This window comes from Leuresthes tenuis, unplaced genomic scaffold, assembly GCF_036924035.1.
Source record: "Leuresthes tenuis unplaced genomic scaffold, fLeuTen1.0.hap1 SCAF_4, whole genome shotgun sequence".
Classification (NCBI taxonomy): domain Eukaryota; kingdom Metazoa; phylum Chordata; class Actinopteri; order Atheriniformes; family Atherinopsidae; genus Leuresthes; species Leuresthes tenuis.
This window is the reverse complement of record NW_027325358.1, coordinates 14,276,074-14,564,431: the sequence shown is the minus strand read 5'-3', so window position 1 is coordinate 14,564,431 and position 288,358 is coordinate 14,276,074. Positions and strand designations below refer to the sequence as shown.

Genomic DNA, 288,358 nt, shown 5'->3' with positions numbered 1-288,358 from the left:
AGGGAGTGGCTGGAAAAGCAAGATATATTTCCACAACAAATGTTTGCAGTTATATGCACACTAGCATCTTTTATATTCATAGAATTATGACATGGTATGTCTGGGACTCATTTTTCAGATGCCAGAATGAATTTTCCTACCTCAGATTTAGCTCCAGCAGGCAAGGCAACATTAGCTTTCATTTTGAGCCGTGTCTCTGGACACCTGATGGATGTAACATTTCACTCTGTTTTTGCCTCCAGACTCTTCTGGAGGGAATACATGCTTCACTTCATCAGCCAGCGACCTACCACATCTCCCCACTGCACAGTGCTGGCTGGGTGCATAGTGAAGTTTTAACAGAACCTGTGAACAGTTGATGGAACATAAAAAAGCTATTAGTCGCAACTGCGAACATTCAGTTTCAGTTTGAATCTGGATTCTCTAATAGCATTACCCACTGAGGAACAGTTAAAAGTGTAAGGTTCCTTGGTTAATATTTGGCCTCTCACAGTTATTCATACATTATGTATGAAGGAGTGTGAGCTTTTCAATATGTGCATGGGAGTTTTAAGAGAACTGTGAATGTGTGACTGAAACTAAAACAGCATGTGTGAGAGACTGGGGATTTATGAAAATGGAGCTGCTAAGTGAGAAATACTATAGATTAGTTGTAAAGGGTAATATGGGTGTTATGCAGACACATTTGATTCATCCAGTTGTGTAGTTATGGTGAGTGAGACGGTTGACCTTGTCAAAACATGACACCAGAGAGAGTCATCACCTCTCCCACGTCTGCTTCACAGGGCTTCACAGGGCTCCCATCATAAACTTCTACATTATCTCTCACATCAAAGGCAACAGCAGGATAATAAAGGCCACTTTGTGTGTGTGAGAGTGTGTGTATGTCCCACACTGAGGGTGAGAGACACAGTTAGTGTTCAAAATAGACAAATGTGCAGAGGAAGGGGGAAATTAAGGGATGTTTAATTTGGTTCCGAGCCAAAAGGCGAATAATCAGTCTGGATTAATATTGACACACATGTATGCACATACAAAAAGGGTAAAGAGAAAATAAATGAATGAAAGGAAAACAAGAACATGAAAGCCAGAAAGAGAGAAGATTCTGGGTACAAACAGATTTCTCAGGACTCTCCAAGAGCAAAGCAAAAGAAGATGTTAAAGGAACAGTTCAACATTTTGGGAATTCTCTAATCAAGAGTGAGATGAAAAGTAACAGTTAAATACATGTGTCTGTTAAATATGAAGCTGACAGACTCAAACAGAGGAAAACATCTTCTGAAAGTTAATACTCAGCAATGTTGTATGTAATTATGTTTAATGAATTTAAGAATGTGTAATCAAGTTACCATCATTAATGAAACATTTTGGTGATTATAAAGGAGCTCAATCCAAACAATGTCTTTTCAGTAATGAATCAGCAATGATAACTTATTTTCAATAATGTTCACAGTGACAGATTAGAAATGTTTCCTGTTTTGTGGAACAAATGGAAACCAGAAGTTTCTAAGTCAAAGGGATGGTAAATGACCAACTATCATATTTCTGGAATGTGAAAACTGACAGAATCGGACAGAACCAGACCGCTGACACAACTGGAAGTGGGAGGAAGATAACTCATCATGAATTTGAACCTCTTTCACCCAGCAGTTATGGTTTTGTCTTTATCTCATTTCAGAAAAAAATTGACGGAAAGTTTCCAAAGATAAACTTCCACTGAAGCCTAAAAAATGTCCGGCACTCGCTTGCAGTGGAAGACGTGGTGCACATTAGGGGGAATGGAAACAAATTTGCGAATCACAGCTGACTTGGGAAACCTACCAGCTGTTTCTGGTTTGATCTTGAAAACAAACTTAGATACTAATGGATATTGCCAGAGATTTTAGTATTTCCTGAAAAACTCTCTCAGATTGCCTCTCGTGGATGTCCACCGCTGTATGCTTTTATTTTTTACACATTTTTCAATTCAAATTTTTATCCAAATTTTTATTTTATTTTTCACCTGAAAGTGTGTTTCCTGTTACAACTTCCTGTTGCTTCCTTGTCTGACAAAACAGTGCAGAACGATGTGATTTTTTCAAACTATAAAGCAACAGAAATAGGAACTCTGTTGTAAATTAATCTCAATTCCTCACCCTGGTGGATGAAGGAATAATGCAACATTTTAGAAAATATACTTCTTTTTGCAGACAGAAATTTAAAGGAATGTTTTGTGGGGATTAAAAATGTTTTGCTGTCTAAGTGCTCCAGCTGGTCACTAGGGTTGAAGAGGTTAATTATTTTTTTTGGTTCCCCTCAACTAAAAATCTCCACCCTGCAGCCTTTACCTTAGGCAGCCGCTGTCCTCTGTGTTTCCCCTCTGACCTCTGAAATCTAACACCTAATTATGTTCACTGTCCCCTGCTGATTCAGATTCAGCCCCTGCCTTCCTGCTCTCTGAAATAAATACCGTCTGCCCTGACCTCCTTTAACACACACACCGACCTTCACACACTCTCAACAAACTTAACCCCAATTTTGGGCGCTGTGAAAAGAGCTCTAAGCCATGACAAATGCAGGAGAGCCACCAGTCTGTGTGTCACGCTGCCAACACAATCATCTGAAACTACAAGGTGAATCTGTTAAAGTGATATGGACTTGAAATAAATGATAAAAGGCCCTTTCAGAGAAAATTTCTATGATGTGCTTTTCTGCACAGGTGCTAACAGCTTATTTTAAGTTAATGTCTTGACTGCTGCAGTGGGAACATGCATCTGATGAGGATTACACACATTTCTTTCATACATGTTCTCATGTTCATAATTTTAGATGGGAAAATGTTTTAATTGTTACACAGAACTGAGCTGAGCAGGATGATGGTGGAAGGAAAGAAGAAGATGCAGCAGCAGATCAGGTCTGCTTTGTCTCACAATGATAACTGTACAGCTGTTACTCATTCTGAAACGTATGCACCTGGTTAAATTGTCTGCTGGAGTGTGTGACAACTGAGTTTTACTTGTTAAAGTAAAATAAACTCTCAATTTTACACACAACACATGTGGCAACTGTTGACCTCCCTGTGTGTGTAAATGTGACTGCATGGGAACTTGGATTCAAATACATCTGAATTATGTCATGCCATAAAAATGTGATCCGATAAAACCTCCCATTAGAAATAACACAAGTGAGTATGTAACAACATAGACATCACATAAAATAAAACTGTCTGTAAACGAATTGTAATTCAAGCTTGCAGCAGCTGGAGTGTCGAGTCTGAGCTCCCTGGCATCTGTGTTCTGAAGAAAACCCCCAAAATACTTCAATCACTTCATTACGATTGGCGTTTTCATTACTCAGATCTGTCTATTGCATTGTCAGACAATCACCTCATTCTATCTTAACAAAGCTTGCATCCAGAGAAAACAGCAGTATCTCTACAGAGGCCGAGTTTGAACTTGTATTTGTGGATGCAAAAATGAGCTGTGTTCACTAACAAAAGTTTCAAACAGTGTTTTGGCACTATGTAATTAAGACTTAATCAAACTGAATTGGATTGAAATAAAAAAAAAAAACCCTCAAACCTCAAAAATTTAACAACATTTCCATCAGGGAGTTGTTTGTTTCCGAACTGTAGAGCTTCTGTTACGTTAGATGGCTGCCCACCTGACATACAATATGGCTGATGCGGGCCTTCAGGGTGTGTGTCAGACTTGTTTGATGTTGCAAGTGGTTTCTAGTTTAGCTCCCCCATTAGGATTCCCTTCTCATTCTACAGAGAACACACTAGTTGGGTTTCCATTGTTCTTTTTGATTTGCATCTGGAAGATGAGAACAAGAAAAGTTAAACTGAAACAATATAATGGAAAAACGTCCCCTAATGCACACACACAAAAAAGGTATGACTGAATGAGGTAAGGATACAGTTTTTTTTTTTTGTCAGTTTGAGAGCAGACTTTATGCAGAATGGGGGAATGGAAGCAACTTTATAAATTGTGTTTGACCTGGCAAAGATAAAAAAAAAAAAACATTCACTAGCTGTTTCTGGTCTGAGCGAGCAAACAACAAACTCAAGTGATTGACGGGTGTTTTCCCATTCATTATATTATATTCCAGATATTCCCAAAGATTAAAGTAATTCCTCAAGAGGTGCTCTCTACATCTTTCTTTTGTGTAGGTCCACTCAGTATTCATTGTTGTTGTTTTTCTCAGTTTCCCATTACTACAACTACTTCTTCTATTGAGTTTCAAATATGAGCAACGTCACTATTTTGCCACCCTGTGGTGTCACTGTGTAGTTTAGTTTATTCCCACCAGTCTGTGGAAAGATGTTAGGCTTTTCTAGAGATTGCTTCTGATTTGTTTCACTAGTGAGTGTAAACCTGGCTTCTGACAAATGTCTGCTGCAGTTAATACACTGACTTCTTATAAGCATTTCATACAGCCTTACTTAGACAAAAAAGCGCCTCCCTTTAATATGGAACAAATATGAACTGATTAGGAAAATACAGCTTTGTGACAATAAATACTGAAAGAGATACTACAGTCACACTACAGCATTTCCACTCAAGTGAGAAAGAAGCCCATTAGAGAAGTTGGGGTAAAACCCACATATAGACAAAAATTAATGTTATATTCCTGTAAGAATATCAAAATAAGAATGTACTTGTGCCTGGTGTGTGTGAGGTGTCAGATTGATAATGATGCTTTAAATATGGCAAGGCATTAATCTGCCAGGATGAAAGGAGCTGCCACCTCTCAGTTAGTGTGAATGTGATAGTGACAGTCTTATCTTATCAGTGTGGTACATGCAGGCCTGTAGCTTAGGTGTGTCACATCAGTCTGACACCCTCAAATCTCCCCTCAGACACTGCCAATTACACCCTCATTATGGACAGATCCATCACATGCACAGACATGCATTAGACGTACATACACATATTCAAAAGTCTACTTGGTCTTCACTTTTTCGAGTTCTCTATTCATCATTATGCAGCTGTTTATAACAGCAAAAATAGGTAAACTACTAATTTCCTTTATCCTTAAGGTCAGACTACATGCAATACCTTCTGAGCACAAAGTGTAGCATTATAGAAAAATGTTTGGAGATAAAAGCTCTCAAAACCTTATTCTATGTAGGTTTTTTTGCGCGTTGCCACAAAAAGTAAAGGGAAGGCGCTCTCTTATTCTCTTTGGAGAATCAGAAGCTTTCCTGATGCTCATGCTAAAGCTACAGTATTTGGAACATGTCACCAGAAAAGTAAAAATTACACAATCTAAATCAACATAAACCTAAAAAATGTAATTGCAGTTTGAGCGATGGTTATAAAGTAGAAATTTACCCTTCTATACTGTATTTTTACGTTTCTGTATCAGATAGTTATGTACATCAGGTGCCTCTGTGTAACACAGTCCAAACTGTCACAAAGTGTTGCAACCTGGACTGTTTTAAAAGAACCACAGACAGTTTATGCTACGTGGACTTCTGCACTGGAGGAAGTGTAAACAGCTGCTTGATGCAGTGAAATATCTGCAAAATTTGAACCACAATGTATTTTTTTTTTAAGTTTGTGTTGTCTTAGATGTAAAAGAGTTGTTTGACTGGTGGCCCTGTTCTGTGCAGCGATTAACTTCGGCTCAGCTTCTTTCTCCATTTTCAAATTTCTCTTGTAGAAGCCATGAAAATGTGGTAATTTGGAAAAAAAAGCGAATGTTTGGACAGCGTGTGTGATATATAACTGCTGATTTATTTGCCACGACGGTCTGACACCTGTGGAATTCACTTAAGCCTTTGTGTTTCACTAGAGATCAAATGGCTTTTTAAGGCGACCTTTAAAACTAAATGTGAGTGATTGTTGATGTTGTAGACTTAACGGGAGTAGCAGTCGGTTGAGGAATTGGAAGCTTACTTGATTTATTTTATATGTGTTGCATTCAGAGCTGAAAAAAAGAAGCACACTTTTGACTGATTTGTGATTCCATAAATTCCTATTTACCTGTGACGGAACTGTCTCCCTCATACTGCAACATGTCTTTGTCTCAGAGTGAAAGATGCAGCCAGGCTGAAATGTTGAGTGAAGCATTTTGGTGTCCCCTAATTCAAGAGGGTGTGAATGTGAAAGTGTGATGCCTGTGTGTGTGTGTATAATCTCCTAGAGAGACTAAATCAAGGATAACTGATAGCAAATTAAATGTGAGGAGTGTCTGTTGTCAGCACTGAGTCATCATAGCGTGAGAAGAATTGCTTTCTCACACACAATTGGAGACTCACACATAAGATCAGCTGCCCTTACAGTGCAACACTTTCCACAGACACTGATAAGCAAACCGCCTGAGGGACGCACAGAAGTAGTCCTGCTTTAGCATTCACTACATGCGTGTTTGACTAGCTGTAGTTTTGAACACATCACACAGTGTACACATATAAGTGCACATATAAATCATTAAAGGTGTTTCTTGCAAGACGTGCATTTGATATAAGTTTCTGAGATGTATCCATATATGGATTTAATCTGACTGACTTGAGCCAGTCAAAGATAACTGAGCATTAGATCCACAGACAAATTCTGCTCAGATGAACTGGCCCTTTAACCGAATACGGAGTTAGTTTCAGACGTGTAAAGACTGCTTCATTCCTCTGAAACTGTGTGCATATTTTATATGCAATGGGGGGTGTTGCTGGACCATCCTTGAAGAAATGAAATGATCGTTTATGTTCCACAATGCTTCTCCAACTTTCAGTGTTAGTATTTTCATATGGTTGTGCTAACTGTGATTTATATAAACTGTCATGTGATGTGTCATGTGATAAATGGGATAAATGTGAGGACAGCCAGCTGGGTGTGAGCAGCATGTGATATCTTTCACATTTGTGATTTTTTGAATAAGAAATGATAAAGCACATGTGAAAGAACACGATAAGAATACACTGAATAAAGTTCCAAATGCACTCTTTTGGAGGGCTGCACAGTGGTGTGGTGATTAGCACTGTCACCTCACAGCAAGAGGGTTCCTCTGTGTGACTTCTTTTTCATCTCTAATATCATCATCACTTACGCCCAATTTGACAAATCCCACCCTGCGTGACAGCAGGTTTTACCCTGGCTTTGGCTGTGCCCGTTCGGAACAGATAGGAATTGGATGACATGTCGTATATTAGCTGAATTATATTGACTTCTTGTAACTGAGTACATCATGTCTCATGCCTCTGTGAGAGTGTTAGACTCAGCAGCCAGCCAACAGAAAAATGTTCTCTTGTATCATTGTCCACAGTGACTTAAATCATTATTTAAGCAAATATAGTTTGTACTTGTTCTGCCAAACTAGAGTCTAATCTAAGTAGAGATGAGTAACCTGCAGTTTCCTAAAGGCTGTTCCAGCTTGTTTATTAATATATGTACAATGGGGCTGTATGTAGATCAGGTTTAAACGTGACTGAGCTTTTCCCACCACCAGATGACGCTATAACCTCTTTCTCTGGATCAAAGTCACAAAGGTAAATCCTCAAAGAATATGTTTAGCTTTAGTAACCATGAGCTCCAGACACACACATAAACACACACACACTCTTGTTTCTTTGTTTTCGCTGGTTCTCTCCACTGAAATAATGGATTCTGTGACCTTGACCATCACATTTACGGAGTCTGGATTGAACTTATTTCAGTCCTAACGCTACAGCAAGGTTAAAACCTTGAAACTAATTTCATCCAGTGTCATTCTCTCTTACATACACATTCCCAGACACAAGCTAAAACATTCTTTTTTGGATCTATTTTTATAACTGTGAAAATCCAAAGACATGCATAAATGCATCTCCTCAGGCTCCTGCCATCCTCTGCCCTGAGCTCAGTCTTTAACATGGAGGGTGGGATGGATGGTTTAAACAGGCGGGGAGAGAGATGATGTGATCTACTCACCATGCAGCTCATACATCTTAACCATGGCAAGGACGAAGATTTTCGGATGTGTCAGTGTACCAGAAAACATCAACTTGAACGAAAAAAAAATCTTTTGGTGCCATAGGGGATTACACTGACACAGTTTGTCTGCTCACCCCCCACCTCCTCATCCGTGGTCATGCATACACATCCATATTCTCTCCCTGCTCTTTCAATTCTTCTTCCACCATTTCGCTTATAACTATGCCCCCTGGCTGTTTGTGTCAATGCTCCTCCAGGAACTGCCTGGCGAAATGAGGGTGGAAAAAAAAAAAAAGTATTGCCTGTAACCAGAAGATAAAAAAAGGGTCAGTTCTTGTGCGCTGATATTATTGGTTGCTCATTTTATGTACAGCAGGACATGATGTTGTTTAGATTGAAAGGATAAAAGAGTGGAGAGTTATACACACAGTTTTGCTGGTTATGATAGGTATATTTCCAAACACTCAGATTAAATGTATCACAATTCAATTAGTAATATGTTGTGGCAATGTTGAGAATCTTAATGTTCAAATGCTTTAAAATTCCTTCTTTTACTTTATAAAGTCATATATCTGCTTAGATATGTCACATTTTTAATCCAAATAACTGACTAAAGACATTTTCAAAAGTAATGTCAAGTATTATTTTGAAATATCAAAATATTGCCAACTACAGTTAAACAATCCCAAGAGACCCTGTCAGTAAAAAGAAGACACACATTGCTATCACGGGTTATTTCCATGCTCAGAAAGCCTGTGATAAGAAACAGGCGGAGAAGGACAGAGAGAAGATGAACTATAATCAGATGTGTTTTTAGACTCCACTCATCCAAGATCCATAACTCAAAGAATGATCCAACTTCTGCACAATAAACAAACTGTGAGCAGTGAGCTGTCTATGAGTCACTTTAAGTTTTAATGTAATTTTTATAACTCAGAAGTAAACAGGTCACCATGTGGGCGCACTTTAGCGCATTGATTATCTACTGTGTGATTCCATCCAGCAGATGTAGCTATTTATTGTTATTCTTACCCATTTGATGAAACCAAAACTTCTACAGCTCCAGGTCAGAATTTCCAAGCATTTAGCTGTTAAGGGCAGGTTATAATTAAGAAATCCAAACATTTATTCCAGGCAGTGAGCAGACACTCAGCAGCAGGCAGGACAGTAAGCAAAACAGGTTGGTGGCAGGCAAAAAGGCAAGAACCAAGCATTAATCCTAACACTCAAAACAAATTAACAAACAAGAAGGAGGAACAGGTGACAATCCTCCATGAATGTCTCAAGAAATAAATATACTTTTACCTGAAGAGAACAGAGTTTTCCAGAATAAACCAGGATGTATAAGTTAAGTTAACTGAGAGAAGTAAATCCATCCATCCATTTTCTACACCCACTTAATTCAATTCAGGGTCAGGGGAGAGGCAGGAGCCCATTCCAGCTGGTATTGGGCAATAGACAGGGCACACCCTGGGCAGGTCGCCACCTCGAAGGTGGGAGGAAGCCGGAGGACATGGAGAGAACCAGTGTGCATGGGGAGAACATGCAAACTCCACACAGAAAGACCTCAGCTGGGATTCGTTAAGGGAAGTGAATGACAGAGAAAAACTAAATAGAACTGAAAGTGATCAACTGAGTGCATACTGACTCTCATTAAAGGGATATGTCGATATATTTCTAAGTTAGGTTGTGTGAGGTCTTTATGAGTAGTTAGCAGGTACCTGTAGCAGCCAGCGGTCAGTGAAGAATAAGTTAGTTTCTTGACATGTGAGCCAAGCTAGCTGCAGCTCATTACTGGGATAACTTAAGAGCAAATTTTTACCATCGAAAACAACTCAAACCTGAAAAAGTTCTCATTTGTCCAAGTTGTTTTTTTCTTTTGTCACTACATTTTCTCAAGAGTCATCTCTGAACCCTTCAGTTTTTTCTGGTGCCACCTATTAGAAAAGTTTATGTAAAAGTGGGTCAACATATCAATCAGAACGATCAAACCAGTATTTTACCCCTAATTCTTCTAAAGAAGCCTGTTTTATAGTCTTTTGAGTTGCCATGTGCAGAGAATTGGGATGCCTAAACAGAGGCAGTCAGACAAAGGTTATCACACTTATTTTACAGCTATCTTGAGCGAGGCAACAAGTAAGCATGAGTCTTTTCTACTGGGTGACGATTTTCTTCACTGACACCGAGCTCAATACTGTTTGAAGCACAGGAAGTTTAATGCAAGTTTTATTTCCAAAATTGACCTCATTTGACATCCGAGTTTGACGGAGGACTTAGCATGGGCAAACGTTACACAGGTCTCACTTTACAGCGGTGCTTCCGGAAAGAGGTGCTGTGCAGAATGTTGAGTGTGAATCATTTCCGTGTCTTTAAAAGCCAGTGCAGGGACAGACAGGTGACTGCAGGAGATCCTGGGGCAAACCCAAAACAAATTAGTCACAACCATTGGATGAACTTAGAACTTTAACTTAGTAGTTGGCCTGTCATGTACCACATGAAGTAACTTGACGAGGTGGTGAAGACTGGAAAGCAGAGCACAGCATCTACATGGTAGAGTGGATAACGGGCCCAGGGAGCAGGCCAGCAAGCCACGGAAGAACAGAACAACACTGACAGACAAACGGTGGGGGCGACACACAACCAAAAAAACAGAGAAATAAACCCCAAAACAACAGCAAAGAAGGCAAAGCACTGCCAGACTACGACATACTTCATCTAAATACGTGTGCCACCACTGAAAATAATACCTGCTTTAAAGCAACTGTAATCTGTTTGTGGGGAGTCTCAGGTCATGTTAACCTGACCACGTCAAGAATGCAACGGAACTTCTATTTTTGGTTGGGTTAGTAATACGCTGATGAAGATGTTTGTTATACTGTCAAAGTAAGATTTTACAACTTCAGAAATATTCAGATAAAAAACATGTCATGTTTGATTGCACAAATTGTAAAATAAACTGCAGAAATGTTACATATTATGTTAAATAGTATACCAACAGAGTGCTGTTGCATGTATTTAACTGCAGTGTTTAGCTGGCTGAAGTGAATGAATTGGGATCTTTTTATTTATTTACTTGTCAGGCATACCACTGTGGGTCTGAACGAGCCCTTCGAGCCAACCTGTGATTTGTCATTTTGACCTAAAATCAAAAAGGAGAGGAGGCACATTAACGTCTACAGCAGTTTCTAGCTCTTTTAACTTGCAAACAGTGTGGAAAACCTGCTGATAATAACACACTCAGAAGACATCAGTTGAATAAATAAAATCTTCTTCAAAAAATGTTTGGGTCTCTTTCAAGGTTCGAGCTCAGGGGAACATGAAGGTTGGTTCTGCCAAAAGGGAACTTTAAAGGCAGAGCTGTGGGCCAAATTATTTTTATTTATTGAGCCCAGGTAATAATTTGTTTTTTGTCTTTAAATCCTTCAAAATAACACAACAATTTCTGGAACATTGATGAATAGGCTCAGACGTTTTGATGATTTTAAGCTTTGAACTTTTTTAAGCTTGTGTGCTCAATTAACAATCTTTCAAATCCTGCAACAAGTCCTCGTGTGACCCTATTTCCGTGTTGCACACACCAGAGCTGGTTACAGAGCCACCATCATGTTCTGTTTTTCTTATACTCTTGTTATATAATATTCTTGTGAGATTGACTCAGCAGTCTGCAGTCACACTGGCCCGCAAATGATCTGCAATGCAGACACATTTTGGTTTTAACAAAATGCATGAAATTGGGAAAAGTTGGAGGAAGCAGACACTGAAATATAAATCAGGGAGAGAAGATGGAGTGAAACTTTGCATGAGGACATGAGTTTTTAGACTGCTCATAGTTTTCCTGTTATAGAGGGTAATGGCCAAACTGAGAAACAATCAGCTTGCAGCCGGGACACCGCAGTAAAGCAAGAACATTTGGTGCCAGACTATGAGAGTTGTTTTCTTTATCAGCTGCAGAGTTTTGAATCTGAATGAAACATCAAATTTGTTTCTCCTCCTCTCAGTGTAAAGTATGTGTAATTCATTACCCCTTCATACTAACTTAAAAGACAGAAATAGAGAATAATGTATATTTCTGAATCTTAAATCCCATTAGGAGCATCATACTAAAATAAAGACTCACAATTTCTTTTGCACACACTTGTATGAGAGGCATATGTACAGATAACTTTTGAAGAAAAAAAAGTACTTATGATACAAAATGTAGAGGGTAAGAAGTGAGGGACTGCCCCAGGCTCACTGAGATGCTGCGATAAATTTCAGAAGCATCAATTTTCTGTGTAACACACACACACATACACTCATCGATACATACATATGCTAAAGCATCAACCAGTGTGTGACAGAGGACTCAGAGGTATCTCTGCAGGAAATTGGATCCATGATGAGGAAGCTAGGTTTCTTTGCTTGTTCATGTGGCAGACAATGAGACTGAATGAAAGCGTACACACTGAGTGTGAAACTAAAGGTCACAAAAACATATATAAAGCATCAAGATATACCACATGACCAATTTTGATGCTAAACTTTAAGATCCAGCTGATGATGATCAGTACTATGAATATTCTGCACATATGATCAGTGGCATAATCTGCCTGAACATCTTTGCATGAAGATAGTTGAGAGGTTCTGTGGCAGCTGCACTGTGACTGTTGCTTGTTACTCAAACTTTATGCCTTGCTGCAGTGTGTGCAAAGATCAGCCAGTTTTACTTTATTTATGACTGACCTTTCATTGCACAACCCATGACGTAGCAGCTACTTTGAAAACAACTCGGGATGAAAAATACCTAAAATGTTCCAACTGTCCGTTTTCCCCACAGAACAGCTGTAAGCTCCTTTTTTTTTTCCCTTTCTTGAACTAATTCCTGATGTTGAACAGACGGAGAGACACATGGCATGCCATTAGAATGGGAAATGTGTTGACAATAACCATAAAACTTCACAACCCTGACATCTGCCTACAAGAAAATAAATCATTTGATGATGTGCGATGAAAAAAAGATCCCTGTTGACATTTAGGGGCAGATTTATCTGTACCAAGGAAACAATTGTTTGGGTTTTGTATGTTTTTTCTTTCTTCCTGCATGTGTCTCATTTTCTGCCTCATGAACAAGCCATCAGTCATAATTGATGGGGACTGTCCATTTCTGCAATGACGTCCTAAAACTGCACTCATGTTCACACAAACTGCTAATTACAGTAATGACCAAAGCGGTTTACAAGGAGCAGTAGCCTTTGATAATCAATAGCCTTCAGCTCACGATTTGCTCAGCTCACAGTTTGTGTCATGAACATAGAAGCAGGAATCTGATTACCTGTTCAGCTTAGATATTTAAGATGCCCTCTTTGGGTCAGATTTAAGAAAAAAAAAGGTTGGGTCGACTTTGATGAATAAACTACTTTCACATGAGTTTCATAATGCTTTACTCTGATTAAACTTAAACTGCATTCAAATATAGCTTTTTCTTTGTTTTGAGGTTGGACATCACACATATGTTGCCATACGTTGATAATAGCGGAAAATCTTTTGGGTTCATCTAACAACAAGCTTTCAGTAGATTGTGGTGTAATCTTGTGCTGCAGGTGTTGCCGACTCCCTCAGTTTAGATTTAAGGTCATCCTGTTTCCTCCAGTTGGCTAAGAATAATGTGTATTGGTAGTTGTTCTCATAACATCTTCTTCTGCTATTTTAAGTAGATTTATATGAATGGAAAATATTTTCCTTCACACTCTCTCTCCTCCCACCAGTGTTGCACAATACCCGTGCATCGTTGGAGAGGAATGTTTATTTCTGCATTTATTTTCAGTGGTAAATGATGGTGCACTTGGCAGTGGAGTGCGTTAAAAAAGTGTGGTAAATCACTCTGCATGATTCCTTTGAATATGTTCCTCCCTGATTTTGCAATATGAAAGGGAAACATTACTGCTCTTCAGATTAAATCTTATCTCTCAAAATCAAAGTCAAATTTATTTGTATGGCACATTTCATCTACAAAACAAGTGCTTTACATAAAATAAAAGCATTGCAGCGGGGAGCAGAAAAAGCGTTACAAATATGTTAATAAATATAAATAGAAAGAAATAAATTAATTAAAATGTATTAAAATTAATAAAAACAAGCAACAGTCTAGATAAGTTAAAGGATACCGTGCAGATTTCATGCATAGACACATGAGAAAAGAAATGTTTTTAACCTGGATTTAAAAATGTCTACATTTGATGACAGTTTAATCTTCACTGGCAGTTTGTTCCACTTGTTTGCAGCATAACAGCTAACACTAACACTCACCCTTTATTAGAGACATAAAGGGCTGTCAATCATTTGTAGAAACCTTTACTTCCTGTAGATTATCATTATTATTGATTAAGCCATACAATGATCAACGGCAACATCAAGACCACTGACAGGTAAAGTGAGCAACATTGCTCATCTGTTACAGTCCATCCTGGCATTCAGTTTTCTGTCCCATTTTATCTTTATGGTAATCGCAACCAATGCCATCTAAGGGTATTATTAGATCGAGTTAATTCAAATCCAAATGAGTCCAATTAATTTACAGCCAAACTGAAAAAAAAAGGTGCTTAAGGAAATCAATGGATCGCAATGACTCTTCTCTTCGATTTAATCCTCCATCCTAAACAAGCACTGGGTAGCACTTGAGGAGGAAAACTGCCTTTTAACAGCAAAAAACCTCAAGCAGAACCAGATTCAGGAAGGGCGTCCACCTGCCTCGACTGGAGGGAGGATGGATGTTACTTTTAACATACTGTAAATTCTTAATGACCTTTTCAGTGACGGATCATAGAACAAGACTGAAATGTTCACCTGACCTCTAAATGTTCTAATTATCAGTTTGATTGGATTTGGAGTGATTTGTAGAAAGCGAGCCCCGAGCCAGCCATCTACAGGGCCCAAAAGATCTATTGGTAACATCCCAGTACCAGACACTCCAAGATGCCTTATTATGTTTTTGGTCCAAGTTCTGACCGGTCAGAGCTGTTTTGATGGAATGAGGGGGACCCACTCAATGTTACGGCTCATCAGCATACAATGCAAAGAGAGACCAAGTACGGCAAAAAGTAGGGGGATGGATCATAAATCAAGTCCCACACAAGGCCATTGACTAGTGTCACAAATAATGTAGGTTAATATTGATTTGATAATAACCATCTTGAATTACTGATTTATTGTGACTTCCACACAAAGGCTGACAAGATCTCTAAAATTAGTGTTGCAATGATGAATTATTTTTATGGAAAAACATAGCATCAAAGAAGACCCAATCAGAAATCAACACATTTTTACTGGACTGTAGTTTCTTCAGGAACAATTTGTGTTGGCTGAGGATGAAGAATTTCATAATATGGGGATACATGGTATCTAATTTTTGCTGATATCCAATACTGTCCATTTTGGCCTGCTGACAATGCTGGGTTGATTCAGAAAAACAAATTTTTTCAATCTGTGCAAGACTGCTGATTTAGTAGCTCTTAGCATTTTATGAGAATTATTGCTGTTTTTATAACACATGTTAAAGGTCATGACTACATGGTGCTAAATAGAAACAAATTTAACACTTTTGGAGGAAACTGTGAGAAAGCTGAGGAAAAAGATTAGTTACATGCTACTATATTGATTTACCTACCTATCAGTGTGCTGAAAAAGTGTGAAAGATATAGGAGACAAAGGAGAGAAATGTGCATGGTGAATGGAGGAGTATACTCTACTGTATCTGTGCACAGGGGGTTAATCGTGCCTGGAGAAACTATCCTCTTACACGCATCCTGATGACTGAAATGGTTCGTTAAACACTTCAAGAGATTAAATTAATTTCAAACATTGGACAAATTAGATTGTGCCTGCGTGTGTGGTGGTGATGTAAAGCATGATTCATATGAGCCTACAGCAAGGATCCCAAGGTTACCACAGAAAGATCTAATGATTTATGATAATCACTTCCTGTCACTAAAGGAAGTACAACATGAACAATGATGTCAGAAAGACAACTGACAGAGGAGAGGAGGAAGAGAGAGTGTGCCTGAAGGGGTGACTGGTGATTCAAAACAGGGCGAGACTGTCGATGGAACTGGCGACTTACGCACCAGTCACTATAAATGCAAAAAGGTTTAGGCCTATTCAGGTTTTAGATGTGCATATGCTCCCAGCCAGATGAGGTCTTTTTCAGGGAGGGCTTTAGATATTTAAGCAAGACAATGCTAAACCCATACAGCATCAAATAACAACAGAATGGGTTTGCAATAGAAGAGACTGGACTCCCCTCAATTCCCAGATGTTTATGGGCTGTTGTTTAAATAGGAGTGGATGCTACAGAGAAGTAAATATGGCCCTGTCCCAGTTTATTGTAAGATTGTTGCTACCATCACATTCAAGAGTAAAATGTCTTGCTTTAAACATTTTAAGTTTTCTATATAGCCTTGGCCAAGATAATGAAGATTAAATAAACTTGTTTGGATCAAAAGTGAATCATTGCAGCAAATATAATGGCTTAAGGTAACTAGAATAATTCATGAATTCTTCGTATTGAGATGATGTTTTACCTTGTATGCCTTGGTAACATTAGTCCTGCAATTTGGAGGTAGTTGATTAAAAAAAGCATAACATAATTGTATTCCAGATGTGACTTTAAAATAATCTAAAAGTCAGATCTGGAACATTTTAAAGACCTTTGAGACCTTTGACTTACTTGAGCATACTATAAGCCTTGCAGCCTATAATTCAGTCTGTCATAATGCTGCCAGGAGAAAATATTAGCGGTGAACATTTCTGCAAACTACAGACAAAAATAATCTCAATGTTTCTGGAGCATAAGAGCCCAGCCTCACTCCCAACTTGTCATTTCAACAAATTGTTTTTCCAGATTGTGATCATTCTCTTCCTCGACCTGCTGTGACTCTACAGAACAGCTGGGAGACAGAGTGTATTCCTCTGATGTCAGCATGTGATACTGGTCCGAGCTTATTCTCAGGTCAGAGATACACTGAATGGGAAACAGCAGAAATAAGAAGAAGAGGAAAGAAAGAAAACAAACACTAAGAAACAAAATAAGGCCGCAATAAGTAGATTCGCTCACGATATCGAAGGATGTGTGTGATGAAAATCTTTTGTGATTCATTTATGAGGTTGACCTTCAGATTGCTTTTTTGGCATCATTGACGTATGAGGAAACAAGTATGCTAGTCTACCAAAATGTGCTCCAAACGGAGGAAATCATTGTGGTCTTGTCGTGATCTGTGTATTTTTCTGTTTAGTTGGTTAAATCCCCAGTTAGTTTAGTCCTGCCATTTCCTCACCTTTCCTCAGTTCCCTCCTGCCAGCTCCACTCACTTCACCTGTGCTTCTTCCCTCAGCTGCCTTCACTCACTAATCACCATCCTCTGCATTTAAACTCCCAGTTGTCATGCAATCATTGTCAAGTCCTCTGTCAAAAATACCCATGGTTTTCCCTGGCTCGCTGGTTCTTGGTAAGGTACAGTCTGGTTTTTGTTATTTTCCTTAGATGTTTTTTTTTTTTTTTTTTTTCTAGTTTAGTTTTTTGGTATTTCCAGCTTGGCTGGGATTTTCATTTCTATTATGAATAAGCCATTTAAGTTTCCTCCTGTCCCATGTCTGCATCTGGGTCCTCCTTCGTCTCCACTGCCAAACCGTGACAGGTCTCTTAGCATTTTTTTCTTCTGTAGTTCTTGAATTTCTGACGGTCAGATTTTTGTCCTGTTTTCAACCAAGCTGAAAAGCATGCAGACACATCTTATTTGCACATTTTAATAGAGTAAACATAATGTCTCTGTCAGATTTGTTGGGCTTCTGATTACATGTAGCAGCTGCTCCTGTGAAGGCCACTTTGTCTGCAGAATATGGTCACAAAGCCCCAGAACTATAGGAAACCGCAGTTGGTCAAATGTGTCTTTTGTTGCAAACAGCGTGATTGTAAAAAGCCATGTGCAACAAATGAAGGAAAATTTGTCACTTGAATAACAATGCCAGCCTTTGTGTCTTTTTAAGGCTCATTTCAGTCATTGTGTCTTCATGTCAAAAACACCACAGGCCACACGGGTGAATCTATTGCGCTCCAAAACCATTTAATCAGATTACACATGCGATCAAAAAAACCTATGGTAATTTGCTCTCTGTGCCAGGGTTCTTCTATTTCTGCTTGCCTTGCATTACATCACATTTTTCAGAAACTTGCTCTTAGGGAGGATGTTATTGACTAAGGCAATCAAATAGGCCTGTTTCAACTGAGCAAAGACTGAGTAGTGCTTCACAGTCTGTGGACTGATAAAGAGCTCAGTATGCAGGATTTGGGGGATTTCAAACAGTGGGAGCTGGTGGTTGAAGCAGACTATGAAGCAAAATCAGCAGGAACTGGCTGTGGTCATTATCCTCAAGAATAACATCTTTTGATAAAGTGTTTCAATGAAGATTTTTGATGAATTTTGGGCAAACGAACTATAACAGCTGTCAACTATGGTAACAGAAATACCCAAGCTTTACCAATAACGCCTTAAAATTCACTATATTCTAGAAGAAGCTATTGTAATCCGCTCCCTAATGTATTCACCTGACAGCTTTAGTTACTAATTACTTTTAAAATAAGATTTTGATAATGTATTGAGCTTATGAAATACTGTGCAATTTGAAGATTTCATTTCACAGAGAACTTCACCTGAAACACTTCATCTACCCTTACAGTATAAGAAATTGTCTTTCATAATCACTTAAGAGCACAGTAGCTGACCTTCTTATATTTTTGTCAGATGTGTTGATTTCTTTCCACATTGTGGCAGCTACCAATGAATTGTCATGTATAAAAAGAGGGGGGGGGGGGGGCTCCATCTTGGAGGTCTGTCACAGTTGTATGAAAGTGTTGAAACTGGATGTAATGATCTGAAGCCCATCCAGCTCCTATCTATGCATTAATTGTGCAACGAAGCTTAAACAAAGCATTTACAACAGTTTTGCAGTTTTAAGCAGCGACTATAATTATTTTCTAAGTGGAGTTTTGTGAAGTACTCATGAGTAGTTGGTGTTTTATCTGCAGTAGAACAGGATCAGTGTGCTCTCAGTTTGAAAAACGTGATTGTTTCCTTAGAGTTGAGCTAAAGCAAAAAGCTCCTCGGGGTGGAAAAAGAGCTAATGTTTCATCGCTTAAAACCACTCCAACCTAAATATTTTATAGTGGTTTGAACATGAGCTGTATTGTGAATATTTAAACTGCGTCACTTTTGCACTTTTATTTTCACTTTCCCTAGAGCAGTTCATCCGTATGACAACACTGTGTTCCAAAACACTGTATGACTATATGAAATATGTTAGGTGGACCTGATGCAAAAGTAAGGCAGTGTAAATATCCACATGATGTTTGCTCAAACCACTGTCAAAATGTTTGGTTTGTATTGTTTTCAAGGGAAATATTTTCTAAGACTGTATCTAAAAAGCTATTTATAATGAAAACAGGACAGGGCCCAGAATGGCACTTTGAGGAACTTCACAATGTAATTTAAGACTCAACCCCTTTAGAAAAGTACCTTTTTAATGCCTAGGCACTATTCAAGCTGTTTGTATTGAACTATCAATATACCGCTTTAAATACTTTACTGTTTAAAACCAAGCTGAAACTTTTCATAGATGCTAATTTCATCCATTTTGCAGCTTGGTAAGATTGTTTTTTTTTTTTTCCCAGAACCTTAGTCTGAAAGACATGAATATTTCTTTTTGATAAGCGGCTGCATCCCAGAATGTTTCAAAGCAGCTGGAACACACCATGAAATAAGACATGTTTCACAGTACATGAATGTGTGACCTGGCAGTTTTGCCTGATTAACCCCAGTGCCAGATTTTCTTTTACAATTTGAGTTTTGGGCCTTAAGCCTGACATACACTAACACAATTGGTCATCTTTCATCTAGAATAAATGCAAATCAGACAGTGTTTACTAGGCTTAAGGCATAAAACTGAACTTGCAAATCAGAGAATCTGGCATCGAGTGGAGGCAGGCTTGAGATCTTCATGCTGTTGTGGGTAATCGGGCAAGTGGATGCAGGTGGGCTGATTAGGAGCAGTTGAAGTGGACATTTCAAGCTGTAGAGTAGCATAGAAGAGTATCTTTAAAGGACATTGCAATGAAAATAGTTTAACGGGATCAATGTTTCTTTACAGAATTTTTGTAAATGGTGCTTTTCAACTCATTGAGCATCTCAGAGTATTAGACAAAGGTATTCAAGTGGTTTGAGTTTTATGATGAGAATGCCATCGATAGAAAAGAAGCAACAAAACATGTCCAAGTGAACTTGCTCAAGTTGGGATTTGATTCAGACTCGTCCTGATGTGCAAAGGTGTTCAGGAAGAACTGGAGATCCTGCTGACCTTTAGTTTTCTTTGCCCTTTCCGTCCTGAAACACAGACTCAGAGCTTCTAAACAAATAGTTGCTCATCATGAGATGACCCACAAAGGGAGTAAACGTCATTTACGCTGATGCATTCAGTATATGAGGCATGCCTTGCCAACATGGTACACTCTCATCTCTGCTTTACATCAGTCAGCAAAGAACATCCAAGGTCACACAAATGTTTAAAATCCTGTTGATAAAAGTGCACTCTTGCTTGTAGTTATTTTTTATTATTAAATATAGCTAAAGCTTGTTTAAGTGGCAAAAACCTGCTTAACCTTCATAGAGGAGGCTGGAAATAGTTTACATCCACAATGATATTACATCTACTTGACATTTCTAATTTGATGCATGGCTGCCTGCCAGATAACACTATATTTGGTCTCATTATAGGAAAGGCTGTAATTGAACTGATGTGCTGGAGTGCCTTTTTTTTTTTTTTTTTTTTTTTTTTTTTTTTTTTGGCCATTTCTAAACCAATTTTGTGAATTATCATAACAATAACACTTTTTAAATGATGTAAATGGGGTTTAATTGTCAATATGCCATTTGGACCGTTCTGGTTTTGACACAGAGATACTGACCTGACATTCACTGTATCTTGGGAATAAACATAAATGATTCAGTCTCTAAAATGGAACTAAATAATGAATATCATGAGCTGACTCATACCTTCAACACTAACTTGTGTCAGCAGTCAAAATTTCAGAATGGGAGTCCATTAAATGTTTTTCATTTTGTGTTTGTGATGGAATTTTTGATTTCGAGGTGGAGGAAAAACTTCAATATCTCAAAGGACATAATTTCCTCTGTTGCTGTGAGGTATGCATAGTTAGTTGTATAAAATGTGCCACACCTTTCTGATATGGTCTTTAAAAATAAGTCACTGAAAATTAATGCTTTGGAATGGGGCACATGAGATCAGGCATGCAAAATTTAAAGTTAAATTTACCAACGGTGACGCTCAGATGCACCACAGAAAATGTGTTGCTTGGTTAACCCTGCATCCAAAGGGTGAGAACTGGATCTTTTGCCATCAGCCATGAACTTCCTGTTTGTAAATGAATGAGAGATGCAACCTATCGACCTTGGATAAAATGAATGAGTCCACTGTGGAGGGAATGACAGCAGGGAATGCATGAAACAGATGTCGGCCTGATCTAGTCAACATCTTATATGACAGAGAATAATTAATACACTGATATGAGGAGAAGTCTGATATTCTAGATCAATGTTCCGAGTTAATTGGATGAAATATACATATTTCCCCCATATGATCTTACATTTAGAAGCAGAAATGTATTCTTCCATGCTCAGTGTGGTGGATCGGCCATCAGAGAGTTCTCTGAGCTCTAGTATAAGCAGAAAACGCACTAATGAGATCAATATTGCCTAATTATTCTATCCCACTGGATTAATATGAAAACATTTTCTGTTTATTCGCACATTTATGTTTGAATTTTACATCTGCTTTTATATATCAGTTTCAAATGCTCCACAATATGAGACTATCAACAGATTATGCATCTTGAATTTTCTTAATATGGACACATACAATGTTTACTTTTTCCACAGTATTCCTGTAATCATTGTCTGTTGTATATGAAATGAGGAAGTGAATAACATCTGGAGTGGTGCATTCATATTTGTAGTTGCCTTGTATTTCGCAGCTCGTCCAGGACAGAGACCTTCTTTGCCTGAAATGTAATTAATCTTCAACAACTTTTAAAATGATCCTATTTTTGTTTCAAACACACAAAAAAAAGTTGTTGGACCATATTGGGTTGAGTGGGAGTCGAACCTGGTTCTGTAAAGCTCTGTTGATTTAAAGCTGTGGCATACATAGACGAAACATGGGCCAGAAGCAACCCTGGACAAAATAATTTGACCTTCAATAACAAAGTAAATAAATGAATGAATAAAATGCATTTTATCATTGAATCTTGAGGTGAGTGAATTCAAAATCAATAAAGTAATTCAATATGTTTACTAACTTAGTACTGGAAGAACCAGACTAAAGCTATTCTAAATTAAGCAAATGTGCATTGAGAAAAAAAAATTAACAAAGCTGCTTGGCAGGATATTTTCAACCATTCAGGAGTCAGCAAAGCCGGTTAGCTACAACATATCATACAAGCACAAAAGAACTAAGCTTTCTGTGACTCTGACTATTGAAATGTATGAAAGACGCAGATGGTGTACTGTGCCCATGTTCCAACGTAATGTGTGGCCCTTTATTTGCAGTAAGTCAGTATGGCCCACTAGATAAAAGGTTGCTTATCCCTTCTCAGTGGTATAGTACCACCCTCCTATCCTCTTATACTTGTTTTTATGTAATAGTTGTGCAGTTTTATATCTGAGAAAGGTCCAGAGATGCAAAAAATCTAGCAATTTGCAAAGGGAAATGTAGGCATGTAAAGTCTAAGAAATCTTGCAATTTTACAATATTTGAGAATGTAATGCAAAACATAGACATGTAACAATTTAGGAGCCCATTAATTGTAGTAATTTCACAATTTCTGAGCCTTTACTGTGACATTGCTTTATTTATTTTTTTTTTACAGTGGACCATCAGAAGTATTCCACTCTGGAGTGAGACACCAGAATGTGATGTTTTTGAATGTTGGCGTGACCTGAGGCTGCTTTGGAGTTTCTCATGATTTAACCCTCTGAATGCCTCCGCCCTTCACTCCCTATCACATGTCTTCACCTGGAAACACAATCCATCCAAGGGTGAAGTAGGACTGAACACCTTTCAGCAGAATAGATGTCAGAGTAAACGTACTCATTAGACAATGTTGCATTCTAACACTTAGTTTGCAGAATTTTTGATATATTAACAAGTGAGTCATTAAAAACTTGCTATTTCATGCCTTTACTTATCATAGTTTGAAAAAGAAATCTTTATATTTAATTAGTTAATTATCTGTCTTGTATGTAAAATGTGAAGATCTGGCATGTATGTGGTGGAGCAGAAGCTTCAAAGTAGTCAAAAGTTACTTCGATAACTCTTCATTCTCTCAAGGCTTCTCACAGTTGACACCCACATGCTGAGGGCTTGTTTTTCCTTCACTTAGCAGTCTAACCATCTCTCTTGTGTCAAGGGTGGGTGATTGTGGAGGCTTGATCATCTGATGTAGCACTCAAAACCCTATTTCTTGGTCAAATAGCTCTTACAGAGCCGATAATGTTTTTTTTCTCCTACCGAGCTCAAACCAGATAAGATGGTTTGGTCATCGCTGCCGAGTTGTATGGTTGCCTCAAAAAAAAAAAAAAAAAACACCCCCCAGCCATCACACCTCCTGTGCTCTTCCGAATGGGAATCATACATGACATAATCCATTAACCTTCAATGCATTAAGATATTTTAAGTTGATTGTGTATCCTTTGTTTTTCTGACTTCAAGCAGCTCTCTTCTTTGAAGCGATTTCTCTACAGAGGTTTGAACATCAAGGTCTCATACTCAGCAGTTGGTGTTGTTAGATATTTACTTCTAATTTATGATGCTGTTAAAGCTGCTCAGTACCAGAGGTTACTTCAGGCTATATGGGCAACGCAGTGTCTCAGAGGTTTGTGATACTGTGAAAAAAATGTAGTCTATGCATTTTCTTTTTACTTTGAATCTTTCTTTCTTTCTTGCATACCTCGACAGATTGACGACTACATTGCGGTTATTAAGTGATATGGCATTTTTCGAGACTCTTAAGACAGGAGTCTTACAATTCATTTTTACAGCTAAAGTCTGCATCAGAAGACTGGAAAGATTTGGCAGTTAGTTCACACTACATCGATCGGGAAGCAGGCACACTGAAGTCAATAAACAGCTTTTTACACTAACCTTAGTTTAAAAATCAAATATGTGATACTTAAGGAGATGTGTTTCCAGAGGACAAATTTACTCTTTAGGTTTGCTCATCTAATGCTCAGGAGACCAAAACATGACCTTGCCTTCTTGTCTGCTAGGAAGTGCTAATAGTTACCTGCCTGAACTGCTCCTACATTTGAACATTTGGATGTACTGCTGCCTCTTGTACTTACTTCTGCTGCAGCCACCACGTCTTGGAAAGTCTGTGACGATTGGACCAGACGTCAACAGTCTGTACATACTTGAAGAGACACAGAAACTTCAGTGACCATTGCTGGAATTGTTTTGTGCACCTTCTTTCACTCACCTAAGAATCTATCTGCTGAAGTGAAGCTATCCAAGCTATCTGCTTCTGATTAAGAGTCCTTTCCTCTACACACAACAGTTTTGTATGTGGGGAAGAGCTTCCGATTGGGGAAAGTGCTACAGTGATTACTATGTATCAGCTGCCAACATGTTATACAAGTTACTACCATTTACCCAGACCCATACTGGTTCCTTTCTTGTCATTGCTTGCTTGCGCTTCTTTCATCTATTCCTCATAGCACAGTCACATTAGCTTCACAGCCCCATCACACAAGCAGTTAGGATAAGCTTGGTGCCGGATCCTCCAAACAGTCTATGCAGAATATACAAGCTGTCTGATCTTGCCTTTCTTAGACTTTCGGTGGTGCTCTGCAGATTAAAGCAGAAATCCTCATCCATGGCACTGATGGCTATTTTTTTTTTTCTCATGAAATGTCCATACATTTTTTTTCAAATGAAAATGTTGTCAAAGTTTAAAAAAAAAAAAAAAAAAGATAATCAGCAGAGGGGAGCAAATACAGTGAAGGAAAGGGATAGGAAAGTTATTTTGCGATAAATTGGATTTAAATGTTAGCTTTAATTGCATTGTAGTCACCATCAAATCTTTATCAGATCATTTCACTGTGTGAAATACCTATGAAATACAAATCAGTCATAAAAGATGATGAATAACAACAGACAGCAAAACAACATACAAGTCATTTGGGGTGAGAATAAATTGAGTTCATGAGAGGTCTCCGATTTCTCTTATTAACATCATTTAGAGGCCCAAAAGACGAGGCAGTAAGAACTAATTTGGAGCTTGATTAAATTTCTGTGCAAGTTAAATTAGTACAAACTTAGAGACAGGAGAAATAAGCCACATCCTCATTTCAGTTTCACACAGAAGTCATAGTTGTGTAGGAAAAATAAATGAGGCATCTTCAGATCTCTTCTAATTGTATTATCCTCTGGGTTGGTAGAAGTGCCTTATAATATTGATGATTATGTTTTCATTTGAAAAGAACTGCAGTAGAACTGCATGACAATAAGAATGCTTGTGCTTTCATTAACTGAAAATTGTCAGTTTATACCCAAATACACCCCAAATTGCCTTCTGCACTCCTCTGCCGTGTTCCAGTGGACCAGTAAGGACAAACCAAACCCTGGCTCTAGGGTGGGTCTTTAGTTGACCACACAAAAACCTATTTGCTATTTGTGCTGTGAGGTGTTACTACATCCCATGGAGTTCATTCATTGCCATACCCTTTTTTTTTTATCCTATTCACCCTAACCCTACACCCGTGACAAGTTGTCAGTCCAGGACCAACACAGACACCCTCAATTCATCCATTTTACACTCACTCCCAAAGTCCATTTAGAATCACCAATTGTCCTAAGGTAAACACTATCAAAATGTGTCAGTTACAGCATGTTTCAAATGACCTTTTCTGACTTACTCGTCTGGATGAAGCGTTCCACTTCATCTGTAAAAGACACAAGCATGGTGCAAATGGAAAAGAAGCCTCCCACTGATACATGCTGAAAGCTGTGCAAGATTCGTGTCCATGGACACAAAGCCAGTTGTTTTAATTTCATGCCTCTATTATACTATACTCTCGGCTACCATTAGACAAAGTTGACATTGGAGCTATTTGAATAACAACTTCTTACAGATATGGGTGGCTGACATTTTTGTAAATACATATCCCAGTTTATTTGACTCTGTCAACGATCATCAAAACGTTTGGGTGTGGGCAGGGCGATTTCTGAAAAATAAATATAGCCTGAGAAAACTTGAGGTGTTATATTGAGCTTGTCAGAATCTGCCATCCTTGTTAAAATATGATGGGAAATAAGTTACAAGTCATTAAGTTGTGGCTCCCAGCGAATGAATTAATATTTACCCAGGCCTCAACAAAAGTCGAGAATCGTCAAATGTTGGGGTTGCAAAAGAATATTTTCCCTCACTTTAGCTCATATTTCGGGGTTTCTAAAAAGCCATGTGCGCTATATGGATGAGTGCGCTGCTATGCAAGTGTATGCGAGTGAGTATCCGTGACTATATTCCTCCCTCTCAGTCCTCACAGTCCTGCAGTGGCGGCTGCGCTCGGAGCTCCCACAGGCAGGAGCGCAGACATCTGAGGAGCCCGTGTGCCAAAGAAAAAAGCTGACGGAGACGCACTGAGCTCTCCCAAGGACCAGTCTCACTGAAAGACCGATACGAAACCGCATAAACCAACTGTAATCGATCCAGGAGGAACTTTGCCGTTGTCTTCTTCTATTCTTATTTTTGTTATATATATAGATAGATAGATATTTGTCTTGGTGCAGATCCTCAGTCGGCATCTGGCAGCGTCTTGAGGTTTTCGACATCAGAGATGATCCGCACATGCACGGTCAGTAAACATTGATATAAATGAAAAGAAATATGTGCTTTCTTAGTGGGTTTGCTGATTCCTTACAATGATTTTACAGACAAAAATACTACATAAAGATGTGCTTGATTTGGAAAATATTCAAAATAAAAAAAAAAATGATTGTGACTTGTGTGTTGTTTTTTTCTTCTAATAAATGATTAAAATAAACCCTGCAGAAAGGTAATGATTATGTTCTATGTCATATGGTACTCTCTGGAATTTATTATAGATGGAAAATACCATGCTGCTAATTCTGAGTCATGTCTATATGTTCATGAATGACAGTGAAGTTATTTGTTGAGCAGGAACATTACTTACATGGATCCTTATTGTTTCAGTCGTCTTTCAGAGAGTGACACACACACACCGAATGAAATATTAAAGGAATTTGAGTGTTTTTCCTTCTCTGGAATGCATTGTTTGGTCTCGTTTGTTATGCTTCAGAGCTGTTAATGAAGCTGCATTTGGAATCAGTCTGACATGTATAATGTTTCTTTAAACAGATCCGATCGTATCAGTCTGATGAATTAAAGGCGTGAAGAGGAAAGGGAATTGAGGAGGCGGGAAGTATTCATGAGATTTACCTTTCTTGAAGGTGAGAAAGTCTATTATTGTGTGGTGGTGGATTATCAGGTTTAAACAGCCACCCCCTCGAGGAATACGTATGTTACATAAGAAGTGCACTGGGACCAGAGCGGAGCAGCATCATGACTCCAGCTAAATCAGAGGACGTGTCTTAAAATGGGGAGCCATGATCTTCATTTTTCTTCAGAGATTTTTGTCCAGTCAGAGGGAGCTCAAACCCTCAAACCCTCAAATCCACAAGACCAGAATGGAGAACCTGTTGTAACACCTTTGGTGAAGATCTCATGACTTTCTGTGGATGATTTAGATTTTGCTCTCTCCTAGCTGTATGCTAGATTTTAATGGAGGCCAAGGGTGACATTTCCATACTTTCTACTCTCACCCCTCTTTGAAATATTTTTCCTTTTTTTTTTTAAACCATTTTGCTGGAAAGTGGCATGGATCTGCCGCAGGACCAGCTGTTGAGTTTGAGCACAGTTGAGCCAAGCTTCTCCCCACTGCTGCAGGAAAACCTCAACCACACCTATAACTTTCACAACACTCTATTGCTAACATCCACTTTCAGCTACCGTCTCCATCAACCTCTGTCCTCTCCGCTTCCCTCCTCTCTTGTTCCATACTCCTCCCTTATTTCCTTCCCTGTGCTTTCCACAACCTCCTCAGCCATGAGGGTGCCATCCACCTCCTCCTTTCCTTTGTCCCTCTCCAACATTTCAGCAAATGATTTGACAGACCTGGAAAGTCTCCTGCTCTGGACCCTCCATGAACCCAGCACCATCGCTCTGACCATCATGTACTGTCTGTCCTTCATTTTAGGATTCATTGGGAATTTAATGTCCCTGCGGGTCCTCACCAGCAGACGTAGTCGGCGGCTAGCTGGTGTCAGTGCTACACGCAGTCTCCTGGTGAACCTGGCAGTGTGTGACCTGGCTGTGGTGTGTGTGTGCATGCCCATCACTCTGGGAAATCAGATCTATACTGCCTGGGTCTACGGTGACCTCTTATGTCGAGCTGTACCCTTCACGCAGGCTGTCTCGGTTTCAGCCAGTGTGCTGACGTTGACAGTGATCAGTGTGAATCGTTACTACAGTGTACGATCACCGCTAAGAGCTCGCTCCATGTTTACCCGCCGACGAATCTTGGCAACTGTTGCTGTAGTTTGGATCGTGTCCTCTGTGATGTGCGCTCCAATTGCAGTGATGAACCGGAGGCGAGAGATCAGCTTTGAGACTTTTACCATCTTGATCTGTCAGGAGGAGTGGCCCCAACATCGCCTTAAACAGGGGTAGGTACTGTGACAAATTACACAATGTACTGAAGTAGAATTACTTCATTTGTACAAATACATTCAGACTGAGTTCATCCATGGATGGATGAAATGGAGTTCATGTATCCCTTTAAACTGAGTCAGCCAAGATTGCTGCTGAACTGTGGTTAAGAATGGGCCTCCATCACCTGTTATTGTTGTATTCACCAACTTTGATCCCAGTAAATGCCTCTTAATGTTCGATTAAGCTTGCTAAAATGGTGAAGGGTGTTAAGGATAGATCTCTGATTCGGTGTTCAGGCTGGTCAGTCGTTGTATAATTTTTGTCAGAAGTTTTGCAGTCCATTTGTGAGTCACTTTTACTTAGGTATTTCAAATTTGGTTGGTATTTCAATAGCAAAGTGCCTCAGAATGGCTTGTAGTGAGTACCCTCTGTTCTTACATGCTGTGCTATTGTCGATTCATTGTCTGTCAATCGCTTCTCATCAGTGTGCAAAGTGCTCAAAGCAATATCTTAAAACCCTGTATTCTTAAGCGTTCTAAGACTCCTTTATGTGCCTACTGGTAGCTATAATCTTGCCATTCATCTCTTGTATCAAAAAAGAAGGAAAATAGATCTCCTCAAGAGAAGCCCATTGTCCCATGGGTAATACACACAAGCTGCAATGCACAGCTTTAAATGGAGCCCATTTTTGTTTCAATAATAACATCACTGGTTCACCAGTGTCTATATGGTGGAGAATGCCCATTTTCTATTTTACCACATATGCAAATTCATAAAATAGTTTTAAAAATCACAAATCGCAGCCTACTTCAAATCAGTCTTTTCTCAATATCACATAAAATAAAATAACGTCTCTTCTCAAGGCACTTTACAGTACATATAGCGAAAAACAATTCCCTTGAAAATAACCTGCCTCTCCTCTGGAGTTTCAGGGAAAGCTCCCATTGACCTCAGCATGTTGGATTGGTAGCAGAGCAAGAGAGAAAGAACAGATAGACACGTGCAAAAGGCACAGGAACGCTGAGGTTATATAATAGTCTATCAATCAACATCAGTTGTTGTACGTTATTGATGGTTTCTCCTGTGCAGAGAGAAACTTTACTCTGAGAAGAAGCTATAAATCAAAACAACAAACAGAGTTCTAAGAACTCTCTAGCCCAAATACTATTTCCAGAAAAGATGGGAAGGTTTCTTAAATGCAGCAGAACTTAAAAGTTTGATTTGTAAATTTGTCTAAACTTTTATTTAAATTGACACATGTACAAAATGAATTATTTTCTTTACTAACCAACTTAATTGTTTTTAGAAAATAGGAAGAATTCTTGAATTGGATGAAAGAAAAACACTGAATTAAAGTCAAGGAGGCAAAGAATGACAGAAACAACAGTTGAGTTTTCCTGACACAAACACAGATGGACAAAAAGGCAATTGAAAAGTGCACTGTGGTCCGATTAGTCCACGTGTCAGCTGCTTTGGTAGAAAACTGATTTCTTTTCAGTACCAAAGATGAGAAAAAACATTGAAATTGTTGTAAACAACAGGTCATTCTGCGTGACTTAAAACAGTGTAGCTTCATAAACAGGGTGTGTGTATGTGTGTTTTCTTGACTGGCTTCTGTCCAGATCTGTCTCAGACAGATGTGTGGTGCAATACAGATTTACATCATATAGACGATAAACAGACAACAATGACCATGGGACTGTTGAGCTGCTGAAATCTTTTATTAAACAAGAATGAACACAAATACCTCCTGTTGTATAGCAACAAGTAGTATAATTTGTTTCCAAACAGTTATAAGGTGAAATTTGACAACACAATATTAAACAGGGTGTGTTGCTGGCATCAAATTCTTAAATACATTGAAGTTGGTCAGATAATACATAAAAAATAATTTTGTGTCAGATAAACAAAGGTTAAAATACATTAATGAATTACAGATATAAGTATTTGTTGCAGTTTTGAAAACTTTTCTGAAATGCTCCAGTAGTTAAAAAATACTGTATGTACAAAAGTGCCAGCAACAGCAGATCAAACATAGAGCTGGAGACACATGGACAAAGTTACTTGATCCTGATGTTGTCAAGAATAAGAACGACTTTGAATAGATAATTTGCTTTATGAAGCTTTATTGACAAATGCAGCATGATATCTTCTGTATAGAAATGAAAATCTAAGTTGTGTTTCCTACTAATATTGTGTAAGAGAAGCATGCATATGGTGGAATATTTTGTTCTTGGCACTGTACCCTGTGGAACTCCATGACTAACATTGGTGCAACAAATGACTCAATTTTGACATCAACAAACAAGATTTTATGTGATAGATATGACTTAAACCAGCCTATTGCTTTTTATTGCCATGACTAATGAAATTTGAACAACTATATGTCTGAAAAGGGCAACTGACTTGGTTATTAATTTCAAACTTTCACTTTTCTTCAACAGATACAATGTGTTGCTGTTTGTGATGCTATACTGTTTGCCAGTGACGTTCAACCTAACCATCAGCTTCCTGACTGGAAGACAGCTTTGGGGAGGGAATAAATCCAATTTTGCTGATCTTGATCCTCGCAGCCAAGCACTTCACACCTCACGCCTAAAGACGAGACAGAAAATTGCCAAGATGGTGGTCTGTCTGGTGCTTCTCTTTGCAGTGTCCTGGCTGCCACTCTACCTAGCTGACCTTTGGATTGATTGCGAACAAAGACCACCATCTTGGCTCCTGCAGACACGCCCATTTGCTCAGTGGTTGGGCCTGACAAACTCCAGCCTTAACCCCATCTGCTACTGTTTCATTGGAGATCTTTATCGTTCAGCAAGGGTCATACGGACGCGATACTGTCAGAAGGTTGCTGCTCTCTTCAGCACCGCCTCATTCTCCAGCTCAGCTGCAGTAGCGTCCCCCACTGCAGTGATTACAGACATCAAGGTGACTTCAGCTGAGCGTCACCATATAGGAGTTGCTGTGGCAGCTTCTGCATCTATGGCTACCTTCCCCAGACTGCTAAGCTTAGCCAGAGGCCAGGGACTGGGGCAAAAGGTCAGAGACAGCTCTAACAGGCGAGCGGGATCAGACCACAGTATCTCAGACTGGTTTCGGTCCAGTCCCAGTGTTTATGACAGTTCCTTGTTCTCCTGCCAGCTTCACACACTCCAGCACATACAAAAGCCAGAGTTACAGCCAGCAAGAAGACACTCTGTAAATGAGATTTCCGTATCATTAGGTTTACAAACTGAACCTGTGGAAATAGACCTGATACCTCTGAGGAGACATTCAGGGGACAGAATATATGGTCTGCCAGCTGATAAGAGAGACGTCATTACCATAGGCAGAGAGGCATTCTGTTACACTGAGCAACACAGAGGCAAAACATCACAAAGCTACTCTCTTGAAGGAAACATGGAGGATGAAACAACAAAGATGACCAGCCTATAAATGCAGCAGATGATTGAATGTATCAGCAGGGGGGATTTTTTTTTTCTTGTTTTCCTGCAGGGAGTGAAAACACACAGCTCCCGATTCACAGTTTGCAGTTCACAGGGTGGATTAATCCCCCTGCAGAACCAACTGTTTGTCTTGTGGATAAACTGACATGGTATAAACTCTGCGTGTACTAGTTGCTCAGTATTTCAGGTTCTTGAGAGAAAATGGAGGAAGCAGTGATGTAATGAACCCCACAGAGAAACAGCTGGAGTGTTGTTTAAGCTACTTATCACTAAGAGGGAAAAATTGTAGTAGTGTGTCATAACATATAAGTCACATCATAGTCACAGCAGTTCCTATCATCTACTTAAAACAATAACCCAGCAGGACATAAAGTTTAATGAGTTGTCTGTGCCGATTCTTTTCTTAATCTCTCATTGCTTTGCTGATGGTTTTGATTGTGTTATTTGCTCACAGAAAAGGTCAAACCTTTTGTGATGGTGCAAAATGGGAACAACTACTGTGCTTTCTGACAGGTACTCACTGCTACCATCAATGTCTGTTTTGTTATCTAAAATCAGGTGAAAAAAAGATTCCAGGCATAAATGGAAAGGCTTTTTTTTTATCATTAAGTATAGCTTAAAGAAGACTAGACTCATTTGGCAGATCAATGACATGTGAGAAGTGTACTATTTGTAATGACTCTTACTTTTGTAATGAACACTATTGTATTCAGTTTTCAGTGGCTGTAGGTCTTGAAAAGGAGCATGTATATGCAATATATCTCCATGAGTAAAGTGAAAGCAGGAAAGTAGCTTACATGAGCATGTTTAAAATGATATCTTGGTTTAGTTTTGTTTTCTCATGCGTTGCTGAATACATAGATTAAAAGATAAAGATCTGTGACGGAGAGCAGAGTTTATAAGAAAACATGCTCAATGGGTTTGCTGTGATTTTTAACCACAGCTAAAGGATTTGTCAGTTTCTATTAAGAATGTGTAAATAGCGTAAATGTTTTTAAAATCAATGCTCAAGACCGGTTCTTACTTTGCAAAAAACGTTGAATTGTCTCTGAGGTGATTTAAAGCCAAGTGAGGTCCTGCTTTTACGTGTGTGCGGTGCAATAAAATAAAAAGTCTAAATATAAGGGAATATTTGCATCAGGTCATTGGCAAATAAAAACAAAACAAACCCCCCACATAAAATCAGGACATTGTTCAAGGACTTATCCTTGAGAGACATCAGTTGTTGCTGTAAGAAATCTAGTATTGAGACCTTCAGCTTGTTCTCAACAAAAAATATTTTCAGACAAACCACTACCGATCAATTACATCCAAAATGGCATTTTCAAATAATTCAACAGCTTTGGAGAAACAATTGAAGAACGTTTCAAACCAACCCAGTGTCATTAACAAAAGGTGGAACAGCTACTTTTGAAAATGTTTCAGTTTCCTTATTAGGGTTGACAATTTTGAGATGACGTCTTTCCCTTTCTGCTCTGTACGGACATGCATGTAAATTCTAACCCTAAAGAAGTAGAACCCTGTCACATTTACATTGTTTTTTTCTTCTTCTTAGTATTTTTATCATTGCAAATTCCAAAGAGCTGGGATGACTCATAAACATAAAGGCTGTGCCTAACCAAATTTAAGTGTGATTGACTTCAAATTTGAACTATTTGTGCTGGTTAGTGTTCTCTTCCAAAAAGCCTCATGCATCACTTAAGTCTGCCACCTTGGAATTTTGCTGATTAGCACAGTGATGGAGAACATGAATAATGTGATCTACTTTTGAGTTTTTACTGTATCAACACCAAATTTGGAGCACACCATTGTGGGATGGAACAACATAATGTTTACCATAAATTAACGGGATCAGTCACACAACATGGCTGACACAGATGAAACATTTTCATCATGAGGACGGAAGGAAATTGGCGGTAGCTCATTGACCATTACTCCAATCACAATAATTTTCAACTGTTTACATGCTGGTGATGTGTCTTGGAAAAAAAAAAAACTAAATCTTTTTGAGGCCATCCCATCGAGGCTGTTGTAAATGCCATGACTGTGCATATCCAGCAACAGTTGAGATAAACACAACTGATTTGCATAATATGAAAAAGCATCACATTTTGAGTATTACCTTCAGTAACACCAAGTGTATCAAACCACTTCATAGAATTGTTGTACACCACAGTACTAATAAGCAAAATTGGCCCAAAATGTGGCTACCATAGACCAAAAATCATGTTACGTTTGAACTAAACATGGAAAAAGTGTGAGTGCAGATGCTGTAGAATATTAATTTCCTTTCTTAGGTGTTTGATGCTGCATGGGATTGGCTTGGAAAACTGATACACAGAAATAGTTGCTATTGTGTGTAGTCTTTCAAATAATTGGCAGATATACTGCACATGAAGCAGTACATGTTCAACTCAGAAAAAAGGGAATGGTTTTGATCTGCACATAATAATTCTGATGTTGCTCTTGCAAGTTTTTTGGTTCATCTAATACTTCAAAAGTAAACTAAATTAACTGAACTAAGCCATCAGAAGTGAAGTTCAAAGGACAGCTCAAATCACAAAACACAATTTTCATGTATCCATCTTGCACAAACAAAAAAAATAAACTTTTCTTTTTAAGTACGAGGTAAGTTTTGAATTAATTTGCACAGTCTTTGCAGAGGTGGTGGCCACAGACTTTATCATACCAAGCAGCTCTGAGTTGCTCAGTGACCACATATAAGCCTGCTCTGAATCAAAATCAACTGAAAATCTAAATATCTGGACTATTCCTCAGCAGAAAGTACCTCCAATATAGGTGGAAATTGAATTGGCCTCCATTGATTGGAAACAATTTCAGGATCAGATTTTTGTAATTGTAGACATATTGAGCCAAATGTGTTTACGATTTAGGATAACTGACACTGACTGTACCGTGGTGCTCCACAACACAATAGAAGAACTGGTCACTTTATGTGAAACCAACACATGCTTTGATGAATGAAGAATTCAAAAAGGCTGCCAGAATGACTTTAAGGTTAAAGAACTGAGGAGCACACATTTACAATCACAGCCACATACAGTAAACTCTGATTTATCCCCAAGATGCTTCCACTTGTGTGGAAGATTAGGGGAAGCCAGTTGGAGAATAACACGAACCGGTGTGACATCAAGCTGCTAATCTCACTTTTGATTTTGCAGCTTGAAGTGATGTAACACTCGAGGGAATCAAAGTGCACCTGAACTGTCCGGTTTTTGTAATTTCATAAGGCTGCCTGTTCCTTTGAAAATTCTAAAGTAATTTTGCTGTGATAGTGTGTCTCTTCTTACTCTCCTTTTTACTTGAAGACGAGATAACGTGAGAAAGAAAACAGACCCTCTTTCTGAAGTTGTACATATCAGGACACATTTCAAAAATATATTTGGTCCTTCCTAGTTCCTAAAATTAGGTAAATGCAACTTCAGATGAGTAAATCACACTGCCATTATTTATTCAACAAATAACAAGGCAAAATGCAAAAGAGGAAATTGTTTACCCTTAATGTTTCCACAGGTCTAAGAGGGTAGCAGCCAGAGGAATTTGATTAGCAGCTAATAAATGGAGCTAATCAACTCGACTTGATTAACTGGTCGTCTGCAAGCGTGACCAAACCATTATAAAAGCCCTAATACATGTTAAACCTTAAAATTAAAAGAAGATGTTAGTCTTTTATATATTGCAGCAACTCTTTTGCACTTCTGTTGTTATCAGAGGGAACGTGTACTAAGTTTTGTGCATTTAATGCAAAAGCAATAGCTGGTTTGCTATTAGTGCGACTGAGAAACTGAAGGTTCAAAGGTACTGCAACAGTTCTTCTTTAAGGAATTTGAACATTTTTAAACGTTCTTAAGCTAACAAGGATAAAGTGGGAGGCCTGAAATAGACAAAACCGTAAGTTCCAGGGTCATTTTTATAAGGTTTGTAAGAGGCTTCTGCCCTCAGGCTTGATTAAACCTTAATGGGATCTGAATTTCATTATCTAAAGCACTTGTTCCTTTATTAAATTAGGATAGTGACAAAGAGGGGAATCACTAAAGGACAGCCTTCAAAAGTTTGATTAGTAATTGCAAAAAAAAGGTTGACATGCTAAATGTATTTAGATAGATAGATGGATAGATAGATAGATAGATGGATACTTTATTGATCCCGAAGGATTGAGTCAGTATTCAAATTTAGATCTGGAGTTTAATCTTTGTTCACACTAATGCTTCATACAGATAAACGAGAGACCGCGTGGTTTTAGATTTAAACTTCATATTATAAAACAAATCATAACTGAGGTGGTATGTTATGTTAACAAATCACACACAGTCTGGTATGAAATCACATACAGTCGAAGTCGAGTTTTAAGTGACTACATTAAAAAAAAATGTAAAAACTTATTTAATAAGCACAAAACAAAGGTCATTGTATGTGTTTGACGCCAAATCATGTTTTTTTTTAAATCATGTATTTCATTGGAAGCTTTCTTTGGTGCCTGCATTAGGTTTGTATCTTTTGCAACTGGAGCAAGACTCATCACCTTCCAAAAGATGTGATTTCTGACATGATGTGTTGAAAGTAAACACCAGTTGGTGTTGGGAAACAAACTCAGGTCTCCTGGATAAGTCATATCAAGTTTTTTTCCTACCTATGAAATAAGAGTGACATTTTCTTGAATTTGAACGAATAGATTATGTTTCATGACAGGCCACTGGAATAAACGGATGTAGAAATATAACACAGACTCTACTTTGCAGCTGACATAATGAGACAGCCCACTTAAACTTTGTTTAAGATCGGGGTGGGAGAAACAGAACATGTCAGTAACTGGAAAAACCAGGGTCTGATAAATTAGGAAACAGATGGCAACTGAGTCCTTAAGTGCATTCTTGGCAGGTGGCTGAATACACATGTTGATTAAAATCCCTAAATGAAATGGTAAAATGTGCTGTACATTACCATGTGCCAGAACGGTTCAACGCTTCAAGTATTGTCTGATTGAGAGGCCTCCATGAGCATAACGGAGATTTGTCCGTGTCATCTTTAACTTTTTCAAGTTACAGTTATAAAAATAAAGTCTCTGAGTGGTTAAAGTTTGGTTGGATGTAGACATGCAAACAACAAATGTCAGGCTGTGGGAGGTCATAGTCTGAATTATGGTTTTTTGAACCTTTGCTATCATCTGTTTAATCATTTGGTGAAGAAAATTTGGCCGTGGATCAAGCCAACGCTTATCATCAATGGAGAGTCCAACATTTTATCACTTTACAACGAACGTGTCCTTTTGGGGACTTGATACCGCTGGACTAATACCACAATACTTTCTCCTCCTTTGCTTTGGACCAAATGTGAATCAAATTCTCATGATCTTCAGATGGGTGTTGTTATAGATCAACATCAAAAAGGGATTGTGTGACACAAACTGATACAATGGTACAGGCCTGAATGTGTCATCTGCTGGTCGGGCCCATTTTGAGCCCTTCAGATTGAAATATTATGCTGAGGGTGGATGACAAATTAGGGTAGTGGGTATGAAAGTGATGTGAGTCACATGCTTCATGGCCATCAAATAACACCCTAGCTGAACATCAACAGGGGTATTTGGAGCAATTGCACTTTCCAGCACCAACATAAAAAAACAACTTGGTGAGCTATCATTAGCTCTCAGGGACTGGAAGAATCTATATGACAGAAAGCGCAAAAGCTGGTTTGGAGCTTTAAAAAGATCCAACAGCTTAAGACTCTTCTTCTCCATACTCCAACTGTAAACCAATAATGAGTTATTGATGTTTTAGTGAATATCCGGTTGTGTGTTCCTTCATACAGTATTTGTGTCATATATGTAATTTCATCCAGTAAACACTGTTTAGCTATAAGAGTAAAAGCTTGTTAGACTTAATTTTTTTATATTTCCTGTATTCATGGAAAGTATAACTCACGGACTTACTTTGCATTTCCTTTCCATGAATTGTCCTAAGTCTCAAAGCGCCCAAGGATATGATAGGCACACACAGCCATGCAAGCATACACCATTTCATTATCCAATTTCAGATCTCCTGAGGACCCTGAGGAAGTACTTTAAATTATGAGTGCTTTCATTTCTCCAGAAGTCTAGCCTTTCTAGTCCTTTCATTCTCCTCTTCACATCTTCTCCTGCTCTGTTTTTCTTTTAATATTATCCTCCATTTCCCTCTCTCCTCCCTATCTAAACCTATTGGCCTTGTTTCTGTCCATTTCCAGCATTCTGTGTCCTCTTGCATTGTAACTCTGTCAGCACTATCACGCTAACAATAGCAAGTTTTCTTCCTCTCTTGTTATCAACCTCATATCTTTTTATGGCAACAAGTCAAGGTCCATTTAACAAAACAGAGCATACCCAGAGGGATGGACAGCATACTAAAAATGCTGCAGTGACCTAAGAACACTGCGTAATTATATACACAGTATGTGGGCAAGACCTATTCTAATGACAACAGCTTATCATGATTAAATGAATCCATTTTTTGACCATTTCTGAAGTCAAAATGATAGAGATGTTGCTCTGCAACCAAACTATCTATAAATCTTAGCAGTCATAGTTAGAAATCAGACACTGAAAACATACTGTGAAATGTTGCTTCACCACGGTGCTTTGGTTTTTAAATGTTGTCTTTAGAGAAAAGAATTGAGAGTGTTTCTACTTGGGGTCTTTTAAGATTGTGCATCTGTTCCTGCTCAATCTTGCACACATTTGCACACAGCTGAAGGATTTCCTGTGCACACATGTTTGGCAACCTAAGTCTACACCAGACATTTTGCAGTTTTTAACCAAGACCGCTAACTTTTCATTATTGTTTTTTAATCCGGGCTGAATATGAATTATAGAAATGGTATTTCAGGGTCAAACGAACATTATGTTTGTGAAAATTCCATAGCCAGATGGTTAAATATACTTCAAGGGTACTTCTATTCCCTGCAATTGGAAAACCCTTGAAAGTGTTGTTGCCTCATGTGCTTTTATAATAGTGCTACTCAACATGTCAACTTTTTATTCACTATTTATTCACATCATCATGTGATGCATTAAAATTAGTGCATTGAACTCTACACACTACATTGCTTGAAACTGATCATGATGTGCAATAGCCTGGAGCTAGGAGCTGACAAAGTGTGTCACTGCTAATGCCAGTGGGGTCATTTACTTACCTATTGAGAATGCCAAAACAATACTCCACAGTTGTCTCAACAGGGAAGTGGTTAATCTCTTTTTCTGCCTGAGATTTTAGGGCTTGAAGATTTTTTTTTGTAAAATGTGTACAGGAGCAACATGTGAAACTTAATTTGATCAGTTTAAACTTTACACGTGCCAGGAATATGTCGATTTTTAAGTATTTGCATGCAAGTTGTCAAAATGGGGCTAACTTGGCTCTGAAAAGAGTTGTTTACCAACTGTTGTTATGAATTAAAACATTTAGAAGTATTTTGTGAATGTCAATTCAATGGGCTACATGGTGGTGTGGCGGTTAGCTCGGTTGTCTCACAAAAAGAAAATGTAAAAGTGTCAGTGTGCATGGTTGTTTGTCTCCGTGTTGGCCCTGTGATACTCTGCCCAGGGTGTGCTCTGACTCTCACCCAGTGGCAACTGGGGTAGGCTCCCTGGCCCCCTGCAATTCTGAATGGAATGAAGTGGGTATGGAAAATGGATGGATATCAATTAATAAATAGTTTGCTGAAGATTTTTAGATAATTGCAGCTGCTGTCATTGCTTATGTAAGTGAATACAATGCAAAAAAAAAAAACTAAACTAAAGAATATGGGTGATTTGTATCATAATGTTTTTTTTGTTGTTAAGTGAGGTTTTAATGACAATGTGTTCTAAAACAAAAACAACAACCTTGTACTGTCCATCACCTGAGATTTGGCATGTACCTACCTAGCAGTTATCTAATTATGTAACTGTGACATGTGACTGAATATCAGGCTCATAATTATTAGGTACCCCTGCAATAAAGCAGTATTTGAAATGCAGAGGCAGCTGTCTGCCCCCATAGTGACTCCTCTATAAAACACTGAACACTACATAGTGAGTGATTGAAAAATGGACAATGGGAACACTGCCTTGGTGTGGATGTGTGTTTGAGTTGAGACAGCTGATGCTCTATGATTGGTCACTCCTCCTGAAGTACCTCCTGTGGATTAAATCAGCAGGTTTTTTTTAAAACCTCAACTTGTCACAGTGAGGAAGATGGATGCAAATGCAGACACAGAGCAGGAGCCAGGAGGCAAAAACAATTCGGAAACTAAACTCAGTTTATTTGGAACTGGAAGAAAAATTGCTGGCAAGCTGGAACACTCCAAAACTAAACTTGAAAAACAAAAAATACCTAAGAAATAACAAAACGAGACTGTAACATATCACAGGAACAAGAACTGATGGGGGAAACCCACGGATAACAACGACAAGGAGTTTGAATACAGAGGAGGATGATTGGTGTATGAGTGCAGCTGAGGATAAATGAACACAGGTGAAGGGAGTGGAGCTGATAACCAGGGACGAGGGAACTGAGGAAAAAGGTCAGGGAAATGGCAAAACTGAAATCAGACACAGATACATAGATCGTGACACAACTGACATGAGCTTCCCCTTTCCACACCTTCACCTACCTTGGAGAGAGCAGTTAGTTCATATGAATCACTAAAAACAGTCTTGTAACAGTCTTTTGAAGTTTGTGTTTAGACTGAATTATAGAAATTAATTGCAAAAGTTTAATCATTTGGTAGTAGTCTTAATGGAGATTCATAATTAATTAATTATTCATCTTAATTTTCATTCATCACTAATTAAATTTTTTATTTTCTTTTTTTTTAGCACCTCAAATTAGAGCTTTGTCATTTGCTTTTCTTTTAGCGTAGTAAGATCGACAGTTGATAAATTGTTATAAGTATTTTTGTTTGGTCTGAGTGGAGGAAATGATTAGCTGCAGACAGTTTAGCATGGTTGCACCGATTTCTCTGATAACACAACAATGCCTTTGCTGAAATATTCCACAAGCTCAGGTCATGACAGTTAGCATGTGTGAACGGCATCAGGACCCTGAGACTGAATGAACCAAATGGAGGCCAGTCGCTGTAAATTTCATGAGAAACGTATGGCACACACAATTGTATTACCTACTGATGTCACACAACTGAGGATATATGAAAAGGGGAACTTGTTTTTGTGGTTGTATAGAAATGTAGTATTTGTTCACTGTGTAAGGGAACTTGACAAGTCCAGAAACTAGTCCCAGATGCTGGAAAGTTTGGAGAAGAATTCAGTCTTACAGCTATAGTCGAGTCAAACCTGTCCCCTGAGGCCACGTGAAGAGAAAAATTGACAGGCAACAAACAGAAAACTCAACAAGTTCTCAGCCCGCAGGCTCGGAAAGCTGGAGGGGAGGCTATATTTTTTCCACACTAACCTCAAAATTTCATCATGTATCAGACTATCTCTGCAGTGTAGAGCTGTCTCTATGCTTTTATTGAGCAGCTGATTAATTTAATTATTGATTGAGTTATTGTTTATTATATATAAAATTATGATAACAGGAACAGTTTTCTGGAGCCAAAACTGATAAATTGAAATGGCCTTTTTAGTCCCACTAATACCCCAAAATACAAAGATTTGAATAGAAGGGACGCTAATATGAGTCAAAAGACACCAGATATTACCAGAAAACATCAAATACACAACATCTGTTGTGTCTGTAAGATTTCGTTATCATGAAAGTCTTATGATGCATAGTAAAGACATATGTATCATATGAAAAAATTAAACCTATCTGACAACAGTTGGGTAACATAACGAAGTGTAGATGAGGGCATCACAAACTACACGGGCAGATTCAAAGCACTGCACTAAAATTTGACATCATTTGTGATCACTGCATGAGCAATACTGTAAAAATAATCAAGAGCTGAAATGACACAGAAATAATGGCTTCTGCCTTCTTTGGACCCAAGCTCATTTGCAAAAAAGGAAGAATTAAAGAGGAAAACTTTAATTGGAATAAACGATAAGAAATTGATTGACGCCACATCATCAGGCCTAATCAGGAAGGAAACCATGCAGAGCGTCGGCACATAATTCACAATCAAGCAACCATGTTGGTGTGGTTATGCATCACAGCACATGGCGTGAGTAACTTTGACTTTTGTGAATGAAACATCAGGGCAGAATACTGATACAGGATTCAGAACAACGTGCTGCTTTACGGATTGAATTTTTTTGCTGTAAAGACAATAATAGACACCATCCTGCTCGTGCTACAACAGCGCAGATCTATTGTCAAACACTCCAGGGCCCTCATATATCGGTCTTGTGTACATAATGTAATGCTAATAAAATATATAAACACTTATTATATGCACATTAGAAAGTCATCAACTGTTGATAACACATAACACATATTCCATATGTGTTATGTTCCAACTCCATAACACACATTCAAAACCACCATGTTGGTTCCATTCATAACCATTTGTATTTAGAAACGCCTTTAATTAACCAGATATGTATCCCTTTAAATTCCTTAAAAATCTCTTTTAAAAACACATGGAAATTTGTTTGTGTTCTTCCCTGGAATAATGGCCAAGAAAGCAAATGAAAGAAACTTTACTTTTTGGGGTGGCTATAGGTCAAGTGTCCTTGGGCAAGTCTCACATACAGCACTCAAAAGGGATGTGTGTGTATGTGTGTGTGTGTGTGTGTGTGTGAATGAATGACTGTGGCTTGTTGTGTAAGAGCTCTTTGACTACAAGACTAGTAGCACTATATGAACGCAGTACATTTACCATTTACTGAAACAGACACGGAGCTGCTTGTTGCTGAGACTGAGGCCAATCAAAATCAGCTATTTAATTCAGTTAGCTCAGCCAAGTCAGGTTTACTTCTGTAGCACACTTTGTGCAAGAGACAACACAATGTGCCCTACGCAAATGAAAAAAAAGAAAACACAACAATTTGGGGTATTCTCATAAAAAAGCAAGTGCAGATGATTATTATTCAATTATTCAAGTGTATACTCCTACAATGTATTGTGGGACACCTCTTCAGAGAAAACAAGTGTTAATGCTGTATGAGATCTCTAAGGAAATAAAGAAAATGGTTTGATATCAAACTAATTACCAAAAAAATGCCATGTTGTCACACAGATGAGACATATGAGCAACTGGAGGAGGACACAGCACAGCAGAACATATTACTGGCATCATTGCAGATACAGCTCTTCCTGCTTGATTTTGGCTCGTTGTTGAGTTGTCTAAAGGAAACTGAAGGTATTTTGGGCCAAAGGAAATGATAGCCTCCAACACAGATGACTTAGTCCAGCTCAGTGAGGGTTTGGAAATGCCTGATCAGTGTTTCATTTCATGCTGAAAAGTCCAGTATTTTGACTCCAGGGTGGACAAAACTTGGATATGCACTACAACTGTGTTTGTGTAGTTAGTATCTGTCTGTCACACAGATTAAAAAACAACAACAAAAAACATCAATTCGAAAATCACTCCAAAAATGTAGCAGGATCTCTTTTAGGTAGTGATGTCTATTCAGAAGCCTCTCTATGCTCTGACAGCAAAGATCAGTTTGTAAAACCAAGATACTTTTCAAACACCTGTCTGTCACTGACGTCTTTCATGAAATTTAATGAGTCAAGCTAAGTGTCCATTTCTAGTTGAAACTAATTTTAACCGAATAGTTATTCATTTGAGGAAATCAAGAACATATGTAGGTGTTGAGACTACATACTGCAATGCCAGCAATGTCCTCTGTTTGCAGTTTCCCATTACCGTTAGATTCTGTCTGCAAGTTAAGCTGTACTAATATTTGCACACATATCCTAACTATAGGTTGGTAAATTCCATGTTTTGTGTGGAAATCCTCTTACGCACACATATGTGCATAAGCACAGTTAATGAAAGATGTTTGAGGTGCTAAACAGAACTGTCTGCAGTTCTGACCCATTAAGAACATCTTCTGAAATGAAACAGGAGGCTGAGAAGTGTTTAGCCGGAGACATCCTTCATCAAGCAAGAATGAGAAAACATTTTGTTTGAAAAAGTTAAGCAACCCCAGTTCCCAAAAGCCATCAGGGTGTTGTTAAAGTAGGAGGTGATGCAACACAGTAGTAAACATAAAACATAACCCAGCCAGATGTGTTGCTGGCATCAATCATAAAGTTAGCTTATATAATATATTTATATTCATGTGCCAGTTTAAACATTCTATATAGTTTTTACTTCATATAACATTTATTACTGATGTTTCCTAGTATTTGTAGAGCATTGATTGAAGTCTTCTTCAGTGTGAATAAAAGCAGTTTGCCTTCACTCTTTCACTGAAGCAAGGGCTGAGATATTGATTTGGAGAGACATCAGAGGCACCATATTTAAAGAAAAATCTGATCAAACCTTAAGAGACACAGCATATGGAGAAACCCAACAGGATAGAGAAAAGTCTCGGGAGGTAAGAACAAACATAAAAACAGTGTTTAATACAGAATCAAAAAGAAAGAATCCTCTACGGGCTTTTCTTGGTAAGATCATCTCCAAAAACTAAAATTGATCATGCAATGACACTGGGGATCTCATCAGACCGGCAGGAGGTCATTGTTCTGCCAAATGTGATTCAGCCAACTAAACAGGCAAATTGCCCTGCTACATCCAGGATGCTAATTTATGTCTGGCAAAATCAATTATTTTTTATTTTTTTTAGACTGATTGTTGAATCTGAACAAATTACAAATCTGTGTCAATAACATTTGTGTGTGTGTGTTTTGCGTAAGAAAGAAAGGAAGCCAGAAAGAACTCCCCTTTTTGTTTGTGATTACAGAAGGTCGTTTTCAATGTAATTATGAACAAATAAACTACGGCAGAAGTTTGGCTGGAAGTCATCTGCACCACTCCTTCTTGAAGGTCAAGAATGTAGGATATGGTGACATCGAGCACTGAAGCTTGCAGTAGAAACTACAGTGGCCACAAAAAACGCCATAACCAGTGTTTGATTTGACCGCTTTTGGCAACTGTATCAATGCGATTTAGCTTGGCTGGAATTTCTAAGACAGGCAAGCGAGCATGAGGCCAAAATCAAGAGGCAATGCTGATATGAAAGGCTATTTCATCTGGGATCAACTAATAGTGCATAGCTCTAGTCACACAGATACTACTACTCATCTAAATAATGACCACTTCAATCCACGATGTGTCTGTGAAGAGAGGTCGCAAACCAGCTTAACTGTTGTGTTCACGTGTACATCATTTACTAATGATACATGTTCTGCTTAAGACAGCACTGGATGAAAAGCTGACATAATTCCGTTATATAAATCATTGCATGGGCTCAGGGGCAACTTCCAGAAATCACTGTCTGTGAAGAATGGCATGAAGGAGAATGGGACAACGTTCTTCCCAAAGGTTCAGCAGCTGGTCTCCTCAGTTCCGAAATGTTCACACACTGTTGTTAAAAGAAGAGGGGATGCTACACAGTGGTAAACATCAACCTGTCCCAACTTTTTCTGAGATTGTTGCTGCCATCAAATTCTAGATGAATTAGTATTTGTAATGAAATAGTAAAATGTCTCACTTTCAACATTTGATATATTTCAGATGTTCCCATGTTATTTTTTTTTTATATATTCTGCATTCTGTTCTTATTTACATTTTACACAACATCCCAACTTTTTTAGGGCCGTTTTTTTATTAGCTGTTAAACATGATGAAGTGAGGGTGGGCTGACCAGTTCAGTTTGCTAACATACTGTTTCTGGGTAAATAACTAGGACAGTATTAAAAAGATTGATTAATAAACCACAGACAAAACCACATCCCGCTGTAAGGAAATTGTTTGCAGTTGGACCCTCCATTATGTCTTCCGAAACCTTCTTACATTTATTTTAGCTTGCTGACTCTTTATGATTTACATTAGGATTTACAAATATACACCATGTTGTACAATCATTCTGCTGCAGAAAGAAGAATTCCCACTGCGTGAGAACATTTACGATGACCTATTGGCAGAAATCCTCGATATCTTTGACTCGGTTTGACAGTTATGGTGGTTAAGAATTACAGGGAATTAGATACGATGGGTTTTTATGACCTTAAAACGCTTAAAACAAGGTGTTTACATTACATCTGTGTCACCACAAGCCCAGGAAGAACAAACCAAGCACTGGCTCTGGGGCAGCTCCTTTCTTGCATTGTTTGCATGTAATATGGAAGTAGATTGTGGATACCCAGTTGGTTGCAGTTTGCAGTTTATATCACTAGATGTCGCCACACTTCATCTCACCTACACCTTCATTTATTTAACACTATAACACTTCTGATCAGGAATCCGGCTGACCAATTCACAGATCATCTATGCAATACCAGTGATACGATGTTTGGTAAAGAAGTGCTGATAAATATAATTAAACTGTGGATAAATCTGATTGCAGCCACAGAGACACTCACTTGATTCTTTGCTCCTTTTGAAACCAAACAACTCCTGACTTGCTTGAACCTCCCATGCGTCCAACCAAGGCACAGACTGGCTGGCACTTCTGTGCTTTCGTCCTGCACTCAAGGGGCCAAAACATTGCACTTTGAATGTTTTGTTCTCGTGTCCAACAGTTAGAACAGAGGCAGTACCCCTGCAGTAAAACCTGTGAATGTAATGCATAAACTGAAGAAAATAAATTCTAAAACTACATTTCTAGAAATAAGGCAGAGTTGCTTCGAAGCTATGCCAAAAATGTGGAGTCACAACAAACACATTTGTTTTGTATGTAACTGCACAGCCAGATAATCCTGCTTTGTAATCATCGTGTCTGCTCTACATACACACAAGCTTCAGCGAGCTTGCCTTCACTGGCGTATTAACTCCTTTGTCACAGGAGAACACACATAAACACAAATTTATACAGATTTAGTCAAATATGGGAACTGCCTGCATTCTCACACATTTGATGTCTGCCTCACTCTGTCAGACTTTAATTTATTTTCTCAACAACTGAGTTGTGCATTAGAGTCACCAGTCAACCTTCAAGCTATTGTTATTATCAGCTGCAACTGGCACATGACCCTGATTAGACTATCTGTGTGAAACTGTTATGGAGGCTGTATAAAGAGTGCACAAATGATTGTAAGACCAAACTCAAGATAAACAGAGAAAAATACACAAACACACTTCTGAAAAGAACATTAATTGTTTTTTTTTGGCAGAAGGGTGCTGAACGTGTTATTTTTAGAGTAGCAGATGCAATTTTCTTGTTGAAACTGTGGTAGACTGTGCATTTTCATTGTTTATCTCTGTTTGTGCTTGTATATGTTGATCTGGGGTACACACAGAAGGATGAAGAATAAGCTATTTTCTTTTTTCAAACATGACACAGTTTTTCATTGTTGATGGATTCATTGCAGCCTGAAACGAGTTTCCACCCCGGAGGAGGCTTTATCAGCACACTGGTGTGTGTCACCTCTATCACTAACTTCCAATACTTCATATCTAAATCAAGTGAAGCAGAAACAACAGTTTGTGGCTTGGTGCCAAAGAAGAGGGACAACCTGGTGAGACTGGCTCTGAGATTGAGCTGCTGCTACTTCCCATAATGAATAAGAGGAGAGTAATGAGCTCCAGAAATAACTGTTTCTTTTCAGCTTACCAGCTAAAAAAGCAAATGATTTATATTTTTCTGCAATGTCATTTGGGGATATTGGCTTTACTGTAAAAAAACACCAAAAATTAAATTGATTGATGGTTGCAATGGTTTAAATCGGCATGATCTGTATTGGAATGAATCCTCTGCTTTGGAAATGTGACGTCTTCACATTTATCACTACATTCAGTTATCCGTGTGACATGGTATGAAAAAAAAGGCAACATCATTTGTTGCAATGCGATTCACCCAGACCACACATATGATAGCACAAAGATTTTTACAAACAAATATCTCAATGGATAAGGAATAGAACAATACATAACAAGTGTGACACTTCCCTTTATAGCAAATTATGATCAGAAAGTATTTTGTAGTTTGTAGAGGTCTTGAAGCTAATCTTTGTCACCATTTTGCACCGTGCAGTTTTTCTGGAAAGTTCAGTATACAGTACAGTGGATATAGTACATTATACAGCATTATGGCTTCACTGCCATCTGCTATTCTCAGTTTTATTTGTTTCCCTTTTTATCACAAGACACTGTCTAGAGGTGAGCTAACAAAATTGAATATTAAGAAATAAAAACACAAGAAGAATATTAAATGGTTATCTTTTATATCCACAGAACGTATCTCTGAACACGAGTGAGTGGTCTTGATCAAAGGGTAATGGAACAGTTATAGAGGCCAATTTTCACCGTCTGGTTGGGTTTCAACTCTGTTTTCTCTCTTTTCATACCAAAGAGTGATGTTACCCGCTCATATCATCAATCAAGTGAAGTGAGAGGATCCAGATTTACTTTTAGTGTGATATAATTGTCCTCTCTGTGGATCACTCTCAGTTTTAGGTTCTAATCCTTGCTCTAAAGTCTGTATTTGTTTTTGGTCTGGTGCATCAGAAACTTACTTACTGTTTCTCTGTGGTAACAGTTTCTCCTCTATTCAACCATTTCGGTAAACCAACCATTGCTAACTGACATAAATGTGACGCATCAGTGCTGGAATGTCTAATCAAAAAGCAGATTAAAACTTTAGAATACAGGAACAAAGTAGATTTGGCTGGTGCTAATAAATTGAATCAATACTGAATGATCTCATTCAGCACTGCATTAACACTAACTATGAATTACATGATATACAACGTGACAAATTGTTCATAATACCCTGGAATGGAATATCCTAATAGGAAACAATTCTAAAATTAAAGTTTCATGTTAAACAAGATGTGTGTGTGCCATAGTTCTGTGTGTTCTACCTTTTTCGAAGGATGTGTTTGAATTGGCCATTCGCCCACTATATAGTGAGTCAACAGTTATGTTGAACTGTTTCGGAATTTCAATCTAAACTTTTCATTAATTAGTACATTATAAACCCATCACATGCCATACCAAAATGATCATACAGGAGCTGTATACGAGATAGGTAGAAATAGACCATCATGCTTTGCACCCTGGAGACAGGAGCTAACAGTTTTCAAATGCTAAGGCCAGCTGGTGCTAATGTTCACAGCACTATATTTTGATTTTCTGACCCGGTAAGAATATTTGGTGAACAGAAAATACTCCACAAGTGTCTCAACCACGAAGGGGTTAGTCTCTTTTTCTGCCTGAGACATAGGACTTATCAAAATGATTAAAATCATTATATTGGAAACTTGAAAAAGTTGACTAAAAGAGAATATGCTGTATAAGATATGTTGTAATGCAGCTTGCCTTTTTAAAGATTTGAATACAAGCAGCAATGATGGGGCCCTGTGGCCTTGGGAATTTTTGATTGGTCATTAGTACATTGAAGGCTACCTAACTGTTACAGCTGCGGTCGATGTGTGTGAGGGTGGAAACAGTACAATCAATTAATTACAAGGGTACTTGTATTTGTGTCATGAAATTCTATGTCAGTGTTGTAGAGAGAGATATTAGATAAAACATGTTCTGAACAGCAACCTTCTGTTGTCCGTCACCTCAGGTTAGAGATGTATATATGTGCCCATTGTTTATGTGATGGGTAACTGTGAATGTAAGGTGCATAATTGTAAAGCGTGTCTGTGCTCAAGTGGTGTGCAAAATGCACCAGCAGTTGGCTACCCCTACCCACTCGTGAGTCCTCTATATAATGAACACTATATAGTGAGTGCTATTTAGTGAATGATTTGTCTCTTCTCAAATGCTGTCCTCCCCCAGGTGCTCTCAATCATCCATTCGAGTCAGGAGCTTAGAAACCAGTAGAGAATTATGACCTGTACCCATGTGCCCTTTGCTGTATTTGCATTTTATTTAGATATAGTTTAGCTAGTGGTTATTGATTCAGTTAATTCAAGATAAGTCAACTTAACTATTTAGTCTCTGTTTGATCATTTCTTAAATGTCAGGTGTACCTCTGTTGTCTCGCCTCCTTTTTCCCCCCAAGTTGATTTTGTGTTGCTGCTCCAACACTCCAGCGCTCCAGGGAATGTGTCAGTATAGTTAGATGTAATCCTACCGATGCATTATTCATTAAAAATACTGTGAGAAAAATGCAGAATTACTCATGCTGACCTCTAAAGCCTATCAGTCAGCAGAATCTTGTGGAGGACTGATTTTAATGTTTAATCAGATAAAGAGGATTCTGTTTAAATTTCACGTTGGGGCTGATCGCTGAAGATCTTCGTCTCTTCAACTACTTAATCACAAAAGACATATAGCTATATATATATATAAGATATAAGATATATAGCTAAGTGTCCCCTAGCACAGACCATAACTCTGACCTTGCTCACATACCAGGTACTCAAATAATCAAGAAATTAGAGTACAATTGAAATACAGGAACTTTTCAGTTTAAAAAATAACACCATTATGGGTGAAGATTAAATACAGACCTGATTGTCCATTGGCTCCGACAAATCAGGGGAATTTGTACTCTGGGTGAAAAAACACAAAAATTTTTATTAAATGCTTGAATTGATGAAGCATTAAATTGATGCTTGAAAATAAATCTAAAGAATAATGATAAAATCAACTTCTATAAAAGATGATATGACAGAAAATGTATCTCTTGCTGGCTTTTTGACTACACTGTGGTAAAAAAATTTTTTTTAAGATTGATAAATTGTGTTTTGTTGTGTTTGGAAACACCTGTGCCTTAAATCCAGCGTTTCTTCAAGGTGTCATATCCATACTGGCACACGCCTGCAAATGAGAGTTTGCAATATGAGTACCAACAGATGCTTATTGTTTGAGGAGGCAGTACATCAGAGCTTTTGCATAATATAGTTTAGCCACTGCAAAGCCAGAGTAGCAGTGCACTTCCGTCTGTGATAGATTCATTCATTCATGCATGGCTTGTGCTCATTGTTCCTGGGCTGAAACTCGACCCTAAAACTATGCTCCTGATCATGGTTTCTGCACACCTCACTCTTTCATCATCTCCTATTATTTTTTTCTCATCTGTTTCGGCAGTTTACCTTGAAAATTATATAGTCACTTTCATTAAAAAATCTTTTATCGGTTCTCTCTAAACAGCTCTCACTTATCCTTCCATTTATTGAGCTCTTTCTAATTGTCATGTTCATATATTTGAATGTGCACATCAGGAGGTGTAAGCACCCTTGGTGTGAGAGATACTGAACTATATCCCAAAATGAAGTGATTAAATCCACATATTTCCCCACATGTAGGTGTGGATCTGGTAGGCGTTTCTGTGTTTGTCTTACCACTTATTTTCCCTTTTGAGTCCTAGTGTATGATATGAAAAGGGAAAATATAGCATTATGAATCAGTGACCTAGCTTGCTTTTTTATGGAGTATCACACCCATGCACCCTCACAGTTTTTTTCCCTTACAGACTTGCAACTGGGATGGAAGAAATAACACATTCATAGGCAGCATGATTAATCTTGGCCCATTTGCATGCACCCCTGTGTTTCCTGTGATCAGGTATGTGTAGCTAATGATGGATAATGTTTGTTAATACTAAGATCCTTTCAAACACTGCGTCACATTATTCTCACTGTAACTGGGCTTGTCGGCATCGTGTTTGAATCAGCAACCCCGATGCTTTCCAGGAAATTTTGGATGATAATCTTACAAGCAGCTTCAATATATCCCTTTCAGCACAGCACATTTGAAATGCATGCTGTCATATCACACAAAGTAGCAAGTGGTCTTAATTCGACACGTGATCTGGTTTTTATAGGAATGTGACAGATCAGGTCATAGAATAAATAACGGTGCTGTCCACCTATTCTGACTGCACGGTATTCCTTGTTATAAGGAGAAGCATCTCAGCATTTTTTTTTCAAAGCGCATAAGTAAAATGAACAGGAAAAACCTCGGCTAAATATTCTCTGCAGGATTTTAGGTAATGTTGTAACCTCTCCTCTAACAAAGAGTAAAAATTTTTTTGTTGCCACAACAAATATAAATTCAGCTATTAAGAAAATAAAAAGCAAGGTCTGAACAGTTGTTGCTGCCTTTGGCAACGCATTTACATGACCGAGGAACGTAAGGAGCACTGAAGGAGATGGTGTGTCGGTTTGGGTTTTGAACACAGTGAGAAACATAGTGTCTTCCTCTCCCTCCTCAGATGATGTGGTGAATCATAGTAAATGGGTAGAAAAATCCGATTGCTTAAGGAAAGTGACAGAATAGTTTATTCCATCAACCCTGATCCAAATCTGGTAAGCTGTTCAAACAACAATTGAATTCTACTGAATTAATGGACAATAGAGTAAATGTTCGGCATGTTTTGATATTTTGAGATCCAAGCTAGCTTGTTTTCCACAACCATTTACTTATGCTAAGTAAATTTTATTGTCTCAGGGCCTTTGGGACACTTAAAGCCTTTTCTGTCATTCAAACATAGGTGACTTTTATGTTAATGTGATTTATTTTAGAGCTACTGTGATAACACGGCATGTAGACGGGAAGATATTATGTCTTCTTTCTCTCAGGCCACTTCACTAGACTTTAAAAGGGTTTTCTCATGTAGCTTTAACAATCATCAAAAGCATTTGAGAATACTGATACGTGTCCATATCAGTTTTATCATGAAATGTTGGGCTCTTTGATAATCATGCTGTATCTGACTGTAAAAAGTGTTTGCATGTATATTTAATCCTTCATGCAGTTGAAATGCACAACTACTTGAAAAAAAACATCTTCTGGTGGTCTGAAGTAGAAGTGGATTTTTTTTTCTTTCTCTTTTTTTCATATGGACTGATTTAAACTGGAAAAAAAAATCTTCTCCTGCCTTTAAAATAGGCTCTGTCAGTTTTTGATAGTTTATTATGCTGATTTTCTTTATAAGACTTGAAGGTAGGTTGACCCAGTTAGTCATGTTTTGCTTTCTCTCCGTCTCTCTGCTTTATTTCTGCCACTGCTGCGGTCGTTTTATTGATCTGACTGCATTCAATTTACACACATTGAAATATATGTAGAAATGTTACAAGGTCAGTTCATGTAAGACATCTTTCACAGAAATTTCAGAAGGTTGCATATTTATAAGTGGGGTCAGTGAGGGCCTGAACTCTTTAAATCAAATCAAATCTAGAAATGAAAAACAACTGGACACAAAAACGTAGTTGAAAAAATCTCCTTTCTGAATTCACGCTTACTGAATTAAATTTAGATTAATTTAGTGATTGCTGTGTGTAAGAACTGGGAAAGAGGCATGACGCAGATGCAGCCCCTGGCATCATCAGCTCTTCCTCTTACCTCCATTAACAGATACAGCAGATAAATGATGACAGCAGTTCTGCAGCAGGAGTCTGTGTGGCAAAATATAATCCCCTGCAACAAAGCAATTATGCCATTAACTGGAAGAACTGTTTCTAACAGTAACCTGGTGTAGCATCTGTAATAAAAGCACATTTTGATCATATTTGATCATAGTTGGCTAATAGATTGCACAATAGCAGCAGGCTGATGTTTAAATACTATGAGCCTTTCAAAACATTTGAAAGATGAAGAGGAAAACTTTATAATGACATTCTTTTATTAAATGACTGTATCTGTGACTTTTATGATTCCTTTGGTATGTTTTCACTCCAGTTTTAATCAAAGAGCCATATGGCAGCTTCCCTTATTAGATAGAGGAGAACAAATATTTGGGGCCGCATAATGCGAGTTGTATAGGAAAGAGACATGAAATAAACCTTTCAATAGAGACACATTTTATACCACCTCCTCCACTGATTATCCAATAAGTTCAAACTATAGACAAGGACATAATGGGAAACACATGAAAGAATAAATTAACCATTTTAAAGATTAAGCTAGTCAATCATTATCTTTTCAAGTCAACAATAATTAATTAATCTCGCTCTATGGTGTTTGCATTATCCTTTGTGTGTATGCTGTTGGTATAAGAACAATTCTCTAATGTGTATTAGTAGCCTATTACATGAGGATATACAGTAATTAGTGTCAGAATGAGGGACAGGAGAAACAGCCACTAATTAATCATATGGAAGAGCAAAACAGTTCAGACAATGACCATTTTGGATTGGTATTTTCTGAGTTTGTGGTTTGGACTGAAGTGACTCTAAAACTGGTGAGGCTAGCAACATCCCTGTAGTTTGAGATATTACACTAGATTTATTTTCAACCAAAAGGCGCAGCGAAGCCAGATAGCAAATTCCAAAAGAACACTAAAAAAAACCAAACCCAGGAACTGACAAAAACGACGAGGCACAGTAAAGAACTGGGCCCACAGACCCTCAGCAGCATCCACAACTCGGGAGGACAACCTGAGAAACTTCAAGGAGACTAAATACTGTCGGGAGAGTGATTGGTGAATGAGTGCAGCTGAGGATAAGCGAACACAGGCGAGACAGAGGAGTTAATGAGCAGGCAGGAGGGAAAGTGAGGAAGTGACAAAATTGAGACGAGACAGAAAAAACACAAAAGACACAGATCATGACATCCTCATATATTATTGGAAAAGAAAAAAAAAAAGAATTCAGGGCTGTCAAAATCATCCAGCAAGCAAAAAAAGAATTTGGTTGATGCTCACATGCTGCCAAGGGATTTGAAGTTGGAAAACAAACATCCCTTCTACATTGATATAAAACTAAGCCTTCTTCACAAAAGCTTAAAAATCTTGAGATAACAAGAGGAAGCAAGACCATTTGTTGGTTGTGTGAAATGTAGCATTAACAGTATCATGAAAAGTGGAATATTCTGCAGGCGGTGGAGGGGAAGTGATGTGAACTAATTTACATATTCATTATTACACGTGTCAAAGATGTTGAGTCAATATCTGAGCCATTGTTTTACATTTTTAAATTCTAAATGTGTCATTTTGATGAATTGATATGAGTGTATTTTGGCTGAGAAAGGGAGAGAAAGTTTAATGTTATCCACTAATTTGAAGAATATTAAATTTGGAATATTAAGTTGTTGTTTAGAGCAGTAAAACTTTTGTTGCTAGATATAAATATACTGTGACCATGGGAAACCACTTGCATATGAACAACAGCAACTAAGCGTAGAACTAAAATTGGACATGGAGTCTTTCAGATAGCTCTGAGATCTTTATCTTTAAAAAAATATATCAATATGGATCTTATAATTCTCTTTGAGACAGTTTTTCACACCTGAAGGATGTGGTTTATTCAGGGGAGGAAAACCAAGAACACGGCCGTCCACATTGAATAACGTAAGAGGGAAATATGAGTCACACAGAAGGGAAAAGGTTGCAAACTTTGGTATACCATAATTGCTGCTCAATTTTCATAAAGAAAATGGTTGTGTGTTAACATCTAGAACATTGTATGACAGACAGCTGATTACTTCCCACTCATTAAAGAGCATCCTTAACAAAGTCAAATTAAGACCTGTACAAATATCACTTCTCATGTTTCATTGATGTAATTATTTAGTTGTACAGATGATCTATTTCTAGAAAAAGCTATAAAGCATAAATGTAGACCCAAAATGTGCAGAGGTGGTGTTACATAAAATCCTGAAGATTAAAGACAATCGCTACATTTCAGCTGCTGTTTTGATTTTTCTGCTTGCTTTCATCTAAATTAAGCAAACCATACCTTCTGTGCAACTACATTTCACCATCCGTGACACATATGCTTTTCCAGACTTGAGCTTGCTGTCGCTGCTTACTGTCTGGTCAATAAAACAGTGTGTTTAGGTACAGACACGATCTGTTGGGCAGACTCATAAATCCCTAAATTCAACCCTGCAAATAGTCATCATTTTACAGCTTCTCTCAACAGCTGTGACCAGGGAATCTGATGTGTCTGAGGCAGAGGTGGATGGTTGGTGAAGCAGAATACAGAGCATAAGACAGTGAACCCAGTGGCTGTAGTCATGATTCATGAGAAAAAAGTTTTGAAAAGAGATTTTTGGGGAATAACCTGAAATGTATCATTTCACTTTTGTTTTAAAGGCTGGAAACACAGACCGAAGATGTTCCCAGCAAACAGCTTATAATCCACTCCTACCAACTACCTTCATAAAGTAAAACAATGTTCAATGCAAATGTAATGCACTTTATCTTTCTGCACTTCTTTCTATGCCTACACCCTATCTCTACTCTGTCACCTCTGACATAGTCAGACTAGTGGGTTCCTTCTATGTAGTTTATTGTTAGCTTTATATAGCTTGTTAAATCTTCATTTGTAAGTCGCTTTGGATAAAAGCGTCTGCTAAATACATAAACATAAACAAACATAAACATAAATACAATGTATGGAACATATGAAATAATCCAGCTTCATTCCATTCAGGACCGAGGGGCTTGAAGCTTGACCCTGTTAACATTAGGTGAAAGGCAGGGTACACCCTGGGCATGTTGCCAGTCCATCACAGAGACAAACATCCATGCACATTCACTTCAGGATTCATGGGAAACATGATTGGACCAAAAACTGTCAGTGAACTGTGCATAAACGTGCAAGGCTGCACATAAATGGTATTTTTGGTTCTGTTTTAGTATTACTTTTCTGTTCTTATTGTGGTGAGGGATAGGTGAGGTTGATTGTGTTTATGTGGGATTGACTATGGTTATGTTCAGGGATATGTAGTATTCCCATTGCAAATATTTATTTACAAAAAAAAAAAAGAGCCAAAAAGTAGTATGGAACAAGGACAACTTAAGAACAAGAGCTTTGGTGTGGATAGGCCAACCGGCGCTGAGGCTAGCAAATTCAGGTTGATTAGGGGCATCCCACATACCACACAAAATGGATGAAGACCCATGACTGGAAGACTTATTAACAGGCCATGCAAGCCTACCGCACAATTCATCAATATAAAAGTAAGTAAAACAAATCAAGAATCTATCTATCTATCTATCTATCTATCTATCTATCTATCTATCTATCTATCTATCTATCTATCTATCTATCTATCTATCTATCTATCTATCTATCTATCTATCTATCTATCTATCTATCTATCTATCTATCTATCTATCTATCTATCTATCTATCTATCTATCTATCTATCTATCTATCTATCTATCTATCTATCTATCTATCTATCTATCTATCTATCTATCTATCTGTCTGTCTGTCTGTTATTCTTGTTTTCTGCCCTCCCTGCACACCTTGTGTCCATCAGACAATTATCCCACCTGCCTTTCGTTTTTTTAATACCCCCCGGGTTTCCTTTGTTTGTCGCCGGATCTTTGTCTTCACCATCCTTTTTTTCGTCATCAGTGTGTGTTCAGCTCTTGGATTAACTGATGCTGCAGTGCTTTTGTTTAAAAATAAAATCCTCAATCTCGACACCTGCCTGCCTGCCTACTGCTTATGAGCCTGTGTTTGGGTCATCAGCATTCACACAACATGACATTTTTGGCAGGGAAGCAGTGCTTCAAAACCTGGGCCAAAACATGGGATGACAAACTGCAAAAATGGATCGCTCCAATAGAAAATAGATCAAGAATTCAGGCGCAATGATTTCACTTTGAATTATTTTACCTTTGGTCAGGTGCCGCTGTTTGTACATCTCACTGTCAGTTTATTTGAACAGCAACAAGAAAATATATCAGGGACACATAGTTTTAATCCCCTATGTGTTGTGTTTTGCTCTTGTGAATATTCATGTAAAGCACCGTTTTTTTATCTCATAATGTGGCACTGTCTTACACAACTTTCCCCAATGAAGCATACTACCTTACACAAAATCAAACTACACAAAGTTGAACAAGATGTTTGTATCTTTTACTTGAGTTTCAGTGTTGATTAATTTCCGATTAGTATTCTACAAAAAGAAACTGTGTACAAGAGGTCACTAAAATCCAAGAAAACTGGCAGAGTAATTCCTTCCTGTTGCCTGTCACCACTGTCACAGCTCTGGGGTCAGAAATGAGGTGTCGGATGTGTGGATGGAATAGGTGACCATCTGCCCTCAGATCCCCCTCTGGCTTTCAATCCCAGACTCTTAATGGCTGTTGACCTCTGTTACTGTTAAAAGACTTTTCTAAAACTGATACTATGTTAGCTTCCAAGAGACTATAAAGATTCAGTAACCAACTAGATCAAACACCCATTTTACTGTGTCATTTGGCTGTGGTCACATATACCTGTATGCAACATTGACTTTGCATGCACGTAATGCTCCTAAAGAAGATAATTAAGTCTTGTTTATGGATCCCCTTCCAACTGGCTTTGAACTGGCAAATGGCAAGAGTTAGATTGTATTAATTGGTTCCACTCCATTGATCAAATTGGACAAATAAACTGTACAAGTACCTGCTGTATTCCAAACAGTTTCCGTCAACAAGCCCCCAGCTTTCTCTAAATATCGAGCCAATTTGCATTTTAGGTTAGTAGATGTGGTCCAACAGTAATTACGGCATTGATCAGAGACTACAGCAACACTCCCATGGCATACTGCTCTCACTACAGCACCTATCCAACACAGTCTTTCGTGCATGGCACTGTATTTAAGCCATCAGCGCTTTCTGCTCATGAATAACTATTGCCGCACTGCTCACATGAAAATTATGCTGCCGCTGCTGCTGTCTGAATATCAAACACCACGACTTAACTCCAGCATTCACCTGGTGAGGAACGCCTGACGTTTCCTTGAAAGTTTTAGAGAATTTACATATCCGTCAAGAAAAGAGGAACATTCATTTGGATTTCTTACCTTTATTTGAGCTTTTTCTTTACATCATAGACAAAATGCCCCGCTGTCTATATCAATCATAATTCGATCATAATCTGTAGTCCATGAAGGTGACTTGTTGTGGTGCCTGTATGCTTTTTTTTTTTGGATTGAAAATGATCAACCAGCTCCTCAAATCACCCCTTTGAGAGCAGTAGTTGAACCAATTTGTAGATTAGTACAGGCCAAGGAAGCTACAAAAGCTATTTAGATTTGTTACCCCTATGTGTATCGTTCATTTATTTATTCATTGTTCTTAGATAGCCTCTCACTATACCTGCTTCATTTAATTTAGTTTGTTCAATTAAATTTGAGCCGTCCTGTGAGTATTACTAAATTAAAAGTGCCTTGAGAATTACAGCAGATACGCATAGGCCTTGGGTTTCTACATCTACATATAATTTATGAATATGAAAGCCATAACAACCTAGACATCCCCCCTGAACTGCAAATTGTTCAACATGCCTGCTGCCACTACTTTGTGGGATTCAGAGTGTAACAAGTTACTATCATCTTAGAGTAAAGGCTGACAGGACTCTTTGCAATCTGACAATGACTTTACGGCCCAAGTTCTCCGACATTTATGTAAACCTCATTTGTATGCAGCAATTCACGTAGAAAAGCTTGAAAGCATGTGAAAGTCTGGATGTGCTTCAAAGAGGGATTTTCCCATGAAATCAAGATACCCCCCATCAACATTCTGGTTGCACAAGGATAGGTTTGTATGAGCTGTTTTTATTTTTTATTTGAACTTTGAAAATTAAATTTATAAGCATGGCTGAAAAAATGATGAATTATTATGAATATTATCATGAGATTGTTGCCACTTTTTTCTCAAATCTAACATACCAAATGCAAAGTGTTTACTGCAAATCCACATGTCCAAGCCTGGATTCCAGTAGGAATGTGTGAAAGTGTGTTTTTTGGGAGGTTGAGAAAAAGAAAAACTGTATTTCATACTGGATCTGTTGGTAGACACGATGTCAATTGCACAACAGCTCTTTCCAGTTTTTGACGTATTTTGTGTGGTTTTGAGCCAGTCCAATAATATGTGATCAGTGAGCCAACTGTTTGTCTACGTGACCTGAGTGCAGTCACATACATTCTCTCTATAGAAGCAGTTCTGGCAAATCCATACAGGGGAGAAGGAAGATGGTAGAACACAGATATGAAATAATCAATTTGTAAGCACATAAACAACTCAAAGCATGAAACAACCAACACCAACTTGAGAGTAAAAGAGACCCAAAAGACAACAGTGCTAACCACCATCCCACTGTAAGTAATGATCTTATTTGATCATCTTGTTTAAAAAATGTAACAACCACAGTTGTTCATTTCAGAATAAATGAGTTGCGTTAGAAACCATTTCGAAGAAGCTGCTTCATTTATTTAATCTGAAATGAAAAACAGGTAAAAGGGATTTAGGTTAATCGAAGTAAACAGCTTTCCAACATTTCATGTGAAATATGAAACATGTAGGGTTTGTGTGGGTGTGAGCATAATTAGCTCCTATTGCTGCGAAATAGAGAATTTTTTGCTGTTGAGAGGATGCAAGACTTGCATGAATCTTTTCCATATTCAGCCATATATTGGAAAAGAAGGACTTGTTATGTTGTTTGTGCACCTCAACACACATCATGGTGGCGTCACTTAATGATGGCAGCACTGTGAGTAGAGTGGTGAGTTCTGTAATATCGGCTTGATGTGTAGAGGCACATGAGACGGTCCCTGTTACTACGTTATTTAGTGCTTAGGGGAGTATCAGCGGCTGATCGACTTTGATCCCCTGTTAGCCCCCGTACTTTCACACACGACACGATGCACAGCCTACCCAGCTTTAAAAATGAGTTATTTTGGAGCTTTTTGGAGCCTCGTAGCAGATAGTTTCAGTGGATAAACTGACGGAGGAAGGTTATTTGAATTGAATTATTTAACACCATATAAGAGCTGGGGGCCCACCTTCCTCTTACAATAATTACATGTGCACACATGTTTCAGAAGTTTAAATAATTTAAAATCTTATCATATATAAGGTACAGAACAGCTCCCATGTTCTGGAAGCCTATTGTTGATAGTGCATACCTGTCTTTCTGTCTGATAATGTCGTAACTGCAATTTAAATAAAAAATGGTCAAATCTATCAAGGTTCCATTGCAACTGGTTATTTTCAGGTTACACCTATTTCATGCTACTCTCACTCTCACAGCTCATGGCCCTCTCTTGCAGTCTGCAGACAGACCCATTTCTCTCTATTAATACTTTGGATGATGATAAGTAAATAGTAAAGTTTGGTTCAGAGCCTCCTGGAGGATTAATTCTGTAATGCTAACTGTTGACTGTGACTGTCTGAGTGGGTTTAGTAAATTACCTTCTGTCATCTCATCTGTTTACCCAGCATGATTTCTGTCTTTGTCTCCATCTTCTTCTTCCTTGTTACGCTGAGTCCATCTGGAGTTTTGGATGTTGGATTATTTGTTTATTTCTACATCAGATGGACTTCACCTGCTTAATCTCTTCAACCACATTCAGGCTGTTTTCCTTTCAGCCTGTGTTCCATCCTCATGAGTTTTTTTTTTTTTCTTTTTTTTTAAGTTTTCAGTGTTTGCAAACCAAAATCGATGTTTTACACTTTCACTCTAAATTTTACATGAAAATCTGCCAAGCAAACAATGCAAAAAGACAAATGCTTGATTGCTTTGTTGTGCATGCACCATGTTGCCAAGTCACACCATCAATTTATGGCACAGCTAGAATAATGACAACACAAATGGAAAGTGTATGCACGCACAGTTGATGGAGCGAGGTGGATTAAAACAAGTGTGTTTATAGCTTTGACTATTTATCCATCCTCAGACAAGAACCCGATGTTATTTTTGCAAAGTAATGTCATCACACTGGCAAAGATGAAGATGAATTCGCAATTAAACGAAGCACAGATGGAAGCTTGTTGGAAAATAACACAGGAAACATAAGCATTAAACACATTTAAACATGATCATTCTAGCTGAATTGTTGTTGACTTTTGAGTGCAAGTAAACATGACAAAAGCAGACTGGAAACAATTAGGAGATCTTCGTAATTTTATAATAACTTTTCAAAATAGATTTTCTTAGTCAACTAGTCATAGAGCAAGTCTTAATGCTCTCAACAACCTTTCACTTTGACAATTAAATGAATTATTTAACACCATATAATGATTTTAAATAAATAATTCATGTGACCCTCTTGGTTGTATTTTTCCTTGTGCTAGAAAAACAGAGAACATTGTTAATTCCAAACACATTTGTAATCATACGAATACTAACAAGTGAAAGTAAAGCACAAGTAATCAATTGTTCCAATCTGTGTTTTTCATTAAGGGAAGTTTATTATGATGGTTTGTGGCTGGTGAGGTTGTGTCTCATTTTCTAAAATGTTCAGCAGAAAAATTAATAATACTACTATGTAAATAGTATGTTAGTGTGTTATTTTATAGCATTTCATTCAGCAAATAATAATCAAAGTGTTGCTCTGAACTTTCTGTTCACAAAAATTAGGGTTTGTTCGTTTATTTCCATATTTTAAGACAGAAACATGGTAGGACACAACCTACCATCTTATTTTTAGATGATTCTAAACCTCTGAAAATGTAGATATATATTAGGGCTGGGCACAATTATTTGTCTCCCGTTAACAGTTTTTATTATTTATTATTTTTATTGTAAACGTATGTTTCTCACTAGCTTTTATTTTGAAAGGATCCATCGTGAGCGAGCCTTGTGTGTTACTTACTGCTGCAGCGCTCACAGGAAACAGAAAAGAAAAGCATGACGGATGAAGCGGGCTAAACAAACAAGGAGAAGGTTACAGAACTTTTACATGGCCATTTTCATTTCAAAGTTCTTCCAGACGGTGCAGTCGACAGAGCCAAAGTTATTTGTAAGCACTGCAACGTTGAATTGTCTTATCACCGGAGTACTTCTATCATATGACGGTACAGTTCCAATAAAAGTGCACTATGTGCTACTTTTGAATTCATTATTGGATTTTGCATTTAACAATGCGATTGATCGTAATTAATCACAGGAAATCGTCGATTAACGCGATTAAAGAATTTAATATTTGCCCAGCCCTAATATGGATATTATATTGCATTTCTGTCAACAGGTCCTCCAAATTGCGCTTAGTACAAATCGTACAGCACTGTCCAAAAGTCTTTAACCAGGCATCATTTGTTTTTCACTTTTTTTCAGTCCAATTCTTCAACATTTAACATTTGATTCTTGTGAACACCAGCAAGATTATTTACAAAACCCATTATCTTAAAACTTCTGCATCTGGACTCTAAGTCGATCCATCGACTCTTCGCCTCATCTGAAATGGCCTCGGTGAAAGGGTGGCTGTCAGGTGAAGGCCACATACTTAGGCATAAGTATACTCACACAAATGATACAACCCTCACATTAACATTAACAAAGTGATCACTCACACAGAAAATTACAGATCTATTAAATCAGTGGTTACAGAGCAGGTGCCATTGATTGGAGCCTTCCATAAGGAATAACAGATGCAACCCCTATGATTTAAATTTCTGGCATCTAGGACCAAACGTTCTCTTCGATATTGATGTGTGGAGTGTCATCGTTGCAAGATCTAAAGAGTTCTTTTGACCCGTGAGGCAGATGTCCTGCGAGAAAACATTTTCTGTCCATAAAGAATATTAGAGGAAAAACAATAGTCTACCAGGGGATATGCAGCAAAGGACCAGGCATTTAGAAATTAATGTGCTCTGGGCTGATGAATTAAAGATACCGTTTTTGATCACAGTAATGGTATCTATGTTTGGTGCAGACCATAGCTATCTTTTCAAGAGGGGAATACCAGCTATAAAGCACAGTGGTGTAAATGTTATAGTCTGGGGTTACTTCACTGCCCGAGGAACTAGTCAACATTTAGTTACGATTCCACTCTGAATAATGCATCACATAAAAGAGTGCTTGAAGCGTATGAGGCCATCTTTCTGAAGATGGATGTAAACTGGAGGATGACCTAGTCTGGGCAGTGACAAAGTTGATTTCCCAACAAAATGCTGTGGGCAGGATTTAAAGGGAAAAGGAATTATGAAAAATATCTTGCAACCGAGGAAATTTTGAATGAAGGATTTGTAAAAGAATTTCAGTAAGCAGATACCAAAAGTCTTGCAGACAATTAAACAGAAGAACTATGAGACGTGAGACGAAGGCGCAGTACTAGATTTGTTGATGTGAGCTGAAGATACATTTTTCAATGTATTTGTGTTCTAGTATATCTCATGTATCTTAATACAAGGTTTCAAAGTTGATTTGATATCAGAAAAGCCAGCAGCTTCCGAGTGATGTACTTACTTTATCACAAGATCATGACGAATATTACATATCACGTAAGAAAAATATTCCCTTTATCACTCAGTTCTCACATTTTTATCAGTAGCTTTGTTTGTTTGACCAGTTTCCTTTGAATATTTGATGTGCAGGTGGCCACTGCTGACAGAACCAGAGAGGACAGGTTTCAAAAGCTGACTGATAGAAATAATCAGCGGGAAATGATAAACTGAACCTTTCCGCCACACGAAGAAGAAGCTGGATGTGGGTTCAGGTGTGGATCAGAATGTGTTTGATGACAAGAGAGAATAATCAAAGAGGAGCTAACTTAGTCCAACATTTTCAGGAGATAGAATTCACATCAATGCATCAAATTCACACTCTCTCTCTCACACACACATAGTCAAACACACCTCTATTTTAAAGGTCTTACATCTGAGATTTGATTTATTTTTCCTCAGTAAGCATTATGACGCTGGAGTTACTGATGTTTTTTTTTGTTATTAACATTGTCAAGAAATAAAACATCTGAAATGTATTAACTGCTAATAGAGAAAAAAAACCTGTTCACAGCCATAATTGCTTTTTCTTTTTTTTTTTTAGATTAGTTTGACGATTGCTGACCTAAAAACCAAACCGTAATGATACGCTAATTGATTGTCATAGTGTGGTACTGTGACAATTTTGAACAAATTCACTGTGATACCTCCATTCTTCTCTCTGCACTCTATCAAAATATGCACTTATTGAATTCTTCTTCTTGGGTAATTATAATAAAAAAAAGCACTGAAGCAAAAAGCATTGCATCTTGCACCTTAATGGACAGACACAAGGCATTTGTCTCCATTATGTATAGTCACATTGTGATGCTCTGGTTTGTAAAAGTTAATTCTTAGCAGGCGTGACTACTGTGTGTGGGTCCTTGTGCTTGAGGTGAAATTAAGAATGGAAAATGTGCCACACCAGATGAAAAAACAAACAAATCAACAGCTGACGTAAAGCGTGGATAAAGTTGCACCCTAGTCTTGCTTTAACAGATTCATAATGTGTTTATAATGTGTTAGTGTTTCGCTTTAAAGGACATATAATCTTAATAATAAGCATATAAGCATAGCATCACCGTGTATCTCATAATGGTTATGTTTTGCTTTCCTGAGACGCATGGACAGACGAAATTCCTGAAATTACCTCTATTTGATTAGTCAAGATTTATTTGAGATCACGTGGCCATGCCGTGCTAGAAATTTTAAACCATATTTTCAAAGTATGTTGTTCAGCCTCCCTGACAATGCGGAACTATCACCCCCTATCATTTGCTCTATTTTTTCCCTTTTCTCTGACAGGGCGGAAAATGAGAAATGTTGGAAAAATGATCATCACCACATGAACATAAAACAGAGCAGGGGGTAGTCTTGGAATAGATAAATGGGACATGTTATTAGTGGAGGTTTCAGATATTGTCTCCCACTGTTTCTTCCACGTTGGTGTGTGTGAATGAGCCAGAAATGGTGCTGTGCTGGAGCGGGCTGACGATGAATGAACACAGTGCCGGTTCATTTAAAGTGACTCAGAATCATTTGCTCAGACTTAAAGCCACACACCAGGATTGCAGCGATGACGTTCCAAAAACATATGAAAATACGTGAAATTGCCAGAACTTCTTAACACAAATCAGACTGTGAAAGTACATGATGTGTTACAATTGCACGTCTGCCTCGAGGATGAGTCAGAGATGATGACACCACCACGGCCGTGAAAAGGATGGAGATTTTGTATTGAATTAGTTATATAACAACAAAAATCCTTTTTCCTCCATAAATCTTACCAAACAGTAATTGAAAAGAAACAAAAACATTTTCCATTAAGACAATGAAAAAATGGTCCCTTTATTGAAAATCTGCAGTTGTACCTTTCAGGAACCCGTCTCTCCTGCCTTTAACTTTTGTAATATACTTTTGTGTACTGGCCACATGTAAGGAGAGAATTTGTGTGCACATCATGATAAAGCTGTTGTAATGTTATTCTAAAGACCTTATGGCCTTTTCATGTCATTTAATCAATTGATTTATTCTCATGACCTGGTTCTACGCACCAAACATGCAGAAAAGAAACAATGCAAGAATTAATAAGTGGGCAGATTTGTAAGCCACCTCCACCAGAGCTTCTAATTTTCAAACTGTCTCTGGCTTTATCGCTGCCATGTCTGGCACTTACGTATGCCACTCTGTTTTGCACTTTGGTGATCTTTACTGCTGCCTCAGGCACTCCATGTTTGCAGAAAGGCATGTTTGCAGAAACGGAGCCATGCTGCCAAATATATAAACTGCACATGGGCGTAATTATCTGTGGTCCTGACTGAACCACATTTTAGGTCGATGCAAACCATTCAAATCTAGCTTTATAAATGCATAGCTCTGCAACGGGTGTATAAAATATTTCAGTTAATTCTTTTGGTCATATTGCATTTAGTCTAAATGTTTTCATGTATTTTCACAGCTTTTTTTTTTTTTGTTGTATGAATGAGTTCAAAGAAATGACCTGAACACTCGGAAGAGGAAAGTATGTTTGACTGACTTTACTCAACTTGTCTACAGGCGGATGAATCTCAAGCGCATAGAAAACTACTCTGTTCAACATGAATCTAAAAAAACTTCCAACAAACATGTAACAAACAAAGTTATCATTTTTTTTAAGTGAAGACTTTTCATTGTACGTCCTCTTGGACATGAACGTCTGCAGGACACATCTCCCCTGCCACAACTCAACTAGATCATTCTCTTTGTTGGAGTCCCAAATGTTTGATTTAACATGTTTTATCCCCATTCACTCTTGGGTAGATGGAAGTGCTGTAGATCTGTCTGGGTTTTGTTTTGTTTCTTTCACCCAGTATCCATGTGTGTTTTACAATGCTGTTTGTCAGCACAGAGAAAAAAGACCAAGCTACCAATGGCAACCTTATTGAAAATCTTAATTTCTCCTTCTCGTTCACTCATCTGTTTCCTGTTTAATTTTTTTTTTCTCATGGAAGCAAACACATTTATCCTAATTTAAATTCAGTTATGATACATTGTTGAAATAGCTTCTTGCGTATGCAATTCCTGACGCTCTGTGAACTGATAGCATCATTATTATTCATTCATTAAAGCTTTTTCATTGCCCTTGTAATGACTGTGACCATGGCAACTAGTGCTTCATTCACATTACATCCACATATGAAGTTCCATGAAGGTCCTTTTTGAGGAAGAGGAAGGAAGAGGAAGTAGAAAATAAATAGAGCAAAACTGTTGATTGATGACTGAGGTACCAGGGGCCTCTGGTACCTCTGGCCTCTCCCACATTAACATACTCCTCTACCCTGCTGTGACACTTCAGCCTCTAGCGTACAGTAGAAGAGATTTTTAAGGCTTCACTAATTTCTAGGGTTAGTCCTTGGAAGTCTTAGTAGAGTGTAGTAACATTTATGTAAAACCACCCGGGGAGGAAAGAAAGAAAAGAAAGTGACATGATTTTAATTTCAATTCTCGTTTAATCTCATCATTTTGCATCCATTTGCCAACATAATTTATTCAAGAAGAGGTAAACAATAATTGCTTTAATTTGAGATAACCTCTTTGACTATTAAGTCCCCTGTTGTAAGACTGATTGGGTTTGTTATAAAGATGCAACCAATGCCATTTGAAGGTTTCCAAACACTTTATCGCAATTTCTTTTTCTTTTTTGTCTCTCTTTATTGGCCACTGAGCATTATTGGCTATAACACAAACCGGCATGAAACTCTGACTGAAATTGAAATAGCATTTGTTGTGTTCATTTCAATGCAAACATTTGTTATGAGGTTATTTATTATTCCTTTTGATTAGTTGGGGCTGTATATCATACAAATGTAAGCTTTTGATGATTTCTACATATCTGAAGACCTTTTGGAGCTTAAAGTGTAATTAAAAAAACATACCATTAACAACGAAGCAGTTACATTGTTGACAGACACTGAGTGTAAAGTTTGAAGAGATTTCAACGTGCTTAAAGCTGAAGCATGTTTGTCCTTGCTAACCACAACTATAAGAACAAGATCAATTTAGTTTTTCAAGGTTTATGCTCTATTATTTGGAATGTTTTTCAAGCCAGTACTTTGCCCAGTGAAATGTAGCTTACTGGTCCCACTTCAGTCAAGGCTGACATAAAAAGAGAGAACTTTAAAGCGTTCGTAAATAACAAAATGATTTAAAAAAACAGGTCGATCAGGCCCAAAGTGACCCCAACAGCATTACACTGAGGACACAAACCAGGCACACCAGGCTGTCCTCATTTGGTAAATTAATATAATCTTCAGCAATGATGAAATATCAGAGACTGACTTAAAAAAAAAAGAAAATAACCCCCTTTCATAGCAGCACAACAAATTCATTGAATGCACCAGATGAATCATAAGCCTTCTGCAAACAACAAAGTATTGCAGAATCCAGTTTGTGCAGCGGGAATACATTGATAATAACCTGGCACTCAAAAACTCAAACACTAGCTTTGACCAAACAAAAGACAGAGTGGAACATTCAACCTCCTGCTTCACTTGCACAGGTTCTAACTTATGTCAAAAAGGTTGTTTGGATTAAATGTTGTCTTTCAAAGAACCCTGAAAGACCTTTTCTTTCCAAACAGGAATCTTTAGTTCTACTGTTGGTAGAATTCATGACATGTGAGGAGGAACCTCAGAATTACCAGCTTCTGTATCCTCGTGATTTTACTTTAGTGCACAAAAGGCTTTCGCTACCCTTGTTCTGTAGTACCCTTAAATACACCTTTCTCTTGCTTTTGAAGTCACTTCTGTGGCCAACACTCAATAGTCAGGTTGTGGCAGTTGCCACATATTTCCTGCACTATATGGCAGACATAATCAGTGTGGCAGATTTTCCCATTTTAATTTGCTTTTAAAAAAAATAATGCTAAAACCTTATCCAATGGGTTTTCCATGGAATGCTAACAGACCATTTAAGGTAATTTAAACCAATACAACCAGAGCACTAATCTCATTTATAAAATATTGTTTTTTTATGTGTTTGTTTTGTACATGTTATCATCTAATGGAAGGGGATAACGGAAATGGAAAATTAGCCTTAGGTAAAGAATTTTCCACTTACCTATAGCAGTAATGCAATCTAATTAAAGCTATAAATAAGTGACACAAGGCAGCCTTTTTGAAGGGAGATGGGGACATAACCCTATGTGGTATGACATTTAAAGTACCTATTATTATAAAAACATTTTGGAGATTAAAAATAATTACTCTCATTCTTTGATTAGTCTTACTGATTTGTTGTAAAAATGTATTATTTACCTCAGACAGTTGATAACTTTGTTGCTACGCTTTTCCACCTGTAGGACATCCTCACAGCAACGTGAGGCTTTGGCATAAAGTTCAACAAGGGAGACGTGATTCATTTCTGTCACCCCTTCTTTCTTTTCCACTGCTTCTCTGCCACTTTCTTCTTTCCCACGCCGTCAAACCTTCCACATTAATTATGATCTTACAGCTCTGGTCCAGTAGGTCTCCTGCTTCCTTTCTCACCCAGCCAATCAGTTTCTTTCCCATCCGTTTCAAATCTCACCGCTGTCACTCTCCTTCAAGACTGGGCACCCCCCCCCCCCCCCCCCCCAACCCCAACCCCAACCCCCCTCCCCCCAAGATAGAACCTCCACAGAATCCACCACCAGCGTCTAGACTCGGAGGCTTTCCTTTCATCCATCATGTCACATCTTGCCTTGATGCAGCATCAGAGTTTAACGGCCAAACGTTAATTTAATTCCTTGTAGACCAAACATTTTATAATTATTGCGCAACAATAAATTTGTGTCAGCCTTCCGTTTGATCTCTCCTTAGTGAAAAGGTCCACGGTCTGATCCAACGCGGTCCAATTTACAACACCGTGTGGCAATGTTGACCACGTTAGCCTGTGCAGCTGTCTGATGCAGTGGTGGCATGGTGTAAAATGCACAGTGAAGCTGTCGCTCAAACTGCTATGAAATTCTTGAGGTTTGAGTTGAGATGATGAGAAATTCTCACAGCCCCCTTCTGTACAGCTTTTAGATAAAGTTGCCCATAAGAAAATATTTTGACACTCTAAATTGAGAACAGCTCTGTCTGCTGCAGGTATGACAAGTACGACTCACGACCTCACTTTGAAAAGCAAATACAAAATATCCCTTAAATCAGCAGGCAGCAACTAACCTTTAGCGTGTTTGTTACCCTGAGGCAGTTGACAGTTACCTTAACAGTTATTGAGTTTTCACTGGCTTGAGTACAACAAACAATAGCGGTGGGTTTGCAATATACTCTCACATGCTCCTTGTCTGACTAATGACTGCAGCTCTTTTCACACTTTGCTCTCTGTCACTGACACTTAACAGTCCCTCCTCTTCTGGGGTTCTCTTTGTTCCCCTCCTCTCCTTCCATCCCACATACTTGGCACCCGTCATCATGCTGCCTCGCTCTCCTCCCACAGGTTGTGCCTTTTTACTCTCCTTCTCTTCACACAACTCACCTTCATGAATGCTTTGATGCTTTCCATTTTTGTGTGATCAGACCACATGGCAGATAGGAAGTGTCAGTGCAGCTGGTTGTGTTCCAGCAGATGGCTCATATAAGCTGACAGACCGCAAAACATGCACACAACCACAAACAACAATCCCTGTCTTTCACAACAAGTGACTTCCATTGGAATGCGATGTGGTACATTTTGGAATGAGCTGAAGGAGAGGTGTGTTGAACTGTGATGTTGACAAAATGCATTGCCAGTAGTTATCTACACCTGGAGTTGTGAATTAAAAATGGTTTCCACTCACATTATTGTTATTATTATTATTATATTATTATATTATTATTCTCTCTTCCATGCATGTAGCAGACATTTTCGGTGTGATTGAAAACTCCTGGGAGGAAGGGGTCAGGAAATGATGTGACATGGATTTTTCATCCCCACTTTCTTGTCCCAAAGGGAGGGATTATTTAATTTATTGGTAAGCTCAATTTATTTTTTATTCTGACCTTTTTAACGCATCAGTGGGTGCATTTTGGATCCGGTTTTCTTCTCTGTCTGTAAACGTGTGTGCAGTAGCGTGTACGCCCATAAACTAATATTGTTAAAGTATTCCTTGGGGCTCAAGAGCACAGAAAGCCTGAATCAGCTATTGACTCTGTCGTCCTTCATTAGAGGAGTATAAAATCACTGCACTATTGATTCTTTGCTTCATTTGATCACTATTGTTGGTTTCTCTCCCTCTCTCTGCTTTCTCCTGCTATTTCCTTCCTCTCATCTTCCATGTCTTACTGCCTTTTTTCCCTTATCATGCCTATCCTTGCACTTTATGGACCACTCATGACCACTAATTCCTATTCCTGTTCCTACCTTTTGCCCCCTTTGAACAATTGCATTTCCCTTGTAAAGTACGGACACAATATTTGTCGAGGCAGCACATTGTGTGTGACTGACATTGACATGACAGCATTTATTTGATTTTATATTGGGGAAAGCATGAAGACGTACTGACGTAGGAAGCCAGACTCTAAACCCTTCTCTCTGACCATCTTAGTCACATGATTATCCGTTTAAGTAATTTATCATACTTATCTAAAAATACATTGTTTGTGTTATATGTTTCAGTTTCAGAGAGGGAAACCCCTATAATGTAAGATTGCCTCTTGCAAGCTGCCTTTTATTTATTTTTTCTCTTAACAGATGGCAGTTAAGGGTACATCTGCAGGCCTAAGCAATGATTTACAAACTGTGCACGTGTATGTGCATCTGAATATGAGTTTTTCTTGTGTGCATTTACATCGTCTTACAGAGATCACCGCATTCAGACTGACCTCAGGATGGCGAGGGCAGGTAGAGACGGTGACTAAAGTGACAGAATACCCAAGAGAGGAGTGGAGGTTGACTCAATCAGACTGTGACAAATAAAGGTAGACAGTGAGGGGAAAAGTGTTAACAGCCAGTGAGTGCAGAACATAGTGGGTCCAAGAGAAAGAGGCAAGAGACAAGAGGGGCTGGGACTGTGAGGTTGGTGCACACAAAGAGGTAGAATACACATGGGGATGAAAGGATGAAAAAGAAAGGGACAACGCCAGAGTGAAAGGCTGCTATTATGTCACTCTGAGGGCAAATTGTGTTTCGTTTGACCTTTTCCGACAAATTCACACCCTTTCACTCTTTCTCTCTCACATCAGGTAACATTTGAACGAACTGCTATCCCTGGCTCCCCCTAACTTTTCTTATAAGTTCTCCAGCTGCTCTCTATGATGAACATTGCTGAGCAAAGCCAAAGGAATGGCTGACTTCTTTTGGAGATTTTGTGCATTTGACCCATTGAAGGTTTTTTACATTGTGCTGTTGACACGCTTGTGTTAAACATCAGCTAATCCTCAAGATGTAACCTGCAATACAATAATCAAAAATCAACTAAAAGCAAGACAACAAACAGCAAGGACTTCACAGAAATTGAGTGTGAAGACTGTGCAGAAGGCTGAGAGTTACTGTTGTTCAGAAAATTGTTTGAATAAACTTTTGGTGATTTAATTACCTTTTGGGCATAACGTAATGGCCCATAGTCTTATTTCTGCAAATGTATTTCAAACTGTCAACAACAGTCAACTACGGTAATACCTTTTTTTTACCATCAGTGAAAAAACAAGGTACCTTACACTAGTGCCAAATAAACGTCCATTCCTCAATGTGTGCACAATACTTTCTCACATTCATGAATGCAGGAAATGAAGAGTCAGTTGCAGCTTGTCTCAGATTTAAAGTTCCATTTATGAGCAGAAGCAGACCTCCTGTGGGTCTACCACTAGAACATTTTCCACGATCTTACGGTGTGAAATTTAAAATCATGAATACAGCTTTGCTGCCCTCTGCCGGGTTATTACTATAATTGCAAGTTTTTGTATCCACATGGTAAACATATTCAAATAATGTTGCCAAACTGACAGAAAACCCATCTGAAAATAAAATGTTATGGCTCAATATATTTTCTATTGTGATGTGATGTAATCTTTCCTCTATATTCTCATCTTATTCATGAAATTGTCACTTCTAATCTCCTCCTAAATCGCCTAAATTGTTGCCTAACCCTATCATTAACTTTATGTGACAATTAAAAAAAAAATTAAAACAAATCTAGTGATTTCTTGCACTTCCCCATTTATGTTGATTTATCCGACACTTGCTTTTTCTCCATTTTTGTCTCCATTTTTCAGTTTTTGACATTACAAAAAATATTACGTTCATTATCTCCCGTTATACATATAAACTTTCACTGCACAAAAAGTTTTATTCCCTATCTTCTTTTTATATTATTAAATGATTTATAATACAACAACACAAAACAACCAACTTCCGGATGGTAGTCTCGCGATACTACACACATTCTGTTCGAGTTAAACTGGAGGGAGTTCTGCTTATCTTGCAGCTAGCACGCTAGCAGGTCAGGGATAGCTGACGAAGCTGCTCCGTGTCACAAACAAGTCAGCTCTGAGGTGAGGTGTCGTACATCCAGCCAAAACCCTTTGCTGTTTTTTTTTTAAAGTGATGAGCTTGCCAACACGACCTGTAGACACACTGTCAATATAAAATGTAGCTCATGTTAACCGTGTGGTCATCTACTGACAAAAACAACGGTTCAACACGCTAACTTCAACTCCAAGGGATGTATTGAAATTGTCAGAGTAACTGCATAATGCGCTGACCCACTTAAATTTGGCTTTTTTGTTTCAACTTTTTTTGGTAAAGTTGTGTAACTTGTGTTGTGGTTTGAAATGGTGAGCATGGAGGCTAATGTCGCTTTACCCTTAGATGCTGTGTTGTATGACGTTAACCGATGACACAAACTGTAATCTGATGTCTGAAGTTATTAATTGCTCCACCTGCTAAACTCGCAGTGTTTGAGTTCAATAACAGTTCAGAGGGTTCTTTTCATCTTTCCCATTCTTCATCCTGGGAGACCTCAGATTTATCCGTTACCCTTTGTCTAATCCGTTGCTCCAACCAGCTATATCTCCAGATACTACAACAGTAACACACTGCTTATTAACTGAAGCTTCCTTAGTAAATAGATAATGACGGGTAATTATTACAGTTGTACATTTTTATTGCTGGCACTTATGCACTGTTACTTTAGCAGAGCTGTTTTTAGTGATGCACTAGAGTATGTCACATTCATGTGTTTGTGTCCTATAACTTTCATGAAGAATGTGGGTATTCTGCCATTATCGATGAATGTGTTGTTTCAGATATTTGTGTTGCTATACTCTTGTTCATAACTCGAACCTCTCATTAGAGCTCTGTAACACCAGTGAGACCTAAAATGGATTTAGAAGATGACACTACCGTATTAACAACTCTGAAGTCCTTCAATACCTTCATCAGTCGCCCAGATCATCCACAGCGGCTGTCGGATCACTCTGCAGGAAGTGGGAACCTGCAGAGTCAGTACAAACGCAGCATGGAGGTAAACAGAAACCCGCTAAAAGCAAGATCGGCATTCAGTCGCTGCGCTGACTGCCTTTTCTCTCCCTTTTAGTTTTTGGAAGCAGCGGAGAGGGTACGCTCTCAGAACCGCTACCTCCAGTTGGACCAAGAGAAGAAACATATGGAAATGAGTCACAAACGAGCTCGTTTTGAACTAGAGAAGGCGGCTTCCGACAGTGCACGAGACTTGGAGGTATAGGACACATACGATATGCTTACAGTGAATTAGAGCAGAATATGGAGATGGTTTCTATTTGCATGGAATTCGCTGCAATTGATTTGAGATTGAGAAATAAACCTTGCTCTCAATCGTTTATGTTAAAGCATGAGGTGGACAAGAACCAAGAACTTTTTGGCCGAATAAAAAAGTTGGAGGAGAGAGAGACGGAAGCGAATAAAAACCTGTCAGATCAGGTGGAGGCGAACCGAGTTCTCCGTAAAAACCTTGAGGCTCTGAACAAGAAACTTGAGGAGCGAGATACCAAACTGAGTACATCCAATCAGGTAACCCCCCCCCACACACACACACACACACACACACACACACTGGCATACTGACACATTTAGCCTGTCATGTCTCTTCTTATCTCAGCTCACCCCTGTAATCTTTTTCCAGACCATCAGTTCTTTGAAGGATGACATCAGAGAGCTACGGCAGAAAATTCTAAACCAAGACTCAACAATTTCCACCCAAACCTTGGAAAAACAGGAGTTACAGGAACAGCTAGACTTACAACGCAGGTGCCGAGCCAGTTTCATGGTAAAGAATATCGAGCCGTTCCTCCATAAGGTGATGCTGAACGCGCATTTCTTTGTTTGGTATTTTTCATCAGAAAGTATCAGGAAGTCTCTCAACTTTGCCAAACTCTCCAAGCTGCCCAGTCCTCTTGCTCCGAGCACATAATCAAGATTAAGGTATGTTGGTTTTTCGGACACACTTTGATCTGACCTCACGGAGATATCGCATTGTGGACCTATTTAAATATCAGGCAGAAAGTGAGATCGCAATATGTCTTTCCACCAGTGACAGATCCCGAGATGCAAGTGGGTGAAATAGTTAGTTAGTAATATGAGAACACGATGATAAATGTTATATTTATGGTCTGCACTGTGATTTTAAGTTGGCAGTACATTGTGAAGATGAATCCCTTGCCGCTCTCAGTCACCCTTTTATTAAGGACTCGGATAGACCAAATTAAGAAAAGAGCAGGGTTTAAGTTGTCAGATGTCAGCTGCTTTTGTGCAAAAATAACATTAAGTCAGGAGACTTTTCTTTTGATCATTTTGAACATGTCACCTTTCTTGCATTAACTGTCTTTCTCTGTAGTCTCTTAATGATATTCTCATAAACGGTGTACATTTTTGCTTAAAAGTTGCTTGTGTGTGTGTCAACAGCGAAAGCCCTGAATGCTTTAGAAGTGCACCGAATATACTGTTGGCTTTTTTTAATTTTTAATTTTTTTTTAAATCATTCTTTTTGGGAATTTGGCAGGAGTTGGAGAGGTGTCTTGCACTCCAGGAGCAGGACATGGCCATCGTGAAAACTGTTAAGTCAGAAGCGGCCAGAGTTCCAGATATGGAAAAGGAGCTTAAGTGCCTCAGAGATGATAACGCTTTTCTCAGGTCAAACTCATTTCTGTCTGTTATGTGCCGTTATGTGACAGATGACACTGCTACTCTTGCTCCCATCTGTTCAGGTTGATGCTGTGTGTCCTTTATCATCTGAATGCTGTATGCAAGCTTTGGGACTGAAGTGCGGGAAGCGTCGTTAAAGGGGAACTCCGGTATTTTTAAACCTAGTTTATCTACTCACTGAGAACAGTTTGGTGAAAGTCGGCGTCCTTCGGAAGCTATTTAGATAAGTCGCGATTGGCGTATATACATATAACGGAGTGAACGGGGCAGGGACGATGCAGCCTCTAAATAAGGCATTATCTGTCTTTATTTCACCAATACTTTAAGAAGAATGAATGAACGAATGTGTACTATAGCTCTGTTAGCTAATAGGTGCTGTTATGTGGCTACTTGCGGCTATAGGAGAGCTAACGGAGGGATTTCTACACAGACACTCTCCTGGGACCACTTCATCCACACGCCCCCCTGCAGCACAATTTATTTATTCCTTGCTCTGTGACAGTCTGCTAACTTCACACAGAGTTTGCTACTGCTAGTTTTGTGCAACATGGCAGAATATTTATCAAATGTTGACAATGTGAACGACGACTTTGAGTAAGATGGACGTTCTTACCGGAGTGAATGAGCTGCTGCAGCCATGTGTGTCGGTGAAGTGGTCCCAGTAGAGGTGTGTATATCATGCCAAAAATTAGGTCTAGGTTTAAAAAAAAAAACAACGGAGTTCCCCTATAACATGTTACCTTATATGTGGAGTTACATGTCTGACAAACCAAAGTAATGTTATCACTCATAACATGTGTTCGCTGTCATCTGCAATACGACAATGTTAACAATGTTGAAATTTTGGTGGGAAACACGTTTTCATTCAATGCTCATGTATTTATGCTCTATACATCTGACCCCTATTGGGGGGAAAAAAAAAGGCTACTGTTCATCTTTTAGACCTCATAATTTGCAGTATTCTGTGTGTGTGTGTTGCTGGAGTCTTTTGTAGAAGCTTAACAGCATTTGAAACCGGGTTTCAAAATCCAACCCTGCTAGTGACCAGAGTGTCAATTCTACATTTATCGATGAGTCCAAAGAAAATTTTGTGGCTTTGTCTTTGCTCTATTCAGGGAGAGTCGAGAGAATTGCAGCCTGCTGAAAGAGGAGGTGGAGGGACTACGGAAGAAGTTGGAGAGGATGGAGAAAACCAAGGAAGAGTTGGTCAACATCGAACTGGAGAAAGAGGTAAGCCTTGTGCAGTTGTGCGTTACAAGCATTTACTGAAAATGGGGAATTTATTAAAAGTGAATTTGGTCTGTTTTTAATGAAGTGGAGCTGATAGAGTGGCAGGCCAGATTTTCCACTGCATAGCGTTTTGTTTTGTTTTCCGTTCTCCACTTTAGGAAGTACCACGTAACTGATATTGATACTTTTTAATGACACTGCCGCAGCCCAGGTTCCATGCCAGCCAAGCTGATATGGTATGATTGCACTGAAGACCTCTGAAAGGTCAGGGAGCATCGTCACCTGTGGCTGTAAACGGCAACATCTCCGCAGCAGCAGCACACACACTGACACACTCCCTTGTGCTGTACAGCTGCTTGAAAGTCTGACAAACAATTTCCAGCATAAATCTCAGATCGCATTGCATCACACTGCAAAGACCGTGCACGACCGCTGAGTGCATTGACGTGGGTTTAAAGATCTTCTTCATTTATCTATTTCTTATTCTCTCGCAGCTCACAGCAGTTGAACCCTGCCATGCTCGGCCGTTATGATCGCTCTCAAAAGACGTCCAAACCCTGCTCTTCTAAAAGCCTCTCGCAAACTCATTCAGCGTAATAAGCACTCCATTCTCCTCACTTACCGCAGATAAGTGTGTTTTGAAGAAAGTCGTATTGACGCTGTATTGGAGACTGTGAAGGAGCAAAGGGGCCATCACTTTCTCAAAGGGATATTTCAAAGCAATTGGAGGATTTCAACATCCGTCTGCATTCGAGTTTAACTTAAGCTGTGCTTGTTGAAATATGAAAGAAACTAGAAGATGGCCGTTGGACATCTAAAACGTTTACGTGATGACACGGAATCTGAATGATAGGAGTACAGAGCCAAAAAGCACAAAAGAAATGGCCACGATTTTAAGACTGTTGAGTTGCACTTTGTTAAAAACAGATATGACTTCGCGGCAGTTTTCCACTTCACCCACTGAGCACGTTGTGAAACACAAAGTATGATGATGAAGCTTCCAAACTGTCGCAAAGCCAGTTATCAGCCTTAGGTTCGAGATAAGCTTTACATGTTTGATGCATTTTTTATTTTTATTTTTAGAGGCTGACTGAGAAGCTTCACGCCTGGGAAAACCTTGGACAATCTACTGGACTCAACATAAGGTCAGAGAACAAAAGATGGACGCAAAAGTGTCCATTTTTGACATTATATTTGTAATGAAATACAAGGCATCGCCAGTAGGTGGTGCTTTCGTCATTCCAAATAATTGTACCTCATCATTGGATTCATTCACTCGTGGATTCATTCCACCAGTGTGCATAGTCATTTGTTTGTTTTGTCTCTGCTTGTGTGTGTTGGTATCAAGTGTGTCTCGATGCATTTGGTCCGCTTGACAATCAGAAAACAGTATGATGTCTCCTTGTGAGCGGTGGAGCGGATCTGACTGGTTTTAAACCAGTGCATCACATGCATGTGCATGTACTCTCACGCGTGCGCACACACCATTTTCTTTGTAATTAGCTCTGGCCTTTATGTTAACACAAAGGTAAATGTAGCTCATCCACACAGCATGTTTGGTTTATACCATATGACAGTGAGGTTATATAAAATAAGTGTTTCTCCTGCCTATTGGGCCAAAAAAAGGGGCAAAAAAGATAGATGCCAGCTTCTGGTAAATTACAAAATAAAGTGAACCCTTCTAACCTGGGAGCCAGTCAGATCTGTCTCATTTACTCTGGCAGAATGCATCTGGTCTCCCTCCTGTTTTTCCAGCTGGCCCGGCCCTGACCGGCCGAACCGCCGTGGTTTATCTAATATGAGGTATGTTTGATATGATAAGACTTCACAGAGGACTGCTGTTGGACGGTGGGTTGCTCAGCACCACATTGTGCATTTTGTTATCGCTCTCCAATTCAGTCCAGAGTTATTTTTGATCCGCACCTGTTGATGGCACCTCTTCATTAAAAATCTGTTTGCCGAGGCGATTATTTCTCATTAGTGCGTTCGTGTCATAATGCCAGCCCCAAAAGCTTTCCTCATCTGAGGTTACTTTTCAGTTTGTGTTTGCATTATGGGACCTGACACCTGTTTAATTTACACTTATTCAAAGAGGTGCAGGAATGCAATATGAGCTTGAATTTGAAATATAGCGTATATAACCGAGGGCTGCACGGTTGTGTGGTGGTTAGCACCGTCGCCTCACAGCGAGAGGGTTCCAGGCTCCATCAATAAGCGGGTATAGAAAACGGATGGATGGAGCATATAACTGGGCTGTCCATTTTCCTGAAAGTCCATTTTGAAAGTCCAACTTGGCCGTCAACCTGGATAAATTGAGTTGGAATTTGAAGCCTTTTTGAAAGCCAGGTGATCAAACGTCCGTGTCATTTACCGCACGAGTGCAGTTGATCTTCAAATCACCTGGGTTTCAGGAACCCCTCTGAGCTGTTTTTGCTGGTTTCACCAAGAAAAAAAAAGAATTGTTGTTCTGTTAAATGGAGGAAAGTGTGTTTCATTGAGCAGTTTGTTTGCCTTTATTGCACTCTGAGCAACAACAACGCCGTATTAAAATGAGTATTGACACGGATTTCTGCACGTTTAGGAAATTGTAATCGTCTTGTAGGCTTTTAAAGTGTCACTTTAGCGAGCCTGTCGGGCAGTAGATCGTTTTTATGAGAAAGTTTAGGAATTACAATCTCGATGGAACTGAATCTGGATTAATGAACCACTGTAGTTGTAGTTAAATATAGTCACAAGTTTCAGGGGAAATTAAAGTGGGTGACAGAAAGCTTCCTGTCCAGTCATTAACTGAAATATCTCTTCATGTCTATTCGCTTCTGGTTGTTCAGTTCGTTTCCGCTTTGCCATTTTAACTAAACAAGCTTCTGGTGATTTATGTTGTTTGCTGTCAGTTAAAATATTCTAACTATCTGTCACATGCTAGGTTGGATATTGTTGGTGTGAAACGAATATATATGTAAATTGACTTTGTGTCCTGCTTCCCGAATTTAGATAAACAGCCCCTTTTTTTTGTTGTTGTTGTTTTTGGCCAAAAAAACAATAGCTTTTGGACAGAGGAGACAATCAGTGTGGCTGCCTGGTGAAGTAGACCCGCAGCTGGAGCTCGCCAGCAGCTGGCTGGTTGCTACAAGTCATTTCTTTTCCTTCTGTTGTGCCTGTTGATAAGATTGCGCATGCTTTTGTGCAGGCCCATGTGGTTTTAAGACGTACACCTGAAGGAACTGGAAGATATTTTCCTGGAATTTCAGCTGCCCAAGGACGGGAAATTGAAGTGTTTTTGAAGAAGTCGCTGCAGACAATATCTTGGTCGCTCCTTGGTGATATTTTCATCAAGGAAGCAGGACCTTTTATTCAAAGGGGGTGTATTGGGTCACACTGGATGATAGAACTATGAGGGCTTATGTGTGTGTTTGCCACACGTGAAGCTGTTTCTTCGGTTGCCACGATCCCGCGGTCGGACAGTTTTGTCGTGCATTTTGGTAGTGGTTGCAGTCCCGGTGTATCTATAACCGATGCCGACAAAATTAGTTTTTCCGCGACCTGCACTTCCTCGATCTGGCATTTGGATTAGCTCAGATGCAAGAAGTCTTTCTCTTTTCACGGCACAAACTCTCCTCCATATTTCATGTGAATGTGTGCTGGTGGAGTTGGTGTGTAAATATTTTAGAAAACATAAAAATTGTATGTTAAACGAGGTTCAGTAAAAAAAAAAAATAAAAAAAAAATGGCTTCCAAGTCCAAGTTTGAAATCGGGGTGATAAATGTGTGTGTCTGAAAAAAACATGAGCGTGAGTTTGAGTGGGAAGCATGAGTTTGTCTTTAAGTTATTCAATATTTTATGAAAATTCAGCCCACAAGACTTAAACAAGGCACTAGAGTAAAATCTGGTGTTAATCACGCCCCTCATTTACCAAAGGGGGGGGCTAAAGCAGACTAACGGCAGACATGCAGTCCCCTGGCAGCACATTTACTCTCGACTGTTACACCTCGCAGTTGTTCGCAACATCTCACCCGATAGCATGCAACCTGCGATTTTCAACATCAACGGAGGCTTGTGATCTGAAAGTGGAGGAAAGAACACCGTATAAACTCAAGAGAATGTTAATCATGCTCTCTTCAGGGTAATGTGGAATAACAATGGCTCTTTCTGTCATGATGCGAGAGGTGCGATAGGTATTATAAGATTCACAAACATGTAGTTTAGTCACAAATTCATATCCACACATAAACCGTTGCCTAGCTACAGTCGAAGTGCTATAAAAGCCAAATAAGCCATTGCATTTGGCCATTATATTAAATGACTGATTACTTGATATGTGCAGATTACTTAATAATAGGGCACAACACAAAAAAAAGGTCAAATTTTTCAAGTCTGTTCCACTTGTCACCGAGCCTGATATAACTGCTTCACTTTGGCAGGATATACACAGACGTGACGCTTTGACGCTCGACAACGTGCCGGCCTGATGTTCTTGTCAATGTGGGGGACAATCAGTCGAGCGATCTGATTGGCTGTTACATGTGCTTCCGCTTGAAAAGTTTTTCTCAACTTTTCCCTGCAAGCTTTACACCATCAAAGCAAAGCAATGGAAGACATCAGTCAGAAGCAAGGCCATTGACGCCTGAAATGCATGTGTGGGAATCCTTTATAAAAGTCTGACATTTTGAGCCAAGGTTGCCAGCAAAAATAAGCTCATGCCCGTTTTACAGGACATAAAGATTGGGAAGGCTGAAGTATCTTGGATGAAATGGGTTTAGAAGTATTTTGAGCTTTTGCATCGTTATTTTTCCAGTTGGCGTGCGAGTGTGTGTGTGTGTGTCTTTTGTAATCTGTCAGTCTCCAGCGCTGAATGTTTGTTTAGCTGAGTGGTGTCCAGCATCCTTCACTCGTCTCTTTCTGCCTGCTGATCATTTTATTTCCCAGCTTCCCACTGGCCAAGAAGCTAAATAATAAGACAAACCGTGTTGTTTTCATCCACTCTTTCCTTTCTGCTTTCTCACTTCTATTGATTATGCATCCTGTGTGTGTCCCTCTGTGTGTGGACATGTTTATGCTAACTATCCTGCGCTGTGTGTCTTTCTGCAGGAAACCAGAGGATCTGTCCAGGGAGGTGATTCAGATCCAGCAGAGAGAAATCGCTCTCAAAGAGCAGAACTACACGCTCAACAGCCGGTAACACACACACACACACACACACACACACCGTCTGACTCAGACAAAATCCCTTCCTCTCACTTCAGACCTATTTCTCTCAGTCTGTCTGCCTCGCATGCCTCTCTCCCTCATGTATCTATTAGAGCATATCTCTGAGAAGTCCTTAATTGTCGCAAAGTTAATTAAACTGGCCTTGCTTCTGATAGCACTCCTGACAGTAACCATTGGTGTGTGAGCGTGTGAATGTATATGTGAAAGCTTGTGAGCGTGAGAGAAGGAATTCACTAATTAAACTTGTCCTCTTTAGACAGGGGTGATGTCTTTAGGGAGAACTGTGTGCATACTCTGGTATATTCATGCTGCAGCTGAGTCCAGCTAAGAAGGCTTTCATTAGTTAACAAGCATTTCTCTGCTGCTGAATGTATTGAGCTCATTATGAAATATTAGAAAAAAAGCAAAATGGGAGAGTTATGAATATGGGAGGGGATGGTGAAAGGGACTTTGGAGTATAATTATTGCCCTTCAGTGTAATTATTGTTCAGTTGATCAGATGTGGTGCAAATCCCCTCTGCAAAATGATTTTTGGACTCTGGTGTAGCAATTATTAGGTGTCAGTCAGGTAAGTTGATTGTTTGGGAGTATTGTTCTAAATCGACAATAAATTGCTTTTCTCGACTTGTCTGAACATCCAACCATAATTTACCTGCTTCCCTTTTCCCAGCCCTCCCCCTCCTCTTATTAATATGCGCACACGCACACACACAATTACCTCCCACCTATTCATTTATTCTGCTCTTTCAGGGTGAGGAGCGTGGAGCGTTCGCAGTCGGAGCTTCGTGCAGAACTGACCCAGCAGTGCAGCAAGACTCTTGAGGAGCAGAAGAAGAGAGAGGCACAAGATGCTCTTGTCCGGCGGCTACAGAAGCGAGTGCTGTTGTTAACCAAGGTACCTGGCAATCAAAAACACTCAAACACCACTGCATCAGCAAGTTGCTTTTGAAACTGTGGGAACACAGTAGGGACTTGAATCTCAAGACGAGTACAGAATTTCTAATATTGCTCCTGCCCCTCACTCCTCCTAATTGGCCAGCGACTGTCATGTGACTCTTCTGTCTTCCTTGCTCCTCCTGCTCTGCAGTACTTGGCGAGACCTCCCTGTGATATCGATTTGTGTGTATGTGTTGTTCCCTAGGTCATCGTGCACAGTCTCTTAGCACACAGCTCACACACGCACTTGTAGCCACACCATCATAAGGAGGCAGAATTAAATGCGACTCGGAGAGCACTTTAAGTCATTCAGACTCAGCCACGTTTTCAGCTGGTGTGAAATATTCTTGTTTATCTTCCACCCCCTCCAGTCAGTGAATTACAGAGTACATCTGTTGCAGTTGAGTACTGCACTTTTTAATATGTCGCACCTCTTTATTCAGATGTGCTTGCTAGAAGTGTTTTATGAACTCACCACAAACCACATAAGATGCATGCGGTCTGTGAAATCAGCTTCCCAAAAATGCAAATACAAATGATTTTTAGGAACTAAGTTAGCTGTTTTTCCACTATAGTCTAAGGATTAAAACTCTGAGAGAGAGCGAGAGAAAGAGAGAGAGAGGAGGAGGAGCAGGAGGAGGAGCAGGAGGAGGAAGAGGAGGAGGAGGATCACCAAATCTTTGACAGCTTTCATAGCTAATGATCAATGGAGTCATTTGATCACAGAGAACTCGGGTTTCATCATAAGTTGAATACCTCAAAGCTGCATTATGAGCTCCCATGTCAAGCTTTACTTTGCAGAATAGGCTATACCTCTATGTTTAAGCCAGTTTGAGTAGTTCTTCTACTGCCTGGCCAAAAAAAACCCAAAACAATAAACAGTCATACACTGTTTCTGTTGGACCACCTTCAGCTTTGGTTATGGCATGTTTTAGCCATGCTATCAAACCAACAAATATGCAAATCAATGTTCTGATTTATGGCTAAAACACTTAGTTTTTTCTGATTATTTTTTTTTTTATTATTATAGATTTGAATGTTGCCAGATGTATATAATATAGTGCGAAAATAACAGAGAGCATTTTGAAAGGCAGCAAACTTCTCAGACTTTGGTGTGAAATTTGCAAAAAACAAACAAACATTTTTGTAAGAGATCTTGTTTCATCAAAGTCGGTGTGAAACTCACTGCTGCTCACTGAAGTGAGTACTCTATAAAAAGGGAGTTCAGTAGTATTTATCCATGAAAAAGTAGCTCTCTGTGGTCACATAGTAATTTGATGATGCATTAATTAGCAAAATATTCCCAAAGTTCCTTATGGCTACCTTAATGGCTGTAGTTGAGACATTCATGCCTCAACTGCCTAAATAACTTCAGGCTTTTATTCATCACTTTTCTTTCATTCATTTTATATGATTCCACAGAAAACCGCTGCACACTAATGGATGAAAGACGGCAGGGCTGAAACCAAAGTCTTTATTATTCATTATAATAATATGCCTTCTAACACCAACCCTCATTGATTTAGGATTCTGCGTAAAAGAAACTTTTTAGTGCCCTTAAACAACTCAGATTTCACGGCAGAGAACGTCAGACATCTTGTAAAATGTGTTTTAGTTACTGCTGCATCTCTCGGGTGTTTGACCTTCACTCTGCCGAACGGTGAAAGTTAAGAGTCTGACGCCAGAGAACTGCTCTTAGGTTTGTCTGTTGAAAGTGGAAACTTCTTTGAGATCCCCTTAAATCTGAGTTTAAAGCTACGACATCGTTTTTTTTTTTTTTTGGTGGGTGCATAATAACTGGTTTGGAAGTCAGTCGAAGAGGCAGCTTATACAAGTGTGATGTGGAAGCCTGAAGACTGAGAACGCTCTTTCAGATTGAGTCTTGGAGGTTTGTCTCGATCCTAGAATTTTAAACTTGATGCCAGCACCAAAGAAAATATTCTATATTTGAAAAAGTTGTTGTACCACCGATGGAAACATGACTAAGTGAAAATAGTCTTTGGCCTTCAGACTACCTTTTTAACTTTGTAAACCTTTTAAAAATTGGGAACACCGGTACAAAAGTGTGCACCCCTTAAATCCCCTTAGATGCCTCTCTGCTGCATTAGCGATGAATGAGTTGGTCGTAAACAGACGATTTACAGTAAAATGTTCCCAAAAAAAGTATTTCAAAGGGAAAATATCACAGTGAAGTCTTACTTTATCTATTTAGGGGCCATGCAAATAGATAAACAATATGAATGTTTTTACTTTAAAATTCTATTTCTGTTCTTCAGCAAAACACTCGTCAGTAATGAGGAAATAAAGATGGAATAAACACGTGCTGAGCTGACCGTTGTTATTTGGTTGACACATCAGCATCACCTGCAGTGAGCTGCACAGACGTTGTGCCATTTCTGAAAACGGGATATTCACGGAAGCCCTTTTTAAAATGATAAATGACACTGATAGGTAGTGAATGGCAGCTTTTTGCGTTGCGGCTTGGTTGGATGTACCTAATTTAGTCATTTCAGTCTCTTCTATACAGTCGATTAGTTGATCCCTGCCTATCAAGCGGCTGCACAGACCCGCAGCAGCTCAGTGCGTCTGTTTAATGCAGAGATGATATAAGTTTGTGGTTGAGCAGCAAGCTGCACCTGAAATGTGGAACATTCTCTCTTTTCTTGCTGGATTTTTACCTTATAAACTACATGATCGTTTCATGTTGGAAGGAAATCTTTGCCTTTGATTCCACGTCTTGGTCATCCTGTCCATAAAGAGAAAATAAAAACGTTTCCTCCTAATATCGAGGGAATGAAGTGAGCAACATCATTTGAAAGACATCTAACCCAGGTTTCTGGACTACTTGATCACTGTGTAAGGAGGGGGGGTGTCAGCATTTTCCGAATGCTTCTCCATCCTCATCATCTACAGTTGGATTTTCTCTAGGTTTGCTATTCATTTCTTACTTCCGTCACTCTGCCAATAAGCTTTGAAAGACTTTAAATGGACAGGGAGTTGGGGAGCATTAAGACAGCTTTTTCAATCTCACTAATAAAATCTGATCACATATTTCTCTCCTCACATTTACAACTTACTGAGTAACCTCTCTTTACAGACAAACTCAGCATAGTTCTGTTCATTTTGGCTCAGTTTGTGGCCTGAAGTTTATTTCACTTTGTCAGCTTGTACAGTCAAGTCAAGCTGAACGTCTTTGTTCTGGGTTGGCTATTAGCTTTTCAGTGGCCTCTAGGGTTTGGACCAGCTTTGCCATGGTGGGGAGGTGCAAAGGGACACTAAAGAAACTCTTTTTCACCTAAAATACACAACTTAGCTCGGCAGTTAGGGCTGCATGCTGTTAATGTTACTTCTCAAACACTTGCAATAGAAAACTACTTCACTTCTCACTGAAAGGTCAACATCACAGGCTAGTTACCCACAAGGCTCCTCTCCTGGAGGAGACACTTGCTGGGTAAAATTGTTTGATCCATATAGCTCCTTCTCTTTCTTGAGGTACATTTCCACACACGCACTGGTTCACAGGTGCCGCACCAACGCACCAACTTTTAGGTTGCATAACAGAGAACAAACTGGGTTCTTTCGCTCTTTCCAGTGAAATGAAGTCGTCTGTCTTTGCCAGAAGGCCATGTCTTCCTCCTGCTATCATTTGCCTGCACTTACACTTTATATTGTTCGTCGTATAGCTTTGCTATATGGGCCTCGCCGACCCATTAGAGGCACAGCCCCGCTTCACGCACAAGATAAAGCGGTCGACACGAAAGCAATTTTGAAATAAAAAGTAGATGAAAACCGTAACGATCTGTCCTCTTGCTCCCTTTTTGTTTTTGACTGGAGAGTTTTTTTTTTTTCTTTTATCAGAGCAGAGCTGACAGATTTTGATTAAGATTGAGTGAATATCTTTGCACGTTAATAGTCCGTAAACAGCCAAAGGGGCCTGCTGATCAGTATTTGCAGCAAACTCTGACCTCCAAATGTATTTGTGCCGTCCGCTAACGATTTCCGTTCACTCTGATGTCTGGTTTGTGTTCTTCTTTCTCCTCGGTGGCCGTATTCAGCTGCTGTGTGATGTTGTGTCCGTTTAAATGAATCCAACTTGGGTTTTTTTTTTTTTTTGTATTCGTCTTTGGGCTTTTAGCGCAGATGGACTCTAATTGGTGTTATCATGTGCTTTGTGTTCAGGTACTTGTCCTCGTGCTAATGTGACTGGACAGTTGCGGCCGAATGATAAGATTTTACATCCAGGAATTACAATCTGCCTTTAGGCCAATCCGCACATATTACATGTTGTTATCTGGAGTGGTGTTTCTTTCTAAGTGTTTATTACCTTAATTGAGTCTGAAATGCTGGCCCTTTCCCAAATTAGCCGTGCTAATGATTGACGATTGAGCTTTCAATGACTCTCACAGTTCAAGGAGAGCCCTCAGCAGCCTGACCATTTATTAAAAACCTGATTGTCAGAAAGAGCCGTCTGCTTTACTCTATGACACCGAGTGGGGTAGCACAGGGAGAGAAGGAGACTGGCACTGAATTTGCATCAATAAAAGGTTTCTTAGTACTTTACTGTTAACTTTATCTTCAGGCGTCTTGAATTAAGCCCGAGTTGAGACCTTAAACGTTACATTTTCCTCAGCACACAGTTTTAATCATTAATCCGTGCACTCAAAATACAGAGTGAATATTCAGACTTGGGCTCTCTGAGGTGGACTTTTGATGAAGACAGTGTAATGAGTTGGTGACAGTTACAAAGCCCAGTTATGTCGCTTTGCTGTGGTGTGAGAATGAAAATAAAACATTTCCACTCACTTTGTTGCCCTCAGTCCCCTACACTCCTTACTTTAGATAAATATTTAAAGTCTTTCTATTGTTTTTTATTTTATTAAAGAACGTGACACAACACTCGTATTGTAATGGAAGATTCTATTTAGGCTTATGCTTGTGTCTCATCGTGCTTAAATCACTTTGTAAGACTTGATATTCATTCCCAGGCATTAGATGCACCAGATGTTACAGTACAATATTTCTTTTGTTACTTGTGAAACTTGGTCTCCCTTTTCCAGACAGATGTCTCCAATCAAACAATTGTGTATTTCATTGTTACATTTTGGTTTGTGCACTCCATCAGGCCACCCAGCTCATCAGGAGATAAGAAGTTGTTAGCTTGCATGGTCTGATACGTGGACATTTCTTTCTTCTCCTGTGTATAATACGACATGCACTAAACCTGTAAGTCAGCTACACTCTGACACAGGAGTCTTGCTCTCTCTTGTACAAGAACTGTTCAATAAACCTGCCTGAGCGCTGCCGTTCTGTCCTCTGTTTAAGTACGTTACTCCTCCGGGATTTGTAGTGAGTTTTCATCACAGCCGAACACACTTGCTTAGTTCGGGGAGAGTTTTTGGACTCTGCCGTTCCTATCGGACAGTTAGGATCACCCAGCTTTAATTTTCCGTGTCGCTCGCATAGAAATTGCTTCCGTAAAGGGTTTCCATCTCTGTAAACCCATTTGACGAGTACCTGTTTGTGTTTCAGGAGCGTGATGGGATGCGTGCGATACTAGAGTCCTATGACAGTGAGTTGGCATCCACAGAGTATTCCCCTCAACTCAGTAAACGCCTCAAAGAGGCAGAGGAAGTGCTGCAGAGGACTCAGAGCCATAATACAGAGATGGAGGTGAGTGTGCAGGCATTCATGTTCACATTTTAGTGTAAGATACTTTACCCGTGTGTAATGTAGTTTAGTGTTTACAGAAAAAAAACTCCTTTTTTAGATTTCCACTCCTTTACCTGCTTTCCATTTATTACGCTTATTGTTGTGTGCTGTTATGCTGATGGTATAAAGACCCTATTATATAGGCCACACGTGGTTCAGTTGCAGCTACTTGTTGTAGCTACATACTCAACCCTCTTTATTTAGCAAGTTATTATTATTTTCTTTGTCTATTAATTGAAGTTTACAGCTGATAGAACTTTATTTCAACCATTGGTCTCTATACTCTCTGTATTAGATATATGTGGGATGATGTCACTGTCCACTTTATGTGTGGAGTATCTATTTATATTCTTTTTTTCTCCCCTTTGACTTATCAATTAAGACCCAGCTGACCAAAGCACAGGCGGAGTGTGGGGTTCTCAAACTCCAGCTGCAGACAGTAAGTATTTATGCACACCTTCCCTAGACAGAAGGTAGCCAAAGTGTCAACCTCTTATAAAGACTCCGTTCAGCTTTACTTCATCATGCTTCTTCATTTTCTGACAACCAAAAATAGAGAAAATAAATAAGGGATCCGAAAAAGTGTGAATTGCTGTTATCTTTACTTAATACTTGTCGAATATCACTCGATGTAACCTCATTATCACCTGTGCTGTCTCCGGTATTTGGCAGTAATCCCATCACATGGGATGTGAATCAGAGATGTTAATTAAGTAGTATTTAAGTATTTTCACTCAACTCAACAATGGCGATTAGGCTGCTCATCCTTTTCTTAGTTATGCCTTTTATCAATCTGCTAATTTAGCAGTTTCTGACCTTAGTTGGGAATCGCATGTTCAGAATTTCACTCATGAACTAAAACTAGTAATTTGGCAGGTTGGATCTAAACTTTCTCACGGTCTTTTGTATTCTTTGGGTTTTTACTCAGTTTTCCTTCTTTTTGTGGCTCCTTGTTGCCACGGTGATATCAACATAGCCATGGCACGGAGTACTGACGCATGAAATCCACCTGTCTCATATAGCAGTAATTACTTCCTCGTCTTGGGAACACTGGGAGTGAGGATGAGAAGAGAGGCAGACGGATGCCGTCAGAAAGAGAGAAACTCAAATGTAAATGAGACATAATTGCAAAAAGAAAGCAAGATTGCAGAGTAACTAAGAGACAGACACATGTACAAGTGTAGAGAGGACAATGATTAGGACATTATGAAACAGAAAATGAGTCTGAAAAATATTTGTGTTCAGATGTTCTGCCTTTTCTGTCCTGATGTAGCTGTCAGAAACAGCAATCCGGTGTAATACAATTGTCAGGATTTATCTGCAGGCTAAAGCTTCCTGCCAGGCACCTGCCAAATGCGGTGCGATGGTCGTGCAACGGACTGATTTTCTTTCCATTTGTCTCAGGTGGAGCTGGAGCTGGATGCTTTAAAGAAGCAGCAGGCTGCTGCTGCTGCTGCTGACAGCGGCTCTTTAGTGACCAAAGAGGAGATCAGCATACTCAGGTATAGTTGGCCCGCGCAACCTGTTGCAGCAGCCAGGCCGTGAAAAACTCCTGGTTGTGTAGATAAGGTTACCCATTCGGTCAGCTCCATTCTCCATGGTAAATAATGCGTGTGTGCATACATTTTGCAGACAGAAAATCGAAGATTTGGAGACAGAGCGACAACGTTTGGAGGGACAGAATAACATACTGGAGATGAGACTGGAGAGACACAACCTGCAGGTAGGCACCCAAAATTCCTTTTTTTTTGTGATGGATTAACTCCTGTAGCACAAGGGAGCCAATTTAATAAACCCAAGGGCAGCAGCCTTACCTGCAAGACACCAAAGACTGAGTCACACAACTGGTTCTCATATCTGACAGTTTTTCAAGCACAATTGGACCCAGCTGTCATTCCAGCAGCGTCCACTGGAACAGTTGTTGTACAGCGCCGCCTTTATTGGATGAAGGGATTACAGTGGACTGAGCATTGGGCTGGGATGAATAAATTTAGACCTTCCTGAGTTTGAGATGTGAATGAAATTGACTATAAAATAAGTCCTTCTTGGTAGCGACCTTAACATTACTGACACGCACAAACACACAAGTTTAACTTCATGCAGCTAATCCATCTCGTCCCTTTGTTCTAACTGATCCCTTCTCCTTTTTAATGGCTCTTTCTCTCCACAGTGTGTGTGTGTGTGTGTGTGTGTGTCGGGTTCTCTTACTCCCCTGACTCAGACTGGGGCCAAACTAAGTCCACCAGGTGACTTCAGCGAAATGTGTGTGGGCAAGCGGTTTGGTTCCATTTAACCGTGGAGTGAATGAAATACAAGTCTCGTCAAGCATGGCCGCTACCTTTTAAGGCAACGAGCGAGTGTGTGCAGGAGTGTGTGTTTCCAGGTTTCAAGGTTACACAGTCAGTGGATCAGGTCAGTTTTGTTCGGAGCTAATATTTAAGACTCCTCCGTGCTCTAATGCACACTAAGAGTCCTCTACATCAGACCGCGTGAAGAGGTGAGCGACTGAAAGGAGAAGTATTTTAAGGGGGAAATGAATGGCTGAATGCATGGAAGACACGCATAACTGAATGCTTCAAGAACCCGACGATCGGATTTTTCATTACACTAACTCGTGCGTCACATTACTGCAGTCTAATCCATAATTTATGCCTTGTCTCTATATTTTGATCACACAGACGAGCGTGACTGTCAACCACTCAGGCTGCTGGTGTAATGAGATCTCCGTCATGGACCGAGCAGTTCAACAGTATATCACGGCACCGAGTCATCAAGTGCTTTATTAGTGATCAGTACAAACAAAAGAAAACGAGAATCAAATCCAATCAAAACAGCTGTTAACTATTTGTAATTAGAGGAGAGACGAGGCTGACCGAGCGGAACGTCGGTCCCCGCAAACAGGATTCCTGGTGTGGCTGGAGTTTTGTTGCGTGGACGTCAGAAAGGAGATGCGGCGCGGAATACTGACGTTTGTGACAGGGATTCATGAAGCAGGTCACTAAAGTATTCATGCGCCCCTTCAGTGTTAAAAGTAGTCCTAGAAGTTACTAGTTAATCGATCGTTTTGCAATATGTGCAAGAGAAATTTGCTGTAATGGATAGGTCATTGCAGATTTTTGGCATTTATCTCTCATAATTCCCTCGCTCTGGCTTTGATGAATGTTGAGGTCACAGGTTCTGACTTATTTCCATACGAACATATTCATTCCTGACTGCTTCCAACCAAAGCAACTTGTGGGATTACTATCTTGTGTGCAGACACTGGCTTGTAGATTCTTTTATAATGATAGATCTTTGTCATTGCCAGGCCTTCCTGTTTAATGCATTCCCTTTCTTATTAAGAACAGCTTGTCCAGCCAAATTTTAGGATGTTCTGAAGACCGTCTTATCTGTTCAGGTGATTAACGTTCTTTGGCCTACCTTTGAAAGGAGCCATACTCTAATGCTGCGTCACCCAAGAGTTCACTTACTGGGTTATATTTAAAAAAATCTTTGTTTTGCCCCCCCCCTCCTGGCTTTTTTTTTTTCTTCGTTTTGTCTTGGCTGCTGTTGCTGGGCATCCTTACTAATGAGCTCTCTTCTTGAGAGGAGAAGAGGCTAGAATTTTAGATCTGCGAGGCTTTTATCTTTTTATTTTCAGAACCACTGGTTTCCCTTTCTATTTCTAGTGTTCATTATTGATGAGGACACATACGTAAGCACATTCCCATCATGTGTACCAGATTTTATTTCACGTCGTACGCCGAGTAGTTCGTAGCAGTGCATGCAGAAGTTTTCCTGTGGTTGGAGTTCTATCACATGTGATCAGTTAACAGGGATCGCTAAGTCATAAACTTGACAAATGATTTTTATTTGAACAAAAACTGATGTCGACTTATTGATTTACAGACATTTTGATATTTGTTTTAGTGAGAATATTTGCTCCAGATTTGTTAACCATGAATTTCCAAGAGGTTCAGTCTTGCTGTTAAGGAGGCTGTACTGTGCTCATTTGGAGGTTCAGAATTGATCAAAGCTATCCTTTTATTGTTAAAAGAACAGATCCAATCCCATTTTTGACAAATCAGCTCAGACTGGTCATCACAGATAAGAGAGAAAGACTCATAAAAACCAAACACGTGGCAAGATGGCAATTATAAAGAAATATTTTGTGGACTGTCAGCTGTCACTGTGGCCTGGGATAAACGGCTGTTATTTCAGAAAATGAAGCTGAATATAAGCCTGCAGGTGCATCGCGGCCTCTTTGCCGTTTGGTAACTTTAGCAGCATTTCTGCCATTGGAACCTTTTTCAAAGAACCAGGATCTTTTAGTTAGTCCTTTCCCCTCGATTTCACCTGCAGCAACCGGTAGCTAAACCGAGTTCTGTGGGAGGAATTCCAGCCACAGAACAGGGCCCTGATAGGGAGGTAGTTTAAAATTCACAATAGCTCATAAAATCCCCAAATTCTATTAAGTGATACTGCCGGAGTAGTTATGTAAACACAACATTCAGAGCCTCGTGTTGTAAAAATCCAGAATTGTAACAGGAGAGTCATCAAAGCAGAGCAATGAAACATTAATCTCTGATTGTTTCACAGCGTTTGCGCTCTAAGGCACAGAAAAACCAAACAAACTAAACTGAAACTCCACAGGGAGGGATTTTTAGTGAATGTAGACGAAGTGCATTTTCTTGTTTTTTTTTTTATGCTGCTCCGATCTGTCGGACACCGTCGTCTCCACAGAAGGCGACAGCGTCAGCGACGGTCCTGATAACTAAAATGTGCTTGAGAGCAACAAAATGTTCAGCTCTAATTGTTTCACTGCGATAAGGCTCCGAAGCGCACGTAAAATCCGATTTAATAAAATGTGTAACACGGGCAGATTTTGAGTTAATACAACTGAAGCCGACCTTGTGCTTTTCCTGCAGGTTCAGTGTGATGCTGTTCAGACAATGACCGTCACATTCCAGCTGAATTAATCAGCAACAATAGCAGCGATAATAAGAAAGCAAATGAATCTCGTTAAAAAGTGTTTATGTTTTTGGACTGCAGCCCGGCAGCAAACAGCAGCTTGTTGTAGGCTATGGTATAATGGTGCGAACGAAAGAAAGAAAGAAGTCACTCTGCACAGTGTGTGTTGGAGTACTGCAACACTTGTGTGTTCTTGCATGCGAGTCTCTTTCAGAAGTGGGAGAACTTTTGTTTTTTTTTAATTGTTTTTTCTCTCTTTACACAGAATCAATCATCTTTTATGGGTAAAAGGGCACCTGCGGAGAGGGGGGGGGGGGATTAGACTAGAATCAACCTTGCTCTGGTTTCCCTGAGATGATAAGCTCTGCTCAGGTTCAGGATTCTGCTGCCTCAGTGCAACAATCAGCCATTTTTTTTTCTTTTTTATGGTCCTCCATTGCTCCTTTTCATTTTCCTTTATCAAGAGCAGACCTTATAGTGTCAGAACTTTTCAATGTTCATTTTCTGATTAAGTGCCAGGGCTTATTAAATTGAAAGTTTCTGTGTTCAGTCCTATTTTCCTCAGCTGTACTTTGTGCTCTTTCTCTCATTTTTGTGTCTAGACCGATAATTGTTGCTGTTACAGGAGGTTGCATCAACAGTCACTGGATTGAGCGTGTGCTTCCACGGGCAAGTTCAGCCGTGTAATAAACAGTCAGGCAGATTTTTCCCGGCCATTCTTTTCAGATGAGATATCAATTATTAGATCAGAGAGCCATTGATAGTTTGTCCCACCAATAGTAGCCCTTTAGCCCATTACACCATTAAGATGATTTAAGCCATAAATGCATGGCAACAGGGTTATACAGGAGCTGAAAATGCTGTACTTCAAAATGCTTAAATTGTGTTGTGGTGCTTGGGTTTTTAGGTTTGGCGTATGCTGGGATTTTGTAATGCTTGGACATAGTGCTAAAATGAAACTCATTGTCCACCATTGATTTTGCTGTCACAATGCCTTATGAGTGGCAGTTATATAAGGCTGCTACTTCCCCAAATGGCTTCAGTCTCTGCACATTACAATAGGAGAGATATCAGTTCTGTTCAGCCCCTTAGATTTGAATCCAAGCTCAGCAAAACAGGTGAAGACAAAACTGAAGAAGGTAAAGGAAAGGCCCACCAAGATGAAGAAGATCAGAGAGCTGTGAAAGTCTGTGCAATGGCTGCCTTTCAGTGCAGATGGAGAAGCTCCACCTTCTGGCTTCTACTTTTCAAGGGAAACCCGTTGAAACGAGCCAAACGGGGCAGCGACTTTGACTGAGGGCAGTTTCACTCGGGTTAGAGCAAAGATTCGTGGGACTGTTAAATTGAGCTCCGCATTTTTTTATTTGTAAGGCAACTGTGGCTCAGTTTTGTTGCATTTGAACTTTTTCAACTGATTGTTGTGGATTTGAAGGTTAAGTGGTCTTTCTTAAACGATGCCTTAAAACCTAATGGGATGTAATTATATCAGAACGAACAGATAAGGACCCCTATAACAACAAGTAACATCCACGAGCTCATCCAGTTAGCACTGTTTTACAGCGGTATCAAATTATCTTTGGGACGCTGTCTTAGTGCCATCTTTTATCTAGGAAAGCTGTGGTGGTTTACTTTCCTTCCGATGCTACCTTTCAGCTGCAGACTGTGACCAGAAGCAGCACAGCGTGTGACTGAATCGACATCTTTCGGTCTGGCCAGTAAACTTTTAACATTATTAAAGCAGTAACTGTCGAGCTGAGCTGTGTTGGTTCATTATCAAACTAGAATGTAGCCACATAAAAGGTAATCCTTGCTAACATGTAACTCCCCCCCCCCCCCAAAAAAAAAAAAAAAAAGCTATGAATCTTAAATATCTTAAATAGATCTCAACATGTATTTTTCCTCACCGCAGGAACTAACTTTGGTTAGTTAATGCAACAGCATAATAATAAGTGCAAAAGACGCAGTTAACGAGCTTTAGTAGATGAAACGCGTACACTGACCCATTTGCAGATGTCTTTAATGAGACTCTCCAATAATAGCAACACAGTATTTACAGAGAGTAGCAGGACAGGATGGACCAGGACCGATTGGCAAATCCCAACCTTTCATTTTCTTGACCTCCAACAGATGATCTGTCATAGTCTTTTGGTTTAGTTCTTAGCTTAAACACGAGGTGCGATCTCTCTAATTACCCATTGCTAATGTTTGCTTTTTTTGCAGATATTGCAGAGCATTTAGCCAATAACTGCCCTATGCTATGGGAATTTGTGGGAACATCCAAGTAAGCAAGGGAATAGGATGCATTTGTACTCCTGGTTTCTTTTCTAAAAAGTACTGTGCTGAAAGGGAATGGAGAAGTACACCGATCAATTGGGTAAAATGTAACCATGTTTGCAGTGAAGTCAGGCCCTTGTTAGCTCAATTTTAGATATTCAACATGTTTTTTTCTCAGTTAAGTGCGTTTCTACGTCTGTGTTTAGATTTGAACCAACACGTCCTCTGCGTTGGTACATTTATATTTTTATTTAAGCTCATGCCTCGCACAATAACACACTGAACAGCCAATCGGAGAGAGATCGTTCTCATTTCTGATCCCACGCTGCTGAGAAAAAAAACAAAACCCAAGACAGGGTTTGACATTCCCCATGTTTTTGACAGCAGATTGTTGATTTGGTGTATAAATGCCCTAAGGCTCATTTTTCCATTCAAGTCACTGCGCTGCCTTCATGCCTTCCAAGTACAACCTCAATCTCCGCTGTCTGTCAATAAAGTTCCCAAGGTTCAAGTCCCAGTGGCTGGCGCTGCCAGTGACTCTGAGGCTACAAGTACATGGACAAACTGGGTGAAAGACATGGAGCCAATGAACAGTCCCCAGGCTCATTTATGCATCTCGGGATTTGTTGGTCAGTTCTTCTGTTGACGAATGCTTGCTCTTCAAACTCCTCGGCTTTACTCTTCAGAACAGCCTCATAACACTGTATTAAGTATCCTATGTTATAAGGGTTTTTATGAGAATATGATGGAAAAATATAATTATTTGTGTCTTGCAGTAGCACTATTATTGCATCCGACGCTTTCACTCTACATCTTCTGTACATTCCACCAAAGAGAGAGACTCAAGAGACGCAACATCTGTTTTTTGATCTTGCTGTTCATTGTGATTTCACCCATAAAGTGAGAAGCATTGGAGTGTAACTTCCACCAAGCTTCCCCTCATTGCCTTAGAGGCATAGGTAAATAACCTGTGTAGTTACGTGGTGCTTTAGACTTCCATACCCTCAGTTTAAACACTCTGACTCTCATTTGTCATTAGAACCTCGGCTGTTCCGTCGGTGACTCATATGTCCCCTCTTTGTTGGTACCATGATGAGTCCGTAAGTGGATGTTTCAGTGCAGCTTGTTGGGCAGTGTTAAAAACAGAAGGTGTTCCCAGGACTTCTCCATCCCTGATGGAACAACGTCTTTCTTTCTCATGCACTTATTTCCGTCCTGTGCTGCTTTCACTTGCTGGCTCGAGCTCTCTTCCTATAGAGGCTTTGTACCCTGGTACTAGGTGTGTTGTTTTTTTTGTTCTTTGCCTTGGGCACTTAACACTCCACCTTGCTTCACTGGAAATACATTTTGTAAATTTTATGTGAACATAAATTCAATCACGCTGACAAAATAAGCTACCTGGGGGGTAATATGGAGCAGTTTGCTTACATACTTAGAAAGTCAGTTTTTGAATTTTTTTTTTGTTTGTTTTCTGTGACAATGAACACCAACTTTGTGCAAATGCAGTTGAAAATGGCTTGATATAAATACATATATTCTCTTTTCTTCATTTTTGGAAACCTTCCTTTTGAATTACACTAAGTGTGTGAGGCTTTTCTTCCTCCATCCCTGCTGCTATCTCCCTGTTCCAAAGGCACCCCAGCACCCGTTGTTTGGTTTCTTTTCTGTGTCCTTCCCTGTTTCCTATCCTAATGTTCCCTTTCTCTTTGCCCCCCCCCCCTCCACCTGTAGTTTATTTGCAACCATCGCTTGAGGGCGTATGGAATCCAATTTAGCTATTAATCATGAGCTGTGATGTTTGTGTCTTTTTGTGTGTGTGTGTATGGCTCATCATCTGGTCCTCCCACCAAAAAAGACTCTTCACCTTACAGAGTGAGAAAGAAAGTATGAAGTTTGATTCACCTAGATTCAGCAACCCTTAAAGCGCTTTTTTTTTCCTGAACTGGTTAAGTAATAAAAAAAAGAAAAGAAAAACTTTATTACACATCGATATGTGTCTGTGTCTCTACTTGTCCTAGGGAGACTACGATCCAGTCAAGACCCGAGTTCTCCACTTCAAAATGAACCCCACTGCTGTTGCTAAGCAACAGCGCCAGCAGGAAGTGGAGGTTCTTCAAGAGGAAGTGAAATGTCTCAGGGAACTCGTCCGTTCCTTGCAGGATGGCGGCGCGGCGGTGCATTCGCACGATGACTCCAGCATGTACAACCCCAGCCACAGCCTCAGTTTGCCACCATCAAAGGAGGTGATGGGTAAGCCTCACTAACCTGTGCTATTAGCTTGTGCTGCTGTCTTTACAAATTAAAGGTGGAGTTGCTGCATTGGCTCTGTCTTTGTTTCTCTGGAGCTGAACATTGTTATCATGGCCGAGAGAAGAGATCTTCACAAAGACGTACTATAGAAGACATTGTTACACGATTCAGTGAACTTTAGTAGATATCACTGAAGTTGATAAAGTTCATGAGAGAGAGAGATTGTATTTAAACTCTTGACAAACTTTAATGACAGAAAATAAGAAATCTTCGACCTTACCTGCTATTTATTACATAATAGGACAAAGTACTGCTTCTTGGAATAGCCCCATTAAGATCTTGGGTTACTCAGGCCTATGTCACCATTGGAGAGTGGAAGTCAAACAGGTAGTAGGAGGACTTCTAGATATCACAGACATGAAATTGGGTTGTATAAAGTAATGGTCTTTAATTTGTTTGCTAATTTTGCTTTTTTTTATATATATCAGTTTGCTTTGTTTTGCACCAGCAGTCATCTTTTCAGCTAGCTGATGTGCAGTTTCTGGACTTTTCCCCATATGCTCTTAACAGCAGGGGATTCTGTGCTGGAGTTGTGCTCTAACAGCTGGCAAAGTGAAGGCAGGGTGCAGGGCAGTGTCTGTCTAAAGCACACAGGAGGCAGGACACCATACAAAATGTACTCTGTGGAAATCTCTGCGTTCGATTGCAGCTCATCCAGAATGGCAGCTTTAAGCTCCCTGATGACTTTATGTTCATATCAGTACCGCATGTGTGGCTACAAAGGAGCAGAAGACAATGAAATGTAACATACACGTCTGCAGAAAACAGAACGGAATAGAATCTAGTCTTTGCATAAAAGTAGAATATTTAAATGTGTTTTTTTTAAACGTGGGTAAACCCGCCTGAGCAAGTTAATTAAGTATTTTCTGCTGTGTGTAGTAGCAGATCTATTATCAATGCTCTGTGGTCTGAAACGTACGTGTCCAGTACATTTCTACCTCCCAGAGGACAGGGAGGACAGCTTTGATAACATGAAGTTGATGACAATACACTAAATCCTGCCGGTGGCTCCGCTGATAATTTAAAATAAAAAAAATAAAAATAAAAAAAAAAGAAAAGAAGTTGTTGTTCAGAGCCTGAAAATGATGTCACGGTTGGCAGATAGAAAATGTGAGCTTTGCTCATTTCTGTGGCCCTGGCTGCAGCATCCTCAGTGCAAAACAGACCCGGGTCCTGTAGCCCATTGAAGCTGAGCTGAAGCCGATTAAAACTCGCGTCTTTAGACACCAATCGTAATGCCGATTAAACACTTTCCTATTGAGTGAACTGTGATGTCGCCACAACGCCGTAACCATTCATACCAGAGCTTGAGTTGGGCCAGCTTGTGTATCGGACAACGGGCTACAAAACTGGCTCAAATCTGACCCCACAGCACATCATGTGCCAGGTAGTTTGACTTGGCTTACGCTGCCTTTCGCTGTGTCAGGAATTATGTGCATAAAGTTAGAAAGATAATTGTGTCTTTAAATGAAAGCTTTTTAAACATTAAACATATTATTCATATTCTATAATTTCATACAATTCAACCTCCAACAGCTGGACTTTTCCCAGGTCTTCACTCAGCTACTTTTACCACTGAATCAGCACAATATTACATTGGTTTTCTGATGCATCGTGATCTCATTTTATAGATATGCACGACCCAAAACCTTTGAGATCGTTTATATCCTGAAGACAGAATTGTAAGATGTCGGTATTACCTTTTATCTGGTAATAACTTTATTTGTGTGTGTATTCAGCATTATCATTTCAAAGCTACTGAAACGTTATGGTTTCTCTTCACATGTCCGTTTGTTTGCATGGGGGTATAAACTGATGGATTACCATCCATTTTCAGGGCAGTTTGATGGCTGTCTTAACATGACAGTTTTGTCACAATTCTGGATTTTGAAGCGTATTTATCAGCACTGACTGACACTCGAGAGGAGCTCAGTCACCCAGGAGACACACATACACAGATTATCACATAGTCTTAAGCCTATACAGTCTAGCTGTTCACCTCCTTAGATAATTATTGTTTAATGTCTAAGAGCCAAGATGTGTGAGGAGATGAATGATTGGTGGAAATGATGATCAGCAACAGCGGGTTTTCTAGCACTGGATGTAGTTGCACTCTGAAGAAACTGAAATGCTTTTGACCTTTAGAAAACCAACAGCTCTTTAGAGGTGTTAAGTATGCATTTATTCCATTGGTCAAATAGTCTCAGATTTAAAGCCCCTTTTAGCCCCCTTTTGTCTGAATGGGATAAGGCATAAAAAAGTATTTATTCAACATGGTTTAAGCAGAAAACATGAATAACTCACAACAGTTACAGTTATAATGGCACATGCCCCTGTTATCCACGATGTAAGTACATGCAGATATGTTTAATTTCTCAGCTCGCACGAGATGTTTCATACCTCATTTTAAAGGTGATTATCTGTGCCGTGGTGCACTTTAAGTTGATACGTTCGTCTGTTTTCAAGGCTGCAGATTGGAGCTGGGTTGGTCGTGATGCACTTGGGCCTGTTGGAGACCAAATCAAAGACATTTCTACGCAATGTAGCTCAAATATTCAAATGTAAAAAAGGAAGAAAAACACATTTTTGACTCTGACTTTGTCAGAAATGAGAAGAAGCAATGGTGGTTAAATAGCTGCAGAACTGGGGACATTTTTTTTTTTTTTTGTGTGCACATAAGCGAACTGTTGGGAAGATTGTCAGCGAATGTGAAGTTTGAATGTGAATAGTTACCATAACAACCACAAAGACTAAATGTTTGCCTCTTTGTGATGGCTCTGTTCACCGTGCTTGTTTAACCCTCTGTGCTTACATTATTTTCCCCTCACACCAGCATTCACAGCTTTTTCAGTCAAGGCACCATGGAATGTAATTCCCGACACCACAACTAATTTCTCCTGTCACAGAGCCATTTCAGAGACTTCTCAAGTCAAGTCCCCAAATTAAAGTAATTAGCGCAAATTGATTTTCAAGAAATTAGAGTGTTGCTCCATCCAGTTTCTCCTCTCCATCATTATCTTTTCTCGACTAAGATGGGCAAGCTGGCTGCTTTAGTCACTTCACTCTGCATTTGTAGTATGCTGTAGACCCAAAGTGAGCAGATGGATTGCTGCAGGGAAAGTATATTTGATATGGACCTGCCCTTCTGTGAGCTTAGCTGAGCTGTTAAGTTGTGGAACTCTGTGGAAAAGAAGTGTACACATGTGGTGGAATATTGCATGTGGAGTGTCTTATCCGCACATTTAATCAGGAGTGATGTTGCAAAAACAAGTTGGCGTTACCAGTCATGCTTTGTTGCACATTTCCATTCTACCGTCAAATTATTTGACCGATGTGTTCTGCCAACCTTTGTCTGTGTTGCAGATTTACGTAAGCAGATGGAGAGCGCAGAGCTGAGGAACCAGAGGCTCAAAGAGGTGTTTCAGAAGAAGATCCAAGAGTTCCGCACTGTTTGCTATGTCCTGACAGGTTACCAGATTGATATAACAACCGAGAACCAATACAGGCTCACCTCAGTCTATGCAGAGCACATGGACGACTCCTTGCTCTTCAAGAAGGTACGCACATTACAATGCACTAAATTAGAGTCTAGGTCCTTGATGTTAACGTTAACAAGTATCTCCATAGACTTACAATGCATCTGCACTCATTTCAATTTAAAGAGTTCAATTTACTTCTCTTTGGTTGAAATTTTGCATCTAACTTTTTCTTCTAGGTGCACTGCTGCAAAATTTAAGTTGACACCCAGTTTTTTTCCACATCATTTTTTCACATAATTTTCCATGGATGTCTTTAACTGTACTATACACCAACATATGATACTCAGTTCAAATGGAAACTGATATCAAAGGTAAATTAGAACCAATTTCTCTGATGCTGTGACCACATCAGCTTGCCTTTGTAGCTTTTCTTGCATTCTCCGCTGAAGAGACGTAGTATTAGTGAAAGGTCGTATTAGGTTACACGATTTAAATAAAAGGTAAATTTGTTATCGTGGGGGGAGGGCATTTTGTTGGTCAGACAATTCTCACGGCTGCCAGTGCGTTCCTTTGACACACTGCTTTTGCAGCGTTTCAATTCTGAATGCTTTGACAACAAAAGCACCCTTATTGATATGCTTTGGCCTCATTCTATGCAATAGATGCAGTGCATCGCATTTTTATTGTACTTCAGCCACAGAAACTGTAATAACCACACGCATATTTTGGCCTGTTTATTTTAATTTGGCTCTGGCTCTGATGCTACCTCTGATGCTGGTGCCCGGGTACCTGTTTGCCATCTTAACAGGAACATGGGTCATCTCCTCTGATGTCAGGTCCAGATTGGAGCTTTCACAGCCATAATCGGGTAAAACGGGCAACATTTCTTTTATTTTATCTTTTATTTCTTTTTTTTACTTACAGAGGACACACTCGCTAACGTTTAGGCACACCAGTGTTATCGAAAGCCTCCTACCTATATTTCTTAAGTCGTTTAGAGTCAGATTTTGGTACTGAGCAATCATCCATTCGCTTCCTGTTTACAGGAGCTTATTCATGCCTCTTGTATGTGGATTATCATACGCGTTTTCAAGCATTTTACTATTGACAAAGATTATTTCGGATTCTGTGTTTAAGGCACTGTATGGAGAATTGTTTCTTTCTGAGGTCTTTAAATGAGGCAGTCATCATCCCATCACATTTAATGAGATCTGATATGGTTACAGCAGGTAGCTAAGAGCTACTGGCAGTGTTTCCATAAGCATATGCACCGTGATCATTAAACAGAAGTGTGAAGTTAAATTGGGCACACCGTCAGCACCAAGCTTCCTATAGGCTGTAGCATCTGTGCGAGTGCCGATATCGGTGTCGCTCACCTCTTACACAAAGGCTTGCCGAAGTGCAAATTTGACCTTGCAATTCCCCCCTGGTTTAATGTATTTGTTGCACTGTATTTTTTACTGTATCCTTCAGAGCCATGTTTTCCACGTTGAAGCTTCACCTGACTTAGCCACACGTTGAAAGGACCGCTACGCCAACAGAGACACTTGAATGTGTGTTCTGAATGTCACCGAGCAGGGGAATGTGATGTGTGTGAGGACCACAGTGATGACGGGGCCGTGTCACAAGGATTAGCTGCATTAATCGATCTGATGCTCCCTGTGCACTTATTGAGAAGGATAGATAAAACTGTACATGTGATTGTCTCTTAGCCGTTGAGTAAATCCTTTTCTTAAGTAGCTTTCCTTCCTCTCATCTCCCCATCGCTCTCTTTTTATCTCCCCCACTCTCCCTGTAACTCGAAACTGAGCATGTAGCTGTGGCTAATCACTGTGTTGTTGCTTTGATGTGTTATGATAGGGGCCCTTTAGCTAGAACAGAAACTGAAGAAACCAGGCAATCTGGCAAGGTAAAAAAGCTGCTTTATTATCTCGGCAGGTAATTATTGTGGTCATAGGTGCCTTGCTCAAAGGACTCACTTGAATGCTGCCGGAATGGAGCATAACGGAGAAATATTAAATCTGGGTTTTAGGATATGCACGTGTGAGGACGTGAATTTTATTCTTGCTGATGTGTCCAATCCGTCTCGTTGAACCCACCTGCGACCCTGCCCCAGGAATTAATTCACCGTCAATATTTATTAACCTCAGACTGTGTCCATAAAAACACACACACACACTGTCAAAATGCCCTCATGGCGCTCATTGTCTCACGCAAATGCACAAATGCTCGCTTACACCTTCAGTATTGGTATTCACGAAACCGCCAATTTGAGTTTGTATGACACATGCATGTAGAGGGGCCTGTACTGCTAATGAGTAGGATAAATGCACCCCCCCTGCACATGCACACACACACCCATGCCTGCTGGAACAATACACACAAATGCACATGCATGCGGTGTATGTAGGATCCACAAGATGCTTTCTGTGCACGCCTGGATGAGCGTAATCAAGGCTGTGGGAATATAAAATGATCTAATTGTAGCATGATGCGGGAGTAAGTGGAGAGAAAATGTAGGATTTTGGACGGGAAGCAGAGGAGTCTTTACAAATAGGATTCTAACGTTATTCACCTGAGCAACAGGGTTGCCGGATAATCCCGCTAATGTTCCTCTCCAGCAGAGGCACCCAAATCCCCCATCCTGCGATATAAGCTGTTTAACCTGCAACTGTCACTTTCACCCACTGTCTCTTTCCACATGCATTCATCACCTCGATGCACCTTTATTTTTCAGCCCTTTAACATTCGTTTAGTTGGTTAATTGAAAAGAGACACTTCTCACTTGTTCGGTGTCGTCTCAACAGGGGCGGCAGAGCCTGATTATGCCGTAATTGCAACTGCAAGACTGTTTTTTTTTCCCCTCAATCAGTTTTCAATTTATCACTTGGCCTCAGGTGTTATTTATAAAACTTTGTACACTTTATATGTGTTAGTGAGATGGTGTTTTCACAAATTCCTCTCTGAACACGATTTACAACATCACACCGTTGGAAGATTTGGACGTTTTGCTCTTATTGTCCTCAGGAGGGATGCTTTTACCCATCCGTGTAGCAGGGCTGTGGTTATTCAGCAGGCAGTGAGCCCATCAGTCCAGCACTGGTCCACAGTGAAATACTCTGCCTCCAGAACTGGAGGATGAATTACCTTGAAATTTGACAGACATTTATGCTCCTCAGAGACCGAATCCTCTTGACCTGTGATCCTCTGATCATTCTCCTGGCACCAGCAGCATATCCACATTCGTGCTGTCTGCTCAACACAGTACTGCAGTCTAATTCGACTCTATAGTCCATCCATGTAAATCTGCCTCTGATTTCACTTGATATAGAGAAGACACTGAAAAAGGAAGATCTAGTTTAACACTGCAACAGTAGGACTATTCCTCCCTGCCTTTAATGAGTTCATATCATGGAAAACATCTTCACAAGAACCTTAATTGTAATTATTCAGTTCAACCCGACTTAAATACAGCCATGTATACTACTCAGAACTGCTGAGAGATGCTCGATAATCCCCTGAGTCTGACTTTATCAGAGCGAACGCTGAGATGGCAAACAAATCTTTTTTAACATTCACATTTACATTTTTGGACATGTTTATATACTTTAGGCTTAAAGGAAATCAGATAATATTGGCGCTTAAGTATTTTTCTTTCTTATTGACCAGTTTGTATGGAATACAGTCCAAATCCTGACTGTGTGATCCTTTTAAGATGGTTTTAATTGAGTGGTGAGACATCAAACGTTCTGGGCAGTTCTTTCATGGTGATATAAACACGGACCAGTCAGATGCAGACGCTGCCTTTGGCGGATAGTTTGCACGGAGAGATGCAGTTTGTTATTTAACTGTGAGCCGTGATATTTTGGCGAAAAAAGTGCAGAAATTTGTTGGTGCATTGGTCTAACTTCTGTATGTAACTTGTATTTTTAGCTCACCTCTAGGTTTGAGGGCTGATTAGAATCACTGATTAGGTGTTTATGAGGTTCTGCTAATCAGTGAGATGAACACCCAAGCTGTGGGAGTCGATTGTTTTAATATTTTTTTCTTACTCGAGTTTCAGGGAGACGGAGGCTCTGCTTTCATGTTACCGTATTATTAACTGAAAAGGTGAGGATTGACAAAGTTAAAAATAAATAAATAAGAAATTCACTTGACAATGAAAGGATAAAGAGAAAGCTGGAAGTATTTATGCAAAGTTTATGAGTGATTGTCCTGAATTTTATATTTACGACAGGGTGATCCTCCACGATCTTGTCCACATGTTGTTATTTTTTGCAGCGATTACGTTGCGAAGTAAACAAATTTCAGTGCTTTCTAAACTGTCCTATTCAAAGGAGTCGCGTGTTATTATCTTTTTCTTTTGAGAAAGTGTAAGATTATTGAGCTATATATGCATAATGCCTGATGAGTGGCCAGTTTGTACCATTCTTTAACAATGAATGAGCTTCATATCAGACCGGTGAGCCGACCAGAGGATCCGACCCTTCTGTAGAGACGTTGTTGTGCAGCAGCACAGTTCTGTGAAAAAGCCTTTTTTTCTTGTTATTATTATCACATTAACGCATTTAAACCTCTTTTTTTGTAAACTCTCAAAACAGGAATGTGAGATGAGCAGCGTTTTGGCCTGAAGCAAAAGTAAATATTTGTAACACAACTGGAATGATTTTCATTGAACACACAACACCGCGACACCTTGAGAAAATCAGCAATTCGTTTGAGATACAACTCACCACTTTGGGTGCGAACTTGGAGCAAACAGATTCTTTTCATTTGTGATTTGATCCTTTAAACTTGAGTTTAAGTGATGGTTTTTCTCATTGATATGCACAATAAATCATGTATTCTGGAGCAAAATGTCCCCATTAAGACACGAGGAACTCTCTAAACACGGGCACAGTGTGCATGACATCCGTTGTGCACCGTGAAGGCTTGAAAGTCATCTTTCTAAAGACCTTAAAACTGAATTAAAATAATGAATTTAAAAATCTAATCTTTTGGCCAGATCAACCAGCGCTATCATGAAGTTATTCTAAGGTATTAGAGGAATGTTGGCTAATTTGGATCAACGGTCACATTGGTTGAAGACGTGGAGTCGCTGGAATGGAGCCTATTCGTCAGATAGGGTTGAGAGTGACTCGCCTCTAGAATGAGACTTCGAACTTAATCAGATCACATAAAAAGAGTCACGACTTCGACAAAACAAGCCCTTCAGGTTTTTTTTAAGTAATCCCCCACAGCAGACCCACCACTGAGCTTACACACCTCTGGTATTGATTAGCTCATTAACAATTAAACACACACGCACAGAGCTGTCTGTTGCAGTAGTTACTTAAAACTTCGAGATGTTTGCCATCGACTGAGTTTCCCTTCCCTTACTTTGTTCTTTCTCACTCTTCCTTTGCTTCTTTGACACTTTCTCCTCTGGGGAGATGAAATCTCAGGGTCAGCTCATTAAAACCTGAAAAAAAAAACTGAATTAACTGTCAAGACTCTCATCAGAAGGAAGATGGAGGAAAAGAAAAATCTAGAAAAGAATGGTTAAAAAGTGGAGGATATCTCAACGGTTCAGAAGCAATTGAAAGGTCCTGTTTTAAAAAAGTTCAATAATTTGTGGGGTAAAAGGAAGGAGATCAGGTTTATGAACACTATCCTGTTTTAATGGCACTTCTCTGTTTTATCAGCCTCTTGGGAATGATTATCACCACACAGATGTGTGTATTCCTGTGAGCGTGTGTGTGTGTAACATCAGTCTTGTGATTACGCTGGTTCCCCAACTTCTGTTAACGCAATATAATATTTTTTTTTAAATGGCATTTTTCAGTGTTGCATTCATATGTACCTTTTATATGCTTTCTTTTGTAGATCGTATAAAAGAAGGTGAACTTTCTCCAATAGTTAAAAGAAACATGGAAAGTTTAGTGCAAAAATGTGGTCAAACTAATAGTTTAATAGTTTACCCACTATTTGCGAGTTCTGTGGCGAAAAGTTAAGGCACATAACAGCACCCAAAACTTAGATGGGCCAAGTTTTTTTTGTTTTTTTTTAAAGGAAAATGTCAAATGTAAAAATGAGAAGCAGTTCTTTATCCATTAAACAACCAGGAAGTATCCACATCCATCCATCCATCCTGCTGCACATCCAGGTTTTCTTTGTGCTTTAGCAGAGCCACGTTCCCTTGTTTATGCTTTCAAAAGTAGTTGAAGCAGTGAAAATGAATCTAAGAGTAAAAGATGAGTGGGTGTTTTGAAATATTTCGGAAAAAGAGCAAAGGCTGGATTTCTCTTTGCTTACCGACTGGAACAAAACACCCACTGATGTTTGCTGATAGCTATAGAGATGAACATGAGCAAAGCACTAATAAACAGTAAACACAGGGGCTGATGGGAATACAAGAATGGATGAATTAGCGGCATTTTAAGTAGGTATGATTTTATGTACTTAAACCTTTGGAGAGAAATCCCTGAGAAAGAGGAGCCTGTTGACTCTGATTTCTCCTGACAGGTTTCTGTCCTGCGTGCCCCGAGGGTGCGTGTGTGTGTGCGTGTGTGTGCAAGTGTTTCACGTTTGCGTGCCCGCACTTGTTTTTGTCACTAGCTCTTCTGGTCAATGTTCAGAACATATGTCCTCTGTCTCCATGGTAACATGATACATCACAAACACACATGAATATTCCTGAGCCAAAGAAGACCGGTGTCTTCAAAACGAAGTATATGATCAATTTTGATGCTAGATATTTACTGTTTAGAGCTGAAATGGGGGGAAAAAATGGGTTGGAGAGCCACTGGTGTGTTCCACCTTGCAGGTTTGCCTGTGCTTTACAGTCTGGTAGGGTGCGTGTGATTTGAAATGTCATCTTTGATGTGGGTGCGAGCTCACCCTCTGCAGACGTCTGCGCACCTGCCACTTAGTTGGGAGAGCTCAAACTGGTCGAAGCTCGTATGGAATGGTTCTTTCTGTTGGTCTACTGTGCATAACTCTCTGATGAGAGCGATTTTAGGCTGAGATATAAATGAGTCCTTACAAGAACCTATTTTGTGTGCCCCTCATCTCTGGCAGAGGGTTAACCGCAGCTAACATAGCACAACAGAATCTTTGACAGGACTCTAAGGAGTCACCAGATATCGTTGAGGATGAATGTGTGGAGCAAAAACGACTTTTATCGACACTCTAAGCTTCAGTGTTTCATGCTGTAGATGTTCTCTGCATTGGTGTTCTACAGTGAAAGAAATTTACTTCCCTGGGTTTCTGTTGTACCAGAATGTGTGAGTCACACAGATACACGGTGTGTGTGTAAAAATCCATCACTCCATTTGCCCTTCCATCCATCTATTATCTTGAGCTGTTTATCCTGTGCGCAGTTGTTTTGAGGCTATTCCAGCTGCTGTAGGGAAAGCAAGCGGTTGTGTGCGCCTTGAACAGTTCGTTATCAGTCACAGGGTTAAGATGGATTTAGACAACCACTCGCGCTCATACCTGAAGTCAACTATTATTCTACAATCAACTTATCATGCATGTTTTTAGACTTTGGCAGAAAACCCACTCAGACACAAAGACATGCGAACTCCACACATTACTGAGGCCCTGAGGAGCTTTGTCACCTTTAAATATGCCTCGTTTTAAATAGAAAAAGAGAATTTGGCTTAACTTTTATTTCAGTGAACCACACGGAAGTGTGTGATTTTCAGTTACAATTAAAAATGTTCCCCGTCGTGTTCATATCGTGAACCGAAGACAACAGAAAACGATACAATTGGCTGATTATAGGCTCCCTCCACTGCAGCCTTCATGAATCATTTCTTGAATTCTAAAGATCGAATTATATAATAGTTTTTGCAATTTATTTACCCCATAGATTATGCATCATTGGATTTCTTAACTAACACTTATCATTCTATACACTGTAAGGGTGAACTGTTGATTGAATGTGGATTAGCTGCATCATGCTGGCCAACAGTCCTCTGATGCATTCACAAAATGTATGAAGGTCTGGAAGAGCACTTGATGTATATTTGAAGCAAAGGGAGTTGCATCAGTGGTGGATTTCAACAAGCCGCAGCAATCATTTTTCTCAAGACTACAACACAAACAGTAAAGATATCCAAGTGAAAATCCAGAACAGCCAACAGTTCATATCGAAATATGGAAATTCTCACCTGGAGAAAACCTTGTATGCTGGTCCGGTCTGTTTTGTTCGCTGTTCCGTTTGAAATACAGGCTTGTTACTGTATCTTTTGCTTTTCCCCGTCGCTGCATATAAATGCCCTGTCCCTTCCTCACTCGGCAGGTTTTGCTTTAGAAATTGATCGTGAAAAGTCCAGACCAATGGGTGCGTTTGTTTTGCGATACTTCAGGCCTCATTCAGCTTTATATGGACTCGGGAGACATTTTATTCTGTCAACTCTAACCTGCTCATTTAACGGCTGATTTGACCGCTGGTCAGTTTGGATATTCAACGAGGTGACTGGGACATGGCAGAACTGCATTATTGATAGTTTTACTCTGTCCGACACATTGACTCACAAGTGTTGAAGGAAACATGGAAGACAAAACACCTGGCGCACGTAGGGGAATAGGACAGGATTATTAAAGATAAAACAACAGTAACTACACGATTAACTCCTGAAGTTACAACTCGAGTTGCTTCATGATCAGCAAATTAAAGCAAAGGAAAGGCAAAACAAAGTTTAGAGTTTGTTTAACATGTACATTCATTTGATGTCTTGGGGTTTTAGGCTGTCGTTCTCCAACAACTGAAGCTGCCCCCATGTTTTATGTATTTATGCGACTGAGAATCAGGTTAATCAGTTGCTCAGTTAAGGTGTTTATAATATCACTGGCAAAATTGTTTGTAGTCACCGGATATTTATTGCTCATACATATGAATGACGTTGTAAGATCAGTGAGCAAAAAGCTGATTAGAATTTAAATATGGATACATTTGCTGCTGCTTTAATTGAATTCGGATGGAGCTCTCTGCCATTTAACTCTTTCTCCCTCCCTTTCTCCCTTTTGACATGCTGTTGTGGAATTTAGAAAAATGCCAAAATCTGCATTTAAATTGAAAGCTACTCATCTGCATATTTCTGATTATTTAATTCATTTGCCTTCTGTTTCCCCGGCACCATTAAGCAGCTACGCCATCCAGTAGAATTGTCCGTCGCTGATGAGGATGCATTTGCCCGGACAGTTCTGTGTGTGGACTGATGAGATCAGACATGGGAGAGAGTGAAATATTAAAACGGGTAAAATGATTAAAAGCTAAGATTTCAACGTACATTCTGAAATTTTCAATATTTTTATCAGACCTGTGACGGGGTAAGTCTGATAGAGATTTCGCTCGCAAATGGAGGGAAGAGTTAAATTGTAAGAGACGGAGAAGAGAGGTCTCCTCATTAGCACTGGATTGTGGAGACACAGGTTAACTGATCTGTGAACTGCATGTCATCACCTCAATATAGAGCCATCTGTCACATCTCTGCATGCACTTATTGTCTGAGGCCTCAACACTGCAGTTGTATTGACATGTTTTCCAAGGTGTTGTAAGGAGTCATTATCTGCCCACTACACTATTTGTTCCCTAACTTTCATACAGCTGAGCCAAGAGTCACAGCTAAAGATAACAGAAAAGGCTTATCAAACAGAAGCAACAGTGTGGAGAGCTTTGCTAAGAGGAAAAGAAAGAAAGGCTGGAGCTGTGTGGTCTGCAAATATGATTAAAAAGAAGAAAGGGGGGGGGGGGGTAATTTTTCTGTAATGCAAGAATCCACTCACCAAAATTAAAGCTGACACTTGTAGTAAAAAAATGAGAGAACTGATTGGAATTAGAAACTGGTTGAAGTTACACTTCATTCAAGCATGTGAAAGTGACGAAGAGAACCCCTTCTGTACTTCTCACATTGTGACTGGGAGAAGGAGAGAGAGAGCAACGGGCTGTTTCCTCGTTGGAGTCGAGGTCATGCTTGGATAGGTAGGGTAGATGAGGTGGAGAAAAAGTTGCCTCTCTGTTGCAGCAACAGATGAGCGCTTTCACGCAGTTTAGTGGCTGCAGTCTGACTGCAGCACGGAACTGCGAATGTAAACACATTGTCGAGCGGAAGTCATTAGGAAACAAAAGTTAATTGCCACATAAAAGCCCCACATCTTAAGGACGTATTGTTAACTTTCATTGCTTTGAAAAGCTCCAACTGTAAAAGGAACAAAGGACTCAATGGTGTGTTTAAGCACACCTTGTAAATTCCATAATCAGCAGCTGGGATTGTACACCAAAATCTGCAAGAGTTTATGGTGCATTCAAGTGCACTTCAAAAACACAAATGGTCGTGACATTTGAAGAGGAAATCTTGTTCCTTCACCTATGCAGATGTATCACATCACAGCACTGTTCAAACGGAGACGTTTTGACTTATTTTTCAACAGAACTTGAACAATAAATATTTCCTATTATCCTGTGTTCTTGTTTTTTTTTCTTTTTTTTAGCCGTATCACCCTGCCCAGTTATTTACCACAATCTGTAAAAGTATAACGTTACAGCAGTTGAATGTAAATGTCAATATTAACCCAAAAAAGACAAAAAAAAAACTCGGAGAACTGTATCTTCCAAGAAGAATCTTCTAATCCCCAACCAGAGCGCTTCAGAAGTATCTTATCGAAAAGGCTACTTGCTCAGGAACATTTGATCAAACATCAGGTTTTTTTTCCTAAACCATTGATTTTTGCACAATTTTGACCTGATGTTCAAAAGAGCCACGAGACATCGAAACTCTTTGTTAAATGTATGTTTCAGTCATTCTTTCTTAGAGAAACAGAATTTCAAAGAGGAAACTGAAAGCCTCATTTTGCCATTATCAGTATCTGTGAACTTCCAGCGTATTTGTGCCTGAGCTTCTCGTCTCAGTGACATCGTGTCGTTCGCTCCCCTGTTTTCCGTGCATCGGCATGCCAACAGAGGACTGTATGTTTGGCTTTTATGCCTGCGGTAAATCTTTCTCAGGTTGTTGCCGTGCATCTTTTTCTTTGACCCTGCCGGTGGTGGAAGAGGAGCATGTTTGTCATTCAGACGGTACGTAGCTCCCGAGCCGGATGAGGTCACTATAAAGCCCCGCCCTGCATCTCAAGTCCGTAAGCATTGATTTCCTTTAATTGGATAGACAAATGAAAAGATGAATGGGATAGTAACCCTCCCCCGCATTGCTGAGGTCTGTCCTTAAATTTTGTACGCAAGTTGGCCTTCTTTATATCCGTATTTGTGCTTTTCAGGAAAGGTGAAAGTCGAGCCTCTTTTTCCATGTTGCATAAAGTTGATGTGGCCTTGTTGGAGGAACCGGCGATGTTGGTATTTACCTCAACGTTGCCTCCCGTGTTGTTGTAAGGTTCTGTTTATTTTCTTTGAACACACACAGAACCTTGTTGTTCTCATAAAGGTCAGAGATTGTTTACTTTTTAGGGAAGTGTGAATATGCAAATGAGCATTGATAAGGTCAGCATTTGAATAAAGCTGAAGTCTCCCCTGACCTTTCACTAATTTTTCAAGTTTTCTCCTCGCAACAAAGGAGAAACGTGAAAAACCTCTTAAAAACTTTGGTGGCTGAAGTTTTGTCCTGCTGGGTGTTTTTCTGTTCAGAATATTCTTCTGTTTTTTTTGTTTTTTTTTTCTTTTCTCCCCCTGTGATTACATTTTAGGACAACTTTCCACAACACAAAGTCTAATCGGAGACAAGCTGTGAACGGTTTGTTTTGCCTTCGGACTGAGAATGAGTAGCAGTGACTCATTCGCTTCATCGGTGCTGAGGTGCAGGATGTAGTGGCCACTGTTGCCGGAACAAGCATCTGAATTTCATGAACGTAATAATTAAATCGGCCATGCACTGATGTCACTGCTACAGCTGTCAATTAGCTGTCAGGAGTAGCGACATCCCCATTCAGCCGGCTCCTGGGACGCTATGTTTCAACCTGTTTCCCTAGAATCAGCTTTTGGAAAGATACAGAAAGATCCCTTTAAAACCAAGCGAGATTACCGGGTATATCTTTCTTTTTGCACGGTCAGATGTGGAAACACAGGGCATGTGTCTGTGACGTTTCTGGCTCGAATATGTTCAAGTTGAAACAAAAACAACTCTTTAAACCTTTTCAAATCCCTTGGCTGTAACGGTCACCGTTGCTCTTTTTTAAAGTAACACAGCATCATAACGACATATTTGGCATTTGTACCAAGCCGAAGGCGTCAAACTGAAAAGGGTTTTTGTTGAGCAAACAGTGAAAATTTGTGTAATTCTCTTTGGTAAATGAATCAATCACAAATGTCTGGTACGTTCTGTGTTTTAGGTTAATCTTTGTAAAGTGTCTACGAAAGGCTAAGATTGCTTTTTTTGTTGTTGTTTTTTTTTTTTTTTTTTGTTTCCTGTGGAGAAAAATTGTGTTAGACTTGAGGGAAAAGTGCACCAGAGCAGACGTTAAAACAGTAACACAATCACTTGCCTCTGACAGTCGTCCTCAGACGTGGGGTTTGGAGACAGTAGGCGGTGACCCATATCTTTCTAAGATATATTACTTAGTTTAATATCGTGTTTATGTTAAGGGGGTCAAGTCTCTGGACCCCCATCCCACAACTTTCTCTTATTAGACAGTCATGGTCAGTTTTGCTGCTCTGCAAGAAGTGTTAATAGTCGAGGGTTTCTTTCTAAACCTATTAGTGTCTGTAAATCCAATAAGTGGGAGCATTCAGCATTTTCACCTCCGTGCTGAACTTCCTCTCACAGGGAAACGTGCAATTAAAGCAAACAAGGTCGCGACCGCTTCATTCACTGTTGCAAAGAGGAAAACGTCAAAAGTTCACCGACGCTCACCGCAACACTTTGCTGATTGTTTACCTCAAATCTGTGTAAAAGAAACAATCGAAGACTCGCCACGATTGTCAGACTCTCACATCTGAACAGTTGGATCAGTCGCCAGGAAATATCAGACACTTACGGTTCCCAGAGGACTGATTCTAATGCCTCTGGTGATCCTCTGACTCTTTCTGAAGCCCCATTATCAGGTCTAAATTCAGTTTGATCAGTACAAGGTTTATGGCTCAGTGGGGGATACTTCCTGAGCAGTTGGTCAGCCACTCCACTGCTGTTTTCCAGACTGAAATAACTTCAACTATTGGACGAATTGCAGTTAAATTTTTGACAAGGCTCCGAGAACTTTGATTTTCGAACCAAGTCCTAATAATCCCGATGAGATTCTTCTCAGCCTCGGCTGTACTTTGTGTTTAGTTCTAATTAGTGAAGGTTGGTGTTGGGCAGATTGCGTCAAAGCATTATCATTGTTAGCAAGTTGGTGCTCTGAGTTTTAACATTCAGCTCAAGGCACCACAGTGCCCAAGTGCAGCCTCACAGAGCTGGTATCGTAGTCGGAGACGCTCATCTGTAAATGAGCAGACGAGCTGAATCAGCGGCTGATGATCCAATTAGAAGCAGAAGTTTTAAACGATGGAAGGCCTCCGTTATGAGCTAAAGGCAAGTTTATTCATATGGCACAATTCAGAAACAAGGGGATTAAAAGTCTACTTCTCTTCGGTTTCAAAGTTACTTAATAATGATGAGAGAGAATTCAAGTTCTTGAAAATCTAAAAATCTACAGCTAGTGTACCTGAAATACTGAGTTTCCTTTCAAATTAAAAGCTTTATCGTGGTGTACAGTATGAAGTGTCAGTTCAAAAGTAAGTATGCTGACATAAGTAGATACTTCCCTCTTACAGTTGAATTGTTCTTTCTGTGTTTATGTGTTGGTGGATCTCAGAGACGGAGCACTACTGCCTCACTTCTGTGTCTATAGCCATATGCAAATCTGCATAGCCTTTGTGTAGCCGTCTGTGTGTGTGTGTGTGTTTGCATGCACATTTGCCCACTTGAAATCAAATATTGCGTGGGAGCGTTTCACCAGACTGAGACTGTTATCTTAGTTTTCTGTTCCAGCTGACTGTGGGGTTCCTCACAGTTAGCTGGGCTCCCATAGGCTTGCATCAAACAGTCCACTGTGTCTTGCACACACCCACTCGTACACACAGTCTGTTCTGAGGACAGACTTCAGCATTAAGGTGTTTCAGGCACTGAGATCGCCATGGTAACTAGTTGTAGTGTTTTTTTTTTTTGTTGCTTTGATGTATGTGCTCCATGTTCCCGAAAGCCCCGGCGGTCTCTAGAGCCTTCTGCACACTTGTTTGTTTGTGCACCTGTGATGGGAGTAGTGAGCCTGAGGATATGCTATAGCTTTCAGCTGGCCACCCGGGGGAAAAACACGGTGGGGATTGTCAGGGATGTAGAGCCAAAGAGTGAGCTGTAAGATGAAAAAGTGGGAAGTTGTCAAGAGAGACATGGTGTTGACTAGAAAAGACTCTGAATTTACCTCACTGCGGCATTCAGACCAGTGTATTAAAGATTAATTTAGGATAAAACAAGAGCTTGTGGAAAGAATTAATGATTGAAAAGCTGACCCAAGCCATGTTGTTGAGAGGTGTCCTGACGATGAAGTGCTTTGTAGATGCCTGGGTGTTTTAGGCTGGGGTGGACAGAAACCTGACAAAAGGCACACAAAAGAAGAAGAAGAATTTGAAAGTAAACTCATGGAAGCTTGACCCGAGGTAACCTCCACAGATCCCCTCTAACTTAAAAGCAATTCAGGGTTCCTGTGTCCGTTTTTCCAGGAAGGTCGACAACACCAAGTCCTCCCATGTCCTTATATAGACTCTGGAAATCGGCTTTTGTGGAACAGCTAAAAACAATCCACACTCTTTCTGAGAAGATCTGTGAATGGTTAGTCTCCCATCACAGGTTCATATATTCTAAAGCCTAAAGATATGAATGAATGAGCCATGTTGTGATTTAAAAAAAAAAAGACTTCCTTCCTAATTCTTAACTAACGTGTTTTTTTTTTTTCTCGGCCATGATGTGGGTCAGCTCTACATCTGCGTGTGCTGGTTCTCAGGAGAGGATTCAAGATACACTTTGCACAGTTACAGATGTAGGCTGCACATATGAAGTCATTGTCAAAATATCTAGCAAAAGAGTTCTTGCTCGTCTTTCTGAGACTTTGCTTTAATGATGGATCCATGCACCCGAGGAAGCGGCTCCGCTCTCTTTTTGTCTTTATTCTATTTTGGGAGAATTTTGCCACAAATGAGCCTCAATCTAAGGTGCTTTACCACATAACCGCAACAAATCCGGCTCGAGACTTTAGTTGCACGTCGTCCTCTCTCTCTCTCTCGTTCATTTCCCGTCTCTGTCCACTTGACTGTACACCAGAAAAAAGGTGAAGGTGAAAGAGTCAAAGTTAACTAACACCGTTTTATAGCTTTAACGGCACCTTTTCCTAATATTAAGACCATGCATTCGTAACGGACTAACGACATCATCTCTGCAAAAATCTGATTTAGTCAGTGAGAGTCAAAGAAAGCGTCCTGGTTCTGTGCATCGGTCGAAAGTCTGCAAGCAATTAATTATCTGTATAAAAATATCATTCTTTCTTTGGATAATAGAGTGATTGTACCTTTGATTAATCTGCTCTAAAAGGGGATGTGTTGAGCTTGTCAGTGATCAGGTGATTTGCCTCCTCTGAGATGACTAAACTCAGCTGGTATGTAATTAAACTTCTGCCAGCTGAAATCCTCTAAAGTGAAACTCATCTTTCAATGTCTGTGACTGTAAACCAGCGGAGGTTCTTTTTGTACAATTGGCAACAAAAAAAAAACCCAGAGAATTGTTCCGTCTGTGCCTCTTAAGCACTTTCTACACATTTCCATTTTCAGTTGAGCATTGTGCAGTCAGCTAGTAAATGCCATTAGTTCAGGAATCCTGTCCTCTCAGCCATTAGAGATTTGTGACGGTTCATGGCCGAGTTCTGCCTTTCAAGGTCCTGTCACTGAGGTCTGGTCACTTTTCAAGTGATAATGCTGAGCACATTTTAAATGAATGTCTCTTTTTGTCATCTTACTCGAAATCACTCTCGGTGGGTAAACATTTACAGAGTTGAAGCGTTCATGCGGGGATTAAAATAGTGGCGTATTACTGCTTTCTGTGCTCATCTTCTATCCTTCCTTCTCTTTGGGTTCTGGTCCTGTGTTGCTTATTGAATTACCTTCCTCAGTATTCTCCCGTGGCCCACTGTTATAAGATAAAAGGTGTGTGTCTCTGACACACACCGAATCAGGACATTTCTCGGATGTCTCAATCTCGACCCAGTATGTCATGGGACTCTGCTCCTCCCTCTCTTCTTCCCTCCCTACATTGCTTTAATTACTTTATCCCCTATTTCCCTCATCCCTTTCTCCTTCACTCCATCGCCTCGAGCTGCTCCTCATTCCTTTTAATTAATCCACACAGATTTAGACACCCTCGCCCTGCTGTGATTGTGTACACACACAGATGCGCGTTTAACTGTTTCCCCTGTCGACGTGAGCAACTTGAAGTGATCCAGCTTCACTTTGAAAGTTTTCCTCTGGAAATGGATGTAATTGCTTGATATCATGTGTCGTCTTTTGATTCAGGGCTCCAACGGGAGCATGCAGCTCATGGAAACCGAGTTCTCTAAAACTCTGGGAGAAATGGTGGCCCTTCATCTGCATCACCAGAAGAGCATCCCGGCCTTCCTCTCCGCCGTGACCCTCGATCTCTTCAGCCGACAAACCACAATCTGAAGTGCAGGTGTACAGATTTAACATGGCGTCAGTTTTCTTCTGGAAAAGTTTGAAAAAGACACAAGCTGCACCATGTGAAGCAGAATAAATGTGTTCTGCCTTTTGTTATCTCTCTCCAGGCAGAGCATCATATAAAAGGTTTTATGCTGTCAAAGGAATCCAATTTGTGCCCTAATAGAGGATTTTCTGCCTTTTATCTCATTTGGGTCTTGGTGTAATCTGTCCTTACGTTTTTTTCTGGCCACTTGTATTAGAGGAATCCAATAAGGGAGAAGTGAAACATTTCAGAGTCAACCAAACTTTTCTCTCACATTTGAAATTCAAGCTGTCGTTTCAGTGTGAGAGGAGGGGGGGGGGATCAATATTTGATCTGCACTAAACCTGCCAAATTCAAGGTTCACAGTATTTAATCACGAGCAGTGCCATGTGTTCAGATGGGGATTTTTTTTGTGCCTCCTGTCACCAAAGCTGGTATGCCCTGCTGCCTTCAGTAAGCCAGTTATTTTTTTCTATAATCTCAAAGGGGGGGGGGAAGGGGGCAAAAGAGAAACTATACAAATAATTATGGCACAAAACCATGTGTGAAGTCATTATTAAAGGATCATGGAGAAGTGAAATGGTGCCTTTTAAAGAATGCGACTGGTTTACTGCGAGTTTAGCTCTAAACAGAAGTGAAAAACCACCAGTCAAGAATGAGTCCAAACACAATTTTCAATTTTACTGTGTGATAGTAGGTCAGGACGGCAGGCTGGTGTACTGCTGTGTTTGATCACCTTCGGTGTGAATCTTACAGGTTCTCTCTGGATGCTCCAGTTAAATACAACAGTTCAAAGACGTAGATGCTGGTTCAACTGTTGTACTGTCTGTAGGCGTGAGTGTGTCTGTCTCTGTTGTTCCTGCGGAGGACTGATGGCCTGTTTTCAGTATTTTTATTACTGTTAATGGTAATGATAAAAGGTTTTTATTGTGTGGCTGCTTCGTGCTGATTGTTGATAGACGGCGACGTCGCGAGGATGGGATTTGGACGACACCAGGGAAGATTTAATGTGTGACATCTGAACTGAAAAGGTCTTTTACTGTTTCAACACAAATACGTTTTAGGAGATTTATTTTGATTTAGACGAACTATAAATTATTGCTGTTCAGGCTTTAGTTCGTGGTTGTGCTTGTGCGTCTCTTTGTTTCCGGTTTTTATAACACGAGACAAATGAAATTACTAGATAGCAACGAAGCAAAGAGGCACAAATAAACACGAGGTGAAGAGAGTAGGAGAAAAAGTGAAAAACAAAAGGAAGTGAGTCACGATCGAAGCCACTTATTACAGCAACAATATAGAAACTCCAGCTGGTGCAGCCATATGTCCCATGAGAAAACATTCTCCTGTACAGTACATGCCACATACTGTCCTTGTTTTTCTTCTTCTTTTTTTTCTTTCCATTTTTATCACACAGCTCATCTTCTGCGCAGGTTACAGCCCTCAACTGGACGTCGTTTTTTCCGAGGAAGTCACAAAACATTGCCGTTTTGGGGGGCGTGTGATGTGTTTGACTTTGTTGTCATGTGCTTCGGATGCATTACTGTACTCTCTGTTTTGAATTTGAAATACTAATGGTAACCAATAAAACTGCTGAAAATTTCACGTGACTCACAGTTATTTGCTGCGACAGTGAAGTGCTGTGACTCAGCTGTTGTGACTCCAACCACAGGAGGTGCCCTTGACCCTCGGGCTGCCATTTGAGGTGTGATGAAAGTAATGAAACTCCTGAACAATGGACACTGATGGGACTCCTTGACAGGAAGTTGGCACTTGGGTGACCAGTTGGCAGACTTTTCCCTGTGAGCATAATCCGCCTCAAACCTTTCCGAGATCGTCACAGAGCAGCAGGCCAGCAGGAAAATCCTCCCCTTTGTTAAGTTATTTAAGCAAAAGAAAAATCTTGCTGCCCTTCCCACCCATTAAAATAATTTTTTATTATCGTTTTTTGGGGGGTTGGGTTGAAAACGGCAGTCACCGTGTGACACAGTTTTGAGAGTCAGCGAGGAATTGTAACAAGGGAGCTTAGCTAGAAGCTACTTAGAACAAGGCCAAAGAAGAAGAGCACATTTTCCCAGTTGGGGTGTTTTTTTTGTTTGTTTCAGAGGGGACTTGATGTACAGTAGAGGAAATGCAACTCCACCATTATCCTTTAGATATAGTTGATTTCTTCTTTAAAGCAGCTTATGGGAATGTGTCATATTCACATTTCTTTTGGCAGCTTTTAAAAATGTTGCTTCAGACTTTGCTTCGGTAGTAAATAAAAGCTCAGCTATTACATGCATGTTGGCTGCCCTATGTATCATATCACTGATCAGACTTGTGCAGAAATTTTTAAAAAAATTAAAAAGAGGCTAAGTTGTTCTGCTTTTCCATGGTTTTTACAATTTTTACTGGCCCAGCAGAATTTTGGGTCCCTGCTGATAGGGGCGTGATTTGTTGGGCACAGATTCAGAGAAATATGGATAATCTTTAGGTGGGGCGATACTAACAAATAATTGCAAAAAATAATAATGAAGCAAAAAATAATATGGGGTAAGATTCACAATGTGTGGTGTTGGAAAAAACTGTAAGTAATGTTTGAGGTTTGAGTTTAAGATTGCAAAAACTTGCTCTTTTGTGTTCTGAGTAGCTGTTAGCTTCAAAGTTTCTCTCTGAACTGACCAGCGCTTTGATCCTAACTACAGTGAAGACGCTGACTGCTCACGAGTGTGTGAACCAAACAAAACGACTTTAAGAAAAACAAAAACCTATTACTTCTTGATAAGTTTCTCCTTTTGTACGTGTTTGCACACCGGTTCCAGACTCACTCCACCTTCCTACACTCATCTGTTGGGTTTGACCATGGAATACAGCGCCCAAAGTATTATTATTGTGAACTCTAGGCCACAGTAGTTATGTATTAAAACTCATGTTGTGACATGTGACACAAGACTAACAGATAAAGGTTGGAAAAAAAAAAGACTAAAACATACTGCTGTTGTTGAAGCAGTAAGAGCGGGAGGAATCCGCGGAGGTCATTAAACAGCACTTATTTGGCTAATTGTATATTTTCAGTTCTCCGCAGAGGACAATGGCTGACCTGGAGCATTAATGTTGGATGATTAAAGAAATGTTTTAAGGATGTCCTGAACTGTTTCATCACACGCTCTGTGGAGAATGCAAAATCTGTATTGTTTTCCCATCAGGGCTATCGAGACTCGTGGAGAGCTATTAAGCATACTCAATGGTTCTTGCCACAGGCAAGAAAATAAATAAAATTTAAATGGCCATACATATTTTAAAGTTTTGTTGTGAGTTCAACATGGTGAACATCAGCTCTATTTATGAAAGAACAGAGGAGCAAGTGTTTTTCTTTTTTTATGTACCTACTTCAGTTGTTTATGGGAGGAAAAAAAAGCAAAAAATCCTCTTGACGTGTATTTTTTACTTTATTGTAAGACCTACTCCATGTAGGTCATTTTTATTTGTCTTTCATTCACTGTCAAACCACAATCTTCACCTCTCAGCTCTTCCTGCATCTTCTCACTTCCCTTTTTATTCTTTTATCTTTCCATCATCTCTTGAGTTGAAAACAATTAGAGCATCCCCTGACATCTCATTAACTATAAATGAGGTGTTCGAGTGAGGTTGAAAAAGCCAGTGCTTAGCTTTTAAACTCCACGGCATATATCAGATATCACACCATAAAGCAGTAAACAGTCCGGTTTGAAAGGAATGTTTTAAAGACAAGCAAAAAAATCATATCAGGACAGCTTTAAATCTTTTAATGCAATTCTTGGCTGTGATTAATTTATTCAAACATAAAAAGCTGTCATTTAAATTTTATCGTTCCACTTTTCGTTTTTTTTTTTTTTTCCTTTTTTATTAAAACAGATACATTTATAAGTGAAACCTGCTGAGAGGAGATGTTCCTACAGAGTCTCGGCTGGAAACCAGAGGCTTGTCGGACAGTAGGAGAGTACTGACAGGACCTGTCACTTCCTTCTTTCATCCTTCCCTTTACTTACTCTCCACCTGCTAGTCTCCACTCACACAGGAAACGCTCTATCATTTTGTCTGAAGTGAGTCTTTCTCCCGTCGCTCCCCCCCCCTACTTTCTCCGTCTCTAAAGGCCCAACAGAGAAAGATATAGAGCAGCTGTTATGCTTTAGCTCAGATCTGAGCTTCTTCTCCAGGATCCCCCTGCAGAGGATACGCCGCGTGATACTGTATTCTCTGAGGAAGGTGTGTTAGAGCATTCGCTTGTTCTCTCCACACATCATATGGTGGGTTAGGAGGGAAAACTGAGCTATGTAGCTTTTTTTTTTACCTGAACTCAGTCCAGCATTTAACTGCAACTGCCCTGAGGATTGTAACTAATGCTCAGATTTTCAGCAGTTAATTAAGAGTTATTTACTACAAACTGGTTCAACCTGGCAAACTTAATTTCTACTGGGAGCTGCTTCCAGTAGAGGCCAAATAGCTACTGAAAACCTCAGTGAACGCACCTCTGATACCTTTATGTTTCTATATTAAGCAACACCAAAGAAATTAGTTGACCATGAAGCTAATTACACACCTTTGTCATCTGTTAACTGTTACTACAGTTGACAACCATGGTTTCCAGCCGGCCACCATCATTGTTTTGTTTCGCAGTGCCTCGTCACGCACAAGCAACTTATTGACTGACTTAACGACTTAAAAACTTTTTGGAAGTGAGGAAGTGTGCGTGCAAGACAGGACAAGAATAAACATCAGATTGGATTTTACTGCCGGAGAGAGTTCAGAGAAAACAACAGAATGACAGATCGATGCAGAGTTAGCTTCATTTTTGCTATCAGTAAGTAATAAGTCATTAGCTTTCCTGTTCTGTCATGTTTATTTATTTATTTTCTTAAAGCTCTGTTGGTGAAGTTGCGGATGCGAAGGTTCAAATGAATGGAAACAATTTGACCACAATCCTTTCTCCTTCTTCTCTCTGAAGGCCGTAAATCAGAGTAGATTGAAGCTGTGGTCGATTCTAATGATGAAACTAATAAAACATGTTTGCATACTCCAGACATTTGCATTAGTGCTCTGTATCATGACTAACGGAAATGCAAAACATTACAACAGTAACTTGTCCATCCCTGTCATGCTATTTGTCAAAGATTGAATTGTAAATTATAACCGTATCGCCCGGTCTTAAAGATGAAGAGTCAAGTTTCAGACTCACATATAAATTGGTTGTTCTCACGCAAGAATGTTTGCTCAGTTTTTACTAATGTCGGGCCAAAGTCTTTGACGTTTGCAAAGTTCTCTCCTATATTGCAGTACATGACACTGTAGTGTCATGACACTTAAGTTTTACTCCTCCTTTACACCACGTAAAAAAGTAAATCTGAAAAAGGAAGTTGTATTACAGAAAACTGGCACAATTAGTTTGTTTTTGTCTTTTTGTGAGCCTGTTTGTTCATCACATCATCATCGGGATGTAAAAATAAGTCTTATCAAATATAAATAAGGTCTTTTTTAAGATTTTTTTTATGCTCTGCAAACATTACCTTACCTTTTCACTTGACAATTTTGGTGGCTGTAGGTGGTGTCCTTGTCGTCCTCTTCAGTATAACAACAAGTTTCTGTGCTCGTGCAGGACTCAGACAGAATTTTTCTTTTTGCGACAGTGATATTGCATCTCACAACTGTCGGGGGAGCCAAAGAGCAAAATATTGACCAATTCATAAGTGGTGCTTTAAGTATAGGCTATTAGAGTAGAAGTGATGTGTTCTCTTCTCCTGGTGTTATACAGTGTTCTAGCAGCAGCATTTTGAATGAGTGTCTAATGGTCTTAATGCAAGTGCATTACATTAAAAAAAAGCATGAGCATCTTTCAGTCCTGCTAAAACATTATGTTTCTCATTATGGTTTGATTTTTAAGAAGCCTGAGTAATGACTATCTTACAACTTTCATGTGAGCACTTAAGTTTGAATCCTCACCACGATTGCTTTACTTGGGTGTTTCTCTCTAGATTCAAGGTGAGTTCAGAGTACTTGTTTTCTTTAGCTGCTTCTTGTTTGGTTGCTTATATTTGTTTAGTTGAATAAAGTGTTGTTGCATTCCAGTTTTCTATTTTCTCTATAGACCGAATTATATCATATTATATTCATTTTGGTGAAATTATTATATAGGTCTGAATGCCATCTGTGTTGCTGTAATTGGCTTTTTCATAATCTTGAAGAATATGAAAAGATGAAACATGTGGTGGTTGAAAATGAGGGGCCCAATGATTGATCCTTGTGGGGCTCTATGTCATGGCTGTATTTTCACATTCATAGTCAGCAACTCTGTCTGGATATCTCATGCCTTCTTAGTGTAATCTGAATCTCACACAGTTGCTCTGACATCTGAGAGCAGAGGACAGTTTTCCAATTTACCTATCTCAGAAGTCATTCTTGGTCTGTGGTATCAAAGACTGTTCCAACATTTAGTGGTGCCAGATGCATTCAAAATGTGTACACACAAAAACAATGTGCACATCTTTACTTGAACATAAATTGGCAAACTGGTATGAAAGAGGAATTTTCAAACAATATAGAATATTTTACATGACTTGATGACCCTGATAATTCAACTTTAGGAGAATTTGCAGACGGTTCTGATTTTCTGGCTCGAGATGATAGTTGAGTTGGCACCTGCACCTCTTTGGGTTCCAAGAACTGTTCTGTTGGAGGCTTGGTCCACCGTAGTTGTGATGCTGTGTGAGCCGATGTGCTATTTAGTCTTGTTCATTTTCAATCTGATTCTTTTTTACCTCTGCAGGTCACTTACAGAGTTGATCCCTTCTTTTTATTCAGTTCTGTTTGTGATTCCGGAGCTGAAACCTCCAAATAAAGCAGATTTGGTTTTCTCTTTATCAGTAACGAGTGTCTCAATTGAGTCTCTGGTGTCACTTTTACTGTCATGTCTATTTAGTTGTGCTGCAAACAGCGTTTTTATATACAAGTGAGTAAGTTGACGAGTGTTCGTACTTATTCATGAATAAAGATGGAAGTGGAAATAAGCCTTGTGCACGTACTTTTTAAAGAAAACTCCATGTACACAGAGCTGTATAAATCTTCAAAAAGAATCAAGAATCAAAAAGAATTGCTTCGCCTACCAATTTTAGTCATGTGACCACAGAGTTTAACACATCTGCTGCCTAGACAGTTGGACTCTCCAAGTAATTTCTTAGGCAAAGGTCATTTAAAGATCTAAAACTGAGCTGTGTAAATACTGTGATATGAGCTCAAACCTGATTGAAGCTGTCAGGGATCTCAGTTGTCAGCAAGAAGTTAATGACTAAATTTAAAACAGCTCCCTCTTTAAAAATCACTTACTTTAATCTCTAGGTTAATTTTTTAGACTTTAGACAATCATGGGCTTCAAAAAATCTTCTGGTTAGATTGATGTTTTTAGGGGGAAATCAAGAAACCATCCTAATTTTACCTCTTTACCAAGTCGTTGACAGAGACATCTTTCACAGTTTACAGACAACCACAGAGTACCATTTTGGCTGCTCACATATGCAGTAGTTGTTCATGCTCAGGTTGTTTTTTGTCTTGTTTTGTTTTACTGTGAAATTTGTACAAAGAGTGATTCGTTTGCATTGTGTTGCTCTTTTTTGTGCTGCCATGTCTGACCCATCAAGACATGAATGCAGGACCTCAGGGATGTTCTCTTGTCTCTAGAAGCAGATCCTTGAGTTGTTTGACCACAAGGAATCAGCCTTGTTGTGTCACATCCCACGGCAGCTTACAGTTTGGAGACCTTGGAATGTAAATCGTGTTCCTCGAGCTGCCCCTGAGCAGTTTTTGTGATGTTTCAGGGCTTGTGGGACTGGTGGGGGATGCAGCTGCTGCACATGGAGTGTTGTTGCCATGGAGAATGTACTTGGTGTGCAACGATGTTAAGGTGGCAGGTATGTGGTAAGGCAGCATCTAAGTGAATCCCAGGACCCAGGTTTTCCCATCAGAACATGGCATTGTAACAGAAGGATCACAGTTATTCTGTTTACTTGCCACTCGTGTATATCTGTTAGTTATAACTGACAGAAACAGATATCCAACATGTAGTTCAAATTGAACACTGATCTTTGATTGCACTGTTACAGAGTGGTTGAACTCCCAATAGACACTTCAAGGTGTAAAACTGATCCTCCTTCAACAGGAATTATCCCTCAAATTCACACATTGAAATATACGATCAATAAAAGATTTTTTTGTCCAACTTTTTGGTTACTGGCTGCTTACGGTGAAGAAATATTTGTTTGTCACAGGTGGTTGTTTTCATGTTGAAATGAGATGAACTGAAGGAGTTGAAAGTAAGAAAAAACTGTTAATATTGTTTTTATTCTCTCATTATTATGAGCTGGAGCAACGAGAGCAGCGGGGAATAGCAGTTGGGCAAACGCCCAGGTCTAAAGCTTTTCTTTTCTGGGCTCTCATCCCGTTATTTCTTTATATTAAAAAGCACATAATAATGGTAATATCAAGACTTCGATTGAAGACAATCAGAGCAAACCTTTAAAAAAGAATAAGTTTTGGTTTGTTTTTGTTTGAAAATGAAACATAATGCATTTGCCTGAGCTCAGGTAAAAAGTGTTGCTTCTTGCTGTTTGTATGTGTGTGTGTGTGTGTATGTGTGTGTGTGTGTGTCTGTTTGTTAGGATGTCAGGTCAGCTAACAACACAAAGATACATCAGGTCATTTTTCAGTGCACCAAAATTTCAAATATGTAAATTGTCACAAATGATTACAAAGGAAGTTTAATACAGTCTACAGATAAATTCTGGTGACAATGTTGCAGAATGTCATCAGGAGAAACCAACTGAGTGAACAAGAGACATGTTTTGAAACAACAGTATTCCTTTTAACAGTTGCTCTCATTTCTTTTCTAAAATTAAATATTTCCTCATGGTACAATTGTATCCGTTAACGCATGCCTGTAAACGAATATCTCCAAAAAGTTTAACCAGCAACTTCAAAGGTGCATGATACAGTATGTTATCTGAAAAATCACAAAGGGAAAAAACAACTGTAACTTATGTCATCTTACATTAAAATGTCAGAGAGAGAGAGAGTCCAAACAGCACCAGGAAACAAGAGACTTTGTGATTCCTTCACTGTGAGCTGCTTGCTGTGATGGATTACCACAGTCGACCACATTTCAAGTTTTCAAAACTGATTGTCCAGCTCTACTGGTATCAACTGGCAATCCATCTAATAACTCAATAGCATGGTGTATCTGCAGCATATATGCTTTTTAGTGCACTCAGCAGAACAGCATCTGATTATCATGATGTTTATGCATTGATAAAAGCAGACACTTTTATCCAAAGCAACTTACACTGGTAGGGTAAGGGGGGGTCTTGCCTAAGGACCTCTACTGGAGGCAGTAGGTAGCAAGGTAGCAATCTTATCTCTACACTATTCATGTCACACTGTATGAGGAAAAAACAGATGCAGAGCAAACTTGAAGCCAACTGATGAGGAGATGCAGGACTCTCATAAGCACTCTAACAAAAACACTGCAGGGCAGGCACCCTAAAATCTCTGACAAAAGTAGAAATCCAAAATGGGCAGAATGGAGCTGAATGAAGGTGAATAGACATGATAACCTGGCAGAGAAAAAAAAAAGAAAAATGTGGAGATTAGATACTGCAAGAGGTTATCAACTGATGAAACACAGGTGTGGAGTAATAAGGCAACAAAATACATCCAGGAGGCAAAACCGACTGAGCTGCAAGACAAAAAACTTTTTTTTTTCAGAATGAAATAGAAAGTCAAACAAACACTGACTATAAAACCGGAGCGTTACAAAGCAATAGAAGTGCAAAAAAACAACACCAGAAACTTAACAAGATCAAGACAACCAATAACTACAGGTACAAAGAAAATTATCCAAAACACCGTCCATCCATTTTTCATTCCTGCCCATTCCTGTTCAAGTTCGCAGGAGTACTGGAGACTATTCCAGCTGCCACTGGGCGTGAGACCCTGAACAGGTCACTGGTCCATCACAGATGATAAACAACCATGTGCACTCACTCTCACGGTCAATTTAGAATCACCAATTAACCCAACATGAATACTTTTGCTCCCTGCAACCCTGAAGTGGATTAAGTGTGTATAGAAAATGGATGGATGCATAATTTTGAACTGTGGGAGGAAGCTGAAGTAACCAGAGAGAACCTCATGCAAAGAGAGAGCCAATACAGAAAGAGCTCAGCCACAGACATGAGGGTTAAGATATTAAACTGCTTAGTAGTTATTCAAATAAACAGTTGGACAGTATCTGCACATACCTGTACTGGTGTTTTGACAGCACATTTTTCTGCTCAAATGAGTTTAAATTAAAACTTGCAGACATTTTTATTCGAAATGTTTGTTTAAAGTCGTTCACATTTAAAATTAATGATATTTTCACCAACATCTTGGAGTTGACCTCTGGCAGACAAGCCACCCAAGACAAATGGTACAATAACAAGTTCAGAATTGATTCCAGATCATTAGAGCAAATTTGGAAAGGAGTTGTAATGAGGTAAACATCACACTGGACCTCTGATGAGGGACACCCACAGAGCAGCTTTAGTAACAAATTTCCCTTCTTTGATTAATACATTTTGAAGCTGTTGTAGGGCATGTAATTCCCAACAGCTGTTGCCTCTAATCCTCACTCCCTTACAGTAGATAGTGTATGGCTGTTCAGAGGGATAGTGCAAATGTGCAGACAGGCAGGTCTCCAGGCAGACTGCAGTGTGTGTTCCCGAGGAGGAGAGTGACAGTTTAGTTAATTAGAACATTTTTCATTTCCACTGCAGAGATATCCTGTTCTAGCCTCTTTCAATCTCGGAGCGTCCATGCCTGTGCAGGAATGAATGCTGGTGTGTATTAATATGTTGGCCTCGCTTTGATCACCTTGTGTGGTCACCTATTTTACTGTATCTATCCTCAAAGTTTCACCCATCTCCAGACATCTGCTATTATCTGCAAAAAAAACTGCTGCAGATGTTTTACCAGTCGGTGGTGGCCAACGTCCTCTTCTGCGCTGTGGTTTGCTGAGGAGGTAGCGGCAAGAAGAGGGACTGTGTCCGACTGGTGAAGAGAGCTGTCTCAGTGGTGGGCACAGAGCTGGACTCTCTGGTGACAGTGGCAGAGAGAAGGACTTTGGACAAACTGCTGTCCATACTGGACTATACCCACCACCCTCTGCACAAAACCTTCAGAGGACTGTGTTCAGTGGCAGACTGCTGTCTCAATCCTGCTCCACCAACAGACTCAAGAACTATTTTGTCCCTCTGGCCATCAGACTGTACAACAGCTCTAAGTGATGGTACTTCTGCTACTTTTACGGTCACTTTACATTTTTAAATAATTTTTGTATGTTGAATGTATGTAATGTTACTTTTTGCTACTGAATGCTTGAATTTCAATCATCCATATATCTATCTATCTATCTATCTATCTATCTATCTATCTATCTGTCTGTCTGTCTGTCTGTCTGTCTATCTATCTATCTATCTATCTATCTATCTATCTATCTATCTATCTATCTATCTATCTATCTATCTATCTATCTATCTATCTATCTATCTATCTATCTATCTATCTATCTATCTATCTATCTATCTATCTATCTATCTATCTATCTATCTATCTATCTATCTATCTATCTATCTGTTCAGCTGATGCTCTTTATTTGAAGCTATCTTTTTAATTTACACCTAAAATGTTCCTGTTGAGACTGGTTTTCCTGTATGGTTAAATGAAAAGCAAGTTAGATTATTTTTTTCCAGTCAAGGAAAAGGTAACCAGTGTAATCGCTGACCTAATAACTCATACGTCATGTTGTTCGCCTCTCAGCCTGCCTCGACCTTTCCACAGTGTTCTCTCACTTAGACTCTACATTATTAATGTTGCTCGGCCACTTTGTGTTGCTGTGTGTGCATATGTTGCAGAAAGAAACAGGGCCCTCCCTTTAGCAGCTTGATTTTAATATGTTCTAATGCAGTGGTGAGAATGTTTCTCATTATTACTCCTATCATCATGCTCTATCAAGCCTCTTCCCTCTACAGGCCGGCCCACATTAATTTGCAATCTCTGAGAAAGACAGCGGGTCTAATTTCCATTTTTTAAAAGAAGGTTATTTCACAATGACGACCCCCCCGGGGGCTCTGAGAGATATCAAAACTGTGAAAATGAGCAAAGAGTGTCTTTTTGTCCTCTTTTATCTTCGTTTTCTTAATTCTGTTTCCTTCTCCTTTCTGTGTTTTTTCTTCAGTCTGTCCTCATATATCCGCCACCCTCCATCCCTGCCGGAGGCATCACTCTAAATGCCATGTGGAGATTGAAGGAAGGGTTATTGTTTGTGCCTGGAGAGGCCTCTTTTTGTTACTTAGAAGCTTATACAACTATAGAGTGATGGGGTAGACAGACAACACACACACACACACACACAAACACACACACAAGCAAAGGCAGATATTTTGGTCACTACAGTGATGACTCTGACAAACTTGACAACTTCTTGTGTTCTAAGCACAGATGCTGGAGAAAGCTGGAGGCTCCTTTTCCATTCCACGTCAGACTGCTTTGATAAGACTACCTATAGAAAGGGCATCTCTCAACCAAAACCCTTCAGAACTAGAGTTAATGTAGGTTCCTTTCCACTGTAAGTGGCAGTTATACCAGTAGATGTTTGGCTGCCCTTTTCAACTGCTCCACCGGGTACAGAAGAAAAATGTTCCTTTTTTTTACCCCTTGTCCTGTCCAGCATTATGGCAGCAGAATTGTAATCTGAATACCTTTTATGCCAAACAGATTTGCAAACAGATTATTTATTTTTGTTACAATATTAAACATGTAATAGTGCTGAACCGGACCGGGGGACAAGGAAAGAGGAAGAGCAAAGAAGAAGAAACAGAACAAAAATAGAAAGAAAAACCAGACAACCAGCTGCTACTCCTGTAAAAAAAAAAAAACAGACGACAATGTTTCATTCCACAGGCTGGGAGTGCTCTTTAACAACCTTCCCCATGTCCATGACAGTGTTATGTACATTAACTGTAAATATCATGAGAAATTTTAAAAGTTCAACAGCATGATTACATGTAAACAAGTTTTTAATTTCACTACTTTAAGGTTTATATATTGATGAAAAAAATATATATCTCACCATTTCAGCATCTATGAATGTTTTCATTTGCTGAAAAACACTTGCAACCATTGAGAACTTCTGTCTGTCTGAGTTTGAGGGGGAGCGTCAGATCCGAGATACCTCAAAGGATGGAAAATGAGAAAGACGAAACAGATGATGTAACCATAGAGACATACCAAACTCACCTGCCTTGGGTTAAAATCACATGGGACAGATGGGAGCTTAATGAAAAGCCCCAGCAAAGACGTTCCATTCACACAGCCGTTGTAAGATAAATACAGATGAACCTTACTGATGTACCGATGTTGCAATTTTCAGGCAGTGATTTCAGGATATAATGGAATTATATTTCTGTGCACAAATTTTACTACTCTTGTGAATCTTAATAGGGATTCACCACCAGGCTAATTGTACTGTGAGTCTGCCTTTACCTAAATGTGTACCCAGCTGCGTTGTGAGATTAAAGCAAGCACTCAGAATCCCTGCAGTGAAATGACCAAACCAAACAAGTCAAAATTGTGTTTTAGATCAGTGAAAGAATGACGTTTCCTGTTACTGCTTGACAATGCTGTCCTATGAAACAGGCACTCTGGGGGAAGTACTTAATTGTGTCTTTCTGAGCAACAAAAAGTTAGATCTGTACCACTGTACTGTATTATAAACCTGCTGAATCTGGCCACTGACTTTTGTCCTGAATGGGAAAAGCTGCATTCATGTTTGAGTCAAATAAGTCTTATGACACCTGGGTACGCATGTACATGTTCCTTTTCCTGTACAAACCTACTATCAGTAATAATTATAGTTTAACCTTGAGCCTCAAATAGCATCCATCTCTATTCAAGCAGAGGAGAGTTTGAAACAGTGAAATATTTTACATAAAATAGACATTTTACCCCTTATACTCCTGGCTGGCCTTTCTGTCTTCATATATATTCATGATGTCAAATGTGCCTTTTTTAGGAGTCTCATCTGCATTTAAGAAAACCATACATGCATGTTATTTTGGTATTGTAAGCCTAACCTGACAAGTTTCTGACCAACAAGCTCTTTTTTAAATTTTTTTAAATGGGATATTTAATGAATATTTTTTGTATGTTTAAGCAAGAATGTTCTGCCATTCAGATAAAGGTCCCTTTTGTCAGGTATTGTGGGTGTACGTGGCGTGGTAGAAGTTTGAGGACCCGGATGCAGATATATTTTAAATAAAACTTTTATTTATTTAAACAAAAACAACACAAAGCGCGGCTGAGCCGGACTACGATAAATCTAAACTGTGGAGAAACAAACAAACAAAACTTTACTGTGGCTGTGAAAAACCATGCAGCAAAACCTCACAACACAAATGACGGTGGCATTAATAACGGTGAGGATTTCGCAGTGAACATGAGGGAACCTGGAAGCTAAATACTGAGGGGAGGTGATTGGTGATGGAGTGCAGCTGAGAACAAAACAGGTGACGTGGATGAACTTAATGACGGGGCAAGAGTGACTGGGGAAAAAAACAATGGTAAAACTAAGGACTTAATAGAAACCTAAAACATGAAAAACCTAAAGTCACAACAGAAAAATCAAGAACCAAAAACACAACAAAACCCACAGACGTGACACCTCTTATGTCCGTTTGTCACAGCTTCATTCAAATATACGCAGAACAGTGCAAAGTAAGCCACGGTATGCATGCAATCTATTTGAAAGCAGTTTAAAAAGTAGAACGGCTGCAATGTCAAGGGACTCTTATTACCCTCTTCCTCGCAATGCTTTTATTGCACTTACTGTGTTACAAGCGTGGTTGTTGTCTACTCTTGAAAAGCATTATCCTTCTGTTCACCCTTGTTCACTTCTCTACCGGCACCGCTTTGGTGTGTGTCTGACAGGAGAGGCTAATGCAGAACTTTAAGTAGAGTTAAATTTTAGTTCAGGTGCCGTACCTAATGTAGAAAAAACAGCAGGAGAGTTTGCTCTGCGCTGTTATTTTATTTGGTGATGCAATCTGTACGATGTCTCTGAAAAGGAAATTTTACACCAAATCAAGACCCACCGCAACTATGTATGCCTGCAATTCAAACTTTTGCCTTTTTAAAAGCGATACAGACGGAGTCTGTTTTGTTTATAATTAAACATATAAATGAGGAAGTGCACTTAAGCAGGAATTGCAGCTTCCTTTAGTCGGCAACTTGATGAATGATAGCTGGTGGAGTGACGCACCAATCAAACAAGGTAGAGACTGCTTGGGAGTAAAACATGGATGTAATCTAGGTATGACGTAATTGATCAAAATATTGCAAATTCTTGATAAGAAAAACTCAGAGATTATGAAGCAGAGTTGAGCTCTAAAAGCCACTTTCTTTCTTTTTAACTTTTGCTCTGCACACCTTTGCCGCCCACCTTTAAAGAAACCACACATTTCAACTCCACTCACACAGTATATTTTATCTTTTAATCACTGAATTTAAACACCGCACTTCGTTTAATATGATTTACGGAAAATGACATGGTGCTTCTATTTCTTGACGAGCAACAGTTCAGTGACCTCACAGCGTCTCTGCCGGCTGCTTCTCTGCATCACGCTGAAAACCAGCTGTTTCTTCTCTCTTTTGATCTTCATGCTAAACTAACCTAATGGCATTCCACCTCTAAATTCCTACTTAACTCAAAGAAAGTAAAGGTGAAAGTTTAAATCAGGTTTTTGATTGTGTCCTTTCACGACATCTTACCTGCCATATCAAACACCCACATTATCCACTCCAAATCCCACTCAGTAACAAAGCTTTTGTCCTCATAATGAAATGTTACCAAGTTTACCAGTGGTGTAACTTGAAGTGATGTTACTGACAGGCCTTTTCGGATGCAGCGGAAGGCAGACAAATGTCAGACTGAAAAGAACTCCTCTAAAACAGTACATTCATCTTGTTGTGTTAGCTCAGTAAAAACCTTAAAATTTAGCATTGACATACATCTCCACACCAATCGCTGTGTGTCAAAAACATCCATATGTATAAAACAACTAGCAACTGGATAAGCACCTGTGTTTTTATGAGATTCATTCAGATGCTTTCCTGTTTCATGACCATGAAGTCAGACTGCGTTATAACTTATATCATTTGTTGCATTGCTGAAAGCACCTGATTCATGTTGAGAAAGCCGCTGTTTAAAAAGCCCCTGAATGAAACTGGATGGTGTAACTATGCAGAAATGTCTGTGTTTGTGTGTGTGTGTGTGAGTGTGTGTGTGTGTGTGTGTGCAGGGGGGTAAGTTTTAGATTGCACTGATGTTTAAAATGCTGACAGTTTAACCTTCGAGCATGTCAAACCTTTTGTGGGGCACAAAATGCCCTGAAAATGCTAAATAAGTAGGTTATGTCAGCAAATTCTGTGCTGACAAATCCAGGTGAGTTATTGCTCAGAGAAGAGTCAAAATTGAATTTTACCAGGTTTATTCAAAAACTAAATTGTAGAAATATGTCTTGACATATACTGTGCAGTCACACTTTCAGAACACGCTTCATTAGATAGGCTCACTTGAGCCATTCAGCTACTCGTGTCAAATTAAAATTAGACAAAGTGTTGTCCCAAGGACACCCTCAGAAGTCTACACCATGGAGTTAGTGAGCATGATTTTGTTTTATTTTGTCTTTCAATAATGAATGTGTTTTGAATTGTCAGGATCCACGGTCATCCAAATGTTCCTAAAGCAAACTTTAGCTCGTTCATATGTTTCCTCATACTTTGCTTTATTTGAAACTTTTTTTCTCATGGATAATGCAGGTTATTTGATTGCATTCAACTACGGACAAAACGCTATTCACAAATTTGTCAGTCACAGATTGTTTATTGGAAATTTGTAGATGACCTAATTTTGCTGTGTGATGTTCTGAAAGCGCAATTTGTAGTAGATATAAGTTATATATATATATATAGTAAACACGTGAATAACTTAGTTGTAACTGTGGTTGTTTAGCCAGACAACTTGATATTTAAATGCTAGTCATTTCCCATCTCACATATCACTACTAAGTTCAACTCAAGCTGATATAATAAGTCTTTGAATTGTGTTCTCTGTTTGCTGGTTTGCCCTCCATTTTGATCCAGACGTGAATGCAGCAGGATTAATGGTCACTTTGAATAGACATTTGTGGTCCCAAGAGGACATAATCTGATCATTCCCAGGCTGCAGTTTCAATTTCATTCAAATGAGTAAACATTAGCCTACAAACACTCTTCAGTAAGGTGGAGAGCATTGTAAAAGTATCCATTGTGTTAGCATGATCAGTGTGAGCATATTAGCATTAGCTCCTCAAAGAGCTTTTAGTGAAGCCATTGATCCTTGTTATTTTTTTCCAAACAATTAGCCTATATGAGAGAATTCAGCACTGCAGACATAACACAATTCACTTTCATTGTGTAGAGGTGAAGGCAGAAAACAATGAGTTGAACTGTGTTTGAATTGTGAACCTTTAGGGAGTTTGACGCTGACAAGAAATACTGGTCTACTACACAAGAAACTAAGTACCCAGATGGTACAGTAAATTACATTTAAAAAGTTTTCATTAAAACACTGTATGGTACAATTGTTTGAAAATAAGCCAGGCTAAACGAGAAGGTTGCTTAGTTTGTCCTCCTTTACTGGGATCTCACACAATTCTTGTACATTGAAATGACTTAAATTATTCTAAAATAAATGATTGAATAATTATAACCAATGACATAATGTATATAAGATGGGCCATTTCATCTGATCAATTTCCTTCTGGAACTTTAGGAGAAGTTTTCTTTTGTGGGTTTTATTTTACTTTAACAGGACTGTAAACACGTAAATTTGAATCACTTGTAACAGAACATATTTCAGATGTAGTGTTGCTGCTTTTAAGGATCTAATTGCACCACAGACTACTCCATGTGCTTTCAAAGAAGCAAAGAGGAATATTTTCATTCAGTCAGTGATCTGTTCCTCTTGCTACTGGTCATACATGATTATACTGTATATAAAAGGATTATGTGATCTGCAGGATTATTGTCTCTCTCAGATAGTGCTTGATAGAGACACACGGTTAAGGTTTATTCATTTTGTTGTGTTATAGTTTAATCTTTGTCTGTTTTAATTTGTTGTCTTTACCGAGGAATACACCAGGCATTTAAATGTTTGATCTCAACAAGTTGTCAGTGAACCCCGGGCAAATGTTGTTCATCATTTCCAGTCAAAGCTTAACTTGCTGTGTTCGAGATAAGACAAAACTCAGTCATGGGGCTGCACAGTGGTGTGATGGTTAGCACTCACTGTAAGGAGGATCCTGGTTCCCTGTGATGGACTGTTGGGTGTACCCAACCTTTCACAAGATGCAGTTGGGAGGCCCCCTGTGACCGTTAATAGAATTGAATGGAAAATGGATGGATAACTCGGTCAATATTCATGGTGTGCAAAGGTAAATGATATTAACGGTAAACCCAGAAAGCTAAAATAATTGTAATCGTGGACGTAGACTTGAATCGAATCCCATTCTGGACAGATAAAACTCAAAGCTCTCTGAGTGAAGAATGCCAGTTGAAGTTGCATGAGAAACCTCACCTGGCATCCATTAAGTCTGTGATTAAAACTCCCTCTAGATCCAGGTATTTTTCCGTTCTCCAGGAAAGTGTTGCTCCTGAGGCAGTGTCCTCATTGCACTATTATCCAAATAGAGAATACTTTTAGGGGTAATTCACATAGCTTATTTTTTAGGAAATAGATGTCTGTTGAATTCTTCAACACTGAGCACCACAGACAACATTTGGTTTCCCTGTGTTGTATTGAAATGGAAGTAGAAATCTTACAACCTTGACAAATGATCAACCCTGTAAACATTTACTCAAGAGTAATTCATCAAACATCTTTAAAGTGTGGAATAAAGTCCTGTATGTATTCAAAACTTCTGGCTTACATGTGATTCCTCCAGGACAGGAGACAGCGTAAGGAAGGCTATTTTATTGTGCTCATTTTAATTTTCCAACAAGAAAATAAAGAAAGCCTCCGAGAGATCCTATGGCAGAGCATTCGCTCTCTCTCAAGTTCTCTCTTGCGTTCCCGCTCCTGAGACATTCACTTCAAGAATTTGACACAAGCTTCCACTGAGGATCTCCTTGCCGTGTGCTCCATTGCCATGTCTGTCTGTTCTCAGTAGGACCTCAGTTTATTTCCACTTTCTAGGCATTGTTGTCTCAAAAAACACAGTTTTTCTTCATCACGGTTCAAAGAAAAGCAGCGCTGATTGTGGTCACCGTTGACGGGTCGCCTCGATCACCTTCATGATGGCGTCCTACTCTAGACGAGCTTCGCTGCTCTCCGACACATGACAAATTCAGGCTATTACTGTTAATAAACAGAATGAATAAACAAAAACAATGTTCAATACATCGCTACATTTATATAACTATTACTCAAAGAATGCTCAAGTGAGTCTTAAGAATCAAGCAATTATAAAATTGCAATCAGGAAAGTATAAGTTATGAAATCAGTTGTGTTTTTTTTTCCTTTCCAATTTTCAAAGCAACAGTAAAGTTAAAAAGATTAAAGAAAATCAAGTGTTTTAAGGCTGTCGTTTAGTTAAAGCCACAATCTGAGGCATATGAGTCAGAACCAATCACAACTCAAAAGTTTTCTTTCAGATCAGAGGTGGACTGTTTGCTGCAGAAGCAGAGGAACCATCTAATAGCTGCTGCAGTATCAGGAGAGGAAAAAACTGTCTTTTTAACAACACAAATTAATGTGGCTTTGTTGCGCTATAAACAGTTGTGGAGAATTTACTAACCCATGATTATGGCTTTAACCAGGATTAATGACTTGAGCATTCCGAACTCATCACAGCAGAGAAAATCATTATTTTTTACAGTGTGTCCATTCACCAGTAAACTCTTGTTTACCAGCTCTGTTGTTTCTGTTGTATTGTTGAAGGTTGGAGTCGATTCTGTTTCAAATCAGAAAGCAACGTGGGTGCGATCTACTCAGTATGTGTATTTGTTATCAAAAAATCATAGTCAGTAATGTGGATACTACACACTTGTTAAATACAAAATATGCTGAGTTGAAATTGTCTTGACTCCATACCTCGGTTACTGTCTTCCTATATAAGTTATAGCACAGTTCACTGCAGAATATTCTACTGTAAATAAGCACATGATCTTGTCTTTTTTGCCTGCAATATTTAAATCCTGCAGATATTTCAGATATAGTACACATAGTGTCTGCTCACCACACAAGTGATACTACAGTAATCACATTTTACCATAACACTTCTCATATAAGACACCATTGCTAGTACTTGAACAAACATCTGCAGTGACAGGTTTGTCTTTTGACAAACTGGTCTCCAATGAGCCTCAGTTTGGTCACAATTGATTTTGTAGAGGGCCAATAATTCCGTATTTATCTACAGTTCTGAGCCACAAGTGGCAACCTGAAGGATGTTTTCTGCCAAGGGACAGAAAACTGTTTGAGTTCAGCTCGTACATCAGAATCCACCTGCTAAACAGAATTAACTCCTCATAGAATACATTCATCTGTTTGTGATTGTATGAGAATGAGTAAGCTTGAATGTGTATGTGAGAGTGTTAGTGTGTGTGTGTACACGTGTGCTAGTGTAGTAACTGTCAAAGTGATAGTGGGTCAATAGCTAGATCCTGGTCGGGGGCTTTAAGGGTCAATTTACTACCACAGTACTTTGGTCATAGAAATGATTGAAGGATAGAGGGGAAGCTGGAAGCCAATGATGGAGGATCGTTTGTGCAAATTGTTTGGTTTTGGCAAACTGATGTGTACTGATGTGAAGGAAAAGAGGTCTGTAAATATTAGTATTTAAAAGTATTTCAAATACTTGTCATTTATCAAGCTGGCACAATGGCACCACAGTGGAACCAGAGAAATCCCAAAAAAGATAAAAATTTGGGAAGGAAATGAAATGTTTAAAAAAAACACACACACACAGTGTTTCGGGAAAATAACTAAGAGTTTCAGGTCTTTTCCTAAGAGTCGTTTTTTGATTTTGAACAGTGCAGTTATGCTTCCCCTGTGGGAATTGAAGACATTCATTTGAAGATTGGATTTTTTTTTAGTTCAATTTCAAAATCAAAAACGTACCAGTGTAAGTGAGCAGGTAGGTAACTAACTTGGGACTCTGGTTTCTGAAAAGTCTGAAAGAGCTCAAAACCATGTTGTACAAAGAAAACAGTCACCTCTGTTGCAAATATAGAACTTCTCTGTCATCTGTACAGCGTTCACTTTTTAGAGAGATGAGGAGCAGGTGTAGTAGGGGTTCACCAAGAGAAAAGGCCGGCTTGTTTTTTTGGCTCAGCAGACAGAGCACATTCCTCTTGATAGAAAAGGAGGACTCAAATGTCTCTTCCATTGTACTATTTGTTTCTGTTGTTGTTCTCAGCTGAGAGGTTCAAAACAGTCAAAAAACACAGTCACACAACGGAGCCATGCCATATTCAAATAATAGAATATAAATGATGAGGATCATAGGAATAATAAGAATAATGAATAGTAATAACAACATATCGTACTTTTTTTTTCTCAATTCTGTATATAAAAACAGTGGTGAGGAGAAGTTGGTACACAGTAGGGCTTTACTATCCCCTTGGTTGATTTGGCACATTATACTCACTCTCTGGTGAGAGCTACCTACTCATTCTCAGCACAGTTAAATATTACTGTTGCCTGGCGACCCATCCAGAATTTAACATTTAGATGTTTTCAATCTCCCAAATCATGGAGAACTCTTAAAAAATGTCGGCCGTCGTGGCTGGATCGCAGGGCGCGATAAAACAACCAGCCCAGCAAAGCATTTCTTAATCCATCACCACCGTAATGATTTTTGATAGAGGTTAGTGTCAGGGTAGATCAAAAACATTGCTGAGATGTTCGGGATGGGTCTCCTAACAACACTTAAGGATTCTATTTGTTATGTTGATTCTATTTTTCTTCATTCAAAACTTAGTACAAATAGCTACATAAGTCTGAGCTATAATTTCCATTACATTACAAAAACTAACTCGGTCTCTATAAGTTAAGAATTTCGGAGTTCAAGATAATATATTAGTTTGGTCCTCATCCATGTTCTGGGAGGAAAAGGCTTAGTTTGTGTCAAGTATGGGCCTGTTTGTGTGTGTTTGTATAAATATGTATGTGCACTTTGAATCTGTAAATCTTGTAAGCTGTGTGTGTTTGTGTGTATTTACATGTCTGTAATGAAAAAGTCTATGTAATTGTATCAATATGTTATGGATTCAGTGTTGTTTTCCATGTTCTAGATGTGAGCGGTCTCCACATGTGGGATCAGGCTTTCTGCTGGGCAGACACTCCCTTCCAGTAGTCCAGTATGTCATGAAGATCTTCATCCTTGGCAAACTGAACCTTTCGCCTCAGCGCGTGTCCTGCAGCCACATAGCCTTCATCCTCCATGGAGGCCTGCCGGTGCCTCTTACGGTGCAGTTTGAATCTCTCCCAGAGCCCCAGGGTTGGGGTGCATAGGAGCCCCTCCTCCTCCTCGTCTTCCTCAGGACTGGAGCAGTAGCTAAGGTTGTGGTACTGGGGCGAGAGTGGGTAATGTGGTGAAAGCTGGGAGTAGGCTAACTCACGCTGCTTAGCCTGCCTGCTGAGAGTGAGGGGGTCTAACACAGAGGGTTTGCGGCCCCCTGGGTGGTGGTGGAGCTCCTGCAGGATCTGTGGGTGCTGCAGCTCCTGGAGATGCTGCTGTGAGCCAGGATAGGAGTGACGATGCTCGTTGTACTGACGGATTCTCTGGGCTTCGGCTCGTAAGATAACTGCTGCTGGGTTAACAGTACGGATGCCATCTCCTCCTCTTTCTCCTCTTTCTCCTCTTTCTCCTCTTTCTCCTCTTTCTCCTCTTTCTCCTCTTTCTCCAGGGGAAGTTCTCTCAATGTAACGGGACTCTGATGAGTGGTACCCTCCCTCTGAGCGGAATGAGCGAGGGCTTCGGGCGGAGCCAGGAGAAGAGGAGGTACTGGGCCTTTTGGAGGTTGGAGGAGCTTCCATGCTATGGTGTCGCTGCAGTGAATGATGGAATCCCCTCCCCCTCTCTTCTCTTCCTCCTCTCCCTCCTTTATACACTGGGGAAAGGAACTCGCCTCCTCTTTCACCTCTTTCTCCTTGATCAGATAGAAGCACCAGCTGTGGCTCTGCAGTCGAAACCGCTCCTCCTCCTGCAGATGAGGGGGATTTGATTCCTTGTTGAAAAGAGGTTGATTCAGATTTGAGAGCATCTATACAGTTGTTGATGATCTGGTTAACTTTGTCCACTTCTTTAGCGATTGTAGATATCTCTGCTACTGAGCCCTGGGGATTTGCTTGTGGTGACATCTCCCGGTCCCTCTCTCGTTCCCTCTCCCTTTCAATGCCCGAGCCTCTGACTTCCATGTAGTTAAGTTTAGCAGACTTGTGTCCTGGTGTTTCTATCACCTCCTGAAGCTTGTACGGATCTATCTCGCCACCCTGGGGCAGGTAGGGCATTCTGGACAGGCTGTCCCCAGCGGCAAGCTTGTGAGAAACAGATCCTCCACTCCCTCCTTCTATATCAGCTTCTCCACCATATTTGAGCTCGATTAGAGTCCTCTGGATCCTGTTCATCTTTCTCTCTTTCTCCTCCATGATCCTCTTCTTCCTCAGGCAGTGGACAACAAGGCCGAGGAAGAGCAGCATGCCAAACAGACAGCCTAAAATAGTCATAATGTAGTGGGTGGCAGACGATTGATTGGGAATCCTCTCAGTTCTGGCTCTGCGACCGGTGGAGATGGTTAGACAAGTGTGGTTGAACCGTAGGGAGTTCCGTATAGAAGCCACGCAGTAAGTGTAGTCAGTGTTAGGTTTTAAGTTTTTTAGCTCAATATCCTCTCTTTGTTTTATCAGGTTCTGGATGTCTGTGTAGAAGCTGTTGTTGTACAGCATCAGAATGTACATTTTCCTGTACGGATTTGGAATCTGAACCGTTATGACAGCACTTGAATGTTGCACCTGTTTTATTGTCATCGCTGGTTTGACATCAGAGAATATGGGACTCGAGCTTATTACTTCATCAGGTGGGGTACCAGAAGCACAATCATCCAGTCCGCAGGGAGAAGCGAAATCGGGCAACTGGGTAGTAGAGTCAATGACATAAAAGGGTGTCATGCTACTGCCATCGTCTGTGCACACAAGACTGAGCACGTGCAGAGCATTGCGCTGAGTAGGCATGCGGGGATTCTGGCTCAGCAAGTTGTAGCCTGAAAATCCTGCAGGGGAATCACACACCATCCTCTCACTGGTCCTGTTGGGGAAGGCTGAGAGCCAGCGCAGGAAACCCAGGAGCTCGCAAGAGCAGTTGAAGGGGTTGGTATAAAGTTCACAGGTGGTCAGCTTGGAAAGTCCCGAGAACAAACTGCCATCCAACACCTGGATCCTAAAGGGACACAAAGAGGATGTTTTTTTAATGGAAATCTGGAATCTCTTCAGATATACTTACACGGTTGAACACAGTCAATTAAAAGTACCTGTTCCTTATACTGTTTGCATTCAGTTCATGGTAAAATAAAAACATCTCTCAAAATATCTTTCAGTGAGCCCAGAAGACATTTAAACTTCTTTGTTACTGGTATTGCTTTGCGTTTTGGTCAAAAGATCAATACTAATTATGCTACTATCACTGAGAACAAGGCCGTTCTTTCTGTTGGGAAAAAGGGAGAGTGCCCTGCTACAGCTTTTTAATGTTATCTACTGAGGATACTATCAATGAAAAAAGAAGTATCTCTGCTTCTTTGGCAGAGGATTTTACCACACAGGTCTGCCCAACATCAGTAAAAAGATGTGACCATTTTAGTACCATTTTAGAGATGAAGCTAAGCCTGATATTTGCCATGATGCTTTGCTCCATTTACAAAATATGACAAATGTCCAGTTTAACGGCAGTGTAAATGTACCAGATTCTTTCCCTTTGTTCAGATACCGTCGTACAACAATGAATTACAAGATTCCGACTCTGGAGGATTGTGAGCTTCTAACTTTCACTGTGGGAGATCATCACACATCTAACTTTAGCTGAATTCACGGCACAGAAGTTGCCTTTAAGTTACAGCAACTGTGATTTTGTCGGATGATGCTGCAGTTCTAAAATCAGAATTTTATGAGAGCAGAACAACAGCCTGGAATGGCTTTAAATGGCTACAACTTGACAAACAGTCTTAATGGTCTGTTTTCTGCCCTAATTACTGACAGGTTTGGCTGACTGACAAAGGAAACAGAAAAATATGTGAATGAGAGCTGCTTTCTTGGGAATTCAGCTGTATATTTTTTTTTACATTTTTAATTATTTTTCCATTTTTTCCCCATTTTTACAAAAAGATGGAACTGTGGAGCATGTACAGAGCACCTTGGCTCATTGATGCCACTTGAGCATATACATGCAGGAGTGTTTCAGTCCTCAACTGTATTGAGAAGCTCAATTTTGTATGATTTTGGGTGGACAAACGTGTATTTTAAAAGTCTGGTATTGGTCTGACTGGTATGATAATTTGCCAACATGCTTAACATAGAAAACCAAGTAGCTGCCTTCTTTTTCTGACATTTTTGCAAGAATTGAGAAATATTTATGTATCCATATATGAAGAAGACATTATCATTCCCAACTCGCTGCAGTTTTTAATGCATGGTTAACTGCTCAGTAGCTATATAATGCCAGGTAGCTCTCTATCCCAGTCAGTGACACACTGGCTGCTACAGTAAATGGCAACAGGAAAACATTCTATAGGCTGCCCTCTGAACAATTAATGTGGACTGATGAGTGAGGTTGGAGGGAAACAGACACCTGACTCCTAACCACGAGACTCTTGTTCGAGTCCAACCATGACACTGCGGTATTTCAATTTCTTTTTCTCCTTCTTTTTTCTTTATTTTCAGTTCTGGTCTTTATTTTGACTTACTTTATTCTTCTGCTACTATGTTAGCAAATCAAAAGTATTTGGTTAAGGTTAGGTATGAACAGTGTCTGATTATGGTTTGGAAAACATCATGTTTCGCTGATGAATACACAATAATATGCATTTTATCACAAAAAGCTTTGCTGACAGTTTTCACATTGCCATGTCCCCAGGTATGTTACCAGATTGGAAAACCCCACACATCCAAAGGGGATGCTTTGAGGGTACCCTCTGCATTCCAGTCCAATGCAGCTGCCTCCTGATCAAACGTCTGCATGTGATGAATTGTGACTGAGAAGATGTCGATGTCTGAGAAATCCTAACTGTGTAACTACTATCCAATTCATTCATTTGTAGTTTGACTGAGACCAGCCAGACTGAGCCTTGATTTTCTTTTGTAAGGTAAGTGGAACTATGTGCCGTGTCTCTTGTGAACCTATTCTTGTGATAATAAAACTTGCAGACACAAACCCCTTTGTCGTTGTTTGCCACTTCCTCTCCAGTACAAGCACACCTCTAAGAGAAATCTGTCCATAGTACTTAGAGGGAAATGGCATGAGCAGATGAGTGTTTTTACCCCACCCCCCAACATTTTAAGTGAAGCAATAAGTGCAAAGTTTGCATGCTACTTAGAACCAAAATGGCAACATTAATGGAAAGTATAGAATACTGATATAAATGTTGTATGATTGCAATGAATTGAACTCCAATTGGCTTGAATTGGACTGTATTATTTAAGTGCCTTGAGTTGACATTTGTTGTAATTTGACGCTATATAAATAAAACTGAATTGAGTTGATGGACAGTTGAGTTGTCAGTTATGTAATCGGCTTTTCAGCTCTAGGACAGCAAGTTTTCACTCATGCTCTTCACCTGTTCATGGAGAGGTCTATATTCTCTATGTTGGGACATTCCCAGAAGGTGCTGGGTGTAACAGTCTCTATCAGGTTGGCTTGGAGGTAGAGATACTGCAGCTTGCTCAGGCCTCGCAGCATCCCCTCTGTCAGGTTCCTCAACTTGTTAAAGCCCATCTGGAGAACCTGTGAGACAAAGACAAGTGGGATTATCCTAATCTTTGAAGAGCGAGCCTGTGCCAGGCAATGCTCACTACAAGCTGGAAACATACAGAACAAATAGATGATGGTTCAGTACAGCTCGTGTTTCACATGGTGATCTAAGCCTCTATGTTGTGCTGAATTTACTCAGATCTCTCTTGTTCACATTTACCTCCTGGCACAGCTACAGCAGCTGGGGTAGATGTGAAAGCATCACAGTACATCGTGGCTAAGTTGTCTGAGTATTTCTGGAAGCCATCAATGAGTGGATGTTGTCTTTCTTGTGTCTGTTTTTGCAAATTTATGCTGGGAAAATCTCGACCCTTTGAGTGAGTAAAGAGGATAATAATGATAATAATAAGAGCAGAATGCAATTGTTGTTTAAAGCATCTGAATTAATGAGATGCAGTATCAGAGCTCTGGTCATTTTTTTAAAAAGGGATAAAGTTATGTGCCTGTGCCTTCCTTGTTGTATTTTTTTTCAGTCTGAATGAGTTTCATTACATGTGCAGGATGCGACTCAGTATTACCTTTCTCAGTAGACCTTTCTATGCAGAATTTTCCAGTTTTTCAAACTATTCGTCCTGAAAATGCAGTTCCTATTATCTTCTATACCTAGTCATGTTACTGACTTCCTGGTCTTTTGTTGGCCTTGTTGCATTTTTTTTTTCAGTTGTAAAATTTAAGTATAATATATTGATAAGTTGTCACTGTACAATTTTCAGTAAAATAAAGTAGCTAATAAAATATTAGCAAATAATTGCAGTCACAACATTTCAAAAGACAGGAATGTACACTCAAGTTTGTGTGTGAAATGTTATCAGCAACATGCAATGAAAAATACAGTAGTATACTATTTTAGGGTGTCATTAAGAAACCAGCGCTAAATGTTTTAATTGAATCAATTTAGCTTAACTGAAACAGTCTAGTATTGATGATTCAATAACACAATTTAAATCAGTCAAAAAAACTGATAAGTATTAACGGCTGGTATCAAAATATCATTGTGGCTTGATGCAGAGTTTTAAGTAAAGACAGAATGTAATTACAAAACTTATCTACTGTTGGATAAAGACATAAACAACAGCTTTATTTTGCACCTGGTTAAAACTGAGCAAAACTATTAGTATAATACACGCTAAGTGTTTACATTTTAATTTTAATTAATCATCTACACTGTTGCATTACCCAGTATTTTTCTTTCTTTTTTTTTTACCAAATGCAACAATTAGACAAATTGGTACACTTAGTCAAATTGAGCATTTTGTCTAATTGGTACAGTTTTAGACAAAAGCACATGACACTGTTTTTCTTTCTTTTGTTCTTCCATATTAATGTGTGTTCATGGATGTGTATACACAAATATATGAATTCATATTGTGTCACTGCTCACCTGCAGATTGAATTGTGCTGAGAATGCTCCATCCTCCACATAGCTGATATCATTCTTGGTGAGATTCAGATAGGTGAGGTTGCCAAAGCGACTTAGTGAAGAATAATGGACTGACCGTATCTTGTTCTCATTTAGCCTCAGATCAACAATAGTGCTGTGGAGAGATATGAGAGGTCTGTAGATGTTTGTCAAAAGTGTTAAATACTCTGATAGTAGCTCTTATTGTTCTTACCTGTTAATGTGGGAGGGGATAGCCTCATATGGAGGCTGGTTCATACTGCAGATAGCCAGCCACACAAAGCCTTTCTCCCCTTCGATAAGCCAGCAGTCAGCTGTTACCATTGGCAACCGCAATGCTGACAGCAGGGCAAGCCAACAGAGGAAAGAACTGGCTGTGGATAAGATCCCTGATGAAGAACCTCCGGCCGCGTTATGTCTCAGCTGTCCTGTACTCTGGGCCATTTGGGATGTCATTGTCACTGAGAAAGCAGACCAGAAATGCTTGCCATCTAACATTCATTCATGTAGACTAGAGCCATTGGAAAGGGAGCGAGGGCTTGTTTTATATTGTAATACTTTGGGGTACAGTTGCTCGTTTTACTTATATTTAAGCGGTACAGTAACAGGCACGGTATGGTTACTGTCTCTGTTTCTAAATATGTGTTGTGTTAAACCAAGGAAATAAGAGTGTTTTTGAATAGAAATGAGTGCAGGAATGGGTCACTTTACTGGCAGTATGTGTGTCAAGGTAAACAGTATAATTGTTTAATCATGGGTTTACATTTAATGTTTTATGTATAAATTGGCAATTGGAAGGTGCACTGGTGCCAGGTTGGCTGGTAGTCATGTCTTCTGTGGCCATCTGCATCTCTGATTTGACTGGCACCTCTTCTCATTCTTCCTCACTGCTTGCTGCTCTGTACTTGATGTGAGAACTCGCCCCTGGTGGGAAAGGACGAAAGAGATGGGAGGAGGGTGTTAGAAGGGGTTCGCTAATGAAACACACTGGTTTATTTGTGAGATGCAACATACCCAACCCTGTTAACAGCATGATGAGGAAGTTACTCCCTCTTGTGTAACCGTCTGATGTGACACACACACATCTCGCCATGCACACGCTTTTTTTTTTTAATATTCAGAGCCATTATTTGATAAGGTCAGTTAGTGCAAACACTGCTGTGAATATACAGCAAGCTCCTGCAGATCATAAAAGCTTGTTGTTGCTGTAAATTCAGACACACAGTTTCTGCTGCTCCATTAGCCTCAGGGCCTTGACAAGCCTTGGCTAAGAATGGCCAGAGCTCTGAGACTGTATCTAATTAATTCAGATGCTCTAAATAAAATTCTTCCTGGGAAAAAAAAAAGAAAAAATAGAAATAAGCAATCAAAACAGCTGATATATGATTGATCCGAAGAACCAGAAGGGTGGCGAGAAAATGAAGGGGGCTCAGATTTAGCCATGAAGAGTAAGAGGAGATACAAGTGGGTGAAGGAAAGCATTAAGGACAAGCTTGAGGGTGAGATGATGGGAACAAAGAGTGAGGAAGAGAGAGAGGAATGAGGCGGACGGCAGAGGAGGCAATTCTGTATGAAAAAAGGAGGCTGGGAAGAGAAAGACATGAATAAAGGCTGCCTGTTCTCATTGAAAAGGGCCATTCTCAGTTGTGAGAGCAATAAACAGGAAATTACATCATAGGCATGAAGGAGAAGGAGTGGGAAGTAGCAAAAGGTCCAGCCTCCCAGACAAGCATCTTTTGGCTGCTTCTCTCTTGTTATTGATTGCAAATGAATAGCCAGGCACCTCAGATCTGAGATGGAGGATAAATGAGATCAATAGTTTTTGAGAATGAGACAAAGCTCTTCTGAATTTTTCTTTTTTTGTCCTCTCAAAGAGCTGAGGCTCTAGTCTCAGTATCTCTGTTCTAGCTATCAATGACTTTTATGTGTTCTTGGGATTTACTCCTTACTTACAGTAAGCATTTGGGCACAAGGTTGTACAAGAGTCAACCACCAGTGCAAATATCAAAACTGTATGGAAAGAAGACGAGATCAAGTGCTTATCCTCTCACGGACCTGTATTTAACATAAACATCTTTATGAACTGTAAACAAACCACTAGTTGTCAAATATTGAGTTTACTGTGCATAAGAAATACGAAACGAAAAAAAACATTGTTCTATTTAATCCAACAATCCTCAAAAAGCAAATGTTTGGCATTTCAAAGAGTGAGATCATTGAAACTATAATCAACTGCCAATAAAGATAGAGTGAAATGTACGTCCTGTTATGCGTCAAAACAAAAATTAAAGTATAATCCAGTGTCAGTGTCAGTTTTTCTTAAGCCTGGAACAAAACCTGCATGTCCTAGTTTCATGTCTCTACATTAACATCACAAATCTAAACTAGCACGTGTGTGTGTGTGTGTGTACAGGAATATATGAGCATGGAAGATCTTTCCCTCCAAGTCAGCACAATCTATATTTGATGGTGAGACTTCCTCCAACAGAGCATCACACAAACAACAGGTAGGCTGACACAGAAATCATAGAAACTGCTGCCAGCTACTCACACAAACAGGCAGACTCCCACTGGCAAAGGAAGTGTCCATTTTGCTGACCTAGAGTTAAGCTATAGGAAACAAACTGTTGAGAACAAAGAACATGGGGTGTAGAGAGGATGCAGACCTGGCAGGGTGACCAGCCAGTTCAGTTAAGATGCAGAGACAGCTGATTCCTGCCTGGGCTCTTCTTGCACCATGGTAAGTGATGTCTGTTGACATGCCACATGAGGGAAGGTCGAGGAGGGGGGATGTATGTGGGTGTAAGTGGGTTGCACTTACAGTTACTGGCTTGCACTCATCCTCCTTATGTAGTAAATACACTTGTAGCTAACATGATACAGGCAGAAGGAACTCTAAAGAGGCTGTCAGCCTCTTTTCCATTTTGCATCATTCATCGCATTCCCCGCCTCGCTTACACTCACTATGTGTACTCACGCACGGCCTTTCCTCAGTGGTGGAGAACAGCCCTGTGGAATATTTCAGCACTCAGCATCATCCTTACTTTCCTGTCATGTCACACTCAAAGATTTATGGGGTACAAACCATCATATGGAAAAAGATTTGAGGTGGGTCAAACCCTGCTTTTCCAAAAGGAGGATCGTAATGATGTCATGCCTTCAGTAGTTATAGAATATATAGTCAGGTGATTCTTTCTGTGAAAAAAAACCTAGATAGCACTAAATCGGGTCTTGGAGACAGCACTATAATGCACAAAGACAGCAGCGTAATTTTTCTCCCACACTGTGCCAAAAAGCAGGATACTGAGCCTTGCTCCTGTAGAAAATCCCTATTTTGGTATGCAGACACACACACGCAGTGTTAACCAGCAAAGCTGGCAGTTAACAAGCCAAAAAGAGAAAAAAAAAGTTAATCGTTCTTTGATTTAATTACCCGAGAGAAGTTAAGTCAGATGTTGGAGACTCTCCATACAAACTCATTGATCATAATTTGTGAGGCAGTAGCTTGTTGGAGTATAAAAAGAATATAATATAAGAAATAAACGAAGCATTTGATAAAACTATTAAAAATATAACACAATAGAAAATGAAGCTTTCTGAAATGAAACAGCATCTTTATTGTATGCTGATAGTCCGTTCTCCCCCAGACCTTCCTTGCCACATAGGATTATCCAACAACAACAAAAATGATCCACAGTATTACTTGGAGAGTTCAGAGAAAGAGTCTTAAAAAGCATAACAAAGAGCTTAAATATCGCAACAGCGATCCTGAATCCTGTAAAGGAGGGTTAAACCTATTCTTTCTTCTCCTGCCAAACTGAATTTTTCGTTGTGTTAGTTTGATATTTGTGACATATCATAGACAATTGTTTGAAAGTTACCTTTTTTTCCTGATCCAGGAATGTTAATTATTCAAAATAATGTTTCTTTGAAAAAGATCTACAGACTACCTTAGAAAACATTAGAGTGTTACACTGTAGCAGAGGTTGTTCGCCTTTTAAAAGTCATATCCCAGAATAAACACAGAGCGGTGAATTGTTGAGAGGTCAGAGGAGAATTAGCAGATTGGTTGGAGCATACAGACAGACTCCAGTAACTGAAACATTAAGTAAAACTGTGGTGAGCTGTCTTCTTGAAATGCAGGAGCAGTGTTACCCAGCAGCGGAGGATGATGTCATTAACCACAGCTGAGGAGCACAGGACTGCTCTGCATTTTGACCGCATGCACCTTTTTTCTGCCCCTTTCTTTACAGAAACGATAAGAGAGGTGAGAAATTTCACCTCCACAAACAACCCTGGTAAGGATACATTTTGAGATTACCTGAAACCTTCAGGGTATGGGGCTTGCTGCTCGGAAGATTTCTGATTGGTAGAGCATTCCCAGCAGTTCATTTCCAACTCTCTGTTGCGGTCTTTTTGTGTTTAATCTAAATCAAGTCTCATAAAATCTGTTAACTTCAAGTTGTACCACAGGAATACTTGTTCCAGTTTGTAAACTGAACATCCAGACTCAGTCATTCATGTCTGCTTCAATTTACAGAGAAGATACAGGGTTACCACATGCTGGAATATTCAAGAGAGCTCGAGAATAAATGAAGAGTGGAAGAATTGATCATGACAAATAAAGTGGGAAATCAAAGCAATAAAATGTTAATCTCACATTGTTTCACTGCCATTGGCACATATAAAAGCATTCACAAGCCACAGAGACGTGTAATGCAGCAGATTTTGAGTTGAAAAAGCTGAAATGCACTTCTGGGTTTGACTGCTTTATAAGCTGTTGTGTGACCAACAGAACAACTGCAACACTCCAGTGAGTGTTCTGTAGATCTCAGTGGAAATGTAAAGTAATTTTTTCAGTAGCTTAAAAAATGCCCCAGGCTATTAAAATTCTACTATTGATCAAAATGTGCGGTAGGTTTTTGGCTGGTTGTTGATCGTTTGAAAAAGGAGAATTTTTCACCTTATAGGCATACTTGAATGAAAAATCTTATGACAGAGGAATGATAAGGGAAAAATACATGTTTTTCATTTGAAATGTACGGGGCTATTGAGCGCAGTTCAAACATGGTATAACTTTTATTTTAGCTCATTAATAAGTCATATTTGAATCACAAAAATCAGGACAGCCCTCAAGCCGCAACTATGGAAATCACCACCTGTATTCTTGAGTTTATCAGCCACACGTGTGGGAAATGTCACATTTCATGCCACATGTATGGGACACAAGATATTCTATTGGCCAAAAGAATTGGTCAAATTTTGACAGTAACTATTACTCTTCTCTGCAACATTTTAATTAATTGAACGCAATCTTTGTTTGCCTTGCTTTGCTGCATCCTATTTGAATATTGTTGCTTCCTTTTGTTTATTATCTGTTATTTGGTACTTTGTACTCTGTCATGACTTTAAGGAACATCACAATGAGCCGAGTGGACTTTGGTGGCTTCTGCAGATTGACCTTCCTGGTATTACAGTTTGGGATGGATGCATTCATGCCTTATTAACTTTAATACATATACTTTAATACTTTTACTCATCAGTCATAGGTGTATTATGTGAATTAAGTGCCTGGCACAGTCTTTTCAGTATCAGCCACTGCTCCTTCTTTCTGCCCCACTTCATTCTACACAGCGACAAACTCCCAACCAGCATGCTTGGATTAATTTTCACCCAATCTTTAGTTCACACAATAATTCAACTTTCTCTGCCATCTTTGAGATCTATTATCAAAAAATGTGATCTCATATCAAAAAATGAGATCACACAGGTGGCAGAGATTTCTCCTTCTGTCCATGGCTGTTTCTGATTACACAATCATTTGTGTTGGCATTGAGGTGGAATCACATGACTGCGGCTGTCAATTTCTGTTGATTTTAGATTTAATTTTTTTATGTTTGGCATGTTTTATAAAGAGGAAGTAAGCACACTGCTAGATATGATCTTAAAAATGATCTCATGTAATTTTTTTTTTTTAAATTCAACGGCAGATCTGAATCTACACCTTTTAAATGTTGTAGATCAGGAGATTCACATTATATGTGTGCAGCTGATATATCTGCAGAGCAATTGTGATGCAGAAATGTCAAGATGGAGCACCATTTCAAATATCCATTCCATGAATAGCTGAGATTGTCTTAGAGCAAATAGAGTCTCAGTGCCGAGTGTTATTATGTTTTTTCCAAATCGAGTGCAAGTTACAATTATGGCTAACCTCGGAGTTTATTTAAAACCTGTATGATACACCTAAATAGATTTTTTTCCTGTACTGTGACCAATGCAAACTGCAGGCATATACCAACACCCCAATGTCCCTTTTTCTCTTTCATTTGACTGATAAGCAGCACTTTGGAGATGGATTTCGCCCTGGGCAGGTTGTGACTGAGGTAGAAATATGAGCACATTAATAACAGGCACGTGGTCTTATATGCACTGTGAACTAGACACATAAAGACGTACAAAAAATGCTTCCTGCAGATCCCCATCTCAGTGTGTAGTGGTGCGTCACACATTCAAGCAAGTACTCCCATTGCTATTCTAAATCACTGAGGAAAGCAGCAGCACCCAAGCTGCTCGAGGCCATCAACAGAAAAATGATGATGGTGGTGCAGAGAACAAAGAAAAAAGATTCATAGCACACATGTACAATACCATGTATATCTGTTGGCGTGTAGTGTATATGCAAACTGTACATGCTTTTAAGAAAGGTCTTTTAAGAATACATTTGAGTTTGATGATTAAAAGTTTATTCTCTGATTTTGCTTGTTGTAACGTGACACCAGAATGCTGTGTCATTCTTTGAGAATCATCTGGCACATTAACATGCAGACAAGGCCTTCCTCATCTTGGTGGCTACAAGATACAACACACACACAGCGTGTGTGACATTTCTGGTAAGGACAACATCAAAACACTCTGTCTTTACATGGCAAATATTGTTTATTGCCATATAAAACTTTGGTATTAACATAGCCTTTAATACACACACTAAAATCCAATTGTCAAACATCTTCAAGTGCAACAGCACTGGGGTCAAAGCTCTGTTACCGCTCAAACAAACTTAACCTTTTTCAACTGCCTCTGCTTACACTGTATGACAATGTTGGTAACATAATTTAAAGTCTGCTGTGTAAAAATCTACAATTTAGCGCTCCCTGGAATAACTTTTTTAAGGTTTGACTTGTATTAGATAGATATCTAGACGGAAGGACGGACGGACGGACGGACAGACAGACAGACAGACAGACAGACAGACAGACAGACAGACAGACAGATAGATAGATAGATAGATAGATAGATAGATAGATATGACTTTCATTGCATGCAGGATGGCTTCCTAATGCTGATCAGCCGAGAGTCACAGTTCTGCTGGTCTAATTCCAAGATATCAATTCCAAGACCATAAAACTTTTACTATCTTTTAAATCTTTACAAAAGTAATACTCAGCAGAAAGCTATCCACCAAGTCTGACGCAGCTCTTGACGGACTGCAGTAGATGTTCTTCTACTGCAGTGTATACTATGAAGTAAACAATGTGCTTATTTGCAACATTAAAGCATGTAAACTCCTCCTTGCAGACCACCCAAAAATGCATGAAGCTGTAAATGAACACAATATGGACTCTCTCAGTAACTAAGCAACTACTTTGTAAAATAATTAGACTTCGCGTCAAAATGCCTTTTTACTACTGTCTCATGTTTTTATTTAATCATGGCCATGGTGATTCAGGCTGAGATTTAAGAGGTTTATCCATGATGACAATCTCACTGTGTGAGCGGTGGGCAATGCACAGGCTCAACACAAAGGTCAAGTCAGTGTGGAGTGGTAGCTGCATGACAAATGCTGGGCCTGGGCATGCCATCGCAGCGGTCAGGATAAGAGTACGAGTTGTGGTTGGTCAAAGGAGCTTAAGTTACCGTAAGAAGCACTGGTAAAATCAAAAGGGTTCACTACCAAACAACAAAAACATCAAAGTATTTGAACTACAATGCATTTTCCAAATAAAGTTGGGGCTGAACTATAAGCAAGATACTCCTAGTACTAGCATAAGAATATAGTTTAATTACTTGCAGTTTCTTCACACTGAATAACATAAACCCAAAGTAACACAGTGGGAATTCAAATAAAAATCTGCATAAGCTAGCAGCTACATTCCTAATGACATAGACAGTCAATGTTTGTCATGTTTTTATTTTTGGTTTAGTGGAACATGTGACAGGTGTTACGTTGCCGTGTTCATCCTTTCAATTCTCTCAATTCTTAACTGAACAGGACCGTTTTCATCTAATGAATGTGAAAGCGAGTACATCTATCATGTGTGGAGAATTCAGAGGAGCTCATAAGAAAAGGGAGAAATCAACATGAATTAGTACCATTTTAATCTTTGTGAACTGAATTTAATTAACTAATTAACTAATTCTAGTAATGTGTGGCATGTACAGCACTGAGTGTGATGTAGTGTAACTTGCACAAGCAAGTATCAAAGCAAACAAATGTGTATTTGGAGGTAGCTTTCACTTTGGACACAGTGGGTCCACTCCATCTGGTCCCATTTGTTTCTTTTTGATCCCTAGTTTTTTTAGTTGTCTTTTTTCTTTCTACTTTCATCATCATTCTTGTTTGGTCAGGCAACATGACTGATTAGGCTGAAGTTAGGTTTAGGCAACAAAACTACATAAATGACATTAAAAAAGCTCATGGTTTTGCATAAAATATAGTCTTTCAAAACATAGTTGAGCCTAAAAAAGTGTCCAAAAACATGTATGTTAGGTTTCTAAAATTGTCCTTAGGAGTGAGTGTGAGAGAGTATGTGTTTATCTCTGTGATGGACTGGCAACCTGTCCAAGGTGTACCCTGCCTTTTGCCAATGACCACTGGGATTTCACCTCAATGTTCCACTTACAGTTCCTGTAACTGCAAAGCTCTTGATTCTACTTACACTTACTGGCTTCTCTGCACACGCTGTTAGGCGCAGCCTTTGTTGGACTATTTTAGGATTACTGCCAAATTATTTAGGTATTTACACAACACAGAAACATGGACGTTAGTAGTATACAGTTTTTCCCTATTGTAGCTTACAAGCCCTGACAAAGATATTCACAAGTTCATTGTGTAAATTCGCCTGCTTAAAGGCTTGAAAATGTAGAAGCTCATTTCTAGGATGGAGTTCAAGAACCTCATTGGAGCTGCGGGAGCTGAATCCATGGAAGTTGTCATTGCTTTGAAAAAATTTGAGTTTTTTTTTTTTTTTTAGATGCTCTGCTTCTGTCTCTCTGTCTCTCTGTGCCCAAAGCCATCGTCTTATTTGTCTTGAACTTCATCCAAAGTTTATGATTGCCTTGATTCTGAAGTCTCCCTTGCAGACTTTATACCACAGAAGGTGCAACCCAGTTAAAAATTGATTTAGCACATAAAAAAAAGAAGAAAAAAGAAAAGGGCAGACAATTCCATAACATAGCTTATTTATTCCAAAGGACATGGTGATGTAAAACTGTGGTCAAGCCTGGGAAGAAATAATGTATTCTCACTGTCTTGGGACTTTACATCAAAGCATCTTACACTCTCTCTCTGGGCAGCACAGAGGCTTTCAGGCCCTGGTATTTTTGCACTCACACACAACAAATAGATATACTTTACAAGTCAAAAATGACACAAGAGATTTGTGAAATCAATGAAAGTGACTCATCTGGATTGGATTAGATCATGGGGAAAAGCTACGTGAAGAGAAAAGGAAGAAAGCAAATATGGGAATGAAACAGATCAAAAAGCAGCTCACTCTGAGGCAGCTTCTACTACACTTCACACTGCAAGGATAATCATGCAAATGTGCATCTGTCTGTCGCCCACATGATTCAGAGACATCCATGAGAGTGTAATTCGTTTTGACTCTCATTCTCACCCTTCTCCCCTCGTCGGTTAAGAGTGATTGACTTTTGCAGAAATAAGGTTTGAACATCCCCCAACTTCACAAATCCCTGAGGAGAAATGGAAGCCTATGTCCTCTCACCCCTTTCCCTTTCTCATTTTTTCAAGAAGTTGAGGGGTGTTTAATGAGCAGGAGGAGAAGGAGGAGAGGGTGAGGATACTGATGAAGGCAGAGATGGGAGAGTTAAGCTTAAGGTTAAGCTAACGTTTTGACTTGGTGTGACGGACATTTCGATTATAGGAATATTCCTCTGCCTCCCACCCAGCCTGGGCTGTGAAGTGTCTCAACTGGGGCATAATGAGAAAAAACATCATTCTTGCAAGCTCTTTTACTTTTCCCATCTTGATATAATGTATTTGGCTTATCTGTCTTTCTTTTTTTTTTCTTCTTCTTCTTTCATAGCAGAGTCCCCTGCTGTCTGTATATGTGTTTCTCTCTCTTTGCAGTTTGGGGGTTATGCCAGAACAATAGGCAGTGCTGATATAGATCTCTTCCATCAACCCTGCAGCGCCACACTTGTCACTCTCCTGCAGAGACAAGTGGACATATGAGATGCCATGGATGAACCTCTGTGGCGAAGCATTGTCTGGTTATGTAATGCGTTTAGTATTCAGGGAGGCACACAGAAAGAGAGGAGCACTGAGTAAAGATGAGCGCAGAGGTGGAAAAAGTCTGAGCTACATGACCGTACCAGGCTGGAGATATGCCATATGATTTATTGTGATTTCCCTGACAAAGTGAGTGAGAAGTGCATTTTCTACAGTAACATTAAAATGTGGTTGTGGGTATGGAGAACTGACTCGAAAAATCATATGACCCCAATTCCCAAAAAAGTTGGGATGCTGTGTAAAATGTATTAAATGTTCATTTCCACAAACAGGCCACATTTTTCACCCAAAATCTGTGGGGAATTTCACTGATGCTCCTGTGACTGAATGGCTGCAACGTCTTGCCCCAAAAATCTGAAACCTAGCCTTCTGAAGTGTTTCGTTTAGTATTTGGTAGATTGTGTGTGCCTACCATATTGTATTACAAAGTAAAAAAAAACAATTTACGGTTGTTTTTTTTATTTTTCACGTATCGTTTCCTTCGGTTATAATTTAATTTGGCATTCACAACATTTGAACATATGTTGGTAGAAAACTCAACATGAGCTCGGACACAGTCCAGAGTTTATGGTGCAAAATGTACGTTTGAAAATGACGACATCACCTGACAGAGCACAAAAGCTGCAACGCATCCACACAGACTTACTCACTCACACACACTGATACACAGGCCCACAGTGAAAAACAAACACATACACAGGTGTGTCAACTGTGTGTGTGTGTGTGTGTGTGTAGACTGTGTCGCTAAAGCAGGCAGTAGGCCAAAGAGGGTTTTAACACACTTAATGGGATTTCACACTCTGAAGTACACATGCATACACACTCGGACACACACTAATGTTGAAGATAAACATGTCTGAAAGCTATGTGTGATCCCAGACAAATAAACATACACACATAGACACCCATGCACACTCAGTGATATAAAAGGATTTGTCAGGCTCCAACATTGTACACATGCAAAACTAATGGACTCCGCTATCCACTCAGAAACATTACTCATTTCCAGTAGACGTAGCTTTACACTCCAGACAGAATGAAGACACAGAAACACAGGCACCATACAAATCTGCCATTATGTGTCTGTCCTGCATGAGTGTGGCATTAGTGCTGCAGTGGTCACTGTGACCTGTCTCTCTGAAGGTGGTGTTAAAGTGGTGCTTTATTGAAGATCTACGTTTCAGGCTCGGATGCTGGCTGTGAGCAGTTTGGAAACAGCTTTTTTATAACACAGAACATACATAACTTTTTTATAACCTTGTAATGATGTAATCCTTCTTGAAATTAGAGGAAATTTCTCTATATTCTTTAAATCACATGGAAGCCAAGAGGGCTGGGTCCTTATCGATTTAGAAGGTAAGCAACAATCATCTGAGTGGATTACTTAAATTAGCATTGCCCCCAATAATTATTTGCTTACATTTAGATAATGTCTTTAAAATTTGACATAAGATGAAAGAAATTTGGCTGTTTATAAAGGGAAAATAATATTTGTTGAACTTCACATTCTGGTGTAGCATCCATTTCGTAGTATAAAGTGCATTATTTGATTTTAAAGTAAATCACTTTGTCTGCCACCCAGACCCTCTAACATTTTGCAACAGATGAAAATATTTCGTAAACTGTGAGTTAGGGAAAAGAGTTTGGTAGAGGACCGAACTCATTAGATGGGTTTCTAGTTTCTGTTGAATCTATAGTCTGACTTTCTTACATTCATTACAGTTGTTGGTAACAGGATGTCATCGTGGACTATTAGCCATAGAACATTGAACCACAGTGTCCCTGGCCTGATTCTGGCCAATAGGTACTGAGTCTGTTTCTATCCACATCTTTATGGGAACATTTCCAATTTGCATGGAAAGAAGTCTAAATGAAAAAAGGCTACTGACTGATTTGTCAATTTGACAGAACTGTATCATGAGATCTTGGAAGGGAACAAAATTATTCTCGACAAGCAGCTTCACAGTGGGAATCTGTTGTCATCAGAGCTTTCAGTAAAATCTGGAAATGTTACATCGAGAGGGAGCAGGATAGATCCCTTAGGAACAGAAAGCAGAGCTTATGTCCTCTATCAGGTGGACCGTGTTATGGGGCTGTCTAAAAACTTTTACAAAGTTTGTCTGTAGAACTTCACAAGACAAATTACTATTGCCACATACCATAATTCACAGAGGAAAGCATCTTTCCTCCCTCTTTCTATTTCTATCTGTCTCACATTGAAAAACACACATGACAGACATAGCTAGCAGCAGCTGAAAAGCATCATTCAGACACCTCAAGCTGTTCATTTCCTTCCTGTCTTGATACATGCAGCCAACTGTAAAATATCACCATCAGTGTGTCCGCTGAGCACATGCACAATCACACAAGCACACACACACAAATACAAAACAGACAAACAATCAAAGACAAGTCACCTTTTCTAACTTTGTCATAAACACATTTTTGTTAAAAGTATTTGCACGACCTGTAAATGTGCCTGTACATGTTTGTATTGTTGCATGCCCCATGTGTTTCACATGTTCATGTGCCTCATGCACCTGGTGATACGAGGCTGAACATGATGGAAATCCTGCTCACTACAATCCTACTTGCTGTGATGGAGGGGACTGTAATATGATGGAAATCACAGAGCATCACAGTACAATTTTTTTTCTCACGTTTTTCCCCATTCATCGACGCATAACTCAATCGGCTATATGTTCAACATCAACTAAAACCATGGGGGTTACATAGAGTCAACCATAACTTTACATAAAGGAAATATAAAACTAGTGTGGCTAAACAACATCTATCTGAGTGGTTGATTTTATGTGAACAGATTTCAATCTGGTCCCTGTCAGTTTTTGGACCTGAAGCAGCAGAATCAATAGCTTGTCAAATCTTTGTCACACAGTTGTAAATGCTCTCTTAGTCTCTTTGTGCAGTTATAAATCTGCTTCAGTGTTTTTATTTGCCTTGTGAACTCAAGTATCTTCCTTTGTCAGTAGTAGAATATATCCCTATATTAGTTGTGAGCAGTTTCACTAAAGCCTATTCCAAAACCCGAACCCTGGATAATTCTGCATATTAATATGACTCTTATCAATGGCAATAGGTTAGGAGGAGGGTTATGAACCCAGCTCTGGGAAGAGACAGGAGGTCCTCTGTCCTTCCCCCAGACTCGACCACAGTCCTGTTCTTGAGGGGGTGCAGGCTGGTGGGGACGTTGTGGGCCTGCATTCACTCACTCTCATCCTCCAAATAACCCATGTCGACGGGGTGCTGGGCTTTTTATCTTTTATTTTTGGTGTTATCAGATCGCCTTTGTTATTTATTAATAATGTTTTGGATGAATATATTTATTGTGTGAATGTGTGCGCTTGTGCTTTCACTTATTTATGATGTATTTTTTGCATCTTGAATGATATCTAGGGCTGGAATAAATATTAACCCCCTATTCAAAAGGTAAATCTGTGTCTTGGTGAGGGAAAGGTTTTTTGCCAAATTAATGATCTTACGGGCCAGAACAGGTGTAACCTCTTCACCCCCTCCTGAATCAGGCTTGATGGGGGAAAGAGTTTAAATAGGAAACCCAATGATTTAAGATTGCACTGGCTGTTTCTCTCATCTGGTGCGCTGAATCTCTTTCATACTTCAACTTTGCAAAGCCAAAATGTATGGTATGTGACTAAAGATGTGGTTGCTCAATATTTGTATTGTTCCTGCCAAGGAAGGGCCGGTTCAGTAGTTCAGCATTGAATAGAACATAGAAAGGGGGATGAGGTGAAAATCAATAAACTCAGCTGTTTTTTTTACAAGAAAATGGTGTTGTTTTGTAGCTTAAGCAAAACCCAAAAACTCTGGACTGGAATTCTGGATATCGATATGATTCTATTCAATGGCAATGACTTAGGAGGACGGTTTGGGGTCATAATAATGGTTTCTTGCTTTTGGTTCGAAGAGCTGCTCTCAGAATAGCTGTCACGCTTGCAATTTTGTACTTGTTCAGTTACATGCCCATAGACTTGAACATTGAAAGAGGAAGGTCCAAATCTAAATCCAGTTTAGGCTGACTATTACTTAGAAGTTAATATATTTATTTCTTCATTTTTTTGTAGAAATCAACAGCAAACTCTATAAAGCTTATGCGTGTGTGTTCTGTAAACAGAAAAGCTTCCCTTGAGTGTTGTTCAGAGAAACTTTGTCAAATGTGACTTTTAGGATCTCAAGCATATTTCCATTTCTACTCAACAGAAGCACCAGGAGACATCTATAATACAGCATGATATAATTAGTTTTTTTTTGGCAAGGGATTATTACTGCACAATTTTCCCTACTTAAAGAACCACTGCTTACCCCTTGAATCTCTTGCATGTCATCACATTCATCTTGTGACTTTCTTTAAGAGGCCCTAAATTCTAAGATAGAAGCCATGGATCTTCCATATAGGCACTTCCGTTATCACATTATAACATATTGCATGTGGCAGCTGCTAATTGAGCTTTCCAAAGCCCAAGTAATGTCTGGAATAAGACCAAAAATCCACATGTGTAAAGAGGAGATTTCTAGGATCCAGGAAAGGGACAATATGGAGAGAAATAAAGATTCAGTTTGAACCATTCCTTTACTTGATCTGCATTGGAAATGTTAGAACAGTAGCAGATAAAACAGACCAGCCCTGATGAGGAAGGAGCTGACTATTTCCCATACCCTAACCTATCTACTTGGCTTTCAGACTATAGAGGAGTAGACAGAGACTGCAGACAGAGGGTTAACAGTAAAGGAGGGAGGACTTCAGTGCTTGTTAGCAACATCTGATTTAATCTTCAACTTGCACAAAGAAGGAGTGTCCCTGCACCCTGGATGTTGAACTGTAGGTTGTGAGTTTCTGTCAATGCTGTTTTTTGAGAGACCTCACCTGTGTTACCTGCCAACATTGTACGTGACTTTATCAGCTATCTTGTTGCCAAGCTACAGAACAACATGCCCAAATTATTCATGGTGATCTCTGAATATTTCAATTAAATATTTATACAATAGTACATTCTGCAGCAAAATATTTTCCCTTCAGGGGTCAATAAAGTATTATTGAATTAAAGTGAATTGAGGATAATTGAATTAAACTGAATTAGGCTGAATTGGTTTGAATTATATTGATTTGAACTGAACTATGTCTCGTGAGTTTCAGAATGTGCTGCTATACACTGAATTTCAGGTTACTTATGTTATATGAGTATATATATAGGAGTTTTATGTTGACTCACAAAAAGACTGTCATTGCAGTAACATATGAATAAGTGTGTTGCATTGGATAACTTAGTTTGGAAAGTAAGAATTAAAAGCAGATGTGCTGCGTTGGAACCTTGTTCATTTTTATTCTGCCTAACTCACAGGCCATAATGTTGGAGTTGGGCTTTCATGATTTTAGGTTGATAACTTTGCCTTGTTATGATAATTTGGCTTTAATGTTTTTTGTTGATATCTTGATCGGCAGCTCGGACCCAGCCACTGTAGCCACAGCCTCAGATTCACTGCCATTAACTCACCTCACCACCTCATAGTAAATTTGTGCGCTGACATTTTACAGTGTAGAGCAGAAGGCTTATGGGTGGGCATAAATGACATATTTCTAAAAATCTCAGCTGGATCAATTGCTGAAATACTTTGTGGTTTCTCTTGTGGGTATGAAGTGATACGACACAGATAAATGTCGTAGGTTTACCATGAATACCAAAACAACAAATGTTCAAATGTTGAAACAGATTAAGTTACATTTGCTTTGAGTTCTTCTCTAATGCTGCTCTGCTTTTTCATTTAGTCTCATAAAATGTTTGCAGTTTTACACCGAAATCCTTTTCAGGGCACCTTTCACAGTGTAATCAAACGTCTCTAAACTCAGAGATCAAGCAGATTCCAGCAGCATCCATCATATTCGGCATCAACTGATTTAAATTCAGTGTTGTCTTATGTATGAAGTCTCATTAGACAGTGCTGTGTTGTCTGCTCTGCCCTAAACCGCTGCTGAAATTTCCTCATTATGGTAGCTGCAGGGCACCTACAATATCAATGACACAACAGGACAATGGATCACATGTTCAGCCACACACCCACACACACAATTAGGGTTAGTTTTAAACATTAGTATGCCTTTGTGGTTGCTCTTGTGAGTGAATGTTGTTATGTGTCAGCAGAAAAGAGAAGCACAGTAAACACAGTGAATGCACACAAACACAAAGCCCTTCAAGAGCTTAATTTGATCTGAAACCTGGCTGAGAGCACTCAGAACAAATGAGTGGATTTATTTGATAAGTTAAAGCACTTGAAATAAATGTACTTTTCTTCTCTTTAAGCATTAGTAAATGAAAAAGATTTGATCAAGTTAAACACTGCAAAACACGTGGTAAAAATGACAAGTCAGTAACTGGGATAATTAGCTGGTGTTCCCAGTTTGGATTGGTTAGTGCCTAATAAAAGCGGTCCAGTGAAGAATAAATGGCAAATTGCTCATTGAGACATAGGTCAAATGCTGATTGGTTGGAAGTTATCTTGAGCTCGAAGGAGCCAACAAAAAACCCAACAATTTCATCACAAAGAGGACGAAGAGGACAAAATCGGTTACAAAGAACTAAGAAGAGTGAAGAACAAAGAAGCATGAATAAGAAGGACAGACAGTATTAACACTTAGTTTTACTCCATAATGAGTTATTGAGTTTGTTCACTTTGACTACTCTCTTTTCCACAGCAGAGCAAAACAAAAGGACCAACGGCAGCACACTGGTACAATCCAAGGATAGCCTCCATCTCAGATTGTTCAATAAATTGCCATAACATGTAGATGTACATTTGGAAAGCACCAGCGAGAGTGATCGTTGAGTCATATTCAAGCTGTCATTCATGCAGGGAACAAAGGCTAATTTACATAGTCTAATCCCACTGTAGAGATATTGTAGCACAAATAGGAAACCTGACTTTACATCATGTGACAAGCCCCTTTTTAAATGGAACTAAAAATGTGCTAACATCCACTAACATCTGACTTTTGAATACAGTTTAAAGTGTTTAATTGCCATTCAGAGTAGCGCATCAAATTATGATCCAAAGGTCACAGGGATTTATTGGCTCCGAATCAGCATGGCATTGATAGGAACACAATTTTCACTGAGCAGGTTCCGATTGGGGCAGAACTAGCTTTTTCTTCACAGATACACATGTTTATTGAGCGCAACGTCTTCAATGAAGGCTCAGAAGTTGACAACAACAACTCAAAAAAAAGAGGACATGATTGATTCTTTATAACAGACTAACAGACAGTTGGCAGCTAACTGTCAGTCCTGTTATGTGGGTCCTCTTAAGAATAACAAACTAGCCTAATTATCTCAGAGAATTGTGTTTAGCAGAAACAGTGGTCAAACATAGGCTGGAGGATACAGTGTAATGTTACAGACTTGTTACCTTGGAGGTAGTAATACACTGGACCGGAAAGATGTAGGCCTTGCCCTCAGGGCACTGAATGTAAATGCTATTAGTGGCAGTGGGAAAGGATTTAATTGGCTTGTATACTTTTAACTAAAAAGTTCAAACTCACTACTTTTGGTATTAGAATTGCAGTATTAAGCTGTGCACATAGTACACTGCATCTTAAAGCATGTGGAGGTGCATGCCTGCAAGCCAGTCAGAGTGTTCATTTTGACCTGTGTTCACTGCCAAAATTGTCTACATTTGGCACTTGAGCAACAGAGCTGAACCACTGGAAAATGGTGAGAGGTGGACTGGTCTGATGTATTACATTCTACTGTACATCATATGAATGGTCAGGTGCAGCTGTGTTATTTACCCGAAGGAGAGATGGCGCTGGAGCAAGAAAGACTGGGTGATGCTGTTGGCCAGTGGTTATCAAATGTTTTGTGCCCAAGATATGCCAAGGGGCATGCCAGACTGCAAAGGTTTACAGATATTCAAATTGGAACAAAAGAGCCTTTATATGAGCTATCCATCCATTCTGTATATTTTCTTTTAAGGGCAGCAGAGGCTGGAGCCCATCCTAGCTGTCACGGTGGAGAGGTGGGTTCACCACAGGGCTGACAATGTATAATGAGACAAACAACCATGCAAACTTACATTTACACCTACAGAATTTAGAGACACCTCTACCGAAATTCAAACCTTAAATCTTCATGCTGAAAGCAATAAAAACAATTTAAACAAACGAGACCATAAAAAGCTGAAATGACTAAAGAGAGAAGCGACTCAACAGAAAGGAATAACCTCCTGTTTCTCTTTACGTGAACCAGTGTAACGAGCGCAAAACTTCAGGAGGGAGCTGGAAACAAACATAGGCAACCCTGGTGTGAGATAAAGTAGAGTGAGTGAGAACCCTTCAAACATAAGCTTCATTGTGCCGTCCAAAAAGAGCTCTGTGAGTTATAATCATCCCGAGTTGACCTTTCTTGTTGAGGAATCTTGATTGAAATGCTTTTTTTTGTTTTTTACGAGATTCTTCTGTTTTGCAGAAAGCACTGTTTTCATTTCACTTATTTCCATCATCTCATGCAGCGCTGTCACACATACGCTCAAATGTTCTTGGTACTTCTGGTTAAGATCTCCAGCTCTTTTTTGGAGAAGCACATTTTTCTTTGAGGCAACAATGCAGCTAACTTTCATTACACTGTTTATGGATAAGGTTTTGCCTCCTTTCTTTAGGTGGTTGCTGTCTGCACTGGTGGTTAGTTGTGTTTTGTCCCATGCAAGATATTGATATATTTTCTCCCCTTTTGGAGCTTGTATGTAGGGTTGTTACAAATGGGTTCTGCTCATTGTAAGATTCTCCTGCATCATTCCAAAGGGAGTTTTTCTCTTTCACAGCAGTCATTGCTCCTCCGTTGTCTGAAATACCTTGTTTATCATCAGGGTTTTCTTTTTTATCTACATCAGGATAAAACGTACCTGCACAGTGAGCATAGAATTGAGTTTCAAGCACAGGCTCTACCATTTTATTCAGTAAAGGCTGAGCTTTTCAGAATAAAACTGAAAAGGGAGTGAGCAAGAAGGAGCAAGAGGTACTAAACCAGTGCATAGTATCAGATAAAAAATGTGTTTTGTAAGCATTTAGAACATCTAAACCTCCTCTGGTCGACACCTCAAATAAAACTATGAACCTTGGAATCAGCATAACATGAATTTGTAAATGGATTTTAAAGCTTGGGTGCATGAAGTTCTTGGAGACACGACAGAGAGAGGGGATTAGTTTAGGGTGATGTTTTATTATGGTTTCTGTCTCATTTACGTAACAAATAATCAATAAGTGGTTATAGTTGTGAAACAGTCAAAGAAATGTTGCCATTCAGGTTAAAAACGGGAAACAAAGAGCTGCAATGATCAAGTCTAATGTTTCATCAACCCATCTATCCAACCAGACCGCCTCTTGACTTCATAGCCCTATAATTACGTCACTTGACTTCCTCCTACACTACACAAGAGGGTGCTGTTGCAGTCAAATCAGCCATAATATGACGCTTGCACATAGAACCTTCAGGGTTGTGTTTTGTAATGCAGGACAATTCAACTTCAAAGTATCATGTGCTCAAGCAGACAAAACGTTAATCTCTTACAAAGTCACCTTAATTCTATCTGATTACATTGTGTTAATGTCGAGATACAAAGATTGATGAACAGGTCCTTTAAAAATATCCATCAGAGTAATCTCCAGGCACAAAACCATGAGGGTAACGTCTAAATCTCCTTTTTCACCTCTATATTGGTGAGCTCGTGCTCTCACTCAGTACATGTGTGAGTCGGCGTGCGCTTGCTTTGGAACTGTGTGTCTGAATAATGGCGAGATCGGTGATTGATGGAAAGGTTAATCATTCCAGACAGGTGGTATGTGCTGCTAAATCAGCATTAGGTGAAGTCAGAGTTTGTATCTGTGTGTGTATGTGTGTGTATATCAAGGCATGCATGTCTGCTTAAGCTGTAATGAGCGGGTGTTTGCCACCTAATTGGCTGTGAGGGGAGGGAGACCTGGCCAGTCAGGCATCATGAGAACCAGTAGCCTCATTATTTTCAGTGTGGAGAGACAGAAGCAGTGTATTCAACACTTGAATCGTGAGCATGTGTGTGAGAAGGCTGATCTGTGACTTGAAACTCAAAGCAAGGCGAGGTCAACACCTCATCATACCAGAGCTTTATCTGACTCCATACAAATCTACTGCCAGCATGCCAAGATCACTTAATTGAAATTGTGATTCAAGGGTTGCCACTGACATGACCCTTCGTGGGGAGACTGTGTATGTTTGTACGTGTGTGTAACAAGTCAGATGAGATTTAATAAACCTTTTGTCTAAATCTCATAAAATCTCTTGACCTAAGGACATCCCTTCACTGAATTGGCCAACAAAAAGCTGCTACTCATGCAGTAGTAAACATGCGTACACTCGCAGAATTAATTCACAGCTTGTTAGCTTGTCAGTTTTCTGAAGAAATGTATTCCAACCCAAACACCTCCATGCATTTCATACATTAAACATGATTTTACGCCAACAAAACTCCCTCACACAAGCAAACTCAGCAAGCACATGATGATAAACGCATCATTGCATCCTATTAACACACAAGACACAACTGTACAAATAAACATGCACCGAAGAACACTGGAAAATGGAAGGAAAGATTATGAATGAGACAAGGACAACAAAAGATATTTACCGTCACAACCACATTATATGGTAGAAATGTGATTAGGGTTTCATTTTCTTCTCTTTTAAGATATATTCAAGCAAAGACTCCTGTGGAATGACACTAAGGTAACTTGCCCAGTTAGCCTGCTTAGTGTTCTGTTACTGCTTATTACAACTGCCATAATTATCATACATAACTCTGAGGATGAAGATTATAATTACTGTTTCAACAGATCATTGGTATGGTTCGACAGTAATAATGCCTTGAAATTACTGTCTGTCTTCTTCAGCTGGGATGTTATGCAAAGGTGAAGGAATCACAAAAAAAAATCAACAACAACAGAAAAATGACACAACCCTGAAATAAAATACAACAACAAAGCAGGATACACAATATTTCAACGCACAGCTTTCACCAAACATTTCACAGCGCACATCAGAGAAACAGAAAACACATTTCTTGAACCGGAGTGTTTCACAAATGTTTGTCTTTCGGAAATGTTGTCGAGTTCTGTTTTTTTTTTTTTTGAGATCCCATGTTTTCTGTTTTTGTTGTTTTCCGAGTTGTCGGTGTGTCTTTTATTGTGTTTATGTGTACTCTGATCTCTTGTTGTGTTTTCCTAAATGCGTTTCTTACATTGTTGTTTCTTATTTTTTTGGCTTTTTCTCTATTATTGTTGTGTTTAATACCTTCAGTCCAATATATATTTATTTCCAATATAAACAGCTGGTAGGAAGTAACAACGAATAAACAATAATTCAAAACAACTCAAATGAATAACTCTTGTCTGTGAATCTCGGACCGTGTGACGAATCACTTTCTCAACCAGCACAATGCTATATGATTGACATCTCCGAGGTGCTGCATCAGAGCTTAATATTCACGGGTACAATTCCACTGAGACACGACAAGCTGTTAATAATCCATTTCACTAATGTCATATCTCACCACTGCTGCTTTCTTTTAAACACCCGCCTCCTCATATTATCTGCATTATGTCTCTCCAGTTGAATACTTACCGAGCGAGCACAGATTAAAGGGGTCATTCAACACCATTTGGAGACATTAAAATACCTGCTGCTCTTGTAATATCGCAACTTAACATGAGGCACAACCATAAATTCAGAGGCTGTTGAGTCAAGCAACCATCCATCCATCCATTTTCTGTTCCCGTTTAATCCAACTCAGGGCCGCGGGGGCGCTGGAGCCTATCCCAGCTGTCACTGGGCGAGAGGCTGGGTACACACTGGACAGGTCGCTTGTAGTAAAGCAACCTGATCTTCAAAATCATATCGAACAAGGATCAAAAGAAGTTGTCAACATTGTGAAAATGTCTTGTTTGGGTCTTCTTCTACATACGAAATGTTCTCAGTGATCTAAATCTATGGTGTTTCATATCACAGCTTTATCCATATTGGGAGCAAAGCAGTTTACTGTATGATGAACCCAGCGACATTTGGCTTAAATCCATCATAGAAATCACATCTCTAACTGTTTATGGCTGCATTTTTGTTTTTGCTTCTTAAAAATTCAGCATTGACATGTTTTAGAAATTGATTTGCAACAAAAAACCCTGTAACTACCACTTTACAACATTTGTTAAAAATGCTGCTTTTATCCTCTGACAAGTGTCATGTTTTCAATATACAATCTTCTATAACAGACTCGTATAAAGGGTCTCATGCTGGGCATAAAAAATCCATCCTCCAAGAGTACATCTCAAAACTGCAAACACACACACAAAAATGCACAAGCTTGTGACGGTTTTGCCCAAGTATTTGGGGGATTATTCAATTGCGGTGCCAGCCAGGTTTCTCTCCTGACACGTAAGCTCATTTTTGTGAGACATCAACAAACCCAACAGCAGTTTAATTGGAAATCACTCGTACCAAAAACAACCTTTCAGTTCAGGCGATACAACACAAAGCTCTGTGTTTTACTAATTCCCACTTAAAAAAAACAAAAAAAAACAAGGAAATCCACAAAGGCACAAAGTTTTTGTCTTTGAAACAGAGGCAGGTAGTCACAGAAAATTGACCAGCTAAATGGACTTCACAGTTTCATCTGCCCCCTTACCCACTCTCACTCAGGCACTGCTAAGCTCATAAGAAAGGGAGTAATGGGCTGAACATCCGAGCCAAATCCGAGGGTTCTAACAAGGTCTGGGCGATAAGGCTTAAAAATAAAATCTTAGATTTTAACCACCTAGCTCGATTATAACCTAATTCTTTTTCTTCCTTTTCTTAAAAAAAAAATTCTACAAATGTCAGAAGTGACTAAAAGCAAGTTCTGCTTTTATTTTGATAATTTTTTTCTGTGAGACAACCCAAATTTAAAGTTCAACTAAACACAAGCTTTGAAACATGCTTGTGAAACAAGATGACAATGAAAATATAACTTTGACATAACATATGTGTAACTACTAGCTACCATGTCCCAACAACCAGGGAGCAAGTTCCTCCATTTTAAGAATATATCTTAGAGCATTCCTCACTTTACACTGTGTAACTTTAAACTAACGTAATGTCTGTTGTGGTGGAGTCAAAATACACCCCCGCCAGCTCTCTCGTGATCTTTTCACATGTGCAGTTGTACAGACAGGACAAGGCAACTTCAGCTTAACATTTCTGGCTTGTTAGCACATACCTGGGGCCTAAAGCTTTCAGCATGTGAATAACGCTGGGCTTTACCATAAATAGGTACCATATATTTAGCAATATGCAACGTAACCAACAAATCTTCATAAACAGCACATTCAAATTAATTGATAAAATCGGTTTCTTCCCCAGCCCTGGTTCAAACAGCAGTGGGGTAACCTCAATGGAAAAAAAAACCTATGCGGTGGCATGTTTAACGGTTGGCAATCAGGCTGTCACAGGTTGACTATTCTGGCTTTATCACAGCATGTGACAAACAAATATACAAATTTGAAAACGGCAATATATGTGCAAAACTTATATGACTTATGGCAGTATGATAACATGCATTTGTAATATTAACACCAAAACAAAATAAAATAGTAAAGAGGAGTCCTGAGGTCAAAGAGATGATTCACAAATGGTAGCTATACATCCTAATCAGCCTGGCTCCAAAAGTGAGTCAATCCCCACAGACTCTGCATGCTAAGATACCCAAATTCACAGCAGAAACAAATATGTTTGCTCCCTTTAATAAACCTTTATTACAACTTTACAGAGGGGCGAGTTACAAAATAACTCCAGTTTTAACTGTTTAAAGTTTTAAAGTTACATATCCACAGATCAGCGGATGCATATAGCTTTGAGATTCCATGTGACATCTGAAGCCACAAATTTGAATTTACAAATTTGCGACCACACTGATCACACCTGACCGGCAAAAGCAACAGTAAGTGTGTTGACTTAAGGACAAGCGTCTTGAAGCTTGGCCTAAATTAATAACTATATTAAATTAATAACACTTAAATGCAATGGCATGACATAGGATGATATGGACTTGTTTTTGTGACCTCAGAAAGTTCACTCTCTATCCAACTGTACTTTCATTCCAGGGCCAGATGTATAACCACAGTATGCATATCTTTCTCCACACACAAACTGGAATTGATAAAGAACTTCTATTCAAAGTGGACATACATGACTAGTTTCAAACCCTGAACACACATTGTTCAGACTGTTCAGAGCAAGTCAAGCATGATATTGTGAAGTGAAAATGAAAAAAACAGGCACTGAAAAGGGTATGTAGTCCCACTTAACCTTATATGACTTGTATATTACTTATTTATGTGCTTATCTATTTATTTATTTTGCTATGAATAGCTGCAGCCTTACATTATGGCTGTGCATTAGGGTGGCGGCTCCTCACCCACAAGAACCTGGCAGTATATCTGTAGTTGGGCCATTTTTCTAGTCACCAGCCTCCATTACTTCATTCCATTCAGCAGTTTTTGTTCTGATCAGGATTTCAGAAGCACACTAATTTAAACATGTTTTCTCCTCTCCTTTTGTCTGTCATTCCGTACGTGTCGCAATTTCACAATATTTAAAGTTGTGTTCCCTCTTTGAGGTTGTTTTGCTGGCAGGTCTAATTGCTTTTTTTATGTGCAAATTAATAGAGGGAATGTCTGCATCCATTCGTAGCTAAGAGGAGCATGAATGATAGGCTTGTGCACAAGATTCATTAAATAGAACCATGTGTATGCATGGTTTCGTAAATCCGTAGACAGGAGTTCTTATGCACATTTATTAGCTCAGTTGCCAAAAAAAGAAAGGATTAACCATTTTATGTTTCTAGAAGCCAAAATTACATATCATGTTCACATTTATAAGCCAAAGAATCCCCATGTGACCATGTAATACAGTGTCATTTTTTTCTTCATGTACAGGTTATGTAAGGTGTGTATTTAATGCCAAACCGTGTTGTTTTCTGAAGCCACAAAGTGAAACAGTGATATTCAAGGTAAAAACAAAGACCAGTCTCATGCAGGACATCTGTTTAATAGACATCCAATATTTCAGAAGCATCCACATTCCCCACCTCTCCCAAATAAGTTAACATTGGTCACACGTGAATAAAGTGTGTTGTGCATATGTCCACAAAGATTGACACCATCAATCAACAGTTGAAGTTCACTAAAACTACTAAATCTACACGTTTTATGATTCTGGCCTCTAGTTATTTAGCTACTAATTCTCCACTGTAGTCACGAGCTATCCTCACTAACTTCTTGTGCTTTGTAGCTATGAAGGAGTTTATATTATACACAACGTATAGTGGGTATTCTGGGTTTTTTTCTCTTTGAAATGTTTTTACCTTTAACCCTTAATCACAGAGATTGCGCCAAATGTGTATCAATAAACTGAAACAATGAGTTATAAACTTTGACAAAGTCTCTGTCTTCCGCAGCGTCATGTGATAACCCTCGACCTCTTTTCACATAATGCATAGTCACTGAATGAAGCACTGTGACAATATTATTTATAAGCTACTTTAGGATATGATTTTAACTTTTTTTTCACCTTTTTTCTGAATACAAAACTTAGAAAAATCAAATGGATTTGCCTGAACCACAAGAATACTTTACTAGATGAAGTGCTGAACTTTCCTGCATAAAAATCCATTTGGTGAAACGTTGCTGAGCACTTAGAAACTCTATTTCCAATAAAGTGCTGCATATTTTTGCCTGCTATCACATCACTTGATGCTTGAAATGAGCTCTTTTCTTTCACTGCAGCTTCACCAGCTTTCCCCAACATCTTCCCAGCTTATTTCTGGTTCCCTATGCAGCAGATGGGTATTGTTTTGGATTTTGTAGGCTTATTGTATTAGTCACTCTTGCTTAAATCATATACAGGAGAAGTTTCAATATGGTTTTAGGTGCTGGATGGAAAAGATCTGACGAGGGAGCAGATTTCCAGAAAGGTTTTGACCATTTTGCATAATCCTGGGAGACATCTGTCTGAGTCTGTTAGTCCCACCTAGAATGATTTCACATTTGAAGAATTCAAATCAGGTGCTTAAAGACAAGACACACGAACAGACTTTTGCAATCGCATACAGGCAAAGATGCTAATTTCCAATGAAAGATCTGCTGTTTGAGGAATAGTTTTTGTTGCCTCAAAGCAGGTTTTCACTTTGAAATCTAATAACTTGACTGTTTAAAGTGAGTGTATCTGTTGGTGAGAAGAAGTAAACCCTTTTTCTTTTGATCTGTTTATCTCTTTGTTTATATTTTTTTTATTGGATTTTTTTCATTTTTCATTATTCAGTGGATGAGGAGTGGATGATAGCTCTCCACACACATGCACACTTCCCTCCGTTATGCTCTGTACATCTGTAGTTTGTCTGTATACTAAATGCACCACCTCATACTTTGATTCTTTTTTGTTTGTTTTGGATTTTGTTTTCCTCGCGTTTCCTGTCGCTACAGAAGTTCTCCTGTCAGATCTCAGAGGCGTCGTTGCACGTGTGCAGCTAATGCGTGGGCCTGTGTTAAAGTGAGGAGAAGTTATGCGGATGATTTTGATCTTCTTTCAGCTGTCAGAGAGCTCTGCATCAACTTCTGTCTGCCTCTCTTTCTACACCTGTCACCGCCACGCTGCGGAGACAAATGAATCACACAGATGGTGACGGGATCACTTCAGGATCATTTCAGGATATTATTTGTCTGCACATGCAAGTGTTATTTGTTTTTCTAAGCTTAGCTTTTTAAAATTAATATGTTAAGACAATTTGATTTCGAGGGTACTGTCTGTGTTAATGAATACGTGAAACTGTGTGATGTGACAGACTGGCAACAATGATGCACATTTTCCCCACTGAATCACATTAATAGTGTTGCTCTGATGCACATGCAGTAACTGAGGAGCTGTTCTTGCATTGCCCTCACAAATGTATGTCGATGCACATATTTTTTTTTTCTGCTGAATTTGTTTGTCAGATTTCTTTAATGTCAAAGCTCACAGAGGGTATGAAAAGGCGGCAAAGGAGTAGCTTCCAACATTTTTACTGGTTAGTCTATCTATTTAGTGAGTTGCACTTACTTTGAAGAAAAAATTGTGACATTTATAAATGCTTGCATAAATATCTGTTCAGTGAGATATATACATGGACAATTAGAGTGTGATGATCATGATGGCTGAGTGCTGAAATGTGTTTCCTGCTGCTGCGCTTTATCAGTAAACCAAGATGGATCTGCTCTGTGTGCTGCGCTGTCTAATTTGGATGTTTACCAGAGCCTTCACCCGACCAGAGACACACTGTGACATTAATCATATCATATCAGGCTGTGCACAGTATTTCTGGCTCTATCAAATCAATTTGATCCATATTCAAGAAAATTTTCTAGTTTCTATCTTGGTTCTTATACCATTTGTCAGAATGAGGAAAAGACCTGAATAAAGTCATAGAGACACTGTCTGTTCACAGAAAAAAAGGAAAAAATTCAAGATAAATGCATATTCCAACGTCATTTTGAAAGAACACACCATTCATTTGTTAATATTTTGTAATTTTGCTGTATTCCTTTCATTGTTTTATCTTATGAACCAATGGAAAAAATTCAATGTTTGCAGTCATTTTAGGCTCCACCTTAAGTGAACGTTGATCAACCTCTACTAAACCTGCTATGAGCATGAACTTATATCACTACCATGAGCCAGAAAATCAGACTTGCTCTTTCCTCCGTCTTGCACAGTCAGCGTTCACTAACAGCCCTGCAGCAGCCATTGTATCATTAAGCACCATTACATACTGTGAGTCATAACAGCCTGGTGATTGATCACGCAGGGGCTGGTTTAATTTACGATCTGATGCTGCACATTTGGAATGACAATGTGTGAAGCAATTTACTCCTGCTGAAATGAATATCAGGCATGTGGGAGTCACTCTCTATGAAACCCTGCCATGACCTCAAGACTCAACCTTGTGAATGATTAAAGGGGAAACCCGCTGGTGGCACTACATGGTAGTAAATTGAATAACAAGTCTTAAAATTGTTTATGTCTAGTGCTCTATGAGTTAGGTAAGATTTTGTTATGGTGACCAATATGATAACACAGATTTGGAATATTTATTTTCACCCCTTTGAACCCCTGTATTTGAACTTAAACAGTTCAAATACAGTCTAAAGGACAAGTGTAGACTGTAACCATGTAAACCCTCATTGTCGTATTTATTGTTTCTGTTCCAGCTTTTTGCCGGATCAAAATTTGACATGCAAAGGTTACTTTTACAACTTCTGGGTGTCAAGTCCATTTTTCGGCGGGATCGTGTTTCTTCTAGAACGAGAAAATAGTGACAAAGTTAACTAAGATCGGATGCAATAGTGAAGAGTTGTGATTAAAAAAATAAAAAAATATGCAATGTAGCATTTGCCGAAACGCTATGAAATTTTTTAAAATGTGAGTTGTTTTAGTTGGCAGAAGTTTGCTTAACGTTTGTTCCTAATCTCAGTAGGTGCTAGCTTGGAGCCTCCATGAGAATTTTTCATTGCTTCTCCAAACAGGCGGTGCTCGATCTGCTGCCAGCTGCAGATAAGGTTCTAACTACTCATAACTACGTCACATAACCCCAGTTCAAAAAACCTGAACTATCTTTTTAAGTAAATCCTTCATGATCACTTTTGGTTACAAAATAAGCTACACCATCCCTTGCTGGTGCACTTATAATAAAACCCTGATCAATTTCAGTGTTAAACATACTGCTGGGCTCTATGTGTATGTTACATGTATGGTGAAGCACAGTGAAATGATGCTGTTTTAAAAAAAAGTCCATTTCAGTGTGACATATGTGTTTTTCTTCCTAAGTATTCCTTCTTTATGCGGCCATATGGAGCAGCACTTGTCTCTTTCAGATGATCCACTCTCCAGTAGTGTCAGCTTTCACTTTACCCCAAAAGATAAAATAGACTACAGACACTTCTCTGTTCATACCCAACCACTCGTCTTCCTCTTGCCTAGCACTTTTTCACTTTCTCACACACACTCACAGGTCCGTGCCAAGTTGTTAAATTTGAGCTCTCCATCTTCTGTTCCACACACACACACACACACACACACACACACACACACACACACTCAGATAGTCAGACACTCCGGCAAAAGTAACACTCATCTTTGCATCCATCTCTGATACTGGGCTAAGAGATCAGAATCCTTTGGCAGGAATCTGTTTCTTTCCCTCTCTCTCTCTCTCTCTCTCTCTCTCTCTCTGACACACACACTTACCATTTCTATTTTCTATCTCAACAGACAAATTGAATCTGCGGTCTTGATAGGGCAAGAGGACAGGAAGGACAAATAAAAATCACCTCATTACACACGCACATGCACTCATTCAGACAGAATAACCGGTCATACACATGTACTAGGGATGGTAGCAGAAAAACCTTGAATCCTGGTCAAACACACATTGGGTTTGTAAGTGCTGATAGGAGAGGGCAGGATGCCACATGTGTTTCAAGGATCAGAGACGCTGTTTGTCAGAGAGAAGATTGAAATAATGGAGGAACTATCGGAAGCACAATGGTGTATACATTTGCCAAGTATGAAATAAAGATGACAATGATTAAACTGATGAATGATGAAGGTCACAGAGACAATATTAGCAATGAAACTGATGATAATGACAGTGTTCTGTCAGCTTTCATCTCGTTTCGATCATTGATCTTAGCAGACTGGGAGGATACAATTATGGCAAGATCTGAAAAAAATGTCCTGCTGTTAATTTTGTGTCAAGAATCTTTCAGTTTCTGTGAAACCGTGAAAGACAGGGGGAGGCTATGGGGATAAACTTAATGAATCACTGGTGCATTACAAATGGGCAGAACCAATAGATATCATAAAGAAGGTTTTATCATCAAGGGATCTTAAGCCTGCAGTAGCTCATTTTGTTTTAAAGGCAGCAGAACCAAGCAAGGGAAACAACACTAAAACGTTGTCACCTTCTACAGGCGCTTTGTGAAATGCACCAGACAGAGAACACTGTTACAACCTGAACAATTGCAATGTAATGTTCAATTTTAGAAGAGTTCTCACTCTCACTAACAATTGTTAAACATACAAATGGTTGTCTCAGTTGGCATACTGGTATTTGTACCTTGTTTACTTGTTCAGTGCCGGCTTTTTGATGTGGTAATGTTATCTCAAATCAAATATGACATGATGTGCACTAAGGTTGATTATACCATTCGACTAAAACTGCAGCAATGGCTTTTTGAAATATAGAACTTGTTGGACCTCTGACCATACATCAAATACAACATGAAATTTATAGACAAACATCAAATAACGCTACAACATCTATTGTCGTTACTACTGTCTGTTAATGTGAGCTAACAGGCATTAACACTCACTCATCATAGTCCAGTCAGTACTTTCAGGGTTTTTTTTCATCAAAGGACTTCCAGTGCTAGTAAGGTGCCAGTGCTAACTTAGTCATTTTTATTTCGATCACAAAATCCACGGCTCCACCCCTGAAAAAACGGTGATGTAATGTGGGTGTGAAGTCGAAGCAGCGGATAAAGAACGTGTTCATTGTGTTTAGTTTTTGTCTGCCATTTAATGATTTTCTTTGCTAGTCCCGAACTCTGCCTAATGCACCGCATAGATTTGAATTGACAATCTCTGCTTACAGGTTAACTGTTTGCGGCTACATTTATATAATACTTTAACTAACATGATTATGACTTACACATGATCTTACAACTTTAAAACTTCAAAAGGCTGTTTGCTCTAGGCTTAACTATAAAACTTTAAAAACAATAAGAGTAGATTTGGAGTTGGAGTTAGGCTTTTGGCAATGTGATTAATGTAATTTTGAAATTTACTCTCTCTAGCTCTATATCTTTGTTTTTCTCCATCTTGTCTTCAGATGCTAAATGATCCTCACCCTTCACTGCTTCCTTTGTCTCTGTCACGTTTTGAGTTTTGTTTTGTTATGTTTTCAGGGTCTTGGTTTTTTTTCTTGTCATGTTTTTTTCTCCTGTCACTTAGTTTCACTCAAGTCACCTGTTTCTGTTCCACAGCTGCACCTCGTCACCAATCACCTCCCCACAGTATTTAGTTTCCAGGTTTACTCACCTTACCTTTCCTGTTTGATGCCACGTTTATCCATAGTCTTGTCAGGTCAGGTTTTTGCTTCTTCCTTGTGTATTCATAGTCTTGTCTTGTTTGTTTTTTCATAGTCTTGTTTTGTCTTGTTATTTTTGCCACAGTTTAGTTTTTTTGATAATCTTGGTTCTTGCCTTGTGTTTTGTTTTTTGTAAATAAATCTCAGTTTTTTTAAGTCCGCATCTTGGTCCTCCCTTTTCGCACCCCGAACTGTGACAGTCTCCCTGCTTAGTCCAAAATCAAAAGAAAACTGCCGAGAAAACTAATTTAACCGAACCAAGATTTTGTCTTGTTTGTGTTTCACTACCATGCGCAATGCTACATGTCCACACAACTAATAGGAGACATTAACATTCATTCAAGAATCTTATTTCAGTGTTGTTTAGTAGCTTCTGCTTCTGTGACTGGCAACATAAATTTGTGAATGGCCCTTGAGCAAGGCTTTTGATGTGCCAAAACAACTGTTCCAAGCTGTGGCCAGCATATCAGGCTGTGATCATGCTGGGTAGCTTCCAGGTGCCAGTGTGTGTAACAGAATATTAATTTCAGAGAATTAATTCTGTCATTTGAGTGAGCCTATACATTGAAACACAGTCGTGATGTGAATTTCAAATACTCTGAAAAGAAAAAAAAAGTCTCTAACAATTAACAGATGCAACAAATACAACAAATATATGTTTCAATATCATGTTGTAATATTTAGTTACATTAAACCTGGTTAATTATAATGCTGTCTCTCTGAAAACACAGCTCCAAGACGAGTGTACAATAACACACTCACTATATTCTTCACTGCAAATCCAGTTGTCCTTGCCTGGCTGTAACTGCCAGGCCTTTGACAGCTCAGATCTTTCCCATAAAGGGAAAAGAAAATAGGATTTTCTTATATCTTTTCACACACATACACTTGTGTCTGGCACCTCCAATGTCTGTGTCATGAACACTTTCTCAAAGGAAATAAAAACTAAATCACGCATGTGTGTGTGCATTATTTGATAGTAAATAATTTTTGGTGCTTTGTATTCTGCAGATGTCTTCTCATCCTACAGCAGCTGTCGGTGTTCATAAGCAGAGACCTAAAGCAGGATGGAAAAAAGGAAGGGGAGAAAACTTTTTACCTTTGCAGTTGGAGGTCCTCTCTGAACCAGCTGAGCCTTCAGTCTCTGTGCAACTTTTCACATCACTAATAAAACAAGAGAAAATGGGACAAGGAATGGGAAGGAGTGAGTGGAGACAAAGAACAGATAGAAAAACACAGGTGAGAGATTTCTGAAAATTGTTGGGCAGCACATCATACAGAAGGTCAATCAGATCAACAATCTCGAACAGGAACAACTACTTAAACACTCATTAGTTTGAGCTTTTCCAAATAGTTGAGCTTTTGTCAAACTAGGAGAAACTCCTTCAAAAATAATAGAACTTACATTTATATAACACATTAATAGGACACTTTTAATCTTAAATGTGTCAGAAAAGGAGGAGAGATTGACTGGAAAACCGGAGACAGAAGCGGAAATACGCGGGGGATTGTTAAAATAAGGGCTGTCTAAAGAGAAAACAGAAGGGGATTCCCATTAGAGAGACAGATGAAGAGACAGCCGAGGATGACAGCAACATCTGACAGTGATCAAGTCGATGATAGACAGAGAGGGGGAGTAAAGAGAGGAGGAGCCGCTATTTCCGAGGCTAATATATGGCTTGGCCTCGCAGGGAAAGCACATCCTCACACAGAGTTTACAACCTCTGTTACATGACTATTTGTTCATGTCAAATGAACCTATGAGTGTGTGTGTTAGAGGGGAGAGAAAATGCCTCCAACAATTCAGAGGAAGGACAAAACAATAAATACAAGCCTCTTATAAACCTAAAGTATTATCTCGTCAGTCCTTCACCAAAATATGACCAACACATTGCAGAATGAACAACACCATAAACCCCAGACTCCAAAAAACTACCACAAAATACATTGAACACACTCTTGTGATATACTTGTCAGTTTGCTAAGTTATTCTTGTTATCCCTGTCAAGCTTCCTGACCTCAATATAGTGAGCTAATTACCTGATTCTTTATATTTAATAGGTTGATTGTGTCTGTCTTTCAAAAATGACAAATATAACATGTCACTACACAATTTACAACACAATTTCACTCCCAACTAATCACACATTTTTAATGCACTGTTTCAAGTTAATGTGTCAAGTTTATTCTTGAACTTGCAGGGTGGGGATTTACATTAGCAGTTTGTCTGATGAGAATTTCTGGAAACACACATCAAGACCACATTTTGGGCTCCTGTTTCTGCTTTACTTTTGTTTTCCTTTTTTTTTTTAACAGCTCAGTAATGATCCCTCTATTGATCAGTGCATGAGCAAATTATGATGTGAACACAACACTCCAGCTGTTTAGGCGAAAGATTGATTGATGGTGGACCCACCGCTCTCTTGATTCTAAACAGTAGGCATCGCTGCTAAGACCCCATAAGTACCCCATACTTTGTGCAATAAATGCACAAAAAGAAGTTGCACAGGAAGTACATTCATGTATACACAAACGTAACTACACAGTTTCAGACTTTCTGTTTTACTTTTAAGCCTTATTTGATGTTTCTGTTACATTTACATTCATTATATTGTTTTGTATTTTGATGGGTTGTACAGATGCCTATAGAGATGGACCTGCTCATACACTTGTCCTTGCAGCTTCTCCTATTTTTCTTACATGCCACTCACTCACACAGCGTATGTCAATATTACAGCAAAGCAATGATCAAGAGGTGGAAACCAGTATCTATAAACTCTATAAAAACATTTTCAATAGACAAAACCCCTCAAAGCATCATACTTTGCGTTCAAATACAGCCTTTTTTTTACAGCTTTTAATGACATCTCAACAGACACTTATTCCTTTACATGATCCTCCTCCCATTCTCTGATTACCATGTTGACCAGTCCTTTGACAGTGACAACACTAGTAGAAACCATCGACTGACAGTCCAGTCTTATGTTGTTAAACACTAACCTAAATCAAGTTTTGTTATTTTCCTCAGACTCGAGCATTTCATATTCTTGATTCTTTCATTTGAAACCTGCAGATAGAATCTTGCATAATTTCCATATCATAATTTTTTCTACTGTGCCATCACGCAAATACTTTTCTTCCTCTGGGATGTTATGTCGGTCTAAATCTCAATCATGAAGCTCTACAGATGTCCATCTCAAAGTTTCTGCTTTTGCTTGTGAGAGCACATCAAAAGCAGTGTTGAGACAGTTTTTGTAACGAGTTACACATCACACATGACTGTTGTACCGTTTGCTCAGCTGTAAATGGGAAAATCCTGCATACCAACGTGTTGCATCTTTACAGTTCGGAGGGATTGACCGACCATCGAGCAGCAGCTATTGCAGCCTCAGTGATTCAACAAACTCCTCCACAAATCCTGAATTCGTAAGTCAGTCACACATCTCGGGCATCTAGGACTCCCTGGTGCACCAGTAATTTATGTTAGAGAGGAAGCAAAGTGTACACTCAAATAAACCAAATCACTTGGAGTCACGTGTGTCTTCTTTAGGTAGAGGCAAACTGCCACAAACTAGTTTAGTTATTGTCAGATTGTCTGCTGATTGGAGAGACAAACTCCTCAGTCCTTCATTCAACAGACAACTCTTAAATGGAAAAGTCATGAAACATTACACACTGTCATTGGAAGATGTTGTCATGCCACAACTACCCAACACTGATAAGAAGCCAGACTTTACATTCATAAGTCCATCCAAGTCTAAGTCTTCATAAACAGAGTTCAATTTGTAGTAAAAGCTTTAGGTGTTGGAAAGGAAAAGATTTAGGTGCACTGTGGTCAAAGTGGTGGCACAGCAATGCTGCTTTAGCTCACATTTTACTTGTCCTTTCAATTCATAAACCTAAAAACACTTGTGGTGTGTGTGGCAATGTTAAAGAATGTATGGTTTTCCAGGTAATAAACGTACAAGACTTGGAGGATTTTGCGCTTGTATGTCGAGTCGTTTCAGGTCTCGAGGGTGTCGAGTAGACCAGACAAGTCAAGTTACTGGGTGTATAAAGTCAACAGCTGGAGCTTCTGCTTTGAGCTGAATCTGTTAAATCTGATGCTTCTTGTACAAAGATGAGAAGGAGAACTGTGGAAATGAGGAGCTTAGCTACACCAGCAGTAACACTAGCAAAACACACAGACAAACACATCCATGCACTGCAGCTATGTTTTTTTTATTTATTTAATTCAATTTAAAAACTTTTATTAGCAAGAAATTGTTTGAGCTTGAGGGTGTAGAGATGGACAGAATCAGCATAGAGAAAGAAAGGGGCAGACTGAATAAGGAAGAGAAATGATGATGCCTGAGAAGACGACACAGTGTTACAGATGAAGTTGAATGTTACTTACAGCTGAATGATACTGCTATAACGTGTTGTGTGTACATGCAGCCTATAAGAGCCTGCAGGACAGAATACAGAACAGAACACACTAAGATGTTCAGTAAACATACCCGAGCTCCACACCTCTGATTTCTAATCCTCAGGATCAGGATCAGTTTGTCAACACAAACATCTCAAATGTTCTATGATCACTGCAGGTGATGAATACAAACTGTACACAAGCACATAACAATGTAGACATTTTTGTCTCTGGTGTCGTTTTTTGGCTTCAGTTCACCTCACTGTTATTTACGTCATCTGACATTAAAGACAACACAAATGAAAATCATTCAGGTGAAGCAGCATGACATAGAGGAGGAAACAGAGGAGGTCTGGTAGCAAAAAGACAAAAAAACAGAGGAGAAACAAAGGTGAAAGCATGAGGGGAGAGATGGATGAAGAGCCAGCAGAAAACCAAACAATGGCTAAAAAATGAAGCTCTGATGCAGTGCTGTTGGCAAATTAGAGACACACAGAAACTACTACTGAAGTGTCTCACACACAGATGCATGCACACTATTTAGCTATTCCTAATGCATCAGCAGCATGTTTGCTCCTCTGTAGTCCCCTTGACTGCGAATAGGGAGGACATCAGAGGGAAGTGCTGGGTGTGCATTGTTATCCTCGCAGACTCGTGCTTGTAAAGGCTAAAACCACAGTGACCAGCGAGCCCAGGAGCAGTGTGTGTGAGTCAGACTCAGCTGGTCTGCATCAGTGGGAGGTCTGCAGTGTGGGTTATCTGATTTGCTGATGAAAAAAAAAGAAAGAGAAAAAGTAAAAAATTGGCTGGCCGCAGGCAAGCTCAGGGCGTGCTGAGCCGGCCACAGCAATCTCTGTCTGACTCTTCTGGTGGTTATATTTCTGCTAAATAACATATGCATTTCATGTACAATTCACCATGTGATATATGTTTGATGTATGTGTTGTAAGAAGGTGAATGAAGTATAAGCCCCTGGAAGCTGTCCATTCCCTGCATTGTAATAAACAGCAGGCAGACTGAATGATCTTTATCCTTCTTTGCTGTCCAGAACAAACATGCTCCCATCAAGACTGTGAGTGTTTGCTCTCTGGAGTGTATAACAGTTTGCAGGACTGTTAATGAATGCACAGACTTAAACCTGCTCTGTGGGACATGAAAGGACTCTCCAACAGAATTACAGATTACTTTAGTGTCTCTGTGGACTCAACAAAAATCTGTTTTCTAAAGGACAAACTGTGGCGAGAAAAGCCATCAAATCCTTTCTAGACAGAGGAGAGCTTTCAGGACTTTGGGACAAGGAGGATGATAGTCTGTCCAGTGGGAGCTAAAGAGGAGAATAGAGGATGAGAAGAACACCTACCAGGAGAGGACTGAGGACAATAGGCTGCAAAAAGCGTTGAAGGAGGCGTTGAGTGTCATGAGAACAATCAAGTGGCCAAGTGGACAGCTTAAGAGGGAAACAGTCAGTGGTAAAATGTAGAATAGAAAAAAGCACTTGGGTTTACTGATACTCTCCTTCATACCTCTCAACAAGCGTGTATGTGGATAGTGCCACAGAGATGATTCTCAAGGCAGTGATGTATAGGGCGAAACCCAAAAGTCAGTCATTTCTTGTCAAGGTGCTTTTTAAATCAGTGGTGAAGAGTTTACGTTCTAAAGGGGCGAAAAGCACAGCTTTGAGTTTTGCCTCGGAGCCTCTGAGTGGGTGAGCTGGCAGCTGAGCAGGAAGGGACAGAGGCAAACAATGTAAAAGAACTCGTGCCTGATAATTGTAACTTACAAGCAGAGAGCGGGCAGCATTTTCTTGTATGTGGCAGGAAGTGGTGAAGTGGGTGGACTTATTTTAGGCTGCCAACAGTTTGTATGTGTTGAAGGTTTCATTAATTCCCAGCCTATGATTGACAGTTGCAGCTTATCTAAGGTTTGGAGGTGTATTAAACTGTCCCTAAACTACATAAATGCCCCATATATACATATATACTGGCGCATATATGCAAAAGGAGCTCCAAATAATATAAATCAACTATTAAACTATTAAACTATCAACTATTATGGGCATACTTATTGCCCCCCAGCTGTGTGCCAGTACATTGGGGTTTACCCCAGTGAACGAGAGGGTAGCCTCCCTCCGCCTTCGGGTGGGGGGACGAGTCCTGACTGTTGTTTGTGCCTATGCGCCAAACAGCAGTTCAGAGTACCCACCCTTTTTGGAGTCTCTGGGGGAGGCACTGGAGAATGCTCCTACCGGAGACTCCCTCGTTCTGCTGGGGGACTTCAATGCTCACGTGGGCAATGACAGTGAGACCTGGAGGGGTGTGATTGGGAGGAACGGCCCCCCCGATCTGAACCAGAGTGGTGTTATGTTGTTGGACTTCTGTGCTGGTCATGGACTGTCCATAACGAACACCATGTTCAGACATAAGGGTGTCCATATGTGCACTTGGCACCAGGACACCCTTGGCCGCAGTTCGATGATCGACTTTGTGGTTGTATCATCGGACTTGCGGCCGTATGTCCTGGACACTCGGGCGAAGAGAGGGGCGGAGCTGTCAACTGATCACCACCTGGTGGTGAGTTGGCTCCGCTGGTGGGGGAGGATGCCGATCAGACCTGGCAGGCCCAAACGTATTGTGAGGGTCTGCTGGGAGCGTTTGTCAGAATCCCCCGTCAGAAGGAGCTTTAACTCCCACCTCCGGCAGAGCTTCAACCATATCCCGGGGGAGGTGGGGGACATTGAGTCCGAATGGGCCATGTTCCGTGACTCCATTGCCGAGGCAGCTGATCGGAGTTGTGGCCGTAAGGTGGTCGGTGCCTGTCGTGGCGGCAACCCTCGAACCTGCTGGTGGACACCAGTGGTGAGGGAAGCCGTCAAGCTGAAGAAGGAGTCCTATCGGGCCTTTTTGGCCAGTGGGACCCTGGAAGCAGCTGATAGGTACCGACAGGCCAGACGGGCTGCGGCTTCGGCGGTTGCTGAGGCAAAAACTCGGGCCTGGGAGGAGTTCGGTGAGACCATGGAGAACGATTTCCGGACGGCCTCGAAGAGATTCTGGTCCACCATCCGGCGTCTCAGGGGGGGGAAGCGGCTCACAGTCAACACTGTTTACAGTGGGGACGGGGCTTTGCTGACCTCAACTAGGGATGTTGTGAGTCGGTGGGGGGAGTACTTCGAGGAACTCCTCAATCCTACCAACACGTGCTCGGAAGAGGCAGAGTCGGAGAGCTCGGAGATGGGGCCTCCCATTTCTGGGGCTGAGGTTGCCGAGGTGGTCAAAAAGCTCCTCGGTGGCAAGGCCCCGGGGGTGGATGAGGTCCGTCCTGAGTTTCTCAAGGCTCTGGATGTTGTAGGGCTGTCTTGGCTGACACGCCTCTGCAGCATCGCGTGGACATCGGGGACAGTGCCTCTGGACTGGCAGATTGGGGTGGTGGTCCCCCTCTTTAAAAAGGGGGACCGGAGGGTGTGTTCCAACTATAGGGGTATCACACTCCTCAGCCTCCCTGGTAAGGTCTATTCGGGGGTATTGGAGAGGAGGATCCGTCGGATAATCGAGCCTCGGATTCAGGAGATGCAGTGTGGCTTTCGTCCTGGCCGTGGAACAGTGGACCAGCTCTATACCCTCGGCAGGATCCTGGAGGGTGCATGGGAGTTCGCCCAACCAGTCTACATGTGTTTTGTGGACTTGGAGAAAGCGTTCGACCGTGTCCCTCGTGGAGTCCTGTGGGGGGTGCTCCGGGAATATGGAGTGCCGGACCCCTTGATAGGGTCCGTTCGGTCTCTGTATGACCGGTGCCAGAGTTTGGTCCGCATTGCCGGCAGTAAGTCGGATACGTTTCCGGTGAGAGTTGGACTCCGTCAGGGCTGCCCTTTGTCACCGATTCTGTTCCTAACTTTTATGGACAGAATTTCTAGGCGCAGCCAGGGCGTTGAGGGTGTCCGATTTGGCGACCTCAGAATCGGGTCTCTGCTTTTTGCAGATGATGTGGTTCTGTTAGCGTCGTCAGGCCGTGACCTTCAGCTCTCACTGGAGCGATTCGCAGCCGAGTGTGAAGCGGCTGGGATGAGAATCAGCACCTCCAAATCCGAGACTATGGTTCTCAGCCGGAAAAGGGTGGAATGCTCTCTCCGGGTCGGGAATGAGATCCTTCCCCAAGTGGAGGAGTTCAAGTATCTCGGGGTCTTGTTCACGAGTGAGGGACGAATGGAGCGGGAGATTGACGGGCGGATCGGTGCGGCGTCTGCAGTGTTGCGGGCTCTGCACCGACCCGTCGTTGTGAAGAGGGAGCTGAGCCAGAAGGCGAAGCTCTCTACTTACTGGTCAATCTACGTTCCCATCCTCACCTATGGTCACGAGTTGTGGGTAGTGACCGAAAGAACAAGATCGCGAATACAAGCGGCCGAAATGGGTTTCCTCCGCAGGGTGTCTGGGCTCTCCCTTAAAGATAGGGTGAGAAGCTCAGTCATCCGGGAGGGGCTCGGAGTAGAACCGCTGCTCCTCCGCATTGAGAGGAGTCAGATGAGGTGGCTCGGGCATCTGGTTAGGATGCCCCCTGGGCGCCTCCCTGGGGAGGTGTTCCGGGCACGTCCCACTGGGAGGAGACCCCGGGGAAGACCCAGGACACGCTGGAGAGACTATGTCTCTCGGCTGGCCTGGGAACGCCTCGGGGTCCCCCCGGAAGAGCTGGAAGAAGTGGCCGGGGACAGAGACGTCTGGGTTTCTCTGCTCAAGCTGCTGCCCCCGCGACCCGACCCCCGGATAAGCGGCAGATGATGGATGGAACTATTAAAATTAATCATCAAAAAGATTTAAAGTCATACTTCCGTTTCAGTTATACAAAAGTGACTGTTCAACTTCAAAGTCACCATTTGGATGTTTTAGACTGTTTTCCAGTTGAGCATAACTTTGCCATCAGTGGGCTTTCCACCTTAGTGCTTGTTTGTGTGGTGGCTAATTCACCAAAACCAGGAGCAGAAGGAGAGTTGGATCTATTCCTGTCAAAAATTATTAAAAAAGAAAAAATCATTTAAGTGGGTGGTAGTGGAAAGTTTTTTGGCTGTTGTCTATCTCACTGTTAGTTTTTCCTCAGTCACTTAACAGAGAAAAGTAATATTGACTATGGTTATGCACAGGCTGGAAAGTTTTGATTGACAACTGTCTTTGTAATGAATTTCAAGTATATCAACAGAGAAACTTGATAATAAAACATTTCTTAATTTGGGTGCAGACTTTTTTGTTTTTTGCAACTCATAAAGTTACAATAAAGATCAACTTGCTGTAATTGAGAATGTAATTGAAAACATTTGACTTTAATATAAAGTACAGTCAGATTTCCAACAGCAGAGCTCACAGCTAAACTGTGTCGGTGAAAAAACATTGTTTTTAGTCATTACTCCCTGCATTCTGTGCTGGATCTTTCCCCTTCCTGGCAGGGCATCAAACCTGCTTCTCTTCCTCGCCTGACAATGTTTTGCCAGGTTTGGTACTAATTTCTCCTCCAAACAAATGGAAGTGGATTCAGAAGTAACTGCTCACGTACAGAGCTCACAGTCACAGGAAAAAGAAAAAAAAATCTATTTCTTGTTAAAAGCAGTCAGTCAAGCGATCGGCTGTTGGATACTGGGCAAAGTAACACACAAACATGTCCACAGACACACATGCCTGAAACACACTGCCTGAAAGCTGAATGCTGATTTGTTAATGAGCTGTCATGGTGACAGATACTGCCATTTAATTGGCTGGGAAAGGAGGCAATTAGAATTCCGTACATCGATGCACATCAGAGAGTCAAGGTTGAGGGTTTCTGTACATTACATTTGAGAATGTGGGCTTCAAAGTGAGACACTTTGTGGGATGTTACTCACTTCTTTAAATTATTAATTCTGATGATCCTGTTCAACTGCTCTGTGATCTGCTCCTCAGTCTGAATACAAGTGTGTGTGTGTGTGTGTATCTAGCATCTAGGTGCAAATGTGAAAACGCATTCAAGGTATTTCTCTGTATTTCTTTGTCTTCCTTTTCATTTTCCCAGTTTCATTTTAAAACAGCTTCCATCACCCTTCCTGCTCTCTTTTTTCATCCACATCTTCCACTCTTTATGTCCATGTTACCCCTCTCTTTCTCTCTCTTTCTTGTTTTCCATTTTTCTTCCAATTCCTCCATCTGCCCACTCAGTATGCAGCGTCTGTGCAACAGTTTACCATCTTCCTTTGGTTCTAATTTCTCATTTTCATCTTGTTTTTCTTCACATAAATCTCTATTCATGTATGCCAGTCTATTGTTATTCATTGATCATCCCCTCACTAATTTCAAACAGAGAGGAGACAACAATTAAATAGATCGATACGTTTTATACACAGTTTTTAGCCTTTTATATCCAATTTTTTATTTATTTAATCATTGGTTGGAGTACAAACTTCCAGCTACACAAAGGCTGCAGCCAAAACACATCCTGAGCACAACAATTTTAAAAAGAAATGGGAAATACAAACACAGACAGTGGTTTCTGCAGAGAAATGCACCAACTCACAGTTATAGTGGGTCAAGACATGACTGGGAGAGATTACTGTTGCGTAAAGCTAAGTTAACTTTATTTCTCTCTTTCTCTCTTTCTGCTTTTAAGAAACATGAAGCTGTTAGATTCAAGAAAAAAGTCGACAAGAAAAGCAGTTCTCCATGTAAATTTTAGACGTGCACAGCAGCCATGACGTTTTCCAGACATGTTCCATATCTATTTATCTATCTGTCTGTTTTCCTGTCTACACAAGTGCATTACCACCTACACAGTACATTATAAAGAAGGATAAAAAAAAAACAGGAACAAACCATGACATAAAAAGGCTTTTAAAAAAATCCAATTAAGAAAGGGGACATAGAAGAACGGCTTAAAAATGCTCAGTAGCTTTCATGTGTTGTCCTGCTGGTTTCTCTTCAAGCTGTGACATTCTCTGACATATTTTAGTATATTTATTTCTCTGAATGAATAATGGATTATGTTTCGAGAATACTTCAATTCTTATAATCTGAGTCATAAAGAATTTGGTTCTGCACGGTTTACAGAATAACACAAATCTCAGTGAAAAATTATTTTATCCCTGAGGTCTATGATCCCGCCGGTGTGATCAGATCGCATGACGTCATTACGGCGCCGTCGAAAGCAAACTACAATTCATTCTGACATTACAAACGAGAAAAAAAAAAGATACCATGGCAAACTTTTTTTTTTTTGTGGTCTATAAAGGCAAAAATCAAAAGTATCCAAAAACAACCAAAATGGGCTCAGATCGCAGAAGGTTTTTTTGCTCATAAAACTGACTGTCTGCTTTGGTTAAGAGGGTTTAGTGGGTTGTCCATTAATTACAGTTTTTTTTGTTTGAATCCCTCATTCGGCCCTTCCACGTGTCGTGACGTCCCAAAGCTCTAAATCCTTAAGTTCTTTGGCAAGAGCGCACCTCACACACCCTCTTTATTCTATGAATATGTTCAAGAGCAACAGGCTATAAACTCTTTCTGGCAAAGCATATAAGTGCAGACCGTATGATGTTCCTTTTGCAGTGGACATCATAATGTACTATTCTGCACTATCTTTTGGTGACTAAATTAGCAGCCCAGGAATTGCTATACTTGTCTTTTTCTTTAGCTAATTCATTTTCCTATTTCTATATTCCTTTCTATTTGTCTATTGCTTATCTTGCACATGGCTAAAAGCCTCCACCCCATGCCTCGTGAATAATTTCGAGTGTTTTCAAAGTTTGCATGCACGTGTGTCAGTGTGATTTTGTTTGTAATTTGTGCATGGGAGTGTGTGTGTTTGGAGGCAGCGTTCCAAGTATGAGCTGGTGGAGACCATGCATGGAGCATCAGTGACCTTCGTGCTGTTACATTTTTAAAACAGAGTGTGAATAATAGATTACGTTAGAATAAAACAGAGAAAGATGAAATATGAATTAAAATAACGTGAATAACAGAGATGGGGGCTGAAGGAGGGTGAGAGGGAGGGATAAATAAAGCGAGAAAAAGAAATCAACAGATCTCAAAGAGAATGGATAAGTTGAAATAGATGAATGACACTGTAGATGAATTTGTTTTTATAAAAATGTCACTATTACATGATGTGAAGGCCAGCAATATTGCTAGTTAAACAGATAGTTAACCCAAAACAACAGCTACACACTGTCGTATATTTTGAGTCTTCAGGTGTCACTAAATCCCATTCAAATCCCTGTGATGCACACTCCAGCTAAAGTGGCTTTATCTAATTGAAATCCAAGGCTCACCTTGCAATAAATAAAAAAAAAACACTTCACCAAAATTAATGTTGTTATTTTTTTAAGCTGAAAACTAAACTAAAAAGAAAATGTGTACATCATTTCCAAAGAGGAAGTCTTTCTGCTTTGCAGTTGTAATTATTTTTTTGTGCTTTTGTTTTAGAAACCCGAGACCTTCCACTAACGCTTTAGCAGGCTCAACAACAAAGAGAGTTAGATTTGAAAAAGTGAAATCATTTTGACAATTAAAGGATTCTCAAAAAGCTAAACTAAAGTAGCAGCAAATGTCCTATGGAAAAACTGAAATTATGGGAAATATAGTCAACATAGTAAAACAACCAGAAACCTGGTGAGAACACGAAGACAGGCTTCAAAGATAGACATCAAACGATTTAACTGAGCAATAAATGACGCTGAGAAGTGAAATCTTGATGCGACTTTAGCTTTGGTAACATGACATTTTTACATGGGTTTTGGATGATTCTCCTGTGTGAAAGTCTGAGTTGCTCCTACAATCAGCTGCTCTACTTTCCATCTGAAAGCATTGAATTCATTTTCTTGCTTTTAATTTCTACGTAGTTTATTTCTAATGGAAACACTGCACTCAGCAAACACTGGGTCCTTATCATATAATGACCAATTCTGTATCTCATTATTATATTTTGCTATCTCAAAAATTTGAAAAAAACAATCGTGTAATGAGATTCTTTCTGTCATAATTATCAGATCGTGATCTGGTAATTATCTGTCATTGTTGAGAACAGAGCTGTGATAACACTACCTGATTCAATTTGATTGGATTTCCCCTTTGGTTTGACAGAAAGAAATATTAATATTGCTGAGTAATGTTGATGAGTAAACTCACTAGACTGGTGAGCTCCAGTCAGATAACCTCAAGACGTAATTTTTTTTAATGTGAGGCTGATGTTGCCCAACAATACATTAATCTGGTACATAACACATCATGCAGCAGAGTTTCAAGTACTCTAATACCCACTAAGAGTGATATCATTGTAAGCAGAACTATTATGTCTGCACTGTGCGTGCATCATATAGAGGCCTCGCTCGGGCAGAAATAGGATTCTTATGTTTACAGCTGATCTGCTCATTAATGCTCTGTTAGGATAAAACAGTACAGGGCTTTATGGAATCTTACAAGACATACATCAGAAATGCACCCACGCTATCTACATGTGTTATCTTAATAGTATGGAAACATTATGGTCACAACTTTCAATGTAAATCGTGCCACAATAATGATAATAAGAACATTTCCCTATGAGGTCACAGAATACAGCTGCTTTAATCAGTTCTTGTTTTTGTGTGATAGTATGCCATCAGCTATTTTTTCCCCCTTTGGTAAATTAACTGTTTACTTCTCTTTTTGGCTCTTGCACAAATTTAATAAAACAAGCAACAGAATTACAGCAGTCAGCCACAAAATTAACATTGATGATCTCTTTACAATACAATATTCTGCTGGCAAACTCTGACACCTCCAAGTTGTTGACCCCGCCTCCAAACTTCACAGATTCCAAAGGGCCCCAAAAGATCTGCTGCTACCTCTCCAGTGCTAGATATGAGATTGAATCACCATGTTCTATTGTTTTGTGAGCTGTTTTGATGGGGAATTTTCTATTAGATAGGTGGCATCAATGATGTAGCTGATAGCTGGAAACAGGTTAAGTTAAAATAAAATAAAAAGAGAGAGAGAGAAAAAGGTCGAACTTTTCCGGTGCAAAAGTTTTGATCATGCTTCTGTAGAAACAGGATAATGTCGCCAAAAGAAAGAGTTTATTTTCAGACATTTTATCAGACTTCTGGGAATTGATACCCACAATTTAGCACAAGCTGCTGGCCTTTCTGACTTCTGCCGTACTTCATGAGGACAGCTTTGATTTGACATTTGGAAGAGTGTAGTCCTTCATCGCTGCTTGCCGTGGAGATCTACTGTCACTCCTTGCTATAGAAAATCTATCGAGACTTCCAACTTTGAAGTCCTCCAGATAACGAATGATCAAAACAAATGAGTTCCTGCTCATCAGCCAACCATCGACTGCTATGCTGCAGATGCTCATTAAATTCTGAGATAGTAAAAATGAGCTCTGAGTGAGACAACCTTATGGCTGCTCTTTGCCTTGTGTTGGTGCAGAGAAATGAGAGAGGCTGAATGATGATTCGCTGACAAACCTCATGAGAAACAACAGATCATCATGGGAGAGGCTCTCCTTCGATAATTGACTTCATGGTGATAGAAAACTTTACTTTGTTTTGTTGAGTTGTCTTAACAGATGTAGTCTCATGAAAGGCAGCAAAAGCTGCCAGCCATGCCATGCTCTGCTTAGTCAATTAATCGGTCCATGAAACACTCAATGAAACAACAGCACTGCTACTTCTTAGGTCCACTACAGCAGCATCCCGGTCATCATATGATAAATTGAAGTCACCTCTGTGTGTGGTGAGATGCTCTGCTCCTTTGTGCCTTTGTGTTAATACTGATGACATTTTTCATAAATCTTGTCATATTTTTTATTGAGCAGTGAGAGAGACCATCTAAAAAGCCGGTCACCAAGGAGCACCAACTGTGGGAAGAAGGTAATTTAGCTGACAGTGAGGATGAAATGTATTTCGCTTCCCATTGTCCTAAATGTGAAATTGCCAGTGAGAGAAATTTAAAAATAAAATCCAGTGCGCGAGCCATGCATGACACATCGTTTTTCCTTTAAGGATGCGCCTCTCCATTGATAAAAGGCTCACGCTTTAACAACTTAGATTCCCATAGTGTTACTAAAAATAAGCTTCTTGAACAGATGAGCTGTCTTATATGATGTCATATTTTACAATTTGCTTGTTATTACTGCAGCTGTTGGACATATTACTCAGAGGATATGTATTTTTACTCAACTCAAAAAATGTGTTCCTCCAGTCAGTAGAATGTATCAACAATAATCACTAAGTTGTTTTAAATAACTGCATCTTTTCTGAGGATAAATAACAAAGAACATAAAAACTATTCAAACTTCAGCCAAAAGTTAATCACTTTGGTTAAATTATGCAACGTCTCGTGTAAAATTTTCATGCAAATCCATCGTCAACTCGGTTCGCGTAGCCCTGCAAATAACCAGACTAATCAAACTACCCTCACAACCTCCTCGGTGGAAGTAAATATTGAGCTCTCAGTTCCTGCCAGAAAACCCTCTGTTGAAATTCTGCCAACAATTGTCCCAGCGTTCAAACAACATAAGATTATTTAGAGTAAGGGGAGAATTTTATGTGCGGTAGTTAAAATGAGTCTGAAATATAGGGACATCATGCTACCCGCTGCCCTTTTCAAAGGGGCAGTGTGTACATTTTAGTGATGTCAAGCTGTGAAGTTGCAGAAAGGAAGCATCTCCATTACCCCACAGGTCTACCCCATACGTCTCTATGGCCGCTGTTTGCAGACTGTTGTAGTCTGTTCAATGTAGAAACATGGCAGTGCAATAATACTATATTCTAGATAATTAAAGTATCTAAACAGATTACAACAGTGTCATCAGTGAAATCACAATTACAGAATTTCCGTTGCCCTAAATGCTCCAGTATGCCACTTATATATAGACAAAAATATGTGTTAAGCCTTCCAAACTGATCTCACTGCCCTGCATAAATACGTTCACTGTCCTATGAGTAGATAGATAGATTAACATATAAAGGATCCACATGCATTTCTTTCCCTTATATTAGTTCCTTCCTTTCTGACATAACATCATTATCTGAATCTTCTCTCCAGGCCTTACTTCTATATTGGGCTTCTAAATAGCCAACACGAAAGTATAAATTCCTTGAAAAGGATAATAATAATGCCTATATACCCTGAAGCTATGTGCCACAAAGGAAAAACACTAATGAGACATCAGTTTCTACCCACCCGATGAGAGTTACATTTGCAGCCTGTCTACACGTACGAAAATGATCCGGCTCCATCACTGACGAAGCGAAATGATAAATCAACAGAGTCAGAATACAAAACTAAGTCTCTCAGTAATATGAAAAAAAACAATATCACACAAAGTCTGGAACACAGGTGGTAAAAGAAGGGATACAAGCCTTGGTGTCTTGTATACGAGTCTAAGTTTGTTGGTGTTTTATGCTAATAAGTCATTTAACAGTCATACAGGCAGTGTGGCTCTTTCCTCTGTGATATTGGTGAAGACCTTAGAGGCCATCCACTGAGGGTGACACTGTAGCAAGTCACATTTATCTCAACAGGTGTCAGTGCGGAGATCGATCACCTTGGTCACTTTGTTAGCAATTAAAATAAAGAGATAACAGCCGCGAGACCAAGAAAGTGAAAGAAGATAAAAGAGAGGTGAAATGAAAACAACGGTGGACATCATTTTTATCGTATTGTGTTTTTCTGCTCTTATTACTGTCCCACTACGAGTGGAAAAGCATAGTAGGAGCAAAATAAGCTATCTAAGAAGGTGGCTGTTAATAGTTGTTCATTTCTATTGACATGCTTTTTCTTTTAATTCGAGCTGTGTGTGTAAGCTTTGTGTCATTTGCAGTAAATGCAATAAATTAGGGCTGTCAAAATTGATGCATTACTAACGAGTTAACGAAAATCCCTCTTAACAACAAGACAATCTTGACACAGGATTGACATAGGCGTGTTCCGTGAGTGCGACCCTTAGTCTGCCCTGTAGTGCAGGGAATCAAGAAGTGATATAGCCTGATCTTGTGAATGGCTAAAGAAAGACCAAAGTTATCTGCCTTTACTGTAAATGTGAATTGCGTTATCACCAGATCTCTTGCCGGCTGATGCAGAGACCCTCATTCCCCCAAAGGCAGACCATGCTGAGTAGTTTGATGCCTGGACAACTCTACACAAGGCAAGATTAGATACAGTTACAATGTGTCTGATTATTTTCTTAGAGTGTGAATGCAACACATGTGAATTCAGGTCAATGTGCCCCTCTGTTGTTGCATGTTGGGCTTGTGTTTGTCACATATGCTTTCAGCATATTTATACACACATATACATTTATATGTGCACACTGATGTTGTCACGATTTAGGTTTTGATTCATGTCTTGTCTTGTCATTTCCTGTTTTATTTTGAAATATTAACTTCCCTCTCGTTTCAGGTACCTTGCTCTTCCTCCTGTGTCAAGCGTCTGATTGATTCCCAAAGTGTTTCCACCTGTTCCCCTCTGCTCAATTAGTCTGCGTCTCCCTTGTCTCGTGCCAGTGTGTTGTGTTCAGTCATGAACCTCACTCTAGCGTCTTGGTCCACAGAAATCCACAGCCACAGAATCCTTGAGCCTGCAGTGCAGCGATCCTCCTGCAGAGCGTATCCTTTGTTTTGTAAGTTTAAAACCACGGTAAGTTTCATAGCCTGTTTTGTTCCTCCGTTTTTTTGCAGTGATTTTTAGTTGTTACCTTTTCATAGAAACCTCCATTAGAGGAGTGTCGCGTTTTTTAAAATTATTGTTAATGTTTCATAGAAGCCTCCATTAGAAGGAGAAAAAAAAAAGGAGTTTTGTTTTCTTATAAAGTTTCATAGTGCCTCTGTTTTCAAGAGAGCGTCTTTTGTTTAAGTCCGCCTCATTAGGATAACATAGTTATTGAGGAGAGTTCTTTAGGAGTTTCACAGCCCTTTGTTTTGCTCTGTTTGGAGATCCTCAAACTGATTATTATTAATAAACACTCTAGCATTGAAATCGACCCTGCATCTGTGTCCTGTGTCCTGAGGCCTGGGCAGATGTAAGAAACACTCATCTAGTTAATCTCTAATGATTACTTTGAGAACAGACTGTTTTTTTTGTATTTGTATTTGCAGTTCTTCATTTTACAGGTTATAATTTATTGTCAGTTCATTCATTAGATTAGTGCATTTAAAACTCAAGGGATCTGTGTTCAAATCTGATTAAAAAGGCATAGGAACTCCCCTTTTATTTCAAATTTGACTGCAAAATCCTTTAGCTTCAGATTAAAATATGCTATTCAAGGAAATGTATCACCCAAATACATGGTTTTTTTTTTATCCTAAATGCTTAATGCTACAACTAAGGTTAGCAGGTTTCTTACATATTACATTATACATGTATATTACATTACATTATGTATGTCATTATGTACACTTTGAATTAAATTTAAATTTTCTTCAATAAAAACCGACAGCGGCTCAGTGTCATCAGTAACTTAATGGATCATACACACACACATTATATATATATATTAGTATTTTTACATTATTTTATTAATATTCACCATTACATCTAATTGTTAGTTGTATTGGTAGCGTTTTTTTTAAAAAAAATTTATTAATCTAAACTCATACTAGTACTACTAATTTTATAGGGAGTCAATGATGAGGTTCGCCTAAAGCTCCAAACTAGCTTTGACTGGCACTGTACTAAACTAAAGCTATCCCACAGTTTTACAACCTTTATTGTTTAACTAGACTGAATTATTACTAATATCAAGCATTGTGTATGAACAGTTGATCAAACAGAAAATTCTCCAAGACCTAAAACTCCAAGAGTTAATATTTGAACTCTCTGATTTACTATGTTTGCAAGGTTTAATCTTTAATAAAGTCAGACCTTAGGTGTCTCCGAGCATCGGAGCTACAACAGCCACATGTTGCATCAGGTTGTAAAGGCTTAAATAATCTGTGGTTTTACACCTTATCCACACTGTTGAGGTCAACCTGTACCTCTTTCCGAGTCCGTTGATGCAGTGAAGGAGGAAGACAGAGGAGACGATATAAGAATCATCACAGTTTTATTTGCGCAGTTTGCAAAGTGCGGAGAGCAGTTCAGTACAATGCATGCGAACAGCACAAAGTACGGAAAAGCTCTGTCGTTGTCTAGGGGTGTGATGTTATATAGACTTGAGTTCAGTCTCCGCCTTATGAGATGTGTGTGCGTCAATATCTTATCTCTTCCTCTATGTGTGTGTGTGTGTGTACTGGTATAAGGCGTTACTTTCAGAAGACCGTTGTAGGTGCGGTCCTAGTTTTACAACCTGTTGTTCTCAGAGATATTTCCTTATCAGGCTGCTGTGCAAGCACAGAAATGAGCAAGTCGGTTATACAGGATATCACCTTATACAGCTATCCTCACTCACAACACTCACAGTTTTGAGTGCCAAGCTTCAGCAGTTGTAGGAATAGAAACCACAAAAGCATATGGCGCTTCCCACTCATCATGTTTGTATTTGTGGATGATGTGCAGGAAATCACCTGTGCAGGGTCTGTAAAGGTCCCCAGCTGTACCTCTCCTGCCTGTTTCACACGACCACTTTCTCATGCATTCTGTCATGGGAACACACACATGTACACACCTCTAACCTCTCTTCACGTCTCATCACCCTCATGACCCACATAGACCAGGAACTAATTCACACAGCCCAGAGAGAGGCTGGAGAAGAGAAACACAAAAAGAAAGATAACGATTGGAAGACAAAATGAGGAAGACAGGAGGCAGCGAAAAAGCAGGAAAGATCGTAAGCAGCAGCAGCGGGGATGCTGAGGGGCAAGATGAGACGATGAATCAGTAACGGAGGGCAAAAAAAAAAGCAAAAGGAGAAATGGAGCTGGATGATGTAGCTGGTAAGTGATAGACTGAGCAATGGGAGAGGTAGAGTGAGGTCAGATGGAGAAGGGGCTAGAAGGAGAGAAGAGAAGGAGTGAAAGGGAAATTTGGGTCGACAAAGTGCAGCTGCATCGGGAGAGGAGAGGAGAGATGAGGAGGGTAAAAAGGGGGAGAGACAGGAGGCAGGAAATCAGTTGAGCAGACAGAATGTAGAGTATGTGTAGAGAGGATTAATGGTGGGGGTGAAGATGAGAGAGAGAGGTAGAAAGAGAGGAGGATGAAGGGGAGAGATGTGGAGTTACAGTCATCAGTATTCCAGCCTTGTACTCACTTTCCAGCCAAGACAAATGCGAGCCAACATCAGGGAGGAAGTGGATCAGCTGAAAACACATCAACCTCTCCCTCTGTCACCCTGCTCCTCTTTCTCTATTTTTCTCCCTATCTCACCTCTAACCCCCCAAATGAGAAAGAACCTTATAGCTGCGGTAGCTCAGAGTGTGGACCTTCACGACCATTGCACAATTACACAGACTTACAGCACCTTGGATAAACAATGATAGGAGTCATGCTCAAGCTTTTCCCAAGTTTTTTTTCAGCAGCATAGGACTCTCATTTTGAGAAATTCTCTTCCCCAAACCAGTATTTTATTCTTATTATTATTTGTGTCAGCCTCCTATTTCTCAGGGGAATACAAATGATAAATAAATACACACGTGCTTTGGTTTTTGCTAAACGTTGAAGATTTCAGGCTTAGATCAGTGATAAAACTTAGGCACCAAGGCAGGAACTGATCTCTGAACAGGGCAGAAATACATTACATATTTGAGTGTGCACCAGATATGACAACAAAGTAAAAAAATGGAACACAAAATGAAGTAATCAACAAAAATGAGCGACACATATGGATGAGGTATACGCTGTGTATAAGCAATTATAAACACAGCAGTCATTGAAGATTCCTGAAAGTTCCGAAAAAATCTTCAGTCTTTATGTAAATCCGTCAAAAAAATTCCAAAAAGGTGATTCCCACCTTCTTTAATTCAACTAACCAACATGTCCTAAATCGAGTCCCAACCAGAATATTTACCCGGTCTGGAGATCGAGCCACCTTCCTGTGCCTCAAAGTAATTCCAACAGCTGTGATCAAGGCATTCATAAAAGCAGAAAATGAACCTTTTAATACACTGGATATTTGGCATCTAGTCTCTAACATAGCTTCAGGTAATTACTGAACCACACAAGCAACTCTTAACTTTAACCAAGAATGAATTCATGATTGTGCAGTCTCATGTATAATGCAGAACAACTCTACCTCTGTTTTACACTGCCAACTTTAGTTCCACTGTATGACATACAGTCTCTTGTTGGAGACTTTGTGGTAATACCTGTGTGCCATCTTGTATTTAAGCTTGTATCTTAAGCTTTTCTTACATATTTCCCAAGTATGTCTGGCTGTGACCTGCGGTTGTATCATCCAACTCCGGTTAAATCCAACTCCATCCATTTCTACTGGTCAGGGTTCCTACTGGGTTTGCTGCTCGTATTTCCCACAGTATGCATATTTCCACAGTATTGTTAAAGCTTTCACAAATCTTGAAGAATGTTAAGAACACAGACGTTCAAATAAAAAACAAGCTATACCTTTTTTCACAAATGATCATTTAAAACTGCATCATAGCTTCATTTAACCATTGTGGCCCATTTACATGAAATTTCCCAAGTCGGAAAAACATTTTTAACTATTTTATTTATTTTTTTTTTTTTATTGCCTTCAAATTTCTCAACATCTCCACATAATTACTGCCATAATTCAGATGACAGTAATTACAAAATCATGAAGTAAGTCATACAGTAGGTGAAACCATGAGTCAAGGGAAGTCTGCCGGAGACATGTTTTGAAAATAGAAATCTGTTTTTTAGTTTGTTTGCCATCAACATTAACATCTTAACTCTAAACTGTGAGAGAGCGGTGCTTGAGTCATTTGCTGCTCTGTGTTATTCTATTAACTATAATCCAACCTTACTGTGACCTCTTGTTAGTGCTGTTACAACCACTTGCGGCAGTATTACCCAAATCACACCTGTTTTTTAAATGTATGGTTGAGCATTTCGGGAAATAGATTTGAGTTTCTATCTTTTCTTAAAAGAGAGAGAACTTCGCACTAATAATTATCCAATAATGACACAGGTAAGATTCTCCAAATCATTTTATGTTGTCAAATCCAACATTTTCCTCTGCAGTATGAAATATTTGAGCAGAACACTACCGACGCAGTGTCGCTAACTTGATCACATGCTTTTTAGAAGCTTTGCTGATTGAAGGGTGTAAAAAAAAAAAAAAGAAATATGATCTTGATGACACCATATATAAACATGAAGCAGTCCCATGCTCTTGGCCCTGCCACAGCCTTCAATCAGTGTTGAGTTATCCCCTCAGTATAATCCCTCCCCTTCCTCCCCCTCTGAGCAGCACAAACAGCAGCACACACAGTAATGATTCCACCCACTCCCTCTCTGGCTGCCCCCCCACTGGGTATTCCTGCTCTGATTACTGTTTGTTCATATAAAAACCAAACCCACTGCGAGAGGATGTACAATTCTGACAGAAACTGAGGAGACAGATTTATCATCTCTCTCTCACACACACACACACACACACTCACACACACGCTTTGGTGTATTCATAACTTAATAGAACATTGCATTACTAAATACATACATTTTTGCAACTTAATGTAATTCATCACAAATTATTTTTTTACCATTTTGCTTTCTTTAAAAGAAGACATTGGTAATATTCTACATTTCCAGACAGTTAGCCCTGTCGCCTCACATCGTTCAAAACCATGCATGTTAAGTAATTGGTGATTCCAAATGGACTGTAGGAGTGAATGTGAGCATGCGTGGTTGTTTGTCTCTGTGTCAGCCCTGTGATTTACTGGCAACCTCTCAGGGTGTACTTCACCTCTCACCCAATGGGAGCTGGGATAGGCTTCAGCCCCCCTGCAATCCTGAATTGGAGTAAGCAGACATAGCAAATGGATGGAGGGATGGATACATGTATGTATGTACCGCTGATGAACAAGCTGACAGTGCACTATTGACAGGTAGACTTCATGCATACTCGTGTGTGCATGTGTGTGTGATCTAGGATAGAAACTACAAAACAAGATTAAAAAACACAAAACTATACAGGTCATGCATAAGTTTGTCACTTTTTCTTTGAAATTCAAACATTCATTCAAACACAGGGAAAGATTAAGCATTAGGGACCTGTTTTAAATTCAAAATCACAACTTGTAAGCGTTTAACGCTACAGGCAGTTTAGATAGATACATCGAACCATTACAAGTAGTTTTCCTTATGAACCAGCTGAGATTACCAGCTTGACTTCATGCATGCCCCAGTGACCTCAGTAAAAATAAAAAAGAGCTATGTTTGCGAAGTTGCCATTAATATGGAGGAAACTAGCAAACAAAGTTGTGCTTGGTGGATAATCACAAAGCTAAATAAACAGTGTTTGGAAGTATTTTGCATTTTAAGCTGTTAATGGTACAGTAACAATAAAAGACAAAGCCATTTGCTGAATTTGTACAGAGCAGCTTTCTTTCTCAGCAACAACAAATCTGCAGACTCACCACATTTAAGAGAGTTAACGTCAGATGTTAAACTGAGACTAGCAGCTATTTGGCACAAAATTCTGGTCCAAATAGCAGGATTTATATGCAAATATATGCAGCCCATGGGTATTACTTCAGGAGAAAGATTTCAGGAACAACTGATGGAACTGGAGCCAAGACAGAAAATTCCTAGTTGGACTACAATCTCATCACACATAGGAACACTGTGAGATGCCACAGATGGAAAGGTGATGATAAAGGATAAGACACTTTCTGTAGTCAGAGACAGATGAGCATCGCTGTCCACACTTGCTTAAGTGACGATCACAGCTCAGTATATTTCAGACCCCTGCTTACTTGACAGTAACGGCTTGTGTACTAAAAAGCCTAGACAACATTCACTTCCATTCAAGGAACTGTATGTTTAGTCTAAATTTGTTTAAGCCTTGTCTTTGGAAACAGTGACAGCACAACATGTTAGTGTTGTGGCTGCATGCAGACCAGAAATATTTAGAAATATTTCAACAATATTAGAATCCCTAATCCAGTGTTATATTGTTATTTGCTCTCCATTATGATTTTGCACAGACTTTTGTGAACCTCTTTTCTGTCAGTGCCTCCACCAGGTTATCTCTCCTATCTCCCCTTTTCTCAAAGGTTGGACACATCAGCACATTCTATATATTCCTCTCAAGATGAAATGTAAACATTTGCTAATATTTAAACTTTTTATCAGGTCAACATTTAATCAATCAAATCATGAACATTATTGCTATACCTTAAACACCAGCATATTGGAGTTGTCACTATGAACATATCAGCCTGCTTATGTGATTATTTGCTACATTACATATTACACATTTCTGTCTGACTCCCGTTCTAGTTTAGATGCAACATTTAACAAGTTCTAAAATTCCACAAGTTCTCTTAGTCTTATGTTTGATATGTCTCTGTATTCATTTAGAAGACTGACATAATCTTAAATCCCCAAAATAAAATTTTTAATTAAGCTATATGCCTACAGGAAATTGGCGTGTATTTCTTCAAATCAGGCTCAGAGCATTTATTTAAGGCTCTATATTTAGACATTAATTAAAGCATTGCGGCAGTGTGCTGCAGAGAACAACAACCCCATAGTTATTGCAGCCTCTGTATTTTTTTCATTGCTTTCTCTTTCTGATGCAAACTGCACAAACAACAATTCACACATGCACATGTTTGATTGAGTAATAACGAGAATAAGATAAAGGAAGCCAATTGTCTCTACTGTATCTTATTTGTACCGGCGAAGATGAGCTATCAAACGGAAATTAAATGATAGGGGGAGGAGCGGAGTGGTGCAGCAGACAAAAAAAAGTGTTGTTAAGTTGAATTTAAAGTACTCAAAACTGGATAAGGACCGTAAAGAGAAGAGGATAAACAGGAGGAGGAAAGAATGGGTGGAGGGGAGAAAAACAGGACGGGGGAGTGGAAATTAGATTATTGTATGCATGAAGCTGCTCTGCTCCTTCTTTTTCGTCTTTCCCATGTGTCAAACTAACCCTCTCAACCACATACGCAGAATTTTTAACTCATCTGTTTATTGTAAATGAGCCTAAATAAGGGCAGAACACAAAGGAGCCACATAAACACAAAGGATCCACACAGAAAACAGTTGTACTGCATAATGTTTTTTTCTGTTTCACGCCTTGTTTGTCTTGTCTTTTTGCCCCAGAGCGTCCTCTGCAAATTTGCCTCGTATGTGCGTATACTCAAGGTTTTGACAGGACTCGTGGCTAAACTCTTAACTCTAAAAGCACAAAGACACACATACAGATATACCCCTGAGGCCTACAATATCCTCTGACATGCTGCTTCTCTAATGGTGGAAGCAGGCTGGTGTATGACTGTATGTGAAAGAAACAGTGAGACAGGCGCACACTGTTCACTGATCCAGTAGACAAACTTCATACAAACACTGTGAGGCTCTGATGACTTGTAACACTGGTGGAGACACAACAAAGAGTAGATGGCACGTAAAAAGGTGCCTTTTTTCCTCCATCTCAATTTGAAGAAATACTGTAACTAACCTTTTCAACATCTGCAGGTGTCCTTGAGCCCTGTGCATGTCAGAAAAACCCATGTGGGGAATATTTAACCGCCAACTGTAAGTCACTGTGGGAGTTTTCTGGGTGCTATATGGTTTGCATGGCTTATGCACATTTTGACAGATAATATAAGAAGCTGCACAAGGCTGGAATGTTGCCTTGTCTTTTTTTGTTTGTTCAGATAATCTTTAAGAGAGAAAAAAAATACCTTCATTAAGAGTATGAAATGTAGCTCAGCCATACTTTGATTTTTGCATGTTCTCAATCATACAATCCCTGCTTCCATGCACAAAACATTCAGGTTTTTACTTTTTTCACCAGCTGAGCTCCCCCTCCACCGAAACCCTTGAAATCCTCATTTTGTAAATACAAGGCATTTAATACCACCTGTTCCTTGCCATCGTGTTCCCCTGCAGTTGAAGCTCCGCAGCAGATTGCTCTGCTACAGAGAAAGCTCCAGTATGCAGTAAATTACTTTTTTGTAAGCCTGTGATAGAACACACTAGATTAATGCAAACTATTATAATAAGCATTCAGTCATTTAGATGCGGAAACTATGTAAAATGCGCTTTCAAAGTTGTGTTTTTCCTCTCCTGAGGGGTTGTAGATAATAAACAAGGTGCAAAACTCAAACAGTGTTATACATCACCATATCAGTGTTTTATATCTTTAATGTTACTTTAACAGCATAACACCTAAATTTAAAATTCATATTAATATGGACATTGATACCTTGATAAACCTTGATTTAAAAAATCACACCCGCTTTGTCTTTCTGGTTACCAAATAAGCAGTTGGGTAAATGTACAATGTACATTATCTTCTATCATTTGTGTAGCCTTCATTATTCTTTTCTTTTTGGCTAAAATTTAATCCTTTTTGTTTTTTCATCATGCATTTATTGAGTTTTTCTCATTTATCACTGATGACTGTTCATGTGTGACATATGTGTTGTATATGGTGGTGGTTTCTGAGTTTGTACACAAACTGATGCTCCAAACAAATTCAGTTCATAACAAAAAAGTTCCTTGAATTGAATATAAATATATATATATAAAAATTCAATCTTTTAATCATGTTGTATTCTTGAGTTTTCAGGTTTCATTGAAACACTGCTCACTACAACTTAATGGCTGTGTATGTTACTTGTAACATGCCCCGACTTTATGGAAAGTGCTTCTTAATGATCAATAACAACCAAGTAACCTTATAGATTAACACTGGTTATGGCTGGAAACCGTAAGATTGAAGCCATATTGGTACATATCTTTACCTTATTAGGGTTCAACAAACATTGCACACTGATTAAACAATTTCATAATTACGCCATTAAACACATTATCTAGATTGTTATAAACACAAAGCATAATGGAAACAACCTTTGTACTGTTTTAAATTTGGACGTGTGCCTTGAATCCCAGGTGGAAAAAAAAAATAACTGCATTTTACCATCTCAGATACATGTATAATAGAATGTAACCTTTCCTGTCCAATAAGTGTACTGAGTGTCTTAATCATGTTTCTAATACTTGTAACCATGACTTTCGTATCACAGTCTCCGTGGCATGTCACATTTTCATTTGCCTTTGCCCACATTGCATGACTGTCATGTTTCTTTCTCTCGACAGAAATGTATTTATTTTGCTTTTACTCCTTTGACCTCAGACTGTTTGACTGAGTAAGTAGCTTCAAGCAAAACACTATTTTTCAGGTTTACCAATATACAGCTTATCTTTTAGTTTTCTGGAATTCAACCTGTTTGTTACTTTTAAGGTGTTTATGAATGATCAATTATTTATTTATATATATATATATATATATTGCTTTTACACACAACATTAATATTTTTTTAATATAAACCACAATGAGTTGTGCTTGATTTTAAAGCTCTGTTATGAAAAAAAAATCTAATATAATGTATATATTGTTAGTTTTTGCCTTTGCCTCATACCATTGCCTTTGAAGTGCTTTCTATCCATTTTTTTTTTTAAATATATATTTGGAGAGAGAGAGAAAGAGAGAGTATTAACCAGGTTAAAGTGACTGAGTTATCCCTTCTGGGATGTAATGTGTGCTAAGCTGGTTGCTGCTCTTATTTAGCTGCTTCTTAAAAGGCCATTTTCAGTTTAAGACTTTACCTGTTGCTCTTTGATCACTTCAGCTGGGACTTGAAAGCACAGAAAAAAATCGTTTTAGTTCTCCTGAACAAACCAGGAGGGCTACACTCCCTTGAGGGTTCATGCTCTTGTTCTGCACGTCTCTCCTGAATATTAAGATTAAGATCAGATTTATTGTCATGCATACAGTCATACACAAAATCTGTTCTCCTTTTTTAACCCATCCATGTTGGCACCTGTTGACACACACATGCACTTGGTCACATACTCATAGAGACAGATTCCATACACTGGAGCGGTGGACAGCCATTAACAGTGCCCAGGGAGCATGGGAGTGACAAGGAGGTGGACTGACCCCCCTCCAGCTGTCAGTTTCACCAATCTTTTTGAGCGGCGAGAGTGGGAATCAAACCGCCAACCTTCCGGTTATTGACGACCCACTCTAAACACTGAGCGACTCATTCGTTTATGCACTGCTCAGGGAGTACAGTAGGCCAAAAAGCAGAATATGATCCCTGATATTAGTGCTATGGATTTTCATTTCCCTCCGCTGCAGTATAATTGTAAAATTTTGTAGTTGTTGACGCCCTCTAAATAAGATTTTATTACTGTATAAAATGATCCTCAGATATCTGTAGATGTTTCCATCAATACCAATGACTCGAAGCTGAGATGCGTGTGAAAATTACTGGTTTTCAAAGTTTTCCTTCCGTGATGCCTCCAGATCCACAAATACACACAGCATACAGCCACAGTTTTAAAGGTGCGAGCTAAAAGCAATCACAATTTCCTGTCAGACCATAAAAGGCAAACAACCTACTTTTAAAACCTGTGGATTGTACACAGGTAGTAATTACTGATAATCGATAAATTACACTTTTCAATATCTGGTGTTGAAAACTGTAAATATAAAACAAGTGAACAGATGCAATGAAGTACATACAAACATTACTCAGCTGAAAACATAACTGAACGCGCTTCCACATTAAAACCACCTGTTGACGACGGCAGAGATAATTAGACCATTTAAAGCAGGAAGGCAATTGGAAGTTGCAATTTCACTATGTTTGCCTTTTAAATGGCATTCACCACATTAAACATGTCTTTTTAAAAGAAGTCCTTTTGGCACACTTCACGGGTTACTGGGGTACTTAAAAAGAACTGAAACACTGTTAATGTCTACAATTTGTTGTGAAATCGTTGTTTCTATTGTTTTGCCCTTATGCACTGAAGCCACATTCATTATGTTTTTATTTGTGGTTTAGTGCTGTCTGAAAGGGTACTAAAACCATAACAGAAGGCGGTGGAAATTTATAAAAATGATCCAACAAGTGCATTATGATCTGCGGGATAATTTCTCTGTTTGCTGCAGCCCAGGACCAGACCTTCAATTGGATTCACTGATAGCAGCTGTTCAAGGAAAGGAATGTCTCAAGCAGTGGTTCATGCTAAAAATAAAAACAAACCCAAACCAGCCAACTCTTTGCCAAGCCATCAAAGTTCACTTACCAAAAGCTTCAGAAACTGTCGTGCTGTGTCCTTCAACGTGACTGATCATAGACAGTATCAAAGATTTAAGAAAAACAAGCTCTGGGAAGCTCTTCTACTTTCTTGAACGTTGAACTGCGGAAACACTAAATTCCAGTGAGTTTGTATCACTTCTCAAGCAAGCTAGTTACTATGCAAATTTATCTCAAATTTTCAAGACATTAAACATCTTTCACAAAAGAGTAGCCAATGCGTTCTCATGACAGATGTTAAATATTTACGTTCCACGAAAAAACATCTTGCAATATCACAATAAAGGCTCAAATAATAATAACTATAATAACAATAACTATCACGTAGTGATGTGACAACGTTGACACTTGTGATGTAATGATGTCAACAGCTGCTACTCTTGACCACAGAGGGATATTTTAGGGGAAAGGAGGGCTTAGTGGCGGGTTAAACCCCTGAAACTTCAAATGAGAGATCAGTGGTTCAGATTTACTTTGTACTTTGGGATTTATCACTCTTCTATTTCACTCCTACCCACTAATTGTTAGGGTTACTAGTTAAAAGCACATGTTTAGGATAAGAATTAACTCCATGGTTAGGTTTAGCTGTTAGAAAATACATAGTTGGGGTTAGAAAACTCAAATGCAGTTTTAATGCTCATTGGTCTTGGTTTCTGTCACATGACACCACACTTCCCTGCACAAAGCGACTGCCTGCCAATATGTTGTTATCTTGCAATTTTAAAGCCCCGATTATGAAATCTAGTACTTATTGGACGTGGGACACATGTTCATGTTTCACAGTTTTTGTAGGGACTGGATAGTTATAGCTTTGTTTGCCTTTCATTCTTAATTTTTAAATTGTTAAACAGTTTTCAAACTTTACAAAGTGCACCTTTGATGCTATTTACAGCATCAACACTTTTCCTACTTTGATAACTCAAGACTGTTTTTGATTAAAAGTGATTTTGGATTAAAAATGTATTTATTTGTTTATTTTAAAATACAATCGTCAACCCTGCAGCTTCTTCAGCAACCGGTCACATTTCACATTATGGGAACATTTTATGCTTCATGGCTAAAGTTAGTTTAAAAGCATATCCATCCTCACGAAACCCAGTAAGCCCTCGGATATATATCTGACAGATGATTTCCTGTAGTCAAATTGACAGAAATAGTATTTGTGGTTACAACAGTGCCGGCATGTCCAGTACAGTACATTACAGTCAGGTGCCACTGCTTTCAGTTTCGGACAATAGCTGCTTCTTTGGAGAAACATGTAAGTGACATTTATCACATAATTATACGACATGATATAGTGCCTTAATGACCACAAAAAACGGTTTGCATTATGAGCAACATTTGCCCGTACAGCACTTTTATTCTACACACATTACACCTTTTCTGTTATGAATGCGAAGCAAATTTCAGAGGCACAATTGCAACGAGTTAATGGAAACAATGCTATGGGTGTGAATTCATTCTACGCAGAGCAGTTACTGAAAAATGATATCCACATAGACTGAAGGTCTTTAAATTTAAGCAGGGAGCATGTTGTTCGACTCAACTGAGAGTGAACACAGAGATACAAGTGGGAAAAAGGGAGGGAAGGAAACAGCTGAAAGAGGCTTTGGAGTCTGTCTGAGACTGAGCTGTCATACAAGCACACATTAAATGCATGCTTTTATCCAAAGCAATCACAACAAAAGGTAAAGTTGAGTTGATGAATCATACCTTATCATGCAAACCTAATTTGGAAAATATCAATATTACCTTCTGTTTCTCGTCTGACTTTTTGCTTTCGCTATAATATGAATTGGAAGATGGTCAGGAACATCTCAAAATCAGAGGAGAAACCAAAATCTCAGATCCTGCAGCGTGCCAAAGTACCTCATGCTGCACAAGAAACCTTTAGTTCAGTGGCTGGGCATATACAAATGTCATGGCAACTACTGATGGCAGGGCAACATCCAGTTTTACTCTGCATCACTGCTCTGTTTACCTTGCGTAAGTACTTCAAACATGTTTTTTTTAACAACCAGTGGGCCTCTCAGGGGAGACATGATACACTGTACAGATGATGGTAGAAGACGGCAAGTTTGAGAGGATGAGGATGAAATATGGCCATGTTCTGCGCAGGCCTTTTGAGTATGATTAGCATTATAAAGAGGACTTTGATTTAAACCCCAAGCTAAAGTTTCATACAGTATGTGGATTTTGGAGCAGCCCACATACCACATCAGTGATTCTGAATTCAGTTCATTTTTCATCTTAATGTACAAGCTGTGCTGTCTCATAACTGTAAGCATGCACAACTGCGCATCTCGTAGTCTTCAGAGGAACACATTTGCAAACGTCTGTCATCTCAAAATGTAAAGTGGATTGATGTGGTTTGTTGTAGCGCGCATTTAAATGAGGAACTCATATTTTTGTACCAGGTCTACTTAAGAGAGTGTTTAGAAAAGAGTTTGTGTTTGGTGATTCATATGCAGATGTTAAAATTGGTTGAATCAATTGATTTTCTAAGAATAATACGGCTGGTGTGAGGTGGTTAATCTGGCTGTGTGACTATTTACCATAAACTTCTAAATGTCTCTAAAAGGAAAAAATCTAATTAGTTATGATTCTAGTATTTCCTTCAGCCTTTCCTCGTTATACCGTACAGATAAAAACACACATAAAAAGCACCACCAGGTGCATGCAGTGGCTGAATTTGGAATCAACAAATAATTGTTACAACAGATGCCACCACTGCTTTCAAATAAAAAAACGCCCTTATTCGTGTTAATAATTTTTTTAATGTAATTTCATTCATCTTTAACTCAATACAAGATTTGTTCCATTTGAAAATCAGCAACTCTTTGTGTTCATTAATCAAACATAGTTTTTGACTATTTCCATGAGTTTCCTTTTAAGTAAAAAAAAAAAGTTAACTGCTAATAATTTATGATTTCAAACTATATACGGAGCTAGGACGGATTCTAGATCATCTTCACTGAATGTAAAGCAGCAATGACATCTACAAAGCTGTTGTGTTGTTGCTATTTCTGAGCTTCTTACACATGCAGGCATGTACAAACAGACGGGTTTCTGTGTAATGTCATCACAGAGGTTTGTGGACAACTAAGAGACAGAGAGCCGTGCTCATTTGGTTTGTTTGACAGAGCCATGCTCCAAAGCAGAGATGACAAGGCATATAATAAAATAAGTGAACAGAAAATGTTCAATATTCCGAGGGGACCACAGCCAAGAGCAAAAGAAGATTGTGGATCCAGGACAGTGAAAGGGCAGACTGAGCTCCCACAAGTCGCAGGAGCAGTATAGTCTCTACAGGGGCCACTTTGTTTCTCAAAATGTAAAAACTTTGAGCCCATGTCATAAGACTTTAGCTTTTACAACAACACAGAGAACACAACTATTATATGGAAGGATTTGAGTGATTTCCTTTGTGAGTGATTTCCTTTGTTTTTCCTCAAAAACATATATGTATCAGGCCATGTACATACAAGTCATGCCTTCTCTAAGTAAAGTTTCCACTCCAGTTTTCTACTCCATAAAAGCATTGTGTGCTCAACAAGGGATATAAATAAGAGAATAGGAAAAGCAAATTAAACAATTCACTAGTAAAACGCCACCAATACTTCAAACTTGTTCAGAATGTTTAGAAAAAGGTAAGTTTACAAATCCTGAAGCTCCGATTTTTTTGCCTTTCTTATGAGCAACAAAATCCATGTTGTAATAGGACATCAATCTGAGAGGACTGCAACAAAAGAATGTTAAAGGTGTGGGCTTCGTTATCTTAGCGCCTTTGCCCTGGAGTAAAACGGGGGTTTCCATTTCTAAATAAAAAATGTGCTGAATTTTTTATTTAAAAGGACATTCGGGACATTATGAAACCAGACTGAATGACTGGTGGAACACAGCTTCTGAGCATGAAGGTTGGAAAGCATAAATCATTAAAACATTCATCATTTTTAAGTATCTAAATATGATGAAAACTGACTGATTCAAAATGTTTTCATACAGTAAAAAATATAGAAAGAGAAGCGGTACGTTGTGCAAAATCACGGCATGTGTTCATGCACCTGTACTTGGCAAAGTCGCCATCAGCTGCAGAGGTGAGGAGACGTGGGGTTTTTAGTTATACATACACATATTCAGTATCTTTTCACACACTCACTGCCGTACGTCTGCTGGCTCTATTTCAAACCATTTAAAAATTTAGCAGCTCATCTTGTGCAATAAATGTGCTACTAAAATTCTGAAAGACAGTGTGTTTGCGTCCGTGTAAGTCTGAGTGTGTGTTTGGAGAGGAGATCTGTCTGGTTGTATGAACCTTCCTCTGAGCAAAATTGCAAATGTGAACGTAAAGTGTGGTTTTATAGTAGCAGTCACACAAAGTATACGCACACACTGGTTTGTGTGTGTGTTTGTGTGTAAACAGCTCTGGCTGAAGAGCTGAGTCAGGCTTGTGCTCTCACCCTGTTTAGTATCGCACAACCATTGGGCAAAAGGTTGAGACCTGGCAGTTTAATATGTGTGCATGTTATGTGTGTGTAAATAAGGCGTTGTTGAAACCAATTATTAGTCAATCAATTAATCAGCTAATAGCAGCTATCGGTGTTCAGGAATTAAGCCATTTGTTTAAATCAATCACAGGCCTGAGAACAGAAGACGGGTGAAATGTTTATGGAGCTGAATTTTTGCTCTTCGAAGCTGCAAAGGTCTTCCAGTCTAAGCTACATACTTCTGGGTATTGTTCAAATTGGTGAGTCCTCAAATTGTCATCCGCATTCTGAAGAATTCTGTTGTCTAGAAATGTACATGTTTACCACGTGTTGCAACTTCTTCTTTCAAGAGCTACCAGGTCTGTAGTTTTATCTAATTCTGGCCTGATATATGACTCAGCTCCTCAACAGTATAGGGCCTCCTTTGTTGGCTTGTTTGTTTTTCAATGCATAAAATTCTTGAAAACGATGACAGGTCTGATCTGCAAACAGGCCAGTTTAACACCTGGACTTTAATACGGAGCCATGCTGTTGTATTACAACTATATATTATTGTTCTTGTTGAACTAAGAAAAGTCTTCCCTGAAATGTAATCCGACTGACCGCATATGTTATTCCAACACCTGTACTTATCGATCTGCATTTTCTATACAAGTTTTCTATACAACTGCACAAATGTTCCACCATCATGGATGCTGGTTATTGAACTGTGTGTGGATAACAAGCCAGTTGGCTCCTCTCTTATTTAGCCTGGAGGACAAAGTGTCCATGATTTCCAAACAGATTTTAAATTTTCATTCATCAGACCACAAGACAGTTTCCCACTCATAATCATATTTAAATCGTTGGGCCCAGAGAAGGCGGCAGTTTCTCTGGATCTTGGATAAGTGTTTCTTTTTTTGCAGGATGAAGGTTAAGTTGCAGCCATGGGTGCAGAGATTAACTGTGTTAACTGACAGCGGCTTTCAGACTGTGCTCGTCTCTTGATTTTCATTACAGTCATTTCAATCATGTCTCATGTTTTAAGGCAGTCTTAAGCAGATTTATTTGGTTTTGCTTATTTTTTTTGTTCCTTTTTCTTTTGTTTTGTTTAGTTGTCACACAACTTTTCCAGTCTCTTCTTGCTCTGTCTCAGATTCTCAGCTTCTCTGAAATGCACGGCTGGCATCCAATTCAAAATGACAAAATGTCATGCTTTTATAGGCTGATGTCTTTATCTTATTTACTGTTAAGATACACCTGTATCTCGCACCTTGTGTTAACCACGGATCCTTAAGGTCCTTTAGGCTGCTGGGTGGAGCCTCCATAGTTCAGGCTTTTTCTGACAAATACACATACCTTCAGATTGGGAACCAGGAAGTTTTGAGGGCAGGTCAATGTCTTTGACTCTGTTTCCTGTTTCCAAAGCTGTTTGTGAGCAGTTTTGTACCAGTATGCAATCTATTGCTGTGTGAGACTGCTGCCAGCTGGGAATTACCACTATTTTCAGGATATGTACTTGAACTATGTTGTAGGTGTGCGTCAGACAGTAAAATTCCAAGGAAACCAGGAGACAAGGTTTCTCTGCAAAATATTTCATCATAACAAGATGATCAATTTTATTCAGTTCAAACTCTAAGTGGTTTTTAAACTTGTTACTGATCACTTTATGTATAGTGGGATCTTTAACCGCATGTGAGTGTAAATATGTTGTTCATGTGCTTCTCTCCCAGTGTGCAGGCGAGTATCATCTGCTGTAATGATAATTCACAATCATTACGTTTTCTCATAATAATCATACAGGGTGCAGCTGCCAAGCAGACACCTTGATAATCCTCTAATAGCCTGCAGTATTTCAGTGGTTTCATGAGCCAGGTAGGTAAGACTTCAATGATTCTTTCCTGGAAAACAGTGACAAAAAGCTGTTGAACATGTGCCATCATATAAAAACATGGAGCTGCACAACAAGAACATTTGCGCAGATTTGTATATTTTCCTGTTCTCTACGTCAGAATTCAACACTGAAATCTTGCAGACTAGTGTACATTCATATAAAGTATATAGCAACAAGGACACCGGTGTCTTTTAAGTATTAGGCTCATCATCCCCATCGTGTAACTATCACACATCACAAACGCACACACACGGGTCAGTAACTGTTATTTCCAAACATGTCCACCTCGTGCGCTATGAGCATCTTTCTCCCTCACGCACACACAAATACATTTTTACCCTGCGTTGTGATTGACAATGGTTTTGTCATCCAGAGAGGCTGAGACACTCGGGTGAAAAGAATGGTCTTGCCTGCTCTGTTTCTTACCCCATTTCTCATCTCCCGCTAGTCTTTTTATCTGTCTCAGTCCTTTCCTCTTGGCTGTGTGCATTTTTGTGTGAGTGTGTGAACGCTCGCCTGCTGCAGCTCCCAGCGTTTCATTGAAATGTTATTTAGCCAACCAATTAGACGTGGGGAACAGCAGGTGAGCCCTTGGCTCCATCCAATCAATGACCTTAATCCTCCCAAATCAACCAATTAAGATTCTATTATCAGCAAAAAAAATCACACCAATGCAAAGACATACTTAACCACAGGGGAAATGCAGAAATGAGGCATAATCTTATATGTCTGTAGAAGACTAGTATTAAATTACCATAAACTGGAAATGCAGCTTTATACAATCCATCTTTTAAAGGAAACTTCAAAAAATGAAGAAAGCAGATTGGGAGTTTGTGCAACTAATTGTTAGTTAACTGAATTATGTACAGTTCCTTCAGTTGTCTGATTTTTTTCAGAAGTAACTTTCACCAATCACCCTCCTCTGTATTTAAACTTTCTGTTTCCTTCACTTTTGGCCAGATCCTTACCGATACCCCCGCTCATGCTCTCCCTAGTTCCTTGGGTCTATTTTTGTCAGTCAAGTCCATTCAAGTTTTCTCAGCGTTTTTGATTTTGTTTTCCCATGTTTTAAGTATTGCGTATTTCCAGCTTTGCCACACTTTTATTCAACACTTTTATTCATTTTTGCCTCCTGGCTCTTGGTCTTTGTCAGCACCTGGGTCCTCCTTCCTCGCCTCCACCAAAGACACGTAACAAAAAGCAGTATTTAGGTGTTGAAGCACAGTTATTGAACAGAAAAGCTTTGGTGGGTCAGAACCCTTTTTGGTCTAAATATGCAACTCGTAGATGGGTATTTTTCACTATTGTCAGTATGTCAGCATGAAATTGCAAAAACTCAACAGAAGTGCTGTCGAGAGCTGGTCAAATGAGTAGTCACCTTCCTTTGTGAATTGCAACACCAAATACAATGTTCAGAACTATTTCAATCAACATTGCAAAAGAAAACTAGCACTGGCTGCCAGCTGGAAAAAAAGGGAAAAAAATACACATTATTACTTTTAACCCCCCCCCCATGTCATTTTTTAATACCTTTCTCCTTTGCACCTGTCACAACTTTTGCAGTCACAAAAAAGTTAATGGATTTCTGCAATAAATAATTTATTTGTTTTTGTTTCAAAGCTTTTTTTTGTTTGTTTCTTTCTTTTCTGTATATGTTTTTCTTTGATCCTCCAGCCTGTAGGGTCACTCAGTCATTGAGTGCTTTTATGGAACAATTTTTCCCTTTTCTGACTGGATCATTAAAGGTTAAACCCAATTCAACACAAAGATGAACGTCCCTCCCCACATTTACCCTTTCCTTCCCTAATTTTTTGTCTCTCATTCATACTCTGAGATAAAAGTAAGACTTCCCATAAATGTTTTATTCCATTGCACATATGCATACTCCAGAATCCTGAAGAGTCTTATTTGCAATTTAAATTTTTTCTAGCATTTCAAGATCGCAGATATCCAGTTGGGAAAACAGCCTGAAATGGAGGTCACACTGACTGAGAGATCGGGATGGATTATTCAAATGGATTCACTAATAATTTACACTAAAACAAACATAAGTGTGTATAAGAAGATAAAGTAGGGATGCGGAGAAAAGGAAATTAGATTTCTTTCCGCAGAAACTCCCTCTAGTCTGGAGGGTTTTCTTTAGTAATCCACGAGAAATAACTTATTCCTTCTCTGCCTTTAAGGACTTGTTTAGGAATTACATGGACACGTATAATTCCTAAGTTTGTACGTATGTGTTTGCAAGGCAGAAAAGACGGACAAGACACTTCAGATGCTCAGCAGCAGTGACACATCCTCTTTGTATACATCTTATTACTTTTCTTCATTGTTCCTTGCTCATCTGCATTACATTTCTGTAGCAACTGCAATCCCGACATTTATTCAGCTTTATTTTAGTTCAGAGTATCTCAAACAAGGCAAGTAATTGTTTGCTCTGAGCAATGAAATGTGGGCGGGAGCCAGGAAAGTGAAAGAGAGTGAGGCAGGCACGGAAAGTAAAGAAATTCCTAGACAGACTAAAACTGTATCATAATAAGGACATTTTTGAGTATGCAGGCATACGAGTGATTGTATTTTAAGCATGTTGCTTATACAAGCTCAGAGAAAGGACAAAACAGAGGGAAAGAGAGGAAGGTGATCTTTTCTTTACATGAGAACAGCAACTTAGACAAGAAGGAAAACATTTTTTTTCCTCATTACTGATGTATGTGGAGCCGCAGAATTGTGGTGGTTTTTTTGGTGCGGAGCCGCTTTTTTGCCATATAAGAGTTCATATTTGCTCATTTTACGTGTTTATTTGTTTGTTTGTTTTTATTCCTTGCAAATTTAGCTCTAATGGTAGTTCAGCTCAAACAAGACCAGTTTGTTGATATATTATAAATCTGCATCTTCTTCCTAAAACATGCTTTGTAGCACTGTCCAGAACAAGGCTTCCTTCTTTCATGAAAAGATGTGTTGATACTTAAGCACACACTGCCTTCATCAGCTTTTGAGATAAAAATTCAGCGAATGATCAGCTTAGTCAGTACAATATGTGAAAGTGCAATGCCAGTCCTGGCTACCAAAGGTGTAGCCAATGGCACTACAACTATCTTTATGACACATGTCAGGATTTGGCTATTTAAAAGTTTAAGTGACCCTTGTTAATACAGTGGCAAGTTTAGTCATCTATAACTGACGGCAGCTTTAAGTGTTAGACTGACCTTTTAGATATGTCATGCAATCATCATGGAAACACACAAGATACAGTAATGCTCCTATCAAGAAGATTGTGTCCATTTTGTCTCCATGTTTTGTTTTCATTCAAATTAAGGCAACAGAAAAAAATGTTTTCACTTTGCTCTGTCACAGGCAGCCTCCTGCTGTGGTCAGCGTTTAAGGTGGAGTGTTTTCTTGCATTTTCCACAAGATTTTCCCCCCAACATGACAGACGTACTCTGTAGATAATTGGATATTGTAGCACCTAAAAATGCACATGAATCTTCACAGGAATAAGTAAACAGCACATATTTTATTTTTTTATTTGTAGAAATACTGTTGTGTTGTTCCAGTGCAACCATGACATTTAATTGTTTTATTCATTGTACCACAATGCACATCTCACAGCATTCCAACAAGCAAATCTTGTCAATTTTTTTCACTTGACATTCAGTCATGAAACACCTCTAATTGTGCACATGACATAGACAGACACTGCCTAACTAACACTCACCCAAAAGCCCATTCATCCCTAATCCCTAACATATGTAGTGGATTTCAGAAAGAGACTGCTCTGTGTGCTTGGATATTGTAGAAACAAAGCACTTGACAATCTGACAAATTACGGTCTTGACAGTCCAACTGATAGCTATGTTAAGCCCCTTTTTTACACGCGAACAAGCATTGTTAAAGATTACTTGAATAGTTAGGTCTGGACCTTTTACGCCTTTGCCATCCACACATGTTTTATAGCAGGAGATTTACTGTGCTCACACAGCTAGATATGCACACAATAGAGTGTATGAGGCTGATTAAACTCCTTGAACACTGTTTTTTTTGTGTTCAACTCAATATTGCATGTTTGAAAGTATTCACAGTAACAACAGAAAGAAACGTATATGGAGAAAAGAATATGGAGCAGGAATTCTTACCAGCGCGTACATTCGCTTACTGTAAAAGCTTTAGACAGTCTCGTGAACTTATCTGGCCAGCTCCCCCAGTAATTTCCTCTGAATAAATTCTCGTTTGATGCCCCTCTGAAACGTATCTTGAAAATGTCGGGACTGCAGTGCATGTGTGAAAACGGTTATGTTGGTGACATCAGCGCACTGGTCCACAGTTCCTTTTTTTTCTAGCCTTCTCTGAACACAAGACAGACAGTATCTATGCTGCCATTTTTAGCTCACATTCTTGGTGCCAGCAGTTGGTCATACTTGTTGGCTGACAAATCTTGCCCAAATATTGACAGAAATGAACTTTTGACACTGTTTACTCCCTGAGAGACACACTGTAGAGAACAAACATTTCGGTCTCAATCTACAATAAGAAGCAGGGAACCTGGTAGTCAGCAGGTGACCAGATTATTGTGACATTTTATCAGTTTGTAACAACCCATCGGGGGCCCCTTGTATAATCAGTCTAACGTCACTGACCTCGCTGTTCAACAATATTCAATCAGTGAGAATGTTTGGTTCTTAGACACTGAAGATAAAAAATGTTTTCTCTGTGGCTGTTTTATGTTTCATGTCCAAGCTTCACGCCAGCCTGTCTAACAGAAGCCTCCTTCTATCTCAGTCATGAAGCCCCCCAGCTGTGTTCTGTGTTGCCATGGTATTCTTGTTTGTATACATCCTATGGTTCAGTGAACACTTCTAATTTCATTGTGTAACTCCATGAATTTTTTGTGGCTCCGTCTGTATTTTGTATCTGTCTATGCACGTGTGTGTGAGAGGAGGAGTGCACTCTGCAATGCGTTTAAACAGGGCAGTGCATGCTGAGAGAGGGGAACACTTCTTTACATCTGCCTTAATTGAACTGCATTCAAGCATAAATTAGTACACCCTGCCAGCTCTGCACTTTCTACTGTGTTGCATTGCACGCGTGTGTGTGCGCGTGTGTGTGTAACTGTCCACACAAATTCAAAGCTGGACTTTTTGATGATTCCTCTATCTCCGACTTTTACGGTCACACTTATTAATAAAGGAGGACATTAACTCTCCCAGTCTTGAGTTTTCCTTGTCTCAAAGGTGTGTACTGATACATTTCATGACACTCATGATTAGCAGATTTTACATTTTCTTGCTGTTGGCCACCGCTCGACTCTGGGGATCAACTCCTTCAGTATTTGGACCCAGAAAGACTTTTTTTCTCAGATACTTTCAAAGAAACAGCCGCGAAACTTTAAGTCCTCCAATTGTAACAAAAATCTGGCTGTTTGTAGTTATATAACGCAGCTCTACATTACATTACAAAAGCAATCATATAGACTATTGAGGTTTGATAATACATTGCGAAACGGTTTGCCCGTTTCGCAATGTAACGGCAACATCCTATTGTAATAATTCAAGCAACATTCAGACACGTTTTGAAGCACATTCCTGGGCCTGAAACTGTCCTGGAGAGTCTTGTGGCTGAGATGTTCACAACTTTGGTTTCCAGCCATGTGCACTAAACTGCTCTGCTTTATGTTAACATGTCCAACAACTAAATAACAACACACTTTTGGCAAGATAGATCAAGTTGGAAAAGCTCCTTGGCAGAGGCAGCAATGGGACCCAAGACAACACTATCAGAGAAAGTGAAGAAAAAGAGATAAAATACACAAGCAAGACACAGGACTTTACTGCTGAGGAGAGGAGAGCTCAAAGAAACAACAGGATGACAGACAGATTTAGCGTTAGCGTTGATGTTAATAGTCGGTAACCACTGATTATTCCCCTTGTTTAGTGTTTTGTCACATTTGCTTTGCTTGACTGATGGCAAAGTTGCTGGTATGCAGGTTTATAATCATGAATGGTCATAATAATGGTTCCTGCTGCTCTGCATAGATGGATGGTTCGGCTATTTAGAAGGGAATGAGGCTGTGGTTGATTCCTGTAATAAATCTACTGAAACATATTTGTATATTCTAGGTACTTACTTTAGTGCTCTGTATTAAGACTAACTGGAAATAGACAATACTACTGCAGCAGCTTTTGCTTCCACATTATTTACCAGGGATTGAAACGTAAGTTCTAACCTTACCGTTACTGTCTCTGCCTCACAAATGAAGCCTCAGTTACCCACTTCAGTTACATCTCACTCGCAAATAAAGTTCTTCTCATGTAAAAAATTTTGGTCAGTTCTTGCAAAGTATCTTGACAAAGTTATGGAAGTTTGCAGCATTTTCAAAAGGGTCTATGTTAACTTACAATGCAAATTACATCGCACAAATTGATTTCAAATCCAACAACTGCAGCAGGCGCCACGGAGCAACAAGTAACACTAATTTCTCTAGTGTTACTTTAACTTTATCTTTTGGGTAGCAGCCATTCCTAGCAGTCCCACCACAATGTCTCTAAGCATAGTCTTGTTGAATCTATTTAAAAGCTGCTTATTGTAGCTTTCAATGATTACTGAAGCATAAATCCCACAACAGGTTCCATTTCAGATCTGCCTTATTTAGGCAAATAAACCAGAACAGACTAATTGTAAATGAAAGAAGTCTGCAGAGGGGGAAAGCAAAACCATTATTTGTAGGCTCGTGGTGATTTTGCAAAGTTTTAAAGTGTACGTTATAAGTGCTTGAAGTCATCAAGGCATGCTTTCTCTGTCAAAACTTGCCTGACTAATAAACATACCTGGTATTCAATGATTCCTGAATATTGTCACCATGTGTCTGTCACTTTACATACATGTTTCTTTGAACCATTCACTTTCTTTGCCTCATCAGTCTGCTGCACTGAGAAAGACCAACTTCCTCTCGACTAATAGTCACAATCAGTGCTTCTTTTGTCACCTTCCCTTCTCCTCCACCCCTCTTACTTCACCTCTTTCTCCCATTCATCTTTTGTTGCCTCTTCATCACTATGGAGACCATAAGTTCAAAGGAATGAGGGTGCACTTCAATCAAATCATCAGGATTCTGACAAAAACCTCTTTCTCCATCTCCCTTTCTCACATTTCTGTCATTTTCCGGGTAGGAGAAATAATATACATCTGCTCTTTCAGGTGAATGGGTCGTATGAGAGATTAAGGGAACAGAACCATGAAGGAAAGAAGAGGAAAGACAAGTAAAAGGAGACAGAGGAATGAAGAGCACATAAAACCAGGGAAATGAGTTGAATACAGTGAGTTGAAATGTATTTCGCTGTTGCACCCAGTCACACTCCAGTCCAGTTATTGGTATGTGTGCTGACGCACTCAGGTGATTGGGACAACTCGTGATCAGCTTTCACAGGTTCTCGTGTGAAAATATGTACATATTTGCAGATGAGATGATGCTTCTTTATAGAGTTTCATCATTTTTCTATCCACAATAATGTATGTATCAAAAGGTATTCCCTTTGTAAATATGCACAAATAGTGAAACTGTAGCTCACACACCCTCACTGAGTATTGTGGATCTTGTCGTGTGTCTCGTTTCTATGGGGATTTGAATGTTCTGGGATAGAGATGAACACAGGCAGTACTCAGGCCATATGGGGTATAGCTGAGTTAAAAGGTGCATTCTACTCAGACATACAAAATGCTTCTCATCGAGCCAGCGAGAGCAGCACTTGAAATTAAAAAGAAGATAAGCGAGATGCTGTACAGGTTTCATATTGACAGTCAGAAAATAAGGCTGGGTAATACTGATAAACAGGCCTTTATATACAAAAACAATGTAATACAAGTTTTAGTTAAAATGTTATGAAGAAATTCATAAAAAAAAAAAAGATTACATTGCAACTGAGCCTACTTTCAGAAAGAAAATCAAGCTGATTTAAGGAGGCCATTATAATAGATTAATGACTGCAGAAAGTTATATAGATAATAAAATAAATACATGGAATTTTCAAGAATTTGTACATTTTTACAGGATTTGATAAAACAGTTTTACTGTAGTCAGCCTGCTATTTCATTGTGCTCAGTTAGCACAGTGAAGTCAAGCCAGTGGTAATAGCTGAAAAGGTTTGACAGGTACTCACATATTTCATTCTGATGTAGTATCCGGGGCTAATTAGAGTCTTTTCAATCATTCCTGCATTCAAATTAAAAATGGTAAGAATAACACAGTATTGCTGTAAAAACCTATTTCTGCATTCAGCAGCGATACCTTTATCAGGAATTGTGTCTTTAAAGCAACCTGGAAAAGAAAATAGATAGATCTCACTGCACAGTTCACAGATAGAAGCTGTTACAGTTTCTACTAAACATATGCCACCTTTGATGTGAGTGACCTGGGTTCAAATCCCCTGCATGAAAGGTACTACCTCCAGTAGGGGTACTAAGGCAAGACCCACTTACCCTATCTGCCTACCTGTAAGTCGTTTTGGATAAAAGCGTCTGCTAAATGCATAAACATAAACATATATATTCTAAGATTGCTGTTCACAACTGAGGGTTTTCTCGAAAAAACATAAATATAACTTGCAAACTTCCTACAAATTTCTTAACTAGAGATGAAATAGTAAATAATCAGTTTGACTCTGATACTGAATCATGTAATTACAAGAATTCTTCAAAAAAAAAAGTGTCATAAAAATCAAGGAAGGTCTTCATATCAATTGAAACACAAGTGAAACAGAACTGGCCTATTGAATTCCTCTGTATATTTACAGAGAGAATTTCTTAGGGAGATTTCCTATTTTGTTGATACGTAAGCAGCTTACCAGGTTAACGTAGCATGTTAGCATGCTAAAATTTGCTTGGCCACAACTAGTCAAAAAGCATTCAGCTGAATGTCATCAGATATGTTTACCACATGGGGACACTCAAGATCACCATACCCTGCACAATTATTCAGTAGGGAACCATAAATATGCACGCTAAATTTGTTTGAAATTCGTCCAGTAGCTATTGAGGTACATGCACAGTTAGCATTGCCCTTTTACATCTGCCAGTACATAAGGCTCCACTAGTATCTGCTACACTTCATCATCAGGGGTTATGGACAAGGTGCTGTGCAAGGCCTTCTCCCTCCCATTACGTAGCAGCATAACAACTGCATCAACTACTAAAAGAAAAAAAGTATAGACACTGATTGGGGATATATCTTAACCAAACTCTAAGTCGATTAGAAAATAGTCTTTTTAGAACAACTATGTGTTTGCAGTTTCCACACGTCCATGTATGCATCTGCAAGGGGGTATAATTGACACCTGCTCTGCTATGAAGAGGTTGAATGACTGTCAGACATAATGACCATATGGCTTTAAATAAGGTCTAAAAAATATATATTAACCTAGCTGCAATGAGTTGAATTACTAGAAGATTGCCATTGTTAAATGGTTGTTGTTTTATCTTGTCTTATAAGACAATTTCGACCTGCACAAATAGACGCAATTTTATTGACATTGTTTGTGCTCCATTAAGAAGTAAATTGGCATCTGTGGCATCTTTCGTTTAGTAACGCAGAATACATTTAATAGCCTGTGTGGCAACATTTTCCTGCCCCTAAAATTTGAATATCAGTTGACAAATATCTAAATTAATATGTGAATATTTTGTTTGATATGTGTTAAAGTATCGTGTCTTATGAGGTATTCTTGAATGGCAAAAATATAAATATTTTTATAGATTGTGAGTTTGCCTGTGCAAGTTGTTTTCATACTAACTGGCATGTTCCCTGCACGAGTGTTTTATGATGTCTGGATTCCAGCTAAATGTTGTATTTTTTGCCACAGAATCACTTGTTCATGGACTATTTTTGAATTTCTTATTCAATAGAGTGATCGATGTAATTGTTGCTTACTTATATAATTTATTCTGTACCATCATTACACTGACTTTGCCAAGACAAGCATTCTAAAATGAGACTTCCCTTATAATTCAGCATTATTTATTTAATGTGGATAGCAGCAGCTGTTTCAGGGTGGGATCCTATCAGTGCTGAGTTTATAACTGTATCTTTTTTTTTAATGTTACAATATATTGTTTTTGTGAAAAACAGAATCCTTCGAATGCTTCTGATGAAATTTGCTTGACTTAAATTCATCATCTGATGCTACCATTAGGTTGAACTTAACCAGACTATAAATCACACAACCAAGCCTTAACTTAATTTTCTGCATTTGCTGTGAGTTAGTGAATGTGGGTGAGCTGTGTTGTCACCTCTTACAGAAATACCACCATAAGGCTCTGCTCAAGGCTGTGAGGGACGCTGAGGAGAAGCTCAGTTGCTTCTCAAATTCCAGACAATTTCAGAAAATTTGATCAGACTGTAGGCAAAACAATAAAGCTGAAAGGAGACTAGATTAGTGCAGAAGTGATATACTGGTATAATTTTAAGAATGTGTTCCGAGGCACTCATATCCCTTTGAAAATTGTTTTCTGAGTTTTGTGGTGGAAATATAATCTCTTTTTGGATTATGCCCAAATCTATGTTTAGTCTTGGACACTTTATTTAAGGTTAGCGGATGCATGGACAGTCACATTGAGGTTGACAACTAAATCGGCAGCATTTATATGCATCAGTAAAAAATAATGCTATTCGATCTCCTTCGAAATGCATTTGCACCTGTTGTATTTCAGTGCCTTTTCTGGTGCAAGGTTTGTCCAAACAAAGTTATTATTAGTATATCTAAGATTTTTTATTATTGCGCACTTAACTTAGTGGCATAAGGATAACTTTAAGACATTTTTCCTAATCACTGGGTCACTTTCTGGTGTTACAGAAAACAATGTAGTTTTGTATTTCTATCACATATGCTTCATATACGTTTTGTGGCGTGGAAAAATGTAAACATTGAACACTTTATGATGACACTGGGCTAGATACATTGTCCATCCATCCATCCATCCATCCATCTATTTTTGAGCAGCATCAGTTCGTGATGCTTATATTTGGATTTTAGAAAGAGAGAAGGTATCATATACTCTTACCCATCTGTAACACACATTATACCTTATGCATAGCCTCATGAGTGCGCATATACACCCACTGTTCAGAGAGATAGCAATGTAATATGCAGTTTCTGTACAGAGATAAGAGAAAAAGAAACTAATAACATCCTTACCTCAGCTCCCTCCTGTGTTTGTGATACCCTTGATGTGCAACCAATGCATGTCTTCGAGTTGAGCAATACACACCAAAATCCGACTCAAGCTTGAAGACAAATGAGCCAAAAAACATTTGATCTGATCAAATTGTGGTGTGGAAATCTCCCAGGCAGATTTTTCTTCTTTTTTTTTTTTTTAAGTCCCAGTGTTCACAAAGCCAAATGAGCATGCCTTAAAGCTCAGTCGTGACACTCCGTAAGGAGCAAAGCACTTTGATTTCACTCAGTCAGAAAACATACACATCTGCTAATGTTCTTTTCTAATGCAAACCTGAAACCACAGCACAGTCTTTAAAATGCCATATGGGCAAGCTCGGGGCCTGGCTGAGAATTCCCCAGCAGCATCATTTAGGTCTGCTGTTAGAAGGCATAAGGAACACACGGTGCAAAACATGAGGAGTGGATGCCTGTTGCCTTCCAGCCTTTGGCAAGACATTAAATATGTAAAGTCATTTGGTCCAACATCACTCTGGAGTGCCAATACTGGGGCAGGCTGAGAGAGGGCTATAATAATTCTTTCCATCCACACCAGTAAAGCTGCAGCTCCCTGGGCTGCAGGATGATTTGGACCTCAATGTGACTGTCCATACATTACTAAGGTGGACTTAGAAATGAAAGCCAATATGTAGACTCAAGACCCACAGTACCTTATTTTGCCAGGTCACAGAGATCACAAAGCAGTGCTTTACTATCTGGACTTTACATTTGAGTACAAAATTAAATGGTTTCCCTAATGAATAATGCATGTAAGTTTTTCTCATCCCCATTATTCTCTGTGCAAGAATGATTACAAAGGCATTCCCTGGTTAATTAGCACATTCTCATCACCAGAAAAAACACAAAAGCAATGGTATGTATTGGGTTTGATGTTAGGAAAGAAAACTGGCGAGAAACTGTCCTCAATACTCTGCAAGTGCTTTCTTAACTGTGAGCTTTTTTAAAATACTTCCCCAATTTATCTTTACCATTCCTCCTCTTTCCACCTGCCTTCTGTGAAATATATTGCTCATAGTATTTGAATGTGTTGCAGTTTTGAGTCGGTTGGGTGAAAAATGACTTTCATCTAGGATTTGAGGTAAAGCAAATTACCCCTCCGGTGGTATAGATTACTTTTAAGGAGGTAGGATTGGATACCACGAGTGAGAGAGAAGGAAAAGCTGAGGAGAAAGCAAACCAGTGGAAATTTATTTTGAATAGAACATGAAAGAGTTAGGAGCAACGCATCAAAGAGAATAAGAGGGAGTATTAATGAGCAACAACAATTTGATCTTCAGGTATTTAATTAAGATTCAAACAAACAACACTGGCAGTCAGGCTTTGTAAACCTACAGCAAACATTATTCTTACAAGAGAAAATCCACTTCACGGCACCTGAGAGAAGAGCTGGCTCAGCTGGTCAAACAACAGGGGTTTTATTTATTAAACAAATACAATATGAAGATCTTTTGTGAAAACTGAATGACGTTTTTCACAGTGTCAGGGTAGAGCATTTTAAAAAGTTACTGTCAGACTCAACTCTAGCAGACACGCTTGTGTGTAGAACCTCATCGCTGGAAAAGCACAACATTAATTTTTGACTGACTTCAAACATGGCAGGAACAAGAGAGAGAGACAATCAAAGTTAGAAAGGAAGGAAGGGAGGACATGGTAGAAAAGGAAAAAGACAGGAAAGGAAAGAAAAAAGGGGAAATTGTGAGGGAAAAGTAAAAGAAGGATATAAAAGGATTTTCACAATGTTGGATGGAGAGAGACGACAAAGGAGCAGGGAAATGATAGCCACTGCTGCCCCGAAGCATATGTGTGTTGTGTCGCACCAACAACATAGAGACAATTATCTAATGACAAACCCTGCTGGAAGCCCTCTGTCCCCTGTCTCACCCGGCGTATCATAAAGTCTTGACACAAATACACAGCACACAAGGACATCCATCACGCTGCAGCGATGACAATGAGTGAGGTGGCTGCAAGCGAGCTGGGTGATAGGTGGGGATGACAGATGGTCCCATCAGCACGGGCATCAGAACGACAACGAACTTCCTCTTTATCAAATCCAATGACCTCTCGTATGCTCTTTATCATACTTTCCTTTCTTTTCCAACCTTCCACCAACCCCCACAGCTTCACAGGAAAACGTTGTATCTCAAAAGCATAATTCATTAACTAGAGAATTAGCTGAACTTTTAAATTAACAACCTGTATCCCTAAGTATCTGATTGATCAAAAAGGTGAGATAATAAGGGTTGATTTCACAGAAACATGTGACAGCGTGACCTCTTAACACCACACCACATGGCACCGCACCTAATGTGTGAACAACAGGTCGTGTATTATGCTGTTCCTTCTCAAACTCATCGGCCTTACATAACTTTCATAGATCTCTGTTCTGTCTCAGTGATCCAAGAAACTATTTTTTACACCACAACATTGTTTCTTTTATTTCAGTGTTCTGTCACCACTAAGTAGTGAGTAATCGCAGAGGTTGCAAGCATTTTGCAATTTTTTTTTTCAACTGTAAGACTCGATAAGGTAGAATTAGATAAGAAATAAAACACAAACAGGAGAAATTACATTGACCAGTTTGACAAAATAACTTCAAGTGAAAGTACTGTGATGAGAGAAGTGCAAAAAAGTAAGATGTGAAAATGAATGGGTAAGATAAAAAGAGACAAACAGAGCAAATAGATATATTAAGAAACTAGATTCAAGAGGTTAATTAGATATCAGGAATTAAATTACACAGGTGTGATATGTTTAGAGGAATGACATTTTAAAAAACTTAACGGTTGCGATAAGGGAGGACAGACAAGATGAATGGAATAAGATGACAGATTAACAAGATGAATGGATTTAATAAAAGGAAAGAAATCAAATAGACATCCAAAGGGATATATACTTTAGATAGATGAATTTAATGAAGTTAAGAAATGAAATAATAATTAAGAAGAAAAAGTGATTTGGGAGACAAAAATGAGAAAGGGGAGTAATACCAACATATATCCGATGCCTGACTTTACTGACGTTACTATCACAGATTAACATTCACCATCTGAGTCTCTGTCCATCTAACAAAGTATTGCCTTGGATTACCTGAACCACCTGTTAATAGTTGAAATGTGACTGTTGTGTCAACAGTATGAAAACCAAGTTTCATACTCAAAACTTGTTGGTAATTGATTAAAGTTTGGATCTGATTGAAAGAATTTTTGATGGCAGTCACTGTGAGCATGTTGAGAGAGATCGGTGCTCAGCCTGACTAAATGACGCCGCAATATTGCAGAGCGGCTACAGTGTGTGACAGACATGCTATCACGCAGCAGACTGGGGGCAGCTGCTAAGATACTCTGGCCAGCCTGATAAGATATGACACATGGGCTCCCAAATGTCTAATGCATATGTAGTCCAACAGTGAATTCTGATCTCCACACGTCTTTTTCCAGCTCATGGCATCCTGCAGGTATTATCGCTTCCCCTTTCACTGAGCAGCACACAGAGGTGGACTGACTGACATCACCTGTTGTTTTAAACCTCCCTCTCTGTTCTATGACTCTGCTTAAACTCCTGCGTCCACGCTCACTCTGCCATGCATGCAAGGAACAGATGAATGTTGGAATTTTTGGGAAAATCTTATCGCGTAAGCAGAAAAATATTTAGAAGTAGGAGATTAGAGACTCGAGGCTGATAGTCACATCAAAGACCGATCACCCTTACATCTATCCCCTCCCTTTCTCATTTTCACTCTCTCTTGTTCTCCCTGTCTCTCTGTGACTCTCCCAGCTTTCCCTTCATGTATGCGTGGGTGCAGCTGGTTCCTATGGCAATGCCACTCTTTCTAAGCTCAACCCCTATGTCACCTCTTTCAGAATATTGCTACTTCATTAATTATGGACTCATATGGACACAGGCAGGGTAGTTTTTGGCATCACATTCATTACGTCAGCATTTTTTGTGATTACTACATACTGGGCCAGCATGCAACATGTAAAAAAATCCCTTTCAAAGATGATGATTACAAGTTAAGAGTCCAGATTGGTACATGGAGATGTGGCACTTCTCGAAACTACTTCTTCTGTGCTTGAGCACCTCAGTGCTTTGACAAGGCTGATAAAACAAGACTTTTCAGTGACAATCAAAGCAGATATTCATCATCTGCACATCAGGGCCATTGATAATTAGCAATGATGTGACACTTTATTTATCTCTCTGGGGAACATCTTATCATTCGCAGTTGCCCTCCAGCTACAGAACGGTGGCTTGATTTAAAACTGGAAGGGAGTCAGATTCCTTCCCAAAGACACTTTGGCAGACTGATTATAGCTGGTTATTGCTGGTTATTGTTGGTTATCGCTCGTTATCATCTCTCTAACAACCAGGTGACAGACAACTGAGGAAGATTGGCAGTGTGATCAGTCTGTGCCTGGCCTTGGGTGACACACTAAGAGGATTCATGCTCATGGAAACCAGGATTAATTGAGTTTGATAGAAACATTTTGAAAATTTACAGGAATTATTTTTCTAGTGATGCACCTATTGTTGGTAAGAGCATGAACACAGTTACAGATTTGTTTATGTGACATTTCTTCAGAACCATACATGGTGATTTAAATGCAACTGTGTTGTATCTAACTACTATCCACACTTTACTTCCATCTGCTACCTAATGTACACTGAAGTCAATTTCACAGGTATGACCTTCAGATAACAGAGTTATATGTAATAATGACATGCCTCAGAGATAAAAGTAAATCAATAGATTCTACAAATAACGCAAAAAATGAATTAATTAAAAGAAAAAACATTTTCTACAATACCCTTCTGTAAAGAGATGATGGCATTTTTGAATAATGACAACCTGTATGATTATGACCAGTAATTAGTTTGTCTATAAAAAGAGAAGCCTAACTGATTAAGAAAAATAACTTGATCTGAATTACATTTAACTGCTGTAAACAAATGGGCTTATTACTTTATATTAGTCCATGCATCCTGGGCATGAGTGTATTTATAGGTTGAGCATTAAGCCAAACATCTGAATGCCTCAGAGGCTTATTCGAACCCTTTAACTCGATTATTTACCACAGTGCCCCTAGTTCAACGATACACTCTGATATTATTGCATACTGTACTTCCATGTTTTTCCAGGCATTAAGTCTTTGAGCCAAGCAGAAGACATGTCCAAACAAATAGCAACTGCTTCGGGCAACCTCAAATCTGGCATGAGATAATGGGAAATTAAATGAAAAGAAATTACACAGAAATGATCAGATACATTTTTTTATGAAAAAGAAAATGAATTTTACTCTCAGGTATTGCTACACTGCCTGACAATGCCAGCTCACAGTGTACTTAATAAGACTGAACAAGCGTCTGTGTAAAGAATCATCTCAAAGAAAAGTAAAAAATGATGGACAGCCGCCTCCCTCATTCTGAGAATCTAATGGGACAGAGAGGTAAGGTTTGTGACTTTACACACAAGATTATATTAAAACTATATCTATCATTCTTACTGATTGGACAGCAACAAGGAAGGATTTCATAGAAAATGTTGAAAAAGTTGAACCCAAATATTCCACAAAGAAGCTTTTGTTCAGCTGTGTTGAAATGCAGCCACCAAAGGTGGAAAAAGGCAGTGATAGCAGCTCTTGTGAAGCAAATAGTTTGGTCTGGTATGTGTGGCCCAATCAGATAATTGGAAAGATCTATTACAGTATATCAACATATACATGTTGACTCTTCTTGGTCTTTCTCTGTCACTTTACCTTTTATTTTATATGTAGAAAAAAAGCTGTTTTGAAAGCATTGTCAAATTGTTTAATCTAATCAATATATAGTTATAGATTCCGAGAATTTCAAGAATGTAAACACTATATTTTTATGTTAAAGCGGCTCGAATTTGGTTCCCTTCTACATTTAGAGAGCAACATGCAAGTTGTATCATTTACACAGTATATGTAATATTATTTATATTATATATACTATACAAAATAATAATTCATGGAAATGTGGGTTTGAAGAGTTACAGACCAATTTAATATGTTTTATGAGACATACATAAGAGAGGGTGAGTAAGAATTTTGAGCAGTGCTCCTTTTGAGCACTTTTTTGAGCTCAGTTTTCCAATGATTCTCCTCACATTAATTTTTCTCCTCACATTACAAGGTAATTTCCATCTGATGAATTATGTTTCCTGTAATCCTTGTCCTGCCCTGGTCTTTTTGTCACCTAACAAGATGATAGTTACAGTATAAGGCTGCTGACGGTCAATTGCATATGCATTTCAACGCTTTCAGTGTCAAAACTCCTGTGTGGATCCAAATGTCTTATTGTTTTCTATTCTGGCTGCTCTCCCACATCCTACATCACTGCAAAAGTGTAATAAGGTTGACGTGTACAAAACTCTGATACTTAAGCTGCTCTAAATATCATTGTAATCAATCTATCTCTTTAAACTTATTTAGTGCTTCATTTCCCTACACTATAAGTCACTGGGGTTGTTAGTGTACAAGGTGATCTTTAAAGTATAGTGTCCCTCTTGTTTAGTCAAGATCCAAACTGTTATAAAAGTAAAGACATTTTCTGTAATCACATGATCAGTTGGCTATACATTACATACAAATACAAAAGGACTCCCCTATAAATACAAATAAAATGGCTGAAAATGAAAAGAAACCTTGTGAACTTTTGTTACACTTCATTTTAAGTACCATTTTACTATCTGTATTAGACAAAGTCATCATGTCATTCAGTCGAACAGTCCAGTGTCTTGGGATATTTAACCAAAGGAGCCCTGCATGATTTCTGATTGGCGGACTGGCCCATTGATGCACAGCTACTGGCTGCACACATCAAAGGGCTTTGAGGATGGAGGAAAAGGAGCCAACTATTCTGGCATTCACTCAGTTCTAATTGTAGAAAATGTTGACTGAGGAACAGTAGTAAGCTGTTCAGCCATCATAGAGAGCTTCATTCACACATACCCAGATCACAAGAGCACACACACACACAGCCACACAAAAACACAGAATGCAACCGAACACTTCCACACATGTATACATCCCAGAGGGTCTCATTACTGTGATTGGTTTCAGGACCTTTTGCTGATCCGGACACTCCTTTATGTTGCATTTTATTTACATGTTAAGTAAATAAAGCGCCTTGAATGCATGTGGGTGCCATGTGAGCAGCCGGGAACGTATGCGACCGTGTGCGTGAGAGGTTTAGTTAAGAGTTGTGGAGCAGCAGAAGCTAGATGAGGGAGAGAAGGGAACAAAGGAGAGGTGGAGGAAAGAAAAGAGGAGTGGAGGCATGCATGGTCAGAGAGGGCAGACGTGAGCTAAATAGCTGACTTGGCAACTGTAAAACGGAGAAGGAAGAGAACGATGGGTGAGTCACACTGCTGTGTGATGAGGTACAGTGTAAGGACAGTGAATTTTTTTCTTTTTCTTCCTAAGGGAATATGTTCTTTCTGGCCGGAAATCCAAATTGTGGCTGCTTAGTCGTGATACTTAGCCTATGCTGCCTTTTTACCGTATTTCACATTGAGCTGTTTTATCGACGAATCTGTGGTTTTACCAGAAGTTTTACAGTTTTACCAGAAAAATTAGAATAAAAGAAATGTATCACCAACATAATCTATAATCTGGTGGATTTTCCCCAAGATTGATTGGATCTGTTTATAAGGATTTTCTTTCATTTAGCATTACCGGACACAGCCTCTAATGTGGATCAGTAAAACCTGACATCTCTTAATCATCTCTAATGTGCCAATATCCAGCTGATCAAAACGGACACCCCTAAATTATAAACTAAGAATGTTTACCATCTTCATAAATAATGCAAATTTATTTAACATTAAGTAAGAATGATTTAAAACAATGCCCAAAGATTATTGATCACCAAAGAAAATAAAAACCCTTCCACCCTTCAGAGATTGGTTTATATAAGCTCTTAGCAGCAACAGATTTCTCCAAAGTTTTCAATGGGATTTTGGGCAGGACTCTGTGCTGGGCAGTATAAAATAGTCCATTTCTCCTTAATGCTCTTCTAAGACAAAGTCAATGAGATCTATTTTTCTTTTTGTTGAAAATAAATCTAAAATACAGGTAAATGATCCATTGACATCTTGGCTAAAATTGGGTTACATTTGATTCAAAAGTAAAAGTTTAAGAGACATCTAAGCTTAAATGTTCACATGTAGCACTGTGTTCTGACGCTAAGTAACAACATTTCAGTCGGAAATATCCCTGGTAATCTTCTAATTTGATCAGTCCTTTGATGTCTTCAATGCCTCTAGTACCAGAAGCAGTAAATAAGGGCCGCAGCGTGATGGAGACTTCTCTCTGTTTCCCTTAAGGCAACCGTTATGCCACCTACAAACTGGTACACTACATTCCCAAAGAGTTCTACATTGGTTTTGTCAGCACACAGACTAGTGTTCCAGAATGTTTCTATTGCAGTTTTGTAAATTCTGGTCTTGGCTTTGTGGGGCTTTTTTCAAGTAGTGGTTAGCTCCTTGGACTTTACTCATGGAGCCTTTCTTGGCTCAGTGCGTGATGCGTGGAACAGGCTGTAACCATTAATCCAAACTGTATCAGATCGGTTTGAAAGTCTATAGATACCTTGAAGAATGATTCTTCCACAATCCACACAAACCTTTGCAGGCCTCCCCCTTTGAGTTTCCTCTTAGTGCCACATGTTGGAAGCAGTTTTATGAAACTCCTTGATAACATTATGAACTGTTAAAATTTTTTTGGAGATTGGCTATTGTTTTTTGGTATTGTTATGTTTTTTTTTTGTTTTTTTTTTGATGATGCATGTCTAATACAGTCAGACAGTTCTCTTGTCCTTTCCATTGTAAAACAGAAACCTTAACTATCATCCCTTTTTTAATGCAGTAAAACACATAGATTGACCTTATTTGTTAATTATGTTGAAGAAATGTATTAATATTCAATACAGTTCCCTCAAATAATTTCCAGGTACAATTTGAGTTTGCATTGCTTTATCAGATCATATAAACGGTTGTTGTTGGAGAATTTAACAAAACATTCAGATGATACAAAAGTAGTTTGTTTGCATTTTCTGAGGATATTCAAAGTTGTGTACTTAAAAATCAGGGTGACAGATAGTCCTGACCACAATATGTACAAATGAGTATCCTCCTGCTCATAGTGTCCACACAGAGATCCTCCTGAAAGTTCTATTGTATAAGATTGGGTACAACATGCTCAGAGTCCTGTCTTATCTGTCTAATGGCCAAATGAAACATACAGAGCAGCGTGGTATCTTCCTGAGTAATAGCAACACAAGAAACACTGTTATAAAGCTTGGGATGTAAAAATACATCTGGGTCCAAAGAGCCTGAGACTGTGAACAAACCTCACAGCATCTCATATCAGGAAACTCTTGTACAAACAGTATGGTAGAAAGGCACCACTGCAGTGAAACAACAACGTTTCAAGGTACATGCTGGCGTGTCAGTACTGTTTAAAGATAGACAAGAAAAATTGTAAACCTGGTTTTCCACAACAAAATACGGAGGAACATTTCTATGTGGTTGGTTCTGTGCAGGCGGCATAAAAGTATTATTTTCATCTTTGTAGTCTTAAACTAGAGTTCAGCATCTAAACATAATTTTAACAACTAACCACATACAGCTAGCATCATAAAAAAAGTGCTTCAATACAGTAGAAGGCAACTGGAATTATTTCATATAAAAGCCCTGTAGCCTTATATTGAAGCTCTTAGGAATACTATGACCTAACTGAAAATCTATACTAAGAAATATTATCTTAAAACACTATCTTAACTTTAGGAACAATTCTTCTCCTCCAGCTGACCTACATCTAATGATAGAATATCTCAATGCATTACTGTTGTGAGAGTGTCTCCTTGCTTGTGTTTTCCAAAAGTCCGTTTTTTTCTTCGCAGCTATAAAAAGCGAGGGGTAAAGACAGAACGAGTTCACATCTGGTCTTACGGAGGATGAAAATTATGTTAACATCATGCTTTACATAATGTGTGATACTTGCATTTATATTCACAGTATGTAAATGTTTATATTTCTTGTGAAACATTGTCTTTGGAGGACATAGAGCGGGATTCTGTTATCTTACAGTTGTTATTTTACCTTCTGAACAGCCTTGTCCGCATACATTTGGTTATATAGTGTTGCAACTGTTTTCCGTTTTTGTGGTGCAGAAACACACGTTTAAATGTGATAGAAGTGCATATGGTGCTGGGTGCGCCCAACTTTGTGTGGCAAATGTGCTGATAAACACCCAATAGACACAGTACAAAGCTGTGTGAGATATTTTGAGTTTACACATCTCAATGTGTCCTTGACTGAGCTTGCTCTGAGTGACGCACAAAGGAGCTCAGCGTTCTGTAAAGTCCCCCAACACTCACATCTCTCTGCTCTCTTTCTCTTCCTGTCTCTCCCCACCCAGCAATCCAGTCTTAATTCTAAGGGACATATCAGGGGTTTAATACAATTTGGAGGGGAAAGAGGCAGAGAGGGATGAATGATATATTGACTTCTATATAAGAGCAAGGCTGGGGTGGTAATCTCATTTTAGGATACTGTGATGAGATTTTGGCCTGTTTTCTCTCTAAGATGATGCGACTTTGGTCCTGACAACATCGTGCTGCCGCAGCTGGTGTGGGTGTGTTTCATGCTCTATGATATGCTACTCTGATTTTATCTCGAACCTCTGCTAAAAATGGCATTTATTCATTTATTTATTTTGCGTGGTGGAGATAAGATCTTTTTTTTCCTCTCTCTGAAGTCACTCTTTACTTTCCAAAATTCTTCAGAGCATTGCTGGTATTTAGGTGGTAAAATATGATTTGTTTTAAATAAATATGCTCTCCTTTTAATGTCAGAAATGTTCATGAGGAAGGCAGAGTGAAGGTCAGTCAGACGCACTCTCTTCGGAATAGATTATCAGGACTCAATTTAATGAAAAATGAGTTTTCAGCCTTCCTTAAAGGAGAATATATAATCTTTTTTAGTCAGACTAAAGGAAAATATCCATTTAATTCTGTTTCCTTTCTTTTTTTGACGTGCAGGACTCACTAAAACTAAATGGGTCTAGCTCCACTCGCTCTACCATTCAACTACCAGTTTTATTTTTCAGTTCCTCTGGTTCAATTACGGCCCTAATGTACAATGGCAATGTGCATCTGCCTAGTTGACCAGACAAGTCTCCTAGCAACAAGAAAACATCTTCAAACTAGTCTTTGAATGATAAATTAAGGTTGTTTGCTTTTATGGTTTGCCTACTGTCAATCTTATTTGATTCTGTGGTTTTAAAAAAATAAAAAATTGATGCTAACATGAGTTGTAGCCCTGTTCAGTGTGGCAGGGCTCTGCGGTATATCCCAACTGGCATTGAGCATAAGGTACACCCTGGGCAGACATTCCATCACAGGGTTAAAACAGAGATGAAAAGCCATATATGTTCACACGTACAGCAGTGTGGAATCACTAATTATCACCCATCAGCACATAGATCCAGGGCCTGGATGCATGTTAGATGTAAACATAAAAAACAATTCTGCCAATTTACTTTTATTTATAGTAATTGTGGGTACCATAAATAACTGCAGCCATGCAACATGGCCAAACCTCACTAATGAGAGTTTAAAAAGAAAACCTTTCTGGTACATTGTCCCATAGGCTACCGCATGGCTGTTTAGATTAATCCGTAAATCTGTGTCTCCCTCCTGACCATCTTCAAGCAAGAATGTACACTGTGTAAGTTTTGCATTCATCTATTGCAGTAGTTGATTCTTCTGTGATTTTTTGATTGATTGCATTGTTGATCCTGTCCTGTCCTGTAAATATAATTCTTAGAAGTTTTTAGTCATCCGCCATGATGCACATAGAGTTGTAAATGTAAAAAAAATAATTTAATTTAGCTAAATTATTCATTAGATGCATCTGTCCAAGAGATTTTAAATGAATCATAGAATCTCCTCTCATTTCATCAAACAGAAGAGCTTTCCGTCCATTTAAATTTTATGCAAGAAGCACTTTATAAACTAGACTTATTTTTTTGTAACCTAAAAATGTGTAAAGTCTTATTGAAATGCACTCCAACAGAATTACATTAGCTAGTCATTAAGATTCAGATTTTTTATTTGGCACATGCATAACTGTACAAACTTTTTTGTGCTCCCGTGGAACAGTTCCAAATTAGGTTTAGGTCTACTTCTGAAGTTCACATGACTGAAAGCTCCAAATACAGAGCTGACATTATTTTGTTATGTGTTGTTTAAGGTTAAAGAAAGACCTTTTAGTCCTTAAATGATTTCAGATTTGTGTCTGGGTCTATTTAATGATTTATGGGCTGACATTAGCAGCTCGACACCTGATTCAGAGGCAACTCGTGTAATGCTAATGTAAGATTTCTGTTACCAAAAAGGTGTCAGAAAAGGAAGAGTTTATTTTATTGAAAATGAACATGTCACAATAATTAAATCCAATACAGCTGTTCAGAATACATTCCTGCCAGCTTGTACACTATATAGATCTTTTAAGAATTTCTCTAAACTGACTAATAAGACCGAACACTAATCTTGGTGACATCTTGTTCTGTTTTCATGTATCACAGAACAGAGCATTGTTTACTGAATCTCTACAAAACTAGAACACTTCTGAGCACTTGACAGTGTGGCTTGTTTGTCATTACCCATGATTCTCTGGGTTGTCATGGTAATGCATGTCTGTGAAAGACCTTAGGGGGATAGAGAAATAAAGATGGGAGCACATTTAACACGGACCAACTGTGATATGTGTAGAGACTCTTTGCCTTTCTTAGGTTCTAGTCATTTGGTCATACCTCCTGAGGATGATGTCTGACCTGGGAAACGTTTCTTAATTAAGTTACCTGAAATTATCAGCAGAAGCATTTTTTTATATTTAAGTTTCACTCTTTCCAACTTTTGGTGGTAATTTCGATGTGCTGGTTGTCCGTTTGCCACCTCTGCACATAGCAAAGTAAGCTTTCCCCTTCTTCTATGTTGCTTATAAATACCTTATTAATATCATAGTTATACTTTTCGAAAAAAAAAATTCTTTACAGAAGAGATTCACAATGTGGAACTATTTCTTTATAAAGTATTTGAGTTGTGGTGAAAAATTAATTTTATGCCCTGCTTTTAACCTCTCTTTAAAAGTGTAGAGGCTGGAATATACGCTCAGTTAATAAACCTGTGTGTCAATGAAAAGTTAATCAGAAACTGCCTCTCTAAATAAATAAACCGTCACTGAATCTGCAGCTTCAACAGTGTGAGAATTATTTCTGTGTTTTATTAATGTTAATAAAGTATCGTGTTTTCAGTTCTGTTGGTCACTTTTTTTTTGCGTCATTTCTGATGTTTTATTAATCAGATAACTAATTCATCAATCTGAAATTAAGTTCAGATTTGCTCATATGCTACACTGGATAAGTGCAACACTCATATCTCTGAACACTTTTTACAACTTCGTCAAATGAGCTGAAATGACACACCTAACATTTTGTTTGGAGCTTTCTGAACCAAACCAATGACAAAAGACTTTAAGACAACATGTCACATCACAACACAATGCTAGAGAGACAGAGAAGTGACAAGTAGGAAAATGATAGGCTGGATGCAGACAGCCATTATACAATCATATACACCTAACATTGCTTACACCCACACTTTCAGCACACAGCATATGCATAAATGATTCACTTCAAACACAGTGCATGCTGCCAACATTTGTCAGATATGAACACTGTACTCATGTTTCCTTTTCCTTTTTCTGATTCAGCTCTCACACATGCACACCCTGCATGCACACACACTTGCTCCCTCACACTGACACTCGGTGCACTTCAGTGTGTCTGCAAGTCAGTTACAAATACATGCACATCATTCTGAGAAATAAAAAAATGGGATTTCAACAAGGAGAGATATTTAGCGCCCCGTGATGGACTGGCGACCTGTCCAGGATGTGCCCTGCCTCTCGTCCAATGACAAATGGGATGGGCTCCAGCCCCTCTGCAACCCTAAATTGGATTAAGTGGTTATAGAAAATGGATGGATGGAGATATCTAGTTTGTCTTGATACATTCATTGAGAACCAATCTTTTGAACAGCATAAAAGACATAAAAGACAACCAACCTAAGATGAAGATGACCTCTGACCTTTTAAAAACTTGGCTTCCCACTCATTCCCTCGTGAACACAAAACATCAGTGTACATAAGCACTAAACAGACATGACAGCTAAGCACTGGTATTTCCCCTAGATTTTACTACATGCTAATTGTCAAAGGGCTTGTGGTTGAACCTGTGTGGTGATTGACAGCTATCTTATTTCACAGAGTTTGAATAATGGAACTGCACAGAAACATCAATGAAATTAACCTTAAAAACAGGCATCTGTAAAAATCTGACAGTACTGTATCACAATATTACATCCATAAATGGAACAGCAAGGCATTTTTACACACACTCCCACTCATCAAATCACTAGTCAAAAGTTGTTTTTTTCTTAAAACAACTTCAACCAGTTTTTAGTTGACGCTCTAAATCAATGATCATTTATTGTATTTGTCACCTTTCAATTTTTAATGAAGTTGGTACGTTAAAAAAATGTGCTACTTTCTTCTGTTAAGTTTTTTATGTATTCATTCTTGTTGCAATAATCTCTGCCTCAGATACTCTGTTATTTTCATTGGCATCGTACATCTGTACTGTGTTAGTAATTCAACATTGTTGATTATTTGGTCTGTTCTGATAGTACTTTTGGCACATTCAACCTTAAGTAACATTAGAAAATTTGGCAGTTTTTTTTTGTTCTTTGGCCCACGCTACAGTTGTAGGATGTAACATCAATGTCTTAAAAACAAATCCCCATCTGAACCATGCATATGTACAGCTATACACAAAAATGTGTTGTGTTGTTGAAGAAGCCATAAAGACGCCATCGAAAGCCCTCAAAAATGCAAGGGAACAGCTGTAAAGCCAAACAATGTGGTGTAAGGTTGAAAACAAAAATCATGAAGTGCAGTCTCTCAGCCCCTGGGTGCTCTTGAACAGTTCCAGACTTCCTCAAAATGAGTCAGAAGCACATAGTTTTATGGTTCAGAAGCCCCTTTAATGTTTCTTTCAGTCTTTTTTCTTTATAGTCCAAGTAAAACAAATTCAGAGATGTGCATGGAAACAAGTTTGTGTTTGGGAGTTGTTACTTTGAAGCATGTCAAAATGCAGAGAACTGTGTTTTACTGAAATGTGGAGTTGGACTATTTTTCATAAATTTTCTGTTCAGGATTTTTAGGGCAGGTATTTAAGGTGAGCAAAGACCAACCCCATCTCTGGGACTTGAACAAATATAAATAGACCTAATATGATGCATCAACCTGAATGTTTTGCCTTCAACATGGAAAAGAGTCTTCACTGGCGGCTGCAAGAATCTTCAGAATTTGGGCTTTACTTAAATCTCTGAATCAGAATTAGAACAAGGAAAATTTGATTAACACTGTGAAGAATAAAGCTGAAATGCATCACAACTGCAGATCTGGCAACAAACCAAATGTGCTCTAAAACCCCATCGCATCATGGAGATTTCAGGGTAGCTACTAAGAAAACCAAATTAGTAACTACAGTCAGTTGAGAATCTGTGGATTCACTTTTGTGCAGACCTGCACTTATAGAGAACTCAGAATAACCCCTAACACCTCATTTACATTCAATTCATTCACTTGGTATCTTTGCTAACTTTTATCAGACATAATTGGTATTAACGGATACCTGATACACTGCTGTGACTGCTTGGCTCGTCACCCCCACCCCGCCCCTGCTATGTTTTTAGAAGCAACTGATGCACATAACCTTAACCAAATGAGCGTGGTGTCTCTCTCCCCTCAATACTCACAGAGAAACGTGGTGAGATTTCAAAAGCTGTATGTTATACCAAACCATGTTTTTTTTTTTCCAGACCCAAACACCAAAGCAGTTTTGCTGCTTAAACCAAAAGAGACAAAAAGTGACAATGAAAAATAAAATAATAATAATCTCAGGAGAAACTATAAAAAAAATGTCATAAGCTAAATGAATACCCTTGTGATTTACAGTAATCCACTTAAAACTCCCAACCTCCAGCTGGGGGCTTGTTTGCTGGCTGATAAGGCATGCACTGAGTGCACAATGGCAACTTCAGAAACACTGAGATTTCACATATCCATGCCTAGAAAAGAACTGTGACTGATATTGTTTTCTTGGCCAAATAATGTGGTCAGTCAGAAGGTTAATTAAAAAATCATCACTGTTTTGCAAAGGTTACTGCAAATATTAATCTGTGTTCAAACTGCCAGAAGGACTGCTTTAAAACACAAGTTTTCTTCTTCCGTTCAATTTACACCACGGTGACGCTGCTGTCGTCTGTGCCCCAGCCCCTCTTCTCCTGCCCTTCTTCTTTTTAGCTCCGAGGTACCCTCCACACATCATCCACGCATCATTCACATTCACACAAGTTCTATTATGTTGCAGCAGAGGAGAGAAAATTGTTTTTATCTAATTTCTGCACAAAGTTTGTTTTACTTTTTTATGTGATAAATCTTTTTTGCTGGTGTTCACTGAAAGCTTGCACTCGGAGCTACTGTTAGCTGTGAGCACATGACAAATAATAGGATATTGCACTGTGCAAACAAATCTGACTTGACATCACTTGACAGACTGAAATAGCAAGAAATGTGATTCTTTTTTGCAGATGCCCAATTTACACAAATAGCTTCTTTAGTGCCACATTGAGTCCATCTGATCATCTAACATTACACAAAAAATAAGAAAAAAAGGTTCTACAAGGTAAGTTTTCTGAAAGAATTCAGATCTGCTGACTGTGGTTTCCTATGAATTATCAAAAATAACCTGTTTGTCCCCGGTAAATGCCTCTTCTTTTGTATAGCTCTCTTATTTTGCCCGACACATGCAATTTACAATGATACTCCTGACAGATTAATCCTTTTATAATAATGGACACTTGATGTCAAGTAGCCAGACAATAGGCAGATCTTACATTTCTTCTTGATCTCCTGTCACTGGGAAATCAGTTTCTCACTTAATCCAAGAGAAGCTTGGAAGAATGTCAGCTCTCACTCTGACATTTTAGTATTTCAATTTGACTCATTATAAAGTGAAAGGCCTGTAAAAATGGTTTTATGCAAAAATGCATTTGAGGCCTATTGTTCCAAGAGGACGGGGCAAAATCTGCATGTTTCAGTCTAAAAGACACCTGGAATACATGGACGTGTCGTAGACCTACTCCTTTTTATTTCATTTTGAATTAAAGAGGCATTGAGCTTATGCACCAGTGTCTCCTTTTTTAATCTTCTGGACAGATTTGAACAAGCAAGTAAGAACTTGGCTACATTTTTCAGTGATTTAGCATTTTGGTAAGTATTTTAACCTTCAGCAGAACAAGAGAACAAGTTTCAGGATGAAAGCTAAGGTGTTTAGATGGTGTTTCTGGATTGTAAACTTTTCTGAATCACTTGGTTTGTATGCCATCAGCGCATTAAGGGGCTGTTATCATTTATGAATCCTATAATTACGAACCGGATGGCCAAACATAACAGTTGGTCCAGGATGTATTTTACTGTATGTACTGGAAATAAGCAGCAAACCCCGGAAGATGAAAGCCACGCCTTGCTCTCAGGTAAAGAGGTGCATAAAAAGTCTTTGCTGACGTCTTTGTGAGAATAGCTCCATTTTAACCCAAGCAACAATCTTTCCCTATGTCTCATGATTTGACTGCCTAAACACAACCAACCTGTAATTAGAAACAAGACATCTGCAACTTTAAAAAAAAGAAATTTTCTGCATCAAAGTTCACCGAACTTTCTGGAGTTGTGTGTGCCTTCTAAGCCGCGTGCAGATTCATTCATTCATTCACTCACACCCTACACTGTGCTCACTTCATTGAGGACTCACTCAGGGATAGAAGCTGCTAATGAAGCGCTGCTTCATAATTATGCAACAAATATTCCGTTGCGAGTCAGATAAAGAAATCCAAGCAGAATAGGTACATGTTGAATAAGATGTAATGGACAGCACAATTTTGCTGTTTTTAGTTCAGAACATGTCACAGTTAAAATCATTCTTCATCACTGTGAAACACCTTTGAACACATTTGTGCAAACACATTTTTGTTTCAGTTTATTAACCTACAGAAACACTGTTTACTGCAGCTGTAACTATAATAATCCTCAATACTAATAACGTCATACTAGTGCTCATGGAAATAAAATGTATTACTGTATGTCAGAGTACAGCCACTGTGGCCCCAATGATGGAGTGTACATCCAAATATTTAGATATTTATTTCATTTAAATATTTATTTAAATATTTAATCTATTAATTGATGTATTTTTCATTAAAATTTGTTGTTTTAATTTTCTTTAACTTTGAATAGGATTAAATGTAAATGTAAAGCTCAAACAAAAGGAGGTAGTGGGAATCACATAGTCATTGGTCAGGAGTTGTATAGACAGGACTACAAACCATCTGTGATCGTAAAGCCTTCCTTCCATTCCTTTGTTGGGGAAATATTTTTGAAAAGCCTCCATATTTAAATGTTTAAACTGTTACCAAACAACTCAGCTGAACACGCTACGGTAATAAAATGTAACAAGAATTAAGTGGTCTTTCATAGTTTCACTCTGAGGATTTTCTTTACATTCAAAGACAATTCTACGTGGGTTTTTTTTTACTTAGCACATTTGTCAGTACATGAAAGTCAAGGAAGGTTTACATGACAATGTCTTTGGCAGAGCGTGAATATGAGGCTCTGTACAGAAATCCTCATACCTGCCAATCTGACAAGCACACTTGGGTTATTGTTGCATGCATACAGAGAGTGTCTCTGTAAATGCCTTTGCACTTCACTTGTATTGTATGCTTAATCTAAGTAGAATTCTGTAATAAGAAGAATGCCGTATGCATCTGCGTCAGTTTCTCTTCTTCACTCCTATGAGAGTCATATCTGTCAGCTCTATAATAAGTGGACTTAATGTTTTTTCAAAAGAGGGACCTTAAGATTCATTCAGTTCCTTAAATATAAATCTTCTTTTAGATAACGGGGAGAATCATCTTCGCCCTTCTTCTGTATCATTGCCTCTGTCAAAGCCGCTCTCAAGATATTTCAAGCAACAGGATGGAGATATAAATGATGCCCAAACCCTAGAGAAATTTGTCACCAGAAAGGAGAAAAAATTGAGATAGAGAGATGCCTGAAAGATAAGAAAGGGAAGAGACCAATCAAAAAACAATCTCCCAGCTCCTATCCTGCTGTTGGTATCTCAGGGTTTAAACAACATACCTTTGTTGGGAAATGGAGGAACAGCTGATGTGCTCCACAGTCAGGAGAGGTAATACGATTTCAATAGTTCAGTCTCTTGTAGCTAATGGAACAGCCAGAGTCATTTTTCCTCTTAGCCCTGAAGAGCTTCCCTGGACACAACATCAGAAGAGTTTCAAGTCTCTCTGAGGCCACAGTGTCTCCGAACTACTTCTGCCACAAAAACAGTGATGTCTGCAGAAGAAAGGGCAATGGTAACAAAACAGAATAGAAATGAGCGGGATGGGAGCAAAACACCTCTATTGAGTTTTTTTTTCCATCTTTCCCACCCTGCTTTGTTCATTTCACCCTATGGCATCTCTATGGCATGTCTATCTCTCCTTCACCATCTATCGCCTCAGCCTCCCCGCCTTTCCATGTTCCACCCTGCTCTTTCTTCTTCTCCTTCTCTCAGCATCCACACTGCAATTTCTCCTTGATTTCCAGAGAGGGACGTTATAGCAGCAGCCGGCATACAAACTAGCTGACTCAATACATACACATACGCATGCACACACACACACACACAAAGCCTGCATGAACAGGGTGTGTGCAGCGTGGTGGTATGGAGAGATGGAGGCAGAGATGCCGTTGGATGAGAAGAAAATGAGGGAGGAGAGGAAAAGTGTAATGGGAGGGGAAATTTAGAGGAAAAGAGAAAGTATAATGCTTTGCTGGAGAGTTTAGGATGGAATTGGCTCTAACTCTGGCACAGTAGTAACAGCAAGATATGCGTCAGCAAACATTAAGCAGCTCATTCATCATTCACGCTATGAACATGAGGTATGAGGTCACTGTTTGGTTGTCTTCGAAATGTAATGCTCGGGTTAATGAAGCCAGCTCTTAGGAATCTTTATGCTAAGGTTTTAGACCCATAATGATTCCTGCTTTTAGGATATGAGGAAGCTTTCCAGCAGAGTTGGAGAACAGAGCTGAGCCCATAAATTGGCTCTGAATGCACAACCTTAAAATGTCAACTAAGTATGTGAGAGAACATATTTCCTCATGTCTCTCATCATATCTAGTCTAGCACATGTGATTGTCTTATTTACCCAGGTTTTTAAGATTTAATCTATAATACATGCCATCATCATTGCAATGATGACAAAGAAAAAGTTATTTGAACAATTTTTTCCAGAGCCCTCTTCTGACAAAGAGACCATTTGTAGAAAGTTATGTCCTTTTTCATAGCAACGTGCGACACGAGAGCCCCCCCACCCATGTTTTCTGATGATGTGTTATACACCAGAAACTGTGTCCTTAATCCTCTGACTGCTGGAGGTTTGGGTATTTTAGTATTCTAATGCACTTGTCTCATTTCAGTCATCTGTTGGATTGTTTTTAAGGTGTAATTCGGGTTTTATCTTGGATATAGTCTTCAATCTGATTCAATCTTTGGGATATTTCATGTTAGCTGGCCTAATTTTTCCTCAGTCAGTGTTATTGCTGCCCATCTTTGCAGTCTTGAAAATCATTCTTTTTTCATCATTTTTTTAATAATAAAAGAACACTGGCACACAAGACATTGGTAGGAAAGAATAATGAACTGCTCCCTTTTTCACTATTTGCATTTTGTATGTGTGCAATTGTATGTGCTTGCAAGGGCGTGTGAGTGAATTGCAACTTGTAACAATAACTTCCTAATTACAGTTCCCCAGTGTTTGTGCAATCTTCCTGAAATGCTAACTAGCCCCCTACAGGGACTGTGGTACATTATTAATCCATGTGCTTGAGCGTGTGCATCTTGGGCTGGGAAGAGTGTGTCTGTCGCCCATGTGTGCAGTTTAATGCACGCACATGTCTGTTTGCGTGTATGTTCACATCGCTTTTACCTTCTCATAAGTGGTTCATTCACATATGTGCCGGGGGTCATGTGCCAGATATGTATACATGGAGCCACTCTTATCCCCACTGATGGCCTGTACTTGCTGTTTTAAGAGGTTGCACACAGGTCAACTGAAAGCAGAAAACTGTTTCTTGCCTCCCACAGCCAGGGCTGTGGAGATGATAAAGTCTAAGGAATAACCTTGCTCTGGGCTTGTGGTAAGCTTTGCACCAGCACACCCTGTTGCACAATATGAAATTCAGTATAAAGACGATAGATACGGCTCGTTTATATCTTTTCTCTTCAGTTTACAGGTCAATTTTGACACATTTCTTTAGATCTTCAGAGATTGATTTTTTTTCACTGTAGTTATACTTTCACAAGAATTTCAATCACACTTTTTCTCACGACATATTTAAACTGAAAGACAAAATATGAAGGATGAAATAGAAAATTTGAAATAAAACAGAGAGACAACATCTGAGCAATAGGACTGTAAAAAAAAATCTCTATACGCTGACCCAGCTAGCAAAGCAGTGTCGTGTTAACTATGCATACAGATTTGCCTCCACACCATGGGGCATTCCCTCTCAAGAAAGATCAACATTATGACAACAGATACAACTAACACCCTCTGCACCAACATGCTTAACATGGAGGGCAAGTTTCTGTTGAAATATGGACGGTTTTGACAAATAACAGCTGTTGGGACTTGATTCTGAAATTAAGTCTGGGATTTCAACAGATATGCTCTACATGTTGCTGCCTTACAGTGGCAACCAAAGGAGCGAAAAAAATGCAGTAAATGGCTGGGAGAGTGAAGAGGGAGCTCGCATAACACAGCAGTGCTTTTTAAATATTCCTGAAAAACTTGTCCCACAGTGCTGCCTCTGGGTACAAGATTGTATCATGGGTGGATAGCTCACTCTAGGGGCTACAGTCAATGATAGGGCATTAGATGAAAAGAGTCCTTCACAACTTCAGGTGAAGGTTGAGAGTAGAACTTGAGCGCAGTGACAAGACAGTGCAGACATTAAACCCATCACTTTTCCTCCATTTTGTACTTGCAGACAAGCCGGTAATTCCTCTCCACTAAAGTTGTCACCTTTCATTACGGATGATTTTTAATGTTTCCACCTGCCTTATTACAGATGCAACCATCAGAGTCTCAACCATCGATGACACTTCTGCTGCTGCAGCACAAAAAGCTTTCACTGTGTAGCAGCTTGCATAGAGAGATGTTGAATGGCTTTATCAAGTCTGACTTTTAGTGCTCAAGAACTCTAATGTTTAAAAGTCCCCTTTATTTGAGCCCCAGCAGGAGTATCCCCATAACTTGTGTGACTGCTGCAGCAAGCACTGCAGTACTAATGCAGGAGCAAAGCAAGATGAGCGACCTCAGAGATACTTATCAATGAATTCCCAAGATAACAAAAGACTTCACTGTGACAGGGGATCTCTGGCCATGACACAAACCAGTTGATCATTTCTCCATCCCAAATGCATAATGCTCTGTTCAGGATGCTAAGCGTGTGGCCCTGTTCCTCTCCCCCTCTTTCTTTCAATCTTTCTGGTTTCCTTTTCCTCTCACTTTCTCTCCCTCTGTGGCATTCAGCCAACAATTGGAGTCAGTCAGTGGAAAAACTCTGTTAGTAGTCCATGCCCTGTGGGACAAAGTGGCAACAACATCCGTTACGACAGATAGTGGGGCAGCCAAAATTTAACTGGCTGAGTGACTTTGTGTCTCACACATGCACCCAATGGGCTACTGTGTTTGAACCTCACAACGAGACTGTTTTAACGGGCATGGAGTTGATCCACAGAAACACATTTGATTGAGTTGTGCGTTTTCATTCATCTCAAAGTTGTGGTACAAGAGGAAACCTTAAAGAGCAAATAAATGACTCACGATTTTTGTTTTCATTTTAGAAAGGCTGAAAAAAAAAAGAGAGCGAGAGCCTTTAACCCGGAGTGTGCAGCCGCTGTCCGGGTGCTGAACGCTCAGGTTCTGACAATGCATCCTGTCCCGGGACAAAGACTACATCAATACCAAGTGACGAGCTTGAAAATGGGTAAAATATGGCACGCGTCAAACACAATTAAAGGCTGGAGAGACTCGGGTCAAATTTGCACAGTTATGGGCTGCATATGCTGGAGCACATCATCTACCCCACACATTCAGCAAGAGCTGATCATGTAAATTTCAATCTAGGTATCTGCACCCGCATGATCAATGCACACGGTCTTGGAGATTCGACTAGCAAGCTTTCGGGGAATACTCAACTTGTATATTTCCTGCATTTATCATGACCGCTCACGAACACACACACAAAACATAAATTGATTTCAGAATCGCAGGAATGCCAGAGCTGTCGGCATATGTCAAAGTTGCCTACGCAATGCGAGTCCAGCCTTCACAAGACAGGAACCTAAAAATGAAGCCAAAGCTGTGTGCGCAATCTACAGATGTTCGTTTGAGGTTGTCACTTTACCTGCTCCAGATGCTTACAAGAAGACGCCGCTCGTCAGCACAACTGTCCGCTCGATGCCTCTGGCAGTGCGTGTGGCTATGTTGATGTGTGTGGATGTTTTCTTCTTTTTTTTTTCTTAGTGTTTGTCCGTCACTGATTTGTCCAAGCTTTCCCCTGACCCCGTCTGTGGTGTCTAAGAAGAGCTGTGCCCGGGAAAGGGCTCGGCGGTCACAGCAGCAGCCGATGTGGCGACTGACCCGCGTCAAGATTTTTGAATGCAAAACGGCGCCTGATGCGATGTGCTGCCTCCTCGCCTCTGCCTCCCTCGTTCTCAGTCTCTCTCCTCTCAGTTTCTGCCTCTCACACTGCGTCAGCCTCCACTCCTCCTCCTCCTCCTCCCCGCCTCTCTCTTCCTCCCTCTGTTTGACTGCCTTTACCTCTCTCACACGGGAACAGACGGTGATTAATTCGCTGGAATTCAGTTTCTCTCTCCGCCTCTCTTCTTTCTACAGCCCCGCGCTTCAATCACCTCACAACCCGTCGCTTCTCCTCTGAACTGAAGCGAGCGCCGGCCAGCTGTTCCAGCGGCGGAGAGAGGCTCGCGTGGCACTTGAGGCGCCGCAGACAGTCATTTAGACGATGCATTTTCATGTGGAGTGCGAAATAGCCCTTTCACAGCCAATCTAGGAAACTTTTTGACTAAACTGTATGAAATCTAGGCAAAGAGAGCTCTCTGACAGAGTGAAGCAGACATACAGCTAAGAAATATGGCTCAGTTTTTAAATGATGGAAAGCCACATTCTCTTCACGTTTATGGTGGATCCATCAGGTCTCTGCTTCTAGTGGCAGAGCAACAGCTACGGGACTAAGTAGTTTGATGCTCCAGTGCTCTATGGCGTAAAGCAATATCCTGCCAGCAAATAAAGTCAGATGTACTGCCTCTTTGAAACGCAAACAAACATTTATCGAATTGGAGCCATTACATGTGAAGAAGTGTAAAACAAAAGGGCTTCAGTTCAAATTAGCTGCCCTTTTATTACCACCTTAGAACATTCGAAAAAACACCGCAGTTGATAAAGGGTGACATTTTTTTCACCCTTTATTGCTCAAACATAGGTAAATCCTGAATAGGAAGAGGTCTGATGTAAAGTCTCTAAGTCAATGAAGTTGTGAGCCACCTGAGCCAGGTCATGTTTGTTTTTTGTTTTTAATTGTATCTAATATGTTTTATAAGCCCAAAAATTGGATGCTAGTGATGAGTGCAAGAAGGTCATGCATGGTAGGCCCAGTGAGGACAGCATCTGCAGCCTAGTAATGCATCAGTGTGGAAATGACTAGAACAAAGGGAGGGGCATTTTGAATGGCAGAGCTACAGCAGGCCTGCAGCTGCCCCAACTACAACCTCCACCCCCCACACCCCCCACCCCACCCCACCATTACCTCAACTGGACTCAGAGATTGACATAAACAGTTCTGCCTATATGTCACCAATGATGAGCAGGTATTCAAGGTCACAGGTGTTTGACAGTAAGGAGAGACTGAATGTTAAACCAAATAATATTTGTGAGGAAGCAGGCTTTCTTCGGATGCTTAATCTTTCGGGTGGGGACTCTCTGTCACTCTCTGTCAAGAATATTAAAGGATCATCAGAAGGACAAAATCAACTTGGGAACTCAACATCAATATATCACCCTGATGCTGATCGGGCTAGCCTGAAGTTGATTTTTATACCCCAGAACAAGTCCCTTTATTTAAAAAATTTCCTTTCAAGGAGCCACCCCTCATTGTTATCTTTTAAAGTGGTCCTTGGCAGTAGTTCTCCAGGCTTTCTGAAAGTCTTTAAAATAGTTTTTTAAGTAATTGACTACGTTTTCACTTAATTTAATGCCATTCCTTGAACCTGACCATTTTCACAGGAATATATTTTTTCTTGTGTGTTAACACTGATCAAGAAATGAACCAGTGTTGTTTCCACACATAACAAACACATTGACAAATAATTCATTTTACATTGCTTCTTTTGGCACAGTTACATGCACCCTGTTTCAAACACGTATAATTTGTTACCATTCTTTAGTTGTATCTAAAAATGCTGAAGATGTCACAGATTGACAAGACTGATTCCTAAGGGGTTGCTAACTGAAAACGTAATATGTTTCGGTATAGTTTTCTGTGCTCCCATGGTTTGAGGAAATTGGACAAGTGGAGGACAAAATAAGTGGCCTTAAAAAAAAACTCTTTGCAGCAGAGGAGAACAGTGTTTGAAACAACCTTTCTGACACAGGACCAGAGAGATGCATCTGGACCTTCAGTTGATTCATCCTCTTGACTGAAGCCTCAATAGAAATGCTCTCAATAGAAGACTGGTTGTCAGAAGACAGGAATCAGGGATAAAAGTATACCAAATTAAACAAGAAGTGGAATGAAAATCAGTGGCAACAGGTCGTATGGAGTGATTCATCCTCTGCCAGAGCCTTAACCCTTAACATAATTGAAGAAGTGTGGAATCATCTTTATGGAGAACAGAACAAAAGGCAGCCAACATCCAAAGAAGAGCTTTGAAATGTCCTTCAGGAAGCCTGAATAACTGTTCTACTAAAATAAATTACAAGAAAGCTTGTCTAAGAGGATTTGATCTGTATTGGAGAATAAATATGTTCAAATCAAATATTGAATTTCAAGCTCACATAAATTCCAAAAACTGTAAATACGTGCCGTAATCACATTTGTGTTTGCACATATTTGAATAAATTGCTGCACCAAATGTCCTGTTTTCCTGTTATTATATAAAGAAATGAGGGCTGGCTCAAGGCTTTTGCCTATTACTGGAATTGTAATTGTTATTTGGCTCTTGAATTCACACATTTGTTTCTGATTTGAAGTTTTGCAGAATACTGCTCCTAGCTTCTGCAGAGTTTAGTGCAATATCTACATTCAAAGTGGAAGTTTTCCAAGTCACATTGACTCTATAGTTTATAGATTTTCATTCAAGTATTAAAAGCCTCCCCTTGTTTATATAAGATAACAGCTGTCTGTGTCATAGCCGGGTTAACATTGTCATGGCTCTTATGGGTGGGTTTATACTTTGAAATTCACATTCTTTTTGCAGTTAAGATTATTTTAGTGCTAAAAAATCTCCCACAACCACTTCAAACACAAAAGGAAGCTGTTGTTTACTGAAGTGATTAGTTGAGTTCCTGGGGCTAGCCGGTGGGGACACTCGTGTAAATGAAGCAGGGAAGGTTAGATAGTTGGAAGCTGGATACACTCTTTCACCTGAGCCAGAAATATATGACTACAGTTTTTTTTCTGGTTGTTAGTTAATCTGTCAACGTTAATGTATGTGCTGAGCAGTTGCATTGTACATTTGTGCCTGGTCACAATTGCTGTGTAGGCTACATAATTCTTAAAAACAATCTCAAAACACTTGTAAGTGGTGTGCTTGATGAGCAGAAATTCCATAAACTTGACTGAAACCAATGTTCGATCAAAGTTTGGGGGTTTATAAATTACTTTGAAATTAATTGATTCAGGATTGATGTGAATAGGCGTAACACATCTAAAGACCTTACTTTTCCTCACAAAAGGTCACAAAAGAGGCCGGAAAAGTTAATCTGCAGAAGAAAAAAAAAAAAAAAAAAAAAAATATATATATATATATATATATATATATATATATATATATATATATATAAAATCAATACAGAAGGTCTGAGAGCCTTACTGCAGTATACTTCGTTATGATTAGATTTACAACCTGAAAACTCACCAGAATGCAGGGAATGAAAAGTCTGGCCATGAGCCCATCAATCGGTTATATAGTGTGTTCTCCAGCTTGCATCATAAGTCGCATTAACGGAGATGTTATCATGATATGAATCCAGCATTGTGCTACTATAAGGCTGTGATGGCTGACTCTGGAGTGAACTGTACCCTGGTGACCCTACTAATGTATGATGGAGAAATTAGGAATTAGGAAGACGAGAAGCTGATAAGGTCAGGGAGAAAAAAGGAAAGAGAGAGGCCTCATCAATTCACACAAATCAGTCTCCCTTTCTGTTTCTGTGCACATCATATGGATAGAATCAAATCACAACTGATCTGAACTAAAGTCCCAGCAGAGCTGTCTGTGAATCACAAATGAAAAATTTGCATATGCTACTGCAGCAGCTGACCTCCGGTATGACTTATGACCTATTTCAGAAGGGGTAAATGTATAATGAATCACACTATTATCTGAAAGCACGAAAATGCATTTTAGATAAAAAAAAAATAATAATTCAATGTTATATTTGTCAGTAATTTACAATAACATAGATTATGATAATACTTTTTAAATAAAAACTTTTACATGATGGTAATTTTATTTGCTGATTTAGACACAGTATGTTTAAAATCGTCAAGATCACCTGGCTGTTCCTTTCAACTTTCAGTTATTGTTTTACAGACCTGTTGCTTTATGGTTTCAGTTGACTCTCACTGCTCACATCAGTGTTGTTTCCAGATATAAGTGGTGGTTGTCAGCAGAAAAGCTCTGTAGAGCCTCTGAGCACCAACAGCTGAATCTATGCCTGAATATTAGATTGATGAAGAGCCTTCATAAGTGACTTACACCTGTGTGAGCATTTATTTTGCATTATGTTGTGCAGTATATTTTTGCTTCAGTCTTCAATTTATACTCCTAAAGTTGAAGGGTGGGTTTAGACGCTGCTTCAAAAAGTGTTGCCATTTTTGACTTGCATTTAGAAGATGTGAAGATGATAAGTGATGATTTTTGTCAGTCTCAAAGAAGACTTGATGTGCATTAGTCAAAGTCAAATTTATTTGTATTGCACATTTTATGTACAAAACAATTCAAAGTGCTTTACATAAAATAATAGCATTGCAGCAGGGAGCAGAAAAAGCATTAAAAATGTAAAAGAATATAAATAGAAAGAAAGAAGTGGCGCTCATCGAAGTGGCAAAGTTTAAGATGATGGTTAGAAATAATGGTTTATCAGAACTATTATAGAATATCTCCCCAGATATAATCATCCATCCATTTTCTGTACCCGATTAATCCGATTTAAGATGCTGGGGGGGGGGGACAGATTGCCTGTCCATCACAGGGCCACACGAGAAACACAACCATGCACTGGACAATTTGGTGTTGCCAATTAACCTGATGTGCATGTTTTTGGATGGTGGTACCTGGAGAGAACCCATGCATACACAGGGAGAACATGTACACTCCACACAGAAAGGCCCCAGCCAGACTTGAACCTGGAACCTTCTTGCTATGAGGAGACAGTGCTTACAACTACACCACTCTACAGTCCCAGATATAATATCCCAGATATCCTGAGAGCCTGCTAGTCAGAGGGTCTGATTCACATGTGGGGCCATTATTTTTCATATCGTTTGATTTCATTTCTACACTTAAATGGGTTTTTCATTTAATTTTTGATTAAGTTTTCAACTGTGGTTTGATTAATCTTGGAAAAAGATCATTACTTGAGTCAAAACGGACCCATTAATAATGTCAACCACAAGTGATCAGCACCATTTCCTAGTCGTGTCCTAGACGTGAAATATATATTCCTATTGAACTATATTAATCTAAGAGTCATGATATCATTAAATTAAACATTCATGTTCACCTACAAGGAAAAAAGACGAAATTTCTTCTTTTTTATAAACTGCCACAAGATTGAGTTGACAAGATTGAGTCTGACAATCAGAAGGTTGGTGGTTCGACTTCCTTAAGTGTCCTTGGGCAAGACACCAAGTCCCACAAACTTCACATAGCTTGTAACATTATATAGATGCAGATCTGCTGTATGAGTATGTGTGTGAGTGGGTGAATATGGCTTGTAATGTAAAATTTTTGAATAGTGTACTAGACAAGAAAAGTGCCATTACAAGTACAGTCCATATATCATTTATCACACACACAAAGTCAGTCATCACATTTAAATGAACTGTTTTCATGCAGGGCTTGCACTACAAAAACTTTGATATCATGACTTATTTCGAAATCAAGTTGCGTCGCATTCATTATGAGAAACTTCCTCTAATCTCAAACATACACACACTTCAAGGTTTGAAAATCATAGTGTGTCATTCCCTACAGATGTTCTTCATGTTGGCAGCAGTTTGAAGTGAGACTACACATAAACAGAAGGTTATGGATGTTTGGGGAAATGTTTGTGGACACTTGTTCAACAGTGATTGACAGTTATTCGAGGAGAACTGGAGGTGAGATTTCTCAACAGAAGCATTTATCAGCCATAAATAATCTGCTCCACTCAACTGTTGTAAGATCACAAACTCGCACATTTTAAATTCCTGAATTGCAAATATGATATTATCACCCAAATGAGTTTGGAAGCAGTTCTGCTGGTTGAAGACTGATTTACAATGAGCGTCTCTCATTATCAGACACACAGGATCAAATGTTGTTTCTGATTACATGTTGGCTCACATGTTTTCTCCTGTTAACATCAGGAAGTGTGAATCAGAGATAAATTACCCCAAAAATATCCCTGCATTGGGGCAAGGAATCCAATTTAAGCCTTTAACGCAAAGCATGAATACATTAAGTTATCAAACCTCCTCAAAAATGACACTTTCAGGTAATACTGTAGCAAGTGATGAAATAATCTTTAGTTAAACATCACACGCTAACTTCAACCAATCAGGTCAACAAAGGTTACAAGCAAAGTGGGCTGCACCATCTCTTCACACCTAAGTCCACTTGTCACGATAGGGCGCTCGTAGCACTGAACGTGTGGCACAATGGCTTTTCTCATAATCATAATCTTGCAAATTTAGTTGAATATCCAGCGACTTTGCAAGATAAAAAATCTAACATTAATTACACTGTGTCATATAATTATAAGCATATATTTAAAAAATGCTTTCTGCTTACAGGTGAATGGTTATATTCATTAACATAATTTATTTTTTTTTTACCTACTTGATATTTCCATAGAGCAAAAGAAAACCATCAAACCAATCAGGACACCTGTAGACTTCAGCTGGATATGACGGTTCAGACTGTAACTTCCTGTTCAAACCGGCAGAAAGCTGCCCCGTCTTTACAGAAAGGCTCATTGTTTAAGTTCTGAGGAGGAAAGAATAAAATCCTGTTTTTATTTCCCCGAGCAGGGCGTTTTATTAACTTCAGAGACGTGTCTATTTTCTGTGTGATTGTGCTTCATGTTGCATTTACAAAAAAAGAATAAAGATGAAATCTTAATGAATGTGAGGACAGATGTGACTAGAAGTATTCATTGAATCAAATAGTCAAGGTGCATGTGAGGTGTATTCAGTCTAACACTGATGATTGACACCCTCTTATTGTGTAACTCCTCACACTGATTAATCTGTTTCTGTTTCTTTTCTTTCAGCGTGTGAGTTTTAACAAAGGCTGGACAATGACAAGGAAATGTTGTCCTTTGGCTGTGAGTCATACATATTTGCAGGACTGTAACAGGACTTGTCAGTATTTCGAATCCAAGAGCAACTCTCAACATGCCCTACCTTGTGGTAAGATGTGGATGTAATTGACATCTTTTCCTGCATAATTACTGAACTTCTGTGGCAAATGTGATGGAAACATTAGTTTTTTGCTGGGTGACAGACACTTTCACCTGATTTATTTTTTAATCTCTTTAATGAGTCACTTTGTTTGAATAAAAATCCACAAATCCACATCTGTAGTGATGTGATGTCACATCACATCAAGATGTTTGCTACCTTTGGCCATTTTTTTGTGAAAACAAAAATACATAAAAACAGCCAATGGACCAAGCAAATATAGGTGCTTCAACATGTGATGCTGTAGAGGTTTAGGTTAGATGTCTCCTGTGAGTGTCCAAGTCTGAAGAGGACATTTTAAGAGTTGCTGCCCCGATTTTAAGACTGAGTTAAGCAGTGTGTGTTTGTCATCAATTAAAACATCATGTTGATTACCTTAATGTGTAAAAATACTACAGAGGCAGTATTAATGCACATGACTGTGAGTGTAAAGTGTCATCATATATTCTCAATTTGCACTATTTGTACTCATTTTCAATTTACTTATAGACATAAGTAGTAGTAAGTTTAAGGATCTGAGTGTCTTTGTAAGTGGCCAGATTATAATAGCTATACAACAGGGTCGGATCATCTCCAAACAACAGATCTTGTGGATTGCAACTAGTATAGAGTGGTTAGCAGCCTCCAAAAATTATCCAAGGAGGAACAACCAGACATCCACTTATTACGTCTCTGGATGAAAACGATACAAAACCAGTTGGGAATAAATCCCTGTTCGAGCTCAGAAACAAACTGTGAATGAAAATGGGCATGTGTCAGCTGTATCTGAGATTAAAAACTTATCTATATATATGTATACATATATTTTTGTCTCTCTGCTGTCAGAAGAAACCTCTGGTGAGATAGGATAGGTCTGCAATAGTCTGTTCAGGACACCGTGACAGTGATTAGAATTTTTCAACACCAGATACAATACCAGATACAAATGAAGGCAGACAAGAGTGTCATTTTACTTTTCTACTTACTTCCTCATTAGGATTATTTGATTTTCTTCTCATCTCTCACCTATGAATGGTTAGGTTTATAGTAGTTAATATTACATGGTCAGTATAAAGCCTTACTTAGGAACACATTCCCATCTCACAATTTACATAGTTTCTGTTGAAATTGTATTGCTACCTTATAGCTGCATATTCATAGATGAGTGCCACGAACATCCCAGCAGTCCCTGATGGCACTGGCTGCTTTCTGCACCATAACATGTTGCCTTGCTGCTGAAATTGTGTAGGAATGGTTTTTGATGAGAGTTTAAGAGTTGAATGGGTCAACTTGACCTCCAAATTCCACAGACTTCAAATGGAATGAGCATCTGTGGGATGAGCTATATAAAGGACTTAAAGCACCTGCTGCAAACATCTCACCTGCTATTATTAATGCTTCATATTTATAGTATTCTAAAGACAGTTGCTGCTGTGAAGTGACGCAGAGCTCCAACCCTGGGTCTGTTGACACTGCCAGCAACAACCAGCTGCAGAGAGCGAGAAAGTCTTTGTAGATATGGTGACATTCATTACTAACTGTAGCAAAGTCATTTACTGTTAAGGTGGACCTAAGCTTTATTAGGCAAGTGATTTTGAATGTTGTGTCCATATTCTATTTGTGTAGATAACATACGGACATACACACGCAAACAATGACATTCTAACAGAGCACAGAAGCAGGCTGACATGTTGACAAAGCTGGCTGACGGACAGACAGACAGCCAGGCAGAGAGGTACGGCGACAGATGGGGAGTTACAGATGAGTGGCATCATGAGAGAACAGGAGGATGAAGCTGAAAAGCAAGTCTATCAGGCATTGTTGGGTTAATTTTCACTTCTGTCACTTTGCAGCTGTTAGAAATGTCACCTTCATTTCATTTGAAGGCTAATGATAAGCAAAAGATCAAGGTTAAGTTAATGCATATCTGCAATAGTATCTGACTACGATGAACATGTAAGAACCAAAAAAATAAAATGACCTTTCCCATGCAACAGCATTCAATTCATAGTACAATAATCTAGTAGTCAATCTGCAAAGAATGTGCACACCGGGCTGGTAAGTGTCAATGTCGACTGGTAGCTCAGTTGCATAGAGGAGAAGGTTGTTCCTAGGTTGCAGGTGAGGCTAGGGAAGCTACTTCAGATTTGTGAAGAGGAGGGATCTTTATCAAGCTGGTCTTTCTCGGTGGTTCTCAAAGGTTGTTGCATCAACACAAACATCCATCAAGAGCATCCATTCATCCATTTTCCATACCTGCTTAGTCAAACTCAAGGTTGTGGAGGGGGGGGGGGGGGGGGGGGGGGGCATATCCCAGCTGTCATTTGGCCAGAGGCAGGGTACACCCTGGACAGATCACCAGTCCATCAAATGGTCAAACAGAGACAGACAACCATCCATACTCACACTCACTCCTAGGGACAATTTAAAAGTCACCAATTAACCTAACATGCACGTTTTGGGGTGGTGGAAGTAAGCCTCAGCAGAGAACCCACGGATACACGGGGAGAACATGCACACTCTACACAGAAAGACCCTAATGTAACACAAACACCATTCATGAAAACAAGTATTTCCAACGAACAACTTTAAAATGATCATAGCTATATTAGACAGCGTTTGTCCCAAACAACTGAAATTCTTATCTTATAGCAAATTAATAGAAAAATTACATAAAAGTAAAAGATGAACTGAAACTGTGACACGACTGCTGACAATAAAATATCAACATAAAAATGATTATCAAATTGATAAATGAAAGCAACCATTTATTAAAGACTAAATGGACACGTGTAGTAAAGTATAAACCTTACTGCATGTTATACAGTTTCCAGGTACAGTTTTGCTGAACAGTGGCTAAGATTTTAACTGAGACACCTGAAAATAGAAATTACTTGGCACTCCGAAAAAAATAGAAATAGAGCGAAACTCAATGGATCTTGAAAAAATATTAAGTTATTCAATTGCATCCTATTCTATGTGCGAGACAGGCATGACATTTTAAGAAAATAAGAAACAAAAATATTGCTGATGCATATCAGTAAATACAATTCTGATGAATATGTGCAAAGCACTTGTGCAAGCAATGTGTGTGCGTTATTCTGTGTCAGTGTGTGTTTGGGTTTACAACCCCGGAGGACCAGAGTCTCCTTTGATATGTAACGAAAGGCCAGCGGTGGCAGTGAGGACTATTTGAGGCAAGAGAAAACATGAAAGCGGCAGCCATAATTATGCTTAACCCTCAACCCTCGAGGAGAGATTTGGTGACGCAGCATCACTCTCACGTCTCAAGAAAGCACAAGCACCTCAATCTACCTTTTGTCGGGCTGATTTAAAAAAGAAATTAATAAAGAATAAAACTGCATACACACATTAATGCAGAAACCTAATGGACAGAAGGAAGTAGGAGAAGTTGAACAAAACTGCACTTTAAATCTTTTGATGGCAGCATTTGTAATCTCTCTGTAATTATCTTCAACCCTTCAGGGTGGGTTTGGACATGTAGCATCTCATCACCTCCATCCCGCTGTTCACACACACATGGAGATATACAGGCACTCATTTATCTCAATGCAGTAATAACACTAATGATATCCCATGGGTACCTCAAACTATAAAGTGAGTCTGAAGAAGCAGAGTGGGAGAATGAAAGAGCAGTAGAGTAAGAGTCTTTGTGGACTGTATGCTCTCATCTCTGTTGGCAGGAACACCATTTGTGAGTCTGTATGATGTTTAAATAGAGACAGCAACTGACGCGTGCGCACACACACACTCAAAAACACTCACACATAGACACAAAGACGAGTGTGTGCGCTGACTAGAAGACAGAGACTGGTGGAATTGAGAAGAAAAGAGGATTTAAGCGACACTGGCAGGCTCTCACACTGTTTTTAGGTCAATGACAAGAAGCCTATTCAACAGTCACATGCAGACTCACAAGTGAAAAGTACACTGATGCTCATAGTGCTGAGCCCACAAGAGTAGCTCAAGCACATACATTCATAAACAAAAGCTGGGTATACGTGCAAAATACAGCAGTATACTTTGATGCATTTACCGTCAGTCCTCAATAAAGACTCTGCAAGAGCACATAAAAGGCTTGACAGTTAGAACTCTCCTCTTTTTCTTCTCCTCTGTGTCCATCAGGAGTTTCTTGATGCAGTTTTGCACTTGGAGCAGCTCCATCTCATGTTCCTGTTTGGTAGCTGTGTGCTCCTGACCCAACATCTTGGCCAGGGTTCAAAGGGACAGTGTGTTTATTTGCGTATGAGTGTGCACATGTGTGTATGTATGATGTCGGGGGATTCGGGAGCAGCCATACAGATCAAAGGGGGTTGAAAACAGTCTGTCTTCCCTGTAGGAAGTATCAACTCATACATATTTACCAGAGTATGTGTGCGTGGTCATGTTCATGGGTGTTAGCTTGAAGTCCAGTCAATAATAACTTATTCAAAGCAGGCATTCATAATGTCCTGCCAGCTGTGACTTCCATGATCCCATTCAGATTAAATGCTACAGTTTGATTAACACTATTTATTTTTCCAGGACTGAAAAAGACAAGATGAGGAAGGCCACCCATCCATGAATTTATATAGAAGTCACTACAAAAGACAATTGACTTGAAAGCAACTACAATTCCATACTAAATCTCAGATATAAAACACATGTTTATTGGTACACCTCACCAGCATTCATTATATATCTGAAAGCATTAAGGACAAATGAAATCTTAATATCCCAAGTGGTATCATATGTTTCCATGCTGAACTGAAATGAAATTCCTACTTAAGATAATGGAAATAAAAACATTTTTACAATGCTAAATATATTTGTAGAGATGAGAAAATAGGAATAACTGAGCTGCTCTTAATGTCAGTATGGATTCTGTAGATCAATGTTATTATTATTGTTGCTTTTATAGAATCTTTTCGACCAGTATTTCCAAAAAACTTGAATAAAAAAATTGCTTTAATAAAAAAGGCTTCACTTGTCCATGGATTGTTGTCATGTTTCTTAGCATTTCTATGTTGTGTATTCTAGTTACCGTTATTGCTGTTTTGTTTTAATATCAGTTTTCCCTCTGCTCCTCACTGCTCCTTGCCTCACTCCTGAGATCAGGTCAAAATGTCTTTTTTGTTTGTTTCTCTGTCCTTTTCTTTCCTATCTGCGCTAAATTATCTGGAAATATCTAAGTAGCTGCCACAGTGGGAGCTGGTTTAATTCTCTGATAGCTAAGAAAATTAGCTTCAGCACCTCCTTGAGTGTCCCTTTAGCATAGGAAAGACTGGATTATACAGTTGTACAAACTGATAGTGGTGTACATAGATGTGAGGACAGGACAGGAGGAAGCTTGTGACATCTCTAATTTCTGTGGCTTTCTTTCTTTTCTGTTTTTTAACTATCATTCTTGAATATTAGAATCTTGTATATTTTATTTTCTATAACCATCTCACTTTAATCACCTGACTTTAACTAAGTACCTTATAATACCTAACCTCAGCTAAGTATTTTTTTATGTGTAAAACAGCAACGAAACAGTAATATCGAGCAAAATAAAACAGAAACTGAATGCAAAAAATGACATTTCAAAGCAAGTCACTTGTAAACAGAAATGATCAGACTGGGATTCAAACTTGGATCTTCAGCTCTGTGTGTGGTGTCATCCTCCAACCCCTCCAACCTCCAAATGCTGATGTTTTCACCTGGGAAATGTAAAGCGAGAGAGAGGTTTATATTATTCCTGCATTTGGGTCCTCACTTCACCACCCACCATGACAATATTGCATTCTCTTCAAATTCCAATATGCTGTAATTTGAACTTTAATACAACAGCAAACAACTATTTGATATTTGAAGATATTGGTTTATTGATGTTCTTATTAAAGCGCACAACCTCTGTCCCTGTGGGTTTCCTGCTTAGTTTACAACTGATAGATCAGCCTCTTGTGCATGAACTCATACACATAAATGCATCTCCCCTTGCAGTGAGCCACGTTTAAGCTTTTCCTTCACTGAATAATGCATGTTCTTCAGTTAAAAAAACACCAACATAGAGAGGGATGCAGTCTCAGTTAAAACTGGACAGTTTTATCTGAAATAGGGAGTTTTTATCAACTTTTTTTATCAACCTTGCTTTCACTTTGGGTTTTGGCTGTGTTTGAGTTGCTGCTCAAATTAGTTTACTAAAGTCGCACAATATCCATTTAAGTAAAAAAAGAAAGCAAGAAATATAAAAACCCTTGTCTGAACCCGTTGAACAACTGTAGATAGTGATGTTTACACCTTGAAATCAGCAAAATAGTAATGAATAGACGAATGAATGAGTTATTCATTGCAAAATCTTGGTTCACTATAAATACGAGAAACATTTAAGTTAGTGAACAGAAAGTGACTCCGCATCCATAGTAGAAGAGTAACCAGTAGAGTACAGTAAAGCCAGACACTTACCATAAGTGGTTCCTGTTCACGTGGGCAAAAAGAAAGTAAAATCCAGTAAAGCGTGGATGAAAATCCAAGCAGAAAAAGGTGAAGATTAAAAAAAAAATCAATCATGGCCACTCTGGGGATCTGCACTCTTTCAAGCAGCACATGGTTGCCCAAGAAGAAAATTCATCTGGTGCTGCATACAAACTGGCTCTGACTTTCTTCTAAATGTTCCTTTTCTTAGTTGTACTTGTGTGCTTTCTGTACTTGTATCTCAGAGGGCAGATCTAGTGTTCAGAAACTGGATATGATGTTATTTAAGACCTATCTCTTTTCAACTTGCTCCTCTCCATTTTGACACATACATACTCCCTCTCTCACATTTCCTATGACCCTTGCTACTTCCCTTTCATTCATGGGGTATGAGTGAAAAGGGACAAAAATCAGAGAACTGACTACCCCATTGTTTTTCTTTGTCATTAGTCAGACAAGTTATAATTGTTGTCAGTAGATTTAAGGACATCTTCAAGGACTGTTATACACCAGGCCAAGGTGAAGAATCAGCAAAGACCCCTTGCTGTGTCTCTGACTTACCAGCACCAAAAATCAATGATGCCCCTCTTTAGTTTTTGGTTGGTCTCTCCTGACTCATCATTATCAGTTGAGCCTCAGATTTTTCACTCCAGAGGGCCTCGTTGTGAAAATTGCTGTTTGTTTTGGATAAGCGAAAATGACAAAGGAGAAGAAATTGTGTGACAAGTTATTTGTTTACTTTCAGTTTTCACTGCTAACTCCCCTGCTGTGCACTGTTTTGCCATGCTGAACAGCCCGTCAAAGTGATTTGTCTCACCGACAGGCGCAACACTGAAGGAACATGTTGAATCGATTGTACTTTTTTTTTTTCAAAGTCCTACAATGCTAGTGTTGCGTAAAAGGCCAAAAAAGTTAGAGTCAGGAGTCCATTGACACGCCAGATGTTTCCAGCGGACGATCAATGGCTCAGTTTAAGGGTCTGCTTTTAGGTGAAACTGTAATTTAATATTTTTGGTGTAGAGAAATGTTTGGTTTGGTGCTGTTGTCTTCAGAAATGGGCTGCAGCCATGTTAAACAACGACAGCAAATGTAAAGTTACAGAAACATGTGACCTGAGTTGGAGACCACCACTTCTTTGTTTTCCATTTTCTTTTTTCTTGCTGTTGAATTTTTATTTTACTCATTCTTTGGTTAGATTTTGGCATCAAAACTGTCTGGTTATCACCAAAACTTACCTTTCATGAAAACTACAGTATTTAAAAAAAATGTATTAAGCCACATATTCAAATACGATTAAATTAATTTATTTCTTTCCCCTCATTTATCACCATATTTTCGCATTGCTTTTCCCATTTCCAAATTTGTTTCACCATTTTCCTATTGCTTCTATTACATAAAGATTTACATGACCTTGGAAATAAAGCAATTATTGTGTTAGCCCAACCAACTGTACTTTTTCAATGCATGTGCACATGTAAGTCTGACCTTTTTACTTTTGTGAGAATAGTAAAATATAGGTGTATATTAAAACAGCCGAATTCCCAATGAAGCTGATCTCATTCACATATTTTTCAGTTTATTTTCTTGAGACAGACAAGCGCACCAGAACTGTGACTCCAGACTGTTAATATTCTAGTAACTTAGAGACCATATTTGGCTGTTCTTGCAGGAATAATCTCCCACATAGAAAGTTTTTCTTACACGGTTCTCAGCATTACATTGTCAGACATACTTTTGTCAATAATTCAATTCTACTCCCATGTATCCTGGCACAGGAAAGGTGGTCCAATTGACTGGCAAGCTCAAGATCTAACTGTAACTCGACTCAACTCTACCTGTCACTAGCCTGGTGAGTTGAAGAGCACACAGATGCACTTGGCCTTAAACCGATAAACTTTGACATGCAAGTGACCCACTTAAACCATTAGGCCCAGCTTCTGACTGAAAGCTAGAGTGTGTGGGGGGGGGGGGTTGTTGTTTTTTAAAGATGTACTGCCAGACGTATAAATAAGGGTAAGCTGAAAGCTGTACTGAAGTCAGGAAAAATTGTACAATCTTTCCTCTATATGTCCACAGGTTATAACTTTCAGCTTCAGTGGCTCCATATGGGGCCATACGGTTGGTAAACTTGTGTTTCTGTAAGAAAAATGGGTGTGAGTTTAAAATTCTATGGAAAGAAAAGATGACCACAGCCACTGAAAATCAGTGCGTGTGCCTGGATGGTGTGTTCCCACTGATGCTGATCAGAGCTGAAGCTAATAAATCCTCACAGCTACCTCATAGTCATTTAATGCGTGAATGAATGGCGCAATTAAGCACTTCCTCATTGCACTTGAAATTCAGATACAGACAAGTGTTAGAGGATTTTTGACCAGTGTAGAATAGCTTTTAAATAAATCCTTTTTTAGCTTTTCTCATTAATTTTCCCACTTTTTTACAGATTTCTTTTGTTCTTGCAGCATTCTTGTCATGACCTACATAACAACATAATTAGGATATGGGATTAGTTATTTAGGTCATTAGATTGACCTATTAATAACATGAATCCAAAGTTTTGGATACTGATGTACTGACCGCCATTGTACACTGTTTATGTAAAAAATTACCTCTGTCTATATTGATTTCTCATGACAAAGGCTCTAAAAAAACAGAAGCATGTAACTTCGTCATAGTCATAGAGGACAGGCAACAGAGCATGAGCCTGTCAGGCTCATGTATCTTGTAGCTAATACTAACCAATCCACATAGAACTAAAACAAACAAAAAAAGTCGCGTAAATTTAAGTTTGGTTACTTTTGAACCACAGCAGTAAGTGCAACAGTGATATTGTAGGTTGCTTATGATAGCAATCTAAACAATTTAATATTTGACAGTAATAATCTTGCACAGACTACAGATAGAGCTTAAAATAAGCTGCAGGCAATCAATGAACTGGTGAACACTTCAGCCGATGCTGTTTTAAGGTGATGACAGTCTCTTGTGTCAAAAAATAAACACAAAACCAGAACTTATTTTAGGTAGACCCTTATAAAGTCTGAAGATGTATCTGCAGATGTATCTGCACCAGTGGTTGCTTGTGCTGAGTCTAGGATGTGTTTGAGCTGTGGATAATACTTGAGTCATTTGCAATGATTTTCATTCAGACAAGAGCCTCTTTCAAGGAACACTTAAGCAACAGTCAGGTCTTTTCCATGTAGTGGTTTGCTTCCTTTTTTGGTGAAGCAGAGCACAGTTTCCTGTTGCCCTTGGGTGCATAGCTGTGATTTGTGAGCTAGTTGTTTAAAGATTTATCTTCCCTTCACACTCTTCTTTACTTGGATAAGAATTAGAGGTCTGCATAGGGTGCCTGTGCAGTATCTTCCAAGAAACAACATCTGAGAAATACTGTGCAGAATAAATGCTCTTAAACTGGTCAGCATTCTGTTTCCCCTACAGTTACCTTGCAATTACTTGCTAAGTTCTCCACTTAGTACATATTCAGAGAGTCAATAATGAAATGATGTCTAGGTTAAAGATACATTTTTGAATAAATCACCATCTCTCAGCATGATTGTCTTTGACTTAGTATTTTAAAATAAGCAACAGCTTGGGTTACAGAGCAAGTTTACATACATGTAGTTAGAGGGCTAGTTAGATTAGATGAAAATTACATAAAATTAAGATATACTTTATTTATCCCAAAGGGAATTTATATTACCGTGGTAATCTTTTTTCTCTTAACAATCATTATAAGCTTTCATTATGTATTGTTCTTAATGCTGGCAGGAATTACCTCCTGTATCTCTTTGTGTTGCATTGTAGTTGAAGAGGCCTCTTTTTGATCACACTCCCTTGTTTCAACACAATGTTATGAAGAGGATGGGCTGTGTCTTTCTTTATCAACTTGTGCGGCACTCTTCTTTCAACAATCAGCTCCAAGGGCTCAAGAGCAGTCAGAGCCAGAGACTCAAAGAAACTGAACCATTTCATAAAGAAGGCTGACTCTGATGTTGCTGCCCCAACAGATGGCTGCAAAGCAGATTGCACTTACCACTGCAGACTTTTAGAAGATTTATAACATCTTGGTACAGACATTGAAGGACCAAAGCTGCCTTAAGAAGAACATTCTGTTGTGTCCTTTCATTTGTACAGCTTTAATGTTGCATTTCCAGTCCAGTCTTCTGTTCTGGTAAGCCCCCCTCCTAAAATTCACAATCATCCTATTTGTTTTGTTTCTATTCAAGTTGAGGGGATTGTTCTCATACCATGCCACAAAGTGATTGACAAGTTCCCTGAACTCAGCCACTTTTCTATCATTGCCTCTTATCATATCATATCACCCAACAACTGCAGAGTCATCAGAATGTTTCTGGAGATGACAGGACTCTGAGTTATACTGAAAATCTGAGGTGTACAAAGTAAAGAGAAATAGAGAGCGAACAGTCCCCTTTGCTCTTATGCTAGTGACCACCCTCTAAGACACACAACCCTTCAGTCTCACAAACTGGTCTGTTTATGAGGTGGTCAATAATCCAGGTGGTTGTAGAGGCATCCATTTGTATTTTCTGGCGCTTCTTACATAACAACACGGTGGGAGTTGTATTAAAAAGATTATCCTCATCTTGCTGCGTGCTTTGCCCAGATGTGAGTGGCCTCTCTAAAGCAGGTGGATGATGGCATCTTCAACACCAACCCCAGGATGATAAGCAAACTGTAGTCTCTCCAAGACTTTCATGATATGGGATGTTAGGGCAACTGGTCTGTAGTCACCAAGGCCAAATGCATGAGATTTTTTTTAGGTACTGGAACAAGGTAGGATGTCTTCCACAGAACTGGAACTTTTTCCTGACACAGGCTAAGGTTAAGAGGTGCTGTAGAATTCCTATTTCTAACTACCTAATCCTACATGCTGTAGATTGCAGTTCCATAGGCATAAATCACAGCTTGGGCAAGGGGGGGGGGGGCATGACCTGTTCATCTTATTAAAAACAAAGCGTCTTCATCCTCCCCAGGCAACTCTGTCTTATTCCTCAAATTGGTTTGATCTATTCTAGCGGTCTTCATCGCTCTCCCCCTCCTCCCCACTCGTACTACGCAGCAGCCCTAGGCAGTAAGAGTCTATTTTGCAGTGTCAGCAGTCTGTAGCCTTTCAATTACTCAATATCTTGAGTAATTGAAAATCTAATAAGTAATTTTCAACCATACATATCTATACCAAGAATAAATGAGAAAAGGAAAACAACGCAAAGATCAACTTAAAAGATTCATATATATATAAATACGTTCTCTGCCATAACTCTAAAAAAATGTTTTAATTATTCTCGTCCCATGTCTTGCTTATGCATTTTATCCATTTTCTCTCTTCTTCCTCACTTCCTCCTATACCGGTGTCTTGTTGCTTGCTGTATCTACCACCAACTGTTTTTTTATTCTAAAACTTTCTTTGTAACTTTATATATAAAGGCGAAAGGCGATTTTTTTTACCTTGTTCATTATGACAACAGTGTGTTATTGTCTAGGTGTTGGTGCATTACGTGGTACCATAAAGCATGCACAACAGGAACAGTATCTCAGTCTCCAAAGCTCTAAGGCAGTTTCAGGCCTGGGAATGTGTATAACAAAGGTTAGTGTATGTCTAAATGAGTCAGAAGCACATAGATTTAAGTTTTAAGGTTCACAGACTTCTCTACTCTTGCTCAAAATAAGTTTGGTAAATTTCATATGATTCTGGTCTTTCACATAATCAATGACAAACAAGGGAGATATGCTGCATTGGGAAAACTAAACATGATCTGTTGGCTTTAGCTTGGTTAAGAAGTATTTGTGTCTTTTGTTGGGAGCCAGGTCAGATGAAATTGCAAAGGAATGAAAAAGAGAGATGTCTTATATCAGTGGATCTAAATGCCAAGTAAGTATAACGTCCCCAGTTTAATCAGAGGGCAGTTTGATGGGGAACATTTCTTATCAAAATAAGTCATAATGATGTTATAATGAGAAAGGAACTTACACTACAAAGCTGGGATCAGAGAGACAAGAACAGCCAGATAGAGGCAGAAAGTCTCAGGTAAGTATGTTATTCTTTTATCAGTGGTATTAAATATAGAATCCTTGATTCTTAACAAAGGTTAAGACCACAGTCTTGTTGAGGTGCTGTTGAGTATGTTTGGTAGTTTTGAGTATGGAAGACGATTTTCATCTGTTTAAAGAGACATGTTAACACACTATTTTTGATATAAAAAAAACCTGCTTTTATAAAAACAAACAACTAGGTGTGTTCGTAACAATAAAATTCAGCCCATCAGAATTAATATTCTACAAATAATGACAGATATTCCTTCAAGCAGGGGCTTTATGACAGAGGAGTCCGTAACTTGCATTTCAGTGGTATTTGACTAATATCTGCCTTCAGATGTTGGCAAATATAACACCAAATAAAATTAATCCTTATCTCATGACAGGATGTCAAATAGCAATTGGTCAACAGTGCAAAACGTTGTAGTTTCACTAAAATGCTTACAGACTTTACAGTTACTATGTTTTCCTTATTCTGTCCCCCTAACGAATGCAGCTGAAGTTTCTGTTCATCAACATGTCTCCATATGTGTTTCTTGGTGACAGTGTGCACGTTTCATATCTCATCTGTTTATTTGGTCACATTCTCTCTCTAGATGAAGTGGATGGTGAAAGGCAAGACATTGCTAGATCGAGACCTGTCCTGCACATTTTTCACAGTCTTTCGTCCCCCTTGCCACCACTTACTTTTCTGTCGTTTTTCTCACACTCAGATGGAGTGGGTTAGGAGTAGAAAGTACTTGGTGAGGAATACATGTTATGAACTACATGGTTAGACAGTTACGAAAGTCCAGACAGTTATGGCTGACACATTTTATTATTCATAGGCTGTGATTCCCATCATGAATGCCTCTTTATAGAAAAAAACAGATTAGGGAAATGTCTCAATTTACAACAATGTATTTTGATACTACAATGCTTGGACGTGGACAAATGGACCTATTGCACATTTTCTGGTGAGATTCTTGTCTCTGTTTTGTATCTTAATTCTAAGAAAGTAAACAACTTTGCAAAGGATTTTTACAAATTTGTAAGATTTTGTATTCTCGGATGACAAATTCCTCCTCTGCTCCTCTTGTTGTTTGAAGATGTACTCTGTGTGTTTCTAAGTTGCAATTATTTTTTAACCCAGTACTCACACGTGGTTACAAACAACTTCTTTGTCAGGTGTTTCCATTTTCCTAAAAGAATCTGCTTCAGAATTTTGAAGCATCTACACTAAGCGTAAACACTGATTTGGGAGAAAAATGAACCATTTCAGAAGCCAATAAACTAAAAATACTTTATGTAGAAACATAATAGCTGCCATAACTCGCCGACAGCGTAACATATCCTTTAAGACCCTAAATCTCTTCAAGTATGTGTGGATTTACATGTGTCACATTGATTTATCTGTTGTCAGATAGCTACTTTAAATGACTCAATTTAATGACCCGCTCCGGATCATTAAATGTAGCAGGATTCTTCAGAGTTACAGGAACAAATGCAACCATAACGCTATCATTTTATGGGATCAAAGTGGTTGTGTTTGCACAAAGACATAATTAAAAAGCAAATAGAATTTCAAACAAAAGATATAAGGTCTTTTTCACATGTCATAATTTGCAGGAGATACAAGGATGTGATGTAAGTGACAACCTTTTGGGCTTTTCTAATATGGCCATCTGTGGATTCACTCCTCTCCCTGCAAAAATACACCCTCAGGTAACAAGGACATTTAATTTGAGTGTGTGCACTCTATATCTGTGCATTCATGTCCCTGTCTTTGTTTGCGTGCCTTCACAGATATTTGCGTGCAGTGTATGTGTCAAGGACAGCTGTTCCTTCTGTTTTTTAGGAGGGCTTCGGGCAAATCTCTATCCATTCTGTTCAAATGCTCTTTTCTTTAGGGGACACAAGAGACTGTCACCACACTTCGTCCTCAATAAATCCTTCCCAGCGGCAACCACCACAATCTGAAGCCTCCACTGCTCAAATTTTCTGTTTGTATAATTTTAATGCCAGTAGCCTTAGAAGTGATAAATCTAATATGGTCTTCCTGCATCTCCCTGCCATCACTCTCTGAATATAATCAACAGTATGTACTCAGATAGGTTGTTCAAATTTCATCAGAATCAGAATCACACAAAAAAACTACATTTTTGTTCCAACTGATGGTTGCTACCAGCTAACTGTACATTTTGAAGAAAAGCATAGGAGGAAGGATTTGATGCAACACAGCCCGGTTAGATGCAACAAAACTCTACCATTACATCGACAACCATCATTGTCCCAGAATACATGCAGAAGAGGGTAATGGAGTTATTGATGCTATGTGAACTGTGTGAGAAAATGTTCAAGACATTCTGTCACTTCAAGCTTTTTCTGTGGGAGATCATTGTACACATAGGTACAGCTCAATTCACCACACACACATTGTCCTTGAGTTACTTTAATGGTGATTTTGTCCGATGATGCTGCGATTATAAAATCAGGATTTTATTAGAGCAGAGCAGCAGTCTCGAAATGCTTTATGCTACCGCGTATTGATGCAAAAGCCTCTTTTACATATGCCTTTTCAAACCGGGCCCTGGGCCCAATGCACCTTTGTTGCGCATCATGTCACGTGTGAATGCACGTAGGCAGAAAGGGAGGTCGAAGTTGATCCACCGCTGATATGCCTCTGAGCCAAAAAGTGAGGTTATATCAGAGGCAACACAGTCCTGCCTTGTGTGGGCCTACACACATCGAGCCGGCATTGTGGAATGCGCCACAAGGAAACAGTGAAGCGTGGCTGAGCTGACTCTTTTTGGCATGTGTGAATTACAATGAGGAACAGCAGCGGAAGAACGAAAATGTCTTTTTTCACCTTTAAGGCGTAACAGAAATGTCAAAGAGGCTATAGTCTTGTGATTTTCAAGCACAATTTCTGACTCTTTTAGCTGTATGATAAAAGAAAAAGAGTGAATGAGGAAATTTATTGTGAATTCAGATGTAATAATATACACTTGAGCTTTACTGCTTTAAGAAAAAGATGTGAAAAGTTGGAACTTTGGAGCACGTATGGAGCACTGACACCCATTTGCGTCCAGTTGAGCATATACATGAAGAATGAGCCCCAATCGCCTTATCTGGGTGTGTTAGTCTTGCATTGAGAAGCTCGATTAAGTATGATTTTGGTTGGACTAATATGTTTACATGCATTTTAAAAGTCTGATATAGGTCAGACTAATACATTGAGAATTTTTTTCCAGTATCACGTAAACACACTGTCACTCTGTGTTTATGTGCAGTCATCAGAACATGTCGCTCACAACAGCTGACCAACTGCAAAAACCTGATGTATTCACAGCTGCCAAGGTACAATTATTCCCCACAGTGTCGAAGCTGCTCCTATTCAAAGCTCTGTGGTTGATAATTACACACATTATCTTACCAACTAGTGTTGATACAGGGTTTCTTTTTTCTTTTTTCTTCTCATGCTTTTTTCGTTATCTGCCCTTTAAAGTGCCGAAAAGTAGACATAAGCTCAAAGAGGACTGTGACTTTGCTGCTGGAGCTCCACACTTGGTGTGGACATTAGACAGGCCTCTTCTCTGTCTGTTTTTAAATCCCTCCTAAAAACCTGTCCCTTTTTCTTGGCTTTCGGCAACCTGTAATTTGTTGAAATTGTTATTATTATTTTTTTTATTTGACTTTATTTTATTTTACCTCTATCTTATTTTATTTTTTGTTTTTACTGTATTGCAGCAATTTTTACTTATGTTTTATGTCTTTTAATTTACTTATTTTTATTAATGTCTTCTGTACGGCACATTGCTACATTGCTACAGTGTGGGTTCTCTCCTGTACTCCGGCTTCCTGCCACCACCCCAAAACATGCATGTTAGTTTAATTAGAGACTCTAAATTGATCGTAGGAGTGAGTGTGAGCGTGAATGGCCCTGTGATGGACTGGCGACCTGTCCAGGGTGAACCCCGCCTCTCGCCCAATGACAGCTGGGATAGGCTCCAGCCCCGCCGTGACCCTGAGTTGGATTAAGTGGGTATAAAAAAATAGATGGATTGGCTTGGACTGAATTGTCATATTTAGGAGCCTTTATGCAGGACTCGGATTAAAATAAGTACTTTGATTAAATCTGCCAGGATCACTGGTCATTTTGACCAGTAAAATCTACAGTAACCAGCTATTTCTATTTTGGTCATTTAGAGGTGCATATGTTTAAATTCCCAATTTTCTGAGCACTTGAAAGAGTTCATTGCTAAGGGAGGTTAAGAAAAAACAGAATTTGAGAATAAAGTTTTACAATTTACATTTCCATGAAAAATCATGAACTCCATTTGCTGTAGAAGACCACATGGAAGGACTAAAAGCTTAGACCTCATGATTTGATTGCTTGTTTACCTTTAATTTAGTTTTGAGTTTGAACTTAAGTTTACATGACAGGCGTTCCACTCGTGAATTTCACTTGCAGTGAAGTAAGCAGTAAGCTCCATGCACATATTATTTCTTGTCAGGAAGTTGATTCTGCGAGTAGATTTTGTTATCTACTAATCTAAAGGTGTATGTTCTGTAGTCTCCCCACGTAGAAGAGTCCTTGAGCAAGAACCTGAACCTGACAGTGGGAGTATTTGTATGATAGGGAAATGGGGTCAATGTTTAGAATGAAAAGGACTGTGCGGATATGACTTGTGGTTAAGAGCACTTTCGAATTGGAAAATCATTTTGTGAATGCAGTCCATTTTCTGCTGGTCATGGGACTTCCAGCTGCTTCTCTTATCAGCTGGCTGTAAGCATACTTGGCTGGAAAGAAACTAAAATGGAATGAATGCACCTATAACTAAGAGCTCTATCACTCTTACTTCAAACTGATAGAGAGACAGCCTGTTGGAGGCTCTTTCAACAGACTGCCTATTTATAAAACTAAATATTTGAAGTGAGTAAAATCAAATAAATATTGCCTTTAAAAATAAATAACTTTTCCCATCACTACATGCGTATAGATTATACATTTGCTGCCATACATTTGCTATCACAGCTTTGCCCACCATCCTGCCCATATAGAAATGATTATACACAGCATGTAAGCTTTGTTTTTTTTTCTTTTTTTAAATGTATCTCCTAGTATCTCTAATTTATGGTCTGAGTGCCTTTGTGAACAATCTTCTACTGTGCAACACTCGGCAAAGCATTTTAACAGCATTTATGGACAATTTTCTTTCAGCTTGCCTAGGCTTTCAGCTTCTGCATATGCCTGCGCATGCACACACACACACACACACACACACACATACACGCACGCACACATTTGTTTTTTATCTTTGTGCTGATTCGCCATTGGCAAAATGCTTTCCGTAGCGGCTAACCCAAACCTAACCATCACAGCTTAATGCCTAAAGCCACCATTTGGTCTCCACATAAAATACTGGATCCCACAAGTACAGTGGGCTCCTGGGTTTTGGTCTTTATGGATATAGAAAAACGAGTATACACACACACAGAATCTCATAAAAGAATGCAGGGAAAGACAAACAGCCACCTTCACTGTGTGAAATCTAAAAATTGTAAATTAAACACACACAAAGACACACTTAAATAATATGATGTGTTCGTGTCTCCAGGCAGCAGTTATTCCTTAACACAAAATGTGTTGTTAAAGCAGGAACCCCTACAGCGGAAAAGACTGCATTTCCAATATCCTCCAATTTCTCCACTGAAGTGCTGTCAGAAACTATTTTTCCCAATAAGTGAACTTTTGATATTTTATGCCACTCAAACCAAGACTTTTTGTTCATTTTGCAGGGTATGTAAGTTCTGAGCCTCTTCATTTTATATAAAGAAACTAAAACAAGAGCAGAGATTTTGTATCTGCTTGTTTTATATGTATGACAAGCACTAAGCCGATGTATGGTAGCCTGCACATGTTAGATTGGACAGGAGGCCAGTAACATTCTGGCACTAGGGAAAAGATGTAAGTTACAAGTTTTACTAGCGTCATTCAGCAACGACTGGTAAACGAGCCAGGAATAAACCATAACCATATATAAAAACCATCTGATTCATTTACAGCCCTATTTAACTGTTAGGATTATGTTTATCTAGAGCGTGGGATCATTTCATTTGACTACATGTGATGTCTGTCCAACCCAAGTGCTTGAATAAAGCTTCTGTTCAAAGTTTCAACTTCTGTTTCAAAGTTCTTTTAACATTTCAATTGTCAGACCTAAAGTAAAAGCCACCAGTGTCCATAAGCTGTCCATTAGAAGTAATTTATACAAAAGAATAATTTTTGGTTTTTCAATTGCATATTATCAGCAAATACTTTGACAGCAGGAGAGAAACAATTTTTTCAACTTCCCGATTAACAATGTCCTTAAAGCATACTTCCTCTGCAGAGATCGAATGATCAGAAAAGTCATGTTTGTTTGTTTTTTGTCTTCTTGAAATATTGAATGAAATGTTGAATTGTGTAACAGAATAGTACATTTAAAGAGCAGCAAATGTGGCCTATCCATTCTATCAGTCCTTCATAATCTTCAAGTTATTTCATAAAAAATGTTCCTAACCTTTCTTATAAATCTATTAATACCGTCTGATGTCAGTTTATTGCAAAGGATTCCTGAAACATAACCAACCTAATTTCCTGCATGTAAAACCATTTTAAAAGCCTTATATGCACTATTGTATGCACTGTTCAATGGAAATCAAATTGACTTCTCTGTTAGTTGTGAAAGGGACATGCTAGAAAAAAAAAATCCTTCTACTCCGCTGAGATTACCAAGCAATCAACACTGCTGGAATACCTGTATTAGAGGTACTTGATTGGTCATCTCACATGAACCCGTGTTTCTGGAATCACAAAACATACAACAAAGATACCTTTCTTTTCTTTTTTTCTCATGCTCAGAAAAGTTACCTCAGCAGGAAACCACTTGCTTGATTGCAACGGGCTTCAAAATGTTCTTTCAGAAAATTGGTAATCCTCATCGGGAAAAATACATTTCAGTTCAGGCCTCCACTGTGACAATAAAGGCAAGAGAAACAGGAATGTGAAAGAGGTCCTTATGACTTCATCTTGATGTGGTAGAAAGCCATAAAAACCAACCCTCCAACACAGTCTTTGAGTCATAGTGCATTTGCCTGTGTGGTCTGTTGGCTCAGAAGGTTCGCTTTATAGCCTCCAAACACAGAAGAAAAGATTACACGTTTTTCTTTACAGTATAGCTCAGAAATTGTTCTGCTCTCAGTGTCAAACTCAGAATTCCTGTTCATCACAACTCCACAGTTTTTTTCTCTAGGTGGCTTATTTTTAAATGGTACACATTTACTTTGTCCTTAGGAGGAACATTTGAGGCATGTGTCATATCTTCAAATTTTGCCTCTGTAGTGCACCTTCTTCGTTAATTATATTGTAAGAGACTGAAACTGAAGGGCTCTGCATCTATTTTTACAGGAAATTCATGAAGTTAACACTAGGATGTAAAGAGCCAACACTCACAAAGTGTGAACCTATCTGTACATGTGTTTGAAACATCACATAAGGCTGCTAGTTTTGAAGTGCTAGTCTTTAGACAATAGCTTTGTTTTGCATTCTGTATATCTTAGAAACATTGTTTGTGTGGCTGAGGGGATTTGGATGATTAGATTGAACCTATGATTGATTATTCTGTATTGAATCTTTCAAACAACAGTTTTGACATAAAAAAACTGCTGTGGGGCGTTTAGTCTGGAGGCCGCAGGGCAACCATGTTCTTTTTTTTTTTTTTGTTAGATTAGACTTTCCATTACTTCTTTGGATGTGTCCTTTTTCAGACACTGCAGCCTTCAAAGGGTGCATTTGAAGGCTGAAGTTTTTTTGACAGTGGAACAATGGAAGCTGTCCGAATTTCAAAGCTTCCTACAAATGTGTCCATATTTTACTCAGGTTGTGAAGGATCCACTGAGCGGATTCTTTTCACTGCATGTAGTCTCAGGAATCAGCACGCATTGCATTTTTCGATGGGTAATATAATTAACTCTGTCAAAGACATTTTACATTACATTCTGTGCTTTTAAATGTAAATACTGGCTTTTAGCAAATTGCAATGGTTAACTATACAAATGTTAAAAGACAAAGAATCTTTTAAATCTAAAAATGTAATTAGCTAATAATTAGTACACTTAGATGTTAGCGAGGCCATGAACTTGAGCTCAGCTGCATTAGTGCTTAAAGTCTTCGGTGGCTATGTTGTCATGTTATCACAGCAAAATTCAGATATTAGCCAATGATCTTACTCTAAATAAGACTCTGCTATGTAAACAGTTTTTTTCTGTAACTTTAACCCAAATAATTTCATATTTGGAGTAAGCAATAATCCCTTTAGGCTATGAGTATGCCAGTTTAAATCACAGTAGACATGTATAACTGTACGGTTATGTTCGACCAGTTTTCACAGGATCTGGGTAAACACACTGCTGCTTTCTTTCTTTTGATCCACATATCACAAGCAACTTTGGACTTATTTTGTGAGAATCCAATCACTTGCTCTGGATTTGTTTTCATAGAACAGCTTGCTTGTTTCGATGCAGAACAGGATGGCTGCAGATAAAATAGATCAAAGCTACAAGGTGGTCAAATTTAGACAGCCATTGAACATTGCACCCTTTTCCATCAGTTTATTATCGCTTTCAAATTCCAATTCAAACATGTGGATGAATTACACAGTTACACACTTTGCAATTCAGTTGCTTTTTTCAGGTTAAATCTGATGGTGTGAAGCAAAATTCTTAGCAGAACTCTGACATTTAAATTTGTTTTAAGAAAACAATGTTTTGTTCATAAAAACTAAGAATGATGAATGACAAATGATGAACCCTTTAACTTATATTCCTTGGATGTGTTAACAACAATGACCAATTTGTTATTTCCTACATTCAACTATCTTGTATTCAAGCTTAGTTTTATTGATCCTCTTCCTATACAAAGTCCATAAGAATAAAACTCATAGATGTGGTGCTCTTTTTTTGTAATGTCAGTATAATGTAATACATTTCTTTTTTTTTTTAGCTGTGCAACAAGATATTTTCGCTGAAGTTTTGCTGTTGTTGTTATTATTGCCAAGAAAGCTCTGTATCTTGCCAGCCCTAGTAACTCATGAAATATGGTTTCAAGGTCTTCCATCATGTTGCTGGAACAACAGGGTCAATGTCATCAAGTGAGTTTTACATCACCTTCAACTGAGAGACCCCTGCTATCAAGAAAGAAGCTCCTGCCGAGGAGCCGACTCCTTTAAGCATGACTTCAATGTTTCATGGTCACATGAGACAAAGACAGGTATGAAGGTATGTACGAAAGAAGGTATGTTTGGAGGAGTAAAAGTGAGTAATTCAACATCACTAACTGTTAACCACGATGCTCTGGAACTGATAACACAAAGTGGATAAAGCATAGGAACATTTTTTTTCCTGATGAAGTCCTGATGCTAACCAGGTCAAAAATACTGCATGTGGACATAAAGGCCCGACAAACAAGAAGCGAACATCCCCTGTCTTTATTTATTCTCTTTTACTCCTGTCCTTTCGCCCCCAATAAGTTGAAGCAGATGATCCTGCCTGATGCTGTTTTTTGTTAGATCTCTGAGATTGCTTCCTGTGAAAAGGGAGCGTTTTCTAACCACTGTCGCCGAAAACTTGCTTAGGTGGAATGGATTGGATTTTATACACGGAGAACACCGAAATGGCTTCTTTGCTTCTCAATCAGAATTCTGCCACATGTTTATTGATGGCTACAAAAAGTTTCTGGTCAAAGAGCACCATACTAAGGGTCATTTAGTTAAACATTAGGGATCTTCTCTCTGGAATTCTGTGTATAATTCATTCCCACTGTTGATTCCAGAAATCCTACAGTAAATTAAAACATGTGCACCCAGTAAAGTCTTTTTTTGCCTCAGAAAAAAAAACTCAAAGACATTATCAAGACCCCATTGTTGCCAGGATTTTATTTAATCCATGATGAATTTATACAATATATGGAGATATATGGCTGCACTTGTGTATCTGTGTATGTAACCAGGCTCTTCCTGTGATTTCAAGGTTTCAGATAGAGGATCTGAGGGTTATAGCTAATCAATCAACTATAACATCACATAAACGGTCAGATTCTGGAAGGAGTTTGGTTCCAAGTCAACTCAAAAAGTGAAGCTTCAAAATGTTGATGCAGACATGACTAGTTGATATAAACCCAATGTTTTAATTGTCTACACTAGAATTACTCACTCCTCAGTATGCATTCCTTGTAAGTCCTCAGGGAGAGCATTAGCAGCAGCAGATGTCCAGTGATTATAATATCCAAGAATCTTTCGGTTATCAGTCGTCTTTGCCTTGCTGCCATGGTAAAAATATCCCAAATGCCTACATTATACAAAATGGCATTTTCTATCATTTAGGCTCTTTCCAGTGTATCAGTTGTTATTACCACTGCAGTATTTGCTTGACCAAAATCTGCAGTTGAAACCATGTAGCCATTGCCAGGCCATCCCTTTTACTGTATGTCAAAAAATGTTGTCTATCAGATACACATAAGGTTCCATTTGGCGAACCAGCCACAGTTGTGTGAGAAGACAACGGCAAACACTGCAAGCATCATTCTTGTGTGTTTAAGAGCAGGCAGGAGACGCCTAATGAGTTGGTCGGAAGGGAGCAAATGACAAAGTAACAAAGTTTTGTTATTTATCTGTGTGGTTTAGCTTTAGGGACCAAACAAGTTGATCAGACACTGTTTCATAGTAGTATTCTTACATGTTGAAGATTAATTGAAAACTTAGCGTTTCACTGCAATGAGAGATGGCACAAAGAGCTTAATTTTCAGAGTAAGTTGCCAAATAATAACACATACACAACTTAATTTTTAATCACTTTAAGTCCCACCATCTGTTATTACAGAAAAAGATTAAATCCAGTAAGCATTGATACATGTGTGATGCTGAGTTAGAAAATAAGAATAGTAATAATGTATTATTTGATATACTCATTTACTTGAGTATCGGTAATGCAGTGTAAAAGTATCTGACAGTGATAGGACTATTTCTTCAAGTGATTATACAGTATTTTGTGATTCATATCATGTCATTCGTGGCAATGACTTTGGGTCGAAGGTGTATGTGATGATATCAGTGTTCAGTCAACATATTGCTCTTGAGGAATATGCATATGTATGAGTGTATGAGTTGTTGCATATTTTTTTTGTATTTTTGATTATCTTGTGTTTTTCACTTTGTAGTGTATTTGTTTTTCCATCCAAGCACTTATGTCCCCACTGTTTATCACCAAACAGTGACGGTCTTGTATCTCCAAAGCTCAGCAAACAAAATTGAAAATATTTTCATCAGTCAACCTTATTACCACATAGAGCTGGGACCCAAGAAAAAGAGGCTGCAAATCTCCAAGATCTATGGCCAGCTTCTGTCACTTGACAAGCTTTACATAAACCAAACAAGAGCTGTGTGCTAGAATGAGATGATACAGAACACACTGACGACTGATGGAAGGTGGCTTACTTGTTAATAAAAATGTAAAGGATAAAAAAACAGAATTGTGACTAGGCCTTTAGTATGGGTGTTAAACCTGTTAACACCAATATAGAAAGTCTACACATGAACACACACGCGCACACACACACACACATACAAAAAAAGGGTTAAGTTCAATAACCAAATATTAAGGCTTGGTAAATACAGCTTGGTGAAGGTTAGGGTATTTATATTATAATTTATAATTTATAAGTATTTATAATGAATGTGTTTTACTACCAACTACCAACTAATTAATACCAACTCAGTATGAGGTGTAATGTGAAAGCTGTCAATCTTGAACTTGGTGTTTCCAGACTCAGGCAACTGTTTACAACAACACTGCGAAGTTGTCCAAGTAATGTGTTGTTACTTGGTAATGTCCTCACTGAGATTCCAGAGATGCTTGATAAGATACAGTATAGTCACTGAAAAATGTACTCTGCCAAAGGGTAGAGGAGAAGATTAAAGAGTTAAGTGACCAAAGACTTTGACATTTACATCAGCTAAAAGTTAGAATCATAAGGAGAGTGAATATAGAAATAGATTTTAGAGTTGGCCATAATAAATCTTATGTGAGCGCATATAATTGTCAAAACATTAAACCAAAAAAGAATGATAAGCTAATGGTTAAAAACATCAGTTAATCACATGTTTGGAAATGTAAAGTTGCAGTCATTTATTGGACATTTCTCTGCACTGTTTTGATAACCATTTATTGTGTCTATTTTGAAATGCATTTACTGTGCTAATTAGCACTTTCTAGAAGATGAATGTGGTTGTTCAATAACACAGGGCGGTATCCAGTCCTGCCTGTCAGCCCCATGACGTACATCCACCAACACATCATCCACATCCTCACAAAGTGCTGTGGACACGCATATCTAGTACTGAAGCATGTTTGTACAGAACAGTTTTATGCAAAATGAGCAGCAAGGCCACATAGCTATACTCCATGCCGCATGGCAATAATGAAAAAAATATTGCCTGCAGTTTGACTAAATTGAGCCTTTACATTTCATTCAGCATTGTGACATACAGAGCAGGCATCAAATGGTTTTCATAAATTGCACAAGATGACCTGCTGTAATGGACAGAAACTGATCATTTTGTTTTCCTGTGCAACACTAAAAATGTCCTTACATGTGTTTCCTCTTAAAGCAAAGCAAGAGCAGCTCCATGGTTAGTAGCTGCCTCCAAAAGACCTCCAACAATTTCATTTCAATCTCATTTTTCTATACTGGGTGGGAGTCCTTTTGACACGATGACACTTAAATACTCTGCTTTGCATATTTGTTCAAGAAGAAAGTTGTCTCTCTCTCTTTCTCAATTTATGGATATTCAAGGTTGTATTAGATTCATACATTGCTATTCAACCTCACATGTGGTACTGCACAAACTTTTACAATGGCTGCTCTGGGGGTGGGCACCAATGACCGTGGATATTGTGTGCAAAAGAAATTGAAAATAACATGTGACAATGGAATATTTCACTTGAATAGGGTTTAGCTCAGAGTGCAATATTCATTAGTCCATTTATTCTCCAAGTAAAATCTGATACCTCCAACACCTAAAACCATTTTAAGTACCAATTGTACATTAATTAATTCTCCTTTATTTACTATTGATGCATTTGGGGATCATGGACACATTTTTGCCATTACCCCCTGCTCACCTGAGAGCATGAAGTGCTCTCTATTATCTAAATTAGGTCAAATGTATATACAGCATGGGCATTTATGTGAGAGGAAAACAGAAAAAGCCTGTATGTGCAGCTCATACATCAGTGGAACTGTCCATGCTATAAATGTCGGGGATAGGATATATGGACTAGTTTTCTGAGGGTAATGGGTGGAGGGGCTGCTGAGGGAAGAGATGCCCAGTATATACTGTAGCTAGCAATCTCATCTGGGATGAAAAACAGCCCGCTCTGGGACTGTGAACCAACTGCAAAGCTCACCTTCCACTCTTATGAACAAGGACTGCACTGTGTGTGTGGGTGGAATTTAAAAATGCTTTCTGAGAGTGTTTGTGTGTTTCCTCACAGGCTACAGTTTCGCCTGCCCTTCACAGGCATGAGTGGTGTGATAATTAAGAGAGGTTTGGCCCAACAGCCCTAGTCAGTTTGTCTGTTACTGCATCAAGCTGTGAGTTACATATGTGCCAGTGGACTAGAATAAGCACTAATTTAATCAGTTGAGGGACAGTTCATCTTTTCGCTTTTCTGTGATTCATTAATTCACACTCAACAAAATCTGCAGGAGTCCAGTCTGCAGATTTCAGTTTCTCCCCAGCATCATCATTTGGTGACTTGATTAGAATGCTTTTAGAAGAAGAATATTCATGTTTTTTCCATTTCAAATTTTTTTTTTGAAGATGTAATGTTGGTGCTGCAAACAATTTTGCTTTATAATTCAAGTCCTGCATCAATCACATCATTCCTCAAGGCTCACCATCTTCAGATTGTTCAAAGGTCTGTTTCCTACACAGACACCCATGGAAACTAAATTAAAGCTCAACTCTTTAATATAGTTTATAGTAAGTCTTTGTGTACCCACAGACGTATTTTCTCTTGTTCCAGCTGATTAGATCACTGCCTCAAGTTGAGTGGAGCTAAAGTGAGATGAAAATGAGGTCACCACACTCCACATATCAGTAAGAATGATCCTAGTGTAATTTGTTTCACCCTAAGGTACATCAGAGCAGGAGAGAAACTGAGATGTATATCAAGTACAGGAACTGAACTCTTAAAAATCAGTCCCTCATTTATTCTTCCACTGCACTTTATATAAAAGATCCTTTTTTTTGCATCAACACCATCAGGTGTGAGTTGTACTACTTCTACTTTATAGGATGGCAGTGTCTATGCCTACCAAAATCACCAGATATCACTGATGAGAAACACAATTTTTTTTTGGTCTGACTAATATGGTGCACAAACCTTTAAGGAAAGATTAGGATTCTGGTTAAAATAAGTACACAGTTGAATTATGGAAAGTAATTTGATCTAAAAAGGACCTGTGTTGTCATGGTTACAATTATAATAGCATTGTTAGGGTCTGGTGTTTATAATGGTTGTCAATATGACAGGTTTCTCTATCAGTTCATCTTAAGGTCCTTCCAAAAGGGATTTGGGATAAGTAGCAGAGCAACATTGGCGGCTGTTTTGTGCAGTACTTATCCAGGACCAGGTCACAGGGGTCACAGGTCTGAACAAAGTTCCCCAGACCTCCTTCTCCCCACCCACCTCTTCTAGCTCTTCTGGTGAGAACCAAGGTGTTCAGCACCCATTCAACAGTCCAAGACACTCCAGAAACAAGTCTCACATGCAGTTCTCCCATCTGGTTGAACAGGGACTGACTGACTCCATATTCCCAAAGCACCTCCCACACGTTTAAGTTCACAAAACATAAGAAGATGAGGTTGGACAAACATTCATCTCTCCTCCAATGGGTAAAGAACTGGTCAAGTGCTCTATCACCAGGATGAAAGCTGAGGTTCAACTTGTCTATCCAGTGTCTCAGTGTCACATTAAGTGCAAGTATGTTAAGGTTTGCAAAGGAAAACATTAGCATGTAAAGTTTTTGGAGCATGCAAAAGGTTGTAGTTTTACATTTTTTGAGTATGTGTTGTTTGTTTGAAGTGTGTGGGTGTGCATATGTCTCTGTGTGGAAAAAGAAAATATACAGATGGTTCCAAGAATAACAGTGGAAATCATAACAACAATAATTATCTAAATTATATTCATTTATAATTATGACAATAATAAAAGAAACACCCATACATATGCGTCTACAAATCCTGCCTTCCTGCTAACACTGCTACTATCTGTAATTTTGAAAATAATAATAGTATTAATGATAATGACAGTATTGATTATAACCATATCAATTAAGATAGTTGATAATAATTATATTAATGATAATAATGAGGATGATAAAGATGAAAAAAAAACTTTCGTTTTCGTTTATATATAGGTTAAAGCTCTGTGTAGCAGCTTTTTTATTTCTTTTCAGATGTATTCTTACTGTGATAATACAGAACAAATATTAATGAATTAATGTGTACATAAGTATCAAATTTTCATTTTTTGAGTCCACGAAGTAGATAAAGAGAACCTACATGAACTGAGAGCCATATTTCATTTATGTGAATAGTAGAAGTATGTTTCCCCTGACTGTTGACCAGCCTTGCACATAACTTTCAACATCAAAACATTCCTCCTTACAGAGCAGCTTCAAATCTGGGATGTTGATGGGTTTCATCATATGAACTGTTACTTCATGTCCTTCCACAACATAGCTATTGGATCGAGATCAAAGCTTTGACTTGGCCATTCTTGAACAGTAATTTTATTCTAGTTTAACCTACCTCTTGATAGACAACTCTGGGTACTTGTCTTGTTGTATGACCCAGTTTCAGTTCAGATTCAGTTCGGGGACAGATCTGCTCATAGATCTTCTTTTACTTTAGAATTTACCGCTCCATCAATGATGATAAGCTGTCCTGGCAGCCAAACAGGCCCAAACCATTATATTACCTGCACCGTGTTTCATAGCTGAAACAAGGTTCTTATGCTGGAATGCCATGTCCAAATATAACAATCCTCTCTGAAGCCAAAGGTTCTCTTTTGGTATTCTTTGTCAGCAAAAAAATTCTTCTTATCCAAATCATCTTTAGGAACATTTTTCTCGACCAGTGGCGTTCTCCAAGCAGCTGTGCCCTGCACATCCTTTTTTTTTGTGATTCTGCAGTTTGTTTCATACCTTGCTCTTGGAGTCATTCTACTACTTGAACATTCCTGTGGAGGTTAACAATTTCCTCCAGTTGCACATAATGTCTGAGTGTGGATTTGTAGAGTTAAAAATGTTTAGAAAAGCTTTATAACTTTATTCAGTAACATTTTTCTGAGGGCTTTTCTCTTCTGAGGTTTCTCTTACAGTGATAGGTGCCCACAAAGTATTGTGAAGCTCACACTCTAAAGGTTCCTGTTCTTTAAATAAAACTGGCCATGAAATTTCTGATTGGTAATCCCACAGACTGAAAATATCTAGAGAGAGGAGTTGATGAAGAAAGAACTTATCAAATTAAGACATCTTGCTTTGGCTCCATCGTACAAACACTGTCTCTCTTCAGAACATCTTCATCTCACAGTGAAAAACACAACACCTAGATCATCATACACACAAGTATAGCTGAATTCACTGCACACATGTTGTCTTTAAGTTGGTTGAATGGTGATTTTGTCAGATGGCTTTGTTAATATACACTCACATTTTACGGTTTTTATAAGAAGATCAAACTTTGGAGCCTGTGCAGAGAGCCCACGCCCATTTTAGTCCAGTTGAACATATACATGCAGGAGTGTTTCTAAACCTGACCACATTATCTGGGCCTGTTAGTCTGGTTATGAGACGTTGGAATTTGTATGATTTCAGTCAGACTAACATTAGATGCATTACAAAAGTCAGTTTTTGTGATACTTTGCAATAATTTGTTTTTTCTTGTGTCATGTAAACATTCTAACTGTTTCCACCAATCTGATATGAAGTAGGCTCTCATGCTACCAAAAGAACTCTGACCAGACAGGTCATGTCCAAAAAAACATTTGAGTGTGTCCTGGAGCATCTGTTACCAGCATATTTGTAATAGATCCTTTCAGTCCTGTGCATTATGGGGTGTGGACTTTGTGGGTTGACCTTGTTCCCCGCAGATGCCATCAGCTGCTGTCAGATTGGTATCTGGGGAGTCTGAAGGCCAGGTGAAACCCTCAGACTCTGCAATGACACATTAAAGCTCCACTAGTGAGCCCTTTCTTTCCTCACTTCCCTTTCTAAGTGAATTTGAAGGAAACAAGACATCTTTCCAAAGATTTTGCTGAGATCGTTTAATTGGGTCATGTACAGTAACTTGGAGAAAAGAGGAGATAAGAAGGTGCAAATTAGACAAATATGATGAGCCCTGGTAGGAGTAGTCAGGATAATAAAACATTCAAAAAGCAGGATTGAGCATCACAGGGAAAACAACTTTCAAAATAAATCAAGAAACACAAAAATTAACCAATAAAACAGAAATTCTGGACTTATACCCAGTTTTTATTACTTATACCCAGATTTTTTACAGGCATGCACTGACCAGAAATGAAGCAACTACAGGTAACAAGACAGAGAACACAACAGCAGTAAGATTCAAAAATTAAACTTAAGTTTCAGTAGATAAATGATGGCTGACAAAGGCCAGGTCTCTGGAGAGCACTGATGGCAGGCTGTAGACAGAGCAGAGTGAGCAGTCATTGAAGAGAGCAGAATGAATGATCCCAGTGACTGA

The 288,358-nt window shown here is 39.2% G+C and overlaps 3 protein-coding genes across 3 annotated transcripts; 2 read left to right on the top strand and 1 right to left on the bottom strand.

Annotated features, from left to right (window-relative positions):
• Positions 1 to 27,891: 27,891 nt before the first annotated feature.
• LOC140304884 (neuropeptide FF receptor 1-like) lies at positions 27,892 to 32,160 on the top strand. The gene is made up of 2 exons (XM_072383691.1): positions 27,892 to 28,739; positions 31,170 to 32,160. Exons 1-2 carry the CDS (start codon positions 27,892 to 27,894, stop codon positions 32,158 to 32,160), a joined length of 1,839 nt encoding a protein of 612 aa, XP_072239792.1.
• A 41,551-nt stretch (positions 32,161 to 73,711) lies between these two features.
• Positions 73,712 to 120,846, top strand: mad1l1 (mitotic arrest deficient 1 like 1). The gene is made up of 18 exons (XM_072384717.1): positions 73,712 to 73,811; positions 74,612 to 74,782; positions 74,855 to 74,995; positions 75,127 to 75,306; positions 75,419 to 75,543; positions 75,636 to 75,717; positions 76,295 to 76,425; positions 77,553 to 77,667; positions 78,751 to 78,812; positions 82,754 to 82,840; positions 83,624 to 83,768; positions 89,339 to 89,479; positions 89,901 to 89,957; positions 90,923 to 91,020; positions 91,151 to 91,241; positions 98,761 to 98,992; positions 102,416 to 102,609; positions 119,060 to 120,846. The coding sequence occupies exons 2-18, from the start codon at positions 74,639 to 74,641 to the stop codon at positions 119,207 to 119,209; spliced, it is 2,175 nt and encodes a 724-aa protein (XP_072240818.1). The 5' UTR covers positions 73,712 to 73,811; positions 74,612 to 74,638; the 3' UTR covers positions 119,210 to 120,846.
• A 17,496-nt stretch (positions 120,847 to 138,342) lies between these two features.
• LOC140305740 (protein ELFN1-like) lies at positions 138,343 to 250,827 on the bottom strand. Its single transcript, XM_072384716.1, has 6 exons — positions 250,461 to 250,827; positions 180,701 to 180,765; positions 148,018 to 148,727; positions 147,786 to 147,939; positions 146,211 to 146,377; positions 138,343 to 143,824 (listed from the first exon to the last, which is right to left on the bottom strand). The coding sequence occupies exons 3-6, from the start codon at positions 148,299 to 148,301 to the stop codon at positions 141,706 to 141,708; spliced, it is 2,724 nt and encodes a 907-aa protein (XP_072240817.1). The 5' UTR covers positions 148,302 to 148,727; positions 180,701 to 180,765; positions 250,461 to 250,827; the 3' UTR covers positions 138,343 to 141,705.
• Positions 250,828 to 288,358: the final 37,531 nt, after the last annotated feature.

Bases quoted from the DNA above. Each gene is read 5' to 3' on its own strand.
- LOC140304884 (XM_072383691.1), top strand. From the start codon at position 27,892: ATGGATCTGCCGCAGGACCAGCTGTTGAGTTTGAGCACAGTTGAGCCA. The intron at 28,740-31,169 runs GTAGGTACTGTG...TTTCTTCAACAG, and splicing joins CAACATCGCCTTAAACAGGG to ATACAATGTGTTGCTGTTTG.
- mad1l1 (XM_072384717.1), top strand. From the start codon at position 74,639: ATGGATTTAGAAGATGACACTACCGTATTAACAACTCTGAAGTCCTTC. The intron at 74,783-74,854 runs GTAAACAGAAAC...TCTCCCTTTTAG, and splicing joins AGTACAAACGCAGCATGGAG to TTTTTGGAAGCAGCGGAGAG. The intron at 89,480-89,900 runs GTGAGTGTGCAG...TTATCAATTAAG, and splicing joins GCCATAATACAGAGATGGAG to ACCCAGCTGACCAAAGCACA.
- LOC140305740 (XM_072384716.1), bottom strand. From the start codon at position 148,301: ATGTTAGATGGCAAGCATTTCTGGTCTGCTTTCTCAGTGACAATGACA. The intron at 147,940-148,017 runs GTAAGAACAATA...ATCTCTCCACAG, and splicing joins ATCCCCTCCCACATTAACAG to CACTATTGTTGATCTGAGGC. The intron at 143,825-146,210 runs GTGAAGAGCATG...GTGTCCCTTTAG, and splicing joins ATAGACCTCTCCATGAACAG to GATCCAGGTGTTGGATGGCA.